We start from the raw sequence: 288,358 nt of genomic DNA on the forward strand, positions 1-288,358 counted from the left end.
AGAAGCTAAGTGTTAGTAAGCCCTATGAACAAGGAATGTGGGTGAATCACGTAAGCTGTGTCAGGTTCTGAAGGGATAGGCTGAGGGTTAGCACCATGAAAAAATCTGAACTCCAGTACACAAGAGTCAGGGCACAAAGTTCACCCACTCAGTAAGTTCTGAATGCCTACTCTTCTGGACTCTGAAGATAAAAGCAGCAAAACAAAACGGGAATATACGTTTCTACTCTCATGGAGCTTATATTCTTGTAGGGGGGAAGGGAAAGACAATAAACAATATTTTCAGACTGCAATTAAATACTGAAGAAAATAAACCAGCATGATGTCACAGTGGTCAAGGGGACCTTTCAACTGCGACTTGAATGAGGACAAATTGTGAGTCATAACTAGGCAGATGGACTAGGATCATGCAAACATAACATCAAGAATCATACAAGGAGGGCTTCCCTGGTGGCGCAGTGGTTGGGAGTCCGCCTGCCGATGCAGGGGACACGGGTTTGTGTCCCGGTCCAGGAAGATCCCACATGCTGCAGAGCGGCTGGGCCTGTGAGCCATGGCCACTGAGCCTGCGCTTCCGGAGCCTGTGCTCCGCAACGGGACAGGCCACAACAGTGAGAGGCCCGCGTACCGCAAAAAAAAAAAAAAAAAAAAAAAAAAAGAATCATACAAGGAGAGACATCAAGAAACCAGGCAGCATATTTTAAAATCTGCAACTATGTCATGATTAGGATGGCAGGACTTGGGATCCAGGGGAGCAAACAGTGCATTAGAGCTGGAAAACCTAGATAAGGGGTCTGAATAATAAATTTAATAGGTTAGGAGCTATAAGAGAAACTTGATACTGTGTCAAGCAATATTTGTGCCTGGCAATTACTCAAAACTCTCTTTACATATTTGCCAAAAGTGGAATTGGTAGGTGGTATGCATAGTAACTAAAAGCAAGAACTTTGAAGCTGAGATAGAAGTGATTTATTTCCCTAGGCCTCAATTTCCTTATCTGTAAAATAATGATATAATATTGCTTAATTTATTGGTTATTGTGAGGATTAAATGATATAATAACAGCTGACACAACTTGGACTGTTAAACACTTAACAGGAATTATCTCATTCGATTCTCACACTCTATGAATTATTTACTATTATTATCCTTATTTTACAGATGTTGAAACTGAGACCCAGGAATTTTAAGTAATTTTCCCAAAGTCACATAGCTGGCAAGTAGCATAGTTGGAATTTGAACCAAATACTCTTTAGTATTATTCAAATCCTTATTAACCTTGGCATCATCTGTCTTTTTCCTTTTAGTTATTCTGGTGATACTGCATTATGGATTTAAGTTGCATTTTCTTGATGACTAATATATTTCATATATTTATTGGCCATTTAAATATCCTTTTTAGTAAAGTATCTGTTTAACTCTCTTGCTCATTAAAAAAAATGTATTGCCTGTATTGTTCTAATTGATTTGTTGGGAGTTCTTTATGTATTCTAGAATGGATCTTTTCTTGAATATATAAATAGCCAATATCATCTCCTACTCTGTGGCTTGCATTTTCACTCTGATGATGTCTTTGAATGAACAGAAGTTTTTACTTTAATTTAGTCCAATTTGTTCTCATCTTCCTTTATGGCTGGAGTTTTTATTGTTTTAGAAATCTTTGCCAACCCTGAGATCATAAAGATATCTCTTTACATATTCTTCTGGAAGCATTAGTGTTTTGCCTTTTACATTTAAGTCTATGATCCATCTGGAATTGATTTTTATGTATAGTGTGAGAAAAAGATAAAAATTGATTTTTTTTCCCATACGATATCTGATTGACTCAGAACCATTAATTTAAAAAGACCATCCTTTACCCATTGCACTTCAGGGTCACCTTTGTTGTAAATAAGGTGACCACATATATGTGAATTTATTTTTGGATTCTGTTCTGGTCCACTGGCCTATTTTTCTATCCTTATGCCAACACTACATTAGTGCTTATATAATAGGTGTTGATAGAGTTGGACTGACTCTTTGGCTTTTTGTATTTCCATATGAATTTTAGAATCAAGTTGTCAATTCACAAATACACACACACACACACACACACAAAACCTGCTGGAATTTTGTCTGAAATTGTACTGAATCTACAGATCAATTTGGGGAGAACTTGATATCTTAACAGTATGTCAATCCTTGAACATTGTATATCCTTCCACTTATTTAGATTTTCTTTATTTTAATAATGTTTTGTAGACCTCTAAATTGAAGTTAGAGGTCTTGCACATCTTTCATTAGGCTTATTTCTAGGTAGGCTTATTTCTAGGCATTGATGCTTTTTTGGATGTTACCAAAATAGCATCATTTAAAAAATTCATTATTTGTTTTTGCTGATATACAGAAATACAAGTAAGTTTTGTTTATTTATTTTATATGCAGGCCTTAATAAGTTCACTTTATTCTAATAGTCTGTAGATTCTCTTGGATTTTCTAAGTATACAAGTTTTATTTATGCATTTAATCTCCTTTTCTTTCTTTACTGCACTGGTTGTAACCTGTCTTTATAGTTGCTCAATATCCTTGATGACCTTGGTATTGTCTGTTTTCAGTATTTCTTTTACTATAGATCTGTTGACAATAAACCCTTTCATTATTTATTTGTCTGAAATGTGCTAATTTCACCTTCACTTTTGAAGGGTATTCTCACTGGACACAGAATTCTAGTCTAGAAGTTATTTTCTGTAAGCATTTAAAAAATGTTCCATTGCATTCTGGCTCCCATAATTTCTGTTAAGAATTTAATTATCATTCTTACCATGACTCCTTTGAAGATAGTATATTTTCCCTCTCTTTGACTGATATTATAGTTACTAAAAATTTTTTTATTTTGATAAAATATGCATGACATAAAATTCACCACTTTCAAGAGTGCATTTCAGTGGTATTAAGTGCATTCATATTGTTAAGCTACCATCACCACTGTCCATCTCCAGAACTTTTTCATCATCCCAAACTGAAACTCTGTATCCATTAAACAATAACTCCCTATTCTCCCTTCCTGAAACCCCCTGGTAACCACCATTCTACCTTCTGTATCTATGATTTGACTACCCCAGGTACCTCATATAAATGGAATCATACAATATTTGTCTTTTTGCATCTGGCTTATTTCACTTAGTATAATGTCTCCAAAATGCATCCATTTTGTAACATGTATCAGAATTTCCTTCCTTTTTAAGGCTGAATAATATATTCCATTGTATGTGTATACCATATTTTGTTTACCCCTTCATTTGTCTTTTTTTTAGTGGTTCACTATTAATAATTTAATGATTAAGTGAGATAATCCAAATGAAATATTCAGCATAGTCCCAAGCATATGGTAAGCACTCCATAATGGTAACATACTCAGAAAGGAAAACAGAATTGCTTAGCTAGTTAAAGGTAGAGAAGTCAGGAGGTCTAACCCCTGGTTGAGTGGCTTCCTTATGATTTAGATTCCCATCCAATATGTGGCATGGAGAATTCAAATGGAGAAAAGCGGTCAGTTGCAGGAAAGAATGCTGATTCTTTTATTTTTTATTTTGCTTAGAACAAGTTAGAGATTGTAAGATTATAAGCTGGTAACATACTATAGTGTTCATTTACAATTTATTTTATATTCAGAACACATCTTGTTATTTATGGTTTTCAGATAGCTGTTGAAATCCAACAATGCTATGGAGCAATCTGCACGGTAAACATTTCTTTTAGGATTATCGCCTTTCTCTGCGCGCCCTTTCCCTCTTTTGCTTGTAACCTGTGCATTGTCCACTAGATGGCAATACACCAACATAAAATGCAAAGGAAACAGCCATACTGTAGCATCTTATTTACTCGATTTAGTGGGAGATGATCGTTTTCCTGGAAAATTAGCCTGCAAGTAGTGGGTTAGGACTACATCCATGCTTCCTATTGTGGAATTAATTAAAACCAGTGCTGATGAATGAATAGATACTGAATGAATAAGTACAATCATATATTTAGTGCTTACAATGTACCAGACCCCGAGATAGGTACTACATACATGATATGTGTCTGCTTTCCTCATATCACCACCCCCTCCCCCCATTGAACAGATGAGGACTCCGAGGACTGGAGGGTCAGTAGCTTTCCCAGGGTCATACAACTAGAGAGAGATGAAGCCAGGGCTGCTCAGTGGCAGGGGAAGATGATGAGTTTGAAGCCAGTGGTCACATCCAAGTACCAGAATGCAATGGAAACATGGAATTCTACCTTAGGACTGGGCAAAAGCTATGAATTTAATCCCTTCGTTTGTTGATGGACATTTGGGTTGTTTTCACCTTTTGGGCTACTGTGAATAATGCTGCTATAAACATGGATGTACAAATAACTGTTCAAAGTCTGCTTTCAATTCTCATGCGTATGTACAAAGGAGAACTGCTAGATCGTATGGTAATTCTACATTTAATTTTTTGAGGAACTGCCATACTGTTTTCCACAGTGACTATACCATTTTATATTCACATCAGCCATGTGCAAGGGTTCCAATTTCCCCACACACTTGTTGACACCTGTTTTTTTTTTTTGTTAATAGCCATCGTAATGGGTATGAAACAGTATCTCAATGTGGTTTTGATTTGCATTTCCCTAATGATTAGTGATGTTGAGAATATTTTCATGTGTTTATTAGCCATTCGTATATCTCCTTTGGAGAAATGCCTATTCAAGTCCTTTGCCCATTTTAAGACTAGATTGTTTTTTGTTGTTGAGTTGTAGGGGTTCTTTAAATACTATGGCTATTAATCACTTATCTGATATCTGGCTTGCAGATACTTTCTTTCATTCTGTGGGTTGCCTTTCCACTCTGTTGATAGTGTCCTTCAATGTGCAAAAGTTTTTAATTTTGATGTTGTCCAATTCATCTATTTTTTCTTTTTGCCTGTACTTTGGGTGTAACGTTCAAGAAATCATTGCCAAATCCAAAGTCATGAAGCTTTCCCCCTATTTTTTCTTCAAAGACTTTTACAGTTTTAGTTCTTACAATCATAGTCATCTAAACATCTTTGTCTCCTAACTCAAAAATCTGGGTCATCTTTGGACATGTTTCTATTTTCAATTTTCTGTCTTGGTTTGTGGTCATAAAGTATTGCCTAAAAGCTAGCATGGCTAATAATTTTTATTGAAAACTTGACATGTATAAGAAATGATACAGTCTCCAAATGTTATCTTCTTCCAGAAAGAAATGTGTGGTGGGGGGGGAGTGCTAATCACTTTAAGGAAATCAGAGACTGAGCTCAGTTGAGATAGATTTGTAACACTCAGTTTTACCTCAATTTGTTCTGGTTCCTAGGGAATAGTTCTCTAGGAATTTTGCCTTAGATGATGCCCCCGACAAATTACGATACCCTCATTGTTTTTCCCAGGTCAGAGATACATTACTTCCCCTTGGTTCACTCCTACTGTCTATGCTTTCCTGTCCTGTAACAACTGGCTAACTTTTCCAAGGTCACAAAGGTATAAATAAAGGAGCTGGGGCCAAAATCAGGCAGTTTGGCTCCAGAGCCCACACTCTTAAAATTAAAGTGCTTATAATATATCAGACACTGTGTCAGACATAGACAAAGCTCTCACAGGGTTTAGATGCTAACGTTTAGAAAATGGCCATTATAACCTAAATCTGTTTTTAAAAAAGAAAAGAAAATCTATCAAGTATCTATCTAACTTTTTGGTTTGTCTATTTTAGAAAAGAAAGTATTAAAAATAAGGGCCTTAGGAAAAACTTGAAAATAGGGTGTAAATAATGAATAAGTCAGAGAAGGCTAAGATTATTTAGAAAGAGCTCATTGGAAATCAATTATAAAGGTGTTAAGATCTCTCTATATGCCTCTTACCTTCCAACCCCTTTCACTGAGCACTCTGGAACTTCTGCTAGAATTATCAAACTCTCAACCTCTTATATTCTCAACCTCTTCAGAGCATTCTCTCAAATTCTGTGTCTTATCTGAAACCAAGCCCTTCCCTTAAGCATACTACTTCCCTTACAGTCCTCTTTCACAATAGCTGTTTATTTGCTTACTTCCTTCTGACAACCGCTATTTATATACATTATTTTTTAAAAACCTTGCCTCTTTGAAGCTTGTATAGTTTGACAATACCGCTTTCTCCCTCTTCTAGTCACTGTTATTTACTAACCTTATCTTGGTCCCATTCCATTATTCACCAAAGACATGAAGAGCTGTCTCCCAAGTTTGTAATTCTTCTGAGTCTTTTTTGTTTTTTTTAAAGAATGGGAATAGAGGGAAATCTCTTTTTTTAATAATTTATTTATTTATTTATTTATTTTTGGCTGTGTTGGGTCTTCATCTCTGCGTGAGGGCTCTCTCCAGTTGTGGCAAGTGGGGGCCACTCTTCATCGCAGTGCGCGGACCTCTCACTGTTGCGGCCTCTCCTGCTGCGGAGCACAGGCTCCGGACGCACAGGCTCAGCGGCCATGGCTTACAGGCCCAGCCACTCCATGGCATGTGAGATCCTCCCAGACCAGGGCTCGAACCCGTGTCCCCTGCACTAGCAGGCAGACTCTCAACCACTGCGCCACCAGGGAAGCCCTCTTCTGAGTCTTAAACATAGACTTGGGTAATTCATGTACTACCGTGGCTCCACATATAACCCCTTATTCTCAGTAGATAACCTTACCTCCAACTTCCATTACAAATCTTTCTCTCCCTCTTACATTAAAGGAAGTGTCCTTCCTCCTAGGGCAAGCAGAGCACTTGTATTTTGGATTATATTCCTTCTTCTATTCTCAAGAATTTTATATCATCAATGATCCTTCTCTGCCTGTATCAACTATTCCTCCTCTCCCACTTCCTTTCAACTAGATCCTTCCCAACAACATTTAAATGAGTTCATCTTAATAAAAGTTTCCTAGAAACTCACATCCCCATTCAGCTGCTCCTTCCCTTTACTAATAAACTTTTTGCACAGTTGATGGTTCCCACCACAGTCTTCTTTTCCTCACAAACCACTCACTCATCAATGTTTGCCACTTGAGGTTCTACTCCTTTCACTCCACAAAATAATTCTACTTAAGGGCATAAATAATCCACAAGTGAACATATGACATGATGAAACATTCTTCTTTTCACTCTTATTAAACCACTTTCTTACCCCACCCCCCATCTTTCTTCTTATTCTTTTCCTGTCTTCTTTGCAGACTCATCTTCTCTCATCAACTGCTAAAAGTTGGGGGTCATGAAGGTTCTGCCCTCAATCCTCACTTCAGTTCACTGGTTTAGTGCCCCAATACCCCTTACTGGCTTTAGGATAAAGACAAAAATATTTAACATGGCTGTGTTCACTACTACAACAAAGTACCAAATACTGGGTGGCTTGTAAACAACAGAAATTTATTCCTCACAGTTCTGGAAACTGGATGTCCAAGATCAGCATCCCAGCATGGTTGGGGAAGGCCCTCTTTTGGGTTGCAGACTGTTGACTTCTCGTTGTGTCCTCATATGACAAAGAGACAGCTAGAGAGCTCTCTGGAGTCCCTTTTATAAGGGTACTAATCCCTTTTATAAGGACTCTACCATCATGACCTAATTATCTTCCAAAGGTCCCACCTCCTAATACCATCATTTTGGGGATTAAGATATCTACACATGAATAAACATCCAGTTAATTGCAATGATAATCCTACAGGATTCTGCACAATGTAGTCCATGGGTCCCTGTCAAGCCTAAATTCAAACCATTCCCCATTCATTTTTTTCATTCCTAGCCACTCTGATGTTCTTACAGTTCCTTGAAGTTGCTAGATTCCTTCTCAGAGCCTTAATACTTGCTTTTCTCTCCAACTGAAATACTCTCCACCAACCTCCCCTTCATTTGGCTAACTCCTTTTTAATCCCTCAGCTCAAGGACCTCAGAGAAATATTTATGACACCACCACTGTCCATAGACTAAGTAAGGTCCAGTTTTTTATGTTCTTATAGAATGTTGATCATTTTTTTCAGAGCAGTTATCTCAGTTTGTAGTCATGTATTGATTAGAGTGACTGTTTACTGTGTTTGTCTCATTAGGCTGTAGACTCCATAATAGTGTCCCACAGGTCCTTGAGGCTCTGTGCATTTTAGTTTTCAGTCTTTTTTTTCATTCTGTTTTTCAGTGAGAATGATTTCTATTTATCTATCATCAAGTTCATTGATTCTTTCCTAGTTCATTTCCATTCTGCTATTGAGTCCATCCAGTGAATGTTTTATTTCAGATACTTTTTTTTTTTTTTGGTGGTACACGGGCCTCTCACTGTTGTGGCCTCTCCTGTTGCGGAGCACAGGCTCTGGACACGCAGGCCCAGCGGCCATGTCTCATGGGCCCAGCTGCTCCGCGGCATGTGGGATCTTCCCGGACTGGGGCACGAACCCATGTCCCCTGCATCGGCAGGCGGACTCTCAACAACTGTGCCACCAGGGAAGCCCCAGATACTGTATTTTTTAGTTCAAAAATTTTTACTTTTTTTACTGTTTCTATTTTTCTGCTGTGAATGAGTATCTTTCCATTTATTATGACTATGCTTATCTTTACCACATGAAACATAGTTGCTTCAACATCTTTGCTGATAATTCTAGCACCTGTGTCATTTTTTGGCTGGCACTGTTGATTTTATTTTCCCTTAAGACAATCATTTCTTGGTTCTTTATATGTCAAGTACTTCTGGAGTATATCATGGATATTTTGCTGCATAGACTCTGGGTCCTACTAAAATCCTCTGAGGAATATTTATTTTTTGTTTGTTTTAGCAGGCAATCAACTTGAGTTGGTGTAGATCATAAGCTCTCTCTTAGTTTCTGTGGCCATTGGTTCCAATTTCAGTTGTTTCCAAAGCCTTTGCTATCCTGCCTTTGGTTTGTCCCATGAAGCCACTGAGGGGTTAGTGACTTGCGCAGTGTTTTGTTTTGTTTTGTTTCTTAATATTACTTCAGTTTTTAAAGCCATTGTAATGCTGCTTTGGGCTTGTCTCATGCATGCATAGCTGGAGGTGACCCAAGACACTTGGTTGGGTTCATGCACATAATTAAGGAACCCCATTCTTCAGCTTTCTCCTTTCCTGAATCCACACCTCCTCCCAACTCTATTTCTCTCAAGGTCTCCTTCTGTGGCTTCTCTAGTCAGAAGATGGGGCTTTTCTCTGAGTTTTAGCTGTCCATAATTCCATAAACAGTGCCAGCCCTTGGGGAAAAGCCACAAAAGGAAAACAACAGCAATAACAATGAGTCCTCACATTTGCTTTGGACAACAGGGTCCATTACCCCAGATCTTCAGGCCAGAAAAATAGGTTTTCTATTGTAGTTTTTGGCCTCCTGTGTGGGCCTAGCATGGCTGAATGACTGGGGCCTACCTTCAGGTTAAAGCCACAAGAGCAAGAGAAACTCATCCTCATAGTTTTGACTCTCCGTCACAATCTACCTGCTTTTGTTTACTTTTCTGAGTCCTCAGGTAGTTGCTGTTTGCATTTTATCCAGAGTTTTGGGTTGTGAGCAGTGAAAAAGATGCTGTAGTGGGTTTATTCTAACTTGGATGGAACTGGAAGCCTGTGCTCTTCAGGATAGCAGGGACTATATGTGTTTTCTTGGTTGTTTTTTTTTTTTACCCTTGATCTACACAGTACCTCATAAATGGCAGGCACTCAATAAATATTTGTGGAATAAACTGAGAATAAAAAAATGCCAGATACTCAATGACAACAAAAACAAAAACATTCTGCATGGTTAACAAGGGCATCTTTGATAGAAAAGTAAGAGATTCTAACATCTAGCATAAGTGTTTCAAATACATTAAGAAAAAGGAAACAAATTATAAAATGAGTAAGATCCTTAAAGATTATGCTGTAAAGACAGATAAGAAATTAACAGGATAACTTAGAAAACAGTTCTGCTCCTATAGAACAAAAAATTAAAGAGTGGAAGTTTTGAAGAACTAGGACTCTGACTAGGATAGATTTTTGGGCATAACTTTAATGGGGGAAGTTGAAGAGGAAAAACCAAATACTTGAGTAATGTAGGTATTAGAAGCAGACTGGGCAGAATATATATTGGCCTTAGCTCTCTCCCCACTGCCCCTTTCCCCCCTTATTAATATTGTGCCTGTCTGCTTTCTTCTTTGCTCTAGATATGTCCTTATCTTTATTTTCCTTTGGACTTCTCGCTCTCCCTGGACACCTCTTTCTCTCCTATCTAATTTTTAAATGCCTATTTCCTTAACATAATATAAATTTTGTAATTTAAAATGTAGATTAAATTAAACTAACAAATTGTATCTTTCTCTTAAGAATTGGTTTTTTGGGGCTTCAATTTCTTGATAGAAAAACATCTTGTTAACAGCTCTATACAATTACTTGAAATATACTTGATATAAGCAAAAGCCTTCCTGTGTAATTCAGGAGTAACTGTGGTAATCCAAGTGTCCAATGGTTACAGTGAATGTATTGTGTTAGGAGTGAAACCAAGCAGGACCCTGTGGGGCCTTCCCAGGGGCAGACCACTCCCTACTTCTTGTTTGTAGAAAAGCTTTAGCCTCCTAGGCCTTCCCCAAGTTCCAAAGAGCATATTTAATCAGAGAAGTGAGAAAATGCAGAAACAGAGGAAAACAGCCAAGCAAGACAAAATAATCATAGTTTAGCCATAAAACAAAGTCAAGGACCCTTAGTTCCTCATCAAAGGCTATAGATAATATTCTGAGCCATATCCTTGAGTTGTTTTGCAGATACTAAAGGCCCCACCAGGTGGAAGAAGTTAATAGCATGCTGCCCACAAGCTCATAGACCCCAGATTGGTTGGAACCAGAAGGTTGATGATGCTGACTCCCAAAATACCACCGTTACCTCACCACCAACCAATCAGAAGGATGTACATGAGCTGACTATGCACCCGTTGACCCTTCCCTCACCTTGCCTTTAAAAACCCTTCCCTGAAAGCCATCAAGGAATTTGAGTCTCTTGAGCATTAGCTGCCTGTTCTCCTTGCTTGGTGCCTTGCAGTAAACTTTGTACTTTCTTTCACCACAACACTGTGTCAGTAGATTGGCTTTACTACACGTCAGGTGAGCAGACCCAAGTTTGGTTTGATAACAGGAGTCCTCTCATTATATGTCTAGATAGCTGGCATAATGGAAGGAATGAGGGCTTTGAAATCAGAAATATACTACTTGTATGATCTTGGGTAAATTACAGTCTCCTGTCATCTTTTAATGGGTATAGTACTATCTACTTTTCTTACTTTGTGCTCACAGCTGGAGAAAGCAGAATAGTTATCCAAATTTAAGTTTACTGGACATCATGCTTTCTGTATACTAACAAAAAGAAGACTTCATTGTGATTTTTATTCCAGTATCTTACATTTATGATCACCTCAGTATTGAAATAAAATTTTATGCTGTATTTATTGAAATAAGCTTCTTAAAATCCTTTTTGGAATGAGGCAGAGTATAAATACATACATACTACATATCTTGCTATTAGGGGATCAAGTGAGATGTTTGTACAGTTCATAGCAAAAGCTATGGTATTCAATTTATAATTTTTTATTTTATTTTATTTTTTTCTCAATTGATAATTTTTATTACAAGTATGTACTATCACCATATTGCTAAGCTTTGCTTTTAAAGTCATGGAAAATTTTGATTGATTTAGAGGTTCTGTTTTCACCTGTTTTTATTAGAATGTCTCTTTGTACATATAAATAATGGACACAGTCTGTATTATAGAAGAGCTGGGCAATCTAAGCTCTATGCTTTTAATCTGCAACATAATATTGAGTAAATTTCTTGTCACTTCACCTCCCAGTACCTCAATTCCAAACCTATAAAATGGGGTAGGGAGGATGTTAGATGATCTAATGCCTTTATCAGTTTTAAGGCTCTGCTTCTATTCCCTTACGGACCCACTGTAAAACAAGCAGGGTGACAGAATACCGATACACACTGCTTGGAAATTTCACATTTTACATAAATATCATGTATGTATATATCACTTAATAGAAACAACTTCTTGTCTTTCCCCAGGTGTGTGTTCTTGTAGTGTATACTATAATTTGGATTTACTCTTTTAAAGCAATGTTCAACAATAGTGACATCTAGTGACTACATGTTACATATCATTCAGCAAAAGTTTATGACCAATTCTTAGTCTTCTAAATGTGGACGATTTACTTTGTGACTTAGCTAATATCTGAAATCCTTCCTCATCTCTCCTTCCTATAGATTTAAGAAATATGAATTAAATTTGACAGTTGCATTAACAATTGGATATATAATAGCTGAAAATGTCTTCAAAAAATCATAATGCATACACGATTTAAATATTAACGATTCTAAGGGAGACTGCAACTTTTTTCCTTCCATTGAGAGTGGCAGAACTGGGAGTTGAGTTCGGGTGTGTTTCAATATGTAGTCCATGCCCTTAGCCACTATACATCACTGACATAATACATAATAGCCATTTAACATATATTTGTTAAATGAGAGTTAGGTAAAGCATGTATGTTAATGTCTGGGTTTATGAGTATGTATTCCTTTAGAATCTTTGGAACTATTGCTGCCTTTCAGACAGAAGTCTCGTTGAGTTTACATCAAAAATCATCAAGTAACAACAACAGTATAATTCTTTCTGAACAAATGAATTTGAGAGTTACATCCACTGAGAATACTCTTTATAAAGAGCATTGAATCTAGATCATTTCTTTTAAGACAATGACTAGCTGACATTACTATTTAATTAGGACAATACAAATCTGGACACTACTACTCCAATTCAAATGGACTCTGCCACTATTAAAATTGCTATAGTATTTAGTGTTTGTTCTCATTAATCAGATATTATCTTGAATTTTTATTCTTTTCAGGTGCCTCGATTTTGTTTCCACAATAAAATGGTAAGGTGTTCCACGATTCGGAGTATGTTTTATATTCTTGTCTTTTTCTTAGTACCAAACGCAATGGCTTTTCTCACCCACAGAATAAAGTTACTAACAACTTGTCCAGAATCCAAGGTTTTCCACAACATGGCATCAAACCATCTTGTCAGCTTCCTCTGTAGCTCTCTTGACCCTGTATTTCAGTCAAACTAAACTGTTAACTGCTCTCCTATGCATTATTTGTTTTCTCTTATTTGCTTGGAATACCTTCCCACTGCATCTCTTCTTTGCAAATTATATCTGTTGCTTAAGGGTATTTCAGGAAAAGCTTCCTGCAAGGTATACCCAAAAATGGAAGTCCTCTTCCCTTTTGAATTCTCACATCATTCTGTCACTTGCTCTACCTTCCTTCTCCCTCTTTAGTTGTCTATCCTTGGCCTTCTTTACAAGCTTCTTTTCCTTTATCTCTCCCTTAAATGTTGAGGTTCCTTAGGATTCTGCCTTCTGCCCTTTTTTCTTGTCACTCTCTCTATATATTTTTTAAGACATTTATTTTACTCTCAGTGACGAATAAGCTGATGAGCCTGGCCTAGAGAAGACCTCTTGAGATTCTAACTAGTATATTTACCTAAATATTGAATATCTCTACTTGATCACCTTTATAAGCATCTTAAGCTAAGCTCAATGTATGTACAACTGAACCCAAGACCTTTCCCCACCAAATCTATTCCTTCTTCAGAGAATTTCCTATCTCAGAGAATGAAGCTACCATCTACCTAGTTGCTCAAATTAGAAACTGAGGAGTCATTCCTTCTTCCCCCTTTTCCTTTCCTGCTGACATCTGGTGAGTTACTAAATCATGATAACACTAGCTCCTAAATATTAAAAAAAATTTGCCCTTTTTTCTCCATATAAATTGCCACTATCCCAGTCCAGGCCATAAGCACCTTTCCCTCTAAACACTATAATGGTCTTTCCAACTGTTTTCCCCACGTCCAGCCTTGGTCCCCCACTCCCTGTAATTTCCATAATGCATCTTCTAAAATGTGCAGTGATTACAGCAAGTCCCTGCTTAATATTCTTCAATGGCATCCCATAGAAGAGAAACGTCCGAACTCCTCCAACTCAGCTTACAGAGCCCTCTGTTATAAGGGCTAACCTTGTCCTTGTGTATCTCCTCATTCTTCACTTGGCATTCTAAACTTCAACCGTACTAAACTGTAGTTCTTCAAACTTGTCATGCCTCACATCCCCCAAGACTTTACACATCCTGTATGTTGCCTCCTCACCCAACACCCCTGCTTTTTTCCCAGCTAATTCTACATAGTTTAAGAAGTCATTCTTGTAGAAGCTCCCTTCAGTATGCATTCTTATTGCAGCACCCACCCCAGTATGGTAAGTGCTTGTTTAACTACCATCATTCTTACTTGACAAATATTAATTGAGAGTGCACTATGTAACTGGTACTCTATTCTTTATATAGAATTTAGTCAGTATAGAGTATTGTGGAAGCACGTATGGTACATGGGGTCCAAGAAATGCTTCTCAGTGACTCGCATTTCCGTTTATTTTCCTCGTAGATTGAATCAGTGCTGATTTCATAATCATTTCTGGGTTCTTTGAATTACCTAACACAATAGATGGTAGATAAATATCTAATCCCATTAACTGTTGGATTTTAAACACATACAAACATTTTCACATTGTAAGTGGACTCCAGCCAGCCATTACTTTCTACTTAGCAGAGCTTTTCTTTGTTATCACTTTGGATATAATGGAGTGTAAAAAGTGAAGAGGCAAACTACTATAGTGAAAGATATGGGACTTATTGTCAGAACACCATGGTTAGTAATTCTGCCACTTTCTAGGTATGCGTCCTTAGTCAAGACACTTAACCTCTCTAAGCCTCAGTTTTCTCATCTGAAAAAGGTAGTTACAAAATCACATGAGATAAGAGAAAATAAAAGCATAACATAAAGTATAAAGGGGTATCCAAATGCAATTATTATTATTGTTATTAGGGTGACTACAGATCAGGTCTCCCTGTTACTTGTCATCCCAGCTCTATAGGCAACAGGAGTTCCAGATCTCATCCTTCACCTTCCCTTTACTATTTATTTATTTATTTATTTATTTTGCATTACGCGGGCCTCTCACTGTTGTGGCCTCTCCCGTTGCGGAGCACAGGCTCTGGACGCACAGGCTCAGCGGTCATGGCTCACGGGCCCAGCCGCTCCGCGGCATGTGGGATCCTCCCGGACCGGGGCATGAACCCGTGTCCCCCGCATCAGCAGGCGGACTCGCAACCACTGCGCCACCAGGGAAGCCCCCCTTTACTATTTAAAAGGTAGGCTTTTGTACTTTAATAAACACATACTCATGAAAATGTTTAAAAAAACAAAAACAGAAGACAAATATTGCATGATTTCACTTATATGTGGAATCTAAAAAAATAAAACAAGCTAGTGAATATAACAAAAAAGAAACAGACTCACAGATATAGAGAACAAACTAGTGGTTACCAGTGGTGAGAGGGAAGGGGGGCCAATATAGGGGTGAGAGATTAAGAGGTACAAACTACTATGTATAAAATAAATAAGCTACAAAAATATATTGTACTGCACAGGGAATATAGCCCATATTTTACAATAGCTATAAATAGAGTATAACCTTTAAAAATTGTGAATCACTATGTTGTACACCTGAAGCTTATATAATATTGTATATCAACTATACCTCACTTAAAAAAAAAGTCAGATAACAAGTGTTGACAAGGATTTGGAGAAATGGGACCCTCATATACTGCTGGTGATAATGTAACATGGTACAGCCACTTTGGAAAACAGGCTGGCAGTTTCTCAAATGATTTAACATAGTTACCATATGACCCAGCAATTCTACACTTAGGTATATTCTCAAGAAAACATATGTCCACACAGAAATTTGTACACAAATATTTATAGTAGCATTATTCATAATAGCCAAAACATGGAAACAACCCAAATATTCATCAATGGATGAATGGATAAGCAAAATGTGGTATATCCATACAATGGAATATTATTCAGCCATAAAAAGAATGAAGTACTGATACATGCTATGATAAACCTTGAAAACATAATGCTAAGTGAAAAAAGTCAGTCACAAAAGATCACATACTATATGCTTCCATTTATGTGAAAGTACAGTATAGGGAAATCTATAGAGACAGAAAGTAGATTAGTGGTTGCTTAGGGTAAGGGGTGGGGAGGACATAAGGGTGTTAGCTCCAAGGTATGGGGTTTCTTTTTGAGGTGATGAAAATATTCTAAAACTGTAGTGATGGTTATATATATCTGTGAATACACCAAAAGCACTGAAATGTATACTTTAAATAGGTGAATTTGGTATGTATGGTATGGTATGTGAATTATATCTCAAAAAATCTGAGTTAAAACAAAAACAAAACACACACACACACACACAGTCAAAATATTTAACAACTAAATATTAAAGGGACAAGAGAGTCAGAAACACCAGCCTATGAAAGTCTAGAATTTAGGTGTATTGGCCAAAAACCATCAGGCCACAATATTTTAAAAAATGTTAACTGGAAGGGTAGGTGGCACAAAAGAGTAATGATCTGAACCATTTCTCAGTAAAATAGTAACCCATTGAGCTGGAAAGTCAGGGTATCTGGGTTCAAGGACTAGTTTAGCTACTAACTTAACGACTTATACCCAGGTAGTCTATCCACCCACCACTTTGGTCTTTCAGTTCCTTGATCTCCTTGGCTCCTACGATCTTTTTTCCACCCTATCTCAGCCACTCACTCACAAGGCCACAAATATGAAATGGCCACTCAATTCTGCCCAGCTATGCTACTATGTTTCTCTAGTATTGCTACAGACTGAATATTTGTATCTGCTCAGATTCCTTATGTGGAAATCTTAACCCCCAATGTGATGGTATTAGAAAGGGGGCCTTTGGTAGGTGATTAGTTCATGAGGACGGAGCACTCACGAATGGGATTAGTGCCCTTATATGAGACCCAGAGAGCTCTCTTGCCTCTTTTGGCCATCTATAAACCAAGAACTGGGCCCTCACCAGAAACTGAATCTTCTGGCACCTTGATATTGGACTTCCCAGCCTCTAGAACTGTGAGGAAAAAAATCTGTTTATAAGACACCCAGACTATGTTTATTTTTATTGGTTATAGCAGCCTGAATGGACTAAGAAGTATGACTGCCTTCTATCTTCAAAATGACTATTTTATGTCTTTTCTTCACCCCTTAAACCTCTTATCCAAACATTCCACCTCTCTTCTACTGATCCTGCCTCATACTTTCTTTATGCTCATTGAGAAAAAGAGAATTAACTTCAGGCAGAAACTCTCTCATCTTCTGATCACTGAATCTACTCGTGTATCTGCATCTCTACCTATACTCTCTTTCTTCCCATTACTATAAATTTTATGTTCATGTTCCTGAGCCAACATTTCTACATATTCCCTGGATCCCATCCCCTCTCACTTTCTCAAAGACTCCACTCCTAAGATATACGTTTTCTCTCTTATACTATATTTTTCCCCTCTATACTGGGTCATTCCCATTAGGCTAAAAACATACTTAAGTATCCCCATCTTTAAGAATCCCACTTCGACCCCATATATTCTTCTATAACCTCCATTTCTCAGTTCTTCTTCATAGTGAAATATCTTGAGATGTCTACAGTGTTATGTCCATTTCTTCACATCACATTTACTCTTCATTATGCTTGTCAAAATTCAAGTCAGATTTCTTTATTTTACCTCACCTCTCATCACATTTCAGTACCATTGGCCATGCTTTGTAGTCTTGGCTTTTTAAGTCACCACACACTTCGGACTTTCTTCCTACTTCACTGGCTACTCTTTCTCCATCTCCTCTGCTTGCTTCTTTTCCTCTGCTTTACCTCTAATCATTGGAATGCTTTCTATGAACACACTATCCCTAGGTAGTTTTATCTACATCCTGATGTCTCTCAACTTTATATCTTTGGTTCCATACACAGAACTCAAGACTCAGAACCTACTTTAGATTTTTAATAAGCAGACCAAACATAAGGTGAGCAAAATAAAAAGTCCCCCCTCTACACATTTTCTTCTCTAGTCTTTTCCATTTGGTAAATGGCAAAACCATCCACTAGGAGCTACTCTCTTTTTCTCACCCCTATATTTAAAACATCACCAAATCTGTAGGCTCTGCCACCAAATATATCTCACATCCATCCATGTTTATACCACTGTAGCCAAAACTATGGTCATTCCTTCCTGGATTACCACAAGGGTCTCCTTCTCCTAATGTTGCTTCCCATTCCCTATGACCCATTCACCATGTAACAGGTGGAACAAACCTTTATACAATAAATCAGATTATATTACTCCCTTCCAAAGCACCCCCTACTGGTTTCTTATCATACTTTAAATAAATTCCTAACTTGTCCCGTGGGTAGAGCCCCATGGCCGATTCAAAGCCCTTTGGCCCCTAACTATGCTTTGGCTCCTCCCTATCTCTCCAAGTCCATCTTGTCCCACTTTCTCTACATCCCAGCTACAGCATTCTTTATGATGTTCTTTGAAAGAGTCAAGTTCTTTCCTACCTTGGGCTTCTGTAGTTGAAGTTTCCTTTACCTGCATTGCTCTGGTCCCAAATATTTCCATGGCTGGCTATTTTATTTTTTTATTTTTATTTTTTTGTGATACGCGGGCCTCTCACTGTTGTGGCCTCTCCCGTTGCGGAGCACAGGCTCCAAACGCGCAGGCTCAGCGGCCATGGCTCATGGGCCCAGCCGCTCCGTGGCATATGGGATCCTCCCGGACCGGGGCACGAACCCGTGTCCCCTGCATCGGCAGGCGGACTCTCAACCACTGCGCCACCAGGGAAGCCCGCTGGCTATTTTATATCACTGAGGTCTCAGCACAAATGTCAGCTCTTCAGGGAGGCCTTCCCTAACCAATCAATCTCAAGTAACCCCTCCCTGAGGTCCTCTCACCTCACACTGTTTTACTTCTTCACTGCACTCACCATTATCCAAAATTTCTTTGTTCACAAATTGTTTACCTGTTTATTTTCTATCTTCATTACAATTTAAGCTCTGTGAGAACAGGAATCTTGCCAGTCTTTTTAACCATCGTATTCACAATATCTGGCAAAATAGTAGATTGCCTAAAAATATGTGATGAATTCCTGTCCCTGAGCGAGTCACTCGACCTCTCTAACTCAGATTTGTGGGCCTACTGTTGCTAGACTCACCTCTGGGTCTGGAGAATACAAAAGTGAATAAGACATGGCTTCTTCAAAATCTCATCCATTTATCCCTTTTTTAATATTTACTGAATGTATATTGTACTATGTTCCACATGCTGCTCTATCTCAGTGTTTAGTTCCTTCTTCAGTAAAATGGAGTTTTGTTAAACAACTCTATCTCATAGGCTATATAAACAGGATGAGTATGAAAATAATATACAAAATAAGAAGTGCTATAAAAATATTACTTTATATATTGCTATTGTTGCACCTGCCTCTTTCCTTTTGTCTGGTACTGGCCAGGAGTTTATGACAACAGAGAGTAAACTGACAAAACCAGTAGTATAAATTCTAGTACTCACGGAAGGTAATAAATATGAATATCCATTTCATAGGATATTCTGGTGCATGAATGTCTGGTGCATGAATTCTAAAATGTGATAGTAATAAGTGTCACTTTCCCACACTTCTGTTGCAGTAACAGAATAACAATAACAAATAACAATACTATTTACCCCTATGAAAAATTACAGAGTGAGGTGTGACCTCTCTCGGTGCCACCCAAGCCAATCTTCCCTCTCCATCACCCCATCTGATCTTTCATAGACTACAGGACACACACAGAGGGGCATCAGTGACCTGTTATGGGCCTGCAGAGCTCTTATAAGGACTCCTACATGATAAGCCTGACACGTGGTACCTGTGCAACAACTGTCCTTAATCCTTCAAAAGCACTGATCTAAAGGGCATGTCCACTGTGATAGAACAGGCGGAGTGAGGGGCGTGGGAAGAGGGAGGTGAGCCCTCCCAGGATCAGCAACCAATCCTGGAAGACATCTCCAATCACAGGAGCTTACGAACGTTCATTTGCAGATATGCACCATTTGTACAGTAGTCTGCACTTAATAAAATTAATTTTTCAGTCAGTCCTGACTGACGGACATTTTCTTACTTGCGAGTACCTGTAAAATGAAAGAAACGCAGGAGGAAGGGAGAGAATAAAGAAGAGAGATGTGGGGTGAGGGAGTAAAGACACGAGTCAGGGAGAGGAGAGAAAGAGGTCTGTGACTGTTTCCCCAGTGCCGGGCAAAGAAGCCCCCTAGAACTACGCTCCCTAGAACTGAAGGGGACGAAAAGGCGTTCCTGGGGGCTACCAGAGAGGAAAGACCGCGGGAGACAGGGGACTAGTGTCAAAGGGGAGAGGAAAGACAAATGGGCCGTACATACAATTCCTTTAGCATCCGCCGCTGCCCCGGGAGCGGCCCTGGCGCCCAGCAACCGCCGCAAAGCCCACGCGCAGCTCTGGGGTACAGGTGGCGGAACCTCGGAGAGCGCAACGGGATTCGGGACAGCGGCATCTGGGCGGGGCTGACGACGGCGGGGCGGGGTTAATGGCAACGAGGCGGGGCTCATGGCAACGAGTGGGGGCTGGCTGTGGCGGGGCGGGGCTGGCGGCGGCGGGGCGGGGCTGACGCGTTTAAGTGGCGTCATGGTCTCCCCAGGCCCCGGCGCCAGAGGGTTCTGGTGTTCTCCGCGACCGCCCGGTGTGTTTTCAGTCTGTTCAACCCTTTCCTTTCCATGTCTCAGAACACCGACATATTGTGTTGTAAAAGTCAAGGGACGGAGTTGACTTCGGAGGGGCATTAGCCAAAAAGCAGCGCCAGGGGCTGCGCGTGCCAGAAGTAACTTGTCAAAACTCAGATCATATTTCCTCTTACGTCAACTTAAATATAGTGCAGTCTTAAAAGAACATAGACTCTGGGGTCAGGACTGCGCTCAAATTTCAGCACCGCCACTTTGTAGCTTTGGGACCACAGGCAAATACATAATCTCCCTGAGTTTTGGGTTTTCTTATCTGTAAAGGATGTGGTGGTGTTGTGAGACTAAATGAATTGATGCATGGTAGGTGTCTGCAACAGGGCTTGATACAAAGTAAACAGACGATATTCTGTTATCAGTGTAAAACCGTTGTTTTGTTTTGTCCCCGGCACCATGAAATCTTATGGGGAAATCTTCATATGCAACAAATGAAAGCAGAACTGCTCTGGTTTAAGGTGGGCCCAGAAGCTTTGGGTTCTCAGTGCCAAAGGTGGACTTCAAGTTTCCTCTATGGAACCCCCAAGCTTCCTACAATATAGACGAAAACAACTGTTATTGGAGAAAGTCTAAACTTCTTAGAAAGACAAACTGATCTTTCCTATTTTTTTCCTCCTGATACTCCAAACAACTTTTTCTCCTGCACACGCTGTATTCCTTTTTGACCCCATGTTTTTTCTGAAGTCATTCCGTCTACGCGGAGTGTTCCCTCTCTTCTTTTCTTATTTATCATTTAAGATCTCATTCAAATTACAACTCTTTCTGGGGCGACTGAGTAAAAATTCTCTTTTTATTGTAACCCCTTCCCACTTTCAGCATGGTGTAGACAGCTCAGCAAGGATTTAAAGTCATTTTCTTCCTTGTTTTAGGAGAGTAGACAAGGTCTTTTGTGATTATAGGGTTAAGGAGATGCTTTGTTCTCATGGTAGGGAAGGAAAAAGCAAGGAGATCCCCAAGGATACTGGGATGAAGAACAAATGGTAGAGCTGGGAAGAAGGACCTTTGAGAGGAATCTGCTGGCCTCCAGGACACTGCTCTGTGCCCCAGATGCAATGGACTGCTGGAGGTCAAATGCTTTAGGGTCTATTTAAGGAAGACGGAGGGCACATCAACAGAGTTTCGGAATTCTCACCAGGTCAGAGGGCTCAGGCCATATTTAATTTGAGTTAGTCAACTAAAGCATGTGATATCACTTGCTCCCAAAATGGCATGAAGCAATTCCCATCTGTTACAGAGAACTAAGTTATTCATATAGAAATAGAATGTTCTGAAACATTTCAAAAATAATGTCCTTCATTTATTTAAAGACAATATAATACAAATTTAATAATAATCACTTAAAAAGCAGCTAAAGAAACATCTGAAGCTTTTTTGGTAAAAAAAATCAATAGTAAGTTAATAGTAATTAAATTGGTTATATTTGCAGCAATGCCATTAAAAGCAAAAAAAAAAAAAAAACTTTTGAGGAACAAAGAGAACCTTATTCATTACAGTTTTTACTAAATTTGATATGAAAGTAGTTTCAAAAATATCTTCTGTATAAATGGTCTGTACTTCTGAAAGCATTTCAATAAAAACAGAAATTTGGCCAATGATCTATTTGGTATGATTTAAGTGCCAATTTTCTTTTCCAGTCTTACCTCTCACTAATTCCCTTTATCAACCTTAAGTGTTGGCCATTTACCCCAGGCTTTACTGTTTTCACACTTGGCTAATATGTCAGCCCGGTACCTAGCTATTCCCTTCTTCGCTTTACTCCCTAATGTCAACTCATCAATCCAAATCATATCCTTTCTTCAAGGTCTGGTTCAAGTATCACCTCCTTTAAGAAGTTTTCCTCACTGAGAACAGTTTTGAATCATTCATTTGGATTACAGCTATTTGTACACATCTTGCTTCCTTGTAAGGTTCTTGAAGGCAAGTATATTATTCACATTTGTATTCCCCTCAGAGTCAATCTCCCACTAGAATTCGAGTTCCATTAAACAGAACCCTTGAATATCTTCTTCATCACTGTATTCCCCAGCACCTAGCAAAACTGGCACATAGTAGCCAAGTTACAAGTGTATTCTGAGTGAGTGAATGAATGGATTTTAGAACATAACTCCATAAAGGCAGGGATTTATCTGTTTTATTCATTGCAAAATGAATATTTGAATATTACCAGGTGAATAAATTATTTTTTGGAAGGCTTAGGATTCATTATATACAACAAAAATTCTTCAATCTATATGCCTTCCCAGAGGTCAAATGTATTTATGTTGCCTTTCACCCAACCAATTTGGTGGATGATATATCTTTCTGAAAATAAGACATCCCTCAGAACTGCAAGAGTAAAATTTAAAAGAATCAAAATAAAATGGGTGTTTACATTAGTTTGTTTTCTTTATTGTGCTTTTCTGTGTTCTAAATTTTCTGCAATGAAAATGTATTATTTTGTAATCAGACAAAAATAATCAGTACTATTTTTAAAGAATGCAATGGATGAGATCACTTGCAAACATAAGACTGAGGACATTTTGAGAACATTAAAGTCCAATCAATGTTTTGGAGTTAATACCAGAGAGAAAAACACTGGACTGTGAAAATAACTTGAAGAGCTGAAGCCTAATCAGTCTGCCTGAAGACAAACAAACAGACAATAAACAAACACTTCTCAAAGGGGAGATTGATGGCAGCAACCCTAGGAAATATCGGCCTCTTGAAGAACATGAATTTATAGTGTTTGTTTAGCACTGTCCTTGGAAGTATGACACCCTTGCTGTGCACTGAATTGTGTCCCCCCGCCAAATTCATAAGTTGAAGCCATAACCCCCCAATGTGATGGCATTTGGAGATGGGGACTTTGAGAGGTAATTAGATTGGATAAGATCATGAGGGTAGAGCCCTCATGGTGGGATTAGTGACTTTATAAGAAGAGACACCAGAGAGCTTGCACACTCTCTTCCATCCCCATTTTTTCACCCCACCATGTGAGGACCCAGTGAGAAGGAGGTTATTAGCATGCTACGAAGAGAGCCGTCATTAGAGCCTGATCATGCTGGCAACTTTCACATTTGACTTCCAGCCTCCAGAACTGTGAGACAATAAATACCTGTTGTTTAAGCCACTCAGTCTATGGTATTTTGTTGTAGTAGCCCAAGCAGACTAAGATAGACTAAGCAGACTAACATCTAAACTGTTATGTGGCAGGTAGTTTTCTGATACTGGAAGAGAATCTCCTCACTGACTCAGTTAATAAAAATTTACTAAACGCCCACTGTGCTCCATGCCCTGTGCAAACTGCTGAGGATTCAAAGATGACCAAGATAAGGTTCCCACCCCTCAGGGGTTAATTTAATAGGAGACAAACATATAAACAAACTGAAAAAAGGACTATAAGTACTATGACAGAAGTATGTATAGGGTACATACACCGTTCTTTCAGCCACCCAGAGGTTAGAGTAATGGTTTCTATCTGTGGTTGGGTGGGTGGAGTAAGTTTGGTTGGCTTGAGTCAACACTCTGTATCAAGTTAACTCCGAGTTCACCAGCCAAGTCAAGAGCTGTGACTTACAATGTGGTGACAAACCTGACTCCATGGTGAACCCTGCAGAGACCAATACTGGACAGAGAGCCATAGAGATTTGGGTGTAGAGTAGAGGTAGGAAGTAGCTGCATGCTCTGAAAATGGCATAGGCTATGGCAGTGGCTTACTGTGCTCTTCAACTATTTCTACATTCTGTAAATTTCCTTCTAATTCTTCTTTGGGGCCTTGAATATTTATAACAACATCTCATTTACTTATACTAACTGTATTTTGTATTAGTTAAAAAGTATTCAAAGCCTGTTACATGGAGAAGAGCTACTGGTGAACATGGGAACCAGCACTAACTGCAGCACCCTTGGGCCTCACATGCCTTTTGCTAGGTCTTAATCATCCCCCATGTCCTAACCCTAGTCCTACTTTCTCTGGAGGCTGTGTCTAAACTGCACGTCCCCCTGGATTGATAAGGTGCTCCTGCTATGAGCTCCCTGGCACCCCTCTACTTCCTGCATCATGGCACGTATCATACTGTTTTGCAATCTCTTGTTTAATGGTTGCTCTCCTCTATCAGACTGTCAGATCCTTAAAGATGGAAACCGTATTAGTCTTCATGATGTGCCTGGGTCACCAAAGGCTTCCAGTAAGTATTTGTTGGATGAATCTAGTTTCAGAGCTTGTGAAAGTAGAGGACCAGGTGAGCATTAAGTTTATGGTGCTACCACCAAGGTGCACCTGGCCAAGGAAGTTCATCCATCTGAACTTTGGTATACATTAATCCAGTCCAAATTGAGAACATAAACACTAAGGGAATACAGTCCCAGAAAGTAACCAGAGTCAGGCTTACATAAAAATGAAGATTCTATGGCTTCGTAGTATGTTAGCTTAATAAAAATTAAGCTAGTTTTGAACAAAGATGAATGTCATGGTGGAAGGGGCTGGAAGAGTAGTCTAATGATAAGATTATTTCAATATGAGATGTTAGTCTAACAACTAAATGAAGGGTATATGTACCCTATTCGCACTTCTGTCAGAGCACTTATATCCCTTTTTACAGTTTGTTCATATGTTTGTCTGCTATTAAATCAGAACCTTAGGTAGTCTAATGACATGTTTATTTAAACATGATTATTCTAACAACTAGGCAGGAGTTGACCTAGAGTAGAGGAACTTAATGGGTGACATACAAAAGCAGAGACGTTCTGTTGATTAAGTGGGATAAAATGTGACTTTTGCAGATAAGCCTTTCTTCTTATCTTCTCTACTAGCATATTGCAATCCCTGAAATTTCTGCCACAGAAGTCACTCTTTCGGTTAAAGTTACTAACTTTAGATAGTCCTTGTTAACCTGCAAGAATATGCTATTAGGTGATGGCAACACCCAACACAATGGTACTTCTGGCTCTCCAATCTGACCTTCCCATCTCCCAGGAATGTGAATGCTTAGTGAGAGACACTTTCTCAGCCTCCTCACAGCGGGGTGTGGGGGTGTGGTCTTCACTAACATTATGTAAGAGGAGAGATGTGTCCAACTCCACATCCCTTCCTTAAAAATAAATTGCTTGCCTTGGACTTTCTTTTTTCCTTCTTCCCGAGGATTAGAAAGGGGACAGACACCTTTAACCTTTGTCCTAAGCTAGGGCATGGCAGAGCCTCAAGACAGGACATGGGTCTCTGAGTAGACTGCATGAGCAGAGTAACCCTGTCAGCTGGTTTCATAAGAGGGAAATAAATTTCTCTATTTAAGTATTTCATTTTTTGTTTCTTCATTATAGCAGCTTACCTTACCCTGATTAATATGATATCCATGAGGCTGGTGTAGAGACTGATAGAAATTGATGAGGGATTGTGTTATGGTATTTTAAAAGAAGAAAAGAGGAGGGCTTCCCTGGTGGCGCAGTGGTTGAGAGTCCGCCTGCCGATGCAGGGGACACGGGTTCGTGACCCGGTCCGGGAAGATCCCACATGCTGCAGAGCGGCTGGGCCCGTGAGCCATGGCCGCTGAGCCTGCACATCCAGAGCCTGTGCTCCACAACGGGAGAGGCCACAACAGTGAGAGGCCCGCATACTGGAAAAAAAAAAAAAGAATAAAAGAAAAGAGGAGCCCAAAACAATTCAAGGCATGAGAGGCTAGGTGACCATGAATCGTGAAACTGTGATGGTAATAGTAAGTCAGAGCAAGCTGTTGGCTCGCAGAACAGGACACTGAAATTAAATTGTGGTAGTACATTCAAGTGTATATGTCCCTGTAAAAATTAAGATATAATGATGAATAAGTGTGTGGAAAAAAAAAAAGGTAGAGATCATGTTGGAGATGTAGAACATTACCCCCATCCCCCCCATATGGAAAGGGTAATGGTTAAAATGCTGTTTAAAGAAATAGCCACACTCGGTTCTAGTACATTTTAAGCTTAAACATTACATATGTCAATATCCATATGGATAAAAGTAGCCTCTGCTAGTTGATAAAAGTAGCCTCCAAGAGCAGCTTTCTGATGCCTATATTCAGCATTCTCTCTTTTCACCTCTAAACCTGTATAGAAGTCTCTCCTTGATCTTCTTCATCTTTATTTTGATGTTCAGCTTTCTGGAGAAGTCTGGGGCCTAGCAAACCAATAAGTAGACTTCCAATTGGGGCTGTGATGAGGATGGCCAAAAATGCCACTGTCAACACATCCATTCCATATCCTTCTAACTGTTTCTCTCCATGTGATCTTGCTGTGTCCAAAGCCACAGATCCTATTGCAGCCTGTAAAAGTTTAAAGGTAAAGTTGGAAGCATGATAAGACAAGCACATAGAAAAAAAGGTTAATTATTTTATCATTTGCAAAAACAAATTTCTTGTTCTTTTGCTCAACTGACAAAGTTCTATTAGTCTTCTTTCAAAGTGTACTACAGTTGATTTTAATGATTTAAAAGCTCTGCCTGCCCTTGCACAGGGAAAGAATGATGATTCATATATACCTATTTGCATAAGGTAAACTTACAAAAATATCAGGCAAATATATTTCAGAACACAAGGCAAATACAGACTTAGGATATTAATTAACTATAACAAGATTCTATATACTAAATTCCTCCTGAGTAAAGGTGAAAGTTACTGAAGGGTCAGCTCATTCTTTTGTCTTTAGGAATTTGGAATTAAGAAAGGACAAGATGAAAAAATGCAGTGATACTTACTGGAAGATGATGAAATTTTACATGAAAAAACATAAGAATATTGCTGTACAGCCTAAGCTAATTGTTAAACATCAAGAAACTTGAAAGTGGTAGGTACCTTTGAAACTTGAAGTTAACCTTATTAGGAATTTGATTAACTCTTTGCCTTAGGAGTTGGTGAAATGTTTTGTTTAAAATTTATCTACTGGGAAGTATTATGAAAACTCTTAGAGACAAAATGCAATATTATCAGTGCACATGGGGAAAATACATTAATCAATCTTGTTATCCTCTTATTGGCACAGAACTTAGCAATGAAACAGAAGAGAAAATATCAGTGTGGATGAGACACAATGGCAGAGACTACTAATTGCCCACAAATATCTGAATGCCTCTTTTCCCTTCTATAATAGAACTCCTGAGTTTAGCTGGTCACATTGCTGTCCAAATACAGACTTTTTTTCCAGTCTTCTTTGCAACTAGTTGAAGCTATGTATCTAAGTTCTGGCCATTAAGAAGTGAGCAGAAGTGATAAATGCTTCTTGTAACTGTTCCTTGAAAAGAAATGGACACTTGTACCTTATTCTTTCCCCCTTCCCATTGGATGACAAACAGTGAAAGTTGGACTCATGGATGAAAGGCATACGCTGAGGACAGCAGTTACCCTGCCAGCTCTGGAATTCCCATGCTGCACTGCTGGTTAGAGAGAAATAAAAATCTATCTCATTTAGTCCTCGTGTTTGAGGGCTCTTTGCTATTTCAGATCACCTCGTGCCATAACTAATTCAACATTTCATGAATTCTCAGCAAGAACTGCACACATTATGAGGTATATTTCTGTTTCAGCTCTCTGTCATTGTGTATATGTGTATGTGTGTGTACGTTTGGGGGTTTGTATGTTTGCTAAGTTGTCATTTAAAATATATTTCTGGGACTTCCCTGGTGGCCTAGTGGTTAAGAATCCATCTTGCAACTCAGGGGACGCCAGTTTGATCTCTGGTCGGGGAACTAAGATCCCACATGCCGCAGGGCAACTAAGCCCGCGCACCACAACTAGAGAGAAGCCTGAGAGCCACAACTAGAGAGAAGCCCGCGCATGGCAACAAGGAGCCCGCGTGCCACAGTGAAAGATCTCATGTGCTGCAACTAAGGCCTGACATAGCCAAAAAATAAATAAATAAATATTTAAAATATATATATATATATATTTCTTATAGTAGGTCATAGACAAAAAAGTTTAAAGAACACTAATATGGAAAATATATATATAAGAAAGTCTTGTTTCTTGTGCAGTGGCAAAAGAAGAAAAAAATTGTATACAATACTTGCTTTGAGAACATGCATTACTCAAGACATCCTAGATAAATTTAAAATTTGTTTTCATAGCAGGAAAGTGCCGTCTTTCAGATTTTGATGTTAGAAACAAATCTTTCATACTAAAGCTACTAGAGCGATTATTTTGATATTTACCTATTAAAGTTACTGAAAGTAGAGTGGAGGCTGGAGAACTGTGAGGGAGAAACTGTTCTACTTACTGTGCTCTATTAACCTCACAGCATTCTTAGCCACTATGTCTCAGACACCTTTGAAAGTCTGATGGAAAGAAAAACTTCTCTGGAATAATGCCCCAATCCCATAGCCACACAAAATCTGGCATATAGTTACGCACACTTCACCCCTCAAAGCTTCCTAAATTAAGAACAACTAATTTTCATTTCATGAAACAGAAATTTACACATTTAAATAATTGCAAGATAATCAAGGATGAAACAGTTCAATCTTATTTGTTGTAATTAGGTGGAGAATACACAATACAATCAGGGATATATTACATTTGCAACAAATGATGATCTATACAGTTCTAATTTAATGAGCAATTATAGGTATGCTACCAAATACCTGGTCAACCCTTTCGAGTACCTATTGGTTACTGCTTTGTTTATTAGAGTGCACAAATTTTGGGTCATGTGATTGAGACATTTGTCAGGAGGTTCAGGTGGTTTGAAAATTTAATATCAACCAATAATCTAGGAAATAAAGCATTTTCTGAGTTATTTCTCAATAAATCTTTCTCTATTAAAGACTGTGGTCAAGCATAACTGATCATCAATCATATAGACATTGAAGTATTTCCAAATACTAAGATGGGCTATGCTATTTCTGTTTCACTCTCTTCTTAGAAGATATTGAAATGAATAGTGTTAATAACTATCTCTTTGGGTTATTTTAGAGAGCTCTGACTGACAAAAATTCCAACTCTTCCCTCCTGCTACTTACTACTGCTTTCTAGTAGTGTAGGGATTTATTGGATTTTGAGTTGCACCCTGGTGATCTAAGGAAATTTAATGAGCTGTCATATTTAATGAACCAATATACCAAAAATAAAACTTTTAAAGAGTAAATTAGTATAAAATCTTATCATAAATCAAACTTCAATTACTCATTTTCACCAAATTTGAACAAGCCCTCTTATTAAAAATTTCAAGGTATCATATAGAAATAGGAATTAAAATCCATCATTACCTGGACTGTGGCCTTTGGAAGCCATGCAAAAGAAATAAATATCTTTTCCTTAAAGTTAAAACCAGCAAAACACACCATCAGATATGTAGCCAAAATTCGTATCACTACTGCAGTGCCCAGGGTGGCAACACAAAGGCCTGTAAGAAATACTCAATTTTTAGACATAATGAAATACTGGGGGAAAAATTGAATCACATGGTTACTGATTCAGAACTCTTTCAACAGAAGTCTAAAAACATTCACAAAATTAAAAAGACAAAAATGGCTAGGCATAATTTATCAAAACATCAATATTAAGGATCAATCAAATCACTTGTTTAAAAGAAGGTATTTCCCCTTGATTTTTTTTTTTTAGTAAAATGCAAAAGATTTATTTGCTCTGAGAGAAACCAGAATATTCCTTAAACTGAAATCAGAAATTAAACATATTTTAATTTCTACAAAGGAGATTTGAATGTTCTTTTAAGCTTTATAGCAAGAAACACACTTTCTTCCATGCATTTATTTAACAAGGATTTATTCAATAACTATGCATGGCAGGGTCTGGACTAGGTACTAGTATCCAAAAATGTATAATGTACAGACTCTGCTTCTATGAACTTCAAAGACAGAGGAAGACAGAAACATAAAAAACTATTAATATACTCTAAGGTAAGTACAGTATAAACATACTGGTAAGAGGGCATAGAAGAGGAAAAAATTATTATTTTCATCAAAGTGGTTGAGAATTCTTTACAGAGAGTATAAGACCAGAGGCGATATTCAAAATATTTATGAGCCATTATGGAGGCAATCAGCCAATCAGAACAGAGCTCGCTGGGCAGTGACCAATCAGAACAGACAGTGGCAGTCTACGGCTGTTTCATCATACTGGTGTGCACACTGACAGCCCATTAGCCCCGGTTTTCAGATACAGCTACTGCATTCAGTCAGCATTTAGAATCCTTTGCTGGTAAAGGTAAGTTCATCCTGAAGTGCAAAATAAAGGATTGTGACTTAGCCGCTGCAGGCTACTGGAATCTGAGAAAGGCACAGCTAAAGTGACTGCTAAGTTATAGGGTGATTTTTTTTTAAGTAACATTTGTTGAGTATTTACTCTGTGCCAGGTTCTGTACTAAGCTTTAAGTGCATTACTTTACTTAATCCTTACAACCTGTGGGGTAATTCCTGTCATTTTACAGTTGAAAAAAGTGAAGTTCAAAAAGGCTAAACAACTTTGTCAAGTTCAAAAGGCTGGGTAAAAGGGATAGACACCGCAGGAGGCTCTACTGTAAATCTGCAATATCTTTTTTTACCGAGAAGTTTTGTGGCTTTTTGTTGGAGGATATTTTTCCCAGGTTGGTAGATTTTCGAAAATATTTGTTGCTGAAGTACAAGATACAAAAGAGATGATCCCATTCCCAGGAGGGGACATTGAAGGTTTGGGGAGAAGATGAAGAGGAAGTTTTAGACACACTGAGTTTTAAGTTTTGTGGGATTTACAAGTGGTGATGTCCAATCAGCCACTGGATTTATAGATTTAGAGATAAGGATTTTGGAATTACATAGTTTATAATCAAAGTCACTGAGTGTAGATGAGCTCAAGGAAGTGATAAAAGAGCGAGAAGCATAGAAGGTTTTGGAAAGAACTTTGAGGAGGAGCAGCACTTAAGCCATACATACTGCAAAGACTCAAAAGGCACTGGAAAATATGAAACTTCAGACTTCAATGTGAAAGTGTTTTAAAGAGGCCAGTAGTATCAAATGCTGCTGAGAGATCAAGTACAATAAAGACTGGTAAGTATTCAGTGGATTTAATAATATAACCTTGGTAAGAGCAGGATTAGTTGTGTGATGGGGCAGAAGCTAAACTGAAATGTACTAAGGAAGGGAATGAGAACTGAAATGGAAAAGGGGAATATAGACACCCTTTTGGAAAAGTTTGAAAAGAGCAATAGATAGAGTGGTAGGTGAGGGGGGAAGTGAAATGGAGGAATGATATATACATATATATATATTTCATAAATATATGTGTATTTATTTAAATTTTGATTGTGATAAAATACACATAAAAATTACCACCTTAATCATTTAAAAATGTGCAGTTCAGTAAGCATTAAGTTAAACATTTACATTTTTGTGCAAAAAATATCCAGAACATTTTCATCTTGTAAAACTGAAACTCTGTACCTATTAGACAACAAATCCCCATCTCCCATCTCCCAAAACCACTGGCAACCATCATTCTACTCTCTATTTCTATGAATTTGACTCATATAAGTAGAATCACACAGTAGCTGTCTTTTGTTTTTTTTTGGACCTTGTTAATTTTCTCTATTGTTTTCTACTTTGTTGATTTCTTTTCTTTTTTTTTATTGAAGTAGAGCTGATTTACAATGCTGTGCCAATCTTGGCTATACAGCAAAGTCACTCAGTTATACACATACAGACATTCTTTTTTTATATTCTTTTCCATTATGGTTTATCACAGGATAACGAATATAGTTCCCTGTGCTATACAGTAGGACCTTGCTGTTTATCTATTCTATTTGCAATAGTTTGCATCTGCCAACCCCAAAGTCCCAGTCCCTCCCTCCCCCTTGGCAACCACAAGTCTGTTCTCTATGTATGAGTCTATTTTTGTTTTGCAGATAGGTTCATTTGTGCCATATTTTAGATTCCACATAGCAGTTGTCTTTCTATGATTGGCTTATTTTACTTAGTGTAATGTCTTTCAGGTTCATCCATGTTATAGCATGTATCAGAATGGAAGGATATTATTTTAAGATAGAGATTAAAGTCTGTTTAACTTCTGAAGAGAAGAACACTGTGACAAGGATATTTGAGGATGTATAAGAAAAAGGGAAGAATCTATGTGTAAGATCCAGAAAGAGGTGGCAGGGGATGGGATCCCTAGTATGGACGGAAGAATATTGTGATGCAAGGAAAGGAGGAAATAATGAGTATATGTGTGTAAATTAATTTTTAAATGAAGTGCTATGAATTAAGAGAGTTTTAACATAATGGCTTTCAAATGTGTGAATGAATAAAAGAATGAATGAACAAACATTTTTATTCTATGGGTACATATTATAGAACTCACTAGTTATCTTTAAAATTCTGGCTCTTGATCAGGGTAAGGCTAGATGAACATTGTTATCCTTGGAAAAACATTTTAAGGCCTGCATTTTATTGATGGCAGTCAGCAGTGTCACTTTTCTTTACAAGGAACAATATTTAAAGGTATAAAATTTACTGTCTTAGATTGACAAACATTATTTTCTAACGAACTGCTCTAAAAGACTTAGCTCGTTACTTTTTTATATAATTGTGACAGTGGGAACCACTGAACACATACCTACTAAAGATATTTCAACTGAATATAAGAAGAGTTGATTTTAGCAAAATTCTTACCTACAGTTTCTGGTCTGAGAGCTGTAATGGATACCTCTGCTCCAATCAGTCCAAAAAGAAGGGGCTGAAAGATGAACCAGGCAACTGCTATAACCTTTTCAACATCTGCCTAAAAGAAACACACACACACCCAAACACAGACTTTCATTATATGAATTTAGAAGTTCTAAGAATTTTACTAATTTGAAATTTGAGCCAATTTGACCTGAGATAGGCTTTACCTCTGTAGCATCTATAAATAAGAAGTTAGCTAGAAGAGAGCAAAAAATTGCGCAAAGATATTTCTAACACAATTAAGATATATGAGGTACTTTAGTGTTGGTTTACAAGTAAATGTTAATTATAAAGAGTTTTACAAAGTAATCTTAGGACTTCTGCTTCTGAATACACAATCTGTGTGTGTATTATAATGAATAATATTATATTAATTATATTATTATTACATTATTGTATAGTTTAAAATTTTGTTAATTTTCATTCAACAATATGATTTAAAGACCTTATATCAGTGCATATATCTAGATATTCACCTCATAATTGCTGCATAGTAATCTGTGGTATGGAAGTACCATAGTTTATTCAATCACTTCTTTATCAATAGGCCTTTAAGTTGTTTCCAATTTTTTCTTTATAAAAAAATACTGTTTGTGGATATCTCAAATCATGCACAAAGATAAAATCCAGGTATAACAAAGTGCTGTGCCAGTTATTAATTTATTGCCCTTTGGCTCCAAATCCGCCTTTCCTTGTTTCTCTGCAGAAAATGGAGCTGGGCCTTTTAAGCATTTCACCTTTGCCAGCTGGTACCATATTAAATATTGTCAGTAGAAGGTGCTGAAATATATTGCAAGAGAAGGAACTCTTCCTGGTTTCTGTGGCTCTTCCCAGCAAGATCTTCCAGCACAAGGCTCCTGCAGTCCAGGTGGCTTCTCCAGTGCCAGGCTCTTGCAGTGCATGGTGCCAGCAGCTTTCCCCAGCCTACACCTGGGGTGGTTTCGTAGCCACCTCCCTTGGGCCATATACCTCCCCATGCACCCTAGAGGGTGGATTTCCTATGTTTGGAGAGTAGATTTCTAGTAAATTTTGTAGGTAGGGCACCACGGTGATTTCTGTGTCACCCAGTGAACCAAAGCTCTAACAAGGTCTGGATTCTCAGCCCTGGGGGAAGGAGTAGTGAGGTGAGGAGGAGAGGTGGAAGGGTGTGCTTTATCTCAGCCCTAGGAGTTTATAGCTGTTATTCCTATATTATTTAGGGGTCTCTTTACATCTTACAAGCCAATCCCTTGTTAACTGATCCCCAGGATGGTTAATAATAAACTTCCCTATTCCAGTTACTATGTGATTTCTCTTTCCTTAGAAGACCCTATTTGATATAAGCATAACTTTATAACACATAATGCAAACATCCTAGGAAAATACTGACACAATTGACCATGCAAAATAAACCATAACAAAGACAGTGACAAACCAGGAGAAAATAACTGTACTATGTGTAACAGAATAAGGAACAATGTCCAATCAATAAGAAAAAGATAGAGACCCTAGTAGAAAAATGGGCAATGCATATGCACAACTAATTGTACAAGAAGAAACACAAATGGCCCAAAACCCTGAGACACTAAAACTCAGTAATCAGAGAAACACAAATTAAAATGACATACCATATTTTGGGGGGAGGGGGTAATCACATTGAAAAAAACACTAAAAAAGTTTTAACAATGTAAAGTATTTGTAAGATTGTAAGCAAACTGAATAATTGGTAGGAGAGCAAACTGACAACGCTTTTTTGGAGGGCAATTTAGCAGTACCCAGTACAGTACCTAAGAATTTACATTTAACAGATTTTTTCAATCAACATTAAGAATCTTTATTTTGGGGGACTTCCCTGGTGGCACAGGGTTAAGAATCTGCCTGCCAATGCAGGGGACATGGGTTCGACCTCTGGTCCGGGAAGATCCCACATGCTGCAGAGCAACTAAGCCCGTGTACCACTACTGAGCCCATGAGCCACAACTACTGAGCCCGTATGCCACAACTACTGAAGCCCACGTGGCTAGAGCCCATGCTCCACGACAAGAGAAGCCACCGCAGTGAGAAGCCTTCACACCGCAACGAAGAGTAGCCCCAGCTCGCTGCTACTAGAGAATAGCCTGCACACAGCGACAAAGACCCAACACAGCCAATAAATAAATAAATAAATAAATAAAAAATTTTTAATCTATATTTTTGGACCACATTTTTACCCTTACAATTACATGTTCATAAGGATATGCTCTTCCATATATGTATGGAACTCTGACAAAGGAGGATTACATTGTTTCTCTGTTTTCTTCAGTTATTATTTCTGATATGTTCATTAGGGTGAAGATTCTATTTCCTCTTAGCTTATAAAGACAGCATCTGTGAGGGGATTCGTTGATTTATTTATATAATTCTATTCCTCTATCATGAAAAAACAGTTATGTTTCTACATCATAAGGAATCAGATGATGAATGAGGTTCAAATTCTGCCACCCACTAACTGCAAGCCACTTGCCCATAGAACCTCATTTTTCTCATCTGTAAAATGAGAGGTTTATATTAGAAAACATCCAAGATCCTTTATCATTTAATGACAATGACTAGTTCTGCCCCAACAGGTCCAGTTGCCACCCTTCCATGTATCTTTAAATTTTACTTTTGAATTTAATTTTTAGAGTATATCATAGCTAAAACTAGGACTTTGGTACCCACAGTTGTAAAGAACAAAATTCAACTATATTAACTTTAGGTTACTTAGCCTTTTGTTGCCAGGACTAATTGTTTAAGGAAGGTCCTCAAAGATATTTCACGTATTCAGAACTCCAATGAGAGCAGAAGTCCTAAAGAGTTTTCTCTATCAAATTATTTTTACTTCTAAACTGTAAACTAAAGCCATGATTTGTATTTTGACTGTAATGTTTTAGACTAATTGAACATCAGATATATGCTTACATATTATATAATTTAAGAAAGGGAGAAGAGTCACAATGTATCTTCTTGTGGCTTTTTCATAACTTCAAAAACAAAATGAATTTGTTTATAAAGAAAATGGAGCCATAGAATAAGCTAAGTATAACAGATGAGCCAAGGGGAATGAAGACTGTGTTGTCCATTGAAAGTTAAGGCCACTTTATACATCTCTATGCATCAATGGTAAGAATCTTCAAAAATATAAATCACTTTCAAGGATGGACAAAAAGAGAAAGTTAAGAGAAATGAAGGTTTCATCATGGGTTATATATCTATGTAAGTGGGCACTTCTCAGACAGATGAACAATTCAAGATTCAGAGGATCCAAAATATAACAGAAAACAAAATCCCATAACTATAAAGGTCATCTAGAAGCACTGAATTTGAAAATAGATGAAAAAATAGATGACAGGCTTAAAAAAGGTGAGTGCATTTGAATAAAATAAAACAAATGAAAAGATTAATGATTATATGGAAAACCCAGCAAGAAATAACATCAGAAACTACAGGCACAAATGAACTCTATAAAATATTTTAGCTTTTCAAAGTATAACTCAACAACAGTATTACTGTAGCACTATTGAGTTTACAAGTGCTTCATTTCTATTTCCCCAAATAACAGCCACAATTCTTCAGATGTTATTATTAGTCTCTTCATATTACAATTGAGAAAACTGAGTATTAAAGAAGGTAGGTGACATTTTTTGGGATTATACAGCTTGAAGCAGGATTGGAATCCTAGTCCCCATAACTTAAATTTTATGTTCTTTTTATAATGTTGTGCTGCTCTGGAGACTGCCTGCCACATAATTGATTCAATGAAGATTCTTTGGCTTTCCTTTCTTTAGGGAACCAGTTTGATGTATTCAAATTGTGTGTTCTCATCCTGACTCTGCCACTTACTGGCTTTGCGACTTTAGGCAGTCTATCTAGTATCTCTAAGCCTTGGTGTCCTCATTTGTAAAATGGTCTGCTATCTACCTTTCAAGGTTATTGTAGAGAATACATGAGATGACGTATGTAAAACTTTACAAGAAAGACATCTTTAAGGAAAAAAAAAACTATTGAGGAAAGGTCCTAATAAGAGATTCATAGATCTGATCACATGAAAGTATATGATATTTGAGTGTAAAAAATGAACAGTATAAAAAGGCACAAAAATCTAACTTCATATATATAGATGTGTGTATACACCACCAGGTGGTTCTGATGCATTCTCAAGTTTGAGAAACACTATTCTAAGCTGATGAGGGTGTAATGAGATAGGTACTTCATATATTACAGTGGAAAAGTAAATGGATACAACTCTAGAAAGCCGTTTGGTAATGCATGTCAAAAACCTCAAAATGTTCATATTATTTGACCCCAAAATTTCACTGTTAGAAATCTGGCCTAAGGAACTGATCAGAAATTGAATTTCAGCATAATTAAAAATAGCAGAGACTAGAAATCACCTAAATATTTAACTATAAGGAAATGGTTTAAAAAAATTGTGGGGCATCCCTATGTGTGTGTGTATGTGTGAGTATGTGTGTTGTGTTTTGTGTGTGTGTGTGTGTAGATAAAGAGATATACACAGGAGAGTAACCAGAGGTAAATATGAAAACAAGGTACCTAGTTCTTTCTCTGGGTTGTGGATTACATTGACCTTCTACGTAATCAACCAGGCTGCAGGTAATTCAGGCAGTTATGACAAATGCATTCAAACAGATGCTTTGTTTCGGCTTTAACAATATTTTCTATATAACCCACACTATATTCTGGAGAATAGCGCAACTGAAACTCATCAGAGTTTCCTTTTCCCTCTTTGTCTTTCTATGCCCACAGCTAGTAACCACTTGTCGTAGGGATCAGTCTCCCCTTTGATTTCCCTGTTGCTAAAACTATTTCCCTATTCCAAATGACATGACTCTTTTTTGTTGTTTTTTAAAATCCTATCATTTATGAACTTAATTTTAAATTGCACAGTGTAGAAGTATAACTTTTTTAATATATGTGATATGTGTTATTCAAATAGATGTCAAAATATAGAAATGTGTCCTGTGTAATAATGCTACAGTTGTATTATAAGGGTAGTACCAGTCGCTTTGGAATCAAACCTGAGCTTAAATCCCAGTGCCACTTTTTAATTTTGTAACCTTGGACATGTTTTAGAACATGTTAAGTCCTTCTGATTTACAGTCTCTATAAAGTGGAAATGGTAATACTTTTTCAAAGTTTCTTTTGTGAAAATAAGTGAGAATACTCACGTAGTGCCTTGTATAAGGCCTTACAGAGTGGCAATAACATTTATTAGTTCCTTTCCCTCCTTTTACCCATGACAGGATAATATGAGCTGGTTGTTAATTTTTGAAAATTTTTAAGAGGTGACAACAGATAGCATTTTCCAGTAAAATTCAATTTGAAGAAACTTACTATAAGTGTATTTGAAATTTTTCCTGTTGAATAAATGAACGGAAATAAGCCAAAATATTTAAATAGTTTACAGAGCTGTTGGCTTTAGGTAGAGGAATTGTAAACGATTTTTTCTTTCCTTTGCTTTCTGACTTTTTTTATTTCCCAATATTTTAAAATGAGCGTATAGTACTTTCATACTCAGAAACAAAACTAATTTTATTTAAAAATTATTCTCTTTACTAATTTATTTCTTTTAATACTGACAAATGTTTACAATTAAGAAGTTAAGGGACAGATTCCAGTCTCAGTCACTATTTGGCTGCAACCTCATGAGCAACTCCAAGTAAGAATCACCCACCTGAGCCAAGTCTATCCACAGAAGTGCAAGACAAATTAAAACAAAACAAAATTGTTGTTTTAAGTCATTAAATGTTGAGGTAATTTGTAACCCAGCAACTGACAACTGAAATAAAAAATATTTACAACAGCAAAAAAGAAACCAAACAATATACAAAGAAAAGAAGTTAAGGGACAGTTTGTAGAATGCTAATGGCTGGCAAACTTCCCAGGTGTTGGATAAGGGGTCACAATGCAACTTTAGTTGCATCCCTTTACTGAGTGAAAACTGTATTCTTGGTCCTGGGGCAAAGGAGTAGATCAGAGTGCTTCAAGGAGCAGGTGTATTAGTCTGCAGCCCAGATTAGGGTGGAAGACAGACAGTGGTGAATCCTCAGAGAGAAGCAAGGCAGGCCACACAGCCCTTTGTCCCAAGCTGAGATTGGACAGAAGACTGCCCACGATATGGGACAACCTTGCCTCAGCCCTCAAGAAAAGGGAAGCCATGGAAAAACAAATGTTTGATGAGAGCAAATGCTTATGAGAGATGAGGGATGACAGGAGTACCCGATTTATACGAGGAAGTTTGTTTACTTTTTAGCTTTGTTCTTGTTCGATGTTATATGAAATCAGAAAGTAGAACTGAATAATGTAGGTGCTGCTGAAAAGAAAAAAATTAGACCACCTGAAAGCCTTACAGCCAAGCCTCTGACCGGGCAACAAACCTAGGTGCCCATCTAGTGCCTAGAGCAGGGTTTCAAAGGGGCTCTCTCCTTTTCCTCCAAGTCCAATCCATCTCAGCACACTTTCTTGTGCCCTCAGTACCCTTGCTCACACAAGCCTCCAGGAGCCCCTTCCAATCCTTCCCTCCTCTAAAGCAAGATGATTCATACTTATACTTATCCTAACTTTATAATCACACTGTTAGAGAATGGAAGCCTCCTATCTGAATGCTATTTACCCACAAGGAAATTCTATCTCTAGTATACCTCTGCAGAGATTCCCATAAATGAATATGATTATTTATCTAATCTCAAGATTTATAACCTTCACATGTTTCCATATGGCATCTTATTAAGGTTAATTATTTTGAGCAGTTGTCTTTAGGTTTTCCAAAAGGATATATCTTCATTTAGTTTAGGTCACATACATCTAATTTCTTTATTAAACAGAATAGCACATGATCCTGTCAAGTTCAAATCTACAAAAATGTATTTTAAAATTAAAGTAAATAAATGGCATTCAGCTAATTTCCATAATACATATTAAGAAAACAGATAACCTTAATGATCTTGAAACTTGGTAAGGAAAACCAAAACAATCTTATGAAAAATAGGCACAAGCTTTTGAATACACTGGCAAGTAAACATATGAAAAGATGATTAGTTTCACTCATAAAGAAATGCCAACAGATCAGCAATGAGATACATTTTTCACCCATCAGATTAGCACAATATCTGAAGACTGAAAATAGATCAGAGAAGTAGATTCTCTCACATACTGTTGGTAAGAATGTACATTGGTACAGTCTTTTAAAAGAGCAAATTGATATTATCAAAAGTATCAGTGTGCACAGTCTTTCAAAGAGCAATCCTATTTCTAGAAATGTATCCTATAGATAAACTTGATAATATGCTATAACTTATTAAATTTTTTCTCATTTTAATATTTCTGAAATTAGGATATCAGTTTAATTGGCAGCATTCTTTTTCTTTCTTGATAGCATGTAAAATAATAATAAGACTGGATAGTGCTTTAGAGTTTACTGAATATAGTATATGTAAGGGCATTTTATTGAAGCGCTTTTTGTCTTAGCAAACTAGAAACAATCTAATGTCTGTTAGTAGGAGACGGATTAAATAGAGTATAGTACATCTATACAATGCAGTACTCTGCAGCCTTTACAAAGGATAAGGAAGGCAGCATGGAAATAGAACCATGGTATGTTTTAAGTAAGTAAATATGTTTTAAGTAAAGACCTTAAGTTCTAGATTCGTATGTAAGGGGAAAAGGATGTGCACGTGTGAACTTGGACATACATTTACAAATGTATAGAAAATAGCTTTTATGGTTAAATAATTTCATTAATTTGATGTTAAGAAAGTATCTGGAAAGAAAAAATTAATCTGATCAGAAAGTGATCATGAGCAGAAGAACTTAAAATGAATTCACCTTTGCGCTGGCCCATCCCTTGCCTGCAAGGAAAGCCAGGACCAGTGTGCACAGTCCTCCTGCCCCAGGGAAACCAAAATACATGCTGCTGAACACAGCCAGCACAGACAGCCCCAAGACCAGGAATGCTCTCTTCCACACGAGCTTGTCCTAGAGGAGAGAGGTTGGTTAGCTCAATTATTTCATATAACTGATTTCTAACTATTGGTTTTTCCATATTCAGGACTTAGTAGAAAATAAAAACGTCTGTGTCTGAGCATATAAATGCATGACATAACATTTACTTTCTTTTCCTTAGTAAAATTAGAGTTAGCACATGTACAAATGTTAGGTTCCTCTCCCAGGAATACCCGTTATCCTTCTCTGCAGTTATCAAAGCAGAATTTCACAGGGCTAAATGCAACAGCAGAAAAAAGCACATAGGCTTTGGGGACAGAGAGACCAGGGATAAAATTTCAGCTTTTACACCACTGACGTATGTAGTTGGCCATATGACTTAAACTCTTCAAGTCTTCTTTCCTCATTCCCTAAAGCAGTTACATCACAGGGATTCTGTGAAGGCTAAAGATATGATATCTCTATTATTTTTAGGTTCTCTGTTCACTCTTTAATTTGATACTCTCCTGGTTTTTCTTTCTAAATCCTTGAATACCAAGAAGCTTTAAGAGGCTGTAGACAGAGTAGTTTTTCGTTGTTGATTTTTTTTCAACTTTTTGTTTTATATTGGAGTATAGCTGATTAACAATGTTGTGATAGTTTCAGGTGCACAGCAAAGCGACTCAGCCATACATAGACATGTATCCATTCTCCCCCAAACTCTCTTCCCATCCAGGCTGCCACATAACACTGAGCAGAGTTCCCTGTGCTACACAGTAGGTCCTTGTTGTTGATTTTTAAAGTCTCAGAAATGTGTACCTCTTTCCTTTCACTTTTCCCTGTTTGGCCTTTTAAACTTCTTGATTGCTTTAGAAGGCAGGCAGGCTTTTTAGAAGTGCTTGGCTTGGAGGCGTGCAGGCTCTGGCGGTGGGTTACCTGAGTTCATTCCCAGCTCCACTGCTTTCTAGCTATGTGACTTTGTTTAAATCATTTCTCCCTAAGCCTCAATTTCCTCATCAGTAAAATGCTCATATTAACAGTACTCTTTTCATGAGTTATTGTGTGGAGTGCACTAGATCAGCACTTTCCAACAGAACATTCAGTGACGACAGAAATTTCTGTATCTGCATTGTCTACGGTAGCGTTCTATATCTGCGATGGCCACATGTAGTTAGTGGCTGCTATTTTGAACTAGTGGCACTTTATTGTACATACCATATCATTTTATACAAGGTGAACAACAAAATGTAAGCTATCATTTTTCTCTTTACTTTTCTGTTTAATTAGAAAATCCTATAACTTTCTATTATGCATTCATAAAATCTACAATCTACAATTGAAGCTTTTTGTGCACAGTAAAAATTCAAACCAACATACATTCAAGTAATGTTAATATTAATGTTCTTACATACAGTTCTACTTTAGTTAAGTTTCTAATTCCATTCAAAATGCTCTGAAATCTCAAAATAATGCCAGTTCTTCTAGGAAAAAAAAAGACTTTTATATGTTTATCTAAGAGACGAGGGGGGTAAAGGAAAACAAACAAAATCTTTGTTTATTAAGAAATCACTGTGTACAGTAAAGGACTTTGATATCTTTGGTGAGAAATGTTGAACTATATGATATGAGATGATAAGGTCTGTCTATTTGATAGTATTAGAATCTAAGGTATTTTGGGACTTCCCTGGAGGTCCAGTGCTTAAGACTTTGCCTTCCAATGCCTGGGATGTGGGTTCAATCCCTGGTGGGGCAGCTAAGATCCCACATGCCTCGTGGCCAAAAAACATAAAACAGAAGCAGTATTGTAACAAATTCAATAAAGACTTAAAAAAAAATGGTCCACATAAAAAAAATCTTTAAAAAAAAGAAAAAAAGAATCTAAGGTATTTTGATACTAAAAAAAGAGGCCCCCAAAGCCATTTTATTTATTTATTTATTTATTTTATTCTTATTTTTTAATGATTTATTCATTGTTAATTGTTCGTATCAGTTTTCTTGTTTTTTGTTTTGTTTGTTTGTTTGTTTTGTGGTACACGGGCCTCTCACTGTTGTGGCCTCTCCCGTTGTGGAGCACAGGCTCTGGATGCGCAGGCTCAGCAGCCATGGCTCACGGGCCCAGCTGCTCCGCGGCATGTGGGATCTTCCCGGACCGGGGCACGAACCCGTGTCCCCTGCATCGGCAGGCGGACTCTCAACCACTGCGCCACCAGGGAAGCCCCCAAAGCCATTTTATATCTTGATTTAGTTGAGTATTATGAGTAATAGTAAAATGAAAATAAATAAAAATATTAAAATTAAGATAAATAAAAAGACATATTGTATAATTTTAGAATTGATGTTATTTGTTTTACAGTGAAGTTTGAAGTATACAGAATATAAATTAGAGAAAAAAATTCCAGGACTGCATTAAAAATCTTATACATCCAGCCCTCTTCATAAATCTCAGGGACAGCACTAATATTGCAATGAGCAGTTTTAAAATGGGGGGCCATTTTCTAAATCACATAATTCACATCAGCTTTCAGGGGAGTGTTCTAGAATGCTCCTCCAATGACATATTAGAGCCCGACTTACCCACAGATTATTTATTTTACCTGGTCACTGCTTGGAAAATACTGAATAAAAAATCCAAGAAGCAATCCAGTTGCCATACCAACTACCACCTCCAAAACTCCTTTGAGGACATTAAAAACTGTGGAGCCTTAAAAAAAACATAAAAAGAAAAAATTGAGACCGAATTCTAAATCCATAAATGCACAGACGTTAATCATTAACATAAAGAGTCTAATTATATAGAAGGAAAAATGTACAGATCTTTCCTGATTTCCATATTCTTAAAATGTCTAATAAAATGTGCCTACATTAAGAAAGGTATGCATATTATTGGAGATAAATTTAAAAATAGGCATAAGCTATGATTTGTATACTTTTTTCTATGTTTACTTCAGTATAAATTTACATAATTTATTATTTACTAAGAAAATATGAAAGATAAAATTCATAAATCAGGTCTAATTTGTTCTACTGTATTATATGCATAGGCTGGGTGAGCAGACAGATCTAGTATTCAAACTGCCATTTAAGAGCCTGATTTTTTAATAATAAATGCATATTGATTTTAGTAGCTCAAATATATACAGAATACAGTAACTTAAGAATTTGGCAATAAAAGTAAAATCTTTTCTTACTACAATGAATGTAGGGGACTTACTCCTTCTCAAATGTTATTTCTAAGATTAAATCTGAAAATAAATTATTTTTGAAATTGCTCTTGGAAGAGACTTTATTTGTTGCTTAGCTTCTTTGAAATATCACAATATAGAGGTAAGTAAACTATATTTTCCCCCATAGCAAACAGGATTTAGGAAACTTTAATTTAAAAAAATCTTTGCTAGCACATTGTGCAGAAAATTATATTAAAATTGCTCAATATATAAAGCCTTCCTCACAAACTGTTTTAAGAAAATATGTACTAACCAGTTATGTGGTTTCTTGTTATTATAATTTCGGGTACAGCATATGCCACCCCCAAGGTATGCCACTTTGGCATAAGGATTATTTTGAGCTGAAGGCAATTGAGAAGAAACATATACAAGATAAGCTCTCTGTCATCTCCCTATTTGTTTTTAAAAGAAGGACATAAATTTGTAAAGCTGTCCCTCTCCCCTCTCCATCAGGAATGACAGAAGTTAACCACTGAGGCAACGTGGAACCCTAATCAGCCCAGGGACAGCACCAGAGAAATCTACATAACAAGGTGCTGAAACCAGCCCTTATCTAACAATAGTTTGCTCATATATCTGCCTTTCCACAATTTGTTGCCTCTAAAAGCTCAAAATCCTTTTCCTTTGTCTTGCACTTCTCTACAAAATTATTGTTCTCCGCTAAGATGCTTTATAAGCCCCAATTCTAACCACCCCTTGAGTTACTCACCACTGCGTATTCCAGTGTGTAAGCACGACCCACGCACATGCTAGTAAACCTTTTCTCTTGTTAAGCTGTCTTTGGTCAGTCTGATTTACAGGGTCCCAGCCAATGAACCTAAGGTGGGTAGAGGGGAAATAGCTTTTCCCCCCCTACGGTTTCCACCATCTCTCTTATTTAAAAGAATAATTACCTCTGTAGTAATTTTACTTAGCTAGGATAGCTCTCTGTTAGGTAATGGTGGGACTGTCAAAAGCATCTAGCTGTGATAGTAGCCTATGTCTTGAGCTAATACGGTAGATAATTTACTATAAATGTGTAGAAAGGAGCCAATTAGTTTCAGTCTCTGATATAGTAAGGTTGTTTAAAAAAAAAAGACTTCTTGGGCCCTACCTCTGAAAATTCTGATTCAGTAAATCTGGCAGGGCTTGGGATCCACATTTTAAAGAAGCTCCAGGGGCTTCCCTGGTGGCGCAGTGGTTGAGAGTCCGCCTGCCGCTGCAGGGGACACGGGTTCGTGTTGAGAGTCCGCCTGCCGCTGCAGGGGACACGGGTTCGTGCCCCGGTCTGGGAAGATCCCACATGCCATGGAGCAGCTGGGCCCGTGAGCCATGGCCGCTGAGCCTGCGCGTCCGGAGCCTGTTCTCCACAACGGGAGAGGCCACAACAGTGAGAGGCCCGCGTACCGCAAAAAAAAAAAAAAAAAAAAAAAAAAGAAGCTCCAGGTAGTTCCATCCAAAAGGCCTAAGGACCACATTTAGTGGGGCGGGGCAGAGGGAATACAGCACTGCTGACTGGGAAGGTTCTGCAGGCAGTCTACAGCCGGCAGCCCTGCAGACCCTCCTCGTTGCCCTCCCTGCCCTGCTCTTCCCCATCCCCTGTGATTCTAATGCAAACTGTTGCTCTAAAGCCATGGTTTCCATTCCCAGAAGTTCTAATTTAATTGGCCTAAGGCAGTGCCTACAAGAGTATTTTAAAAAACTCCCCACGTAATTCTAGTATGCAGCTGAGGCTGAGAGCTATTGTTTAAAAGGTGTATATCAGGAAAACAGTGCAAACATACTTCTGGATAGGTAGAGCAGAGGTTTTTTTTTTTTTTTTATCTGCAAATAAGCACTTTATTATCAAACAGTTCAGCATCAGAACAAGGTTTCCAAAAGAGAAAAAAGTGTAGATTTGACTTAATAGGTAAGAGGGAATCCTCACTGGTTCTTGAACAAGAAGGTAACCTTATGAAAGCCATGTTTTTGATAAGATTAATTTAACCAGTGACATATGGCAGGGACTGGATGTAAGGCAACTTTGGGGCAACAGGAAGAGGCGAAGTTCTAGGTACTCAGCAGAAATCATATATAACCCCCCAAAACGGGACAATAACTACAGCAGGGTGGAGAGGCTAAAAGTACATGACTTTCTATGAAGGTGTGTTCCCACTAAATAATCTGAAGCTAAATTTAAGCTACAATTACATTTTTTTTCTTTTTTTTTTTTTTTGCGGTATGCGGGCCTCTCACTGTTGTGGCCTCTCCCGTTGCGGAGCACAGGCTCCGGACACGCAGGCTCAGTGGCCATGGCTCACGGGCCTAGCCGCTCCGTGGCATGTGGGATCTTCCCGGACCAGGGCACGAACCCGTGTCCCCTGCATCGGCAGGCGGACTCTCAACCACTGCGCCACCAGGGAAGCCCTACAATTACATTTTGTCAATAATATGAAATTGCAAATCTTATTTCTAACTCTTGGACATGGATTAAAAAATGAACTTAAATTTATGCTGTGCCAAAGGGGAGTAAAGGTACTGAATAATAGTGGGAGAGAAAAAAATGCCTTAAGTTCTTTTTCATTACTACTTAAAACATAATGCATCCATTTCAAACACTTGGTAAGTATGAAAAAGATACCCATTAAAATCATTGCTGCTATTACCCACCAAATGTTAAAACTGTTCCTATTTTAGAACGGTGCTGTTTCTCCCACTTGGCCTGCTGTCATGGTGCTCATTGAAAATCTACTCATCCCTTGTGTGAAGTCTCCAAGATTAAACTTTCCCAGAGGCTCCATGTAGAAGCTGTTTTAGTCCTTCTCTAAATCTTCTTTAAGTCCTTTGAATCTCCCCTTACTGCACTTACCAAACTGCTTGAGCAGTCTATGTCTAGAGGGTGAAGCTACTGGTCCCTTCCTAGTATGGAACTAAATCTTGGGAGGTGACTTTTTCCATTTTAATTTGCCTTAATTAATTATCAAGCAACTATGCCATGCTTGTAACACCATAATCGATGTTTCTAGAGTGCAAGAGAATAGCACGTTGTGAACGGATCCCTGTACCTGTGGAAAAGGCCATGCCCAGGCAGGTGTTGAAGCCAGTGATGGCCAGAATATCATCGAAGCTGCCAGCAGCCATGAGCAAGGTCGGGACTCCTTTTTCAACACCATAGCCTCCTTCCTGCAAAAGGAGCATTGAAGGCACCACGACAGCTGGAGATACAGCACCTAAAACAAAACTAAGCAGGCAGTGCTTTAGGCATTTATGACAGTATCTTAGTCATTATTATTATTGTTGTTGTTGAAAGTATAATAACCTCTACTCTTTTAGAGGTTACACTTTGGACAACTAAAGTCTTTCAGATGGGAGCAAAGCACCAACCCAGAAACACATACCTATATGCAAGTTCTATAGAACACTTTTTTCAAAGTATGGCCATGGATAACCTGTGTTAGAACTACTTAGACTGCCTAAAAAGTTATATTTATGGGTGGTATAGAAGACCTAATGGGCTTAGGCCCCAGGAATCTGCCTTTTTTAAAAAACAAAACATTATGGTATGAGGTTTGAAAAACATGGCCATAGACTTTTTGGATTGGAACCCAGTGACGTTAGGCCTTTTACCAAGATTGAGTATGTAAAATAAGACAACAGATTAGAAGGAAAAGGCCATAATGACATTGACAGTGACACTCATAATGGCAGCAGTAACACCAGAAAGCATTTTATAGTGCTTAGTACATGCCAAATACCCTTTTAAGCACTTTACATATATTAATTTAATCCTCACAATAACGCCATGAAAAAGCTACAATCACTATCTTTGTTTTGCAAATGAGTAAACTGAGGCACAGAGAGATTAAATAACTGGCCAAAGATTGCATAATGCAAAGTCATAGAGCTGGCATTTGAATCCAAGCAGTATAGCTCCAGGGTCCTAACCCTGAAAAATAAGAACTTCTTACTTGTTGCATACTCACTAGTACTAAATTCTAAGTACGTTCATATTTAGTTAATTCTCATGGCTTTAACCATTAGAAATAAGAACTGACGGTGGAAGGAAGAGACAGCAGAACCATCTAATCAAACAGTCTGGTGACAAAAGAAGGAGGAAAACACTTCTGGGTATTGATGACTGTTGATATATTTATTATCCTTTATACCAGACTCTGAGGTGAGATCTGGCATCTCTCTCACCAGTCTGGAATTACGTATAGGTAAAAGATCATTACTTCTTCAATAGTTTAAATTATTATAATCACTGCAAAAGCTAGACATACACTATACACATATACTATAATTTGAAGTTATAATATTTAGATTATGCTGATATCGATGTTGTATTTTTTGATGTCCTTAAGACAATGCTATTACGTTTTCTCTTGTAAGTAATCAGTGAAAACCCTAAATGTCTGTGCATATTTTCATACAATAAGGAAAAACTCTTACCCCAGCATAAATCCCCATTGCCATGGTAAACTCATGAGGAAGTGGGCAAGAAGAGCAGATGCACATGCCTCCACAAGACAAGGACCCAGGGATAATCTTACACAAACACCCTTCAACTTCTTCAGGGCCTGCAATAGAAAACTAGACATACTAACATAATTCTCTAAAGACATGCAGAGATTATGACATTAAATGCTTTTGCTTCAATATTCAGCCCACATCTGGATCATCACAAATCTTCCAGGAATGTTCCACTTAGAACATCTAGTGTTCTAAGTGTTTAGAGCTAGCTTATTTATTCCTCATAGCAGCCCTACGATATAGGTAATATTATGCCCATTTTGTAGATGTCCTCATCTAAAAAGGCTCAAGTTAAAGTGATTTGCCTATGATCATGCCATTGGTGAGTTGTGGAGCTAGGTTTAAAGCACCCAGGCAGGCTGCTTCCAGAGTCTGTGCTCATAATCCCCGCGCTAGCTGATTTAACCCTCTCAGTGTTAGCTTTATTTATAATTTATGGTCCCAAAATGAGGCTTGGGTGAAAACCTCTGTCCCCCAAAACATGCATTTCTAAATCAAAACATTCCAAAAATTCATTCCTAATGAAAAAAAGCATTTAAAAAACTCATACTTGAGACTCATTCTATATAGGAGGCAGTTTCCTGAGCCAGTACAGTTAGCCCTAAACTCTTATATAGGGCTTTGCATGCCAAAAATATGATGTCTTCTCTCTCATGACCATAATTTATAACTATGGCCCATATCTCTGTCAGAGAAAAGGTGGGGGGGCTTTATTCTTGGTGCTGTCCCCACATAGTAACTCCACCTTTCTCCAAGAAAGAGTATGGGAACATCGTCTGGGGAGAGTTCTGCATGAAACAGATTCTCTTCTCTTCTTGAGAATGTCATGCACAATGCCCACTTCCACAAAATTCCTAGTCAATAAGTAGAAATTTGTACTTCATACATTTGAATCAAGCCCAAGGCCAGCGCGAACCAATATGACAGCCAGGGCTATGCTTCTCAAAGCAGAAGACCACTTGTGCTTGATCTGTATGTTATCACTGATGACAGGGATATTTCTGATGAGAAACCCAGCAAGCAGCATGCCTAGAATGGAAAAATCAAACAACTCTTTAGTTAGTTTTCAAATACAGGCAATAGGTTTTGGCACTTTAGCTGTGAAAGAGACTACCCTATAATCTTAGGAAATACTTCCTTTTTTGCTTATTCGTTAGGTGAAATTAGGTTAAGCTTTTAATTAAAATAATATAATAAATTAGAGGAGCTAAGACAAGGCTTTAATATGAAGATAAAAACAACAGATTAGAGTAATTAATAATTCCTAAATAACTGAACCTGAAAGGGAGAAACAGGATGCAGTATTTGGATAGAAAGTGTGATCAAATTCTAAATGTAAAATGTTTTAATACAATGTCCAGGGACTTCCCTGGTGGTGCAGTGGTTAAGAATCTGCCTCGCAATGCAGGGGATGTGGGTTCGATCCCTAGTCGAGGAACTAAGATCCCACATGCCACAGGGCAACTAAGTCCACGTGCCGCAACTACTGAGCTCACGTGCTCTGCAGCCCGCGCACCACAATGAAGATCCCGCGTGCCACAACTAAGACCCAATGCAGCCAAAAATAAATAAATAAAATAAATATTTTTAAAAATACAATGTCCAATTTAGTCATCCCTTTGTGTGCAACTAGCAAAGAGCTCCTGACGTTATTGGCTATGTCAGATTACCTGAAATGTCAATAAATACCTATATGGATTCCATTTTACCTTCAAACAGGATAATTTAAGAAAAAAAAAAAAACCCACATAACCTGCTCTGCAAAGGTTTAAGGTGAGTTATAATGAAATGGACATTGCTCTGTCATGTCAGCTGGTGACTCTTTTTTCATTCAGCCATTCAACATTCACTAAATGCCTTCAGTATTTTAGATACTATAATAGGCACTAGAGATATAATAATGGACAAAAACTGGGTACTACACCTCAACAAGCTTTCAGCCTCTAGGGGAGCAAGACAAATTGACAATCTGAATTTTATGGAAGCATGAGGAGGTATTGTATGAGTTGAGACGGGAGGGGTGAGTCAGAGGGGTGCAAAGAAGGAGAAAAGGGGTAAAGAGGCCAGGGAGTTGAAAAGTTTCTGAAAGAGAAAGCAGTTTCTTCCAAGGTATGAAAAAGAAGTGTGACATTCTAGGAACTGCAAGTAGCTGAGTGTGACTGAGGAAACTGAGTAGTTTGTGAGGGAATCCTGTCCTCAATGATAATACCACATGCCCATGCAAAGGGAAAGACTTCTCCGGCAGATACTGTGAGGCTTCTACCCTCCGTTCTCCAGCACTATCCTCTTCTCACCATGTCCTATAAGCACCACCCCATTATATGACTGGACAAATTTACTAGTGTTGGGATGTTTTGAATGTAAGCTATGAGAATAGAAAAGAATTACCTGTGTGGCTTTTTGTGACTTGCTCCAGACACCGTTAGGTAAAGGAGCATCACTCCCAGGCATCTTTCATCACTGCCATTTAATCTGGAAGAAGGTTTCTAAGTTCTGAATTCTGCAGTCATGGTCTTTCTAGAATTTGTGAAAATATAAACTAGCCTACAATAACTATTTTTAAAAGAATAATGAGAAGAATAATATATGCTTATGGTAAAATTAAAAATTACTGACAAGTGTAAAGTGACAAGTATATGCCCAACCCCAAGGGCAACTTTTTTTTTTTTTTTTTGTGGTACGCGGACCTCTCACTGTTGTGGCCTCTCCCATTGCGGAGCACAGGTTCCGGACGTGCAGGCTCAGCGGCCATGGCTCATGGACCCAGCTGCTCCACAGCATGTGGGATCTTCCCGGACTGGGGCATGAACCCATGTGCCCTGCATGGGCAGGCGGACTCTCAACCACTGAGCCACCAGGCCCCAAGGGCAACTTTTGATCTTCATTCCCCAAAGGTTTTCATCGTTAAGGATTATTTGTGCCCTTCCAGAAAGTTTCTATACCTATTTAAGCATGCCTGTGTGTGTGTGCTTTTGTGTTTGTGTGTGTGTGTGTGTGTGTGTGTGTGTGTGTGTGTGTGTGTGTGCTGGACACAAATGAAGGCATGTTTATATACCATTGGATAATATTTCCCCATTTAACAATATAGCCTGGATATATTCCCATTGATATATATATCTGCCTTATTTTATAATAGTTGCAATAGTATCTCATTGTTTGGAAGTACCATAATTTTGGAACCAATTAATGGACTTTAAGATTTTTCATTACAAACAGTGCTGAAATGAGCACAGTTCATACATCAAGTATTTATTAAGTGCCTACTACATGCCAGACCCTTATGATACCCTGCTAATACAGATAGCAGCTAGACCAACATGGTCCTTGTCCATATGGAGCTTACATGTTTGTAGGTTTGTGTAAGTATATCCACAGGATAATCCCTACCAGTGGAAGAGTTAAGCCCTAGGGTACAGGCATATTTCATTTTCATAGATATTGATGAATTACCAAGCCCAAAATGCTGCACTAACCTTATATTTTATTAATACGTCAATAGTTCCTTACTGAAACTTAAAATGTGGATCTAAACCAGTCCTAAATTAATTACAGCATATAACTACCTGGAATCAAAAAGAATAATAATCTAACAAGAATTCAAAAATATGTTAAGAGGGTTTTTTTTGGAGTTTTAGGAGGGAAAGGGAGCATTTTTTTTGTTCCCCAAATGAATGTGAAAATTTCCCTGGGAACCAGTTTCCTTTGCCAATGGTCTGGGTTGCTCTGGCCACCTGATATGGACTTGGCAGGCATCTTCTTGCCTCTGAGCCCAAGCTGGCCTCTCCCTCTCACGTAGGTTGTGGAAGAAAGAACACCTCCTTTGATATAGGACTATTCTTCTTTTTCTCTTAATTTGTATTATGGAAGTTTTTTTCAATTATAATGTGCTTCAAAAACACTTGGGAGTAGATGAAATAAGATTGGTCATGTATTGATAAATTTTGCATATTTAAAAAGATTTCCATAACACAAATTAAGAGAAAAAAGAATAATACCCCTCTATTAGGAAAGGTGTTCTTCTCCCCACAATGAAAGGAGAAGACCACGTGGGCTCAGAGGCAAGAAGGGAACATCCAAATCAAAATCAGGTGGCCACATCAGCTCAGACCATGAGCAAAGGAAAGTGTTCCAGGGCAATTGTTTTCACGTTTATTTTGGGAATAAAAAAATTCTCCTTCATCCTCTATCTCTAGCAATTATTTCAATGAGCTTATGAAAATATAGAACAGGCAATCATCACACATATTCTGTCTTAACAGGTCTTTATGGGTTCAGATAATGTTTCAGTTTTAGTTACTGGCCCTACTACAATAAAAAGTGGTAAACTTTTTTCTATCACAAGTGCAACACTACAAAAACGGGATGCTAAGATATATAATGTATGTGATCTTTCAGAATAATTTCAGTTACCCCAGGAGATTTCATGAGATCTCAAAGCCCAAGTCTGTACCACTTGGTAATGTGGTATACTTAGTTTGTTGTAATAATAAGCATAGAATGGGAAAAAAAAGGATGAGGTATAAAGGGTATTTTCATGGAGTCTAGAACAGCAGTTTCAACTTAGGTTGCATATTAGAATCACTTGGGGAACTTTTAAAAATTCTGATGCCCAGGACATATGCCACATCAATTAATTCAGAATCTCTGGGCATCAGCTTTTAAAAGACTTTATGAGGTGATTCCTATGCACAACCATGTTTGAAAACTTATGATTAGCTTATTAAAAATGCAGAATCTCAGGTCCCACCCCCAGATCTGTTTAATTAGAATCTGTATTTTAACAAGGTCCCAAGGTCATTTTTCTGCATGATGAAGTTTGACAAGCACTGATTTAGATGCATGAGTCAGCAAACATTTTCTGTCAAGGGTCAGATAAGAGATATTTTAGCCTTTGTGGGCCACAGGGTCTCTTTCACAACTTCTCAACTCTGCCATTGTAGTGTGAAAGCAGCCACAGACAATATGTGAATGAATGAGCATGGGTGTGTTCCAATAATATCTTATTTACAAAAGAGGTGGATTGCCAACCCTTTATCACAGCATACAGGCATATTTTGAAACAACTCATTTTAACAATAATTCAATTCATAACTTTAGAGAACAAAAAGCACTCATGATAAATAATATGAATTAAGCAAAATAACTTTATTTTTACCTAAACTTGAAAAGTATATTGAGAAATAGTGCATGGTCAAATGTAAATAACTCTACTTCTTTTTATACTTAGCTTCAACTGCTGACCACAAATTCAAAAGCAAGTAATTTTGGTCTTTGTTAGCCAATATTGATTGTCCTCACTAACATAAAATAACAGGAAAAATTTTTACTCAGGAATTGTGTGCAAATATACATGTGTGAAAGATATGTGATTTTTAAATAAAACTTAGTGACTTATATATCTGTTAGAAATGGACACAAAATGCCTTTTGTGGTATAATGAAAGTGGTAAATTAAAATTTTGTAATATGGAATTCTTTGAAGAAACATTAAAGATATAATGTCCAGTGTTAAGACTAATTTTCATGTGTTTCATGTTTGGACAGTTCTCATGGCCTCTGGAAGAATATTTTTGGTTAAATTATTTCAATAAGCATGATAATACAATACAGCCAATGGTGTGCTGGTAAATGCTTAATAAGTAGCTGGCCAAAAAAGTGTGTGTGTATTTATATTTATATATTTACATATTTATTATAAATTTTACTGATATAAAGGATGTGCAGAATACAGTTTATAAATATGCAACAATCATCGCTGTAAATTCTATAGAGCCAATTGATTCTCATAGAAGGCTTTCATTGTTTTTCAGTGTTGAACTCCATATCCATAACCAACTATGGTTGCAGTTCAACAATGAATTGACAAAATCAGATTACAAATAAATGCTTGAGTACTATCTGGCTTAGCAAAGAAGCCATTCACATTATGATGAGCAAGTATAGTGTCACCATGAATATCGGTTGATAATTTTGTTTATGTTAATGAGTAAGATGAAAATGAACCAATGAAAATGCATGTTGGAACTTCACTTGTTTGTCAGTGATGTGAATGACTAACAATATAGTAAGCCCTGATTTGTAGCACTTGCTGAGTTCTGTCTTAAAGATACTTCCACCATGGCTGATGTTAAGCTACCAACATGGTGTCAAAGAATGTGGATTTAGGAAGAGGGCATGAGAGGCACACCATTATATATTATTTCCATAGTATGACTTAAATATGACTTACTCTGAAGAAAACAGGATGTGTTTAGCACTTACCCAGAAGGGGAGGCAGTGGAGGTAATGTAGGTAACTTAATGAGCCCGAAAAGTTTACCTCCAATGATGGCACAATAGAATAGGATTATAATTCCAAACAGGTTTCCTCCAGGAAGACATTCAGGGCCGGTAATTGACCAAACTACAGCCCACAGAAGAACCACCATGGTAACTGAAATAAACGAGGAAAACTAGTTTCTATCAACGAGTGGTTATCTGCAGGTAAATATAACCTAAACATCAAAAAAAATGAAGACACATACAAGTATTTATAATCATGTGTAAGTTTTAAAGAACATCAGTAATATAAAAAACTGGGTAATTTCCAAGCACCTTAAAAAGTAGGATATTACCACAGTACCTTTGAATCCACCTGTGTGCTCTTTCTAAGCCCATCACCCATCTGCTTTCACACTGCCAGAAGAAACTACTATCTTGGAATTTTTTTTAACTATTCCCTTATTTTTCCTTATAATTTTTTTTTTTTTTTTTTTTTTTTTTTTTTTTTTTTTTTTGCGGTATGTGGGCCTCTCACTGCTGTGGCCTCTCCCGTTGCGGAGCACAGGCTCCGGACGCGCAGGCTCAGCAGCCATGGCTCACGGGCCCAGCCGCTCCACGGCATGTGGGATCTTCCCAGACCGGGACACGAACCCGTGTCCCCTGCATCGGCAGGCGGATTCTCAACCACTGCGCCACCAGGGAAGCCCTCCTTATAATTTTACCATAAATATTCATTAGTTAATAAAAAGAGAAAGAGTCACTATCTATATCCTCTTCTCAGAAACATGAGAACACTTTAACAATCACACTCCAGTATTTTAGTTCTGCCTTCAATTAAGCATTATTGTTTATTGTTTAACTATTGCTTCTTTTCTTTTTTTAAAAAAATTTTATTTATTTATTTATTTATGGCTGTGTTGGCTGTTCGTTTCTGTGCGAGGGCTTTCTCTAGTTGTGGCAAGTGGGGGCCAATCCTCATCGCGGCGTGCGGGCCTCTCACTATCGCGGCCTCTCGTTGCGGAGCACAGGCTCCAGATGCGCAAGCTCAGTAATTGTGGCTCACGGGGCTAGTCGCTCCGCGGCATGCGGGATCCTCCCAGACCAGGGCTCGAACCCGTGTCCCCTGCATCGGCAGGCAGATTCTCAACCACTGAGCCACCAGGGAAGCCCTCCTTATAATTTTACCATAAATATTCATTAGTTAATAAAAAGAGAGTCACTATCTATATCCTCTTCTCAGAAACATGAGAACACTTTTAACAATCACACTCCAGTATTTTAGTTCTGCCTTCAATTAAGCATTATTGTTTATTGTTTAAGTATTGCTTCTTTTCTATTGTCGACATTTGTTTAGAATTACCCACATACTTACCTTTTTTTTTGATCATCATTCATTATGGCATCTCAAACCTTTCATCTCGACAATTACTTTGTTGCCTGAAGTATTTCCTTTAGGAGAGGCATGTCTGTTAGAATGTGAAATATGTTTCCCTGTTTGAAAACCTTGTGTTCTACAAAATTGTACACTGACAATAGAAAGGCACATGGAAAAAAGAGAGTTGGGCAGACTATTCACAACTCAAAACTTGTGACCAAAGCACTAACTGAAACAACAACGATCCTAATAAAAGTACCAGCACAGTTAAATCTCCACTAATATTTGTATCTCCCATAGTCAACCTCTTCTTTGCAGACTTCAACACTGGAACTACACTTAGTATTTCAAGATGCAAAATCTTGAGAGCATTTGCTCTAAACAGAGAGTAGTTCCATCAAATCCTAACCAGACTGTAGCCTTCTCCATCAATAAAATGTTTTGTCGTTGTTAATGTTTTGTTTTGTTTTGTTTTTTAACTGAGGTAAGTGTTGGCAGCTTCTTCATCACATGTGGCTTCATTAGACAGCTTAATGTCGTGGAAAGTTTAAATCTTTGACGTTCCTAAGAGAACAACTAACCGCCTCAAAAGAAGGTACTTACCCAGGGTGCTCAGCTTTTTAAAAGGCTTTATCTTTAAAGTTAGTAAGTCTTTATCTTTAGTTGTAATAAAGTATATACCTGATCTTTCTTGGGGGGAGGGTTCAATTCACTTTGTACTTATCTGCTATTGCTCGATGATGTTAAATATTAATATGCCAGGAAAAATTATGTACAAAAATGCAAACTCCATATTACACTGACACAGTTCCCTATTTATCATCGCATATAAACTAAATCATGGTACAGAAACACTCTGTAGCAGAGCATGCTATATTTCTCATGAAGATCTGCTGGTAGCAAATTTTTAGTTTTATTTATCTGGAATCATCTTTATTCTCATTCTTAAAAGATAGCTTATCTATGTATACAATTCTAAGTTGAGAGTTATTTTCAGTTTCTTGAAAATATTATTCCTTGGTTTTCTGTCTTTTGTTACTGTTTTGTAAGTGTAATTTCAGCTCTTTTAGGGAATTCTTTTTCTTTGGTTGGTTTTAAGATCTTTCTTTTCCTTTGGCTTTCTGCAAATTCAGTATATGTTTAGGAATGGCTTCCTTTTTGTTTGCTTAGGATTTATGCTTTTTATAAATTCCGAATTTCTTCAAATATTTTATCTCCCCCATTTTTCCTATTCTTTTTTTTTTTCTGGAACTATGATTAAACAGTCACACTCTCCTCTCCGCATTGCTAACCCTAGTTTCATATTTCCCATCTTTGTCTTTGTGTATTGCATTGTACATAATCTCTTCAGATCTATTTGCTAGTTTACCAATTTTCTTTCCACTTACTCTGTTGTCTATTCACTGTTTTAAATTTCAATTACTGTACTTTATTTTTCATCTCTAGAACTTCAGTTTGGTTCTTACTAAAATCTTTTCATTTTTATAAAGAGTTGTTTTGTACTCATACTTGCTATTTCCTCTTTAGCTTCTTTATAGATATCAAAAATGTTTTATATTCTATTTTCTGATAATGGAAAATGTTGAAATGTTTCCTTGTGCATTTATTTGTGATTTTTTGTTTGTTTTCTTGCAACAGTGAGCTCTTCCTTGAAACTGTATCTCTGGGAATTTCTGGAGCCTTAGGTTGAGTCTGAGTTTTTCCAGATAGGATCTGAATTTGCTTCTACCATGTGTTTAGATGCTTATAAACTGGGACCACTTTTAGATATATTTTCAGTTTGAGTTATTTTTCTGTGAATTTGGAGCACAAATCAGAATGAAGTTACCCATTTTTAGTGGAGACTCTCCCCTCCTCCAGCTAGCACCACAGCTTAGACAGACAGGTTTAGTTACTGGGCCCCTCTGCAGGGCAGGTTTACCTCAAATCCACCATCACATTGGGTTCCAACTTTGTGTGGGTGAGGGAGAATGACTTCTCCTATGATACTTCTCCCAACCTGGGCAGCTCTAGCAAAGCCTCCTATACTCTCATGGTTCTCAGAATAAATCTCAAGTACATTGGTATTTTGCAGAAGCCTCTGGAGAAAAGGCCAGCTTGAGTGTTTATTTCTCTCTCCTACTTACACTTTGTTTTTGGTGTCCGATGACTTCCTGTTTTCTTGACAGATAAAAGGTACATTTAAAAAGTCTTAAACTATTTTCAGATGTTTTCACTGGCATAAGTGAAAGGATTATTCATTGTGTCTCCTCTACATATTGCTAGAGATCACATCCAATGTCCCATTTTTTAAACCCTTACAGAATTGTTCCAGATTTTCTAGGCTTATGATGCTATTACAACAAAATAACAAAGGGGCCTTCAGTATTTCCCAATTGGCTATAGGGGCTGAAATTTCTAACAGGGGCTGAAATATAATGGGAAATCAGGAATTGCCAGCTACTAACTTGTATCTTATCACAGCATAAACCTAGTTTTATACTAATTCAGAAAGGTAGAATTAAGGGTTTTCCACTTCAACATTACTTTTTAAAAAAAATTGTATTTATTTTTTTATACAGTAGGTATCTATTTTATACATATTAGTGTATATATGTCAATCCCAATCTCCCAGTTCATCCCACCTCCACCCCACCCCTGCCACTTTCCCCCCTTGGTGCCCATACATTTATACTACTTTTTTAAAAAAACCTCTAACTTTCCTTTTCCCTCCTCATACTCCAAATGAAATTCTGAATACATAGTGAGTGTACATGTATAAGGTTTCTCTAAATCATGTTTAATTCAATTAATAATTTATTTCTTATCTACAATTTTGAAAAATAATATTTTCACATGTAAGATTTACTTCTTAAGAAGAATATTTTGCATGATGAATGGTCACAGGAAACAGTACAGGGAAAAAAAGCAGTCTTGTAAGCCTCAGAAACGGAAGTATAAGAAAACAAGTGAGAGGTGTTTATGTATCGTGAGTCCCCATTTCTCAGGCAGCTTTAAGGCCAATGATTATAGAATTTTATAAAACTAGTCTCCAAATCACATCATTCTTTTATACCCCTTTCCTTAATGCAATCCATATCCACTGTAGTGTACATGTTTTAAATAGAAGTGTGCCATAACTTGAACGGTGAAAGTTTAAAAAAAATAAAAAGAACAGAAAAGGTATTAAATTATCTGTTGCCTCCTCAACTAGTGTATATTCTAGAACCTGGTTCTCTCTACATGTTTTAAGTAAAGTTTGAGATTTTTTTCTCATGCTGGTTTAGAAACTTACCCAATTTCATTAAAAACATATCTAGAGCCTGAAGTATAATATAACGTATCATACTTGGCTTCCATTGTCCCAGTGGCGAATGATAAAAATGTTTTTCAGAGCTCACAAATGAATTATATGTATAAAGAAGTGAGCCTGATTTTTCAGTAAATATAACTTCTAGATCAAACATGTTACATTCTTCAACATATTTACTGGGGGAGGCCATATATTTAATGATGCTGTCATTCCTCAACACAATTTTTGAAACTGTCTTTAAATTTGCCTTTATAGAGAAGTTTCAACCCCATTCTCCTTTTTCTTACTGTATTACACATCCTCCAATATACATGCACACACACACTTCCTTTTTGAACAAAAACAACATTACTGAAATTGAACGTCCATTTATTCATCAAATTGATATCAGAATAATGTTGGGATGCCTCCAAAGACCAAATCCATTCCTAAAAGACAAATATATCCCAACCCTAACACATCAAAATAGTGCAGAGATAAATTCCCCCTCCTTAACCCCCCAATTTTAAGTAATAGCAGCAATAAGTTGAATTGGAAACCAGGATCTTTACTTACAAAATGATGGATTTGTTTGGAAGTATAAATTGAGCTGTGTTTGCTCAAACATTAGTGGAATGACTTAACAGTAATAACAACCAACATTTATTTGGTGCTTTTCTGTTTATAAGTAATTTCTCAGTCATTTTTCTCATTGGAGGGCTAACGTAATCCTATGAAATTACTCAGATACAGAAAAGGAAAATGCCCTTGACCTCTGCTCTCCCCCTCTTCCTGCTAGCGGGAATGGTGGTGACAACACTGCTCTTGGTAGCCCTGAGTTGAAAATGGTGGAGCCCTGTCAGCCTGGGACCCTGAATGACTATGGAGCAGAGCTACATACTGTTATGAATTGTTCACCCTGTAGTTTTTATGTGAGAGAGAAGTAAACGTCTTTTTGTCCTTTAAACCATATTACTTAGGAATCTCTCATTATAATAACTTCATCTTTTACCCTCTTGTTCTGAATTCATCCTTATCATTTACATACCATTTGTTATTACTCTATCCAGTGAACCACGTGGAGGGCAAGCAAATGTCTGTCTTAGTCTTTGCAAATGATTTGGTTCAGCTGGTGTTTCTTGCATTTTTTCATTGCTATTCAGTAGGTTACTTCCTTCTGTTGGTTCATTTCCATCTATACCTCTGGGGTTCATAACTGTTTCCTCCTGTGTTTAAAGCAATTAAAAAATCCTTAAAACTATATATTTGCTGGACATTTTTATAGTTACTGAGCCATCACATCACAAATCAAATTTCTGTTGCTAGAATCAAGGCTAACACTTTACAGAGGAAAAGCACAGCTTTATTACTAGCTAACTGGAGAATGCTCAGAATAAGAATGAACTATGTGAGGAGTATTTACCATTGAGTCACTATTTGTAGCATTATAAATGCTTGAGTCACATAAAATTTCATTATGATTTTCAATACTGGGTTTAAAAATTAGCCTATTTAAAATATGATTCGAGGCCATAGATGGTAAATATGTCAGAGTGATTCAGAAAGAGATAATCATCTGTGGCAAAAACAAATTCACATTCATTCATTTACTTTAAGCAATAAAGAGGGAAGAAACCAGAATCATTCTAGGGCTTAGGCTGGGAACACAAAGCACTTCACAGGCTCTCCATGTAGGGCCAGCTGCTAATGACTATCTAGGAAAACTGGCAGTCATACCTACTACACCAGTTTGGGGATTTAAGAATGGGGAGAATTGTTAATTGAGTGATAGAGAATGAAGAGAACACAATTCTGTCATATATTTGGAGATGTAGTCCCCTCCTTAAGGAAATGGTTGGGATGTTCTACATTTGATCATACCTGTATTACTTGACACCTGGAGGCTGTGTGATTCACCTCTGTGGATGGTTCTGAATCTTCATGCTTAATTGTTTTATCTTGATTCTCCATGATTTATAATTAAGAATATGATAGAGGGAAGAACAGGATCTGTTTTGAAGGAGAAAGAGTATAGATATAGAACAGCAATTTGAGATTTAAATGAATGAATTGTACTTATTTTTCCCCTTAGTGGCTAAAATATTTTAAATTAGACTGTTCTTAATTTTCAATTGTTAATCTTTTCTTTGATTACAATATATAATCCTAATTCTTACCTACCTTTTTACCTTTCTTGAAAAAGCCCTCGTTTACCATATTTTTATATGATTTCCTTCCCACCCTGTTTTCTGAGTTATACTGCAAATAATCCCAGCAATATTACTGTTAAATTGTCCTCTCTAATGGGCCAACTTGAAGCAGGAAAGCCCCAGGTAATTTTCCAATGTTGATATGAGGAAATGAGTCACCAAAGAGAAATCTATGGATTCCATCATATTCAGAGAAACCAGAGTCACTAATTCCTGACTAGTTCTTATTTCAAAATTGAAGCTAAAAAAAAAAATACAACAACAATGACGGAGCAGCCACAATGTCTTAGACACTGTGATAAGTGCTGTGACAGACTCTTGGTAGTCACTGTGGGTAATTCAAAGATTACCAAAGCACATCCTTTGTTCTCTACAGACTTACCATACACCAAGAAAAATACATTTGTATGAAGTAACTAAAAAACCTGTAGGGCAGACCTGTAGGTTGCCTTCCTAAACACCCACTTGAATCTCTTCTCCCTTGGCTTCCCATGCTATATGGGCTGAAAAGCCAAATATTCCAATTCTTAGCTACTTCTGCAGCTAGAGGTGGCCGTGTGTCATAGTTCTATGTAATGAGATATAAGTGGGAGTCCCTGGGGAGGGCTTTCATTCCCAAACAATAAGGCAAGACCTTTCAAGGATCACACTGTTTATTCTTTGCCCTCTCACGTTTCTTTCTCCTTCCTAGATTGTAGATATACCTCCAACAGGGCCAACAGTCATCTTTTAACCATGAAAATAAAAACCCCTATACAAGGACAGTAGACAAGAAAGAAGGAGGAGCTGGTTCCTTGACGACATCATGAGTTGCTGCGTCAGTCTTGGACTGCCAAGCTTTGGAGTAATTGTATAAAACACTATTAGCCAAGTTTTCTTTTTATTAGTAACCAAACTTATTCCTAATGCAACAAGTACGATGAGTATTATAATAGAGGTACAAACTATAAGCGTTGGCAGAACCAAAGAGAAAATTATGTGAGAGAAGGGATAATCTAATTCAATACACATTTGAGTGCCTAATATGTGCCAGGCACTATGCTAAACCATAAAGACAGGGATAAATTAGCTAGGACCCCTGCCTCAAGGCATCATTTTCTGTTTAACAAAATGCCAAGATGCTTGCATTTAAAATTTCAATGAAAATGATATCCTTTCCACCACCACCATCATCATTTTTCTTCCTTGCAGAATACATTGTTGGCCAGGGTGGCATCTTAAAAAGCCTTTAGTTTGATTTTTATTATATATTATATAAAATAAATACAAGTATATAGAATGATACATTACATATGTATATGTGTTTATGTATATGTATATATAGTTTTTAAAATTTAAATACTTCAAACTTTAGACTCATGAAAAAGAATGCCATTTTGACTGGAAAATGCTGGGTTCAGAGAACCCTTGTCTTAAAGGCATCGAGGCATGAAAGCCAGTGTGGTGCAAGGGAAAACTCTGTTAGAGCCTGTGGTGGGAGGCTATGGATAATGAGAGACGAGGCTGGAGAGTTTGGACATTGTATCCCAAACCATGGCATTTGGCCTTCACCCTCTGTAGAGACTGACCCCCTAATATAGTAGGTGACAAAGTCTATTGGCTCTGGATTTGGACAAACCTGGGTCTAAAGTCCAGCTCCATCATATACCAAATTTCTTAGGCTGTTTGTAAGTAATTCTCCATCTGTACAATGGAGACAAGAGTAGGTCCAACCATGGATATGGTAGGCATTCACTAGTGTTGGTTATTAGCCACTCATACTCCTCCTCCCTAATTATCATAAATCTCTGAGATTCTTTTTGCTTTTCCTCTTAAAGCAGGACAAGTTCTCCCCAGTCTTGAAGAATTTACTACATAATTCTATTCATTTTCTTTGATCATGATTTTAACCTCTTTCTTTCAAGGCAAACTTCTTGATTAGGTGACGTAACACTACTGGCTAAAATGAATTTGAGAATTCATTTTATTAATGTTATTCTAGTCCTTTTTAACATAAAAAATAAAAATTAGGCATGTTGCACAATATATGCTATTTTCGAGAATTCATATAGTTTTGTGTTTAAAAAAATGTCCTTATTCTCCCATAGTCTCCACCATGGATACCTAAGTACTATTTGAGATCAGAGAGGTATTGCAGAGAGAAAAGGTAAAATAAAATACCAGTATTTTAATAAGTCCAGTAAAACAACTTACAACTGGTCAACTCTGTTTGTTTATACTCTGCTATGTTTCCATTTCCAAAAGAATACTTAAACCACCGGTCTCATTTCAAAACCCAACTTAAATTTAGAAAAATCACAAAAATGTAACTTAAAGCAACCATGTTCATGGCATTTATTGTTCATAGTTACTGGGTCTTGAAATGTACAATATTTACAAATTTACAATAGTATATCCCCCATTAAGAAGGCAGAAGAAGGTAAAGAAATCAGAAAATATGGAAAAATGAGCTTTTTAAGGACTGTAAGAAATATCATGAAGTCCATTAAAAAGTAGAAAGTTTATACTCCTTACTCATAGAGAGGCTCTCAAGTTCTCAGAGTGCATTAACTCTTATTTTGAAAACAATTCTAATGATTTTGCTCATCTGACTTCCAAACCCTCTTATGATGTTATACATTAAAATGTAGGAAGAGATTGTGATAGAGACAAATTGAGAGCAGCGTGAGTGACAGCTGACAATGAGACATGGAAAAGATTGCAATCTAATGCTACAAAATGTGGGAATAAATGTCTTTTTCATAGGGGATATTTATAGTTTTGGCCAGCCAAGCATCATTCTCCCCCTTTTTGTTTGGTGATAGCACACTAATTTTCTTTTGTGGAATCCATGCCTCCTCTATTCCCCATACATATGGCTCATGTGAGACTCTTATCCTTCTCTCTCTAATCCCCATGCTCCACCAATGCTCCAGAGATGAGGACACGCTTGGCCAGCGAGGGAACTCCTTCCCTGGTCACCTTGACCAGTTCAGGCATGAGCATGTGACCCACAGCTGGCCAATGAGAGTCAGGTTTAGGGTGTTTACTGGAACCATTAAGAAAGAGTTTTCTTTCTGTCGGGGTTGCTAAGCCCAGACTTGCTGTTGACAATCATTGTAACATACAAGAAAAGCCTTCTAAAGAATGAGGTAACTAACCACAGAACAAGCAGAGTCTTAATATGGAAAGACAGAAAGAGAAAGCTCTAAATTAATAATCACATTGCTGGTACCGCTGAAAGCAGCTCCTTTTCAGTTAGGTGAGCCAATAAATTTCTTACCAGTTTGAGTTGGGTTTCTGTCACTTGCCACCAAATAAATCCTTAGTAAGAATTTTCATACCTGAATTGGTCTTGAAGGAGGCCCTGTATAATAACAGATGTTTAGAAAGGTGATTCTACATCTTTAAGAAAATGAAAAGAAAAAAATTAGGTGGAAATATTTTGGTTTAAAAGGCATTAAAATATACAGTACAGTTTAGAGCTTCTCTTTTTTTTTCTCTAGAATTTGTTTATTTATATATGCATCAAAATGTGAACTCAAAAACTATACTCTTTAACAAGAGCACTTTAATTCTTTTCAAATTGCCTGGATGGTTCATAAATATTCAAACCTAGCATTCTGTGTTGGCAAATTTTTAGAGCTTTTCTTTAAAGCGAATGTTAAACAAAAATGTTGCATTCAGTAAAATAGGTGTCAGTTACTAATAAAATTAAGTGAAATGCTTTGTTTTTCAACAATGCTAGTTAAATGATATACTATAGTTAATGGACCCTAATTAATTTCTTTATTGTGTTCGTGGAGGTCTTTAAAAGTCTTTGGGTCCAGTAAAGGTTCAACAGAGTTAAGAATCGATGTGAGATGCTAGGTGTCTGAGATGGAAAAGTTAAAAAGTGAAGAAATATGGAGAAACTAGATGGCTTCTAAGCAGCTAAAAATCACTCATAGTTTAATGGAATAATAAAAGTTGGAAAGGCCTTTAGAAATTACCTTGTCCAATCTCTTTCATATTTAAATAAGAAAACTAAAACTTAGAGAAGCTAAATAACTTTTCTCAGTGAACACAGCCAATATCAGCCAAGCCCCATAGTAAAACTATAAATTTTGTGAAATGATATAGTTCTTTAACCTATATCTTTGACTTCATGTCCTTTCTATCAAGTCACTGCATTATAATTTTACATTTTTGTTATATTTTGTTTAAAATTATACTTGTATATACCCATAGTTAATTATAAGTTTGAAAACACATTCCACAAGCAAATATAAATATTAAAATTTTCTATCTTTTGTTCAGCTCTACTTTTTTCCATTGTTATCAATGTTATAGAGTTTATTACAAACAAAAAATTCTTACTAATCCATTTAAGTTGCACAACATTGGTAACAAAATGAATGAAATAAGAACTATTATTCTATTCTCTTGACAAATATTGTTAACATATTCTGAATTATCAGTTAACTGGCTAGGTGACAACTTGCCACTTAAATATGACTTAAGATTCTAAGAATTAAGAAGCTTTTCATTTTAAAAAATCCAGTTAAACTTAGATGGTTTGAGAGATTTTTGTATACCAGAAAATTATACTGAGAACTAGGAAGGCAAGGTACATTTTAAATAAACAGTAAAAGGGCCTATACACAGAACCAAGTTTTTTCAAGTTTTTTTTCCTGCCTCTCAATCAGGATATTGCTTTATTCAGACTGATACCCAACCTGTAAACCATATTAGAAAAAAATGTATTTTTTTCAAATGGTGAAATTTGATAGACTTCATAAATTCAGTAAATAATGTGAGTTTAATCAAAGTTCTCTGACTCAAGTACAGATTTCAATAGAAGAATGAGGCTTGACATAAGCCCACGGACATGGCTGTTAAGACTGTTGTGACTGCCCACTTGCTTATAAGTTAGTAGGTCAAGTATTTTCTAAAAACAAATGCAAAGGCTATTGGCCAATCATGCCTCTCTTTAGCATTCCCAGTATACGGAATTTCCTACAGGACTGATACACATACTTAGAAACTATCTTGATTTAATTTGAGTTTTATTTTACAGTATTAGGCACGTATGCCACCAAAATCATAGAGCTGTGGACTTCAAAGGAACAGTCTGCTTTGTCTTTCCTCTAAACTTGAGAGAAAACTGCAGATCAAGAATAATAGATCAAGAATATGAGCAGTTCTGGTACGTATATATACGTAAATAAAGAGGAAAAAGTCTGTTAACATTAGTTGCCTTTGGGGAGGGAAATGGAGTTGTTGGAATTTCATTTTTATTCTCTATGTTTCTTTATTGTTAGTATTTTTACAATAAGAAGATTTTCAGGGGCTTCCCTGGTGATGCCGTGGTTAAGAATCCATCTGCCAATGCAGGGGACACGGGTTTGAGCCCTGGTCCAGGAAGATCCCACATGCCGTGGAGCATCTAAGCCCGTGTGTCACAGCTACTGAAGCCCGCATGCCTAGAGTCCATGCTCTGCAACAAGAGAAGCCACCGCAATGAGAAGCCCTCACACCGCAACAAAGAGTAACTCACCACAACTACAGAAAGCCTGTGTGCAACAAAGAAGACCCAACGCAGCCAAAAATAAATAAATAAAATAAATAAATTAAAAAAAAAAGATTTTAAAATACAATTTAAAATACATTTAAAAAGAATTTACGCAATTCTTAGAGCTTTAGAGAAAAGAAAATGCCACAGCTTTCCTTGGTAATAATATTTTTCATAGACTCTGGTAATTTGATTTTAGGTAACTTAATTCCACCTCTCACAATTTAAGTCATTTTTTTGTTTTTGTGGTTTTCAAAGAAGATGGGGGAACTGCCTAGAAGCTTCTAGAGCAATTTTCAAATATTTTTTTAAGCCAGAAATCTTCTGTTAAATGAAACCTTATCCTGAAATCCAACAAATGGGACAGATAAAGGTGGAGCTGCAGAAACCCTGTCCACTCACCCCTGTTCCTCCTGGCAAGTGAAGCACACTTTGAAAACAACTTCCATAATAAATATGCTTTCATATATAGAAAGAGGTTTGTTAAATCAGCCTTTTCTTTTTCAGGTTATCTTATTAATCTAAGTGTTTAAAAGTGCTTTCTGTAATATTCCAGAGGAAATGAAAGAATTATCAACTTGCAAATGTCCACAGGCTCTTGGGCAAGTAAAATACACTTACTGCTATCAACTGAATTACTGCTGAAAGATCATTACATGGATAAAGACTGGTTGTTCTTGTTATTTTCTGTCTTTGGTAGGACGGGCTGACATTTAATGGGTTGACTGTACTGAGAATTTACATATATTGCTGGAGTACTCTATGCACTGTATTCATGCATTTGAAAAAGCATCTCCATGATTGTTCATTAAGTACTCTATAACAATTATAATAAAAATCTCCTATCTTTGGTGTTCATCCATTTATGTGTTAAAAGTGTAGGGTTTCCATACCATACGGTATTTCTATGTAGAACATATTGAAACTTTCCAATTTCTGGATTCTGCTAATCAACTCTGATCTAATACTCATTTCCCAAAAGAAGCCCTATTCCATCAGTGAGGAATTCAGATAAAGTGAAGAGTAGGGCTTAAAATTTCCTCAATAATTAATTACTGAAATGACTAAGAATGTCTCCTTGAATGAGAACTACCTTATTGGAAAGTATTAAGTGTTCCAACTGCATGCAATCAAATTATCAAAAGAAAACAACCACTATTCTATTTGGTGAATTAATATAGTGATTTGACTGAATCACTTATGAAGTAAAACACTATGCAATAAGATAGGAATAAAAGGAAATTATCCCTAGGTAAGAAGGGACCCAATACTTGCTCCTCTTTGTAAAATACCCCCCCCCCCACCCAAAGGCAAATATGTTTAATTGAAAGTTTAAAATATTACTTTTAGGCTTACTAAAATCAGAATCTCCAGAGACTGAATCTCCCCAAGTGTGGCAATGTGACTTATTACCTACCTAAGAGCCACTGCTCAGGTATGCCAGTGGGTCCCTTCACCAGCCCTAGGAATAAATCATGACTGGTCTAAGTCAATCTCTGTAACATCATTCCTCTTTGCCAGCTGTTGGTTTAAGGATGAGCATGATTCATTTCTTGCCAATGAAATTTGAGGGCAAGGCTACTGCAGACAACTGGGTAAGATTTTCCTTCCTAATATAAAGAGAGAGAGGCAAGAGGAGAACCCTCTTCTCTTTTTGTCTTTGTGTGTGTGTGTGTGTGTGCGTGTGTTAGCAGGGGAGGGTGAAGCTGTGGATGGGGACTGTGTTTCTTGGAATTCTAGCAGCCATCATTTATCCATGAAGAAAAAGTCAAGATTAGCTAATGGAAAGCAACCTGGACCTTGATATCAACGTGCTACTGAACAAACCTTGGATCTACTTACCTTAGATATTTCGTCGTATGAGAAAAGAAGCTTGTATTTTTGAAGGCAATTTTGGCTGAATATCCTGTTACTTATAGCCAAAAGCATCCTAACCAATACAACAGGTGACTCTGATGCAGAGCCGTCTTTGAGAAGCTCTGATAAGGAGCAGTGATGAGGAAGCTTTGGCTTACACGTGTCTCCCTAGCTTCTTGACATGGGGCAAAACCTTCACAGAGGATGAACAGATAGTGATAGAACACTGCCTTCGTATCGAAATTTCTCAAAAATGTCCAGAAAAGAACATTTGAGCAGCTAAAAATCAGTGCCAAGGTTTTTAGCACCATTCTTTTAGTCTTTAGAGACTGCATAGCTTGTAAGGTTATATATTTTTTCTGCCCTATCCCTGAAGTTTAGTTGTAATATTTGAATATTGAATTTTTAAAAGTTGGGCTTATAAACATATGATTGTTTTGTTACTTTCTACTCATGAAACAAAACAACAAGAACAACAAAACACAACTACCGTCACTGCCTGGGATTACATGTTTTACTTCTCTACTTGATAAAGTTCTACGAGTCATTCAAGATCTAACCCAAATGTCACCATCTCAGTTAGTATTTCCTAACTCCATGTAGACTAACTCTGTCCCTCTTTTTTCTCTCTAAGGACTCATTCATTCAACAAACCTCTATTAAGCTCTTAACCTGTTCTAGCCCTTGTGTTAGGGATTTGAATGTGAACAATCTGACACAGTTCCTATAGTCAAAGGTTGCGACCTAGTCAGAGTATGACAGATCATTCCCTAGGTAACCATAATGAAGTGTGGTTAAGTTTCAATTTAAGGCACATGAGATAAGCAACCCCATCTTTTCACAATCATTGAAGTTCGTCAGCCTTTTACTGGGTTTCTATGGTGTGTAAACACAAGAGACAGAAAGATGACTGAGATGCAGTCTCTGCTCTTTAAGAAAGGGACAGAGATTGCTATGTGTTCACCAAACCAGTTTCCTCTGCTGCCTAGACACACAGATAGTTGACATTCGCAGCCTCCCTTGCAGGTCAGTGTGGCAAGTCCCTGAGTCTGGCAAAGGGATATAGGCATAAATGATGTGTTGTACTTCCACTGCTGTAAGAAAGCTCCCATGTTTTACATTATGCTCTCTCTTTTCCTGTCCATTGCCCGGAAACTAAGGACTCTAAGGTCTTAGGGGATGGCAAAACCATAATATAAAAAGAGTTAGTGTTCCTGAATCACTGAGGAGAAGGCCACCAGCTGAACACCTGGTTGGACTTTATATGAATGAGAAATAAGCTTCTACTGTGTTAAGTTACTGAGGTTTCAGAGATTATCTGTTACAGCAGCTAGTGCCACCTTAAGGTAATTTAATTATAATGTCAGAAGTGCAGGCATAGAGTTAAACAGGGGAGAGGAGATAATGCCTTACGTGGCTGATACTTGAATCAAGCCTTGAAAGGTGACTTAGTCTCGAAAGAAAATAAAGACCATTACAGGCAGAGGAACCACATGATTAAAGGGTAAGGGGTAAAAAGGAAAGTGCAGGTAGGGAATTTTGTGCACATCCATGTCAATGAGATCATAATGAGCATCATATGCCAGCTATGTGGAGCGGTCAGAGGAAAAAGGACATGAAAACCCTGAGTGTAAATCCTTCTCGTGTCATTGCCTCCTAACTGGGCTATTTGGGGCAAGTTACTTAGCCAGTCTGGACAATTTTCTTCAACCGCAAAATGGTGATAATGCCTACATCACAGAAAACCTTAAACTAGTACTAAGTACATCAAGGAGTCCCAAAAAAGTCCCTCAGTGTGGGCTTCCCTAGTGGCGCAGTGGTTGAGAGTCCGCCTGCCGATGCAGGGGACACGGGTTCGTGCCCCGGTCTGGGAAGATCCCACATGCTGCGGAGCAGCTAGGCCCGTGAGCCATGGCCGCTGAGCCTGTGCGTCCGGAGCCTGTGCTCCGCAACGGGAGAGGCCACAGCAGTGAGAGGCCCGCGTACCGCAAAAAAAAAAAAAAAAAAAAAAAAAAGAAGTCTCTCAGTGCTTTATCTTCCTTTCATGAGATTTTCCTTGAGAAAGAAGCATACATGTACTGTACTGAAGAGCACAGATAAGGGACACTGGTAAGCTCAAATCTTTCATCCCTCCTTATGAACCACAGAAACATAAATACTAGATTCCTAAAAAAAACACATAAAGATCTTTTACTGTATTGGCAAGGTATACTTAATAACTTTATAAGGCCCTTCAAAACTCTTTCGAACTTATCATCATTTCACTTTCCTTAACCTGTATGACCCAAGACTACAAAGAATGCTCCCTCGTTACACAAGTGCATATACAGGGAGCTCCATCTCCCCACATACTAGTTTCCTAGGCTTTGTGTGAAAAAGATGTAAATTCCTTTTCCCCAGAGGAAAAATCTGTTCTATCATTAGGGTCTGTGTGCCAACCAAGAGTCAGTGGCCTCCCTATGATCAACAGGACCCGTGAACAGTTAGTCATGAACCAGACAGTCAACAATCTCTTGTGATATACTCTGAGAATGTTTTAAATGAAGAAATGTTTTACATTATGCTTGTAGAGCAAGAGACTTCAGAGATAATCTAGTGTATGGGTAACAAACTCAAGTACCTTCAGAGGCCAACTCAAATGTAGGAGTCTGTAGCAACTAGAGAGGGCAGAGCCCAAATGAAGGCATTCAAATCACTGCCAGGCCCTGGATCTAATCTCATGGCTTCATTTCCCATCTAAAGAAACTGAAGAGATTAGGTGACTTTTAGAGGCTATGCAGCAAACATATTACTCAGAGTCAATGCAGAAAACAGACACCATGCCCAATAGTTTAAGCAGAAAGAGATTTTATACAGAGAATTAAGTGAATTGTTGCAAGGCTAGAGGTTGTTGAAAGGGCTACAAGTGCAGGGTCTTGGCTGGGCCTCTAGGAATGACTTCTAGAACACTACTAGACGAGCCACCAGGGAATATACTAGTTTTGCCACAATCAGGAGGCCTACAGGAACCAAGGAGTTCAAGAACATACTGTACCTGTGACCCTGAGAAGCTGGGATCTGGAAGCTGTCTGGACAGGGAACTCAGAGTATGTTGACTACCTCCCTCAGCTGCCTCTTGACAGCCAGAGGGCTGGTGACTCAACATGGCATGCTGAGTCTGGTTGCTGTAAGTCCCTCCCAACACCCACAGTTCTAGAGCCTGGACACTGGCACCTTGTGCACCTTCCATGCTAACAGAAAACAGCCAAAATCATCAGGGAGGAGCAGGGAGGCTTCTGCCTTATCTCTGCCTTTGAAATCTCTGGCAAGTCATCCAGAACTCTTATTTACACTCAGAACTCTAACTGGAAGGGAGTCTGGGAACTGTTTTTAGCTTTCCTGTTTCTCCTGTACAAGAAGGCACACTAGTCACAGGTAGGAATGAGTGTGAGTGCCAAACTTCCATATCCAGCACAGAAACTTTCTGTGTAGGCCCCAGGATTCAGACCTACATCACTGATTTTCCCTACGTATTCTATCATGCCTTCTATGGAAACCCTAAAAAGGCAAAAATCTAGTCAATAGGACTGTAATTCTAAAGACCTTAATATGCTAGAAAATATGTGAACCGGTCATTTTGCTCACATCATTAGTATAGGGTAAATCACACTACCTAATTAATCGTTAGGTATATTCCGATCCATTGGATTTTGAGCTCCTGAATTGTATTCCATTCTTATTTGTAACTCCTGTCCCCAGGTCTGCTTGGCCCACAGAAGATGCACAGGTATTTGCTGGATTGAAATGTTTCACTCTTGACTTAGAGAGAAACAGTAAACCAGAATTTCATGAGATACTGTATAGCAGCAATAATATCAGGTGGAGGGCCCATTATAGACGAATGGGGAAAGGGGGTTTTAGCCTTTCAGAGGTAGATCTGGCAAAGTAAAGCACCTGCTCTGTCTCTAGCCACTGGTGTCCTGGATTTCTTTCTTTTTTAAAATTAATTAATTAATTAATTTTTTGGCTGTGTTGGGTCTTCGTTTCTGTGCGAGGGCTTTCTCTAGTTGCGGCAAGCCGGGGTCACTCTTCATCATGGTGCGCAGGCCTCTCACTATTGCGGCCTCTCTTGTTGCGGAGCACAGGCTCCAGATGCGCAGGCTCAGTAGTTGTGGCTCACGGGCCTAGTTGCTCCGTGGCATGTGGTATGTGGTATCTTCTCAGACCAGGGCTCGAACCCGTGTCCCCTGCATGGGCAGGCAGATTCTCAACCACTGCGCCACCAGGGAAGCCCGTCTTGGATATCTTGATGGAAGGCTAAAGTTAGTGGTGTCTTCCTGCTATTGATCTTTTGGGCAACAAAACACACCAGAATCCAGGGTGAGATAACAAGGCTGACATAACAAGCTGATGACTGGTAAGTAAAATAAAGCCACAGACTCAGCGTGCGCTTTGAGCAGGGGCTTATTTATATTCCCCAATCAGGAGGAAGTGATGAGTCTTTGCACATGAGGGGTGCTAACCCAGGCCACAGTAGCAGCAACGTATGATGGATTTGAGAACTAAAACAAAACGAACAAGAAAAACCTACTCCAATAACAACTAACGACAGGAGACACACACACATCCACACCCACCCACCACTCTGCGTACAACCAGAAGGCGCTGGGCGCTAGCTCCCAGCCTCTGGCCCGGCACTAGAGGATTGCCGCCACGGCCGCCGGTTTAATTTACGCTCAGTGCTCTCCGGGGGCTACTCACCTAACGCTCTCGGGCTCAGGCAGCCGGCTCAGCCCCATGGATGCGAAAAGGGGCTCAAAGGCCTGCGGTAGAGCCCGGGGGAACCGGTTTCCGGGTGGCGCATCGCTCCAGGCGGCGGCGGAGGCTGCAATTATTGCAGATAGCGGGGCGCTGGGAGCGCCGCCGGGTGTCCGCGGCCCCGCCTTGCCCGCGGCGTGGGCGGTTCCGGGAAGGCGGCCGGGTGCGGTTTGTGTGGACCGCTCAGGAAGCCCGGGCGCGCTGGGACCCCATAGCGGCCACCCCACGCGCTCTCCGCGGGTTTGGGGCCTCAGAGGGCGGGCGCGCGGCTTGAATTGGGGCCCGGAGAACCGCGGGTCCACTTCCCGGGACCTCGGGGCGGCGCCGCGCGGTGGGCGGCCTCGCCGGCCCCTGGGGACCGGACGAGCGTGTCTCCCCGGGAAGCTACCGGGATAGTTGCCCAGCGCGCGCCGACCCTGGCGCCGTCTCAGCCGGCTATGACGAGCTCCTGGGCGAGGACGCGCAGCACTGCCTCTTGCGGAGCCAGGAGTGCGGCCCGGGCAGCAAATTGCTGGCTTTATCGTTCCCTTCTACATTTTGGTTTTTCACTCCACCTTTTTAGTTGTGCTTTTTAGACGTGTCTTCTCAGGTGGGGCGGGAAGACCTCTCTTCAGGTGACCAATTAAGTGGGATAAAAGACTTGTTCTTCTCCCTTTTATCGCTTAACACTTGCCCTTCTTGCGTTTATGACTTTTTTCCCATCAGCATTCATTTAATTCTGCCATTTCCGTGTCTTCCTTTCCTCTATATTTCCCTCCCCCTCCCCTTTCAACTAAGTGTGTGTATATGCACGTGTGCCCCTTTCGAGGTAATTTTCATTTCCTACAGAAATAAAAATTTTCTTACCTGTTTTTCACTCCTTTAAGCAAGTGCCAATTTTAATCGCCGTTTTGCAGGCAAGAGGTACAATGTCACGTAAATGTCTCCACCAGGCAGAAACCACTCATTCTTCTCTCTTAGGTCCTCCCTTACGGAGAGAATGGATGAACCTAGGTTCCGTCTATTAAGCTTCTTCAGAGCATCTAAAATGATTATTTTCCTAAACGGAACTCTTCCTCTCCTAAAGCTCGCAAAAGTTTCTAGTGACATCCAGCTTCCTCTTATAACAGGAATCAAATATATTTTTCCATTTCTGTCAGTCATATGATCATTGATACATCACATGATTTGATCAACACGACTTTGGAGAACATTGAACTTTTTGGCTAGTTTTTACTTTGTTTTTATTGTTTATAATGTTTTATAGTTTATAGTTATCTCTGAGAGAACTAACTCTGAGGGAGCATTTGTTAATATTTAGAGTCCATTTTGCAGTATTCATCATGTGTTTATTTATTTACTTGGCTGCGCCAGGTCTTGGTTGCTGCATGAGAGATCTTCCATCTTCCTTGTGACATGTGGGCGGGCGCTTTAGTTGCGGCACGCAGGATGTAGTTCCCTGACCAGGAATCAAACCCGGGCCCACTGCATTGGGAACGCCGAGTCTCAGCCACTGGACCACCAGGGAAGTCCCATCATGTGTATATTTACAATTCATTTTTTCATAGCTTACATATACATGTATAATGGCTCAGAGCATGAAGTACTTCATAAAAGCTTAAAAGCTTCAGTGTTCCATTACTTCACTTGATAAGAAGTTACAGCATTTTGATAATGATACATCCAAAGAAACCCAAGTCATTTGGCCCAACACCCTAATTTTACAAAGCAAAAAACTAAAATGGAAGAGAAATTGGATGACTTAGGTTCTAGGTAACCAACCAAGCTATATGTGGTCCAGTAGTGGAATACCTGGTCCAGAACCCTAAAGCAAATCTTAAAATCAATGGACTCTTCAGGAATGTTAGTCAAAATATCCTTTGCTGCCAGATTTTATTTTGTTTTATTTTTTGCTGTCGGTTTTAACTTACCTTCATCAACTGCATGTTCTTTCTCATACATATAATTTTAAACTTTCATTGTCCACTTCAAAATTTTCCTTTTTAATATTACAGTTCTGAGATGAAAGATTAACTGCTCATTTACTGAGTATCTACATGTGCATCATACCATTTGGTCTTTTGAGGTAACAACAAACAAAACACAAACATAAAACCCTGAAACTAAAAGAACAAGAAAAAACTTCTCCCTAGTAATCTGTTATGGAATTATTTTCCATGAATTTAAATTTCTTATTGAAACTTTTATTTTCTTTAATTTTATTTGTTTCCTGTTACATGATTTATTTCTGTTTCTTCATCCAGAGACTATTTCTAAGTTTCATGTTCTCTTGTCTGTTACCTCAGAAGTTGGTGAGGAAATCTATACTTAATCTAAAAAATATTCTTCAAACTGACAATACTGTAAGGTAGTTAACTTATGTTTCTTATGTCCATGTCAAATACTGCTTATTTTAATAAAGACTTTTAGTTAGACTAAAAAAAAGTATTTACTTATAAGTGATGACATCCATTAAGTATAAACATCTGATGATTATTTTTCTTTTACATAACAGATCAACAATATATAGTCCTGAACCTAAACCCCTTTAAGTGTAAGTTACTGAAGCCAAACTCCTTTATACCTTTGGTGTTCATTTATAACCCTGTAAAAATTTAAAATTAGTACCCACATACAGACCAATGCAGAATCGTACAAAAATATTTGAATACTGAAAAACAGAAGTAAAACAGAAACGAATAGCTTTTTTCTTAAAAAAAAAAACTTCCTTTTTTCTTCATATTCACATTTTAATTTTATATACTTAGAAACTGAGGTTTATTCTTAAAATGTTCTTTTTGCAGTGAGTTCATTATCTCACCTATCTACAATGATTTCAGAAGAGATTAGAAAGAGATGAATATATTTAAAGAATCAGACTCTTGTGAACAATGACATCATCAAAAAGGTCTTGTTTTCATTAATATGCCAATAGTAGGAAAGAGAGGATGGGTGAGTTTTCTTCATAAGCAGGTTCACTGTAGACAGAAACGGCCTGCCTTCCCAGCAAGAAGATCCTGAAATCACAAGCTCCAGCCTCCATCGATGATAATAGGATTACCTGTTACATAGGCAGACTGCAGTGATAAACACAAGGAGATAGAACAATTAACCAGGTTGTGTTTCTTCAGTTTTCCAGACTGAGATAGCTAAACAGTTTATCCTCATAGTACCAGGAAACCACACTTTTAACAAATAGAAATTAGGAAAATCTGAATTAAATTTCAGATGATTTAAAACTGCTGAGTGTTCTTGTGATCTGGATCTGACTGGCCTCTGGCTGGTGTCTGAGCACATGTCACATCATTCTAAGAGTGTCTGGACTCAGAATCAGAAAATTAAGAAATTTTGTGATATAGAGCCATTATCCGAATTAGGATAAAGTATAGGCTAAAACAGTACATTTTCATTTTGAAACTCAGAATTATTCTAACTAGCTGAGTTTTATGCCACTAATAAACCTTTGAACATAATCAAGTGTGTAAGTAACAAAGTAGTAATGTCAATTACCAAACAGAATTTTTTTAAAAAGATGATTGATTTTTTAAAAAGATGATTGATATATTGATTAAATATACATGGGTAATTCTAGGAACTGAAGCACACTAAATGTCTTTTTAAAATTTATATGAGTAATAATTATTATAATCTATTAACCAAAAAAAATTCTATACTAGTTTCAGACATCCAAATCTGTACAAAACTAAAGGAGTTTAAAAATTACTGAATTTTTTCCCCATAGAATTTTTCATTTTCCAAAGAATTAAAGCTGAAGTGATTCTTGTAGTAGAGGTTTAAAAATGTTTTAACTTAAACATGGATAATAGACTCAAATTTGTGTTCTTAGTTTTAAATTCACCTAAAGCCTGAGCCAATGGAAGAGGCTGGAAGGAAAGACATCATAACAGGAGTACAGAGTGTTTTAAAGTTCAATATATATTGTATAGCACAGGGAACTCTACTCAATACTCTGTAATGGCCTATATGGGAAAAGAATCTAAAAAAGAGTGGATATATGTATACGTATAACTGATTCACTTTGCTGTACACCTGAAACTAACACAACATTGTAAATCAACTATACTCCAATAAAAATTAAAAAGAATAAAATTCAATATATGAAGACTGATCATATAAAGTAGATAAACTAGGGGGTTATTAGACACTCTACCAAGAAACAACCCCAATTTCTCCAAGTGTTTTTTAAAAGGCAAGCTTTCTGTTTTACATATGGACTCTTCTGGATCTTTCCAGAAGAGTCCATATGTTGGACTTTTGTTGCACATTTCAAGCCAGAACATTCCCAAATATTTGGTAACCTAAGCTCTGGCTAAACCAGGGCAATTTAGCTTATCAGCAGTACCCACAAATCAAATGAGCTCTTGTGAAGATACAGATTCAAAGAAATCAGAAAGGTTAATGTACTCAGTCATTCATAATCTGCTTAGTCATTTCCTCAGCTATGAACAACTGTTGTTAATAGCTCTGAGAAGTAGTAACTGCTCTGTCACTAAAACATTTCAACCTCTCTATCTGTCACATTCACCACCACCTGGTGTGCACCAAGTTACACTGAAGAGGGGCTAATTGATCAGTAACACATCTCCTCACTCCCGCCTACTCCCCTTTCCTTCTCTCTTCTCTCTTCCAGTTAGCTCCCTGGTCGTGTACTATTCACAGACATAAAACAGAGGGGATGTCCTTGTGCTTTATACCTTATAAGAAATATCTCTTATGAAAGAGTTTCTGCTTTCACAGCTGTTTGCCATTAAAAAATATACAGTAGCCATTAAGGAAAAAACTGATTACTAAATAGGTGCAAAGTGGAAAGAGACAGAATTAGGAATTTCCGTACGTGATGATAAATAGGTAAAAATTCATAGGGAAAAAAAAGAGGTACTGGTATTGCTCTAAACAAGTCACCAGTAAAACTGAAAACACCAGATGCTAATTCTGTGTCTCCTGTGTCAGATGCAAATCTGGTTAACCCTCTCCCCATTTCACCAGAAGCTCTCATAATTTTGGAGGTTCACTGGTTTGATTTACAAATCAAATTTACAAATGGTTTCCCAAATTGTAATTTTTGAAAGTAATTATAAAATTGAGCAATTTAATTTTTTTCAATCCTCCACCACTTCATTTGCTATCAGATTCAGTGACATGTAACGTTGAATGAGGAAGAATTGGTGGTGGCTCAGATCAAAGTGGCCTTTCTATGAGCAACTTAAATCAGAACTTATTCCTATCTTGTAAAAGCAGCATCTTAGCACCTACATGCCATCACTCCCTAAATCATACTATTTTGATGAGCAAATTGTGGCCAAATGTGATTGAGGATAATGAACCCCTGGGAAGAACAGTGCTTACTTCATCAGAGGCCAGGTACACGCAGAGCAGGGCTATTTCTTCTGCAGTTGCAAATCTTCCTGTTTTCTGTCTCTTTAGGAAATCACTCAGTGCCTGGAACCAGAAACCATACTGGACATCAGTGATGTGAGCTGAAGTAACTCACCTGCAACACCTTCAGAAGGTCAAAGGCAAGAGGACTCTACAAAGGTACCACTGGCTTGTTGCCTTGATTAATTATACATGATACAAGATACAGGAGAATATCATTAATATCATTAATTGTGGACCAAACAGGACTATGGTGACTCCCAATCTACTCAAATTATTTGTTTTATACTAAAACCTACAGAGACTGTGACAGATCAGAAGATAATATTAAAGAAGAGGGCATTTTCATATTTTTTGAAGATGTGGTAAAATGCACATAATATAAAATTTACCATCTTAACCAATTTGAAGTGTACAGTTCAGTAGTGTTAAGTCCATTCATATTATCGTGCAACAAATCTCCACAATTCTTTTCATCTTGAAAAACTGAAACTCTATACCCATTAAATAATAACTCCCCACTCCCTCTCCCCCAGCCCCTGGCAACCACCTTTCTACTTTCTGTCTCTATGGATTTGTCTACTCTAGGTAAGGAAGGGGCATTTTTTTTTTTTAAACCAGAGGATTTAAACACATTTAAAATAGCAGATATACCTCTTCAGGATTTGGTCTGGCTTGTATTCTTTCCTGCAGAGATGGGGTATCAACCGTTCCTAAATCAAAGGAGGGCATTCAGCTTGGTTACTTACTTAGACTGAAAAAGAAATTAATGATTAAATTTTAAACTTCCTTTCCATATGATACAACCATCAGTGAAAGCCTTCTCCATGACTTGGAGTGACAATTTCACCTCTACCTGCCTGCTTTTTATTTAATAGGCTTATAAATTCTTTAATAAATTTCTATGATTTTCAAAAACACAGACTATACTTCTTTGTGAAGTATATTAGGCAAAAAATGACACCCAGCATTCCCAGGACATACTTTAGTCACATCACATTGATATGATACTTTATGGATTTTAAGCACTGTTATAGGTATTATCTCAGTTAATCCTTGCAACAACCCTGAGATGTATTATAGATAAAATCATACAAGGACTATATCAGTATAAGGACCCAGACTACCTAATGATCTCAAAAACATTCTCTGCTGTCAGGTTCACTCTGGGGGGATTCTCAGGGACAACTCCACACCCATGATAGTCCTCGATAACTTAGGTGGCTCTTAATTTTCCTCATTATCTTGCCTATTTTCATTGGTTTTAAATTCCTGTTTTAACCATTGTTTCAGATTTCTCATCGAAAAAATATAACTTTATTTTACTTAAAAACAAGAAAAATAATAATGACACTAAAATTTTTAAAATCCCACTTAGTTCACATTCCTTACAGAGTAAGTTCCCATACATTTCTGTTAACTTCTGTGATCTGCAAATTCTCTTCAGAGGGCTTTCTTCTGCTGACCATACTCCCGGAGACCACACGATCTTTCTAAGGTCATAGCAAGTGACTTTACAGTCATACTCTCAGCTCCATCCTTAGACCATGCTCCTGGGTGTGCCATAGATTTGATGTTTGCTTGGAAATCATTTCTTTCTTTTTTTAAAAAAAATTTTTATGGGGGTATAGTTGATTTACAATGTTGTGTTAGTTTCAGGTGTACAGCAAAGTAAGTCTTTATACATATACATATATCTACTCTTTTTTAGATTCTTTTCCCATATAGGCCATTACAGAGTATTGAGTAGAGTTCCCTGTGCTATACAGTAGGTCCTTATTAGTTATCTATTTTATATACAGTAATGTGTATATGTCAGTCCCAATCTCCCAATTTATTATCCTCCCCGCCTCGGAAACCATTTCTTAATTTTATTATCATTTGCCATTTCTCTGGAGAGACTGGGAATCTTTGAAATCTGCAAATACTGGCTCCTTTTTGTTTAACAGCCTTTTCCTTAGCTTGTCTCTGTGCTCTCACATTTCACTGTAAGCAGGCAGCACTTTCAATAGGCTGGGTGGGAGTTGCCTTGGCTACATCACCTGGTTCATCAGGAACATTTTCTACCCTCCACAGTTACCACAGGCAATAGTGTTGATGAAATGTCTTAAACCATAAAGCAAAAATCTCTTTGTATCCAATTTCTGGTGATATTTTCCTCACTTGCCTCATCAATAGCCTCCTTAAAGTCCACAATTCTACCAACAGTGTGCTCAAGGCACCTTAAGCATTCACTTAACGCCCTCCTCAAAATCCTTAAATCTTTAACAGCTTCCTCCTGCTGAGGCAAATGCTCACCGACTCTTACATATGGCTGGTATTAACGACTATTACATGAACTCTGTAGCAAGCCTATGCCTCGCACTTAATTCCACTGTCACCTGACTCTGCTGTGTCCCTGGCACAGACTGACACACCATGCCACTGTCCACACCAGTCTGGCGTTGAAGTGTTGTGACTATATCATCAGCACCAACCCAGACACACTCATTCCTTGTCACATTTTCTTTGTGACTGGCTCAGTGAGTCACAGCTAGTTCCTTGTTCCAGACAGTGGGAGAATATATTTTCCAATCTTCTGAGAAGTCCAGCTTCAAAACAACCACATTTCCAAATCATTTTGCCATTTATTCCACTGGGAAAATGGCACCAAGAATAGCTAGACTCAAGTATCACCAACGTGTATGTTAAAACCCAGTGAAACTCTCTCTCCTGTAACCTCCTCTTTCTTGGTGTTACCTACGTTTACCGTTCTAGTCCAAGAAAAATTAAACAGAACACCTCAATCATGGAAATTCTGTCCCTTGAAGGTTATTTAGTAGTTTCCCCCTTTCATAAGTCAGTGGTTTTCAACCTGAGGGGTGACCGTGATGAATTACATCAGAATTTCCAGTGGCACTTTCCAAACTACACACAGTGTTCCCCATCAAGCCCTTCTCCGAATGCTGGCATGCCCTTCAGGTTTTGAAAGGTCCCACAGGTAACTGTGAATTGCTTCTCCTCCCCAAACCCACAATACCAGTTGTGAACTACTAAGAGAAACCTTGATTCTGGACATGCAGTATTGAATTTCTTTTCAGAGAGGAAATTGATAATTCTTCTTAGGCAGACCTCATGTTACTCTACTTTGCCTTGCTGAGCTTCACAGCTACTACATTTTTTTTACAAATTTCAGGGTTGTGTAATGCTTCTTTGAGCAAGTCTACAGGCACCATTTTTCCAACAGCATTTATTTGCTCACTTCATGTCTTTGTGTCACATTTGGTAATTCTTGCAATATTTCAAACTTTTTCATTATTATTATATTTGTTATGGGGATCTGTGATCAGTGATCTTTGATGGTACTACTGCAAAAGGATTATGACCCACTGAAGGCTCAAATGATGGTGAGCATTTTTTAGCAATGTTTTTTTTTTTTTTTTTTGCGGTATGTGGGCCTCTCACTGTTGTGGCCTCTCCCGTTGCGGAGCACAGGCTCCGGACGCGCAGGCTCAGCGGCCATGGCTCACGGGCCCAGCCGCTCTGCGGCATGTGGGATCCTCCCGGACCGGGGAACGAACCCGTGTCCCCTGCATCGGCAGGCGGACTCTCAACCACTGCGCCACCAGGGAAGCCCTAAAATGTTTTTGAATTAAGGTATGTACATTGTTTTTCTAGACACAATGCTATTGTACACTTAATCGACTACAGTACAGTGTAAACATAAATGTCCTTTCTACTCATAATAAGTTCTGCTTTTCTCCTTTCCTTTATATGAGGGGCCAGCATACTTTTTGGTCAAAAGCCAGACAGGAAATATTTTTAGGTTTGAGAACCATTTGGTCTGTTATAACTACTCAACTCTGACTGTAGCATGAAAGCAAACTTAACCAATATAAAAGCAAACTGGGTGTGGATGTACTCCGATAAAACTGTGTTTACAAAACAGGTGGTAGGCCGGATCTGGCCTGCAGGCCATAGTTTGCTGACCCCCTCTTTACAGCATAAAGGAAGGTATGAATCCCTCCTTTTTGTTTATGGGCCACCCCAGGTGACGGACATGACTCAGTGGCTCCCTGTGTCTGGGAGGTTCCTCTTTCTTCCTGCTGTTCTGTGAGCATGGTCTACGTTTCAACTTTCCCCTGACGAGGCCATCCTGGGCTTGCTTCCAAAACACCAAGCCCTGGCCAGTTATGTCTCTCAACCACAGGGTTTGGAATTGTCCCCATCCACACAAGTAGCATTTAAACCTTTTGCATCTGGTAAATCAAAATGGCATCACTTGTGCTAAAGCCCATGATACAAAACCTACATTTAATGCCTAACCTAATTGCAGTTTCAACCTTTACCAGAAATGTAATCTTAGTCAACCAGTCTGGAATTTTCTTGTTAGCACCAATGAGGTAATTGGGCCCCCCGTGGGCCCTCTCTATCCCCCTAGAGGAAGAAGAGGCAACCTGTAGTATAAAACCTGTGCCATACCCTCCTCCTTAAAAAAGAAGTCCCAGCCCAGAATAACCTTTTCTTTTCTTTTGCCAATGACCTCCTTGCCCCACCCTTCTTTCTATGAAAACCTTCCATTTTTGTATATGGCTCCCTGAAGCATCCTTCCAGTTGCTCGATGGGATGCCACTTGATTCATGAATCGTTGAATAAAGCCAATTAGGTCTTCAAATTACTTGGTTGAATTTTGTCTTTTAACACATCTGTGGGTTATTCCTAATGACTTAGGATCTCTCTCCCAACTTACCATTGGACTGTTATCTTAATAAGCCTGGACTCTTTTTTCTTTGGAGCTTTTGCCCAATGACAATACAACATGTGGTAAACAAGCTTACATAGATATTTTTCACAGTGGCAGCCGGGAGGTCAGAAAGGACAAGTTCATAGTCCCACAGTGCCCAACTCACCTGGACAAACACAGTTGCACCGGATACCCTGCTGGATGAAGTCTGCAGCAACAGACTTTGTGAGACCAATCACAGCCGCCTTAGTTGTGCTGTACACACACCTGTTCACAACTCCTGAGAATGAAGGGAAGTTCAACCGTTGAAGGAATAAAAAAACACAGTCAACTTTAGGAAGCAGGAGACCATTGTCATGCTTCCTCACACTCCACAATTTTTAAGATTTTTTTTTTTTTTTTTGATGTGGACCATTTTAAGAAGTCTTCATTGAATTTGTTACAATATTGCTTCTGTTTTGTGTTTTGGTTGTTTGGTCTCGAGGTATGTGGGATCTGAGCTCCCCGACCAGGGATCGAACCCATACCCCCTGCACTGGAAGGCGAAGTCTTAACCATTGGGCCACCAGGGAAGTCCCTGCACCCTTTATAAAAATCAATATCAGATTTTCTCCTTTAATAGAGCTAGTTTCTGAATCTGGGAAAATAATATCATTATTGGCACAATTCAGTTGAGACTTCAGTGTTGAGATGCTGCACCTAAGTGACAGCAGTGGCTTTAGTTTTTCATCATCAGTTGGTAGAACAAAGAAATTTAGGGTAAAGCAAAGCAAAACAAAACACAACCCAAACAAACCCAGAGGCTTAGGCATTTCTTTGCATTCCTCTCCTGTGCAGGCTTACTGTGTACATCCTTGCTAAGAGAAGGAATGTTATCTCAGCAGTAACTACTTCATTTTCAACTCGAAATCCATCTGTGCCAGACTGTGACATTGTCCATCATCTCCACTTTAAAAAAAATTTTTTTTGTCACAATCAAAGTAGCTTTATTCTAGTAATGCAAGGTTTAATGTTCAAACATGAAACTGATCCCAGGAATGAATTAGAGTGGGAAAACAAGTCATTTAAAACAGAGGTCTTGGGAATTCCCTGGTGGTCCAGTGGTTATAACTTGGCGCTTTCACTGCTGGGGCTCTGGGGTCCAATTCCTGGTCAGGGAACTAAGATCCTGCTAGCCATGAGGCAGGGCCCCGAAAAAAAAAAAAAAAAAAAAAAAGGAAAAAAGGAAGTCTTAACCAGGAGAAGCACAAGATCAAATAAACATAACAGATAACACCTTATGAAAAGTAGGTGAAGATTACAGAATGTTCTAAAATTAAAAAAAAAAAAGAAACTTTTAAAGATTCAAGAGGACATCATCTCCACTTTTGCACTGCAATCTGGCCCTTCAACTTGACTTCTCATTTAGGGCTGGATCAAATGTCTTTGTGAAGCACTCCCCCAATCCACAGGCAGAGTTATGTCCCTGCTATTTTAACAGCACTTTGTACAATGCTCTGTTATAATCTTATCACACTGTAGAAGATGTGCATTTGCTTGACTCTCTCCCCCTTTTAGACTGTGAATTCTTTGGGGTCAGGGACATCTAGTGGGTGTTTAATACATCTTTTTTGATTAATTAAATGTATAAATGTTTCCTTCTCCCAGTTTGATCTTCATTTCCATATCCATTAGAAGGAATAAAAGGTAGAGCAAAGCAAACCAACTTATATTTAACTTTATGACCGGTTCACATCTAAGGCAAAAGGACTGGTACTTAAGAAACTTTAGAGCAATTTTAAAAAAAGCAGTTTTGAAGTTATGTGTGGGTTTTATGATCTCTGCTATGCTTGCTCCCCAAACCCTTAGCTCTTGAAGGTGTGTGAGGACATGTGTCATGATACCCAGAGGAAGACACACCTACCTTTGATGCTCGATGCCACAGAGGACATGTTGATAATGTTGCCAGATTTCTGAGCAAGCATCTGCCAAAACAAAACAAAGACCAAAAAAAGATGCTATTCTGCAGGCTAAAAATACTACCTCTTTAAAAGATGCGCATTTACTTATGGTTTGCAGGACCATCTTATTAGCTATTAACATTAAGCACTGTTAAGCAGTCTTTTTTTTTTTTTTAATGGATTTTCTTTTCTTTTTTCTTTTTTTGGCCATGCTACACAGCTTGTGAGATCTTAGTTCCTTGACCAGGGATTGAACCCGGGCCCTTGGCAGTAAAATCACGGAGTCCCAACCACTGGAACACCAGGGAATTCCCTGTTAAGCAGTCTTAATGGTCTCACCCAATCATTGCTGGGAATTGACGGCTTGTGTACACATTGGCAGGAACATTTCCCAGGGGTTTACTGCCTTCCTGTGGCACAAAAGCATCAGCAAGACCAAGAAGGAACTCTGAGCTAAATGAAAGGCTAATGAATGTTAATGTTACTGTATGTTCCTGATGGAAAACTCTTTCTCCATTCATCACATATTCAACATATAGTTGAATACCAACTGTGGTCAGGTACAGTGGTAGGTCGAGGAGATTCAAAGAGAAATGACTCAGTTCCTGCCTGCCTATAGAGCTGCCAGTCTTATTGAAGTGGCTGATATAACCTGCATCCAGCAAGAGGAAAGACTGTCATTGGTGAGGGGGCAGGCGTGGAAAGAAGGGACCAGGCTGCAGGGCACTCACAGGAGGGCTGCTTTTTTTTTTTTTTTTTTTTTTCGGTATGCGGGCCTCTCACTGTTGTGGCCTCTCCCGTTGCGGAGCACAGGCTCCGGATGCGCAGGCCCAGCGGCCATGGCTCACGGGCCCAGCCGCTCCGCGGCATATGGGATCCTCCCAGACCGGGGCACGAACCCGTATCCCCTGCATCGGCAGGCGGACTCTTAACCACTGCGCCACCAGGGAGGCCCCGAGGGCTGCTTTTTTGAAAGCTAGAGCGTTAATCAGAAAAATAAAAGAGAAGCGTATTTTCTTCCCACAGAAGTGGGAAGAAGGGATGGGTCTGGCTGGAAGACAGAATGTGGGAGGAATAAAGCTGCAGAGGCCAGTGGGGCTAAACTTAGGAATTTTGGCTTTACCCTGAAGGCAATGCGGTGGAGACGATGAGGGGTTTAATGCAGAGGGGGAGTGGCATGTTCAGATTTGAGGATTACAAAGATTACTCTGGCATCTTGTAGAGGAGAGCAGTGGAAGCTGATGCAGGGATTTAGGAAAGGAGTAATGAAAGCAGAGAGCAGAAATGTCTGTGGGTAACAGAGGTGGAGACAGCTGAGGTGCCTGAGCAGGACTTGGTATATGGTTACATGCAGTGAGGGCTGCTCCCCATCTAGGGCAGTGTTTCCTAAGAAGACGTCCTTCAGAATCCCACACGGAAAGTGTGAAAGTCTTAAGAGGAGGGTCTGTGGCTGTTCTGTCCTCCTAGACAGGGTACACAGCAGCCAGTCAATACGTTTCAGTGAATCAAAATCTCTTGAGGTGCTAGGTTCAAGTGCAGATTGCTGAGCTCTGCCCCAGACCTAAACAAATATATCACTGAAAAAAGCTGCTATGAATTAAAAAATGTTTTCAGATGAACTTATATTTAATTAAAAGATGTATGTATGTTTTCAAGACGATATAGGTATATGCAAGGGCATGGGTATCCACCCATCAATGTTTGGGGGGAAGAAGCAAGAGTTGGAGAGAATTCCTGCCTCGTGGGCACTAACTTACTGAAATCAGAGGCTGCCGGGACGACCATAAAGAACAAGGAGGAGGTGGTGAAGAGTTAAAATAAGTGCTGGGGGAGATGGAGAAGAGGAAGGAGAACCAGGATATGCTGTCATGAAAGTCAAGTAAAGAGCTTCTAAGAGGGAGGAGTCTCCGTAGGCAGTGTAAAGGGTCAAAGAAAAAAGTCACTTCTGCTGGGATGAGTTTATCCAGCAGCTTTCAAGGAGGTGTAGGAATGGAGAAGGTGAATAACTGGATGATCCAGGGATGAGTTTGCCAAGATTCTATTTTGCCTTATAGTATTCTTACTTTCTGTTTTGATACTTAGCTACTAATCGTACCTAAGAGCAGAAAGTCTAAAACTACCCTAAGGTATTATGTTGAATGGATTAAAAGGATAAAAGGAGAAGCGTAGGTGACCCAGTGAAATCCAGAAGATGGCAGGGAAAGAAAATATTGAACCCAACTTGTTTGTCTATATAATAAAGAGGATCATAATGAAATGGGGTCCTCATAAAAAAAGACCAGGAAAATTAGTAAAATATAACAGTGTTAAGAACTAAGCCTTAAAATTATTCTTTCTTATCCAGTTTAGCAAGTAACATAACCCATTTAAATTAATTTATTTTCCCAGTTTCACTGAGGTATAATTGATAATATATACAATCCATTTTTAATACATATGGAATACATGTAGCCCAATTTAACATATAAAGATGGGCTATTAAATAAGTTCAGTCTCCGATCTTCTGAAATGCAATAAAATCCTCAGGCAGAACTTTAGAAAACAGTCACCTGGGAGATGCTAGTGCCGCCCCCTAACTCTTGGACTGTCCATTCAGCCCAGGTCTAGCTGCTGATTCTAGAGCCCACAGTCCTTGCGTCCTCCTGTGCTGCCTTCTCAACACCAGCTCGGCACCTGTTGTCATGGTGTCAATGCTCTTCTTGGCTCTGCATGCAACAGCCCTCTCTGGCAGGTACAACAATAAAGTGAGGTGCCTGGATGTAGTAATGCTGTCTAGGATTGATCTCCCAGAAGCTGAGGCGGATGCCACAAAGAGCTCTGAAGATTCCCTCTAGCTGCATCTAGTTACTGTGACACAGCTCTTCTGCCCCCACTGACCACAGCCCAGCTCCTAAACTTGGCAGACCTTGGCTTCTTGGGTCTTCAGTGATTCCATGCCTGACCTCCACCTGGACTGACAACCTAGATTCATTTCTTCATCCAGCAAATGTTTGCTAAGCAGCTCTATGTGCGAGAGACTCTTCTAAGATACAGCAAAGAAGGAGAACACCCAAATATCCAAGACCTCCCCCATCCCTTGTTGTAATGGATCCTCTCTTCTGGTGGACCTTGGATTCTACACTGACCTCTTTTCACAGTATTTTTAATTTCTTCTCTGCCTTCTGACTGCTCTTCCAGTCTTGGAATGGTTTTCTGTATGCTTATCCATGAACAAAGATTTCCTACAAGTGTTCCTATGTTTTGACCATCTGACCTTTCAAATCTGCCTAGACTCTAAATCCTAGCTTCCCCTGGAAAGTTCTAGCTGGTATATGTGCGTCATGGTTAATGAACATAACTAGGGCCGGAAAGGACTGTGTAATCTATCACCCTCATTTTAAATAGAAGAAATAGACACCGAGAGAGCACAGGTGCTATCTCCCAGGTCCTGTGGCGAACTTAGAGGCAGAGCTCAGGCTGTTTCTAAGGTCTTCCAATGCCAGATTCCAAAATCCCAGGTGAGGTCGGTTAGGGTCACTTTAACAAGTGGCACCAACTCATTCTGACTCCCCATCCCAGTCATTAATAACTCTTAGGATTTCTTACAGATGAGTTTCATTGGCTCATATGGATTATTTTTAAGATGCTTTAAATCACAGACAAACTCACTGATTTGCAAGTTAACGTTTGATATTTTACAAGTTAACACTTAACAAGTTGAAATTTCAGCTCCACTGTATCTCACACCTATGTCCTTTCCTGATACTTGTCGAGCATTCAGTACTGCAAATGAGTCTCATATATGTGTAAGTCTTATTCACTTGACCGAGCTTTCCTCTTTTACCACAGCCTCTGCTTTTCCTCATATCCTATGCTAAGGATTAGTCTTCAAAAAATACATTGAAGTTCCAAATAACAGATTCTCATGAACTGCAAATAAGCAAAAAAAAGGCAATTTATATTTTAAAAAAATGTGCTAGTTCAACATTCCATGAGCCAACCCAAAGATTCCTTCTAGGGGCTAAACAAGTAGATTAAAAAAAATTTAGTTTTTTTTAGTTACTAAGTCAATTTCTCTAATTTTCCTTTTAGCATTCATCTGTATCCTTCTTGGCATTAGGCTGAATGTCCAGAGCAAAGTATCTGCCCTGCCTTGCCATCAGAAAACTCTTCTCCTGCCCTGGGTTGGGCAGTCATCTAATCCAGCTGGAATGGAAGAGAAGCATGGCTCTTCTGCATTTCACTAGGGTTCAACTTACAACCTTGACCTGAGCTGGTCCTGTACAAAGTCAACTTCGTTCATTGTCTGAGCCTGTGTTGTCTGCTGCAACTGGCTTATAAGCTCATTTGAAGTCAATGTTTTTCATATTTATACCCGCCCCCACCCCCCGCCCCAGAGAACCTAGTGTGGTGCTTTCCATCAAAAGGCACTTAATGCTTGTTTGTAAAATAAGATGAAAAACAGTCAGGAGTTGTGTGAAGGCTGGCAAATTCAAGGGTAGCAGACTCAGGAGGAATACTGTCTCCTTAGCACACGCTGTCTCTCACCTCTCTGGTACCTCTGTGGCTCAGCTAAAAGCAGGAGTGCAAGGAGAATACTCGGGGTACAGAAAAGCAATGGGGTACATCCACCTTGAGATGGGGGGCCTAGATGCTGACATTCTAGAAGGGGCCCAACTTCAAGGGTTCAAATCCTGGCTCTAGCCACTTGCTAGTTATATGACCTTGGGCGAGTTATCTAACCTCCCAGTTTCACCCTTCTGCACAGTGGCTGTGATAGTACCTACTTCATCGGACTGCTTTGGTCCCACATGCCCCCTTGCTGTTCCAATCCCTGGAACCCTCTTCCCAGATACCTGAACGGTCAGCTTGCTCACTTCATCGGGACCTCTATGAAAATTTCACCTTATTAATGAGGCCCTCCCGCTAGACCTCACTGATAGCCTAGCTTCTTTTTTTTTTTTTTGGCCATGCTGCGCGGCTTGTGAGATCTTAGTTTCCCAACCAGGGATTGAACCTGGGCCACCGCAGTGAAAGTGCTAAGTCCTAACCACTGGACTGCCAGGGAATTCCCTAACCTAGCTTCTTTTAAGTTCACTGTACTTATAACCACCACACACATTAGAGTTTATTTGATTACACATGATCGTATCTCGCCCCTCACAATAGGACCTCCCTTATAGAAAGGATTTGTTTAGTTCTCTGAGGTTCCTTCTGCACCTGGAAAGCAGCCTGGCATATGGTGCTTAATATTCCTTGAATGAATGAAGTGGAAAGTTAAGTGAGTTAATTTCTATTAAATGCTTTGATATAAATGTTCAATACAGGTTAGTCAGTATGTTAGCTATTATCACTCTTCTGAGTAGAGATGCTCTCTGGATGTCCAGTATGGAGACCTACTTATCCAGTGGTACTTATCCTAGCGGTGGTGGTCACCTTACTTTAGGAAGAAATGCCTTGATCATCAGGTACATGCTGCGGATGTTGAGATTCATTGAGAAGTCCCAGTCTTTCTCCCCACAGTCCAGGATGGTTCCATGATGGACGAAACTGGAAGTGTGATTAAACCGTGGGGAAAAAGATGATCATTTAAAAAAACTTCTATTCAATTTCCTGATCCTTTTTATTGTCATTTATGGCCTTAGACCATTGTCCTTTCCCTTAGCAAGATGAACAATTCAAACACAGTATCACTTAGTACATTAGGTGAGGAAGTATCCCAACAACATAAGCTAAAAAAATTTATTTGAAGACAAAATCCTTCTTTTAAAAGAAGGCAGGAGTTAGAAGCCACCAAACATAAGAAACTCTATACCTACTGCGCAGGAAACATCACTGCCCTTAAAAACAAACAAATGAGAACAGGGCGCTTGTCTTAACTCCTATTTCAAGAGCAAGAGTGCCCTCAGGTGGCAGAGATTTAACATTCTCAAGGGAAATCAAAACTGCAAGGAAAAAAAAAAATCTGCAAGGAAAACAAGTGTCTCAATATCTCAGGGTAGCAAAGTAACACCCCTACTGTACAGTTCTAACATACTGAGTAAACAACGTAGAACAAGACAAAACCTTTAAAATAAACTTCACTCTTTTTGAAGTCACACTTCCTCAAGGAAGCTTTCTAAACACTGGAGTCCTAACTGATTTCACTGTCCCCTAGACCAAAATTACGTAATTAATTATGAAATATTGTCGGTTGTGACCCTATGCACCACTGTATTTCTAGTTCAACTGAATGACAGCAAGAACCACATCCTCTATTTCTGTATCCCTTACATTGCTGAAAATTTAACAGATGCTCAAAAACTAATTTTGCTAGTTATTTTTTTCATGGCTCTGGGTATATTCTCATATGAGGAATGAGCAGGTTATTTATAAACTAGATCAGCACAATCGTTACTTTAATTTCCAAACATTGTAACATATGATAAACTATGGATAAACTGAGACTTTTTTTTTTTTTTACTCTGAACCATGATTGGGAAGAACCACAGAAATATATTAGAAGGCTCTAGAATTTTTCTACCAATGCAGCAGTACAAATGTAACACGACACAAGAAAAGTGGGATATCGGAGGTATCTACTGATTTCCTGGTTCCTCACATCTACTGTCATGCCTGAGAAGGGACAGTGGGTACCAGTCCTCGCTGTATCTACATGTAGCTGCTCCAGGTCCAGCTTTTCATCATTCATGCAGGGTTCAGCAAGCTTGGTACCACCCTAATAAGTTTAATTAAGCCATTCTCTTTGTGCCGTGTATAAAGGTACAACATGAACCTACTTTTGCTGGGATTGATTGTCCCAGTAAGAAACACTGAGCTTGGGAGGTATAAAAGACTTACTAGAATATGCCAAAGAATTGGCAACATCTTCATTTCAATAAACTGAGTACTTGGCTTCTGGTGTATATATACTTCCTTTTAAAGGCACTCTACTGGAAAACAGTTTTTCTTCTTATTTTATAAGTCCTGGTAGAGCATCAGCAACAAGTCCATTGGCATGAGCCTGTTACCAGCCCTGAGGAGAGCAACAGCGTTAGTACTGGTTGCCTTGCGTGACCTTAACTGCCTTTAGGACCCAAGCCCATGTCAATGTCTATGGCTGTCTTACTTGTAATAAAAATTCTGTCCAAAATCTAGCCATATTCCCCAAGGAATATATTATGGTTCACAGTGAATAATTTTGCCGTATTATCAAAATTCTTTTAGTGAAAGTTGCAGAAAGCTTTCTGTAAGGAGAGTGAAATTAAAAAGTTATGAATTACCCAGCAACATTAAAGAGAACATCAAGTCTCTCAATGTCATTGGCGAACTGATCAATTTGTTTCTTCTTTGTGACATCAAGGACCCGAGTCTGAATACCTGAAAAATAAAACAAAGGACACTATTTGCCTATACTCATAAAGAATGGTTAGCCTTGAAGATTTAGCTGTTTCGAAGTGTGAAGATGGCAATATCTGTCCAGTTGGGCTTTGTAGGATTGCTGATCATGCATAGGGTCTTCACAGTCTGAAGACTCTCAGTAAAAATCTTGAAGTCCTACCCACTTTGACCACCCAGTAACACGTCTCTTTCTCCCTCTCTCTCTCTCTATTCTCTGAAACGAATGATACAGGTCTTTTCTGAGTAAAGACTTCACAGTGAAGTATGAATGATCTACAGCAGATGCTTCTCAGTAAGCCAGCAGTAATAGCTGAGAGTTGGCTCATTTTAGCCCATTCTTTCCCCCAGAGGTTGAGTCAGTGCTACAGTAGTGCTGAATTCTGTCTGTTGGAGGGGAAAGGCAGGGGCGGTGGATAAGGGATTGTTTCTACTTGCGCACTTTACCTTTACGTTAATTCTATTATTTTTTAGAAATGACTCTGTTGGCCAAGGGTGCCATCACTTACTTCTGGACAAAATTACAAGTAGAAGAAATGAAAGGCCAGAAGAGGGGATGAAATACTTGAAAGCCAGACATGAGAGATCCGGCATGGGGTCTGAGAGATACATAATGTGCTACCTACAGAAAACCCCTGAACATTCTCTAATGAAAGCAGCAATCATTATTTTTATGCTTTAAAAATATATATATATATATATATATATATATATAATTTATTATTCTCTTTTGGATATAGAAAGAAAAGGTTATAAACAAAGAAAGACAAGACTGAAATTGAGTTTCAGAAAGACTTCTTTTCTTCTGTGCTTTTCTATTCCAACAGTTTGACTTTGACTTATAGGAATTATAATTCAGTGTAAGTCTAATGCAGTTAACTAGGTCAGTGAACTGATTTGTATTTGATCATGGAACCTGTTCTATTTTGCTGGAATAGTCGACTTCCAGGTAAATTCTCTGTTCTGCTTTCTTTCAGAGTAACTCAAACTGAAGTCTTCTGGTGTTGGAGTTAGGTTCAGTGTGGTGCTGTAAGGGGTAATATACACCTAAATAATCTGGGTAATCTCTTAGGGTTTCTGGTCATGATATTGAAACCAATATTCTTCAACTTAATTTTCGCCTGTTTCTTTTAACATTTTAAAGGTCAAGTTTAAATGTAAATTTTACTAGATAATTTAAAATTATGCATATGGCTCACATCATGTTTCTCTTGGACAGCACTGCCCTCAGATGAGGGGGGCACAGTTGTCATCAAAAGTTAACATAATGACTGTTAAATGTTCACATATGATTTTGTAATTAGCTACTGAATCCTTCGACATGTTGGATAAATTAAAAATTTTAAGTATACAGCTTAAATACTTTGTTTACATTTAAGTGTACAGATTTTTGTCTCTAGGTTCACAGAATACAAATTTGGTATCAGAGAATCAGGCTCTAAAAAGAAGGCCATTGGAGCGGAACAGCTAAGGAATTTCCTTTCAACAAGTAAGTACTAATGCTTTATAATCCCTTGTAGACTGAATCCCAGATTCAAGCTGCGGAGTTGCTTACCTGGGTACTTTTCCAGTTCCTGAAGTTTGGACTCATTGATATCTGTGGCTATGACTTTGGCGCCTTCTCTTGCAAAAGCCTGGTAGACACAATGCACAAATACATCCTTTGTTTACATGGTTAAACTGCTCTCATGAACTGAAAGTCATTTAGCCTTTCTCTTTTTTCTTATTTTCACTGTTGTTTTCCCTATAAAATGGGTGGAATTTCAAACTATCTAGTCTCACCTCATTCTTCCCATTGTTACTATTTTTATCATTATTAGAACAACGTGACATACATTGTGCTTGTCAGCTGACTTTGTCCCTTTAATACCAAATAAAACGTTTTTTTTTTTTTTAAAAAATAGGATTCTGTTATTAAACACCTCTCAAAATACTATTATTTTTTGATTTGATAGCATGCATTCTATTTCTGAGCAGGTGAGTAAACTCCAAATAGTAAGAGAAAAATGGGTTATATCAACACTTTTCCTCCTAATAACAGTGCATTATTAGCTCTGGTGGGGGGTTTCATGTGTGAGAAGTTGATATAAATTAGAAGGCAAAGGTAACTTGATAGTCTCATAACTATGGAGTCCTATATCTGAACTGACATAATTTCAGAAAGCCATGCATTTCTGTAGGGTCCCTGCAGTAAATTTTTTTTTTTTTTTTTTGTGGTACACGGGCCTCTCACTGTTGTGGCCTCTCCCATTGCGGAGCACAGGCTCCGGACGCGCAGGCTCACTCCGTGGCATGTGGGATCTTCCCGGACCGGGGCACGAACCCGTGTCCCCTGCATCGGCAGGCGGACTCTCAACCACTGAGCCACCAGGGAAGCCCCCTGCAGTAAATTTATTATGGTGCAGAGGAACTGAGGCAGGGAGAGAAGTTTCTCAGGTCAAAGGTTATCAGTGATGTCACATAATAAGCATGTGAGGTATTCATTCCTTTATCTGCCTGGAGTTAGGAGTAGCCACTTTTCTTTTTGTAACTTAAGACAACAGAAGCACTAAAGAAAAAAAAAAGAAAAAAGAGCAGAATTAAATACCCATGGAACCCATCCACATAATTCAATACCTCAAAAGTTAGTAAGCAAACAATAAAAGATAATAACTTACTAAGGTAGCTGCCCGGCCAATCCCCTGAGCAGCTGCTGTCAGGACGATGACCTTCCCATCAAGTCGACCCATAATGGAACCTGTGGTTTAATCTAAAGACATGTGTATTTAATGGCTTACACTGTAGCACATGGCCTTGTGCAGTAATGTCTAGAAGGAACGGTTCAATGCAGTCCTTTAAGGACCTGACGACAGCACCTCTGTACAAATACTCCTACAACTTGAGAATATTCCCATCATTCTCCAAGAATGATTACTCTAAATACCTAGCTTTGCATATGAAAAACATTTAGCAAAAACCACTGAAGTGATAACTGGTGACAGACAGACATCGGACTTTAACCCATCTTCAGGTTTTTGCAGTACCCGGAGAAGTCAGCCTCTGATGCTGATACAGCAGCATCCCCTCACTACCACCCACCCTCCCCGCTGGCCCTCCCTGCACACACTGCTATGGCACTGGGTGGGTCCTTACTACTTGGGGCTGCTTCTTGCTTCCTCTCTTGTAAACTTTTCTTGGGGTCTGCACTATTAATCATCTGTGTTTTTTCCATGTCCCTTGGGAAGATTTCACAGTTGGCCTCAGAGAATCACTGAAAAAAAAGAGTTGGAAAATCAGATCATGTCCAATACCCCCATTTTACAGATGAGGGAACTGATTTGACCTGCTCAAGGTCATAGAACTGGTCAAAGGCAGAGCCAGAACCAAACTCAGGTCTCCTGACTCTTTTGCTATGTGAACATTCTACCCCACAACGCTGCTGATCCTGTTTTAAAGTTTAAGCATTCAGCAGTAACACTTTAACAGACGCAATCAGTAATTTTTAAAAGGGAGGACTGAGAAATTCCGACGTAGGGGAAATGTGATGTGCAGAAGATATTTGGTCAGTGCTTGGATTGTAGATCTCAGGGTGAGAGTAATGGCTAGTGATGAGGTTGGGGGTAGTGAAGAGTCAAATGATGATTAAATGAGGGTGTCTGCAAGGAACCAAGTCCCTTCTCTTACCCTGCTGTTCTTAGTGTGTGCCTCTGACCACACACCAACCACAAAATGGCTGCTTTCTCCCAAGACATCGTATCTGCATTCCAGGCAGAAAGAAGGAAAGGAGCAAAAGCCTAAAGTCTTTCAGAGGCCTCACCTTTCTATTCAACGAGTAAGCCTTCCTCAGAAATTCCAGCCTGTGTTTTACTGGCCAGCTCTAGCAGTGGAGGCTAAGAATCTGAGTTTGTTTTCCAGGCTTTACAAAGTAAAAAGGTGGGGGTGACGGCGTGAGCTGGGTGGATGTTCAGTGAACTAACTGAAACAGCACATGCACAAAATAACGCCCACAATCAGTCTGCTCAATTACCTGCCTGATAAAGAGTACAGGTAGCTAGCTAGTCTTGCCTGGAGGGCTCACATGATCCAGTCATTGCTTTTTGAACTTATCTCTGCTCTCTTCAGCCAGACTTGGCTTTCTGCTGTACCCAATGTGCACTCACCGGGATTTCAAGCCTCCACCCTTTGTGCAAGCTCTCCTTTCTGAGGGCTAGTTACTCCTGTGGGCAATGGGCAATGAGGCTTTTAAGAGCATGACATGATCAGATGTGTATTCTAGAAAGCTCACAGTGGAGAACAGACCTGGGGAGGGAGTGAGCAGGCAGGGGGTTTCCTTCGGAGGTGTCGGCAGTGGTACAGAGACAGTGGAGAAACAGCAGGGATGGAGAGCTGGGGTGGATGAGGGAAGTGTTTAAGAGTTGACATAGGGCCTGGTCACCAGTGCACAGACTTCAAAGAGATTACATGGCTTGCCCAGTGTTTCACGGCTATGAATTCAAACCCAGGCCTCCTGATTACGGGTCCAAGAGAAGACCTTGTGGTTCTGAATCCCCACGCGGCGCCAGGGGCCTGCGGCTCTGCGTACAGGTGCCCGGTAACTGACCACGAGGCCGGCGCTGTGCTCTGAAACCCATCGGTGAGTTTGTGCAGAGGCCACCTCCCCCTGGCCTTTCCCAGCAGGTGCCTGAGTGCGGCACGAACGCTAAAGCAGGGCCACTTCTGGGACACATCGAGCTCCTCCCGCCGGCCTTGCGGACCCTCCCGCGCCGTGAAGGATGCACCCACACCGCCCAGCCCAGAGTCCCTCGCTCCCTCCCTTGCAGGCAGACTTCCGTCGTGGTCTGCTGGCTCTCCCAGCCTTACCTAGTTCCCTACTCATTTTCTCTCGCACCAGCATTTCCCCTAATAAATCCCGTGCGTGTTGAACTATCGGAGTCAGCTTCTCGGAGGGCTAGACTAACAGCGCGTTTTTATAAGAGCTGACTCCAGGGACTAGCTTACGACTTCACTGATGGTCTCTGACGGAGAGCTGGGCTTTCACAATGCCTGACCTACTCTGATGCAATGAATTTTCAGCTTTTTTTTTCTTCTTACATGAGTGATACGTTTTTACTTAAAACATGGTTAAGAGTCGAAACTCCAATAATCTTTACCCTCCCCCAATCTTGAGCATGATGTTTTAAAAAGCTGCTATTTTATACTATTGGCATTAGTGACTTCTGGCCCATGGCACTGTGAAGGCACATTGCAAATGTTTCCCTAGGAGGCTTTGACACCCACAGAAGCACTTACTAAACAACTGCTGAAGCACAGGGCAGCTGTTTTGCTCACTATGAAAACCTCCCCCGAGCTGTCCTCCCTATTTTCTGGGACCAGATTTTCGAACCAAAGCCTTACTACTAGACATAACTGCACGATTATATTAAAACGGATTTGTTTGGAAAAATGAGTGCAAACATGGGCTGAAATGGTGAAATGAGGCAACTTTCAATAAATCCAACGTGAAAACCAGACATGATGGATTTCTTACTCTAAATATTGGAATCAAAGTGTTAATTTTTTTTTTTTTTTTTGCCGCGCCGTAGGCCTTATGTGCTCTTATTTCCCCCACCAGGGATTGAACCCGGGCCCCAGGAGTGAAAGCACCAAGTCCTAACCACTGGACCACCAGGGAATTCCCTCAAAGTGTTAATTTTTGATTAGCAGAGACACAGAGCATTTTCAGGAACTCTTTCTTCATGAGCCAGGAAAACAATGTCGACTTTGACACTGTAAAATCCTCTCCTTTGGCTATTTTGAAAAACCTACTGGAGTTTCAAACTTGTTAAAAACCAATCCTTATCCTGAACTAACCGCTAAGCTTAATCCTGAAAAAAGGTAATGTGCAAAACTAACATCTGAAAAGAAAACCTCTCCTTTTCCCTGGCCAAAGTTTCATTTAAAATGTACCGGGAGGGCTTCCCTGGTGGCGCAGTGGTTAAGAATCCGCCTGCCAATGCAGAGAACATAGGTTCGAGCCTTGGTCCAGGAAGATCCTACATGCCGCGGAGCAACTAAGCCCGTGTGCCACAACTACTTAGCTTGAGCTCCAGAGCCCACGAGCCACAACTACTGAGCCCACACGCCACCGCTATTGAAGCCCGCGCGCCTAGAGCCCGTGCTCCGCAACAAGAGAGGCCACCGCAATGAGAAGCCCGCGCACCACAGCGAAGCAACTAAAGAAAGCCCGCGGGCAGCAACGAAGACCCAACGCTGCCAAAAATAAATAAATTAATAAAGAAATCTATTTTAAAAAATAAAAAAATAAAATATATTGGGAAATCTTACTTTACAGCAGCAAGTTGATGGCGTCCTCCAGATCACTGCGCGGGCAACAAACTTAAGACCTTTGTGCAAAAGCAGGTCAGGTGCCTAATGCATGTTGGGATTTGTAGTTCAGGTTCCTCCAGTTTTTAGAAAATGATTCGCACATCCACATACTTTATATGTAATGTGCTGCCATCTAGTGGAGCTGAGGTAGAACTGTTAACTCCAATTACGTAGAAGGTGAAAGGTAGAAAAGCATCTTACTTAGAATGTTGAAATCATTTCCTTCACTAATTTAACCGAAGTCCTTCTCTTTTATTAGCACCTACTATGTGCTGCTCTGGGAGCACTCAAAGATTGAACGAGCCAGGAATTGCATGTGGAAGTTAGCAACAAAATAGAAGGAATGCAGCTCATTGAAGATACTGGAGCCTTCCTTCCTGGACCCTGACCTAGATAGTTCAGAGGGAGGGAAATAAAAATTCTCTTGTGCTTTTTAAGGTATAGGTACAGTTATTTTGGCACAGGCAGTCTATTCTAACACTAATATATACTTAGTGGCAGAATGCAGGCATCCTGAGTACACTGAGGGGGTTGAGTCTGGGGAACTTCAAAGTGCATTGTTGGGTAAGAGCAAAAAATCAGGTTTGGCTGAAGAGAACAGAAATATCAGATTAAAAAGAATGGACTAGATCCTGTGAGCCCTCTCTAGAGGCTTAGTATCTCATCACTTCATCAGGTGTGTAACTGAGCCGAGACTGTTTAGGCTATTTTGTGCATGTGCTATTTAAGTAGGGCTCACTCAACACCCACCCAACTGACTTCCCCTGCCTTTTACTTTGTAAAGGCTGGAAAACAAGTATCAAATTCCTAGCCTTCTTTGCTACTAGAGCTGGCCAATGAAACATAGGCTGCAATTTCTGAGGGCTTCCTTCTTGGATAAAAAGATGATGCCTCTCTGAAAGGCTTTTGACTTTTGCTCCTTCCCTTCTTTTCTCCTGGAATGCATCTATGATGTGTAGGGACATGGCAGCCATGTTGTGACTTGGTGTGAGGCCAGACGCATAAAGACAGCAGGGTGAGAGAAGGGACCTGGTTCCTTGAAGACAGCCTCAAGACAACAGCCCTAGACTAACTCCTCTGGATTTGTTATGTGAGAAAAATAAACTTCTTTCGATCACTTTTTTGCTACGTGTATTTATAATAGTCACAGTGGCTCAGAAAAAAGACTGTGAAGTCAGAAGGATAAAGGTAAGTCCCACATCTTCCCCTCACTAGCTAAGTCACTTAACTATAAATCTCAGTTTTCTCATCTTTAAAATAGTCATAGCACTTACCTCAGGGATGTTGTAAGGAAGGACTCGGCATGTAAAACGATCAGTACAATGTTACATTTGCACTTAATGATTATTACAAATTCAGTTATAATGGATAGCAAATATTACCCTTTAAAAATTAAAAAAAAAAAAACCCAAAGTACCTTTTGGTGCCTAGACCAATGAGTTCATAGTAGATGGTCTTTTAATATTCACTGAATATGAATGGTAGGCTCTCAGTCATAATTCTGCCAGGCTCAAGAACATGTTTCTTATGAACAGTAAATATAGTTTGTCTTCTCTGGTCCTAATTTTGCTTCTCAGATCATTTTAGTATTGTCTGACCATATTACTGCTTTTTAACCTTCTTGCAAGTTTCCATTGCTGATTTTCACTACCATTCCTTCACAGACACTCATCACAATATTGAAACTCAGATCATTAGAGGTTAGCAACATTCCAGCATTGATGGAGAAACAGAGTGCCAGCTCTCTTTCCCCGACAGACACCGACTTAACAACCATATATGGACCGAAATACTTTTGTGAGAAATTCAGAAGCCCATTAAGAAATTGCAGTACCCTGGGTGAGAGCAAAGCTGAGGACAGCCACACTGAAGCGGGTGAGAAGAGCCGTTTTCTGCTACTACCCCCCTCCCAGGCTAGTACAGCTTAGCCCCTGGCTCAGTTTCCCCATCATGGGGACTAGGGGGAAAGAGGAGAGTGGAAGATTCAGCCAAAGTTCCAGCCTTTTGAGGGCTGCTTGAGTGACTGGTCACGCACCCCTACTTGGAGTGCTGATGGAACCGGCATGGTTTGGCACCAGAGAGCCTGCCGTGCCATCAGAGGCTGGCGTGGCTCTGCACAATCAGGACGTGCCCAGCTCGAAGCTTCATCCTTGACAGGGAGGAAGAAGAGTAGAGTGTGTGTCTGGTTTTCCAGCTTTTTGGATGGCTGCACAAGGGACTGGTTTGTGTTTTGCCTGACTTGGGGTGCTGATGTACTTTGGCTGCCTGGGGGCCAATGAGAAAAATGGGCAGTGGGGTGGCTTCCTGTTGTAGCAACAAAGAACCTGCAGTACTGCAGACAGACACCAGAAGGAGGAAGAGGTTATGAGCTCCTGAAAAAGGCACTGGCAACCCTCTGGAGTTGGCAAATCACACACACAAGCCCAGAGAAGTTGCAATCCCACCAAAAGGTTTCAGAGGACCCCAGCATCTATAAATGAGCTCACTGATGGTGCTCCCCTGTACGAAGCTAGAAGAGGTGGCTGTTTTTTACAAATGCATAAAACCCAGCAAAAAGTCAGAAGGCATGGGCTTCCCTGGTGGCATGGCGGTTGAGAGTCCGCCTGCCGATGCAGGGGACATGGGTTCGTGCCCCGGTCCACGAAGATCCCACATGCCGCGGAGCGGCTGGGCCCGTGAGCCATGGCCGCTGAGCCTGCGCGTCTGGAGCCTGTGCTCCGCAACGGGAGAGGCCACAACAGTGAGAGGCCCGCGTACCGCAAAAAAAAAAAAAAAAAAAAAAAAAAAAGTCAGAAGGCACACAAAGAAACATGGCCCATTCAAAGGAACGAAATAAATCTCCAGAAACCAACTCCAAAAAATGGCAATCTAAGAATTACCTACCAAAGAATTAAAAATAATAGTTTTAAACGAGCTCAATGATCTACAAGAGAATGCAGACAACTAAATGAAATCAGGAAAATGATGCATGAGCAAAATGAAAATATTAACAAATAAATAGAAACTATAAAAAAGAACCAAACAAATTCTGGCACTGAAGAATATAATAACCAAATTGAAAAATTCACAAGAGGGGTTCAACAGCAGACTTGATCAAGCAGAAGAATCAACAAAGTGGAAGACAGGTCATTTGAAATTATGCAGTCAGAGAAACAAAAAGAAAGAAAAAAGTGAAGAGAGCCTAAGGTGCTTATGGGACACCAGCAAGTAGACCAGAAGAAGAGAGACGGGGACAAAGAGCTGATTTGAAGAAATCAATAATGGCCCCAAATTTCCCAAATCCAAGGAAGGAAATTGACATCCAAATTCAGAGAGTTAAGCAACATTCTGCTAGACTGGAAACCTGATGACTGATTATATTTTTAATGGCCTTTAAACTAGTTTTATTATTCAAGTGAACGTACCTACTAGACATCGTAAAGAATCAAACCTGCAGTGCTGTTATAGTGTTCTGTTTGCGTAAGGGTGAAAAGGAGAAACAGGCCCAGGGGAGAAGATTATAGGAGGGGACACTTTCCCCTCAGCCCTAGTGAACCCCTGTGACAGTATGTTAAGGTAAGGGGAAATATCCAATCCAGACTTTAGAATGATGGCTATGATGCAATTCATAACCTCTTCCTTTAAATAAATATTCTTACCAAAGAGCCAAGAATGCCTTGAAATCACTAACTCTGTTCTGAACCTTAAGCATCTTGCTGTTCTATGTGGTTTTTCAAAGTTATATGCTATAAAATATCAAATACTCTCGAAAACGTAGTTCATAACCTCTTGTAGGGTCAGAGACCCCTCTGGGAGTATGATAAAAGTATGGACCTTAGTACCCTAGAAAAATGAATCCACACACAAAAGTTAACATTAAATCTCAGAGGTTTTACAGCCTACATGAAGTCCACCTTAGAATGCCTTACATATCTGTGGGGACCCCAGGTTTAGAAAACTTTGATGGAAACTCTGGTTGCTGTTTCCCCATGTCTAAAGTGAAAGGGTAAAATAAATCTATGTGGTTCTTCCAGTTGGGAATAAATGTGCAATCGAGTACAAAGTCTAATAACAAACCAACCAATTTAGGGTGCTTGCATAGGGAGTGGGGTAGTTGGTAAAACACTGAAAAGTGAGAAACAACTTTTGTAGCTTGTTACAGCAAAAGGAAGATTAAAACTAGAAAATGAAGAGGTCATATTACTTGCTATTCCTTAATAACAACCTAAGTGTGGAACACATGTGTGTATTTTTACAGCAGAATTCTGAAAGTCAACAAACAAGAAGAGAGCCAAATATACCCTGAGTACCCCACCGAGAAACCATCAGTTAATATTACATGGTGCTGTCATTCAGAACTAAGCAAACGTTTATTGAATGTCCAAGGTACTAAAAAGGGAGTCTGTAATTTTGTTAATTAAATGATATTTCATATTAATTTATGAATCATGCTTTGGAGTTCTCTACGTCACATGTGGATAACTTTACATTAATGAAAAAGTATACATTTTATGTATACATGGAAAGATTGGAAATTTCCTTCAATAACGTTTATTCTTTACAAAACATATAAATAAATAAAACTATTCAACTTCTAAAGGATTACCACATTCAAGAAGAAGGTATTGCTATCACCATTCTAAATAACGGGAATGAATCCCGTTCCTTCACCTTCCAATTCTACCGGCAAAGTGAAAACTGAACTGAAATTAAGTTGGACTGTGACATCATTGCCAGGGATAAACACAGGCATTTTCAAACATGGAACGCTGGGCCCCCAGAAAAGTGACAGAGAGGAATCTACTGAGTCTTGCACTCGGGCACATCTTTTCCAGAGGAGGCATGCCAAGGACCTGGCTGGGGATCCACAGTCTCTGCTCCAGCAATTTGTTCTTATGATAGGGAAAAAAAAAAAAAAAAAAGAAAAAAAAATCAACAACAAAAGTAATCTTAGTAAAAACATACACAAATCCCAAATACAACTAAAGTGAAAAGGATGTTTGGAGTAGAGATATAAGAAGAGATGTAAGAAGAATGAAACACAGCACTTAAACATGGTTCATTATTTTGCTTGTTAAAAAACTATATTTCACTTCAGCAGAGTTGAAGTTTTTTTTTTAATAGATCTTTATTGGAGTATGATTGCTTCACAATAGTGTGTTAGTTTCAGAGTTGAAGAAGTTTATTCCCCATTTTCTCATAAGATGAATTGTTAGAAAAACCATATTGTACATAAAACCAAGAAGTAATAAAGTCTTATTTGGAATTCATCAATTTGAGATTCAAAGTGAACCAAACACAGATTAACTCAGATTTCCTCTAGTCCTATTTTTAGGGGAAAAAAAATGGTGAGCTGTACAAATACTATGTATTTTAGAGAATATTTAGCCATCTTTAAAAAGTTTTCTTTGAGCCTTTAAAAAGCACTTCAACTGCATCTATTTGTTTATAAACAATATTTATTTTCAAATTATTATATTCATGAAAGTAAATCTAGAATAACTGGTCTTGGAAATTATCTTAGGTGTTGAGATAATATAAATTTCCTTTTATAATTAAAAATTTTTGAGATTGATATTTTACTAATTCAAGCTGAGACTATGTCCTTTAATTCTGAATTGGTCAGTTTTTGATTTATATATCCCTCCAGACTACTCTTTTATTTTACTTAAAAATTGTACCAGGGCTTCCCTGGTGGCGCAGTGGTTGGGAGTCCGCCTGCCGATGCAGGGGACGTGGGTTTGTGCCCCGGTCCGGGAAGATCCCACATGCCACGGAGCGGCTGGGCCCGTGAGCCATGGCTGCTGAGCCTGTGCGTCCGGAGCCTGTGCTCCGCAACGGGAGAGGCCGCAGCAGTGAGAGGCCCGCGTACCGCAAAAAAAAAAAAAAAAAAAAAAAAAAATTGTACCAGAGAGATCCATGTATTGATAAAAAGACTTAAGCATTTTTATTTGAGGTTGGATTACTTCATATTATGCATGTGCCTTTGGCACTGTCAGATAAAAATCAAAAGGTGATTATAAAACTTTATCAGTGTTTGAATAGACCCTTCTAAAATTGTGTGTGCGTGTGTGTATACAGCAAAAGTTCCACAGAAGTGTTAGCTAATGGAAGGTGCTCAAATGTTTGTTACATACTGTTCAATGAAGTGAATAGTTCAAAATTTTTTCCAAATTGCGTTGTTCCTTCGTTTATCTCTAACAGCACTGTCAGAGTGCTGACGTGATCCAATTTTGACATGTAGTTGATGAGAACGGACTGATTCCTCCTTTGTCACAAAGTAGAGTTCTCATAAACCCCTGTAACCTTTGCTCAGAGCTTTAAATGATCTCTGGCAGCTGCCTCTCTTAATGTACAGTTTTGTTGCTTTAGGTTTCTACAAGTGCATAAATACACTGTCACAAAGGGCTGTGGCCATACACACGTGGGCACACGATAAATGCTATGTGGTGAGAAAGACTGAGAAACGCCATTATTAACAGAGCTTCTCCTGACATGTTCCCCACCTCTGTGTGTAGCACCTCCGCAGAGCTGGGGGCGATCCCTGACTCCATCCCAGTCCATCTGATCAGGCACCTAGCACTGCTCATTTTGCCCCCAAATCTCTCCCATTTGTCCACGTCTCTCCATCCCCATTGCACCTGCCCAGGTGCATGCTGTCACCCTTGCCCAGGCAACTGTCAAACTCTTGCTCCTATGATTTGTTGGTTACCTAACATCTGAGGTAATGTTTTCAAAATTTACAAGTCATCACGTTCCCCTGCTATTGTTTAAAGTCTTCCAATGGCTTCCTCTATATGCCTACAGGATCAAGTTTAAATTCCTTTACACTATCTACAAAGTCCTGCATGTCTGGCTCTGAGCTCTCCCTTTGGCTTCACTGACTACATCCACAGAAGCCTGTGTTCCTTGTGCTCTGGCCACAGCATATTTCTTTCAATCCTTCCCCTGACTGTGGTCCCTCCTACCCCGATGGCGGCTGTCACTGTCCCATATGCCTGAAATGCTTTTCCCTCCCCTTTGTTAAGCTAACTCACATTAACCTCCTAGATCTCAGTTCCCTTTTTCAAGGAAGACTTCTGTAATATTTAAAAAACAACAACCTATTATAAGTCTCATAGCCTTTTGCACTCTAGAATTTTACTTTTTTTTGTTACTTGATTACTGTCTATACCTGTTAGACTGTAAGCTCTAAGAAGGCAGGGACCATATCTGGTTTTGCTTATTAATGTACCACTAGGGTCTAATAAGTGACACAGAGTTGAAATTAAAAATCCTGTTGATTAAATGAATAAGTAAATGATACAAGTCTATGATCTGGCTTGTGTAAAATGAATATAATACTATTGGAAATACTGGCCCATTGAATTGATAAGAAAGTCTTTTTCAGTAAAACTGGTTTTGTTTATAAGGTAGTATCTTTATGGCCTTGGGAGAGTTGCTTGTCCATTCTAGGGAAAAGCTGAGGGTTTAAGAGGCAAACTTGACTTGGGATTGTTTTCCTGCATTTCTAAGGAAATATTTTCAGATTTGATTTGCTAAGCAATGACTCACAAGTAGAATTTTTACATACCAAAGGAAAGAAAAAAAAAAAAAGGCTTCACGTGGGGTAAAAAGTGACAACTGCACTTCAGAGCTGTGCTTTGGAGAAACTTTCTCCCACAGAAACAGCAATGAAGTCTGTGCTCTGTGAGCCCGATCAACGACATCCTCTCTTGTCTACACTTGCCCTGTGGGGACCACATATTAAAGAGAGGTTCCAACCGTTATCCGCCCCCTGTCCCCGCCCCATTTCCAAGCAACCAGTATATTTACCTACCTGGGCAAAGGCCTAAATTTGAGTTATCAAAATAGTGAACTGGAGGAGGTACTGGCAAAGACTTTGATCGGCTATCAAAAAACCAAGATTTTGGCGATTCCTTTAGCACAGGATCTTGTAAATTCCGTTCCTTGCACTGAGATGACATATGTTGTCTCTTTTTAGAGGCTGTTCCAGTCACTTTAGGAGACTTTGGAGAATTCTCACAAGTTACTTCTTTGTGAGCCTCTCTTTTAAGGGTTCTCTCCTTCCACGTTTTGACCTCATTGGAAAGATGCTGATTATTGCTTAAATGTGAGGGGTCAGGGCGGGGCGGGGGTGGGGGTGGAGGTGGAGAAAAAAGGAGACCATAAGACTGCAATTCCTGCAACGTACTCACGTTTAAGTTAAAAAAAAAAACTGCTTTAAATTGTGGTAAAATATACATAACCTATAATTTACCATTTTATCATATTTATAGTTAAGTTTCAACCTAATGCTTCCTGTTTGGACTGTTTCCACAGTTCAGAAAATGAAATGAGGTCAGTATAATTTAAGTAATTGTAGTAAACCTCCGTAATCATGGAGTTTTGAAAAGAAAGCTCAGAGCATGACATCAGGTTTTTAAACAAATCAGTGATATCGTCCAGAGGTTTATCTGTTGATAATTTGTGGCCATAATTTGATAAATCAGTCTGGGTAGATGATTCTAATGTACCTTTGTTATTTTAAAAGAAATAATTCACGGTGCTTTTCTGGATTAGTTACAGTCTTGCTTCTCATAGGAAATGCCACCAGCATTTATCCAGTTTCTCCAGAGAGAACCCTGGGCAACCATCCTAGGGGCCCTTCTCTCCTTTGTGAGCCAAGTCTGTTGATACAACCTCATACTTACTTCTCAAATTCTTTTCCTTATTTTTATCTGCATTGGCACCATTCCAGTCCATGCCAAAATTATCTTTTGCTTGGACAATAATAAACAGATTCCTAAATTGGGGCCTCTTATACTGTGATGCTATCTGATCTCAGCAGGCTTTGGCTTAAAATCCTCCAGTGGAGTTAATCCTTCCATTACATTTAGGATACCACCCAAACGTCCTCCCAATGACCTTTGGGGCCTGTGTAACCTGGACCAGTTACCTCTGGCATCTCATCTTGCACCTCACTGTCTCAGTCTCTATGCCCTGGCCACAGTGGATGTCTTTCAGTTCCACCAGCTGGTCACTCTTCCTGACTCAAAGCCTGTGCACATGCTGTTCCCTCAGCCTAGAAGGCTTACCCACCTCTCCTTTCACCTGGCCTAATTTCTAATCATTTTTCACATCCAGTCTTAAAGATCAGTCTCTTGATCACCACCCCTCCCCATACCTAGATAAGGTTTGATCCCTCTGTGATATACCCTTTCATAATGTCCTATTTTTTGTTGTTGCTGTTTGCTTGATAGCACTCATTACAAAGGATTAGTTATTTGTGGAATTATTTGTTTAATGCCTATTCTTTTCCTCGTCTCATTGGTAGAGGTTAGCACAAGATTCTAGTCTTTGGTAGAAGCCAAATAATTAAATTTGTCAGAACTGTTTTTAAAGTAAAACTAAGTAGACTACGATAATGGCCCTAAGGGGTTCGTCCTTGAGTAAGAGCCTCATTGACTTGGGTATATGGACCTGTGGTATATTTAAGCTGTTCCCTCAAAGATCTTTCTTTACTTCCTAGTTCTTGGCTTAGTTAAAAATAGGTCAGTTGACAGATAGCCAACATCTGGAATGGTGCTACCATATTCTTATGCCTTTTAAAAAAGACATATTTTATGAAACTTAAAAATTACTTTCTCCATATGTGTGAAGGATTGCCAGCTGCAAAAACTATTTATGTATGTGTCTATATCATCCTACCCGACATGTAAGTATAATTTCTATATCGTGTGAGCAGATCTTACCTTAACAGCTCATTCTTTTGCTTTATTAGCTGTTCATTTTGCTGCTTTAGTTTGGAAACTTCCTTTTCCAGCCGTATATGCTCACTCTTCAGGATAAGAGCTTTCGTGCTTTGTACAATGCCACTGCCACCTCCACAGGTGAAGGGTTTATTTGAAGGCTGAGGATCAGCATGTTCTGATACCACTGTGGGAGGCAAAAATACAGACAGGTGATAATTTTAGTAGTTCCAAATAAAGAAATAAAGAAAACATTATGAAAGGTAGTAAGTCACTATAAAAACCAGTACACCACCATCTCCCTGGAAGTCATCCTTGGCCACCTCCTTCTCCCTTAACCTCACACGGCTATTTGCTCATCAATTCTAAACAGCTCTCGAATCCTCCTGCTTCTCCCCACCCACCAATTGCACTCTCATAATCCTGCTGAGATCATTCACCATCACTGTACTAGTAACAATCCTCCCCAGAGCTGTCCTCCATTGATCTATCTTTCTATAGCAGTAGAATCACCTGGCGGGCTTCTTCCTACAGTGTGTGTGGGGTTCACCCCCGTCATTCAGTGCATCACAAGTATTCAACACATACCTGTTCACAAGATAAACCTTAGAATGATATTAGAGCATATATTATTAAGTATTCTACACTGTGTGTGTAAAAGTAATGTAAGGAACTGTTCTGTAAATTTTAGATAAAACTGCATACAAATGTGAGGTGCTTATGAAATAGAATAATCCACTGGGTCACTGACGATTTATAAAAGGAGGGTAAGGTGTGTGTGGGGAAGATACTCAATGTCCATTTCCTTTTGAATTATTCTGAATTCAGGGACAATATGTATCTGAAAGTCACTTACAAATCAAGAGTAATTATCCTGACCCTTCTGTAACAACAAGGAATCCTCAGTTCTAATTTTTTTTTTTTTCAGTACGTGGGCCTCTCACTGTTGTGGCCTCTTCCATTGCAGAGCACAGCCTCCGGACGTGCAGGCTCAGCGGCCATGGCTCACAGGCCCAGCTGCTCCGCGGCATGTGGGATCTTCCCGGACCGGGGCATGAACCCGTGTCCCGTGCATCGGCAGGCGGACTCTCAACCACTGCGCCACCAGGGAAGCCCCTCAGTTCTATTTTTATCCCTTGAAGTTTTACAGATAGGAGCTGTGATCATCTTTAACACTATCTCTAATTCTTTTTTTTAAATGAGTGGACAATAATACACACAAATATCATCTTACATTTGCTTGACCTTTAGAATTTTCAGTGTGCATGCACACACAACTTTTAGTTTGATCCTTATTATATACACTGTCTTCAGGATTTCACACAGCCCTTAAGTGAGGGCAATCAGTTCAGAGGCCTGTCCCTGACTGCTAGTTCAATGCTTGTCTTACTATACAAAGCTGCCCCAAGTACTGTTCAGCATTTTCTCTTTTCAAATGAAATATAAGAGATAGAAATACAGAAAAAGGTATAGTTTGAGAGATATATATGCAGAAATTTGATCATTAAACTTGAAGACTGTTCCTAAGATAAATTTCAAAAAGTTTGCAAGTATGCATCAACTCTATATTTTCAGTATTAAGAACAAGTAGGATAATATCTAGTTATTTTTACTGTGAACTGATAATATTTTTACTGTGCACATGGTTACAATCTATTAAGACATGTGCTTGTATTTTTATTGGGAAGTGTACTTCTACCCTGATAGTTAAGTCATTCTTTTACAGTGCTGAAGATATCTTCACTAATAGGTGAAGATCTGATTAGGCAAAAGTAAAATTTGTATTTTCTAAAAATCTATAATGGATAGACAGTTAAGATTACAGTAAACTAAAGAGATGTCACAGGATAAAAATGAGCCCAATGAATTCATTTTAAAAATAGTCTTTTCTTGGGGCTTCCCTGGTGGCACAGTGGTTAAGAATCCACCTGCCAATGCAGGGGACATGGGTTCGAGACCTGGTCTGGGAAGATCCCACATGCCACAGAGCAACTAAGCCTGTGCACCACAACTACTGAGCCTGCGCTCTAGAGCCTGTTAACCACAGCTACTGAGCCCACGTGTCACAACTACTGAAGCCCGTGCGCCTAGAGCCCATGCTCCACTACAACAGAAACCACCGCAATGAGTAGCCCGCGCACTGCAACCAGAGAAAAACCGGCATGCAGCAACGAAGACCCAACACAGCCAAAAAAATAAAAAATTCTTTCTAAATCAGTGATTAACTTAGCTTTATTTTTGACTATCATACCTATAATAGCAGTCTTCAAAATATGTAAGTGTATTGAAGTAAAATGGAAAGATCGGGAAATATCAGCATTTTCTACTTACTTGAGGTATCTTGGGCCTGTTGATTTCTTCTAAGATTTTCTCTCAACAGCCTTATAACTTCTTTTTGATATTCCACAGTGGCTTTTGTTGAAGCGATTCTATTAAGAACAAGAGAAATATGTAAAAGCCCAGAAACTAATTTTTAATGAAGGAATAAACACAACTGCTGTCAAGAATTTTCTAAGATGACACATCACATAAACACAATGTCCTGGTAGCAGTAGATGAGCCCTCATGATACCTTCCTGGTATCATGCACCTCACAGCTATAACACCACTAAATTGGAAGTATTCTGTTTGGTTGCAGCAGCAATTTTTTTTTAACATTGAGAAATCAATTCTTTTTAAATTTCTGGAAGCCCAATAGCTATTAACTGGATATTGTGTAAAATTATATCTGGGGGCACCATAAAATAAATAATTGGTCTGTTACCATGAGGTCCTAGAAATACCTTGAAGGTACAACAATTACCAGAGCATGAAAGCAAAAAGCAGCTTCCTTTCTACATTGTCAGGAAAGCAAACCCTGGCTGCAGCTCTGGTCTAAGGTGATACAGTCAAAGGTCAAATTCTACTCATTGTTCCCTGGTAGAGACATTTTGTGAACTGTTTGCTTAAGCATTAATCAGCAATGATAAATCAGCAATGATACTCTGCTTTTCTTAGAGGCTGACAGTATCTGCTGATTCAATTCTATAAGTAAAATTGCTTTTTATAATGAAGATCTTTTTTTTTTTTTTTTTTTTTCTTTTTGCGGTATGTGGGCCTCTCACTGTTGTGGCCTCTCCCGTTGCGGAGCACAGGCTCCGGACGCGCAGGCCCAGCGGCCATGGCTCACGGGCCCAGCCGCTCCGCGGCATATGGGATCCCCCCAGACCGGGGCACGAACCCATATCCCCTGCATCGGCAGGCGGACTCTCAACCACTGCGCCACCAGGGAGGCCCATGAAGATCTTAATAGACCTAAGTTTCACTTCTTATCACCGGAGGCCTGGTTAGAATGAATGAAGATTCAGAGTGCTACATTTTAGGCAAAATTAGATATCATCATTAAATATTTATTAAAGATTTATAGGAAGAATTAAAAGTGGTAGGAGCCAGAAGGGATCTTAAGAAATCCTTTAATATAAACCTATCCTTTTATTGATTATGAATGAGAGGCCCAGAGAGATTAAACAGCTTGTGTAAGGTGATATATTCATTAGAGGCAACATATTTCTAATTTAGTTTCCCTGACACTGGCTAATGTTCTTTTCATTATGCTATACCACAAAGAACTTGAGGCATGCTATTACGTATATAGTACTATATATAAATAAATCAGTAAAAAGAGGATATGCTCTTGGGTATTAGGTATTATAATTTAAAAGGAATTACAACTTTTCCATAAAAACACAATGGGAAGAACAAATAAAATTAAGAGAACCAACAGAGACCTTAGTCAAACTGCTAAATACACCACAGGTTCTTAACATTTACTTTCAAGCATAAAAAGGATATTTTAAAGCTATTTAAATATGATTGAGCAAGAAGCTTCCAAAGACATAGTGTGTTAGTAATCAGAATTGTGCTTATTTTAAAAACTTTGCATAGGTAATGAGAATTTAATAGATTTAAAATCTGTGAATGTTTGTATTTATTTTTTTAAAAAGCAATAACAATATTTTCATATATTTAAAAAAGTTAACTAATGCAAAGAAGTTTATATAGTTTTGAAAGGAAATTTAAGCTTTTAAAGTCATGTTCAATTAAGGCAAAGACATACTCCTTTTCAAAATCCTTGGCATTTTTCATCTTCTCTAGGTCTATTTTCACCAGCTTTGTTTTGAGCTCTTCAATTTCTTCTTTATAGGGCTTAGCTCCTAAAGCAACTTTGTCCTAAATTTTTTAGAGAAAAGAAAAATAAAATAATTTTAGAGCAGTTCTGAAGAGTTGTTAACTGCCTTGATCTGGTAGAAACATTTTAAAACAGCAATCTTCAAATATATAAAAAAGCAAGGAAGGCACAAATTTTAACACTGAAATGAATAACAAATAGATATATGATGTGAAGTATAATTTGAAGCTCTTGGAAGCTAATACGTACTTAGAGAACATATAACTTTTGTTTCTTAGAACAATTTTTTTCCCAATTAAAAAATCTACCTAAACAAATGAAACAAAGGTTGAAAACAATGAAATGGGCAGATGAAGGTTAATCAGGAAAATGAAAGAAAAAGATGTCAGAACAGCAATATAAATATCAAACTAGAACTGAATTTAAGGCACAAAGTATTATGTAGCATTGTTGAGGATATTTTGTAGTCAGATGGTTCAATCCAGTGATATATCTACTTTCTACTCAGAGAAAAAAAATCCATATATAAATCTTTTTTTTTTAATGAATAGATTTCATTTTCAAAGTAATTTTAGGCTTATGGAAAAATTGAGCAGAGAGTACACAGAGTTCCCATAAACTGTACCCTCCCCCTGCCCCAACTCTCCTGTTATAACATAACATATTAATGTGGTATATTTTTTACAAATGATGAGCCAATATTGATACGTTACTATTAACTAAAGTTCATAGTTTACATTAGGGTTTATTGTTTGTATTGTATATTCTATGGGTTTTAACACTTGTATAATGACGTGTGTTCATCATTACTCTACCATACAGAATAGTTTCACTGCCTTAAAAACCCCCTGCACTCCACCTATCCATCCTTCCCTCCCTCCCCTTAAACTGTTGGCAATTACTGAACTTTTTACTGTTTCCCTAGTTTTGCCTTTTCCAGAATGTCATATGGCTGGAATCATCCAGTATGTAGCCTTTTCGGATTGGTTTATTTTAATTAACAATACACATTTAAGATTCCTCCATGTCTTTCTGTGGCTTGAGAGCTCACTTCTTGTTACTGCTGAATAAATTGCTCTTTTTATTGCTGTACCACAGCCACACAGTGGAATACTATTAGATATTGAATACAAAAATAAACCCATCTAAATAGGAACCCAGAGAGCTCTCTATTCCTCTAGGCTTTCCCACTCCAACCCCTATAAAAACATCTGTACACACACAATGACTAGCAAAGACTAAAAAGATGCAAAGCTTCTAAAAATGACAGATGCTCAGCTTAAGGAGGTTGATGACTGGGTCAGATGAACCCACTGTTTGCTCAGTCAGAGCACCAGTTCAATACCCAGGCCTTCTGGACCAGACACTGATATCAGGGACTCCCTGGGCATGTGTCTGGCTGAAATGGTGTCAGTTTCCTAAGAAACTGCCAAACTTTCCTCTGAAGTAGCTGTACTATTTGCATTCTGCCATGATGACTGAGTGTTCCTGTTGCTCCACATCCTCACCAGCATTAAGTGTTGTCAGTGTTTTGAATTTTGGCTGTTACGGTATTTTGAGATACCATAGGTATGTAGTGTTATTCTTGTCATTTTGATTTTCAATTCTGTAATAACATGATATTGAGCATCTTTTCTTATGTTTATTTGCCATGTGTCTGTCTTCTTTGGTGGGGTGTCTATTCAGATTTGTGGCCTGTTTTTTAATCGGGTTGTTTGTTCTCTTATTATATTTAGTTTTAAGAGTTCTTTGTATATTCTGGATAACAGTCCTTTATCAGATATGTTTTACAAACATTTTTCTCCCTATCTATGGTTTGCCTTTCACAGGGCTAATGTTTTTAATTTAAATGAAGTCCAACTTATCAATTTTTTCTTTCACGGATCGTGTTCTTGGTGTTGTGTCTAAAATAGTCATTGCCAAACCCAAGGTCAGCTAGTTTTTCTCCTATCTTATCTTCTAGGAGTTTCCTAGTTCTGTGTTTTATAATTAGGTTTATGATCAATTGAGTTAATTTTTGTGAAATGTGTAAGGTCTGTGTCAAGCCTTGTTTTTTCGCTTGTGAATGTGCAATTGGTCCAGCACCATTAGTTGATAAGATTATCCTTTTCCACTGAACCACTGAATTGCCTTTGCTCTTTTGTCAAAGATCAGTTGACTATATTTGTGTGGGTCTATTTCTGTGCCCTCTATTCTATTCCATTGATCTATTTGTCTATATACTGTTTTAAAAATTCAAAGAACTCCAAAAACAATTATCCATTTATGATATCAAAAAAAATTTTAAATATATTCTACAAGTGCAGAAGTTACAGTAACTTTTTACCACAATATAATGAAATAAATTAGTCATACATAACATTGTTTAAAATAATTCTTACGTAAAAAAAAATCAAAATTGGAAATACTGCCTTAGAAATGAAAGACAATAAGAATTCCATATTTCAGACGTTTGGCATGTGATGGAAGCTGAACTCAAGACATACCGATCACCTTAAATAGTTTTTCTAATAAACTGAAAGTATAATTTTTAGTTAACATGATCTATTTATCATCTATATTTTAGATGGATTCTGTTAAGAAACTTTCCTTGTTCTACCAGAAAAAGAATTCCTTTGGGAGTATGAATTAAATTACATCAAATTTAGAAATTAATTTGGGAAAAAATGATGGATGTACAGTATTTAGGTTCCAAAACAGGAAATGGCAAGTTTCAAATCTTAAACCACACGTTCTCCTATATTACTCTTTGAAGTTCTGTTGTTCCTTTCATATATGTTTTCCTCATCTTTTGTTTACTCTTCAAACACTTTATTTTAGATTCTGTGGCCATTATAAGATTTTTTTCCTATTGTGTACGATGTCCATAAAGTTCTAGTGCAGTTGAAATTTTTAACAAATTCACTGCTATTTGACATAAACAATTTGTAAAGATACAACAGAGAAAAAATATAAAGATTTAAATGAAATTGTTAATGATTCATTTGTTCAAATTACTTTCTTCCATATTCCATTAATAAACCCTACATTATATTGGATAGGTATTTTCAAATAGTGGTAAATAGTTTTTTATTTTTTTATTATGCCAACTCTTGAGTTACATGCAAAAGATTGTATTTCATAGAATATTTATATAATACACAGAAACAAATTTTTCAAAAATTCAAACTGTACAAAGATTTTTATGGATACCCTGTATTTTGCTTTCTTTCCCCAAGGGTGCTGTACAAGCCCCCCCAGACCCCGCTATATTATCTAAATGGTTACTTCTGGTATGCAGTAAAGATACTTGTCTCTCCATAATATAGGTATCAATCTATACTGAATGTGAAGTTTGCTGCTCACTCCCTCTTTCTTTATGCCCTTTCTTCACTTATATGAGGAAATTAGAACCACTCTCTCTTGCCCCCCACCTGCCCCTCTTTCTCTCTTACTCACGCCTGCTCCATCTCAGTATCTTTTAGTTACTCCACATCTCTTCTCCATATGTTCATGCTCCCATCTAGTCTCATGACTTTTATATGCTGACAATTCCCCAAACTTACACCTCAAGTTTAGATCTCTCTCTCTCTCTCTCTCAGACTCACATATCCGACTGCCTAAGACATATCTCATATCTCAGCTTGGGTGTCCCCAGTAGGCATTTCAAATTCAACGTGCTCAAAACTGAACTCTGAGTCTGTTCCCATGTTTTCAAACTTGCTCTTCTGGCAGTCTTTTCTATCTCCATAAATGGCAAGTCCTTTTTCCAGTTGCTCAGGCCAAAAACTAGGGAAATCATCTCCGACTCCAAGAAATATGAGAGGAAGAGATGTGTGCCACTTCTGGGCTAGAGCCTTTGAGAGTAGAGATTTTAAGATATTTTAGCTTCTCCATCTTGTCCCTTTCTTGTTAGCCCAAGCATGGACAGCTTACAACCTGGCTTTAACCACTAAGATGAAAACAGCACCCAAGGGCGTGGCAGAGAAACAAGATGGGAGAAATGTGGGCCTCTGATTGATCATGTGGACTGAAGCCTTCCCCCAACCTGGAATTTACGCTTTTATATGAGTTAGAGAAATAACCTTCCATCTTATTTGAGCCATTGCATTTTTGGTTCCCTTTGCTGTAGCAGCTAGCATGTCACACTAACGCACCCTTCTGTATTCTATCTTCAAAGAGCAATTTTTAAAAAATTAAGTAAGATCATAATATCCTTTAGCCAAAATCCTCTGATGATTTCCCATCTCACCCAGAATAAAAACCAAAGTAGTCTGCAAGACCCTTTATGAGTTGATTCTCTGCTACTTCTCACCTTATTTCCCACCTCTGTTCTCTTGCTCACTCTGCTCAGGAGACAATGGCTTTCTTGTGGTTTCTTAAATATGTCTAGACTGTTTCTGTGTTGAAGCCTTTGTGTTTGCTATGTCCTTTGCCTAGAAGGCCCTTTCCCTACCACATCACTCACCCCATCACTTCATGTCACCTTAAAGGTGTGGCTCTCCTCAATGCCCTTTTATAAAGTCACATCTCTTTCCCTTATACCCCAACTCTCACTCAGTATCCATGTACCCTTGTCTGGATTAATTTTTTTCCATTGCACTTTTCACCATTTGACACACATATATACTTCATTATTTTCTGTCTTCCTGAACAAGAACATAAACTCCTTGAAGGAAGGGAGAAACTTCTATTTTTTTTCCCATTGCTGTATACATGGCATCTAGAACAATGACCAATACACAGCAGGTACCCAAAAATATTTGTTGGAAGAATAAAAATGTGGTCATTTAATTATTTGAAATATTAAAAAATTACTATCAAAAATTCTAATGCCTCACAGTTGATTTTCTTGGTTTTTAGCTATACCAACAATTGTTGAGAAAAAAAACTGAGATTATTTTCTCTTGCCTCTCTGTTTCATGTCTCACTGAATGAATCAGAATTTTTAGAACAATGTTAAATAATGGAAAGAACAGACATCCTTGACTTATTCCTAATTTTAACTGCAATGAAGAGACATTGGAGCAGGAATAGCACAAACACTTATTAGGGCTGGACTCGAGTAGCAGAAGTGTGAGAAGTGGCTGGGCTAAAACAAAAGGGAGTGGTAAGGATATGATGAATGAGGGTGCAAACTGTGTAATGGCATTCATGGTCAAAAAGATTTATACTACTGCTCTTTATAAAGAAAATAGGTCAGAGTCAGCCGAAAGGCTGGGACTCAATAACAAGGGATTAAGCAGAAGAAAAGAGAATTTTAAAATGCACTTATCTAATAAAGAATGTTAAATATTTAGATAGCAAGCCTTTTTTTAAAAAATAAAAATATATACATTTTAAACTATAAAGAATAATATTTATATCTCTTAAAAATAATTTTTCTAGGAAGATAAAAATCATTATATTGAATGAAAATATACTCCTGCATTTCATTTCTAAGTTGTCACTTGCTTTTTAAAAGTTTGAGTACTGAACTTCAGATATTCATAGATAATAGGAAGTTGAAGTAAAAGCTGAGTCCTAGATTATCTGTCAAATTCAACAGTAAAAGAAAAAAAACAACAACAACCAAACAAACCCTTTTATTTATAAAATGAGTTTGTTAAATTACCTGAAGTACTTGGATCATTTCTTTTGTTTTTTCAAGGCAATCATTTGATTCATTAACTTGCCCTTGAAGTTTTTTTATTATGTCATTAGTCATCTCAAGTTCTTTCTGCATCTTTATAATCTTGCCTTCCTCATGCATAGCGCTTTCTTTAGCTTCATGGAGTGACGTTTCCAGCTCTTGAGTTTTCTATTAGAAAAAGTACACGTTTAAGGTCTGCCATATAGACAGAGTCACAGTATATAAGTTTAAGACAAAAATAATCATATATAGGAATTAATTTTCACAGATTTCACTAACAAAGGATAGAAAAGAAGAGAAGCCAATGTCACTCAATTTACACATGTATTTCTTTTTATTTATAAGCTGATGTCTTTTGGATTAAAAAATGCCCACATTTTACATTATAAGGTTTAGTGTTTATTTACTAGTTAGCATGGTGCCAAGCATATTAAATAGGTACTCACATTTTAAATTAACACCACTTAGAGAAAGTACATTTGATAATTAGCTCTTTAAAGTAATACATGTCTTTTCCTTTATTTTTATTACCTACTTTTTAACTTGAAAAATACAAGCATATGGAAAAATTCAGAGGCATTTGATGAAGAGTAAGTTTCCCCACCTCAGAACCCTAGCTGACCCTGAATGAAGCAATGACTAAACTCTTTCAGGTGTATCCTTCCAGAAGTCTCCTATGTGTATCTAAGCATAAGTGAATATTCAGTTCATGAAAACAGTCATACACACAGTAGGAAATAAATATATAGTTACTAAATATATAGTATACTAAATATATAGTTCTGCATTTAAAAAAAATCTAATAATATATTTTTCAGATCTTTCCATTATCGATACATATAGATCTCTCATATCTGTTTTCATGGATACATACATCCTGTTTCACGGAGATCATCCACTAATGAACACTTAGGTTATTTCCAGTTTTTTCCAAGTACAAAAATACTGGAATTTAAATACCTGAATTTGTTCATATTTATAAGATTATTCACATACATATATATGCAGGTTTTCCTGGAAAATGTGTTTTTTGACCTACTCAGAATTTATTTTTGTTTCATGAGTGGGTTAGAAATCCAGACTCTTCCCCCAGATAGCTAGGTCGTTGCTCTGAAACAAACATTAAGTAAATCGTCTTTTCCCCACTGAGCTGACTGTTACCATTATCATATACTAAATTCTCATACTTATCTGAGTATGCTGCTGAACTCTGTTCTGTTCCAATGCTCTGTTTACCTATTTCTGCATCATTACCAAACTACTCTAGTTATCTATTCCTGTATCATTACCAAATTACTCTAATTTGGCATAGTTACCAAACTAATGGCATATTATTTCTTATCTGATAGGGCACTTCCTGGGTCACTAAAGACGTAATCTCCCTCTGCTTCTTTATCTTATTGCTTTGGTAGATGGGTTTCAAATTTCTGCTATTTTATCTTTGCCAGCTGACTGAGGTAGTGTAGTGCGGCAAATCAATCAATTGTATACTAGTGACCTTCTAGTTTCCACTGGTAATGATTAAACTAGTGGCTGATATTTTATTATAAGTATTTATTTTGGTAAAAATGATAAGTTATAAGTTATATAAGTGTATAAGTGTATAAGTTATATACACTCTTGGGTGCCCTACTAAGTCATTTTGTGTGCTAACAAAATAAAATAGCATGTTTGCTTTACAGAGTCCCACATAAGGGTAGTTAATAAAGTAACTGAATTATTCAAATAACATACTGATTCTTGGACACAGGTTAATCTGCTTAAGAAATCTGTTATATTTTTGGCTTCTTCCATTTTGATCTTGATTATAACACTAACCAGTATGAAAGACACTGATGATAATTAGAGAAAAACTAAATTGCTCTTTCCCCCTAAACTAGTTCTGTATACAGACACAGATTATATTTTAATAGAAAGTCACATGATTTAGGAAATTTACACTGTATGGTAATAATACTTTAAGTGTCTGTATCTAGTAATCAATTTAAGCTATGAGTTACTTCTGTTTTATAATCCAAAGGGAAGTTCTTATATAATGTCTAGCTTCATAATTAGTTGAGTGATAGCCACGATAGAACTATATTTAAAAACAAACCTGGGCTTCCCTGGTGGCGCAGTGGTTGAGAGTCCGCCTGCCGATGCAGGGGACACGGGTTCGTGCCCTGGTCTGGGAAGATTCCACATGCTGCGGAGCGGCTGGGACCGTGAGCCTGCGCGTCCAGAGCCTGTGCTCCGCAACAGGAGAGGCCGCTACAGTGAGAGGCCCGCGTACCGCAAAAAAAAAACCAAAACAAGCCCATCACACGGACACAAAGATGGTCCATGTTCCTTAACACATTCAATACTATAATTTTGCTCTGAAGTGTTATATAAGACATGTTATATATAAATGTTATATAAGACGTTAAATGCATTTTTAAGTCTTTGATGAAGTTGCAAATTGAAAAACATAAGAAAGTACATACCTCTGTGGCTTGTTGTGTAGTTCTTGATGTAACACGAAGATTCTTATTGTCTTGTGTAGTAGGATTAACAAGGGCACCAGAGGTCAGGGAGATCTTCAAAGTTTGGTAGATTTTAAACAGTTTTTCATTGTTCTCTCTCATTGATTTCAGATCATGTTCCCATTCTTTGGCTATGGTGGCATTTCTTTCTTCAAATTCTGTTGATTCATTCATTATAGTCTATTGGATAGTAAAAACACCATTATAGCTCTAAGATGAATTACATTAAAAAAAAACCCACTATGAAAATAATAGATTTCTAGGACAAGGCATATGCCAAAATTATTCAGGATATTCCAGAACAGCACTTTAATAGAATGTGAACATTCTTTGTGGTTTGCGTCACGTCCTGAAATTTCAAACGATGTTGGATGTTGGTGATGAGAATAAAAGAATAAAGGCTGGAGAGCATTCGTGTTGATTTGCAAGATGATAATCTTACCTTATTAGATCAGTACTAATGTATGAAGAAGAATCTGAAGAATTGTGCAGGTTAAAGTTATTATGTATGTTATGACACATATCATGTCATATATAAACATTAACTGACATCTAATAGCAGAGCATAACCAATAAACTTAAAAACAAGCTATTTTCATTCCAAACCTCAGTGGTTCCAGGGAAAATCATTCACTGACTTTTGGTAATTAATCTGAAAACCTTGTATTTCTGTGTAGGGAATAATGATCAACCAATGTCTTCTTTTACATCAAAGCCTAACTAACTCTGAAATTAGTCATATCATCTTTTTACTTCCTAATTCCTAAGGGACATACTTTTTTTGCTCTCATCATGGATGCCTTATTGGTCTTACCTATAAATTTCTTTGTGGTTTTATGGCAATTCTGTCAGACTTGGATCCTAAATTAGCTGTGTTCTTGCTGGCATCCTGGACCCTCCATGGCTCTAGACTATGGACCTCTCAACGTACAGAATTACCAGTTCCTTCTTTCAGGGTGCTGGAAGAAGCCACATATCCATGCTGATCCATGCTGATACCCACAGCAGGAATCCCTACTTTCTTTTCCTTTTTATTGAAGTATAATTGATTTACAATGTTGTGTTCGTTTCAGGTGTACAGCAAAGTGATTCAGTTATACATACGTATGTATCTTCTTTTTCATATTCTTTTCCCTTATAGGTTATTACAAAATATTGAGTATAGTTCCCTGTGCTAAACAGTAGGAACTTGTTGAAGGAATCTCTACTTTCTAATCACAACTGGGTCCTCAACATTACAGAAAAACATGGAATTATATGGAAATTATCTTATCCAAACATCAGTTATGCTTATCTCCATTGACTGTGGACTTTTTTTTTTTTTTAAACAGCTCATTTACTATTTTGCTTGGGGTATTCAACAAATGGATGAACAATCTAGCCACAGGAAAACATTTTTTTTTAAACATTGTCTATATTTCAATGCGATTTTAGTTTCCAGATGAAGTTAAAGTCTTTGTCTGGAAATAACTACCCAAACATAGGCATATAAAACCAATATTAAAAGCTGTAATATTAATCCAGGCCTCTTTGTTCCAATTACATATAATAACAAGCAACTTTCTGATTACTGCATATTTTACTAGGTATATGAGATAGGGATTACTTCAGAAAGTAGAATGAATATTCTGATCAGTGGAAAGTAAAACAAATTAATAAACTGGTCGTAAGCAATGTTGGTTCTTTTTTTTTTTTTTTTTTGCTGTACGCGGGCCTCTCACTGTCGTGGCCTCTCCCGTTGCGGAGCACAGGCTCTGGACGCACAGGCTCAGCGGCCATGGCTCACAGGCCCAGCCGCTCCGCAGCATGTGGGATCTTCCTGGACCGGGGCACGAACCCGTGTCCCCTGCATTGGCAGGCAGACTCTCAACCACTGTGCCACCAGGGAAGCCCCGCAATGTTGGTTCTTATGAATCTGTCCACTAGGGCTGATCACCTTGGGAACAATGATTACAAACCACATTTTTGAACATCAAAGTTGAAGGATCAGGGCATGTGACAGTGACACTGCTAAGACAAAAAGCATGTGAGTGAGGCCTTATTAATAACGCAGCTGGCTAGGCTTGTCCAGGGCTTTCCTACAGGTGCTGCCTGTAGCCCTGAAACAGGCTCATGTCTCATCTTGTCTGAGCCTACTTGGGGAAAAGGCTCAATTCCTACAGAAGCAGTGAGAAGTGAGAAAAGAAAGAGGAGAATCGCAAGAGGATTCCGGATTCCACAGATTCCAAATCTGTGTGTAACAAAATGATTACTACACACCAAGATTTTGTTATCTTCTTTACAAGTTTAAATATATATTTAATTATCCTAAGGAAGCATAATACATTAGAGGCAGAAGATGTTTTACATAGTCAATTTTTTTTCACAAAGCATATACAAATAAATTTTAAGAAAATACTTAAAATTAAGTTGCTCTAAGTATTTTGACAAATGAAGTATAAAAATTAAAGCAGACAACAACAAAAAAAATGAGGTAGCACAAGAAAATTACTACTTACAATTATTTTGTTATTATAGAAGTTATTCACTTGAAAAATACTATCAGTTTCTTTCTGGATGCCATTTTTAAGCTTTTCTATATCAAAATGAGCATTCAACCACTCTTCCAAAAACCGGGTCATTTCTTTTCTATTACTTAGTACTTGCTGAAATTCAGTCTCTATGCTATGGCAATCACTTTCTGAAAAATCCTTGAGAATTTCCTGAGAAAAAAAAGCATTGAATCACATGAACATTAGAAAAGTTTTAATCTAAATATCATAAAAAGGGGAAAACACCTTATTGAACTCTTATTCTTAATATTTTGAAGTACTGTAAATATAATTCTAATTTAAAACTTTAGTTATTTGAAAAAAAAATTTTAGTGTATAGCCTAATGGAGGCACGTCTACAAATCTGCATGTTAGAATTAAAATCCCTCAAAACTATAAAACTGTGACTAATAATCACAAAATATGAATTGTTTCTGGATGTAGTTTTTCTGTGCATAAAACAGGCTGTACATGGTTTTGGGAATTGAATGCCAGCCTCATACTGCTGAGAGGGAGCAGGACACTTCATGCAGAGTTGTTGTAAGAAAAATGTTTCTGACTCCCAGTCACAGATCTAGGAAGTTTTAAAAGGCATTCGGAAACTTATTCTGGGGTTCCATGAATTCCCACTTGATGATATTACATCTATTTTCTGTATCTTTGGGGCTCTGAAAGGAGGCTAGACTATTACTTGGCACTCTTTACATCTGACCAGCTGTCATTCTGCAACTGACTTTTAATTTTTGGTAAATAAAAATGACTCTAAACATATGAAAAGGTACTTTTCTACTTGATAAAAAGGCTTGAAATCTAATTAAACCCATTTTAAACAAATTGTACCTTAATATGCAGATCCATACTCTGGCTCAATTTGAGGTCCCTTAATTCTTTGGGCGGCACATCATAATCTTGTTGAAGGTGCTGTATTTTAATTAGCAGTTCATTTTGCTTTTCCACTTCATCAATAAAAGCCACTTCAAGTTTATTGATGGATTCATGTTGTTCTTCCTTTATCTTTGTAACATGGCTTAACACATACTTGCAGAAAAACATTAAACAAATGGGGAAATGAAACTTGTACCACATTTAGATGAAGTTTTAAACCCCTGAGACTATGAGGCAGGATGGCACCTCTTATTATCTATATCCTCTGGTAAGTGAGGGAGAAGGAAAGAGCCTCTCTCTATCCCCAATTTTCTCTTCTCAGCAACTTGGGAGAATAATTTCCAGGCCTCCATCTAGTTCCATATTTCTGACTTGCCCCTGGATATATACCTCATGGATGTCCTACAGTTACCTCAAATTCAATAGATTTAAAATGAAAAAAAATAAAAAATAAATAAAATGCACATGATTCCTTTCCCTAGAAACCCACCTTTGCCTGTTTACCCCCTTTTGGTTAATTATGTCATCAATCATCCAGGTCCCAGCTAGATACCTGAGATTCATTTTCAACATCTTCTGCCTACCTCGATTGGGTAACCAAAATGGGTATGACATGTCCCCAGATTTACTTGTCAAGCATATTTAGATGTGTGGCTTTAAGGTGACAATAATTTGAATGCCATATGCTTCATGGATCTCCTCAATAAGTTCTGGATATCTGATTGCCAGGGTTTGTGGAAGAATATCAGGGCGTAAGGGGCAATTTACCTAGGAAGGGCAGATACCAGCTCCCTACTTCCTTAACACCCACCATTCCTTAACTCTTATAATTTGGCCTTTTCCTTAACTACTCAACTAAAACTGCTCTGACAGATGTCACCAGTGAGCTCTATGATCAACAAATTGAGGAGATCTCTTCAGTCCACATTCTAGCTGACTGAAGCATCTGCCACTCTTGACTACTTCATCTTTGACGTACTCTCCTCCACTGACTTAAGTAATAGCACTGTTGCTTGATTCTTTTCTGTCACTTTCACTTTTCTAACCTTGAACCCATGAGTTGCTCTTTTCTGCTACTGTCTCTTGGAGAACTATCTTTTCTGGAGTTCGGATCTTATCCGAACTTATCCCCAAACTCTTATTCCTCTATTATGTTTTCTGGGCGACCTTACACATGTTGTGCAATCTATCATCTATATGAATACCAAATCTTTATCTTTAGTCCTGACTTTTCTCCTGACAAGCCTCAGACTCTTGACTAAATGCTTGGTCTCCCTTCTTAGACGTTCTGTCTTAGATATCTCTCTCTACCTCAAAACATCTGAAACTAAACACCTAATCTCTTTTCCCTCTATCTCAGTTAATGGTACCACTCTCCACAAACCTGGCTAAGCCCAAATCCTAGGACTCAGTCTAAACTTCTCTCCCATACCTCCACCACCAATCACACGAACTACTATGTTAAGCTGCCAAATGTTTCTTTAATCTCGTCTGTCCTCTCCATTCCTATGAATCCTTCCTTAGCAGTAGAGTCGCTCATCATAGCTCATCTGGACCACTGCAACTGTCTCTTATCTCTTCTCTCTGCCACTAGGCTTATCCTCCACAAACTCATTTCTTCTTTGTCTGCAGCGAAGTATCTAAAATGATAATCTGATCATGCTACAGCCACCACCTTAAAATAACTGTCCAATGGCTCTGCCTCATTTACAAAATGAACTCCAAGCTTTATCGTTTGAGTCTGTCTTCTACTACAGTCTTATCTTCTTTAACTTTTTATCTGGTATGTCATATAATCTAAATGTACTTCTTTCGCTACACTTATTACCTGTTTATATGTCTGCCTAACTCACTATGAGATCCTTGCGGTGTTATTCATACTTGTCTCCTGAACACCTGGACAGTGTTTAGGCCCATAGGCAAAGCTCAGGTTTTGTTGAATTAACAGGTCCTAGGTGCACTGAGGACCTTGCACACACTGTTCTTAGACCCAAATAATCTTTAATTCAGTTGTAAATATACTAAATAACAAATATGTCAACTCTCAAAGCAGGACTTAAACACTAAAGTTTGTAATGGAAATTTATAGTGATATTTACAAAGATATTACTAAAAAAGATGGTACCTGAAGTTTCTTCATGACTCTATGAAATTCCATGGAACATCTTTGGTTTGCAGTGAGAAGTTTTTGAATTTGCTTGCTTTGTGGACATGGAAGTGAGAGGTTTGCTTTTACTCTAATTGAAAGCTCTTTTTGTGTTTCGATTTCCTTCTTCAAGTCAAGAGACAATCTATTTAAGCACTCATAATGATTATCCATCTCTGAGTATCTCTTAAGAAGCTCCTAAAGAAAATTAGAATTTATTCAATTTACCAATTCACTCTAATTTAATAAGAAATAGTCTCAGCCCTAGAATTGCAACAAAACTTAATTCTTTAATACTTTTTGTAGGAGAAAAATAAATTACGACCTTCATGTTTATAAACAAAAGCGAACTCTTATTGTTGATTTTGGATTATAGAAATTATTGTGGAAATTTAAAAGAATTTAAACAAATATAACAAAGAAAACCAGAAGCAACCATTGTTATCATTTTGCTGCATTTTCTTTTGGTCTCTTGAACATCCATGATTTGAAGGAGCATTTATTTACAAAGTCTGAAGAGAAATGTGAGTGAATTCAATCTAGTATGTATTGTAGCTCAAGGCTGAATGCTGGCTTCTATGTACAGAAGGCAGTGTAAGTGAGCAGATAGGTGACTAAGAATCAAACTAGTTATATGTCAACTTGGTGGAGCCTCTTCACATATTTCTATTATCTGCCTAGAATCCAAGTTTTCTAACCTTTGATCAGAGTTTGTGTTCAGGTTCTAGCTCTGCCACTTGCTGACTGGGGAAACATTGAGTCATTTTCACCACTACAAAATGAAGACCACAATAATTGCCACAAAGTTTTCTAGGGGATCAAATATTAAATAATATCTATATCTATGCAATCTATAAAATATATAGACATTATAGTTTAAAGGAAATAAAATTATATTTGTAAAAATGCTTCTATGCCCAAGTTTTACTTTGTCAGACCTGGTTTCAAATCCTGATTCTACTAATTTACTACCTATGTGACCTTGGGTAACCACTAAACTTCCTCTCTGAGCCTCAGTTTGTTTGTTTATAAATGGAACAATAAAACCCATCTCATGAAGTAAAGCACCTAGTACAGTGCCTGCATGTGGAAGACACTCAATGAGCCTAGGCCCATCAACACAAATGACGAGAGGCTAGGCAAGTGACCCCTTGGTCAGAGTACAGGTGGAAGAACAGATTAAGTTCAAGTTGTTACAGTCATGTAATAAATAACATGTTTAGTTCAGGGTGTTAAATTATAGAAGGGGCTTCTGACAACAACAAGCTCTCTTTTTTATAATTTAAGGAAAAGCTAGATAGATGTTCATTAATGTGGGATGTTGGAGGGGGGATTCTTCCTTTAGTCTTAGAATGAATCACATTATGGCATGGAACAGCACTGTATGGTCATTCATTTGTACTTTTAAGAAATACGTACTGAATGCTGATACCCGTCAGGAATTTTTCTAAGTGATATAGCCATAACCAACACAAAAAAGTTTTTAGGGACTTTGCATTCTAATAGGGGTGAGAGTAAATCCTGTTGGCTTTACCCTCAATATGTATTCAGAATCCGAACACTTCTCACCAGTTCCGCTGCTACCTCTTTGGGCTGAGCCACCATTACCTTTGCCTGGGTTACTGAAATTAGTCTTTCAAATGGTCCTCCTGCTTCCTCACATTTTCAAAAACATTCCTTTAAAATGTAACTCAGATCATGTCTCTCTGTACTCAAAATTGTCCAAGGGATTCTCCATCTTACTCACAGTAAAACCCAAAGTCCGCTTAAGGCCCCACAGCCTGCCTCTTCCCCATTAACTCCTGACCTCACTTCTAACTGGCTATCCTCCTTCTTGATGTTCCTGAAACCCACCAGGCAGGCTTCTGTCTCAGAAGCTTTCTACTTGCTGTTCCCTCTGCTTATACTACTCTTCCCCTGTATACCTGTGTGGCTTGATCCTTTACTTTTTTCAGGTGTTTGCTCAAACATCACCTTTCCAGTGAGGCCTGAAAATCACAAACTCCTTTGTTTTCTGTGTGTGGTGTATGCACGTATATATGTACACATATACATATTTGTACTAGATTATAAAGTTTAGAAAAATATTGAGCATTATCTATTCATTCCACATTAGGCCTTTGGAAGGGTATTACAAATAATCATTTGTAATATTAACAGGAGAGCACTTACTTTTATCCTGAAGCACTTTTCTCTCAGGCTGTCTATAAGGTGTTGGTTTCCATCACACAGTAATTTATTTTCATATTTTACTACCTCTTCGTGGTTCTGTTGATTCTGCTTTGATACAAAGAAATAAACAAGGCTTCAGCTATAACTATATTAACATGTAATGTCTAATCATATACTTTGATTACATTTTTATCTTTTCAATAATGGAATTAAATATCACACATGTAACTCAAAAGCAATGTTAAAAATGCTCAGAAAATGAATAACAGTAACACTAAGTCTTATGCTGAGTGACCTCAACTCATTGGAAAAAGTGGGAAAACCACATATTTTTTGAAGATAGGATTTGTTGCTTTACTATCTATAGTTGCGAATTGGATTTTAGATATATCTCTGGTTCCTACTCTTACAAATCTCTGTCTTAGAATCACTGCTGCCAACTCATATATGCTAGCAAAATCAAGTATACTACCTATGGTGTTCCAAGCCCTGTTCATATATTCTTTCCAGCACCTTGGAACAGAAAATTCATATCCTGTTTATATTTTGTATTTCTGATTAAAAGTGCAAAATAAAACATTATTCAATAAATATTTGTTGAATGAATTAAGCCTATAAATTTAGTTAGAGCCCACATAAAGATGATTTCCAGCTGTCTGAAATTTCTACTGAGATTACAAATGGTATTGCTTTCCATTTTATTATTTCTTTACTATGAGATAATGATGAACATGAGAATGAAATATGAAAATAAGATTTTTATAGATTTCATACAATTTATTTGTCTGAATTTTATAGAGGGATTCAGTTCAGTTCTTTAAGATATGTGATTCTGAATATCTATAAATATTAGTAGAACTTCCTTTTTTATACTCATCTTGCTTTTCTTCCTTCTAACTTCACTAACAGGAGCCTATGTTTAAAACTCTATCGTGTAGAGGTAGAGAAATGAGATATTTAATCTTTTACAAATATTTCTCCACTGAGAATAACGTTATTTCCTGGTTTAAAAACCCTTTTAAAAATTACACTGAAGAAAATAGTCTGCTTTATTTAACAATTTTTTTCTTAAAACTAAAGAATTGGGAGGGGAGTTTGGGGGAGAATGGATACATGCACATGTATGGCTGAGTCCCTTTGCTGTGCACCTGAAAGTATCACAACATTGTTAATCGGCTATACCCCAATAGAAAATAAAAAGTTAAAAAAAAAAAGGTATTTTCTGAAAAACAAAAACATCAATTCGAAAAGATAAATGTACCCTAATGTTTATAGCAGCATTATTTACAATTGCCCAGATATCGAAGCAACCCAAGTGTCCATCAACAGATGAACATATAAAGAAGATGTGGTATATATATATATATATACACATACACATACACAATGGAATACTACTCAGCCATAGAAAAGAATGAAAATTTCCCATTTGCAACAACATGGATGGACTTCTAGGGTAATATGTTAAGTGAAATAAGTCAGACAGAGAAAGACAAATACTGTATTATATCACTTACATGTGGAATCTAAAAAATATAACAAACTAATGAATATAACAAAAAAGAAGCAGACTCACAGATATAGAGAACAAGCCAGTGGTTACCAGTGGGGAGACGGAAGGGGGAAAGGACAATATAGGGGTAGGGGATTAAGAGGTACAAACTATTATGTATTAGATAAGCTACCCGGATATACTGCACAACATGGGGAATAGACAATATTTTATAATAACTATAAATGGAGTATAACCTTTAAAAATCGTGGATCACTATATTGTACACCTGTAACATATAATATTGTACATCAACTATACTTCAATTAAAAAAAATATTCTTACCAAAAAAAAAAAAGTGGTAATATCTGAATAACATCATTTTGGCTTCTTTTAAAACTATTTTCTATTTGTGTGAAAAATTATAACTAATAGTTTCCCTCGGGCTTCCCTGGTGACGCAGTGGTTGAGAGTCTGCCTGCCGATGCAGGGGATATGGGTTTGTTCCCCGGTCCGGGAAGATCCCACATGTCGCAGAGCGGCTGGGCCCATGAGCCATGGCCGCGGAGCCTGTGCGTCCGGAGCCTGTGCTCCACAACGGGAGAGGCCACAAGAGTGAGAGGCCCGCGTACTGCAAAAAAAAAAAAAAAAAAAAAAAAAAAAAAAAAAAAAAAAGTTTCCCTCATTATCCTTTACTGTCTGTAGACGTTTCCAGGAAATATAAAACAAAACACTGTTACCCTTTCCAAGAAAGCTTGATTCTTATAGTTACTAGATAGGGGAAGATTCTGAACTCACTCTAGCTATCATTTCTCTCAATGTTTCTCTGAATTGGTCTCTTTCCATTTTGAGAGACTCTTTTATTCTCTTTAGCTCATCTCTTTCCTTAGCTACAATTCTTATTTCTTCAAGGCTTTCATAGTTTCTTGGTCAAGTATAAGTTATCCATTGTCACATTTTGCACAGATAAATTTTGGGCCTCAAATTGCTTCTTCAACTGTTCCATTTCACTCACTTTTTTATGAATTTTATTGACATCTTCCATTCTAAGAAGTTGAAGCTCTTTTCTCTGAAGTTCTGGTATCTTGACATAATTATAAAACAAGTTAGAATGCAAACAGAATTCCTTAAAGAAAGGAAAATAGTGTCTATGTACATGTACATATAGTATAGTACATGTACATATATATCTATATTGACATATCTGTATCTATGTCCTTTCTCATTTCATAAGTAATTTTGGGCACAGTCATTCCCCCAAAGAACAGAACAACACATACCTTTCTCAGTAATTTGTCTTTTGATTTATTTAAATCCTTCTGAATATTTGAAATCTGAGATGTCTTTTCTGAAACTCTCTCTCTGAATTTATCAATAGTTTCTTGGTGTTCTTTCAAATGCATATGGGCAATTTTTAGTTGCTCTTGTGTTTCCAGATCCTTTGTTATTAGAAGAAATTGAGAAATATGATATAAAGGCACATTACCTTTTCTTAACAATGAACTAGTTAAACAAAATCTTAAAAAACACATGTTCATAGTTAAAAACAACCTCCATGCCACCCCCAAATTAGAACAGTACAGAAGGACATAAAGTCCAAGTCCCTGTCCCTAGCCTCACCCATTGCAGTCCTATCACACGCTGAACTCTGCCACTTATTTTTCAAATTTCATACCACTTGGACATCTTTCTAAATCCGTATCACATAAAGAGTGTCCCATTTTTATGCTTAGTTTTCCACTATACAGACAAACACCACTTAGCCAGTGCCTTACTGGTAGATACTTGGATTGTTTCTGATTTTGTTCACCACAAACAATGTTGTAGTGAATGCTGCTGTATTTCTGTCCAGATATGTGAATATACTGGTAGGATGAATTTCTACAAAACTGCTGTAGCAAATGTATATGTTGATAATTTTTAAAATGCTATTGTCAAACTGCTTCCCTAAAAGGTTATAACATTCAAATTTTCACCAACAGTATCACTTATTTTCAAACTTCTTGCAGTAAAAACATGTTTACTTGACAGGAAGAAAGAGCACAACTCACTCTAGCTATGGCTTCTTGCAGGTCTGCCTTGAGTAGGTCCCTTTCCAGTTTCAGAGTCTCTTCTACTCTCCTTAGGTTATCTCTTTCTTTCATTACAGATTTCATTTCTTCAAGGTTTTCATGAAGTTTCTGAGCCAAATTTAAGTTCTCCATTTCTATTTTATCCAAAGTTAAACTTTGGGCCTTGAATTCTTTCTTCAGTCGCTCTATGCCACACATTTTTTTCTGTGTCTCACTAACCTCTTCTTTTAACTTAAAAAGTTGATGTTCATTTGCTTTAAGTTCTTGGACCTTAAGATAATCGTAACGTTAGGATTAGATGGTTTCTTAGGGAAGGATAAAGAATAGTTTCTAAGCTGATTAAGACAGTTTTCCCATGTCACTCATTAATATTCTGTGTAATTCTATACAGGATTTACTTCTTTTTGTGGTATAATTTATATAACTACACACTAATCTTAGGTGTATATGGCTCAACTATTCTTGACATATGTATACAGCTATGTAACTACAACTCAGATTAAAATACAACTCAGAATTAATACAGAACATTTACTTACCTTACCATAAGGTTCCTATGTGCTCCTCCTAGAACAAACCACTATTCTGACCTTTTTCATCCCAGATCAGTTTGCCTGCTTTTAAACTTATAAATCACAATGTATTTATCCATTCTCCTGTTGATAGGCATTTGGGTTGTTTTCAGTTTTTTGCAATTATGACTGAAGTTGCTGTGAACACTCTTGTATGTCTTTATGTGGAAGTGTGCACTTTCTTCTCTTAGGTACATAGCCAAGGAGTGGAAATGCTGGGCCACAGGCAGGTATATGGTTCAGTACTAGTAAAAGCTACCAAGCTGTTTTCTAATGTGGCTAAAGCATTTTACATCCCTCAGGGATTTAAGGCATTACTTTTTATTCTAGGAATAAATCAGGTTTCCAAACATATAAGCGCCACGACCCCCTCAATACCTTTTCTTGTAATTTAGCATTTGAATTTTCTAAATCCAATTGTATATTTGATATTTCTTCTGTCTTCTCACAAACAACCCTTCTGAGTTTATCAATAATTTCCTGGTGCTCTTTCAGATGCATGTGAGCAATTCTTAGTTCCTCTTGTTTTCCAAGGTCCTTTATTATTAGAAAAAGTTAAAAAAATGACACAGCTTAATGTTAACTAGTATTTTCTTTTTTATGAAAGTGACACATTTTCTTAGTAAAAATAATACATTTCTTATTTCTTACTCCACATCTTTGATGTTGTTAGAAAGTTGTTGGCTTCCCCTTCCTCTGTCCTCACCTTCCCACAATGTACTCATATTTTTCAGAGGTAAACATGCTATACACATACTATTCTACAACTTGCTTTTCCCCCTAAGAGTTATTTTGAGCTTCCAAATTAGAACATTCAAATTTATTTCATTTTTTTAAGGGTTGCACGTATCCTGACATATTGCTTATATCTACCCAGTTTCCTTGTGATAGGCATTTAGGTTATTTCCTATTTTTTATCACAAATTGTTATAATGAACAAACTTATGGTATATGTGTGTGTTATGAATATACACACACATATATATTTTTCTTTACCTTAAAAATTGAGTAAGTGTACATGTAGGGTAAAGTCCATGAAGAAAATGCTGGTTACAGAATTTAAAATTTTCAAAAATAATACCAACTTACCTGCCTAAAAGGTTGTATCCTGTTACTTCTCACCAAAAGTACCACTCATTTCAAAGAAGGGTTCATTGATGTAAGGAAAACATCACATTAACTCGCTGGGAAGAGGAACGAGTGTAACTTACTTTAGCTTTTGTTTCTCTGAGGATTTCACTGAGCTGGTCTTGCTCCATTTTGAGGGTCCCCTCCACTCTTCTTAGGTCATCTCTTTCCTTAGTAACAGATTTTATTTCTTCAAGGTTTTCTTGAAGTTTCTGAGTCAACCTTAACTTCTCTGTTTCTATGCTTTCCAGGGTTGAATTCTGGGCCTCTAATTGCTTCTTCAACTGCTCTGTTTGATATGTATTTTCCCTGAGATCATTTTTTACCTTAAGAAGTTGACGTTCCTTCTCCTGAAGTTCTTGGATCTTGAGATAATCATACAATAAGTTAGGATATAGATAGATATAGAGAAAAAGCTAATAGTTTCTGAATTGAATAGGTAAGTCTCTATGTATATTAGGCTAACTGATATCCTGTTTCATAACACAAAAGACTTGATTCAAACACTCAGTTACTTAGATATTAGTAGAAATACCTGTGCTTTTAAGGCAGTATTTGTGTTTTCTAAAGCCTTTTGAATATTTGATATTTCATCTGTCTTCTCTGAAACAATTCCTCTGAGTTTATCGATAGTTTCTTGGTGCTCTTTCAGATTCATTTGGGCAATTCTTAGTTCCTCTTGTTTTTCCAAGTCCTTTATTATTAGAGAAAGAAAAATAATACGTTCAGAATAATACAATTCAACTGTGTGTAGAAAGGTACAGGGTAAGAAGTAAAAGTTCCCCTCTCTCCTTAGGCCTCCCAGTTCTCATCCTCTAAATGACTTTTAGATGTCAATATATTCTAGATACACTACTCTGTAACGTAACCCTTTTCTCTATCAGGATACTTCCAAATCAGCTCTATCTTGTTCTTTACCTATGGGTTGGTATTCCATGGTCTGAATGTGCTGTATTGATTCAACCAGTCTCTACTAACGGACAGTTAGAATTTGTCCTGTTTTGGGGTTTGCTTTATTTTGTTATTGCAACTTGTACAAATATCTTTGCACAGTTGTGCTAATGTGTGCAGGCTAAACAGCAATAACTGGACTTTTTGGGTCAATGCATACACTTACTGAAAACTTTGGAAGATATCATATATCCATTCCTCCAGCCTTCCCCAAGATTGGACCAATTTTACAACCTCACCAACTCTATCAACCATGGCTCTTTTAGGACATGATGTCATATTTACTAGTTGGGGGAAAGATGGTAACTCACTCTACTTGTGGTTTCTCTTAGGTTTTCCTTGAGCTGGTCTATCTCTACTTTGAGAGTCTCCTCCACACTCCTAAGGTCATCTCTTTCTTTTGTAACAGATCTTATTTCTTCAAGATTTTCATGGAGTCTCTGAGTTAACCTTATGTTCTCCAATTCTGTATTTTCCAGGGTTGACTTTTGGGCCTCAAGTTGCTTCTTCAAGTTTCCCATTTCACATATTTTTTCCTGAGTCTCACTAACATCTTTCATCTGAAGAAGTTGATGTTCTTCTTGTTGAAGTTCTTGAATCTGAGAAAATCATAAAACAAGTTATGACATAGACAGAAAATTTTAGGAAAAAGAACTGTCTCTAAAATTAAGGTAATCATCTTTACATTTTAGTCTAATGTATGTATTATTTTCTTCCATAAGGGATATGACGAACACAATAACCAGATGTCATTTTCCAACTTAAGAAGACCTACCTTTGCCTGTAATTCAGCATCTGAAATTTCTAAGTCTCTCTGAATATTTGCTCCTTGATCTGTCTTCTCTGAACTTTTCCTTGTATTAATGGTTTCTTGATACTCCTTCAGAAGAATGTGAGTAGCTTTTAGTTCCTCTTTGATTTTCTGTCCCTTTATGATTGGAGGAAAATTAATCAAACTTAGCAGTGAACATCATCTTTATCACTTTAACACTATTTTTATATCCAAAAACATTATAAGAGGGAAACTTACTTCAGCTACAATTTCTTTAATGTTTTCTTTGAGTTGGTCTCTTTCCTTTTGAAGGATTTTCTGCACCCTTTCCAGATCATCTCTTTCCTTAATTATGGTTTTTATTTCTTCTTGACTTGCCTGAAGTTTCTCAGTCAACTTGAGCCTCTCGCTTTCTATTCTTTGTAGTGATGAATCTTTGGCTTTGAGATGTTCCTTTAACTGTTCCAGTTCACTCATTTTTTCCTGAGTTTCACTGATTTCTTTTATGGTAATAAATTGTTTCTGTTTCTCATGAAGCTCTTGGGTCTTAAAAAAATAATAAAATAATAGCCAAAAATATACTTATGTGCGCACACACATAAAAATGTGTGTTTATATATATATATATATATATATATATATATATATGTATGTATATTTTTTAAGGAAAAAAATCCAGTATGCTTTCTAAAACAATTTAGGAGGTAAACAGTAGTCTTTGTAATCCAGTTAGCTACCTCCCTTAAGTTTTCTCCCACTGTTCCTTTACTCCCAATTTACCTTTTTCTGTAATTCATCATTTGTTGTTTCTAATTCTTGTTGAATGCTTGATATTTCAGTTTCCTTCTGTGAAAGATCCACTCTCAATTTACCAATAGTTTCCTCCTGTTCTTTTAGGTGACAATGAGCAACTTCAAGTTCCTCTTTGGTTTCTAGGTGCTTCATTATTAAAGGAAATTGCAAGAAATTTATGAAAACGTTATAACCATTACACTGTAACTAATTCCTTTCCCCAAAGGTTATCTGCTTACAGAATACTAAGCACACACACATGAAAAAGGATGAAACCTACTTTAGCTACCATTTCTTTTATGTTTTCTTGGAGTTGGTTCCTTTCAGATTGAAGAACTTCTTGTAGCCTCTGTAGGTCATCTCTCTCCTTAGCTATAGATTTCACTTCATCATGACTTTCTTGAAGTCTCTCAGACCACTCAAGCTTTTCCATTTCTAGTCTTAGTAGTGCTGAGTCTTTGACTTTGAATTGCTCCTTCAATTGCTCCATCTCACTCATTATTTTCTTAGTCTCATTGTCTTTTTCTTTCATATGGAAGGACTGTTCCTCTTGAGATGCTTGAATCTTAAGAGGATCATAAAACAATACAGTTGGTATCCAGAGATATTTTATTTTATTTTAGGGGAAAAGAAACAAGGATACTTTCTAAAACAATTAAGTCAGGGATTTAACAGCTCATTTACAGAACAATATTTCCACTCACCCACTCTTCCATTATTTAGATATTTAACACATTTACTGAGTACTCATTGTGTTGTCAGTATCCTATTAGAGACTGGAGATGAAACGGGAAATGACACTTTACATGATCTGCCTTTTTGAGACTTACGTACTTTAGAAGGAAAGATACATATTATACCAGATCTTACCAAACAGAGGTGCTGGGTTCTTTCAGGCTACCAGTGGCAAACCTAACCTATTGTGAGTGCTTAGGAAGGGCTTCCTAGGGGATGGAAAGCTTCAGTGGAGATCTAAAAGATGAGAGCACTTGTTAGGCAAAGAGGACTATGGAAATACTACAGGAAGGGAGACCAGAACATCTGAAAGCCATGAGATGCAGAAGAGCAACAGACTAGAGTTGCTGGAGCACAATAAGCAGGAGGAAGAGTGAGAATAAGGGCTAGAAACCCGCAAGTTCTGGGATCTAGGGTCTCAAAGGTCATGTGAAGAAGCATGCTGGTATGTATTTCAAGAGCAATGAGAAGTTATTAAAAGGTTTTAAGAAGGAAAGATCACTTGGGCTCAGAAAGGGGAATGAATTAGAGAAGTATGATAATGAATGGGGAGACCAGGTAGGACGCTACTGCACAAAGTCAGAGAGAAGTAATTGTGACTTGGATTAGGGTATCAGCAATGTGGAGAGAAGAGTGGGAGGATTTCACACACAGGCACACACCTTAAAATCAACAAGGTTTGGTTCTTGGATTATAGAGTGAGTGGGGAGGAAGGGATAGCAGTAGGAATGATTCCCAGATTTCTGACTGGATCAGTGAGGAAGATGGTAACGCGTTATGGCATGCTGGGGAAATAGGTTTAAACAAGGGAAGAAAACAGTGTTTTTGACTTTATCCTTTCCTGTAATTTAACACTGCTTTTTCTAAATCATTTTGAATATTTAAGAAAACTCATTTTCCATAGTTTCTTAGTATATATGCACAATTTTTAGTGGTTCTGTTTCCAATCACTTCATAATTAAGAGACATTTAAAGAAAATTGGTAGGAACATTATAAATGCCACTTTTCCCAAAGACTTATTTGTGAAACACTTATTAAAATGGGAGGAAAGGATGAAACTTACTTTAGTCAAAGTTTCTCTAATTTCTTCTTTCAGTTGGTCACATTCAACCTGAAGTGCTTCTTTTGTCATTTTAAGATCGTTTCTTTCCTTAGTGAGAGATTTTATTTCTTTGTGACTTCCTTGCAGTTTTTCAGTCAACCTGAGACTTTCCATTTCTACACTTGCCAGTGTTTTTGAATCCTTGGTTTTGGACTGTTCTTTCAATAGCTCTGGTTCATCCATTGTTTCCTGAATATCACTGACTTCTTTCACATTAGGAAGTAGCTCCTGTTCCTCATGAAGCACTGGGATCTTGTGATATTCATAAAATACCAAGGTTACTATCTAGAGAGTGTTATCATAATTTTTTAAAGGGAAAAGATGAGGCTACTTTCCATAGCAATGAAAGTGATTTTGTACCTTCATGGCCTATCATGGACCACAAACTCCTATTTATTCATTTTCTCTTGATTTCTACTCAAGCTATTCATGACTTTTCTGCTAGTAATAGTGTGTCATAATTGTTTTTTTCTCCAGCTTACATCCAAAGCACACTTTACCAACAAATTATCAATCTAGTCAGTTGCATGCTTCATTTCTATACCAGTTCCCAAATGCAACAGGAGAAAAATCAGAATTGAGCAGATTATAACTCAATAAATGAATGGCCCCCATTCTCAGATGAGTTCTAATGCTACTTCACAAATTTGTTATGCGTACAGATTGATTCCCCCTTTCCATGATCACTAGTGGTACCATGTAGCTTTGCACAGCAGATTTCTGCATTTATCATACTGGAATTGAGAGATTTTTTTATATGCCTATCCTGGGGAAAAAGAACAATGTCTTATTCATATCCACAGTCTCAATGCTTGGCACATAGTAGGCTTTCAACATAGGCTGGTCCAGTTACTCCAATGTTTCATTTTCTCCATAGCATTTGCTATTATCTAAAATTATCTTGTTCATTTGACTGCTTATTTATTGAGAACCTCTTTCCACTACAAAGTAAGTTCTATGATCACAGAGATTTTGTCCACCTTGTTCCCATTTTATTTCTATAATCCAGGACTGTACCTGCTACATTAGACACTCAACAAATACTACCCAATAAATGAATGAACCATAACTCAGTCACTACCTACTGCTTATTTTTCTTTCAGAGAAAGAAAGGAAGAGGGGACAAGGAGCAAAGGAAGAAAAGACAAACCTTTTCTTGCAATTCAGTATTGGATTTTTCTAAGTTCTTCTGAATATTTATTATTTGAGCTGTCTTCTCACAAATGTTTCTTCTTAGTTCTTCAACAGTTTCTTGGTGCTCTTTTAGAAGCATGTGGGCAACTTTTAGTTCTTCTTTTGTTTCTAGACCCTTTATTAACAAGTTAAATTTAAAGAATAATTTTAATAACATCACCCCAACATTGCCTCCCCCTTTCCAACTGACTCAGTTTTTAAAGAAACATTTAATAGATGAAAGAAAAGGGTATGACTTACTGTAGCTTCGATTTCTCTTATGTGTCCTTTAAGCTTATTTCTTTCTATTTCAAATGACTCCTGTAATTCCTTTAGATCATTTCTTTCTTTGGTTATGAATTTCATTTCCTCATAAGTTTCATCAAGTTTCTGAACCAACTCTAGCCTCTCAATTTTTATACGTTCCAATGTTAATTCTTGGTTCTTTAGTTCATTCTTTAAATTTTCCATTTCATTCATCTTTTTCTGAATCTCGGTCATCTCTCCTTGTACACTAAGAAGTTGTTGCTGTTTTTCTTGGAGTTGTTGGCTCTTAAGAAATATAGTTTTTATAATTACCATTTTGTCTATATCCTCTTAAAATTCTTATGTAAAATGTACTTTGCCAAACTGAAATAATCATTATCATAGCCCTGCCTACTACTCCAGTATAAACAGACAAGTAACACTAAAATTAAAGTAACCTTATAGACAGTGCCTACAGTGGGTCAAATAGTGTCCCATCCCAAATTCAAGTCTGCCCATATTGAGGATGTGATCTTCTTTGAAAATAGGGTTTTTGCAGATGTAATTACTTAAGGACTGAGAAGAAATATTCCTGGGTTAAGGTGGGCCCTAAATCCAATGAGAGGGTCCTTATAAGAGACAGAAAAGGACACACAGAGACACAGAGAAGGTCATAGGTAGATGGAGGCAGAGATTGGAGAGATGCAGCTACAAGCCAAGGGTACCAAGGACAGCTGGGAGTCAAGGACAGGAAGAGGCAAGAAAGGATTCTTCCTTAGAGCCTTCAGAGGGAGCTTGGTCACCAGCATCTTGATTTTGAACTTCTAAGAGCCAGAATTGTGAAAAAATAAATTTCTGTTGTTTAAAGCCATCAAATATATGGTAATTTGATACAGAAGCCCTAGGAAACTAATAGAGTGCCACTAGGTTAATCAAAGAAGTAAAGTAAAAATGAGAAAAATTTAAAAAGAGACTAAATATGCAGTTATAACTGACAAATAACTATAATTCCACTTCTCCTAAAAACTTGGATAATTTACTTTCATTCCCAATAAGGTCCATATGGGGTGGCCCAAACAAACAATGAGGCATTAACTTTTACATAAACTTAATGATTTCACTTATTTAGGAGGAATATGAAATAGATGTAAGGTTTTAATATATTCAGTTAAGTTATAGTAAAAAGGATGAGAATTAAGAGAACTCATATTAGGAAAAAAAATACAGAAGCACAATGGAAATCACAATATATTATCTATAATGCATGTGGCACTACTCCTAGAATATACAGAAAGATCTTGGTGGGTGCATTTTAGAATTACTTGGGGAGTACAATTGTTACAAGGGTCTTAGTTCTTCTATAAATTTTACAATAGCACCTTATTGTAAATATCTAAGAGATGGTAATACAGTTATCCCCTGGTATCCATGGATCCCTGTGGATATCAAAATCGGTGGATGTTCAAGTCCCTTATATAAAATGACATAGTATTTGCATATAGCCTAAGCATACTCTCCAGTATACTTTAACTCATCTCTAGATTACTTATAATACTGAATACAATGTAAATCTACACAAATAGTTGTAAATACTATGTAAATAGTTGCCTGTGTGTGGTAAAATTCAAGTTTCACATTTTGGAATTTTCTGGAATTTTTTTCCCCTGAATATTTTTGATCAGTGGTTGGTTGAATCCATGGATGCAGAATGTGCAGATATGGAGGGCCAACTGTAGAGATAAATTTTACATTTTAGAGAATAACTAATACATCTTTATAAGGGCAGAATCTTTGTTTTGTTGACTAATGTATCTCAAGAGCCCAGAACAGTGCCTGGCCCATGGTGGTACTGTATGAATGTACAGTACTTGATGAATGAATATATCAAATGATTCATTTAGATGAAGGCCCCCTCTCTCATTTAAAGACTAAAAAAATATAATCCTCACAAAGGATGTTAGTTAACATCTCAGTAGGAGTTGAAATTGTCCAAAATATTAGCATTAAGATCTGTTCATTGGCAAGGTATATATTATTTCTGGAATTTAGGCCTGCTGGAATCAAATTTATTACAGAAAAAAAAAAAAAAAAGAAAAAGTTTAGTCAGAAAAAATGACCAGGAAGATAACTTTAAAAAGTCACCTTTTCCTTCAGCTTTTCTTCAACTTCTGCCAGTTTTTCACAGGTCCTAGAAAGTTCTTCTTCTTTCTTTATGGTATGGCTCTTTTCTTGTGCAACTATCTCTTGTTGCTTTTTAAGTTCATTCCTAAGAATTCTTAATTCTTCCTGGTTTTCAATGGTCTAGAATTAAAAAAAAAAGCTGAGATTAAAATACTAGCTTACATTTATGAAATCAGGTAAAAATCAGCATTTGTCTTAGCCTGAAAATGAAGAAATCATGGCAAACTACATTGGAAAAGACTAATTAAAAAAAGAGTCTTAACTTACTCATATAAAGGTCAAGCATCTGCTTTTTTAATACTGTTTCTTTATTGCTCATCTTACACTCTTATCATGAGAATTAGAAATGGATTTTTTTTCTGTCACGAAAGGTTTGCTCATTTTCTACCCCTAAGCCAAAAGAGACTTTCTAAGTTTTTGTTGACAACAGATGATATATGAGACATATATATATGTATATATATATATATATATATATATATATATATATATATATATATATATATATATGGTTATGGGCTTTTCATATGCTGGAATGACTTTTGTTTTATACATTGCTTAATAGCAAGCTCAAAATGGCAGCATCCTTTGCTAGCATAAAGTGGGTTAATCCTAGTTATTAAGCTTAAACATTAACTTTCTCAAGTATCAATATCACAAAAACATCACAAGCCAGAGACTGAGAAACAAATATGACTTTTGTCTGTATTCTTATTTACATTCAGCAATTTTAACCAAACAGACAATCCCAAGAAACATGGAAAACTACACAAAAGGTCAGGTTCTACTGTGATCTATAGCAAACTTCTCAAAATATTAATTTCAGTCTAGACATATTATATTGTCCCTAAATTTAGAAAAAAAAATAAAGTAGGTTTGAAAATATTGGCAAACATTAACTACAAATAATTAAAAGTGAAATAAAAAAATTACAACAGCGTTAATAGAAGAGAAACATTTAGGAACAACTTTAACAAAATATGGAAAAGACCTGTACACTGAAATCTATAACACATCACTGAGACAACAGATAATTTATAGAAAGATACACAATGGCAAATAAGCCATTTCATGCTAATAAGCATGAAAAGATGCTCAATATCTTTAGTCATTAGGGAAAGACAAGTGAAAACAATGAGGTACACACCCAATAGAATGGCCAAAATTAAAAACACTGATACTATGAAGTGTTGGTGAGGATGAGCCCTCAGTATTCTCTTAATTTGCTGATGGGAATGTAAAATGGTACCAACTACTTTGGAAATCAGTCTAGGAAATTTTCATCAAGTTAAATATACATCTACCTATGAGCCAGCTATTCCATTTAGATAGTTACCCTAGAGAAATAAAAAAAATATGTTCATAGATCTATATATGAATGTTTATAGCATCTTTATTCAAAATAGCCAGAGAGTGGAGATAACTTAAATTTCTACCAATAGGATAAAGTCTAAATGAATTGTGGCCTGTTCATACAGTGGAACACTACCCAGCGATAAGCAGGAAAGTAGAAGAAGACACAAAAGAGTGTATGCTATGTGATTCTATTTGTATGACGTTCTAGAAGGGAAAGGCAAGTGAAAACAATGTGATTAAGTGATTAAGGTAAAAAACAAATAAGGACAGTGACTATATGGGGCAGAGGGTAAGATTAGGATCAAATAGATCAGAACTCAAAGGAACTTTTTGGGGTGATGGAAATATTCCATATCTTGACTGAGGTGGAGGGTACACAAGTAGAGACATTTGTCAAAAGTCATCAGACTGTGCTCTTTCATCAGATACATTTATTGCATGTAAATTATACCTCAATAAAGTTGGAAAAATCTAAAATGTACAAAGACAAAACTGTATTGCTAAGTATACAGTGCTAAATCCTACCATTTCAATGCTTTCCCTTAGGTCAGTCTTCAGTTGTTCCTTTTCTGCTGTAATACTCTCTAACATTTGTTGCAGTTCATTTTTCTCCTGTGTTAAAGAAAATATCTTTCTCTGTTGCTCAATTAGCTCATTATCCTCAACATCTGCAATCAGTGCTTGGGTGTTTTTGGCTTCCAAATTTTGTTTTTTATCTATGCCAACCATCTAAGAGATAAATACATTAAAGAAGAATTTCTTAGTTAATAACAATTTTGATAATAATAAAAATGGCCAACATATATTACTTATTATGTATTAGGCACTATTTTCATATATTGACACGTTTAATCATCACTATAACCTTATGAGGTAGGTACTAGTATTATCTCCATTTGACAGATGAGGAAACAATACCAGGGAGGATAGGTCACTTGCCCAAGGTCACCCAGGGAAGAATAACCAGGTTTTGACTCCAATGGTCTGGCACCAGACTGTGTGCTCTTGTGCCTGTTCACTGATAAGAACTACCTGGACAGCTATAGATAATTAACAATTATCTTCATGTATGATGGGTTAACCTGACTTTACAAAAAAGTAAGCTGCCTTGAACTCTGTCACTTTATTTTTTTCCTTAAAAGCTGGAAATCATTCCCAGCTATAGCCCCTATTCCCAATTAATCTTTTTTTCAGAGGTAGTCACACTCACCAAAGCTGGAGTTTTATTACATGTAGAGGGCACAATAATTTTGGTAGAAATATATCTCACATTATAATAGCATAATTCGTCTTTTGTTAATATACAGTTTTCATTTACTGCTTAAGAAAAGAATGTTATATAAATTCATTTATCCATAAATAAGTCTTAACCAAAGGTAACTTAAAATGTGAACTCCTTGGTAAAAGGAGATAAAGACTGACATTACAATTGTTGGCATGAAATTAGAGTGTCACTATATAACCTTATACTAGCCCAACAAATACATTCAGTTCCATACTGGCCACATATGTTTTAAAAAGTTTTTATAGTAATCTATAATTAACATTAGAAAAAAATTTGAAAAATAAAGAGAAAAAAATGTCATCCAGTGTCACCAACACAACCACTATTAGAGTTCTAAAATATTTCATTCCAGTTTTTTCCATTAACTTTTTTAAAACATAGCCATCATAATTAATTTACATACAAAGGATTCATTTTAGCTTTTCTTTTTCACTTAGATCATATGCAGTTTCCCATACTGCTACGTAATCTTCAAATTAGTATTTTTAGTAGTTGCTCTATTCTCTAAAGTGGATATGGACAAACCATACTTTGTTTAGTTAACCTCTTAGTGTTGGCAATATTCATGAGCTTCTGACATTGGTGCGCACAGAGCTAACTACTGGGTTGGCCAAAAAGTTCGTTTGGTCAATGAATACGTTGTTCAATACATTTCTTGGTGAAAATGAAAAATGTGTCTTTTATTTTTACTTTAAATCAAACGAACTTTTTGGTCAACCCAATACACCAGGTGGGGAACATATAGTTTTTGGGAGCAGTTTGTCAGATATTATAATTCAGAAGCCTGCATCTTTACTCCTAAACAAAGGAATATACACACAAAGACAAAGCAGACGGAGAGGAAGTATTCTATAATGATACCCAAGGTACATTTCAATACTGAACTCAGCCTAGGAAGTATTTCAGCTACCATGGTTATGAGTAAAATCTAATTTCTGTTGAGACACACTAGAGAAATTGCATTTCCAAAGAGACACATCAAGCAAGACTGAAAACGGGTACTCCAAGGAATTCCCGATAGACCTACTTAATGGAGTTCTGTGGTACCCAGATGAACAGAGGGGCCCCTGGAAATTCCCAGACCCACTCACATGGGTGATTCCAGCATGAACAAGGTTATCACAAGAACAAGGTGATCTCAGACTTCCAGCCCAGGTTTCAAGATCTCTAATGAACAGAAAGGCCCCTGAGAATCCCATCAGACTCTTTTATCACCATGGACGCTTCTAGCATGAACATAATACTACAGGAGCCAGTTGGTCCCAGTGAGTATAATTCTTCCTTTCCCTCACTTCTCCTCTACTGCTTCCTTCTCATGGGGTCCTATGATTGCATTGTTCATTTGTTTAAAAGCAGCTATACATTGTTGTATCTTATTCTAAAAAAAACTGTTCAAAAAACCTTCCCCCTGTGAAAGTAGAAGTTATAAATTTCAAATCAAGGTCAAGAATCTTTGGCCCATGGTTGATCCAAATTATAGATAAGCTGAGAACACAAGATAATAGTGGAAGTGAAAATGCTTTTCTAGGAGAGAAGGACTCAAGAATAGGGAGAGAGAAGAGAAAGTTCATTTTTCAAGGCAGGAATATTGTGTGCCAGGGGTAAAGGGGGAAAAAAGAAGCTAATCAGACTATATCAAAATTTAAAGCTTCTGTGCAAAAAAGGATAAAATCAACAGAGTGAAAAGGCAACCTATGAAATGGGAGAAAATACTGGCAAATCGTATAACTGATAAAGGGTTAATAACCAGAAAAATACAAAGAACTCTTACAACTCAACAATAACAACAAAAAATTTAAAAATGGGAAAAACTTGAACAGACATTTCTGCAAAGAAGATAAACATATAGCTTACAAGCAGTCTGTGATATTTTCTTATGGCAGCCCTAGCAGGCTAATATACCTCCCTTTAAAAAGTCACCATTAGCATCCTAGTTTTTCTTATATATAATCGAATAATTAGTTAAGCAGTTATTCTCCTAAGGTCTCAGGACAAAATGAACCATTTTACCTAGAATGAATTATTGAGGTAAGATTTAAGCACCTAATAGTAAAATTATGGTCCAAACCCTAAAAATAGACACAAATACGATACATACATTGATTCTATAGCAAACTCTAAACAAATACAGTATACAAAATCCAACATAAACCAAATATTTTAGCCATAATTAATAATAAGCACTGAATCTTTCTTACATTCTTAGAATTCAGAGGGGCTTTTAAAGATGTGTAAATTACAATAGGCCTCAGAAAAATATCAGCTCAAAGTCCGAACTAGTATTTTTTTGTCTTTTCCTTTTCAAAATGATTGCAAGCAGTTATATTTGAAGTTATTTCAAAGACATTAGACTTAAGCATGTAAATTATTCTGAGTTATTACCACTGTGAATAATAAATAAGATTGAGATTACTGTTCTGCACTTAAGTGGTTGAGGTTAAGAGAAAGCTCATATACAAGCATATAAAAACTTTGAACAGAAACACCCCTTACCTTCTCCTGAAATTCATCCTTAGTTTCTCCTAAGTTTTCCTCTATATGCAAATTCTTGGAAGTTTCTTCAGAAATTTTCATTTTTAGTGTGTTAATTGTTTCTTGGTGTTGTTTCAAAGACTCAAGAGCATTTCGTAGTTGTTCCTGGGTGTCTATATTCTTTGTCAGAGAAATAGAAAATAATTTCCATTAGAATGTGAAACAAGGAAAATAATTTTATAGCTATTGCTTGATCATAAATAATAAATGATGGCTCCTGTAATGTTTTTAAAGAGGCTCTGAGATTTCAAAGTTTAATCAGTCAAAACCTTACCATGTTTATAGTATCCTGAATGTCATTTTTGAGTTGGTCCCTCTCAATTTGCAGGCTCTCTTGGAGTTGTTTTTGATCATCCTTTTCTTGGGTTAAGGTTTTTACTTCTACTAAGGTTTGTTGAAGTTTCTCGGTAAGCAGTGTTTTCTCCTTTTCTACAGTGTGCAGCCTAGAATCTCTACTTTCTAATTGTTCCTTCAGCTCTTCCACTTCTTTTAACCTTTTTTGATTCTCAGTTGTTTTCTGCTGAAGTTCTTGGGTTTTGTGAGAGAGCTTTAAGATAAGAAAAAGTAAATGTGAAAAGCAGAGCATTCTGCGATGTACACATGGAAGCCAAACCCCATTAAGACTAAAGATCATTTCCCTAGAGGGTGTCTTGTACCAACCTCTGTCTTCAAAGCATCCAAATTTAAACCAAGTTCTGGAGTTTCTTTAGAGAGATTTTCTATTTCCTGTTTCAATTTTGCATTCTCTTCAAGGACCATCTTATACTTTTGCTCAAATTCAATATGATGATTTTTAACATCTTGGAATTCTTGATCAGTGCTTTCATAATTCAACTGGGAAGTTGCTAGGTCATTTTTAGTTTTCCCAATTTCTTCAAGTAAATCTTGAATTCTACTTTCCTTATGAGCTACTTCAGAAAACAATTTATCTTTTTCTGATGTTATTATACAGAGCTCTTCAGATTTATCATGTATCTATGGAAAAGAAAGCAAACTTGGTTATGTTAGCAATATATGATCTACTTAAGCAATTTTCAGGAAAAAAGCTTTCTCTGCCTCACCTCAGTTTCAAGACATTGAAATTAAGCAAAGGTTTGACTGAGGAAAGGCAATATTTTTATTGTGCCATCTCTTTAACAATATATTATCCTGTTTACCTTCAAAGTTTTGATTTCTAATCTCTGGTTCTAGTAAGGATTGCATGGAGAAAGACAATCAGTAGAAACACAATCAGCATGTGCCTTTAATTCCTCATCTATCATTTTAAAGTGTTTTCTAACTTTCTGGTGTAGCAGGCATTTCATGGCATTTCTTAGAATTTGACTTATATTTCTATTGCTAACAAACTGAGTCAGACATTTACAGTCTCTTGGCTGGTACTTTAAAATAGAATATGGCAAAATATTTAAGGCACTATTGCAAAGGTTTTTATTTCAAGGTAAGAGTAGTTTACTTAAAAAGTGTTTACCTCCTTCCTTAGCATTTCTACTTCTGAAGGTAAAGATTTCAATTCTGAGAGCAAATTAACTTCTTTGCGCAAAGCTTCATTTTCTTCGACTTCCTTATTCAGTTCTTTCTGGAGATGGGTAATTTTCCTTTCCAATTCCATATTAGAGAGCAAATCTAGGAAATTTTTAGTAAGTTAAATAAAACAGCTTGTAGTTGTTGGGTAAATCTAAATTACATACATAGTTAGATTATTTAACTAGATTATATAAAATTTATTAAAGAAAGAGCCAGTGTTGGTAAACAACACATCCAATTGTTAATCACCTTGTCCAAGATTGGGTTCAATTTATTTGAAAAATAACTTTTAAACCCTTATGGTTTGAGGTCCAAGGAAACATTTATAAATACTGATACCACATGACATTAAAACTTCACATTAGGCAATTAAAAACACCAGAGAATAATGGATTTTTAATTACTGCAATATAGTTGCAAAATCTTTTAGGTACATTTCTATATAAAGTCAGATTTGCAAAGAAATAAGTCTGAAATGATAAAATACCTTTTGGAACTTTGCCATCTATAAGGGAGGTGAGTTTTGTTATTTCATTAAAAGAAGATTGTAATTCTTTCTCCAGATCAACTTGCATTTTCTTTTTCGCCACCAACTGGCTTTGATATAACTCAATATCATTTTCCATGTGCTTGCACGTACTTGCAAGTTCTTTCTATTGAGAGAAACACTGCAGATTCACAGAAATGTACTGATCATTGTACCTGTTTTTACAAAATATTACAAAAATAACTTACCATTTTTTCTTTCAGCTTTAGATTTTCACTTCTAAGAAAGGCTGATTCTCTCTTGGCATCAAGAGCTACAGTTTCAGCATCAAGCAGAGTCTGTTTCATTTGTTTTAAGTCTTCAGTATTTTCCTATACACATGACAAAAAGGATTTAGTGAAATCTAACTTTATTAGAGTTGGAAAAGATTTAACACATACATGTATGTTATTCCTAACAAATCAAAAATGGATAAAATATGCGAATTGCCAAATGTATTTTTAGAAAAGATTAAAAAATTAACATTTCAAATAGTAAAAATATTCTAGGGAATTCCCTGAATTCTACTGGTTAGGACTCGGTGCTTTCACTGCTGGGGCCTGCGTTCAATCCCTGGTTGGGGAACTAAGATCCCGCAAGTGGCACAGCGTGGCCAAAAAAAAAATTTTTTTAAAATTCTGGCTATATTTTCAAAAGGATAAAAGCATTGTATAGAAGTACTATAATAATTCTGTTATTGTTTAAAAAGGTTAACACAATTGTTGCTCAGCTAGCCTGTTAAAGTTTCCTATGTATTTTTATTTTGTTACTCTGCAAAACATGACAGGTGACTAGCTAATAGTTAAAATTAAGGATGTTAAATCACAAATTAAAAAGAAAAATATAAATAATCCAATAGAAAAATAGAGAAAAGATATGAACAGGCAACTCACAGAGGAGAAAATGAAAATGACTGATAAATACATGAAAAAAAATCCACAGGCTCATTTTTAGAAAGAAGTGGCATTTCAACATGACTTGCACTTACATGAATTCAACCATATGTACTTGGCAAAATATTAATGCAAACATGCATGCATGAATGAATAAATAAATTGGATGAATAAAGAGAAAGAAATAAACAACAATTTAAAAAAATGGGCAATTCTATTTGCCATTCTATCAACAGATACCCCAGGATGATATGAAAATGCCTTTCTTCCCAGGGCCTCAGAACAATGAGAACACTTTTAAAAAGAATCACTTGTCATTAATAGAAGGTAGCAAAAGAGTACTAATAGAAGGTAACAAAAAGTACTCTGAAAAACTCAAATGAAAACAAAAGAAGAACAATAGAAACTAATATTCTAAACTTTCCAGCTAGTAACGGTTGCCTTTTTAAAAAAGTGTTAAAAACTAGAATCCAACTGAGAGGTTCTTGAAGTAATCAGGTGGATTGAAAGCAAATTGAAAAAAAAAGTGAATTTCACCATGAGATTCAATACTATTTAATGCCATGATCTTATACCAACTAAAATCACCTACAGCTATAGCCCTGAAAAATATCAAATGGTTAAAATAGTTACATAATTATAACGAGAATGCATTAATATCTATTAATGAAATTTATGAAATCATACTCAGTTACATGTTTTACAGTTCTAGTTACTAATCAATGTTAAGTGCTTACCTGAAGATATTGACTATACACTTCTGCATTTGTATAAAACAATTGAAAAACATTAAAATTTTTTGAATTACTGATTTTTAATGGAAGCTCATCTCTAACTTACTTACATTCAATCAAAGGATAATATCCTTAACTCTCTATGATTCTTTATCCATAAAATGGCAATGATACTAATAGTGCCTCTTTCATAGGGTTACTGACAGGATTAAATAAAATACTATATTTAGAACAATTAGAACAATGCCTGGCACACAGTAGGCTCAATATAAACATTTGAGATGATGATGATGACAGTATACTACAAATGCCAAAATGATGACACAACAAAATAAATCTGATTTTTACCGATGAGTATGACAAGTCCATTTCCATACTTTCTGACTTCTGAGAGTCTATGTATTTCTGTAGCTTCTTAATCTGGTCTTCCTTTTCTCTAAGCAGCTCTACTTTTGAACTTAGTTCATCCTAAAACAATTAAAGGAGAATGAAACAATTTAATTGGGTTTGAATTCTAAGGAATTAAAAATAAATTACATTTAACAGTTTAAACTGGTAGATAGGAAAATTCAAAAAGTTGATATTTAAAGAATATAATTCCTTCTATTTTCTGAAATCATGCTCAATTACATATGATGTATGTTTTATAGTTTTTGTTCCTTATCAACAGAAATACCAACATAAATGCTCACCTCAAGATCTTGATTATACACTTCTGCATGCTTAACTAAATTCTTTAAGTTGGAAATTTCATGAATTAGTTGCATCTGTAAGAGCATGTGAACAGGCAACAGAGCAAACCAATAGTTAATAAAGCAAAAAAAAAAAAAAAAAAAAAGATAGCATTCATTCACCACTTTAGAATCACCCAACACAATAAGAAAGACTGGGAGATCAGTCTAGTTCAACTACCAGAGATCAACTGTTCAAGCTACTGCAGTGAAGCACCTCGTTATTTAAAAATAAATAAATAAATAAAACCCTAACTGAACCAACCAAAACAAAAAATTCCCAAACCCCACAAAACCAGCAAATAAGAAAAAAGCCTAAGCATGACCCCCAAAACAGTTATGTCATGTTAATAAAGCTACAATAACGTCAAAAGCAAATTAGTACCCACCACTGTATAAGATAGAGTGGTAATCAAACCTTTATAAATAGATTTTTGTTTTGGGTAAGTTAAGTGCAGAAATGTATTTATTCTATAAGATTTTTTTCTCTTCCCATGTATTATCCACCTAGCTTTATAGTGGCATACTTTTTAATGAGTTGTGACTTGGAATTTAGGTTTGAATTATGACAGTTTCATGTGGTACCTTTATAATATTATTACTGTTCACCAAAGCTAAAGAGATATGTATGGCATTATCAACTATTACCTTGCTGGTTTATTCTACAGGAAATATTGGAAAGATGATGTTATTGCTTTATATTGTTCAACTGTCTAAAAGTATAAAGAATACTTAAAGATACAAGTATTTCTATTAAAGTTTCCTTTTTATCGAAATATCTGTAGCATTAAATATTTGAGTACCAAAAGCTTCTGTGTTCAAACGAAGTAAACTACAGTTTAACAAAGATAAACATAATTTCCCTGAGAATTATTTAATCATAATCAGATGAGTCCTTAAAGAGTAAAAGCAAATTCTAGTCAAGTGTAAGGGACTTACAAAAATAGCACCTTGTTTAAATAATATTTTCTGGATGTCTAATTCAGTCCTGACTAGTTTTAGATTTTAGACTAGTGCTGGCTTGACATTCATATTTTAGGTCAGCATGAGTCAACAGAAATATAATGTGAACCAAATTTAGAAATTAAAATTTTTCTAGTAGCCACCTTTAAAAAAAGTAAAAAGAAGCAGGCAGAATTAATTTTAATATAATTTATCTAACCTAACGTATGCAAAATATTATTTCTTCATCAGTATTAAAAAATTAATGTAATATTGTATATTCTGTTTTTCATACTTAAGTCACTTAAGACTGGCCCCATTCCAAGTGCTCAATTGTCATATGTGATGAGTGGTTACCATTGTTCAGCAAAGTTTTAGACATCTGTATTGATTATAATTTAAATTGGCTCTATCTTTTACCTTTTCTCCTGTTTCTAACTTTTGTGCAAGAATACCACATTTGTCAGAAATGAAGAACTAAATAATCAAACTTAATCTTTGAAAACATCTAGAAAGGAAAGTTCCTCCACTTCTCATTTGCAATCACTCTTCATTTTAAGTACTGGTTCACATAAACAGAAAAAGATTAAGTAACTTTTGAAAAGAGCTGAGTACACTCTCCCAATGATGTATTGTTTAAGATGCAGAGCATAGAGAAAGTACACGATATGATCAAGTTAATCCACTGTTACAAAGAAAATATTGCATATTTCAACTGTAATTTTCAGCAGGTGAAATGAAATAATTAACTTCTTAAACATCTCCAAGTTGTGAAAATTATAAAATTAAATCAAGTTAAAATAGGTAGAGAGATGAAATTTCTCTTGTTCCCTGATCGTGATAATACTTGACCTTGTTTATTCCTTTCTCTAAAATTACTATTTAAACATCTTATATTACTGTATCCCCACTTGAAATTTATCCACAGCTTTAGTGATTTTTGACAAAACCCTTAGGAAACTAGGGCTATGGCCACATGTCCTAATGCTGTAATTTGACCTTTACTCCGTTTTGGTTAAACTTTTCCCCAAAATGTAGGTTTCAGAACATATTTTGTTGCATACACCTACACTTGTATTTGTAGTTTAACATGAAATGGCTATTGTAAAACTGTCTTTGAACAGAGTAAGTTTATATTACTTAAACTTTTAGGTTACCTCGCAGAACCTAGAAATTCAATGTGTGTCCAAGTAAAAGTAAAGAGAATAGGATTATTTTCCCCTTAACTGTATAAAGGAAAAAAAAAATCGAGATGTGAGATTCAAGGCATATACCCTGTGTTATTTTGTAATCTTTTCGTGTGTGAGTCAATTCAGTGAGCTTTGCTTTTAATAATTAATTGAATGTATAAGTGATGTAAGAAAAATTAGAGAAATTACTGCTACACATATGCCCAAAGGTAATTTTATACCGTATTATTTACAAGATATACGCAAAAAATTAGGTGAGATTTTGGAGTTAGAAGGGGACTTGGCAAGCTCCCGATCTAACTTCAAGGAGGAAGATACACAAAAAAGTAAGCCCTGAGAGATGTGATGACTTGCTCAAAGCCTTGCCAATAATTCGTGACAGGCTCAAATCTGTGGTGAGCTAATAAACAGCAGAACTAGGGCTTCATTCCAGGTAGTTTGCTTCAGAGACCGTGCTCTTAACCACAACACTAGAGCACCCCCTCTCAATAAAACCATTTATGAAGTCTACTGTTCTTTTCATGAAATTCACATTCTGTGAATTCACAAATTTTAAAACAAATTAAATGAAAGTCTGTAGAGAAGTTATAGACTTTTGCATCTCAGGATATAATACCTATGAAATGTAGGAGTAAATGTAATTTGTACGTAGAACAGAAATAATAGTTTTGGCACATAATTTTTTTTAAAAAAATTTTCTTTTTAAAAAAGAAAAGTAGGTGAGAAACTATGATACTGAGGAAAAGGAACTGTGTCCCTTTGGGTTCTCCATATAGAAATAAGTAGCTGCAAATTAACTCATGTTTTACCTACATTAAAACACCAGCTCTTATTTTTGAGGGGATTCGTGGATCATGTCACAAGTCTGATAACAGCTATGGATTCTTACTCCACAAAACTGAATATGCACTCCAAAATTCTACAGAATAATTTCACAGGGTCTATGAACTCTAGGTTAAAGACTCTCCACACTAAGAAGTTGCTTAAATCTTCTGGACAGTTACCAAGTCCCCAAAGTCTGATGGTTTATGGATTACGTTCTCTTAACATGTAGCCTAATACTACACACTTGAAAAATTTAAGTGATCCATCTCATTTCTAAAAATTCCATTAAAACTATTTAGTATTAATTATACTAATTTTCACAGTAACTTTCTTATATGGAAAAAGAAATGCACAAAATTAGCTTCCCTAGCTATTCTAATGTTCTAACTATTTAGGAAAGTATTTCCTAAAGAAAACAAAATCCATTAATAGGTAGTATCCATATATAAAACATTCAGCAAGATATTAAAATTCATGTCGGTCTCAGTAGGAAATGGCTACATTCTAGGCAGGACTTCTGATACGCTAATAAATTAAATATTTTAATATACAAATTATAAGGAAATAACTTCTTCAAGACAAATCCATCAATAGGCACATTCACCAAACCTTCCTAAAGATGTTCTTAATTTCTTCTTCTTGTGCATAAGCACAAGTGAAACAAATATGATTCAACTCTTTTAAAAATAGAAATAAATTATTTCTCAAATTCTCTAAATTGTGTATACATATGGAAAATGGTTGGATCCCCAATATCTCAACCTTAGAAATACCTTTAAGAGAACGATACTTCATTTAAACGTGTGGTTTTAGTTTAGTTTCATATTTCCATATCCTTTACCTCTTGATCTTTCTCTGCTTTTCTTTCTAGAGCCTCAAATTCATCCAAATCATTCTTTTCTTTTAATTTCAATTCTATTTCTTCATTTTCTCTTCTTAGTTGTTCATAGTCTAACACCAGATTATCATAGTTAGCACGAAGTGAACTCAATTCACTTTCTAAGTTTTCCTATTGCAAACAAAACCAAATTTTCAAGTCAGAGAGAATTCCAATCATATATTGTTTGTTTCTATAACAAAATTTGGATTAACCAAATAATTAATTTAACCTTAAATCATTTGGTGGTTTAGGCCATTTCCTTCTTCAATAACTTTTTAATGGTCTAGCTTGATCCAGAGTAAGATAAAGGATCTGCATTTTGGTAAACTAGCTAACTTAGAATAGAAGACAACTGTTTTGAAAGGGTTAAAATTAAAAAAAAAAAATCACATAAACAAATGCTCTCTCTGTGTCTGACTGGAAAAGTTGAGTCAGAAGTAGGAGGTAGGGCTCATAATGGGATACAGATCCTTAAGCTCCTTAGTAATAAGGCTGATAATTTAACTCTCCACTTGTCTTACTATCTTATTTCTCAGGTAGCTCTGAATTTAGGAAGTGAAACTGAGGGATTATTTATTGATCTTTAAAACTCTAGTGGCCTTAATTAGAACCAAAACTGTTACTGAAATTAAGTCAGAGCTAGAAATGTGTTATGACAACAACAATAAACCCTGATAACAAATGAATTTTAAAAAGAGTAAAAGGATAATGCTCTGTAAAATACATTTAAGTTACCTGACTTAGTAGCTTTGTTGCTGGATTCCACTCTATCTCAGTTAATGTATCAAGAGTGTTACTGAAAATATCAGACTCTGAACAGAGAGCTATAATTAGAGGGAAAAGAAATTTATCCATAAACTTGTTATTAAGTTTCTTAAAATTCAAAGATAAAAAAAAATCTGATCAGAGGTAATAAACTCAAATTAGCTAAATTGTGCTCACAGTATGATCATAGCCAGAATACATTAACAACAGATGTGATCATTTATATTATTGTCAATTAAGATCACTGGTTAGAAAGAGTGCTAACATATAGCGGTCCTTAATACAATATAGGTAAAAAGGACAAATTCTAAATTTGAGATTTGATTATATTAAGTAGATTTAAAAATGCCCCTACAAAATATTTATAACTATGTTGGAGACATAATTTTGAAACGGATTCCTATGTAAATGCCATCCTTTCAAGGTTAGCAGAGTTGAAGGCTGATGTTTGTTATATGGATACTAATTTAACTGGATAATGATTAGAATAAAAACATGTGTTTCAACTATAATGCATTATTTTTAAGAAATCTAGAAATCGAGAACTTCATGAACGTTCACTTTCTTAAAATTACTTATTTTTATCATTATCTCCATTGTAATTACACCTAAAATATATACATTTTATTTAAATGTGTTTTTCATATTAACTGAGTTATAAATAAAGTCTCTCTTCATAGGGATGTTTTTATATTTAAAAGTAATTGAAAAAGTACTCACATTCATCAATTTCTCCTAAAGTTACAGCAGCCTTATGTGTTTTTGTTGTTACATTCACTGGCATATTAAATTCATTTACATAGTTTGAGTCCTTCATTTTGTTAATTTTGCCAAGGCACCAAGTGACTCTTCGTTTTTTTTTAGCCTGAAGAGAAAGAAATAAAAATTACCTCACACAGATCTGGGCTCAAACATCATAAAACAAGGGAACTCGTTTCCATTTTAAAAAAACATTGGGACTTCCCTGGTGGTCCAGTGGTAAAGAATCCAGCTTCCAATGCAGGGGACGCAGGTTCGATCGCTGGTCGGGAAACTAAGATCCCACATGCTGCAGGGCAACTAAGCCTGTGCCACAACTACTGAGCTCCTGCACCTCAACTAGAGAGCTTCCATGCTGCAAACTACAGATCCCATGCGCTCTGGAGCCCACATGCCACAATTAGAGAGAGAAAACATGTGGCCACTAGACAGAAGCCTGCACACCGCAACAAAGAGCCCAAGCGCAGCAACAAAAGATCCTGCATGCCTCCGTGAAGATCCTGTGTGCCGCAACTAAGACCCAATGCAGCCAAAATAAATAAATAAAAACAGCCCCCCCCAAAACAAACAAAAAAACCCCACTGACTTGGCAGAATTTTTACTAAGTCTACTTTAATATCTTACCAGTTTAAGGATAACCTGAGATAAGAAAACATATTCAAACTTTTCAAATCAGTATTTAACCCCATAATAAATTTGATGAAACTACTATTTAAATTACATATTTTATTAGAAGGTTTACTTATAAGCTTTTCTGGAATGTAACTGAAAGGAATCGGTTGACTCTCAACTCTTCAAGTAACCTGGTGGTATACGGAAGCCAGTTAATCCCATTATAGTTATTTAGCTTACAAGATACCTTACTTTATTCCTGTTTTTCTCTTCCTATCATTTTAGATTCCATAGATCATCACTTCAACCATGTTTCTGGGTCAACAGCCTCAAATTATTTGACCCAATCTCTGTTCCCCGAACCTATCCCAACAGTGTACACTCCGATGAATTACAGTGTCTTTTAAGACTTTATCAGCCTCCTGAACACTGCCAGGGCATACAGTCAGAAGACTGGCTGCCACCATCATCTGGGTCCTTAATGCTTCCTGGTAAGACTCCTTTCCTCCTTGTTGGCTTTCTTTTTTATTCCTTATAAAGGCTATACTATTTCAAACTCTTAGCACTGTCTATGAACTTGTGTCTCCACCATCTCCTGCTATCACAGCAGAAAAATTAAACTTCCTACTTCAGAAAGACAATATAAGCCTAAACTTACAAAAGCATGACTTGAACTGACGCCTATCCTTTCCTCTGTCCTTGTTATAATGAATAGATGTTTCTCTTTCGATCTAAGGCCAGACCCTTCTACTGTATTCAAGATCCCATCCCTTTGGGTCATCTCAACCCACTGCAAGGTGGCTTTCACTACCAACACATAACTCAGAATTGCTTTTGCAAATGAGCTTCTTATTTCTAAATCCAAAGCATTTTTGTCTATGTGTTTCTTATTTAACTTCTCAGCAGAAGGTGACACTGCTGACCACTACCTCTCTGAAATACTCTGTTCCCTTGGTTACCCCGTTCAGCTGGTTTCCTTCTAAATTCTGAGCTAAACATGGGTTCCTTCAGGGATTCTTCTTTACTGCCTTTACCTAAAAAGTTGTTGTTTCTTGGGGTTTTGTGTTTGACCCTCTGTTTTTTTCCATCTTCAACATGCTTCCAGAGCAAGCTCATCCATTCCCAGGACTCTAAATTGGATCTGCAGTCGTTAATGCCAAATTGATACCTCCATCTCAGACCTTTCACATTTTCGACTGCCTGACATCTTAAAATGGAGATGTCCTGAATCAAACACTGAGCAGCTCCACTGCTCTTCATTCAGTGTTCCTCAACTCAGTGAATATGCTACCAGCTAGCCAGAAAGCCTAGTAATGTCAGCAAGTCATTTTGGATACCTCCTTCTCCCTTTCCCTGCCTCTGTGTCTACATAATCACAAAATCCTGTTGAGTCTACCTCCCAAATAGCTCTCCAATTTATCCAATTTCTTCCATCTCCAGAGCCAAAATCTTTGCAGAGGCCCAATCTATCTGATGCACATAGCAGCCTCACCTTTCCAAAATGCAATTCCGATTATGTTCCATACAAGGCTTTTCCTTGTCCTTAGCATAATGCAACATTCAAATCCTTCACTGAGGTTTTAAAATGCCCCTGCCACCAGAAAGTCCAAGAAATATACTGTTTTTCCACAATTTTAAGCTTCTGTACATTTAAGTGTCTTCCTGAAACACTATTCCTTACACCTTCCACTGGGCTATTTCCTACTCATCACTCAGTCAACAAATTGATCTAGAGCATCTTCTAAATACTTAGAATGGTGACCTGAACATAATGTCTATTAATAATTATCTTAATAGTATATATTTATTGAGGACTTGCTGAGCAGAAAGTATAGTGTTAAGCATGTACTGTATGTTACTTCACTAAATTCTCACAACAATCCTGTGAGGTGGGGATCAAGCTATATATCACAGATAAGGAAACTGCAGCAAAGTCTATTTGAGAAATTGCCCAAGGTCAAGTGTTAGGAATTGATAGAACAGGGATTCAAACCCAGGTAGTTCAAATCCAGAGGCTGTCCTCTTAAGAAAATATCTGTTGGATAAATAAATCCCTACTCTACTAAAAATAAAAACCACAAAAACTGGAAGCCAGAATTTTGATCAGTATGTTGATCTATATTCTGGGTCAATTTCCTGATATTAATATTTCTGTTTCTTTAAACAGAAAATATTCCCACATACTCGAGACATCTGTGGTTTCCAATCCCTAATTAATTTTATTTGAATTTCTTAAGAAGCATATTGCAAATAGATTCCTTGAATATACTCTAGACTCTAAACCATGAAAGACTCCAAATAGCCAAAACAATCTTGAGAAAGAAGAGCAAAGCTGGAGGCATCATGCTTCCTGATTTCAAACTGTATTACAAAGCTATAGCAATCAAAACAATATGTATGATAGTGCCATAAAAACAGACACATAGACAAATGGAACAGAATAGAGAGCCCAGAAATAAACCCTACACATATATGATCAATTAATTTACAACAAAGGAACCAGGAAGATACAATAGGGAAAGGACAGTCTGTTCAGTAAATGATGTTGGAAAAACTGGACAGCCATATGCAAAAGAATGAAACTGGGCCTCTATCTTACACTATACACAAAAATCAACTCAAACTGATTAAAGACTTGAATGTTAACACCTGAAACCATAAAACTCCTAGAAGAAAACATAGGTGGTAAGCTTGAATCCTTGAATTAGGACCTCTACATTAGGGATCAATATTTTATTTATTTATTTTTTTTTGCAGTATGTGGGCCTCTCACTGTTGTGGCCTCTCCCGTTGCGGAGCACAGGCTCCGGACGCGCAGGCTCAGCAGCCATGGCTCACAGGCCCAGCCGCTCCGCGGCATGTGGGATCCTCCCAGACCGGGGCATGAACCCGTGTCCCCTGCATCGGCAGGTGGACTCTCAACCACTGCGCCACCAGGGAAGCCCCGGGATCAATATTTTTTAATGAACCTCTTCTCTTAGGTGTTTTGTTGCTATATAGGTAAATAGCAACACAAAAGTTCTGGGTTTCTTGAATACACTGTATCAAAAGATAAGAAATGCATAACCATGTAATGAACACGTAGGAATACCCGTTCTATTCTCTGTATACGAAGTTTAAGTTGTCATCTTTTAAATTTTACCTTTAATTCCTGTTGTAATGTGAGGGAAGAAGAGGTCACCAGCATCCGTGTTAAGTTTTGAATTTTCTCAATCTGCACTTTTTGAAGTAGATCTTTTTCTTCCAAAAGTTGTGCCATTTGGTCTTTTTCCATTGCCTGGGCCCGAGTCTCTAAAGAAACCTACAGAATGTAATATTGGGTTATGTTAATAACAAATGTAGCTAGATTTTAAAACCTCGAAAGTAGCTTAAAAGAACAGAATAGAAATTTGTATGTGAACTAAGAGAATTTTAATTTTATTGAAATACAATATACCCTACCTGCAGAACACCAATACACAGTTACCATAATCAGTAATTTCTCAAACTAAAAATAAAGTCAAATATACGTTTCTTCTCATGTCACTATTCTATATGCCATTACAGTGCTGTTAAAGCAATTCTATTAGTTGCCTAAAAATATATAAATAGTAGGCAGAGAAGTCACAAAAGCAGATATTTGAATACCTACAGCAAAGGAAGAGATGTTTTCATAGGACTACCATTGATATTTTAGCTTATTCCTAAAAAGATCACTAAAATGCAAGATTTATATAAAATAGAGGACCATAATAGTTAAAACAAACAATGACAAGTGATTATGCTATATTATTAGATTGCTATCTCAGGGTTGGAAGAAAAATTCAAGTTAACGTGAAACTAGACAAAGTAGTTTTAGGTACCTATACATGGTCTCTCTTTTTTAACCTAATTCCCTATGTATAATTTGTGACAATTAAAAAAAATATATCTCCACTTGGCCCATTTGAAAATATCAAATTTCCCCCTTTGAAAATGAAAAACAAAATCTAAAATAACTTCAAGAAACCAAATCTTTCAGTTTATAGTAAATTAAACTAAAATTTTTATGAGTTGATTTCTTCTTAGTTGAAAGCTGTTTTAAATTTAGGTTGAAAAACTCAGATATCGATGACTTAAGAATCTCTGGGCAATTAGGTAGATCTCAATTCTAAATCTGTCCCTACTCTTTACTGAAATACATGGTTCACACATACCTCCTCTAATTGCTTTTTGAGATCCATTATTTCTTTTCTGTATCTTTTCAGGAGAGCTTCATCACTTGATACCTCATTAACATAAGGAGTATTCTTCATATATTTAGCAGTGCTGGCAAACTGGGAAAAAATACAAGAGTGTTATGTGCTCTACACACAAAAATTAAGTAAATTAATAATATTTGGTTTTCTTGTAATTAAGCTTTGTAAAGAAAAATCAGTACTCTTCCAAGGTAGTTTAATACTTTTGAGTACAGAGTGCATTTTATGCCCCTGTAACAATGCCTGTAATGCTGCAGTCAAAAGCCTCTCTCCTTCCTTTGAACGCTATCCTACTTACTAGCTACTTAAGTATTAATCCAAGGCAATCATGTTGGAAGACAGGTCTTATCTTCCCTATGAGACTATATATTCTGTGAAGCCAGGGACTCTATTTTCTATCTTTTTTCTCTGACAGTACCTCGACCCAGTGCTCAGTAGCTATTTAAAGCAATGTTTCTTAGAGTATGAGTATCAGAAGTTACTTTAAGTGGGTACATGAAGGTATCCATTATATCAAACATTGAATCTTTCATTGAAACAGCTATTCTACTGACAATTCAATTCCCCCCTACTCGCCCTTCTCCTTTTTTTAAACATAAAATGGAGGCCTTAGGCTCAGTGCAAAGGCAGGCAACAATTAACTAGCAGGAATTTAGGAATTATTTTATTATAAGCACATACACATGTTTTTTGGGTCACCTTCTATTTGTTGCAAGTAATACGATTTTTTCATTTATGGAACTGATATAACGTTTCCTTTCATAATCAATTAAGTAAAAAAGTGAGTTTGTAAAAGAAAAATATCAAGTCAATTTCAGTAAAATAGTGTTGGATGTGGCAAAAATTGTGGAGATGGGATATGAATGACTGAATTTTGGGAAAATTAAGAAATGCTATTTAGTAGACAACACATAATTTTATTTTAACAGGTAGTTATGTGAATTAAAAAAACTCTACCTATTTTTAGTAGGTATTTTTTCCTTCTTAAAGATGATATCCCCTCCTATTAAGTTGAGATAAAAATCACACTCACCTGGAGAGTAGTAAGAGTTTCATCAAAAGACACCGGAGTAATTGTGCAGATAATACGTGTTTTTGCATTTCCTCCCAAGGAATTCTGGAGAATTCGTGTTAATTTGCTATCTCGATAATTTATGAAACCACTTAGTGAGAAATGAGTTTGGGAAGAAAAAGAGTAAGAATTTTTATATAACAAAAGTGGTTGGTTCTTAATGTAGAACCTTAAAATAGCTACAGTTAAAAAAATTAATTATTTACAGGTTACATGAGGCAGATCAAAAATACTAACTAAAAAATATTTAAAATATAGAGAGTAAATTTAGTAGGACCCAATCATATGTATAAGAAGCCACGCATGATCAGAGTCATGAAAACTTTTGAATATATGAAATAAGAACATTTATTTGAGTGTCACTAAAATATTACCATTTTTAACCTAATGAAAACATAAGCATTAACAGGTAGAGTACAGTAGGATAAACATACCCAACTTGTCCATCACTAAGTTTCTTGATCACTTGTCCCAAAATAAATAAGCTTCGATTTATATTACAGCCTTCTTTGAGTCGCAAACCTGCATTTATTAAACAAATATAAAAACTAAAATCGAGCCCTGTACTGGATGATGAACTTATCAGTAAACTATGAGAGAAAGTAGAAATTAAAGGGACAGATGTTGAAGTCTATGCTTTGGACTAGATCTGAGCCCACCTTTAATACCACTGGTGGAGGAGCTCTCTCCCTAACCCTCCCCTAATTAGGTGAATCGGAAAGGTTATCACCTGAGAGAATTGGCAAAATGAAAAAGATGACTAAGAAAAGAATAAGAGGGAGGGAAAGCCCATTGCCTAAGAGAGCTCCTCTAATTCCTCCATTCAAATCTATTTTTTCCAAACCTTCAAATATAGGCAACTATAGGCTCAAAACCAAAAAAAAAGTTCTCATTTTAATATTGTGAGTATGCTCACATGACTCTAACATTTAAAAAAAGTACCTGGAAAAAGCTCTACTCCAGTTTTATGCCCCAACCAGTTCCTGTTCCCTCTACCAGTAAACCATGTTTATTATTTATTCTTCTAGATTTTTAGAAATACAAGTTCATATATATTCATTTCTCCCCTTTCTTTTTCAGACATATAGTAGCATACTATACACACTATTTTGCACTTTGCTTTTTTCACTTGGCAGTATATTGTGCATCATATCAGTAAACACTGGCCTTTTTCATAGCATAGACTTCCATTGTATGGATGTATCAGAAATTATTTACCTAGAGCCCTGTTGAGGGATATGTAGGTTTTCAATCTACCATGTATACAAAAAATACTGCAACAAATAACTCTGAATAGCTATTATTTCACAGGTGCATTATTCAGCTATTGCTGTAATATTGCTGCTTAACAAGCCACCTTAAAACAACAAGCATTTATTTCCTGTTTATGGGTCTGGTTTGGTGGATACGGGCCAAGCTCAGCTGGGTGTCTTTATGTCAGGCTGCAGGAAATGAACACAGAGAGAGGCCTGACATCTTTATGATTTTGCACCTTCCCTTCTAAGTATGCTTTTCCATTTGTTTAAGTATTTGGTTATGTCCTTCAGGTCTGTTTTGAAGTTTTCTTTATTTTGGCCCTGTGCAATTTTTGTTGAATTTCTTCCTAGGTATTACACCTTTTAAGCCATCATTGTAAACTGAGTCTTTTTGTACACTAAATATTCTAACTGGTTATTTGTATTGTAGAATTATTAATGTCTGTATATTAATTTTGTGCCCAACGTCCCTTCTGAATTTTCTTACTGATAATGGAAATTTAGATGGTTTTCATGGTACTCTCATGAGCTTTTCAGCTATACAATCCTATCAACTGTACAGTTCTAGTTTTTTAATTGATGCTATAGTAGCCCAAATTAGATAATTAGGCAGATACATAAGCTGCTTTTTACATGAAGGACTTTTATCACAAAATTATTATTGTCATTATTTCTAAAATGCATGGTAGCACTTTTATTCTGTGAAAGAACAGGAAGACACTCAGACCAACGTATTTCATAAGTTTTCATTACCTTCAGCACCTGTTTGAGCAGCTCTTTCACTGCCAGCAAGATCAACCAAATTCTGTAAGATAGATGATAATAAACCTTTAGGAAGCATAATGAGATAAAACCCAAACTACTGAAAGAATATTTAAAACACATAGTTTACTTGAATGCCCCATCTGTACCCTCATCTTTCACCCCACTGTTCAGGCCTTCCCTTGTCAAACCAATCTGTAACCCTTGTTCCTTCTTTGTAATACATCCTCCATAATGCCGCCAGAATAGGTTTTCTATTTCCTACACAAAGTTCAAAACCTTATCATATGAATCTGATTCTTTGCAATCTGGCACTTGTGTGGCCCCAGCATTATATCTATTCATTACTTACTCCTAACTCTAGCTGAACTACTCACGACACCCTAAACGCCTCATGTACTTCTACACACCCAAGTGCTACCTTCTGCCATTCTCTTTGTTAATTCTAAAGTTCTAGACTGCCCCTAGTCTTTATTCAGGACCAAAGGCAAATGTTACCTGCTCAATGTAGCTTTGCTGATTTTATCCTTCCTCCTCCCATACCTTGAATGAATTGCTCTTTTAACTGTACCCAGAGGTCATTATAGATATGACTTATTCTTACAGCACTTATTGTGTGGAGCTAGTCATTTGTCTCTGACTCTACTGTAGCATTTTAAAAAGCACAGACCTCTTTCATTTCACAAATATTGTTGGAAAAAAGTGACTGTCATGCTTCAGGCAGTATGTTAGGTGCTAGGGATACGGCAATGAATTCAACAAGTAAGGTCCCTGTCCTGATAAGAGCTTATATTCTATATGGAGTGGTAAGAGGAGAGGAGGAAGTTGGTAAGAAGACAGATAGGTAACATAACCTGGTAAATGTAATACAGATAATTTAAAGAGAGTCCTGGAAGAGGAAAGAAGGGACAGAGTAGGTTCTCTGGACTGAGTGGTAGGGGTAGGCTTCCCATTAAGCTAAGATCTGGAATGACAGAGGGAGGCAGCCATGTAAAACCAAGGGAAGCACAGTGCAGATTAAAAGAGCAGCCAGTACACTCAGTCACAAAACAGAAGTGAGCTTGGTATGCTCAAAAAATAAAAAGGGCAACATGGCAGAGTTGGTGAAGTGGCGATGGGACAACATAGTATAAGAAGTAGGAAGTAGGAGTCAGATTATGCAGAGCTTTGTAAGTAGGGGTAAGAACGTTGGATTTCCCAAGTGCAATGGGAAGCCAAGAGAGGGCTTTAATCAAAAGAGGGACGTATCTTGATTTAACTTTCTGAAAGATCAACCGTGGCACCCTAGATGGAGAATGAACTGGAGAGGGGCAGAAGTGGCAGCAGTTAGCCCAGTTAGGAGGTTAGTGCAGGAATCTAAGTGAGAGATGATGGTGGCTTGGGCTAGGGACGTCATAGTGGAGACAGTAAGTACTGGAGGGATGTCCTCTTTATTTTTTAATCTGAGAGCCCAGTAAATATTATTAACGCATTAAAAGAAAGTCAGAGATTTAAGTTACCTCTCTCTTTGAGGATTAGGCAGGTAATTATGTACTCCTGCTTTACAGTCCTGTCTCAGATACTGCTCTCTCTAAAAGACTCAAAGAAGTCTAATCGTTGTTATATAGTATCTAGTACAAGTGACCTAGATACATAATAAAGGGGAAAAGTGGTGATAAAAGCATGAATTAAGGTAAAAAGACGAGAACAAGCATTAGTGTTCAAAGGCACCAAAAAGCTCAGTCTATCTATAAGAGAGGAGCTTATGTGGAACAGAAGGAAGCAAAGTAAGACTGGCTAAGCCAGATCTTGTCCAAGGAAATGCCACAAAAAAAGTAGTGCTTAGTAACATTAGAAAACTGCATAACGACCAAAGAAAGTTAGACCAGAGTCCTAGAGGCCAGGTTCGGGAGAATGATAGAGTAATTCAAGACAGATGAGAACCTAAATGAGTATGACACCCAATGGAATGATGACAGGTAGAATCAGGAATAAATGGTGATGACTGGAGAAAAGGGAAAGCAGGAAAAAAATGAGCCAAAATAGACTTGGGTTTCCAGCCTAGGTGACCAGGATAATGCTAGTATTACTGGAAAAAGGAATATTCATTATAATAGGAAGAAATTAATTTGGTTTTAGACCCACTGAAGTTTGAGATAATAGTGGGACAGTCTTTAGAAAGACATGAATTAGAACTCAGAGACTCAATGGTGAAAAACTGAAAGCATTTCCACTAAGATCAGGAACAAGACAAGGATGAACACTCTCACCACTATTATGCAACATAGTTTTGGAAGTCCTAGCCATGGCAATCAGAGAAGAAAAAGAAATAAAAGGAATACAAATTGGAAAAGAAGAAGTAAAACGGTCACTGTTTGCAGATGACATGATACTATACACAGAGAATGCTAAAGATGCCACCAGAAAAGTACTAGAGCTAATCAATGAATCTGGTAAAGTTGCAGGATACAAAATTAATGCACAGAAATCTCTTGCATTCCTATACACTAATGATAAAAAATCTGAAGGAGAAATTAAGGAAACACTCCCATTTACCACTGCAACAAAAAGAATAAAATATCTAGGAATAAACCTACCTAGGGAGACAAAAGACCTGTATGCAGAAAACTATAAGACACTGATGAAAGAAATTAAAGATGGTACAAACAGATGGAGAGCTATACCATGTTCTTGGATTGGAAGAATCAATATTGTGAAAATGACTATACTACCCAAAGCAATCTACAGATTCAATGCAATCCCTATGAAATTACCAATGGCATTTTTTTTTTTACAGAACTAGAAAAAAAAATCTTAAAATTTGTATGGAGACACAAAAGACCCTGAATAGCCAAAGCAGTCTGGAGGGAAAGAAACAGAGCTAGAGGAATCAGACTCCCTGACTTCAGACTATACTACAAAGCTACAGTAATCAAGACAATATGGTACTGGCATAAAAAGAGAAATATAGATCAATGGAACAGGATGGAAAGCCCAGAGATAAACCCATGTACCTATGGTCAACTAATGTATGACAAAGGAGGCAAGGGTATACAATGGAGAAAAGATAGCCTCATCAATAAGTGGTGCTGGGAGAACTGGAGAGCTACATGTAAAAAGAATGAAATTAGAACACTCCCTAACACCATACACAAAAATAAACTCAAAGTGGATTACAGACCTAAATATAAGACTGGACACTATAAAACGCTTAGAGGAAAACATAGGAAGAACTCTGACACAAATCACAGCAAGATCTTTTTTGATCCACCCCCTAGAGTAATGGAAATAAAAACAAAAATAAACAAATGGGACTTAATGAAACATAAAAGTTTTTGCACAGCAAAGGAAACTACAAACAAGATGAAAAGACAACCCTCAGAATGGGAGAAAATATTTGTAAACGAATCAACGAACAAAGGATTAATCTCCAAAATATGTAAACAGCTCATGCAGCTCAATATCAAAAAAACAAACAACCCAATCCAAAAATGGGCAGAAGACCTAAACAGACATTTCTCCGAAGAAGACATACAGTTGGCCAAGAAGCACATGAAAAGCTGCTCAACATCACTTATTATTAGAGAAATGCAAATCAAAACTACAATGAGGTATCACCTCACACCAGTTAGAATGGGCATCATCAGAAAATCTACATACAACAAATGCTGGAGAGGGTGTGGAGAAAAGGGAACTCTCTTGCACTGTTGGTGGGAATGTAAATTGATACAGCCACTATGGAGAACAGGATGGAGGTTCCTTAAAAAACTAAAAATAGAATTACCATATGACCCAGCAATCCCACTACTGGGCATATACCCAGAGAAAACCATAATTCAAAGAGACATATGCACCCCGATGTTCATTGCAGCACTATTTACAATAGCCAGGGCATGAAAGAAACCTAAATGCCCATCAACACACGAATGGATAAAGAAGATGTGGTACATATATACAATGGAATATTACTCAGCCATAAAAAGGAATGAAATTGGGTCATTTGTAGAGACATGAATGGATCTAGAGACTGTCATACAGAGTGAAGTTAAGTCAGAAAGAGAAAAACAAATATCGTATATTAACGCATATTTGTGGAACCTAGAAAAATGGTACCGATGAACCAGTTTGCAGGGCAGAAATTGAGACACAGATGTAGAGAACAAACGTATGGACACAAAGGGGGGAAAGTGGTGGTGGGGTGGGGGTGGTGGGATGAATTGAGAGATGGGGATTGACATGTATACACTAATATGTATAAAATGGATAACTAATAAGAACCTGCTGTATAAAAAAATAAATAAAATAGAACTCAGAGACTTTAGAAACAATAAACATTTGACCATCGTCAACACAGAAATGGTAACAAGGGCAAACAAGGGAAGAAAAGCTACAGAACACTCCTGTGCTTTGATTAGGAGTGTAGGAGGAAAGAAGCCACAAAAGGGAATAAAGGAGCAGAGCTAAGAGCACCTGGATGTTACTATTCCAGAAAGGCCCGGAGACACTCATAAAAAGACCACCTCCAAAGAGCCAGAAAAAGACTCTTTGGGGAAGACTTCTTCCAAGAAGATACTTAGAGTAAGTGGGAAGTCTGGAGTGTTGGACCAGATGGTATCTAAGGTCCCTAGATGATGGAGCATCAAATAATATAAGAAAAGACACCAAACAGATCACTGAATATGTCAAGCTAAATTATAATTAAATGTAATTATAATTAAACTTAATTTATAATTAAAGCTAAACTATAAGAGAAAAGTTAAAATTGTAGTGATATATCACAGGCTAGGTTTGGAAAACAAAACAGAAGTTAGGTTTTATGTTTTTTGTTGTTGTTAAAGACTAGTCTACTAAAATAAATGATATACTTGTATAGTAAAATAACTGAGGTGAACTAGAATTAGATACTTAATTAAGACTCTGATTTTTCAAAATCTGAAAAACAAACATATTATAGATTTATTACTTTTTCCCCTGAAGTTTTCAAATCAAATCGAGAAATCTTACATCATATCCCACATCAAACTAAAGAATTTAGGCCTCGAAGGCAGAGAATAAAGCAATAATGGTAAGGAATAGAAAGGAAGCACAAAAAAAGAGAAATGATACAGTGCAGCAAGGAGGAATGTTTGCATAATGCTTATATTTACTTATCAACAAATAGGTATTGAATATAAACTATGTACGATGCGTTGGAGTTACAAAGATGAAGGCGATATCACTCTTCCCTTCAAGGGATTTATAGTCTAAAACACTGTTTATAATACAAAGCTTATTTTCTTACTGTACTTAGCTATGAACTTGAATAATCTGATTTATTTTTTAACTATCTCACCCAGGTTTTTGTTCATCTCATAAGTCTCAATACCATTGGCAGAGACCAAAAAAACCCTCAAAACCCCAAAACCACAAACACACACACAAAAATCACCAAATTTCAAGATTACTTTAACTCTTAAATGTGCATGGAATCAACCCTTCCTCAATTACTAGTTAGGAAAAGCCTCAACTCCTACAGTTCTTACATCTAAAGTTCAGGAAATGGCAGCTATAAGATCACAGGAAGTAAGATTCTCTGAACTCTTCCTACATTTCCGCTAGTTATCTCATGTTAGTGATGAGACTAAACTACCAATTTATAGATGCTTTTGCCAATTAGTTAACAGTTCTCATGAAACCAAACATACATCAGCTAAATTAAATTTTGGTTCGGCTCATTTAGTACATTATCACAGTTCATCAATACTCACCAAATGGGACACCTTGACAGATCCTTCAAAATTAGAAGGTTCACCTTTCTCTCTACTTTCCAAAATCTAGAAAGAAAAGGCAACTTGTAGAAAAATTTGTGTATTTTTAATTGGAAAGACCAAATATAGAGAATTACCTACCATCCTAAAAATGGTATGAGAACGACTACTTCTTTGATTCATTTTTGTAATTCCATAATGCCTGTTCTCTGTAAAAGAATCATATTTCAGCTGAGTATATTAAAATCCAAAGAAAAACACTAACTTGTATTTAAGTTTAGAAGTGAAAAGTGTGATTTAAAGCCTAAATATATTCAATTAAATAGTTTTTAGATGTGTTTTGAAGAAATACAGTATAAAGTCTTACTTTCTCCTTTTGTGATCCACTTCAAAGCCATTTCTGATGTATAAACAACTTCTTCTGTGAGATCAGCCACATACACATTCCTCTGAAACAAGTTTAATTATGGGAAAAGTAGAGAACTATAAGTCACTTAAAATTTTGCATTTCAAAAAGAAAGTGCAAACTATTATAGAATTCATTTGTGGAAGTTAAGAGTAGAAAATGGGCAATTTTATTCTGTACAAAAATAAGAACTAAATCTATGCTATTTACAATTTATTTCCTGTACCAAAATACACCGAATTCTAAACTGATACTTTCAGCTTGCTCTTTTTAGGTACTTATGCCACAATATTATAGCTGTCAATATTTAAAAACTATACATGTTACTTGAGATAATCTCTATAAATGTTTAAGAAAGAAAATAAAAAACAAACCATAGTAACAGGAGACACTTTAAAATATATAGAAATTAAAGGCAAATGTTCAAGAAAAATAATCCCAATGAGTAACTCTATTTTTTGAGCCACTCTGTTAACTCTGTTACTTACATTGAAGTCTTCCCGAATTATTAAAGGCTTCATTTTTTCAGTGTGACAGAGTAAGTCTGTAATGGTTTCATTGTATATCTCCATGTAAGACACACGTAAAAGAAATTCCCTATCAGGAAACTAGAAGAAAAAGATATGTGAAAACGTATCAGAAAACATCAGAGATCATCCAATTATGAAAACCTAATAATGAATGCTTATGTGCTAATATTAAATATTAAAATATTCTTTGAGAAACTATCTTTTAAATATTTTTATTGATTGATTGATTGATTGATTGATTGCGGTATACGGGCCTCTCACTGTTGTGGCCTCTCCTGTTGCGGAGCACAGGCTCCTGACACGCAGCCTCAGTGGCCATGGCTCATGGGCCTAGCCGCTCCATGGCATGTGGGAATTTTCCCGGACCGGGGCACGAACCTGCGTCCCCTGCATCGGCAGGCGGACTCTCAACCACTGCGCCACCAGGGAAGCCCTAAAAATATTTATTTAGTTTTTAGTTGATGTATAGTTGACCTATTCCACTATGTTAGTTCCTAGGGCACAACATAGTGATTCAATATTTCCATACATGTCAAAATGATCACATGATAAGCCTAGTTACCATCTGTCACCATACAAAGATGTTACATTATTGACAATATTCCCCATGCTGCACATTTCATCCCTGTGACACATTTATTTTCTAACTGGACATTTGTACCCTTTAATCTCCCTCACCTATTTCTCTCATTTCTCCAATTTCCCTCCCCTCTGACAACCACCTGTTTGTTCTCTGTATCTATGAGTTTGTTTCTGTTTTGTTTGTCCATTTGTTTTGTTTTTGAGATTCCACATATAAGTGAAGTCATGTGGTATTTGTCTTTCAGGAAATTATCTTTGTAAAACAAACAAAAAACAAAACTTCCCCTGTGCTTCTATATTGACAATAACAAGCAAAAACAACAGCAAAGCATTGTTTCAGAAATAATGAAAAGTATAGTATCATAGAATTATAACAGGAAAATACCCAGTCCAATTCTCTAACCTCAAAATAAAACCTACATATATTCAAGACATTAAAAATAATTAAAATAATGATGAAAAAACTAATTTAAAACCAACTCAACTAATTAGCTTGCCTATTCTGATCTTCTGATTCCCTTGTCTTTTATCTAGTCTACTTTTGACTGCTCCTTAATAATCACTGGTAGCTAAACAAAGGCAATGGCGACCTAATCATTGTGATAAGATTTTCCTGTTCCTTAATGCCCACTTTTTGGTGGGAGTACTGTTTCATGATTCAAAGGAAAGAATGAAAGAACTTTAAGCTTTGTAAGTTAGTAAGTTTGTGGGAAAAAAATGAATCTATGCTATGCCTTCCTTCTTTCCTCATGGATAATCAAGAGATAACTATAAATATACTTCATCATTACAAGAGAACACTAAGGTTGCTATCCTATTATCACCACTTTTACCTGCATGTACTAGAAATTTAGCTAAATTATTTACCTTCTTAATTTTTTGGAAAATGTCATGAATTGCCCTGGGTATTACTCCCAAATAATCTTGTGACCCCAACATAGTATACGTTTTTCCTGATGCAGTCTGCCCATAGGCAAATATAGTACCTGCAAAAACAAAACACACACATGCAAAGATTAAAAATGAATCTACAGTGTATAAAACTATCAATACTTGCTAAACGGACACCCAAGACCGAAATGTTTTTGCAGTGAATACACACCATTGTAGCCTTGTATGGCAGAATCTATGATTGGTACTGCTATTTCTTCATACACATGTTTAGTAGTTTCATTACTATGAAAGACACGATCTAAAAAACAAAACATAAAAGTTAAATCAAACAAATTAACTGTTTTCATTCTGAATTAGTAGTTGCCCACAGAAATAAAATTGTCAGGATATGGTATGATAAAAGATTTAAGACACAATATTTCCTTCAACTTATTGGTCCTCTGAAAATACTCTTCTCTTTAGGTAAAATGTGTTGGTGCTCACACAGAAAAAATACAAGTCTGTTACCCTATATGCTTTCAAGAGGCAGTAGGGCATGGTGGCTGAATATGGGGGTCCAGAATCAGACTGCCTGCAAATCTTGGTTCTGCCATTTACAGTGTGATTTTGGCCAAAGTGGTTGATGTTTCTGTGCCTCAGTTCCCTAATGTGTAAAATGGATATATATTATCTTGCTCATAGAATTACTGTGAACATATGTTAATACTTAGGAAATATAGACTATTACTATTCTTTGAGAAATGTTAATGTTTTTAACATACCTAGCAAGAAGGTCTAGCTCAAACGAAACCAAAAAATGCAGATATTTGGAAGAAAAGTACTGACCAAAGCTGAAGTGCTGCTAAAGGCTGGGTTTAGAGTAGCATTTGCACTGATAAATTCACAAGTCCAGTATGTGGTTCTCTGCTTTTGTTAGCACATTAAAAATAGACCACTCTTTTAGCGGTGCCCTCACATTAAAAAGCTCACAAGAAATGGATTTGTAAATCAGGAGGGAAATTTACTGACCTACAATGAGAAATTCAGTGATCACACTGCTTGCACCATGACCACACATCTGCCCTATGGGCAGAACAATATGGAAAACCGAAGTGCCATCCGAGGGCTGCTTAAGGGTCATGATTTTAGAGCAAGGAGAAATGGCAGGATGATTCAAACTTTAATGTTATCTGTTTCAGACAGCTGGATGAGTCCAAAACCTTCATGGGCGTATATGGCTACTGAGAATCTGTGGTACTTAGGTTTTATAATCTCTGGCACATATTACCTTTTAAAAATTATGTTAATACCACCAAACATTCCTTTACCAGGAATCATTTTCTCTTCTACGTATCTTTGTGGCTTTCTAGTTAACACTAATTTGACAACTTAATCACTTACTCCTGAGGTTGGTGACAGGCTGTCACTGTTGCTCTATGGTGCCTAAGTGGCAGCATGGTAGTGTGGCTGGAACACAGATCTTGAGCCTGACTCTTTCATTTGCTGGCTGTGTGACTCCAGGCCTCTCTACTTCCTCATTAAAATGGGAAGGTAGCAAATATATAGGCTTGTTAGGAGGATTAAATGAGTTAATATATATGAAGTGCTTAGAAGAGTGCCTGGCACATTGTCAGCACTATATACATGCTAAATCAACACAAAAATCAACCTAGTTAACCGTTAGGTCCTCCAAGTCCCTTTGTCCTAGCTAGCTCTCACTCATCCTGCAGGTCCCAGTGTACGTGGTACCATTTCAGACACCTAGATTAGTTAGATCCCTGCTATAAACTCCCACAAAGCTTATGTCATCATAAGTGTAAATACTTGTTTAAAGCCTTTCTTTCCACCAAATAAGATCCACAAAAGCAGAGGTAGGTCCCTGCTGTGTTCTATCAAAGAAGGAATATCTTCACTATTTATTCTTTAAAAAGTTTTGAAAAACAACTGAAAAAAAAAAAAGAAAAGAAACAAACAACAACAAAAAAGGAAACAACAACAACAAAGAAACCAAACTGGAAGATCTTAAAGATGACTTGACATTAAATAACCTATTTTGGGCTTACAGAGTTTTACGCCACAAGTACGTTGACGAATAAGAGGAAAAATGTTAATTTCAGTTAAAAGGCACTATGACTATAACTGTGTTTAATTTTTTATTTACTTATTATTTTTTTTATCATCGCTATGTTTTAAGTGTCAGTTTATTATCTTACTTAGCACACATGAATGGATGAACAATTTTTCAAAGTTTCCACTGAAGCAGTTTACTGAAGGCTTAGTTTGATCTTTAGTGACAAATCCAGTGTTATTCATAAGGCTTTTGTACTCATAATAGAAAAATGATACCAGGTTAACTTTTGATGCTGTTATAAACTTACCAAAATTGAAGGATTTACTCCCATCGACTTGATAAATTGTATTATTGTCAGTTTTCCAGTAAACTTGAGTATCTTTTCCAAGCGCCTCTTCTCTAAAAGAATAAAAAACTGCATTTTAGAATAACTGGTCACAGAAGTTGTGTTACATGAAAGATAACTGAAAAGACCTCATCTTCTGATGAATATTTTAAAAGATGGTAATGACGTATACCGTAAATAGGATAAATGTGGAAAATCCACCTTTGAGGGGTCAAAGGTGGATTTTAAATGGGGCTTCGTGACCTCCTGCACTTTCATGGGAGTTTCTTTGCGAAGCTCTTCACTTCCACCTTCCAACCCAGTACTGGCTACTGAAAAGATACGTTGAAAATGCAACTCTGGTTATGTCCCTCTTGCTTAAAGCCTTTAAAAACCATCTGAAATCCTTAATTTGGCACATGACACCTGGATCATTGTAATTTCTCTCTTCGACCCATATCTTCCTCTAAATTCCTATATACACCGCAACTCCATACAAATCAACTGCCTGAAGGTCACTCCAAAATAAGATTTGACCCCTCTCTGCCTGGAATACCCTGACTTATGTTTCCATTAACTAACTTAACTTTTCTTTCATTCATGAAAAGTATCAGGAGTTTCCTACACAGCCCTGTCCCTCCCCTAAACTATCTCACTTAAGGACTAGACTCCTCTAGCAAACATTCTCCACCTGTATATCATAACACCTGTCATGATGTATTATAATGCTTTCTTTATGTAGCTTTCTTCTAATGCATTAATGAGCTTCTTAAAAATAGGAAATTCCTCATTTTGATATTCTTATTTATTAAACACCCAGTAATGGTTAACAAATGTTTCTCAAACAAAATGTGTCAGCATTCTGGGGCAAGGGCCCGAGACAGGCAAAGCAAACAGACTTCATTTTCATTTCTTCCCCTTCTTGTTTTTTCTCTATAGCATTTATTACTCCAGTATCATCACTTAATACTTCATATTTTTCACTTTATTTTCTGTCTACCCCTTCAGAACGTAAGATCCACTGGACAACGATGGTAGTGTGTGTTTAGTACAGTACACTGTACTAAAAAAAAAATCAATTTTGATGAATATCGGTCATTCAACCTTCTGAACGTGGAGTTCAGTCACTGAAGTGTTGAGTGTCTACCGAATACAATGGAAGAAGACTGACTAGTTCTTGCGCTCAAGGAGTATACAGTAAAGGGGGAGAGAGAGTCAGTTAAATGTAAAATGACTAGCTGTGAAGAGTGCCAATAAGGATTTTTCCTATGCGACTTTCCTGGGGGAGGGATGGGGAGCGCAGATGGGGGGACGGCAGAGTAGCGCAGGGAGTAGGGTCTTTAATGTCGGCGAGCCTGAGTTATAGACTTAAGAGAATCCCACAGCTGGAAAGTATCCTCTAGATCCTCTAATCCTGGCCCGTCACTTTACACATAAGAAACCAAAGCACAAAGCGGGTCAATGGCCGAGTTTCTAGGCAGCGGAGCAGGAAGGAGCAACGAGAACTCACTCCTCCGGCTCAGGCCTGGGCCGGAGGCCGCAACGGGAACCTGGGCAAGGTCTGGCCCACCTACCTGCTGTTGAGCGGCCGAACCCGCACGCAGACGGCGACGGCTCCTTCATCGGCCATCCTGCCGGGCTGGATCCCAGGAAACTGTACAAAAACCTCCGCGGCCGGCGCTTCTGAGTGTAAGAGCCACCCCGCCTTTAAATTTAAAATTTCCCAAACGCCGCATCTGATTGAGCCGCGGCCTCGTGACGTCATAGGCCGTTCCATTTGCACCGCGGCGCGGGGGACGCCAGGCCGGCGGCGCGTCCACGGTTAAGGGTTGGGGGAGCAATTATAAGGGTCTGGAGGAAAAGGAAGCTTGGGGGTCGCAGACAGAGGGTCCGGGGAGCCCGCGGCCAAAGGCTCTCAAGGTAATAGCAGAGATAACTATTGTTTGCTAAACGCCGTTGAAGTGCTGACAGCCGTTTACAAACGCAGTCCTCCACCCCACCCTTAAAGAGTTTGCAATCCTCCACCCCACCCTTAAAGAGTTTGCAATCTGTGGAAAAACAAAGCCGAGAATTTTTTCTTCACTAACAAAAGAGAATTAGGACCTTTAAAGAATTACACTGTTATTTGGGGTTTTTTTTAAATTTAAAACAAAACAAAACAAAAACACCTCAAATCCCAAGAGTTGAAAGTTACTGCCCAGCCCAGAAACAGAAGAATCTTGTGCTCCTTGGAAACTCTTGAGTTTAAGTTTTTCCTTTCCCTCGCTTTTTTTTTTTTTTTTTTTTTTTGCGGTACGCGGGCCTCTCACTGTTGTGGCCTCTCCCGTTGCGGAGCACAGGCTCCGGACGCGCAGGCTCAGCGGCCATGGCTCACGGGCCCAGCCGCTCCGCGGCATGTGGGATCTTCCCGGCATGTGGGATCTTCCCGGACAGGGGCATGAACCCGTCTCCCCTGCATCGGCACGCGGACTCTCAACCACTGCGCCACCAGGGAAGCCCCCTCTTCTTTTCTTTAAACTCATTTTTTCCATTTTCTGTGAATTCCTAAGAGGTTGACTTAGGAAAAGAATTATTGAAGACTGGAAAAACTCGTTTAGTAGTGAGGTGAAACGTTTTTTTTTAGCAGAAATGGGAAAGTGATTCTAAATAATTATTTCCCAGAAATAGTGCTTGGTTTCCTTTGTTTTAAATATGTGTCATAGTAAAGTATTAACATTTTCTTTAGGAGTAGTTTCAGTTTTAGTTGATTTAAGAAGGATAAAGAATTATCCCCTTTCCCTCACCAAAAATATGACCTGCAGTTACTAATAATTGTTCATTATTTAGAGGATTAGAAAACTACTGATTTAGTAAAACTATTTTGGAAGGTAATCTGGCAATATCAATAAAAAACTGAATTGCTGTCCTTTATGCCAGCAATTCTGCTTTTAAGGATTTATTTATAGATATATGAAGAATCTTGCTATATAGCCATATAGCTATTACTGTAGTTGCAGCATCACATATAGTTAGCAAATGACAGGAAGCATATTAAGTGTCAATTAATAGGAAATGGATGACATTTTATCACTACAATGAAACATTATGTGGCGAGTAAAAAGAATGATACAGCTCTTTATGTGTACTTTAGAAAGTCAGCCAAGATGTTTCATTAGCTGGAAGAAACCCAAGATGCAGAATTGTGTGCACAGTATGGTGCTATTTGATATTTTCAAAGGATATTTATATATCTGCATATGCATACATAATTTCTGGAAAGATACACAGAATATACCTAGTTTCCTTAGAGAGGGAGGACTAAGTTAGATAAAATACCTATTTTTCATTGTATACTATTCTGTAATTATTAATATTTTAAGCATGCAAATATTAAGTAGTTTCATTCAACTTAAAGAAACTAGCTAGTAGAAAAAAAGTAAATAAAAATGAGTTTGTTCATTCAAGATTTGTTTTGGTTAACCAAGAGTAGCCTAACCAAAATACTACCCTTTTTTTGCAGCTGAACTGTGAAAATACTTGGCTGTATCTAATAAGATAATACAGAGTTAAGAAAAGTGTCTTTTAACTGATTTTTAAAAAACTGTGGGCAAATATCACACATTTTTAGCTAAAGGGAAGGAGCCTGTGAAGAGGAGGAAGGGACATATAATTAATGAAAGAAAGTCTCTAACAACAAAAGGGTAATTGATTCAAGAGCACAGAGGAGGATTAGCCTTTCATATTTGTGCTCATGATTGATGCCATGGCTGTTTTTGTTATCATCATAACAGCTGATGTTTATTGAAGATTTACTATTGCCAGGGGCTCTGTTATATGCTCTACATGCATTTTTTTCATTTACTTTTTCAAATATGTCATTAAGAAATTTTCATTGAGCACCTACTATATGCCAGATGTGGTTCTAGGCTTATGAGGCACAGAGTGAATAGACTAGAAAAGTACCTGCTTTCATAGAGTTATTATTCTCTATGAAACGTTCTTGTGGGAAGAAGCAGACAATGCATAATAAATGTGTAAGTAACTTATGAGGACAGCATGGGCCACTGTAGATAGGGTACTCAAGAAAGACCTAGGGGGGATGGTTGAGGCCTTGTATGATAAGAACTAGCCAGACTTGGGAGGGTGGGAGAGAGGGCTTACCAGATGGAGTGACAAGTAAGTCAAAGGACCCAAGGCTTGTATAAGTTTGTCATGTGTCTGAGGCACAGAAGGAAGGCCCCCATGGCTTGAGTATTTGGGGCAATGGAGAAAGGTCCTGTGGGATCTTGTCATGTTAAAATGTTATTCTAATGGTGAGGGGAAGCCTCTAGAAGGTTTTATGCAAGGGAGTGAAAAGGGATTCACTAATTCCTTCAAACAAGATTTTCTTTTCTATTTCATTATGAAAATAGAAGCAGCCAGAAGAAACCTTGCACTGATTCCTGCCAACCTGTCTACCCACGTAACGTCTGTGCCCATTTACCTCGTCTTCCAGATTTTAAATAGGTGAAGAACTGTCTGTCCTCCACTCTGAAAATCTCTCCACGTGTGCACTAGATCCTACCCCTTCCCTCTTACTCTTGTCTGTCTCGCATAGTCATTTCCCCCGCTTTAATAAACCGGTCTCATCAGCAAACATATGCCTTTATTTCTCCCATCTTGGATATTTAATAAATACTACAAACTTTCTAATATCAAAACCTGCTGATATCAAAACTTTCTAATATCAAATTTTCCCCTCAAAACCTGCTTGCTCCACAGTTTTCTGCAGGGTAGTTTGCGGCAAATCCACTCTTTCAGTTACCCAGGTCATAAACTATGGAATCATGATGCTTGACTTCTTTTCTCTCAGAGTTTACATTCAATGTGTCTGAATGTCTGTTGGGGCTACCTAGAGAATATTCCAGAATATGAGCATTTATCACAACTTCTGCTATCTGCCTGGTCCAAAATACCATCTCTTCCTGGTCTTCACATTCTACGTTTGTGCTGCCCCCCTGCTACCCCCCAACCCTAGTCTATTCTCAACGTAGCAAGTTGAGTGATCTTTTAAAAATGTAAGTTAGGTCATGTTAATCCTCTCTCAAGACCCCCAGTGCCACCCCACCCGAATTTTTTTCAGAATAAAACCTGTAGTCTCAGCTGTCTCCCAAGCCTTACGTGATCTTGCCCCTTGTTGCCCCTCTGGCCTTCCCTGCTACTACTCTCCCTTTTGCTCTCTCCCCTCTAGCCACAGCAGCCTCTTTATAGTTTATTGGACACTGGACTGGCTCCCTCTTAAGGCTTTTGCACTGGCTACTCTGCCTGGTGGGCTCTTACCCCAGATTTCCATGTTTTCTTCTTCCATTTAATTCTGGCATCTGCTCAGATGTCACCTTCTCAGAACTCTGTCTGTATAAAATAACAACTCTCTTGTCTACTACTTCTGTTTCTTTACTCTTCTTTTAAAATATTACTTATGTCTTTCTGTTATAATATATATGTATTAATTTATGTCTATGTTATCTGTCTTCTCCCACCAGAGTGTCATCTCTGTGAGGTTAGCAACTTAGATTTTTTTTTAAAATAAATTTATTTTATTTATTTATTTTTGGCTGCATTGGGTCTTCATTGCTGTGCACGGGCTTTCTCTAGTTGCGGTGAGTGGGGGGCTACTTCGTTGTGGTGCGCGGGCTTCTCATTGCGGTGGCTTCGGGCTCTGGAGCACAGGCTCGGTAGTTGTGGCGCAAGGGCTTAGTTGCTCCGCGGCATGTGGGATCTTTCCGCACCAGGGCTCGAACCCGTGTTCTCGGCATTGGCAGCTGGATTCTTAACCACTGCGCCACCAGGGAAGCCTAGCAACTTTGTTTTTATTTACTCCTTATACCCTGACCTAGAAAGATACTTGCAGTTTAATAAACATTCAATTTAAAGAATTGCTTATTCAATTACTCAATAAATTGATATATTTATTACTCAATAATGTTGCCTATAAATTAAAATATTCAATTGCTCAATAATATTGACATAATTTCTGAAAAGATACGTGGAATACACTTAATTTCCTTTGGAGGGGAGGACTGAGTTAGAAAACAAACCTACCTTTCATTGTATACTATTTCATAATTATTAATATCTTAGTGAATATTGATTACTTTCTCCCAAATTTAAGAAATTATTAGTAGATAAAAACTGTAAATAAAATAGTCTACTCTTCTGTAGTGTATTCAATATTGCTTTGGTTAAGCAAATGTGAGCTAGTATAGACTACTTTTCTCACAGCTAAATTGTGAAGATGCTGGGTATATCTAATAAAATAACACAGAGTTAAAGAAGCTATGTTTTAATTTAAATTAAGTGGTTAGGGAGGGCAAAGAAATTTGTTAATTGTTAAAGATAAACAATTTGTTAAAGATAAATAAGAGTTTATTTGATCAAAAGCTGATTTGAATCAGCCAGCATCCAGTCTAACAGAAAGGAGCTCCAAGGACCAAAATAAAATGAAAGACTTTTGTAGGCACAAGGGGACAGAAAGTTATACTGGGCAAAAAAGGGGGTTGGTAATTGAAAAGTTACTTTCCTTTAGGGGATGGCCAGGTTCTATCAGTCAGATTACCTAACTGATTAGTCCATTCCTGATTGACTGGCTTACGATTCCATTTCTGGGTGAGCTAAAATTGTAATTAAGTTCAATCTCAGTTTGTGGATATGGGGCTTAGCATAAGTGACTCCATTTTGGGCATGTTGTTTTGTTTTTAACAGATTAAAGAACTTGTCTGAAGTTAAGGAACTTCTGGAGAGAGAGGCTTAAAATTTGGATGCATACTGTTTCTTTAAAAGGTAATCAAAATTTTTATTGATTAACATTTTTTCTTACCTGAAAGATTAATACATGCATGTGATGAAAAATTTAAGTAGTACCAGAAGAGTCGCAGTGAAAAGAAATCTTCCCACGTATGATCCCCAGGGTGCTAGTTTATCTCCCCAAAGGCAACTGTGCCATATTCTAGAGTATTATCCTCAAATTAATCTATATATGTATCTTCTTCTATATTGCACATCTTTTACACAAATAGATACCTGCTATACATGCTGTAGTGCATTTTGCTTAAAATGTGATCTTTACATACATATTTTAATTCAGTTTAAAAGTAAAGTGAATTTCTGAGACATGTTAATTGCATACACTTCCATGTTGACATTTAAATTACTGGGTTTTTTTGTTTGTTTTGTTTTGTTTTGTTTTGTTTTTAAATCAAATTTGTGCTTATTTCTGCTGAAGCTGCAGAGGGCACTGTAATCCTTCCGAAAGCATGACGAAGCCTTGGATAGTGCTTTGCAGTTCTTGAATGTGGTGTAAATTTTAGGATTTGGAGAAGATCCTGCATCATTTCAAATTACTTACTTGTACTCAGTTCTTTTATGCATCTCATATAAAATTAATTGCAGTATATTTGTATTATGCCATCACCTTCAACAGGAGTAATTTTTGTTTAATAGATACTATGTTTAATTTCCAAAGCACAAGTCTTGTTTTAGTTTTGTGACAACTATTTGTGATGATCGCAGGCATAGTATCCTTTTCTTTTTAATCATGGTTACACAGGGTTTGTGTGGCATCTTGGAAACTGCCCTGACCTGGGTCAGTCTAATTCCACCATTTATAAACTATTGCCTCACTAGAAAATCATTTATCTCTGTGATTCACCATTTTCTCATCCACAAAATGGGGAAATTGGTATTTCTAAGGTTCCTTTCAGCTTCAGTAAGTGTATAATGTTGTCATAAAAAAAGAAACTTGTTAAAATCGAGTATGGATGAGTGTCAGGTAAAATATGGATGTGTGATGGGGTGGGAAAAGCGATCTAGGTTACAGACAAAATCTAAGGTAGTCATAGTGCCCCAGAGACTGATGGCAGTCCACCAAAATCCATTCCCCTCTTCCTGTCCAGAAAGTAAGACTACCCTCCCAGCCTGTCTTACAGCTTTCCTGTTACTTCTAGGACTAGATAATAAAAACTTCACAGGTACACTTTTCCTCCCTTGTCCTTGGTGAATATCCCTCCTCTTTCCCTCATTGACTGTTCCAAACCTTGACCACTCTCCTCAACCCTGGGTCCCATCCTCAACCTTACTGAGAAATCACAGCTGTCAGGCAAACCATGTCTCATCTCCCAGCCCTCCCACCCCTGCAGCCTGGACTCCAACTGAACTATATCCCCACCGATTCTTTCCACTTTTCATACCCTTCCTGAGAATGAGGTGTCTGCCATTTCTGAGATGGATCCTTCCATTTATGGCCTCAATTCTTTCCTCTCAGTCTCCCAGGACTTTGCTTCAGCAATTATTCTTTATTTCAGAAAAATGCTAGAAAACAACAAAAATAAGAATCGTCTGTAATTCCAGTACTCTAAAAAATTATCTAGGGCTGTCAAGTGAATATTCCTTACCACCCGCCCATCAAATTTCATCTTCCCTAAAGTGACTTATGTTAATTAAGTTCCTTTCCAATCTTTTTTTGAATAGATGCAAGAAATCTATATAGAGAAGGAGCCACATTTATATTTTCAAGAATGGAAATACTCTCTCTCTACTTATTGGTGTGCAATTTGCTTTTTACACTAACAAATCAGCATGTAGATCTTCCTTATTTATTCCTTATGTAGATCTTCCTTATTTTTGTCTGCCTAATATTCAATTGTATGGTTACATTGTAGTTTATTTAGCCAATCTTTTATGGAAATTTAGATTGTAGCCAATTTTTTCATTATAGCTTGTAATACAAAATCCATCTATGTATTGATACATCTTTACACTTTCATGATTTTATTTTCATAGAATAGATTGCTAGGAGTGGAAATACTGACCCAAATGATATATTTGTTTTGAATTATAAGTACTACCAAATTGCTTCCTAAATAATTTGTATTACAGCCAAGAGTATGTGAGTATTCATTTCTCCATTCCTTCACCATCACTTGATATTATCAGTATTTCTATTTTTTCAATTTTATGGGGAAAAATGATATTTTATTGTTTTAATTTGCAGTTCCCTGACTGCAAATAGGATTGAATGTTCTTTTATTGCTTATTAGTAATATTTATATCTTATTTTTTGAATTCTCTATGTGGATTAAATAGTCCTTTGCTTCTGTGCCCATTTTTTAAAAATATGGATTGTATATCTATTCAGATATTTTGCTTACTTTTTAAAATTTGGCTGTTTGTTTTCTTACTTTTGAGTCTTAAGAGTTATTTATAGGGCTTCCCTGGTGGCGCAGTGGTTGAGAGTCCGCCTGCCGATGCAGGGGACACGGGTTCGTGCCCCGGTCTGGGAGGATCCCACATGCCGTGGAGCGGCTTGGCCCATGAGCCATGGCCGTTGGGCCTGCGTGTCCGGAGCCTGTGCTCCGCAACGGGAGAGGCCACAACAGTGAGAGGCCCACATACCGCAAAAAAAAAAAAAAAAGAGTTATTTATATATCCTAGATACAAGTCCTTTACCAGCTGTTATTTACATATATATGCTCCCAGTTTATGATTTGTCTTCACAATGTCTTTCACACAACAAATGTTTGTAATTTTTATGAAGCCCAATTTATCATTTTTTTCTTTTATGTATTGCACTTTTGGTGCTGTATCTAGGAACTGTTGGCCTAACCCAGGGTCACAAAGGTTTTCTCCTATGTTTACTTTTAAAGTTTTACAGGTTTAGATTTTAAATTATGTCTATGGTCTATTTTGAGTTAATTTTTATATAAGATGTGAGGTATGGATTTATGTTCATTTTTGGCGTATGCATAGTCATTTGTGCCAGCATCATTCATTGAAAATATTCTCTATACTACATTGAATTGCCATTGTACCTTTCTAAAAAAGTCATTTGATCTTTTTGTTTATGTCTATTCCTGGACTCCCTATTTCATTCCATTGATATATATGTCTATCTTTAATTGTTATTGTTTTAAGCTACTAAATTTTAAGGCAGTTTGTTATACAGCAATATATACCTGACAGAGTCACTGTCAAGAACGGTGAAATGTCTGAGATTTTACCCTTCTTGTAAGCTAACAAGTTAGCCTGCCACAATTTCATGGATGCTGATAGAAGACCCAAGACTTCTGGGCCAGGGATGAGGAAAAGTTTATTACCTATAAAAAACAAAAATGTATTACTTATTACTGCAATAACAGTAGCCAGAATATCAGCATTTTTGTAGTTTTTTTTGTTTTTTAAATTTTTATTTATCTTATTTATTTATTTTTGGCTGCATTGGGTCTTCGTTGCTGCGCGTGGGCTTTCTCTAGTTGTGGCGAGCGGGGGCCACTCTCCGTTGCGGTGTGCGGGCTTCTCATTGTGGTGGCTTCTCTTGTTGTGGTGCACGGGCTCTAAGCACGCAGGCTTCAGTAGTTGTGGCACGCGGGCTCAGTAGTTGTGGCTCACGGGCTTAGTTGCTCCGTGGCATGTGGTATCTTCCTGGACCAGGGCTCGAACCCATATCCCCTGCATTGGCAGGTGGATTCTTCTTTATTTTTTTTTCTTTGCGGTACACGGGCCTCTCACTGTTGTGGCCTCTCCCGTTGCGGAGCACAGGCTCCAGACGCGCAGGCTCAACGGCCATGGCTCACGGGCCCAGCTGCTCCGTGGCACGTGGGATCCTCCCGGACTGGGGCACGAACCCGTGTCCCCTGAATCGGCAGGCAGACTCTCAACCACTGCACCACCAGGGAAGCCCCTGTACTAGTTTTTTAAACCCCAATTCCCACAAGACATTGCAAAGAGGGTCAAGTGACACTTGCACACACAGTGGATTTAATCACAAAAGAGGAACCCTGAGCTTAAAAAATCTATATCTTTTATAATGGGTAGTAAGTAAGTATGCCTGTTCTTTGTTCTGCAATGAGACATCTTCATTTTCCAAGGCTTTTTCTTATACAAATATCCTTGAAAATATATGTTGGAATAAAGGGTACACAGTGCCTTACCTACAAGATCTACAGAAACATGAGATCTATGGAGAATTGTCTCCCTACATTCATGGTTACTTCTTTCCTGAAATATTCTATGTCCAACAGAAATAAAATGAAAGCCATGATACCTACTAGCCACTTTCAAAAGTTAGAAAGAAAATCAAGTGAAATTAACTTGAATAACATTTTAATTAACCAAATATATCCAAAATATCGTTTCAACATGTAATCAGTATACAAAAGCTTTAATGAAATATTTTTACACTTTGTTCTTCATACAAAAATCTTCAAAATGAGTGTATTTTATATTCACTGTATGTCAAAATTCTGATGCTAAATTTTGATCAGAACACTTAATCTTGTTGAGAGTTTATAAAATTTATCATTAAAAAATAGATTCACATACTCAAGTTATCTTAAACATGCTTAAATGTTTTTTTGAAAACTGAATCAATTATCAGTTTTTAAATTAAATTAAAAATTTAATTCCTCAGGTGCACTAGGAACATTTCAAGTCCTCAGTAGCCACATGGGACTGATGGATACTCTGTTGGACGGTATAGCTCTGATCCCTTCCCTGGTTCCCTTCTTTCTGGCCATTGACCTTTGGTCTCCTTGGTAAGCTCCTTATCTTTGCCTTATTCTTAGATGTTATGGTTCCCTATGGCTTCATTCAAAGTCCTCTGCTGTTTTTATTCTCTGTCCCCATCATTGTTTTAGTTATCATTTGTAGGCAGATAACTCCCAAATCTATATGTCTAAACCAAAATCTTTTCTAAGCTTTAGAAATATACATCTGACTCTTTACTGGACATCACATGAACATCTCAAAATTTCCTAAACTAGCCTCATACTTTTCATTAAATTAGCTCTGTCTCCTTTGTTGTAATTTTCAATTGGTTTACAACAACCCAGTTATCTAAGAGAAAAAAATGGAAAGTTACTTTTAACTCCTACTCTTGCTCAGAGCTCACAACTAACAAATCAACAAGTCCTATGGGTTTTTTTCCTAAGTGTTTTTTGAACCCTTGCCTTCTTTTGCATCACTAATACCACTGATATATTTCAGCATCCCCTTCCTTTTGTGACTAACTCCTATTTTTTTTTCCAGAATCAGTTCAAACACCGTTTTCTAAGAAGCTTCTGGTTTCTTATCCTCTGTGTTCCTGTAGTACCATAGGTAGTACTTATAACTTGGAGCATCATATGACTTCCCAACAGGCAGTAAGCTCTTTGAGAGTAGGGCTCAGTCTCATTTTCCTTATATCCTAGTTTTTAAATTATTTAAATGCTTGATGTATATCTTTTTGAAGCATCAGTTGATGACAGTTATTATGCCCTCAGCATCTTCATGATATTTTAAGAAGTGGAATACAGATACTTTAATACTTGTAAAAAATGATTGTCCCCAAAGAAGTTATTTCTGTACTGAGAGAAGCATGAAAATACCCATGAAGTAAGTTTCTTCCTAAAAATGTTAATTGTTACACTACAACTAGAATGGACCATAATACATAATTTTTTAAAATATTTTTTTGATGTGGACCATTTTTAAAACCTTTAATTGAATTTGTTACAATATTGCTTCTGTTTTATGTTGTGTTTTTTTGGCTGCGAGGCATGTGGGATCTTAGCTCCCTGACCAGGGATTGAACCTGCACCTGCTGCATTGGAAGGCAAAATCTCAACCACTGGATCACCAGGGAAGTCCCGTAATACATAATTTTTTAACGCTTAGAGCCATCTCTGAAATGCAATCCCTGAAATAAGTATATATCAGTAATATTGAGAACCACATCATTTTATTCCAGAATCTATGAAGGGCATTGCATATGTAATTAGCAGAACAAATTGACAAGTGGGGCACATACATTACATTTGCATGGTGGGTAAGCGTGATTGTTTTGATTATGATTTCCATGTATCTGTTTTTTTGCTTCTTTGACTTTTACAATCATTAATGTATACATCCTAGTACAAGAGGATACACTGAATTTTTATAATAAAACACTTATTTAATTTGGTGAAGTGTAAGATCTGCTCAACAGTAAAACGCCCTGGTTTCACTTTATTGTTCATATGTTTCTCTAAGTATTTTGAGCAAAACTGTTTACTTTGGTTTTTGAAAATTTATTTTTGAAGTTCTTTTGCAAATGTATGTGTGAGAACAGCCTAAATTCTCTTAGTGCACAGAATAGTAATGTTTATTTGAAAACCTAATAGTAGTGCTCATTACAGCCAAACACTTTCCTCTTTGCTAGAGTGTACCCTTGATTGTTTATTTTTCAATTTCTTCTAAACAAGTTTGTAATTAGAATTTTCTGTTTGTGAGGTAACCTGTCATCTTGTGAGGAACTATTGGAGAGTTAACTGAAAGTGGAAGCAAATCCCAAGGAATCCCTAAAAAATAGCTCACCCCTTTACCTGGCTTCTTCAGACTGAAAAAAAACCCCAAATAAAACCACTGATAATAACCCAATCCTGTAGGAATTTATGCATCTATTATTTGGAAACAGAGTTCAATGCCCACATTACCTAGGTAAGGTATTTGAAAGCAGCTGCCTCAGAGGAACAGGAGTGGGTAGTAGATAAGGAGTAGAAACTGCTGTTTCTGTTTTAAGCTTTTTCACACGATTTGATTTGTAAACTTGGTGCACACAGTATTTCAATAAAAATAGAACTTAACGTAGAACAAGAAAACTTATAAAGAGAAATTATCAACCCCAAACCTGGACATTAGTTCCTGTGTTTTCTTATACACTAGATGTACACCCATTGAAAGAAAGCTGGAGTGGTTCTCCTTGAGGGGGACTTCTCTCAAAGCCCCTCCTGGAGATCAGTGGCTGGGGCAGGAGTCAGTCATGAGCAAACAGCTGGGGGGAGTCATTACTTGTATCAAGGGAACCACAGGTGAGAGATTCCTCAAACACCCCCAAAGAGAAAAAGTTCTTCCCAATGTAGTCCTTTCCACTCTGCTTCCAAAAGCCAGTATGATGGACTGATGTTTCCTGTGTAAAAGGGGAATGAAACTAGAAAGCCACTATTTCTGGGATTCTCAGACATGTGTGTGTATCCTTCATAAAACCTTGGTCTCTACTCTGAGAAACATTAGAGCAGAATCCACTTGCATCATCCATGTCCTTGATCTCCTTTGCTTGATAATTGAAGAAATAGTAAAATAAAATGAAAATAACTCTAGCTGGGTCAAATTACCATTCTTACTAATCTTTGCCCCTTGACCAGATTCTGTCATTCAGCTTAGCATGATTGATGCTGGGGACAAAGTTGCCAGAATGAATTCATGATTTATGACGAGAGCCGGGAAAAATAGAGACAAGGATAAAATTCCCCCTCCTTTGCCTACCTTCTGGGTGTGGCATGCTGTGAGCCCATTGCCTTTGGAGGCATTGAGCTCTGGGTTCTCATCAGTGAGATCCATTTGGGTAGCCAGACAACTCAGAGGATGTCTCCAGGTAGAGTAAAAAGGAAAAGAAAGATAGAACTTTTGCTGGTTTCTCTGGATTATGTGGAGAGCAAGCTGTTAAGACAGAAGGCAACTCATGGATCTAATGACCCTCTGTTAGAGCAGGTGCCTCTAGATGGGTTATATCACCTTTTCCAGATGATGACTGTGGATAGTATTCTCTGAAATTAGATTGTCTGAAACTATTTTATTTTCATTTTCATTCAGGATGACTTCAACCTACTAATAAGTGAATATTGAGAAAGATCAGTAGCTAATGATTAGTTTACCTAAATGTACTTGTTATTCAGTTTTATTTCTTTAATTGTTTCCAAAGTAACACGAGCCTTGTCAACAGTATTTTTTTAAGTGACATTATTCTGTTTTACTGTCAAAGACTATCAAGCTTTAAAAATAAATGTCAAGAGCCTAACCAAATTTAATCAGAAAGTCTTTTAACCAAATGTATAAATATTTATTGTAAATTGTATACAATGCTCACAAGTGTACATTATATATAATGCTCACATTGACATAAGATTACCAGCTCTATCTCAATACACCATGTCAAAATGGACATTGACTAATTTTCCTCTTCATGAATAGGTACATACATAGTGATCATTTTCTCGAAAGAAGTATCAGTGAATTCTATCATTGGGCTTCCTTCAGCAAAGAGCTCACAAAGCAAGTATTAGAGCCAAGCTTACCAAGTGTGCTACAAATTTAAACTGGTAAGAAACCATTGTCAGAAAACTTTTCCTTCCTTTTTGCCATTTTAAATGGTTCAGAGTACATACCAGCTGATTCCTGATTGAGCTTTCCTGACACCATTGAATATCCTCACTTCCTCTTTTCATATATAAAATTGAGGGCAATGAAGTTGAGGATCTTTTTCCAAAATGACTCTTCCTGCTTTAATATGCTCCTCCTTTGATTTCCATGAGAATATTTCATTCTCTTCCAAAATTCTTTTTAAAAATGGATTTTAATTTTTATTTTTTAAAGCATAGTTGATTTACAGTGTTGTGTTAATTACTGCTGTACAGCAAAGTGATTCAGTTATACATATATATATATATATATATTCTTTTAAAAATATTCTTTCCTGTTATGGTTTATTATAGGATATTGAATATTGTTCTCTCTGCTATATAGTAGAACCTCGTTGTTTATCTATTCTATATATAAAAGCTTACATCTGCTAACCCCAACTTTCCACTCCACCCTTCCCCCAACCCCCTCCCCATTGGCAACCACCAGTCTGTTCTCTATGTCCATGATTATGTTTCTGTTTCATAGATAGGTTCATTTGTCTCATATTTTAGATCCCACATATAAGTGATATCACATGGTACTTGTCTTTTTCTGACTTAGTTCACTTAGTATGATAATTTCTAGTTGCATCCATGTTGCTGCAAATGGCATTATTTCATTCTTTTTTATGGCTGAGTAGTATTCCAAGTACCACATCTTCTTTATCCATTCATCTGTCGATGGACATTTAGATTGTTTCCATGTCTTAGAAATTGTGAATAGTGCTGCTATGAACATAGGGGTGCATGTATCTTTTTGAATTATAGTTTTGTCCAGGTGTATGCCCAGGATTGGGGTTGCTGGATCATATGGTATTTCTGTTTTTAGTTTTCTAAGGAACCTCAGTTTTCCACAATGGCTGTACCAACTTACATTCCTGCCAACAGTGCAGGAGGGTTCCCTTTCCTCCACACTCTCTCCAGCATTTGTTATTTGTAGGTTTTTTGTTTTGTTTTGTTTTGTTTTTGTAGGTTTTTTAATGACGGCCATTCTGACTGGTGTGAGGTGGTACTGCATTGTAGGTTTGATTTGCATTTCTCTGATGATTAGCAATGTTGTGCATCTTTTCATGTGCTTTTTGGCCATCTGTAGGTCTTCTTTGGAGAAATGTCTATTTAGGTCTTCTACCCATTTTTGGATTGGATTTTTTTTTTTGTTATTGTGTTGTATGAGCTGTTTGTATATTTTGGAAATTAAGCCTTTGTCTGCTGCATTGTTTGCAAATATTTTCTCCCATTCTGTAGGCTGTCTTTTTGTTTTGTTTATGGTTTCCTTTGCTGTGCAAAAGCTTGTAAACTTGATTAAGTTCCATTTGTTTATTTTTGTTTTTATTTCTATTGCCTTGGGAGACTGCTTGTCAACTGTACTGATGAGGTCAAGAAACATTATATCAATCACGTATACCAGACTGACCTTGGTAATTGAGTATCTCTTTATGCCAGAAACTAAGAACTTAGGATACATCTTGATCAAAATAGATAAAAATAGATTTCAAATTCAAGAGATTTGAAATTCCAACTACATTTCCATTCCCTGTAGACCTATTTTTCTTCTCCCTGCCCCCCACATGCACACACTATTTAAAATTTAAACTATTTCATGGTAAATGTTGAAATACAAATATATTTTTAATTTGATTGTTTCCTATCACTCCTACTTTTTTCTGGTAAAGGCCATCAAGTATATTCTTTTTGAATTTTTGTTAGGCTTGTTTATCATTTTTATTTGAGCTAAGATGTTATATTCTAGGAGATGTTCTTAGCCACTAGATAGCAAAAGTTAAATGATCATTTATAAGATTTTGATTTTATGTCTCTCAATCAAGATGTTTTTGCTTTTGAAGCATTATGTACACTCCATTTTATTTCTTTAAGTAGTGATTAATAAAGATGGATTTTGTCTTATATAGTAATGAAGATAGTTCCCTTATTCTATAAGAAGTATTATCTAATAAATATAAACAGAGGGAGCAGGGATTATAAATTCATGCTTTTGGGCATTCCCTTACTTCACTCCACTGCATCCAAGCATATTATTCATGATGAATACACCATAAGAGAAAATTAAAATAAAATAAGAATTTCTATAAACCAAAAGTGACACAGCAGTATACACGAATGAAAAGGATGAAGCCAAGGTTCTGCTGGGAGTTCAGCTCTTATGAGGTAAAGGGAAGAGAGCAAAAAACCAAGCCAGGTTTGGTTTCAATCCAGGGACTGAAAGAGCAGCAGAGGAGACTGAATATTTACTAGGATCCCTGCCTGAGGTTGTGACTTATGCAAAGCCTGAGTCTGAGGAGGTTTCTGGATACATTTTTTTTTTTTTTGTTTGTTTGTTTGTAATCTCATGCTAAATTGTTTATTGGCATTGTTATATACAGAATCCTGAAAGAGGTGTTGTTCACTTAAAGGGAATGTATTAAATTGGGAACTCTGCAATCATGTTTTCTATGAAGGAGCCGAGTAAATTTGGAGGCTCCGATATCATATTCTTTAGGGTTCGCATGATTTGATTTAAAGATTATTGTTTCTAAAAATCTTTTCTGATAGAAAACTAAGAGACTAACAAATATGAGTGAATTTAGTTTCACTCCCTCTAGTGAAACTTTTACTAAAATAACTTAATCAAATTCTGAATTGTTTTGTTATTTGCACCAGGTATATGAGTGGCAGTTAGCTATCTTCCTTCTGTGATGTTTATTAAGGTCTGGAGCCAAGCTTCCCTCTTATGCAGCAAGTTGATTTTCAGTATGCCCAATATTATTGGGTGGCAGGAGCTCTGAGCAGCCAGTATGCTCTTTGGTTCTGGACTGCCAAACTATTGGGCAAAAGAGAGGTGAGCAGAGAAATCAGATAGTCAACAAGAGAAACTAGAGAAAAATCTCCAAAATCCAAATTGCAAAACATGTGGAAAATTAATTTTAGAAAACACATCTATCAAAATCAATAAGTGGAAGATGAATTCATCCTAGATGCATGAAAATAAAAGAATAATCCAAAAAGTCATTCAAAATAAGTATGTTTACGATCCTCAAAGATACGAATAAAGGAATAATGCAGAACAAGAAAAAAGAAAAAAAACTACAGGAAGAAATGAAGTAAGAACATGTGAATATGAAAAAAAATAGAAATTTTGGAAATGGAAAACACAGTAATTGAATTAAAAAAAATTAGTCTTAGAAAAAAGAAAAGAACTATAGGAACTGGTGGAAGGCCTATATGGTGGAAGTATAGTGGAAATGGGGATAGGCTGGTGATGTAGAAGGAGGAAAGGATTATGTTCGATCCTATGTATGTCAAGTCATATGAGTATATGAAAAATCAAAATAAATGAAATAAAACCCTTATGAGCACATAGGATAAACCCTAGACAGGTCAAAGTCAAAGAGAGAATCATTGAACTGCAGGATCATACTCAGGAATTTTCTCAGAATTCAGTCTAGATAGATAAAGTAATTTAAAAAATATTAATTAAAGGAAGTTGAGGAAATGGAGCTAAAGAGGCTCCAACATTCATACTGAAATCTAACAGGAATTCCAGAAGTGAGTAGAGGAAATAAGAAGAAATCTTCAAAGAGGCAGTGGCTGGGGAATTTTCAAAAATTGAGAAAGGTGGAATTCATTAGATTGAAAATATACCCCATAAGGTTAGGGGGAGGAATAAACTGGAAGATTGGTATTGATATATACATAATACTATATATAAAATAGATAACTAATTAGGACCTACTGTATAGCACAGGGAACTCTACTCAATACTCTGTAATGGCCTAAATGGGAAAAGAATCTAAAAAAGAGTGGGTATATGTATATATATAACAGATTCACTTTGCTGTACACCTGAAACTAATACAACATTGTAAATCAACTATACTCCAATAAAAATTTAAAAAAAAAGAAAATATACCCCAAAGGGCAAGTAAAGTAATTAAAAGTAACTCTGTACCTAGCCATAAATTGTGAAATGGGGGAATATCATGAATAAAGAGAAAAATCTTAAAATCTTCCAGAAAGGAAAAAGAGGATTAACAATTAGACCGAGAGCAAACTTCTCACTAGGAATAGTACACGACAGAAGATAAAAGAGTATCCTCAAAATGCTGGGGTAAAACAACTACCATGTAGAATTTCATACCTAGTTAATCTATGACAAGATTAAGGGTAAAAATATAGATATCTGCAGATATAGAGATAATAAGAGAATTTATATACCTATAGATATTCACTGAGAAAACTACTAGAGCATGTGTTCTAGAGGGAAGAATTGGAATGGAAGAAATGACAAGTGCGTGAAGGGGCAAATAGTAAAATATTGTTCTGTTCTTCTGAATGAGAAAATATATATCAGGCATATGGTTTACATACAGTAAGTGCTGAATTAACATTAGCCGTTAGCACTTACTGTATGTAAAGAAGCATGTGCTTAATATACATTTTCACTAATTTCAGTACATTGATCCTACTCTTCCTTTGTGGATGATACATTTTTTTTGTCCTCTTTTGTCTTTCTTTCACATGTCAGCCCTTCAGACATGTGAAATATTTAATTATGGCTTCCACAGGTAAATCACTTCTAGTTATTTAGTTCGCATGAACTAATACCTTATGTATAATAGTTTCCATACACTTCATTGTCCTTGTCACTGTTATTTGTCAATATCCTTCCTAAAGTCTGGTGCCCAGAATTAAACCAATCAATGTGGCTGTTCATTGTTAGGTTACAGTGAGTATTGAGTACTGTGACCCTCTTTGATCTGGATGTTAACTTCCTGTCAATGCAAATGAAGAATTGTGTTTTAGATATCATGAATTATTATTTCTTAATGTTGTAGTTTTGGTAATTTAAAACTTTTTTGGTTGTTTTTATGGGAATTACTGTTACTCTTTTTCATCTTGTACCTGAGTTATTAAGGTTTTATTCTTATGTTTCAGACTTTATGTTTTCCTTTCATATTTTTTCATGTTAATTTTTAGCTTACTTAAATTTATGAGGAATAGTTTGAATCCTCATTATGTCACCCATTATGTTAACAATCTCTCTTATAGTCATGTCAAACACAGTTTTGAGAAGCATACTTTTATGTTTTTATTCAAATGATCAATAAAAATATTGGACAGGGGTCTTCCCTGGTGGCGCAGTGGTTGAGAGTCCACCTGCTGATGCAGGGGACACGGGTTCGTGCCCCGGTCCAGGAAGATCCCACATGCCGCGGAGCGGCTGGGCCCGTGAGCCATGGCCACTGAGCCTGAGCGTCCGGAGCCTGTGCTCCGCAACGGGAGAGGCCACAACAGTGAGAGGCCCGCATACTGAGAAAAAAAAAAAATATATATATATATATATATTGGACAGGGTAGAGCCAATAATAGAGTTCTTCAGCAAATCAATAGACAACACTCTCCAGGTTGACACTAATCAGCAAACTAGTTATTATTCTCAATAAGCAAAGTGTTAACAGTGATTTCCTCTGAAGAGTAGGGTTTGGGAGGAGGTGGAAAATTTTAACTGTATATTTGTTGGTTTGATGTTTTTCAGTGGCTGTTTATTTATTTAGAATAAAAAAATAAGAAATTAGAAAAGAACCTAGACACTCTTTTTTTTAACATGTTATGAGGTAAAATTTATATGCAGTGACATGCAAAAATATTAAGTTCAGAATTTCAGGAACCTTGACAAATGTATGTCACTTGCATAAACACAAATCTACCAAGACAGAGCATTTCCATCACTTCAGAAAATTGGCTCCCCTAGGTATGCTTTTACTATCTCCTTTTCTGAGAGGGCTTCAATCCTTTCTTTCTTTTTTTTTTTTTTTAGTGGGTTCAATTCTTTCTTGATGGTGTTTTACTCTTCTGATTCACGGTAATCTATGTTTCCCTAGTCTATATCAATCTAAGCTAAAAATAGGAATTCTCAAACATAATAAAGAAGTGTTCCAATCATTATAAGGGAAAGCTACCCCAACTCAAATTCATCTGATATTTAGTAAAATAGTAGGTTATGTAATCAACAGGCAAAATCAACAGCATTCATATTTACACATAATAACCTATTAGAAGACATAATAGGAAAGGAAGAAGATCCTGTTTATGATGAAAAATGGAATGAATTTAAATAGAATATCTAGGCATGAACTTAACAAGAAATATTCAGACCTGTATGAGGAAAACTATGAGACATCTCCAAAACGCACAAAATTAGATTTGAACAAATGGAAAGACACACCATATTCTTGTCTAGAAAGACTGAATATCATATATATGACACTTTTTTCCTAAGTTAATTTATAAATTTAATGTTATCCATATGAAAACTGGAGCTATACTAGTTGATTAAAATTTTTATTTGGAAGATCACTAAGCAAAAATAGTCAGGAAAACGCTAAGAAAGAAGAGAAATGACTGGAAAGCTAGTCCCAGCAGATATTATTGCTGCATGAATTCGACAGACTAATGTAATAGACAAACTAATGTAATTAGACTAATAAAATAGAATTAAAAAATCCAGAAATAGTCTTAAATGCATACAGAGATTGATATAGGATAAAGATAATATATCTAAAGCAGTGATGAAAGGTGGATATTTTAATAAATGATATTTGCATAGCTGAATAGCTATATGGAAAATGATAAAATTTGATCCTTCCTTAAAGCATACACCAGGATGAATTCCAAATGTATCAGAGAAATCATTCTACTAATATGGGAGAATTCCTTTATAATTCGTAAAATGGGAAGACTTTCTTGGTTAAGATTTTAAAAATCTAGAAGAAATAGGGTAATGACAGATAAGTTTGACTGCACCAAAATAAAAAAGAATTTGTGCATGAAAAAAGCTATAAGAAAATTAAAATAAAAAACAAACTGGGAAAAGTATTTATGAATTATATTACAGATAAAGGGTTGCTATCTCTAATATAAAAAGAGCTTCTAAACATACAGTAGAAGAAGACCAGTAATCCTAAGAAAAATTGGCAGAAGTTAACTAATAAAAGTAATAATAAATACTAATGGTCCTAAATAAAATTAAAAGATATTCAACCTCACCTATAATGAGAAATGCAAATTAAAATTACACTGACGTACAATTTCTTAACCATCAGGAAAACAATAGTAAAAATTTTGGCAATATACTCTCTTGGCTGGTAAAATGCAGAAAGATACAAACTCTATGGAGGGGAATTGGCAATATGTAGCAAAGTTGTATTTGCATTTTTTCTTTGACCCAGCAACTCCAGTTCTTGGAATTCATCTCAAATATATGGACATTGCAAAAGTAAAAAAGAACACCTACACAGAGCTTTTCATTGTAGAACTATTTCAATAGAAAAAGATTCAAACAAGTCAAGTATCCATGAATGAGAAATAGTTGAATAAACTATTATGCATCCACATAATAAAGTACTATGCTCCTGTAAAGAAGAATAAAGAATATATTTATATACTGCTTTGAAATGAGCTCCAGGGTAGATAATTAAGTCAAAAAATCAAGGAGAAAACTGTGTATATTATGCTTACTGTTTATCTAAGGAAGTAAATTTTTTTTTTGGCTTGTATTAGAAAAATGAAAGAGCAACCCAAAACTAAAAGGAAAAAGTTATATAGAGTAGGATTTCTCAATGGCAACACTATTGAGACTTTGGACTTAATAATTCTTTGTTGTAAGATTGTCTGGTGCATTGTAGGATGGTTAGCAGTATCCGTGGCCTCTACCTGCTGATGCCAGCAACTCCTACCTAGTTGTGACAATCAGACATTGCCAAATGTTCCCAGAGGGGCACTATTTTCTCACTTGAGAACTTCACTGATTGTGGAAGAGACAAAGTGGAAGGGTAGAAATAGAAGCTGGACTTCTCAGAATATATCCTTCTTTTTTTTTAAGATTTGACTTTGGTAACATGTAAGTGTTTTATAATAACTATATAGTAAATTAGTCCAAAATAAAAAGCAGTTCCTAAAAATTGGGAGCAAAATGAAACAAATTGAGTTGCTAGGTTAACCACACAGAGAGTAGATATTTCAAGTGACTTTAAAACATAATAATTTTACTGTACAACTCTAATGAGTGTACTGTAAGGAGAAAAAGAACTGCAAAGAAACATTAATTTTTCTTTTTTTAGTTATCAGTGTTAGCCATAATATTGATACTGTTGTTCAAAACTAATTAATAACTAATTATGTTAATGCTGTTAGGAACCAAATATTTTTAGCAAAAGAGAAGAGACATATAAAAGTACAAACAAAAAATTAAGTAGAAACATCTTATCCTAAATTTAAGTTGGAGATATTAAGATGAGTTCATGATATATTTTCTCTTAAAATAAGTGTTTCCTAGCCCTGTCTACTGAAAAAGTCCTGAGACATTACTTTATAGTACCCAAGCTGTGGTCTTTAAATAATTCTTTCCTCATAAAAAGGAACCAGAGTTTCTTGCAGAAATGAGTGTTTCCAGGTACAGGGTAGAAAAATGTACAAAGAGAGTCTGAAAGATTTTGCATACCAGAAACCGAGGAAGCACCAAATCCTACTATGAACAATGATAAAAATGACAGAGAAGCCAAATTAAAGAGGCTTCACCAGACAAGGAATAATAACTGTGTTAGATTAAAGCACAACAGATATGTTAAACTTCATGACTTCATAATGATGCTCAGATTAAAAGCTTCATTGGTTACTTTTGGAGAATGTTACAGAGCCAACTCATTATCCTGAAACTTGGTAAATAAAGGAAAAAGGTTCAAACATGCATCTGTCTTTGCTTTATGAAGAACCTCAGAGTATTAGCCATATAGTTAATATGGGAAAGTTTTTCTCTATTGAAGCATTCTAAATAATAAATTTTAAAAATCAAATTATTAGAATATTCTCATTTTCTAATCTCTAATGAGAAATAGATCTAGGCAAAGACCAACAGTAGATGCAAAAAATATTTTAATGAACGAATCAGGCCAGCAACACCAAAACTCACAAAAAGTGGAACAAGCAAATATTATATACTTCCTAGTAGACGTACATAACACCAACTATGATGTTTTCTTGAAAACATATCAATCTGAATGTGAACAGACTTCTATATCTGACTACCCATTTACAGGAAATATAGGAGACAGAATGGCATACCACTAACTGACACCATGGGGGTACAATCAGCAAAATCTAGAATATGGAAAACTCTATAGGAGTAGCAGTCTTGTTTCTTCAAAAAAAAAAAAATTACAAGGAATAAATGAGGGAGAAGGAACGTATGAATTAAAGAGATTTAAGAAAGTCAGCCAAATGCAACATTGAACCTAGCTTGGTTCTTGATTGAGACAAATGAACTCTAAATAAAACACTAATGAAGCAATTGGAGGCATTTTAACATTGACTAGACATTTGATAATATTAAAAATATTATTGTTAATTTTTTTGGAGGGGGTATGTGGATTATTGTTAATTTTAAAGAGTTATAATGGTATTTTTAAAAAATATTTTTAAATTAATTAATTTTTAAAATTTATTTATTTTTGGCTGCATTGGGTCTTCATTGCTGCACGCGGGCTTTCTCTAGTTATGGGGAGCGGGGGCTACTCTTCGTTGTGGTGCACAGGCTTCTCATTACAGTGGCTTCTCCTGTTGCGGAGCACAGGCTCTAGGTGTGCGGGTTCAGCAGTTGTGGCGCTTGGGCTTAGTTGCTCCACGGCATGTGGGTTCTTCCCAGACCAGGGATCAAACCTGTGTCCCTGGCATTGGCAGGCAGATTCTTAACCACTGCGCCACCAGGGAAGTCCCAGTGGTATTTTTTAATAAAAAATAATCCTTTTCTTGTAGACACATATATTAAAATATTTATGGGTGAAATGAAATGTCTGATATTTGCTCTCCATTGGAAAGGACTACTTAGTCCTGCCTTATTGGCCCCCCAGAATTTGTTTAGAATTTGTTGTTGGTATCTGAACAGCTCAGGCAAGTTGGGGTAACATATTCATAAAGATTGTACTCCTTGGAGAAGATAAAAATGAAATCATTTAATGGATCTTTCTGCCTTTCCTTTATTATCCATTAACATTCTATTATCTATCTCCAGCAGGGAAATAGACATTCTTTATTTATTGCTCCCCTGGAATTAGGTAAAAACATCCCACTTGTTTTCATGTTTCCCAAAATTTCAGGACATTTTGGGCTTAAACCTTTCTGGAGCTATTTAAAGGTTTTATGTCACTTCTGTAATATTTGTGTTTAAAACTTTGAGATCCTTTCATTTCTCAATAGATTTTAAAACCTGCAGTTTGACTGTATTTGACTATGTCCAGTATGTCCAGGATTTCCTTCCTTTGCTATTATTTATTCCAAAATGAAGAGGTCATTTCCTTCCTAAATTTCTGTCTTGTATGTATCACAAACTAGTTTAAAATAGAATGTTAATAGCAGTTTAGCATATGTTTTCAATTTTGTGCATGAGGATATTATCAGAAAGGCAAGAAATGGGAGAGAGAGAGAGAGAGAGAGAGAGAGAGAGAGAGAGAGAATTTCTGATGCAGAGTATTTTTTTAAAGAAGGATTTGACATTAGCAGATATCCAGATTATTGAAACACCCTATCACTGCTGTCTTTTGCCTTTCTGCTGGATCTGTAAGCTGTGTTAGGGACGTGTCACTCCTTTCTTCCATGTGAGAATCTGTAATGACATTATTTCTTTTTCTCCCTCATCTAAATGCCCTCAACTAGACTGGCATAGTAGGGCTTATGAATTAGCAAACCCTATTCTTGTATGACATCTGGGTAGCTGCTGTTCAGTTTTCATTTCCAGAATCATGATCTTCAATAGAAGCAGAAGGAGCAGCACCACCTGTGTCCCCAAACCCTCCATTTTCTAAGTAGAGTTTCAAGGTTGCTCAAGCTGAATTCCACTACCTTCTGACCATGTTGTTTTTCACAGTGAATCAGCAGAAATCAGTCTATATCCAACATGGGTTTTATATTTTGCCCTACTTATTTTAGAACTATTTCTTCTCTATTAGATTTTAAAAAAATAATTATTGTATCTCTATCATGAATATTATTCTGTAATAGTTTAGTGATCTAACTAATGGAGGCCCTTTAATTCCTTATGTCAAAAGTTTGAATTGATTTAAAAATTTTAATAGCCTTTATTCCATATACGATTATGGAGAGGCAGCACATTTTAATAGAAAGAACACCAAAAAGAAAAAAAAAAAAAAAGGAAAGAACACCAAAATACATGTCAAAAATAAATGCTGACATTCTGGCTCCGGAATTTACCAGCAGCGTGACTTGCTAGTACACCATTAAGCTTCTCTAACACTGTAAAGTAGGAATGATGATATTTGAGAGTTTTATTATATCAAATAAAAAAATAAATGCAGAAGTAATTTGAAGACATTTTATGTACATATGCAACTATAAGTTGGTGTTATTACTATTGACATATCAGTCCTTGAGGCCATGGTTAATTTTTCATTGTTGTTCTTTTATTGTTTCCTTCGTACTCACAATTAAGCACCATCTCCATCAGGACCTTTCATTATTGGTCGGACTTCTGCCTTAGAGGCAGGGTGCTGAGACAGTCTCCTAAAGTTGGGTTTTCATTTTGTTCTATAATTTACTGATTATTTCCTCATTTGTCAGATTCTCATGGGGTGTCATGAAGGTTAATAGAAAGGTGATAAAGCAATCTAGATTTTTTGTATTGGAATCTCTCCTGAACCCATGTATTGGCTCTCTATGTCCATGGGCTCCATGTCCACAGATTTAACCAACTGTAGATGGAAATATTAGAAAAAAATTCCAGAAAGTTCCAAAAAGCAAAACTTGAATTTGCCACACATTGACAACAATTTACATAGTATTTACATTGTATTTACAACTATTTACATGACATTTACCTTGTATTAGGTATTATAAGTAATCTAGAGATGACTTAAAGTATATGGGAGGATGTATGTAGGTTTATGCAAATACTACACCATTTTACATAAGGGACTGGAGCATCCTCAGATTTTGGTATCCTTGAGGGACCTGGGGATGACTGTAGTCCCTCTTTGGTTTTCAGTATTTCCTCTAACTCAAGTTCTTTAAAATTAAAGTCATTTTCTTACATAGATGTCCCACTGTGTTCTCTGTCTTGATGAATAACATGTGATGCACCAACGAGCCCAAGCCAAAAATCTAAGCTTCATCTGTATATTTCATCAATGATTAAACCTTATTAAGTTGATTTCCTTAATTTTTTTTAAAGCTTGTGATTCTCTATTCCTCTTATCACTGCCTTGGTTCAGGCACTTTCCCTTTTATTCTTGAATTATTGCAACAGCCTTTTAACTCTTTTTTTTGTCCTATAGAATCCTTTGTCCTGCCACCAATTCATTCTCCTCATTGGTGCCCGTAGGTGCTTTTTGGAATGCATATCTAATCATCTAACTCCCTTGAAATGTTAAATAGTAATGATGATGAGCAAGTGGCCTTATTCCTGACTTGTGCAGAAATTCATCTAATGTTCTCCCATTAAGAATCAGGACAGATTAAAGAAGCATCCAATGAGGCCTGTTTTTTTTTTTCTTGGCTGTGCCGCGCTGCACACGGGATTGAGCCCCTGCTCCTTGCAGTGGAAGCACGGAGTCCTAACCACTGGACTGCCAGGGAAGTCCCGAGTCCTGTTTTATTATTTTCTTCTATTTTAAAATCCCGAATTGCTATTAAATTTTGCTGAATGCCTTTTCAGCACCTATGGAGATATTTGTATGATTTTTCTCTCCTCTGAGCTATTATTAGTGGATTTCCTAATACTGAACGATTTTTGCGTTCCGGGAATAAAACTTACTGGTCATCCTGTGTTTTACTTTTAGTGTACTAATAGATTCCATTAACTAATACATTATTTAAAAATTTTTACATTGATAATCATAAATGGGATTAGTCTATAGTTTTTTTTCCTGTATAAACTTTGTAAATTTAGGTATCAATATTATCCCTAATTTTTAAATTAAAATTTAGTTTTTTTTCTCTTTTATATGCTTTGAAACAGTTTAAATAGCATTGGAATTGTATGATCTTAAACTGTATAGTAGAATTCTCTTCAGAAACATTTGGGTCTGGTGCTCTTTATTGGGGTAGCTCTTTTATATTTTTTTCTTATTTCTGATGGAGATTGACATTTAGTTTTACATTTCTTCTTTCTTTTGTCAGTTGTGTTAAATTGTAATTTGCTAGAAAATTTTGCATTTAAATTTTAAGTTTTAAAGTTTATTTATTGTTCAAAGTAGCTTTTTAAGATTTTAAAACATATATGTATTTATTTATATATTATCATTTCTTATTTTGGGTATTTATGTTTTTCCTTTTATATTAAGCTATTTAGTATTTTTAAAAAATACTTAAAATTTTTTTGTCCAAGTATCAGCTTTTTATTTATATAGTGGCTCTACTGTTTTTTGTTTTGGTTTGTTTTTTTGCTTCCTATCTCATCAATTTTGAATTGATACTTAAAGTGCACATGCTGGGTGACTATAGATGCTCAAGTTTGGCTATAATATTCATAACATAATGCATAAAAAGGTATATATTCAATAAATTCTTATTGAATGGAATTTTGATCTTTGGTATATTGGAGAATATTTGAATATATTGCACCCTTAGAAAATACACTTGATTTTTCTAGTATATCATCAGGTTTGCCTTTTCTGTTGAGTGGTTAATCTGTCCTTATTTTCATTTAAATATTTCAGATATAATTTTGGGATGTTAATATTTCTGGACTGGAAGGTGGTAGCTTCAGTGAAAAGTGTTCCAAATTTGCAGCCATACTACTTTTGGGATATTTGAAAGAAAGAAACTGGTATTAAAGGCTACTTACAAAAAAAAAAAAAAAAGATAATAATAGGACATATTTCCAGATGATATGATTAAAGTTTAATGGTATTGGTGGCTTCTCCATAGATATTTTATTTTTATAAATTTATTTATTTATTTAGGCTGCATTTGGTCTTCGTTGCTGCACGCGGGCTTCTCATTGTGGTGACTTCTCTTGTTGTGGAGCATGGGCTCTAGGCACATGGGCTTCAGTAGTTGTGGCTCACTGGCTTCAATAGTTGTGGCTCATGGGTTCTACAGAGCAGGCTCAGTAGTTGTGGCACACTGGGCTTAGTTGATCTGCGGCATGTGGGATGTTCCTGGACCAGGGCTCGAACCTGTGTCCCCTGCATTCGCAGGCGGATTCTTAACCACTGTACCACCAGGGAAGTCCTCCATAGATATTTTAAATCTTTTGGTTTAATATAGGAAGAATCACTATGAAGTAATTGATCAAGTAATGTTTTATGTGGCTTATAGCAAATGTGCTACTGTACTCAGAAATGATTCTAAGAATAAAGAACCCATGATGAGAGTACACCAAGAGGTATACAGAGAAGCATTGTAGCTAATAGAAAGAGAATTGTAATAAGGGCAACAGGAGTTGGGTATAAGCACTGACTGCTAACTGCTGGCTGTGTGAATGTGCACTAATCACTTGGCATCTTTTACCTGTAAAATCAATGGATTGTCCTCGTTGATCCCTAAGACTCTGTTTTATGTATTATGATTTTAGGTTTTAAACAATTTTCATGACTAATAAAAACGTTGAAATGATAATCATTCAAATAGCTAGCTAATCAGCTCAGAATGATTGATATCTGAAAGATTAAGTGTAGATAAAGGTTGTGTGTGTGTGTGTGTGTGTGTGCGTGTGTGTGAGAGAGAGAGGGAGAGGGAGGGAGGGAGAAGGAAACTTGAAAAGGATGACTATTTCTGTAAAATGCAAAATGGAAGTAAAATTATGCCATAATCTAATTTGAATTTTAGAATTGAGTTACTTTGCAAGTTTCACTGAAATTGAAAAATATTTGGATCAAATCTAAAATAATATGAGCATCTCCAAATTCTTTTTACATATACATATATATATATATATATATATATATATATATATATATATATATATATATATACATTCTTTTTAATATTCTTTTCCATTATGGTTTATCCCAGGACATTGAATATAATTCCCTGTGCTATACAGTAGGACCTTGTTGTCCATCCAGTCTATATGTAATGTTTGCATCTACTACTAGTAGAACTAATAGTACTATCTACTACTGTTTGCATCAAATACTTTTTTATTAGTTTAATTTTTATTGGGTTAAAATTCAGGTGGAATGAGATGGGAAAAGGAGAGTGTGGAAAAAAACACTGGAAGAAAGCTGAAGCTAGAGGACTTAGAAGCACCATTTAATTTGTTAATTCATCTCTCTTGCCTAGTATCTGTCACAATGCCTGGCTCATGACAGGTGCTCAATAAATTTCTGTTGGATTAAATTGTGTTGATAAATGTAAGTAAAAATAAAATACAGAATATGTCAGCCACTGTTTTAATGTGATATCTATTCTCAGATATTTATGTTTCTGTAGTACATGTAGTTAAATTTTGCTTTGCAGTACTAACATTTAAAGTTTTTAAGGTTTTTCTAAAATGAAGCATGTTTTAAGCTGGTGGTTTGTACTTTAGTCTAACCCATTCAGTGTTTTACATAAAATGCAGATTAATTTTTCTTTAAAAATGTAAAACACCATGGTACATAGCAAAATTAAATAGTAAGGGAAATATTTTTACAGTGTTTTTAACAGGATAAACACAAACTTCTATAATATTTGGCACTCTTCTCCCTAATTCTTATTGTTATTCACTTATTCCAACTACAATTTCATCCACAGACTCTAATTGGCCTGCATTTAGTAAGACATTTGAAATACTTGGAGTGGTAAGCCCCTCTTGGATGTCTGCAGTCCTCTGGACTGTCAGTCACTCTGGGTAAATGCTTCTGTACGTCTTCCTGGCTACCACCTGCAGGTAGTAATCAAATTAGTCCTCTGACTCTATTTCTATCTTCTGTTGAAGTAATTCCTCACAGATTTCTACTTCTCTCTCTTTCAGAATTCTTTCAGCTTTTGTGAATCATAAACCCAAATTCTCTACTTTTCAAGAAGAGTGGAAGCTAGTAATCTGTTTTGTTCATTGACCTTTGCTTAGAGTCATTAACCCAATATTTACATTTAATGTAATTGCACACCCATATTGCTCACTCATTTTTTATGTTTTTAAAAATTTATCTAAAATTCAAAATTGTTGAGTAGAGAGGTTATGTGTCGCATGAAGTTTTTTGTATTCTCAACAGCATTTATTGAGATTTACTCAATTTATAACTGCTATTTATTGATTTACAAGTGAAGATGGTTTCAGGTTTTCCTTACTTTTCTTTTGTGAACCTGTTCAGCAGCCTGTAATGAATATTTATTAATGGCTTTCAATACTGCTGATTTGACAGATTTAGAGATAGTACATAATCTCTCATCCAGTTTCTCTTTGACTGCAGAATGGATGAACAAAGCAAATTCTTTATTGTGCTTGGGTGACTCATTAAAATATTTTATAAACATAATACCAGAAATAATAAAATCATAAAAACATAAGCCTGGCTATTATTTTGAAGAGCTTAACATTTTTTTCTATACTTGGCTATGTCAGAATATCATTCCAGAGAGAAAACTTCTATTTCTTTCTTCATAGTTTATAGAGGATGAGTCTTGTCTACAATAAAAATGTTATTTTCTTTTCTTGTTAAAACTCTGTTACTGGCAGAGAGTATCTGGTCTCAGTTATACATATGGAAAAAACTAATCTTTTAGAAAATTTATATTTTACCCAACCTGATTTCTACTTAGTTTTGTGTGTACCACATAGTTTACCCAAATATAGCCACTGGTTTCTCTGAAATGTTTGAAAGGCTCAATATTGTATGTGGTTTGTGGTGTATATTAGTTAAGAAGCTTGCAAGTATAAGAAAGTATATAATACTTACTAATTATATATCCTCTTTACTTGCTCCAGTTTTGCTATGGAAGACATGGAATGTTGAGAGTAATTGGAATACTAATATAACATATTTTCATATTTTTTGCATATCCATTACAACTTAAGTAATTTTTAGTTGACATTGCCTACAATTCTCCCATTTTGGATTGTATTTATCTATAATCATGCATACAAATGACAACTATTGGACACCAATTCTCTCCGTATTAGGTGCTAGATCCTTAAAAACTCATGGCCTGCCAAGTTTTGAAATATAGCTGGGAATCTAATTTGAGGATGTCTCGATCACCTCATATAATTACCTTTTTTGGGGGGATGGGGAGGTGAGGACATTTACTATCTACTCTCTTAGCAACTTTCAAGTATATAATAGTATTGTAAACTATAGTCACCATGCTGTACATGACATCCCTAGGAAGTATTCATTTTGTAACTGGAAGTTTGTACTGTTTGATCAACATCTCCCTGTTTCCCCCACTCTCCTAGCCCCTGGTAACCTCTAGGTTGGGTTTAGTTTCTACCCTGCTACTTACTAACTCTGTGACCTTGAGCAAATTACTTAAGCCGTGCCAGTTCTCTGTGTGTGTTTTTTCACTTACAGAACTCTGGAATGGATATTAAGAGAATTTTGGGAAAGTCCTTGCTATACAACAGACATTGACTAAATGTTATTTGTTTCCTTCCTAGTCTATACTACTTCTTGTAGTCAAACTATTTTTGTTCCTTGGATGATACCACAAATTAATAATTCACCTCAGACACAGTGTGTATATGACACTGCGTTAGTGCTGAATGTCTGATGTGAAAATGAAGCCCTTTCTTAGAATCACAGTGGGTTGTTTTCACATATATTAGGCTCTTTGTTTTACCTGTTGACTACTAGACAATTAGCATCATTTACAATTCAGTCTTGAACAAGTTCAAAAGTCACTGAACTTAAGCTGAAAGACTAATGAGCTTAATGAGTCTGTTAAGGATTTGTGAAGTTAGAACATTTTATCCTGTAGAAATTTTATATCCCAATTATTGAGGTTATAATAGAGCTAACATATTAACTTGGATTGGAAAATGAATTACTTTCAGCCATTTTGAGGACATTGAATTCCAAAAATGTATCAGACTCTTCAGAACACTTATGTTCATAATAAATTAATGATTGAGAGGGAGTTACGGGAGAAGGTTCACCAAAGAGTAGAAGTCTTTTTCAGTTCTTTTACTCCTCCCCTTACCTAGTTCCTTCTCACCCCGCCTCTTAGCCCACTGTCTTTTATGGACATATATTCTTTTGTTCAGTGAGACATATCTCAATAGATGTTGCCAGGAGCAGAGAAATCACTATAGGGGATAGTACCACTACCAAACAGATACTTACATCCAGATGATTTTCTAATTATTCGGGGTAGATATTTTTGAGTAAAGAGCTCTCTAGTATTTCTAGTCATCTCCAGATTACAATCTTCACACTGTAATAGTCCAGTAGACCAGGTAGTTTTCATTCAGTTCCCCAAAGTGAAGGCACATACCACTTGTAAAAGAGAATTTTAGATAGTATACCTGAGGGACATGGCATTAAGAAAACATCAAAATCACAGATTTTTGAACTTTAACAATTCCTCTAATTACTGAAGAAAGAACCTCAGTTTGATGGCAGCATATATTTAATAACTAGTACTACATAATGTAGCTTTTTATAAAGGGAGAGCAGGTCTCAAACTCTGGGCTTTGGCAGCTAAAATTTAACAACACAGTTTACTTTTCATTCCTTTCTTTTTTTTTTTTTTTTTTTTTTTGCGGTACGCGGGCCTCTCACTGTTGTGGCCTCTCCCGTTGCAGAGCACAGGCTCCGGATGCGCAGGCTCAGCGGCCATGGCTCACGGGCCCAGCCGCTCCGCGGCATGTGGGATCTTCCGGGACCGGGGCACAAACCCGTGTCCCCTGCATAGGCAGGCGGACTCTCAACAACTGCGCCACCAGAGAAGCCCTTTCATTCCTTTTTTAACGTTTACTTTTTGGTTTGGCGAAGTGATGCTGTACTTCCTTTCATGGCAGTGATATAAAGTTTCTGTTTAAAATACATTTCAGTTAAATGGTGATTTAGTTGATTTAAGCATAAATGTTAAGAAAATAATTGTATAGATCATTTAAAGCACAAACTGTGAAGATACTGTTGACAGCAATTTAGCTTTAACTCGTATTAGTGCTTTCCTTTACAATTAATGTATCTTGTCACCTAAAACTCAGAACTGGACACAATGTTTCTAGTGAAGACTATGACGCTACTGTTAGCGACTCAGTTCTGCGAAATATACTTCTATTAATACCATCTAAGATTGCATTAGCTCTTTTGCAAAGCTCTTTATGCTTTTGTCTCATATGAACTTGAAGTCAACTAAAGTCCTTCGGTACTTTTCATAAGAACTGCTGCTAAGCTGCGTTTTCTCCTCAAGATACCAATACAATTGCTTTTTGAAGTCTAGGATACAAAATATCTCAATTACGGTTAAATTTCTTCTTGATTGCTACATACCAATGATTCAGCCTATTCAGATCCTTTTGTTGATTTCCCTTTTTGATTTATCATCTATTATCTCAGTACTGTCCTTCTGAAAATTTGTTAAGAACGTTTTCTTTGCTTTCATCCAAGTAATTGCTTTTTTTGTTGTTTTCTTTTTTTTCTTTTTATTGAAGTTTAGTTGCTTTACTATGTTGTGTTAGTTTCTACTATACAGCAAAGTGTATATATGTATGCATATATGTATGCATATATCCCCTCTTTTTTGGATTTGCTTCCCATTTAGGTCACCACAGAGCACTGAGTAGAGTTCCCTGTGCTATATAGTAGGCTCTCATTAGTTATCATTTTACACATAGTATCGATAGTGTCTATATATCAATCCCCATCTCAATCTCCCAATTCATCTCACCCACCCCTTCCTCCTTGGTATCCATATGTTTGTTCTCTCTGTCTGTGTCTCTCTTTCTGCTTTGCAAATAAGATCATCTATATCATTTTTTAAGATTCCACATATATGCTTTTCTCTTTCTGACTTATTGATTTTAAAAAGTTAAGCAGGAAAGAGCCAAGGGTTGAAAACTACTGTATTTCATTAGAGACTCCCTTTAGGTTGATGCCAAACTTTTGATCATGGGAAAATTCCTTTAAATTTATAGATGAATAAACTAAGAATTCAGTGCCTCTATCTTTAGTTGTTCAGGTTGTTTCATGGATAAATAAATGGAGAAAGAAGATGTGAGATACCTAGATGAAGGGAATTAAGGCATACAAACCTTCAGTCATAAAATAAATAAGCCACAGGACTGTAATATAAAGCAAATGGAATATAATCAATAATATTGTAATGGTTTTGTTGGGGATGATGGTTACTAGATTTATAGTGGTGATCATTTCATAATGTATATACCAATGTCAAATTACTATTCAGTACCTTTAAAACTAACATAATATTGTACATCAACTATATTTCAATTAAAAACTCCCAAACCGAAGCAGCCACAGAGCACAGGGAGATCAGCTCGGTGCTTTGTGACCACCTGGAGGGGTGGGATGGGGAGGGTGGGAGGGAGGGAGATGCATGAGGGAAGGGATGTGGGAACAGATGTATATGTATGACTGATTCACTTTGTTATAAAGCAGAAACTAATTAAAAAAAAAAAAAAACCTCCCAAACCTAGATATGCTTGAAACCACTGAGTAATAGAAAGTCTGGGCAAAATGAAATTCTCAGCAAAGAACTAGAAGATATAAAGAAGAACTAAATGGAAATTTAGAACTAAAAAGACCAATAAGCACAATAAAAAAACTCAAGGAGTAGGTTCAATAGAAGAATGGAGAAGACAAAGGAAAAAAAAATCAGTGAACTTGAACATAGAACAATAGAAATTATCCAGTCTGAAGAACAAATAGAAAAATAGATGAAAAAATAAATAGAGCCTCAGGTACATATGGGACTACAACAATTCAAGTCACTGTAGTTCCAGAGAGAGATAGGAGAGGGTGTCTGTTGTTATTATACAGAAATACAATTGATTTTTTAATGTTAATCTTGTATCCTGCCACCTTGGTTAACTTGCTTATTAGTTTTAGGAGGGTTTTTTTTTTAATTAATAGATTCCTTGGAATTTTCTATGTAGACCATCATGTCATCTGCAAATAAGGACAGTTTTATTTCTTCTTTTCTCATCTGTTTGTCTCTTGTTTCCCTTTCTTGCTTGTTGCACTGGCTAAAACTTGCCATACTATGTTGAATAGCAGTGGTGAGAATGGACATCCTTTCCTTGAACCCTCTCTTAGGGGAAAGATTTCAGTCTTTCACTATTAAGTATGATGTTAGCTATGGGTTTTTGTGGATGTTCTTTAAAGTTGAGGCAGTTTTTCTCTATTCCTAGTTTTCTGAGATTTTTTATCATAAATAAATGTTGAGGCTGAAATAAAAAATACAATGCCATTTACATCACTCAAATACTTAGGTGTAAATTTAGCAAAACATCTGCAGGACTTTATTCTGAAAACGACATAATTTTGATGAAAGAAATTAAAGAAGATCTAAATAAATGGAGAGACATACCAAGTTCATGGATTAGAAGAATCAACATAGTAAAGATGTCAATTCTTCTGTAATTGATATAAAGTATTCAAAATCCCAAGAAGACTTTGTTATAGAGATACACAAGATTATTCTAAAATTTATATGGAAAGGTAGAGGAACTAGAACAGCTTAAACGATTTTGAAAAAGAAGAATAAAATGGGAGAAATCAGTCGAACTGATTTCAAGACTTATTATCTAGCTGCAGTAATGATGACTACATGGTATTGGCAGAGGGATAGACATGTAGATCAGTGGAACAGAATGGAGAACCAAGAAATAGACTCACACAAGTATGGCTGGCTGACTTTTGACAGAGTGCAAAAGCAATTCAATAGTGGAAAGATAATTTTTTCAACATAGTGCTGAAGCAATTTTATATTCATATTATCCACCCCCCCGAAAAAAACAAACAAAAAACCAAAACCAATGTCAGATTTCAAACTAAATCTCACACCTTATGCAAAAATTAAGCTGGAATGCATCATAAATTTAGGTGTGGAATATAAAATATACAACTTTTAGAAGATAGCATAGGTGTAAACTCTTTGGGATCTAGGGCTTAGTGAAAAGTTCTTGGACATGACACAGAAAGCACAATCCATAAAATATAAAAATCAATAACTTAGATATCATCAAAATTAAAGACTTTTTCTTCTGTGAAAGATCTTGTTAAGAGGATGAAATGATTAGCTACAAACTGGGAGAAAAGATTTGCAAATCACATATCTGACAAAGGACTCATTTTTAGAATATATAAAGAACTCTGAAAACTCATATTAAAAAACAACAATGTGTATAGAAAATAGGCAAAAGACCTGAAGTGGTATTTCACTGAAGAGGATATATGGGTGGCAGATGAGCACATGAAAAGATGTTCAACATCACTAGCCATTAGGGAAATGTAAATCAAGACCACAGTGAGGCATCACTACATACCTATAAGAATAGATACATTTGAAAATATGACAATACCAAATACTAGCAGGGATGCTTAGAAACCGGATCTCTCATACATTGCTGGGGGGGGGCATGTAAAATGATACAGCCAATTTAGAAAATAGTTTTTCAGTTTTTTAAAACACTTAAATATATGCTTACCCTATGACACAGAAATTGTACTCCAGGGCTCTGAGCCCAGAGAAATGAAGACTATGTCTACACAAGCAGCATTATTTACAATAGCAAAGACATGGAAGCAACCTAAATGTCCATCAACAGATGAATGGATAAGGAAGATGTGAAATTATATATATATATTAGCCATAAAAATACAATGGAATATTAGTCATAAAAGGAATGGAATTCTGCCATTTGCAACAATGTGGATTGACCTAGAGGTTATTGTGCTTAGTGAAATAAGCCAGACAGAGAAAGACAAATACTGTATGTTGTGACTTATATGTGAAATCTAAAAAAACAAACTAGTGAATATAACCAAGAAGAAACAGACTCACAGATATAGAGAACAAACTAGTGGTTACCAATGGGAAGAGGGAAAGGGGGAGGGACAAGGTACAAACTACTATGTATAAAGTAAATAAGAAACAAGGATATATTGTATAGCACAGGAAAATATAGCCCTTAGTTTGTAAAAGCTTTAAATGGAATATAAAGCTGTAAAACTAGTGAATCACTATGTTGTACACCTGAAATTAATATACCATTATAAATCAACTATACTTCAATAAAAACAAACTAAAAAAAACCCTATGTCTGCAAAAAATTTGTACGTGATCGCTTATAACCGTTTTATTTAGAGTAGCCAAAACTAGAAACAATTCAAATATCCTTCAGTAGGTGAGTGGTTAAGCCGACTCAGGTACATCCATACCATGGAATGTTACCCAACAAAGACCCAAAACTGAAATAACAACAACAATAACAAAAATGAATGAACTATATAGATACATGTAATAATTTGGATGAGCATTACACTGACTGATAAAAAAGTCAGTCTCAAAAGGTTACATATTGTATGGTCCCATTTATATAACATCCTTGAAATGTCAAAATTATAAAGATTAAAAAAAATTAGTGGTTGCTAGGTGATTAGAGGTGTTGGGGTGGGGGGAAAGAAGTGGGTGTGACTGAAGGAGGAGCATATGGGGGAGATCTCTGTGGGTGGAATAGTTCTGTATCTTGATTGTGTTGGTAGTTACATGGGTCTACATAGACCATAAAATGACACAGAACTACACCTCATATATTGTATCAATGTCAAATTCCTAGTTCTAATATGGGACTATAACTATGTAAGATGCAACTGTTGGGGGAAGTTTAGGGAAAGGTAAAGATCTCTGTGCACTATCTTTACAAATATGTGTTGTGAATCTATAACTATTCCAAAATAAGATGTTAAAAATTTAATTGTCAGAGGGAAGCCATATATTCATGCAGTTTCTATGCTGGTGGGAGAGATGGAAAACAAGTAAATAAGTAAGTACGTATGTAAACATATAAATACATACACTCTCATCTTTTCCTTGGAATGGATAACCAAGGTTATATATGATTCATAAAGCAATGCTTTTCTTCTAAAATATGTTTTTAAATTAAGGTACTTAAAAAATCTTCTTTGTAATGAAGTGACATGCATTAGACATATTAGGATTTATAGAAATACAACCACCTATGTATAAATGTAAATCTTTGTCCTTAAACTATCCCTATCACTTTTAATCCTGCTTTTTTAATAGGAATATCTTCTTTAGTAGATGTCAGGTATTTCTCAGAGTACTGTATCATTCTAGCTTATTTTTCATATGGCTCCATTTGTAAGAAGGCAAATATTTTGAGTGTAAGTCTCCTGCTCTGATGGCCTCTTTCTAATATGGTGGTGTTTACTCAGAGAGCAAGGCAATCATCACTCAATACTAAACAAGTCATGGGTGACATATTACCATGGCAATAATTCCCTTAATTGAAGCAATTTTTCTTTAAGTTCTGAAATCCTACTTTAAGTCCTTTGTTTCAAGTTTGTTTTTTCTTAAAAATTTTCCTTCTGAACATATAAAGGCACAACTGAACAAGATTCACAGTATAAATGTTACAAGTAGACAAATTTTGGTTCAGCATAAACAAAAGTTCTCTGATAATCAGACATATTCAAAGATGGGGTATGCTGTTTTGGTAAGAAGCAGTTAAACTAGAGAAACTTTCAAGTCCCTTACAACTTCAAGGTGCTATAAATAAAGAAAAGCTAAAATTTATACAGTGATTTCCTCAAGAGAGACATTTTTTAAATGGCAAGAATTCCTTTTCAAAGAGAAATTATACTAGCTGAAATCACATAGAGAGGATGCCATAAATGATTAAAATTATACCTGTTGTTAATGAATCCATTTATCCATTAATTCAACAGATATTTTTTGAGATGCTGCTATGTTCTAGGCATGATTCTAGGTTCAAGTTTAGAGGATTTAGGATAAAGCAAGTATCTACTTTTATGGGGTTAATATTATAATGGAGGGAGGTAGACATATACATACAAATAATAAGGCATGTGGTGATTAGTGCCTAGAGAAGCAAAAATCAGGATAAAGGGAATAAGAAATACGGGGGGTGGGGTGACTTGCCGTTATTTAAAGGATGTTTATAAAGGTGGCCTCTTTGATTTGTTGATATTTTAATCGAGACTTAAAGGAAGTGAGGATGAGTGAATCATGACAGTATCTGGGGAAATTAAATTGTAGTAGGGACGGCAACTGCTGAAAATGCTCTTGGGTAGCATGATGGTTAATTTTATGTGTCAACTTGTCTGGGCTAACAAATGCCCAGATAGTTGGTAAAACATTATTTCTGGGTGTGTCTGTGAGGGTATTTTTGGAAGAGATTAGTATTTGAATCAACAGACTGAGCAAAGATGTTTGCCCTCACCAATGCCAGTGGGCATCATCCAATCTGTTGAGGACCTGAACAGGACAGAAAGACAGAGGGAAGGGCAAATTTGTTCTCTTTGCTTGAGTTTGGGTGCCCATCTTCGCCTGATCTTGGACATCAGTGTTCCTGGTTATCAGACCTTCAGACTCTGACAGAGATTTACATCATTGACTCCCCTTCTCAGGCCTTTGAACTCAGACTGAATTATATCACTGACTTTCCTGGTTCTTCAGTCTGCAGACAGCAGATCATGAGACTTCATGACCTCCATCATCACATGAGCCAATTACTATAATAAATCTCTTTTATATATCTGTATATATCCTATTGGTTCTATTATCTAGAGAATCCTGGCTAATACAGGTGGAAAGCAGTTTGATATATTGGGGAAATAGCAAGGAGGCCAGTGTGGCTAGATGGAGTAGGAGAGTAGTATAAGAGGTTGGAGAAGTGTGGTAGAGCAGAGGGTAGAAGAATTATGTAGGAGACTGTGGATCATGGTAAGTCTTGTGGCTGTTACTATGAATGGGATGGGAAGCTGTTAAAGTTATGAACAGAAAGGGATATCATGTCTCCTATGTTTAAAAGGATTGTTCTGATTGCTGGGTTGAGAACAGATTATAGGGTATAAGAGTAGAAGCAGAGAGAGAGTATTTAGGAAGGAGGTTCTTGCAATAATCTAGGATGGAGATGGGTAGTGGTGCAGGTAAGAAGTGGGTTCAGCATGTAATTTGAAAATGGAGACTGGAGGTTTTACTGGTGAATTGGAAGTGGAGTCTGAGAAAAAGAGATAAATCAAAGATAGAAATCTCAAAATTTTGGGCTGAGCAATTGGAAGATCATAACACTATATTTGATAAAATACACGACTGAAAGGTTCACAGGTGTTGAAGAATTTGTCTTTGTGTTCAGTGAGCTTCAACATATGGCTGTTGCTGCTCTTTGGCTCAGATTTGTAGACTTGATGAATATATTTACCTTTTCCTTCTTGCCAGTTGCCACCGTATATGTGCCTGTGTTTCCCCATAATTTATGGAGGGTGAATATTAGCCACAGCTTGCATAAGTCATACCAGTGACATGAATTTAAATATTATGAGTGCAATCAAAAGCACTCAGGCAGGATAATTTAGAACACCTGTCATTTTGTAATTGGGTTTTATATCATTGTGTGAAAAATCTTATATGACTGATTAACTTGGCCCATTATTCTTTTTGTTCCCTTTTTGTCTCTGACTGTCACATTCCTGCCTACCTCTACCTCCCAGGCTAGGTTATCAAAGATTTTCTTTCCTTAAAATACACCTTCCAAACCAACAGAAAAAGGCTGGAGGCTCCTTTTAGGAAAGCTAGCATATGTCATCTTTCAATGTGTCCAATGGAACGTTATTGTCTAGGGTAAATGACAGTATCCATTTTTTACACAGAAGGACTTTAGCTGTTTTCTCTGAATGATGTTTTTGGGTTTCTCTAGGGCATATTCTGAGTATTCTGATATTTTAATTTTAATTTGCACAAGAGTTTAACAGTTTTTTGTATGCTTGTTTATATGGGTTAGTTCTACTAGAAAATCTGTGTAGGAAAAACGCTTGTTCCTAATCTCATAAGAATTGGAGTATAGTATTGGACTTTAGGATACAGTGAGAAAGAATATGAGTATGGGTCCAGGGGAACAAGAGAAAAAAAGAATCCAGAAATAATTAGAAGGAATCAAGTTAAACATACAGTTATATATCAAGACCATAATAATCTATAATGCAGTGTTGAAGTAGATTTTTTAGATTGGTCCTCAAGACCATTAGGAATAGGGTTGAAAGCAGAACTCCAATGTAGAAACATATGTAAAGGTTTCAATGAATGAATGAAATAAGATCAAAATATGTACAAAATATTGGATTGGGTCCATGCTAATGATCTCATATTAATTAATTACCTCTCTAAAGACTCCATCTCCAAATACAGTCACTTTCTGAGACATTGGGCATTAGGACTTCAACATATACATTTTTTGGAGGAGGGAGGATGCAATTCAGCCCATAGCAGAACACTAGTTTGAAAATTAAAAATGAAAAAGTGAAAACTGCATTCAATTTCTTCTAAAACAAATTCCCTAGATGTAATCTACTTGCACAGTTCCTATTAGCCTGCAACTGGACAAAATTTCTTTTTCAAACTGATGGCTTCTGTGTGAGCTCTCTGGACCACTGGAGCCTGAATCAATCAGTCAGCAATATTTATTTAGTACCCACTGTGTGCAGAAAGCTGTACCAAGAGTTATAATGTCTGCAATATTGATTGTGCCTGCCAGCCATGGTCAGTTTATATTGTGAAGTAACTCTAGCATTTGCTTTGTGCTGTGAAAGGGAGCAGAAATATGGAGGTATGAATTGGGCATTTTAGGCCCTGAAATTTAAAGGTCCTTATTGCATGAAGGAAGTCTCCAAAGATGTCTTTCATCCATCTTTTCTTTAAACCTATGGTTTACACACTGATGGTGTCTGTAAGCAAAAAGGGATTAGGAGTTCTTTGTGAAATATGCACATTAAAATCCATTCCATTTACAAAGCATGTTCACAGTATAGTAAAGAGAAAACACTGTATATATTACTTTCTAAGCTAATTCAGAGTGTCTATCTCAAGGAGAGAACTGTCTTTATTTGGGGACCTACATTAGTGGATATGTTTGATTACCAAGATGAAGCCTTCTGGAGTGCAGTAAAACAGGGATTGATAAACTGCTCTGGCTAAGAAAGAAAAGAAACTTGGGGGGTTCGGAGCAGAGGGATCCAGGGAGGAGAGAGGAGGAGAGAAAAGGTGGGAGGAAGGTGGAGGATCTGTAGAATGATTGGGAGACTGGAGCCTGGGAAGACACAAGTATTGAAAATGCCTCTGAAGTGGAAGTGGCAGAAGGGAGGTCTAATCCTTAATTGTAAATTGTTGGCAGTGCTGTACGGTGCTGTGAGACTGATCTGCTCTTTCCAGATTCCTGTGGAGTCTCCTGCAGGCACAGCTTTGAGTCTTTGGTTGCTGAAAGATAAAAGGGTGAGGCCAGATGGAGTGAGAAAAAGGAAAAAAATATAGTAAGCAAATAAACACCTGAATCTACCTAAACTAAGGGATAGTATGACCAATAATGCTGAGGCTGCCTTTGCAACATTTTACTAAAGCAAGCAGCAAATTTCCCCAAATTGAGAAGCCTACTTTATTTTGTTTTTATTATCTGAAGCCTAAACTGTTATTTGGTCTTTGGAGGCTTCCTCTGGAAAAGTGGGCAGCAGGGAGCCAGCAGGGTATGTGGTCGGGGCAGCGGCAGTGGTTGTGGGGTTATATTTCTTAGGCCTGGGTGAGTGAAGATTCCTAATTTGTCTTTAGCTTGGCTTAAGAGTGCAAAGTGAGGGGCTGTTTATCTTATTGAGGTAGTCATTTTCATCCGTCTTTCTGATTATGAATGTGCACACGTGAAGTTAATAATGATGTGGGAAAGGGCAAGCCCTTGTGCCTGCTTCTGCCGATTCTGTTTCCTAAGAGTCCTTATGCAGTCAGACTGGGGTCTTGAATTGCTCATTTTCCATAGGCAAAGACTTGTATTTCAAGGCTTGATAAGAGTCTTCAGCTCAGCGATATGAATATGACACCCCAAAGGGGACTGTATGTGCCAGGGTCTTGCCAGGAAAGAGATGGCACACTCAAAATGGGTAATTGACCAGAGTTCAATAAAAGAACAATTTATAAAGGTGTGGGCAGGGCTTAAGGAAGACCAGAGAGGGTAATGCAGCTCCTCTGGGAGCTACACTACACTACACTAGAGTATTTGCTGGGAACCTTTGTCCTCCTAGGCTGAAAGGGGCAAGGAAAGAGGGTGAACCCTGAACCTGGTGAGAGAGCTGTGTGGAGATGGTCCTAGGACAGGAGCTGGATGTTGCAAAACAGACACAGATAATCTGGGTGGCCAGCAGGGAGGAAGCTGGAGCACGAAAGACTCTGACCTCCTTCTCCTCCTGCCTTCAGCGGTCCTGCTGATGCCTCAGGTTGACTGAACCCACCTGGAAGCTTGCTGCAGTCGACACAGGCCAGTCTCGCAGGGAAGAGACGAGGGTGGAGAGGGTGGAAGAGGATCTGGAGAGAAAATCAGAAAGATCAACCTATGGCCACATTATTTTTCTGTGTTTTGAGGGTTCAAGTAGTAGGCTGTCTCATATCCAAGGAAAGCCTGGGTTACTAACTTTAGCCCTGCTAAGTGCCATTTCCTCCAAGAAGGCTTCTTCCTAAGCCCAGGCAGAGAGAACATTGTTCTCTATTGAACACCTCTAGTACTGTGTTTGTCCTAGTCGTTAAACACAACAGATACTGCTTTGGATTCAATGTGAATGAAAACCTCTCTATTCAATTTTTAGCTCCTAAGGCAGAGTTGGTATCTTGCTCATATTTGTTTCCTCCAAAATGCTTCGCACTATGCCTTGTTTCAACTTTTTTCATTAAAAGTTTTTTGGTTTTGTTTTTGAAGAGGCCAAGCCGACAGCAGCAGGAAGAAAAATTATACCATTTCAAATATGACCAGTGTTTGCCTCCTGTTTTCACTGTCACTGAGATGGTCCAGTCTCTACCTGGATGGAAATGACAGCATTTTTTTTTTTAACATCTTTATCGGAGTATAATTGCTTCACAATGGTGTGTTAGTTTCTGCTTTACAACAAAGTGAATCAGCTATACATATACCTATATCCCCGTATCTCCTCCCTCTTGCGTCTCCCTCCTACCCTCCCTATTCCACCCCTCTAGGTGGACACAAAGCACTGAGCTGATCTCCCTGCGCTCTGCGGAATCTTAAAAAAAAAAAAAAAAAAAAATTGGTTATGAAGAACCTAGGGGCAGGACGGGAATAAAGACATAAAGATGCAGACATAGAGAATGGACTTGAGGACACGGGGAGGGGGAGGGGGAAGGGTAAGCTAGGATGAAGTGAGAGACTAGCATGGACTTATATACTATGAAATGACAGCATTTTTAACATGATTCATGCCACCATCCTTCCATGCAGTCTCTAAAACATACAGCAGCAAGAGGAATCATAAACTTGGAAGGGTATTCAGGTGATTATCTCCCTAAATGGTATTGATATGATTGTTTCCCTTGTTCTCAAGTCTCTTGCTGTTTACCTGCTTCCTGCCTTAACAGTTACTCCCAGATTATTCTCATCATTTCTTTTCTCCAGCCAGATTCCTCTTTCCTCATTTCTCATTACCTCAGGCTTTTTGCTCCAGTTCAACAAAGTTGCTTGCTGGCTCCTCAGCATGAAGAGCATAATTTGCTCTGGTCCTTCACATGCATCTTGTTAAAGGTCTAGCGCACTCTTTTTACCTCCCTGGGTAAAGAGGAAGTTGGTGTTGCCCTGAGGAGGTGGGCAAGAATCTCAGCAGAATTGTTAAAAATGACTTAGTTTCCCTAATTTTGCACTTATGTTTTTGAATTTTGGAATCTGTAGGTAGTATTTTAGATTTTTCCTTAAAAATTAAAAAAATCTTCCTAACAGGTTTATTAGTTTAGGCTGTTGCATATTTTGGATCTTGACTATGCTCTCAAACATATTACTTCTCCAATTCTGTTTATTTGTAAATTTTATAAACAGATAGTTAAATTTTCCATCCAACTGTTGGTTAAAGCATCAAAATAGACAATTTATTACAGATTGAATTTGATCAATTAAGCAACGTTCCGTTATCATTATTTATCTAGCTACTAAATCCACTCACTTGTAATATTATCCATATCACATTTCTCCATGGAATTAGTAAGTACATAATTAAAAGTTTCTAAGGTCTTGCTGCAACCCCAATATAACATTTTATGCTGGCCTGGTAATTAGGAAAGGATATTAGGTTAACTTGCGTGGGTTTTTCTTCCTAAGGCCCAGATGGCTCCTAGTCATTAACACTTACAAATTTCACACACCCTATTAATGATTTGTTCAAGTTTATTTATTTTTTGCCAGTGATTGAAATAAACCTTCTAAGTCTGTAGTTTCCAGAAAATATATTTGGAAAACAGAACATTGGCTTGATAATCTTCAGTCTTTTGCCATTCTCTTTTATTGACTACAGTGTCTCAAATGCTGATGTGTATCTTGTATTGCACTTGCAAATTCTTTTAGTATTCAGGGATAAAATTCATCCTGGTTAGATCCATTTGAACTGAAAGCAAGCAAGCCCTCCCCGCCCCCCTGCCCCCACCACACACCTAAAAAAACTAACCTGATGGAAGCTCTTCAACTCTCATATCACCAATTTTTGATTTCAATTCTTTTTCTTTTAATCATGTAAACATGGAACTTACTCTCTGTTAGACTCGACAGTAGTCTGTCTGTAAGTTAAGATGAAAAATTGGATGCTATCTAACATCCACTGTGAGGGAAGAGTAGCTATCAAATTCAGGCACTATGTTTAAGTCTAGCTCTGAATTTGAAATTTGAATTATTTAAAGACCCTTTTACTTACAAGGATACTGAAAACACAGAAATGAATTTGTTTTGAACAGAGGCTCCTTATTAAAACCCATACTTCTATAAAATGATGTCTTAGATTTGTTGAAGAGGTAAAGGAGCTTCATGGTCTTCATGGTGATGTATTCCTACTCTCATCTTAGACCTGAGAAAACAGTGAGTGAAGGGGAGTGCCAGTCTAAACCCCACCTGACACCAGCTCACTCTCTTTGCTACAGTGTGCTTGTGACCTTATGTGAGGAATTAATAAGTGGACAGAAATAATAGCAAGCTAGCTATCACATATCTGTTATATTCCTCAAACAGATTTGAAGTAAACTTTGGAACTCTTGCATTTTTTATTATTTAAAAAATTATTTACTTATTTATCTTACCTTTTGACCCCTTTCACCCATTTCTCTCATCCCATCCCCCCCACTTCGGGCACCCACCAATCTGTTCTCTCATCTATGAGGTTTTTTTAAAAATGATTTTACATATGAGAGATTGTACCATATTCGTCTTTCTCTGTCTGACTTACTTCACTTACCATAATGCCCTTGAGGTCTCCCCATATTGTCACAAATGACAAGATTTCATTCTTTTTTATGGCTGAATAATGTTTCATATATATACACACACACACACACACACACACACCCCCACACACACACCACATCTTCGTTATTCATCTGTTGATGGACACATAGGTTACTTCCATATCTTGGCTATTGTAAATAATGCTGCAATGAACATAAAGGTGTGCATATCTTTTCCAGTTAGTGTTTTCGTTTTCTTCAGATAAATACCCAGAAGTGGAATTGCTAGATTGTATGGCAGCTCTATTTTTAATTTTTTGAGGACACTCCATACTGCTTTCCACAGTGGCTGTACCAATTTACATTTCCAGCAAAATCAAACCAAAAGTGTTCCCTTTTCTCCATATCTCGCCAACGCTTGTTATTTCTTGTCTTTTTGATAATTCTAACTGGTGTGAAATTATATCTCATTGTGTTTTTATTTACATTTCCCTGATGACTAATGATGTTGAGAGCCTTTTCATGTACCTGTTGGCCATCTGTATGTCTTCTTTGGAGAAATGTCTGTTCAGATCCTCTGACCATTTTTTAATTGGATTGTTTTTTTGTTTTGTTTTGTTTTTTGCTGTTGAGTTGTATGAGTTCTTTATGTATTTTGGATGTTAACCCCTTTTCAGATATATGACTTTCAAATATTCCCTCCTACTCAGTAAGTTGCCTTTTCATTTTTTTGGTGGTTTCCTTTGGTGTGCAGAAGCCTTTTAGTTTGCAGTAGTCCCACTTGTTTATTTTTGCTTTTGTTGTCTTTACTTTTGGTGTCAGATCCAAAAAATCATCACCAAGACCTATGTCAAGGAGGTTACCACCTATATTTTCTTCTAGGTGTTTTATTGGTGTCAGGTGTTACATGAAGTCTTTAATCCATTTTGGGTTAATTTTTGTTACTGGTGTAATGTAGTGGTCCAGTTTCATTCTTTTGCATGTGGCTGTCCAGTTTTCCCAACACCATTTATTAAAAAGATTGTCCTTTCCCTATTGTATATTCTTAACTCCTTTGTTGTAAATTAATTGATCATATTTGTGTGGGTTTATTTCTGGGCTCTCTATTCTATTCCATTGATCTATGTGTCTGTTTTTATGCCAATACCATACTGTTTTAATTACTATAGCATTTTAATAGAGTTTAAAATCAGGGAGTATGATGCTTCCAGCTTTCTTTCTCAAAATTCCTTTTTCTATTTTGGGGTCTTTGTGTGGTTTTAAAAAGTTTATCCTATCCATTTTTGTTTAAAGATTATTCTCCTTAAAGCAAAGATGAAAGCAAAACAAGAGACCTAGTTCTCTCTATTCTGTTATTTGTTGGTAATGTATTCTAGTGTAATAAATGGTTCCAAGTAGTGAACTTCTTGCTTTTTTTCTTTGTTGTGTCTATATTGTTTATAATCTCCTGACCCCTCAAACAATGACAACAAACCAAAAATTCCTATAATAAGCCAAGCCAAAATAAAAATTAATTAAAACAAAACAAAGTAAAAACAATCTTCAACTGGAAGGTTTGGTTCTGGGTAGTGAAGGCCCAGAGAACAGGGCTTCTTCTAACCTGACTCTGGAGTTCACGTGACATTCGGCTGTTTTTGTAGTGTTTATTCTGCTCTTTTTATGCACCTTTAAAATGTATTTAGATGACCTTTAAGTGTACTAATAATATTCTTCTTTTGTGGGTTAAGAATAAAACTGTAGTTGTCCCAAGAGCCCAGACCTGTAGTAATAATAGCAAGCATTAACAGAGAGGTGTTCTCTTGACTCTATTTACCCAATATCAGTTTGATTAGATAATATCACCGTAGCATCATTTACAGGTCATAGTATTAGTTACTTCCTTTTTAATTTTACCTCTCAAAATTTGACTCTTTTGCTTTCCTCTCAGTTCAAGACAATAAAATTCCAAGTCCTATTTTATGAGTCTTTCAACTATGACATCTAAGGAATTTAGCATAAAGAAAAAAGTATGTACACAGAAAGGTTATATTATGCTATGCTCCTTCATTTGTGTTATGTTTATTGGTGTGTGTGTTCTAAGTTTGTATCTTTGATCCAATTTGTTGATTTTTGTAAACAATGACCTTGATATGGTAAACCAGTAGAGTTGTGCATTCATTAAAGATACTAAAACACAGCTGCTGAATAGGAGTACTTGGTCTTCTCAATGATTCTACCACCTGATACACAATTACTGGAAATGACGTTTTTTCTTATCAAACTGAACACTGAGGAACAATTTAATAATGTTTTCAACTGTAAGAAAATCTTCTCAGCAGAGTGTGGTGTTTGTTTATCGTCCATTTTCTGCTGAAGAAAGACAAAAGAATTGATGTTGAATTACACCTGAAGGACTGAAATATATTTTAAGGAATAAGCCTCAACAATGAGTGTAATTCAATATTAGAAGGATATTAGAAGGAAATTCTATCTGCTTCTGGGGAAGTCAGGTGAGGAGAGAGAAGGTAGAAGTGGGGTCATTGAGAGATAGTATTTGGGGTGAGAAATTATATCCTATAATTTTCAGAGGGGCTTTCCCAATAGGCTATATTGAAAGAAGTTTAAACTCTCTCTGGGAATTCAAGGAGGATATTAGAGAGAGACTGGATAACAGCATTTTAAGATCTTGGTTAATATTACAATTTTATGATTAACTAATCCTTTTAATAATTCAGTTGCCAGTCTATTTTACAGAAATCACATTTTCTGTTAAACCAAAGCATCACTTAGGTGTTGAACACTGTTATGCAGGAGGCTCTTTTGGCTTCATGTATTGCTAAATGCAGGCATTGGTGTTTTAACAAGTGAAACTGGTTTGAATATGATTTTCCAAGGTTGAAGGTGATTCAACTTTTTCTTTTGTTTTTCATATTTGGTGTATCTGTCTTGTATGTTAATTCCATAGATGGCTAGTGGTAAAGATGACTACTTTCAATACTCAGGGTGGGTTTACTTGTGGAACTTCTTCCACTCCACCCAAACTCCCAACTTCCTGTCTATTTTGTAGAAGTTTAAGATTACTACATGGGGGCTAGTCTCCATGTATAGTGTTTAAGGCAGTCTCACACACAGCAACTATTCTATGTTGATCATGCCCTATCTGAAATCCTCCAGGCTATATAGTAATATCTAGTACCACCCTTAAACTCAGACAAGAGAGACCCCTTCTTTGGGTTTTGTTATGGGCTGAATTGTGTCTCCCCAACTCCCAAATTCATATGTTGAAATTCTGATCCCCAATACCTTGAAATGTGACTGTACTTGGAGATAGGGCCTTTAAAGAGGTAATTAAGGTAAAATAGGGTTAGGGCAGGCCTGAATCTAATATGACTGGTCTTCTTATAAGAAGAGATTAGGACACAGAGAACAAAGATAGAGGGACAGTGAAAATGTGTTCATCTGCAAGCCAAGGAGAGAGAACTCAGAAGAAACCAATGCTGGGACACCTTGATTTTGGACTTGTAGCTTCTAGAATTGTGAAAAAAATAAATTTTTGTTGTTTAAGCCACACAGTTTGTGACATTTTGTAAATGAGAGCCCTAGCAGAATAATATCAATATTATGATTCAGACTGCCTCATTCTGGCTCTTCTGCCATTTATCTTTGTAAGGGACTAGAGGTCTGCAGGACCGAGGGGCATGCCCACTTGAGAGATGGGACCACCTTGTACCTATGCCTGCCTTCTAAACTACGTATGTGGACCTAGACCCTGAAATTCTATAAATAAATGGCCTGGGTCCCCTTTCAGGGCTTGAGTGGGCCTCTTACCCTTGTCAGTTCTCATGAAGGCAGATCTGTCCACTAGAAGTTGTAACCTTAGGCCCAGACTACAGCTATGTAAGAGGATTCTGGGGCAGTTTGAACAAGTGGGCTGGGGTATCGACACACAGATGTGCAAGATCCTTTACTCCAAATGTGCAGGAATGGGCTAGGGATAGAAAAAGAAGGGGTGGGGGGAAGCCCTGGATGGGATGGAGGCAGAGAAAAGGGAACAGTTCTCTTAGTGTCTTTGTGTTCTGATGTGGAACTTTGAGGACTGTGAGAATTATAAATTTGAACCTATCTTTCCAGGTTTGGGTAAAGGTATATTTTTCAAGTAGCAGGATATATTTTATTTAGAGGTTTGTAAGCTACGTGTATAATTTTAAATATTTAATTGTATGTTTTGAGGATCTCCATTTGTACTCTTATCCAGCCTCCACAATATGTTAGGCATGGGTCTGGTATCACCAATTCTTCTATTATAATTTTCTTCTCTCCATGTTAGAAACAATGTAAGGAAACTGGATTTGTGGTTGATATGAACAGTATAATCAAATAATATATTTGAACTTAGTTTATGCCAAGTTTGAGGAGAGATGTGAAGACTTTAGTCACTAAAGTCAGAGATATGGGCAGAAGGAATCCGGAGTGTTAGCACCTGGAGAAAGGAGGCACTGTTTATATGTCCAGACTTCTGGGTTCAGATTACCTTTGATGACTTTTAACTTCAGTATTTTTGGACCATAATTGTGTCAGCTCAGGTCCTCTAGGAAACATAAGTTAAGATGAAGTTAGAAGTCTCAGAAATTTATTGGAGAAATAGCCTGGGGAAGAACAGGGGCAGAGTAAGCAGGTGCACGTGGGGAAACACTTCAGAAAATGCTATTGCTCTGAGACTGTGAAGGGAGAATGGGAGGAAAGAGAAGAGGGTAAAAGGAGCTTCAAATTATAGAGCAGTTCTGAGAAACTTCAGCCAGCCCTATGGGGAGCTCCAGTGCACAGGATCCATAAAGGAGTCCTGATTTGGGAAGAAAGGGACAGGCCCTAGTACCCCAACCAGGCCCAGTCATTGGCCGGGAACTGCTGGGGAGGGCATTGCTTCAGCTCAAATAGTGTAACGATTCCTGAAGGTGTTATAGCTGTTATCAGCAGAATGCATTCCTCACTACAGGTTCTTAGTTGGAGCAAGACCTGAGGGGTACACTATATGGCTGTTACATTTATCATTTTTTAATGATTGCAAGTATAATTTCATATTTATCATGAAAAATTTCTAAAACTAAAATAAAACCCAGAAAGTTTCAGAGAAAGTAAAAATGACCCATGATCCCATCCTGCATGGATAACCATGAACATTTTGGTAAATGTATTAGTCAAGGTTTGCCAGAGGAACCAAGAAAACAGGTTTTATATATATATAGATAGATAGATAGATTATAGATATAGATATAGATATAGATATACATGTGTGTGTGTGTGTGTGTGTGTATGTACACATGTGCTTTATGTATGTTTATCATAAGGAACTGGTTCATGCGGTTGTGTAGGCTGAGGAGTCCCAAGGACTACTATCCTCAAGGGAATGCAGGAGAGCTGGCGGTACAGCTCCAGTCCAAGTTGGAATGCCTGGGAACCAGGAGAGCCAATGGTGTCATCCCAGTCTGAAATCTGAGTACAGAAGAATAATGTTGCGGCTCAAGCATTCAGGAAGAGAGAGAATTCCCTCTTTCTCCATCTTTTTGTTTTGTTTGGGCCCTCAATAGATTGGATGATGTCCACCCACATTGGGAAGGGCAATTTACCTTACTCAGTCCACTGATTAAAATGCTAATCTCATCCAGAAACACCACCATTTTTATAAAGAAATAATGTTTAATCTGGGCATTTCATGTCTCACTAGAGTTGACACATAAAATTAATCATCATGGTAAATATCTTTAATTATAAAGATGCTTAAAAATTAAATTCATATTGTATTCATATTGTATATATTAATTGGCAAACAAGAATTTTCATTTAGGCATTCTATATTTTCCATGTTTCCACATGTCATTAAATATTCTTCTCCAGCACAATTTACTGATTACATAGTAAAACATTTTATGACTATGCCAGAATTTATTAACCAATTTATTTCTTATTTTTGAACATTTAGCTTTCTAGTTTTTCCCTATTACTATTAAAAATAACATGATGAGTATCCTAGTCTACAGTGATATTAAAATAATTTACAAAGATGGAATTTTTTGGTCAAAAGAAGTTTCATGTTTAAGGACTTTTGTTGAGTGTTGCCTGAATGCCTTCCAGAAAGGTTGCAGCCATTTATGCTTCTTTCTGAGTCATGTGAGAGCTACCTGTTGCCACTCATCCTAGCTCACCTGTGGTATTTTATTTTATTTTTTTACATTATATTTTAACCCAGAAAAATTAAAAACTCCATTTGCATATTCAACTGAAACCTCTTTCTGTGCTTCTCAACACTCTCTATGCCCTTTATACTATTAACCCATTTGCAGTCTGAGAGGATAGTCATGTTAGTGACTGCTCAATCCCAAACAACTGAGTATTGGACTGAGAACAGAAGAGTAGACTGGGGCCCACCGCAATGAAGTGATCTGCTCAAGATCACTGAGCTTGTTGGTGACAGCTTGGATATCAGAACCCAGGTCTCTCAACTCTTGTCTGTGTTTTCTCTGTACTGGAAACTACTGGATAAACTTTAAGGAAAACTTGGAACTTGGACAATGTTTATTTATTGAACACAGTTTTACATAGTATTTCTTATGTGCCAGACACCACTCTAAGTGCCTTAGAAATATTTGACTCATTCAGTCCTTATAACAACCCTATGAGGTGTAGTATTAAGAATTCTGCTTTGTATATGAGAAAACAGGCACAGAGAGGTTCAGTAATTGCTCAAGGTCACACAAGGTAAGTGGTAGAGAATTTGAACCCAGGCAGTATGGCTTCAGAGATTATTCTCTATTCTTTAAATTACAGGATATAGAAAAGAGAGCTAACTTCCTAGCATGTTTTATCTTTTATCTGAAAATGTATGTTTTAAGAATGTCCCTTGCAATGGGAGAGGCCACAACAGTGAGAGGCCCGCATACCGCAAAAAAAAAAAAAAAAAAAAAAAAAGAATGTCCCATGTGCAATGTTGTTACAGAAAGCGATTTCTATTAGTTTTGTTGGAGGGGGCTAATGGTGTTTATGTTCTACTCAGACATTGCCTAGTATTTCTTTATTGTGGATCCATCCCATCATTCATCAGTAAGGGAACTAGTCTGTCTTATTCACTGCTGAGCCCCAGGTACCTGGCCCTCAATACCTGGAACAGGACATAACAGGTGCCCCAAAGCATTATGTGATTTAATGTTCAGGGAAATCTCTCTCATGAAGCTTCGATTGAGGCCTAAATGTACAAAGGAACCAGACATACAGCTATGTCAGGATAGAGTCAACTGGAAGAAGGAAGATCAAGTATAAATACCCTGAGCAGGAACATGCTTCACATGTTTGGTGGACATAAAGAGGTTTCTGTGGCTACAGCACAAGAAGTGGTGGCAGATGAGATCAGAGCAGTGAGTGGGGTCCAGTTCTTGTTGTGCCTCATGGGCCGACGCAGTTAGGAGTTTAGATATGTGCTACAAGTGGAATGGGTAAATTTTGTGTGGCTCTGAGCAGGAGGACAGTACCATCTGAGGTGGGTTATCAAGTGATTTCACTGGCTCTGGTGCAGTGAAAGAATTTCCTTCAAGGGTAGCAGTAGGGACATTTCTAATCCAATCTACTTCATTAATGTTAATTAAAAATCTGCCATCAAATCGTGTTATGATGTTTTATTTACATAAAATCGAGTTCAGAATGATTACTAAACTTATTTTGAAAGCGCAAAATAAAGTGTCCCTAAGAAATTAATTCCCAGTCCCTCCATCTCCTTAGAAATGCAATTGTTTATCAAATCTTTACTGAGATTAGCAAATGATCTTAAAATTCGATTTCACTGATGAACCTAGGGGCAGGACGGGAATAAAAAGACGCAGATGTAGAGAATGGACTTGAGGACACGGAGAGGGGGAAGGGTAAGCTGGGACGAAGTGAGAGAGTAGCATTGACATATATACACTACCAAATGTAAAATAGATAGCTAGTGGCAAGCAGCCGCATCAAGCGGGGAGATCAGCTTGGTGCTTTGTGACCACCTAGAGGGATGGGATAGGGAGGGTGGGAAGGAGATGCAAGAGGGAGGGGATATGGGGATATATGTATACATATAACTGATTCACTTTGTTATACAGCAGAAACTAACACAACATTGTAAAGCAATTATATTCCAATAAAGATGTTAAAAAAATTCTATTTCAGTCTTTATTTTTCCAAGTATACTAGAATCAACAGTTTTATTTGCCCCCCAATACCCTTTTTAATGTTATTTTATTGGAAACATTAGCATTAGTTACTGTGTTTTTATTAATATATAAAGTATAGTGTGTAGCCCTCCTTTAATTTTCTGTAGGTGGCATATCTATTTAAAATATATTGGGAAATTTATTAATACAGTTGAATAATTCTGAATTGAATATATCAAATATGAATACACTTAATAAACAGATTTATTGCCTTAAGTATAAAGATATTGTATGCTAAGGCTTTTCTCATTTTGGAAAAGATGTTTACTTAATAAAGAAATGTGTGTTCATAATCATCACCTCTCAGAATTTAGTGTTCTCGGTAAAAGTCAGATAAACTTATTTAGTCTGGTTGTACTTCTTTTTTGTCATGTTATTTTACTTTCTTTTTCTATTTTTTCTCATTGGTTATGTAGACAAATATTATATAAATCATATTTTACTTACATTTTCCCAAGCAGCACTTGGTATAAAGTGCCAATAATACTCCTATTTAGCAAGGTATTTCCATGTAATTATAGTGTTAATTATGTGATCAAGAACACAATAAACTGACCTATGGTATTACACACACACACACACACACACACACACACACACACACACATACACACACACATCTCTTATGCTTTACTTTAAATGGATAATTCCCGTTTGTGGTGTTGAACTTACTTTTGAAGGTCAATTCAAGAAATTGTTTCTCAGACTTCTCTGAGTTAGGGATATTTAGGGATATTTTTGACATTTTGGCAACAATACTTTTATAGAGACGGTAATATAAAAATCAAGATGAAATAATACCAGTCATAAACAAAAATATGTGGAAGTTGTGGCCTTGAGAAATCTATTTGGGGACTGGAACATGCTTTGAAAACAAAACAGGCTACCATACATTTAGATGTTACAAGGGAGAGAAATAGAAAAAACAGTCTGAATCTTTGGGTGTCAAATTGATATGCTGTGTCTAATTGTTTTCTAATTGATTATAAAAGGATTTTTTTTTAGAAAGAAATACTGTACAGATTTAAAAAATAAATCTGAGAAAGATTCCCTTTTGTTTTTATTTTTGCTATGAGTTTAGAATAGCTGGAGGTGGCAAAGTGACCAAAGAGTGCCTTAGGATTTACACAAAATTTAATAGCTGTTTGACTCATAAGTGCATGGTGTGGTAAACCTGTGCCTAGCTCATAGTATAATAGTATCTGAGCTAACTTTCTAGTGTATATTACACAGAATTATTTCTTGTCTTTTGCTCTCCCTAGGTGGGAGAACGCACACAGTAAGAATTATGATTTCCACTTTTCCAGTGTGGGGGAATTGAGGCTGAGAGAGGTTGATGTAATTTGCTAGGGATCACAAATACCATATGCAGTTATGCCTGGTATATTACCCATCTTCTCATCAATGTTTCTAACTATATTGAGTATGAAAATGTCTTGTTCAAAACAAATCACCATAAAAATATTACATTATGTAAAAAGTCAACCTATATATTAATGTACAGTGTATCATTAATTTAGTTAGCAAATATTTGTTGAGTGCCTCCTATATTTCAGGCACTGTTCTGATTCTGTATATTAATCAGTGAACACAGCCAGCAAAAATTCCTATCTTTGTAAAGCTTACATTGTAATTGGAGGAGATAGATAATAAACCATAAAATAGTAAATAAATCAATTATATAAGATGTTTGGATGGATAAATATTTTGGAAAAAAATAGAAGAAACTAAGGGGAATTGGGAATCAAATGCATGTTGGTCCAATGTTACCCCATTGATGAAGTGACATGTGAGCCAAGACTTAAAAGAGATACGAGGATGACTCATGTGTGTATCAGGGAGAAGAGCAGAGATAATGGCTAGGGCAAAACATATGAGGAGGCAGATACTGGTGGGAAATGCAAGAGGAGCTAATGAGAAGAGAGAATGGAAGATAAAGTAGAGGAGTGGAAGTGACAGCAGGAATGAGAGAGGAAGGTGGTGGATAGCCTTGGGGGTCCTTACAGTGACCAAGACTTTTTATTCTGAGAGAAACATGGAGCCGTTGGAGGGTTTGAGCAGGTATGTGCTGTGTTCTGACTTAAGTATTGAAAGGAGTACTCTGGTTGCTTATGTTGAGAACAGAGTGTAGGGAGCACAGGTGGAAGCAGAAGGGGTGGTTAGAATATTACTGCTAAAATCCAGGTGAGAGATGCTAGTGGCCAGAACCAGGGTGGTAACAGTGAGAGTGGTAAGTGTCTGGATTTGGAATATTCCAGTGTTTTGAAGAGATGACCAATAGGATTTCTGGATAGGTTAGATGTGAGATGTGAGAGAAAGTGAGGTGTCAAGCATGACTCTAACATTTTTGGCGGAAGTACAGAGCTGCCATTAACTGCAGTGGGGAAGATGCAAGTCAAACTGGTTTTAGGAGAAATATCAGGAATTTCAGCCAGAGATGCTCATTAGCTATCCAGATGGATATAGTAAGTATTGTTTAAATATAGGAGTCTAAGCCTGGAGATATAAAATTGGGATTGTATTCAAAGCCATGACACTGGCTAAGACCTTCTTAAGGGAGACAACTCCACGATCTTATTCAGCCCCTGCCTCCAGCTTAAAGTTCATAGTCCTCTCCATTGGATCCAAAAGTGGCTTTAACATTTAAGGGATGTTCACTGTTCTATAAACCAAAGGGCAAGTTATCTGACCCCAGTACCCTCATATTATATTGGTGAGAAATAACAAAACCACATAAAATCACTTGTAAAAGGGGAGAATGGGAAATACATGGTAGTCACTGCCTGTAACAGTGACCAAATTACACTGGGCAGGAATATCAAGGACTTCCTGCCTTAGCTGAGGGTTAAGATCCTTGGTTAGGTCCTCTGGCAGACCCCAGTTCAGATAGCTGGGAGAACTTCTCTAGTCCACTATCCTTCCTTACCTTCTAATGGATTTTAACCATTTTCTTGACTTGTATTATTACAAAGAATATTCAATGAACATTCATGTTTACTAGTTCAAGTGTACATATCTGAAGAATAAGTTCCTAGAAGTGAAAAATCTGAAAGTTAATGCATTGAAACTTTAATAGATATTTCCAAATTTTCCTATAAAATAATTTATATTCAATATTAGAGATCTCCTGTTTTGAAGGATCTCTTCTTAGTATAAAGAATTTCATGGTCCCATATATGACATGATTATATTTCCAGTTTTTGTTGCTTGTCATGTAGTGATATCACTGCATTTAAAAAGTTTGAATTTTAGTTCTCAAAATAGAAGCATCTCATATTTGAAAAATACATGTTTGTTCATATATGTACAAGATGGATTAGTTGACTCATTATGAGTTAGTTGATTAATTATTAGTTGGCAGATATGAGTTAGTTGACTGCTAAAGATTGATTTATGTACCTCAGTGGTCTCTGCTCATAGTTTGGGAATCATGACACTAGACTGTGAGCTTATCTAGCTTCAGGCTTATGCTTTGGCCTCCTGTAGTATTTGGCACTAAATTTTGCACATGGTTGATCTTCTGGAAATATTAGTTGATTTGTGTACTTTTCATGTTCACTATTATTTGTTTCAAATTAAGATTTTTCTCATTTCAAACTCACCACGGGGGAGAAAAGCAGATTCTCACAGCTTTTCTCTTACATCCCTTCCTTAAAATGAGACGTTTTGAGGTTTTCTAAGGATTATTTTTGTTCCTTTTGTTTTGGTGTCAACCATTGGGAAATAAAATAGGGAAAAATCCTCCCACTTTCTGGCTGCCTCCAGTTAACTGACATCGGGATTGGGAGTAACAGTGAGTCTAAAAGGACTAGGACAGGAAGTGTTGGAGACTGGAGTGAATTGCATGCCAATTGTCATGTGAAAATGTAAACCTGTTTTTTTGCCATACTTTGCAGTTATTTATGAGTAGCCAGAAATCTGGATTTTATGTTCCATTATTTTAAAACTAAGTAAAAATAAAATATGTCATGGACCAAACAAAGCAAGTCTATGGGCTGTATTTGGTGTGTAGCTTACAGATTTATAACTTCTGTGCAAGGAGATCTTTAGGCTCAGGCTTATATTTAATGCCATTTGACTTCTCTTTATTGTAAATAGCAATCCAAATCTCACTACCACTCTTTAATAATATCGTGTCATACACATGAAGGCTTATTTCTGACAGCTGTATTCTATATTCTATTAGGGAAGAGACTGAGACCACTTGGCTTATTACTGTGTCTGGTCCTATTATAGTCAGTACTCAATATTTGTTGACTATATTACTGTCAGATAGAAAATTGGATCTCCAAATTTATTGGGTAAATACTGAGATGGGTGGCAATCATAATGTCTAGTAGCAGGTGACATACATAATATAAAATTTTCCCCCAAAGTTGATATTATTTCTTCATTTTATGCATTATTTGAATTTCTTCATTTCTGTTTTTTCTTTTATATTTTATTGTGTTTGTGTTTCTTTATTTCTTTTAGTTTTTATAGGAGAGAAAAATATTAGATATAGGTTGCTTAGGGCCTTTCAGAATAATTATTTTTTAAAAAAGGTTTTCTTTGTGCTCACAAAATATAGGTGTCTTTAAAAAATATGGACTTAAAATGTTCTGCTCCATTTATTATAAACTAAATGTCTTGGCAATTCTAACATTTTGGTATCCAGGCTGCTTCTTGCTTTCAGAAATCACACAAAAGAAATCTTTGGTCAAAGTATCTTCAATCTTAGTTTTGAAAATGTGGTCACCATTTGTTTTCCTACCAAATCATGCCACTTTCATGCTTTCTTATTTTCCTTTTTCGAAACCCAATTCAACTATTTGGTTGAAGGCACTAATTATACCTTCTTCATTATCATTCATTTTCTTTCCAGGACACTGGCTCTCAAAGTGTGGTCCACAGACCCTCAAAGGTACCTGAGCCCTGATTCAGGAGGTCTGTGAGATAAATTATTTTCATAATACTAGTAAGCCTTTTTGCCTCTTTTATTGTGTTAACATTTGCACCAATAGTGCAAAAGCAAGGGTAAATGAAACGCTTGGAATTTAGCAGGAATTAAGGCACCACACACTTGCAGTAAGAATTTAAGACAACACTAAAATAGAGAATGTCCTTCCACTACATATCAAAGTACAATGGTTGTCTAAAGAAAAACACTTTTTTTTGACTCACAAACTGAGGCCTTTCAAAGTGATTTGGAATTGCCTTTTGCTTAGCGGGTAGAGGGAGTTTATTAGATGAGCAGAGAAGCAGTAGAATGGATAGGCAGTGCTTGGTTCAAGGGCTCACTAAAGATTAGGGTTTAGTGCAAGGAAAACAATGTGCATTTCAATTATTTTTAGTAAATTTATATATATTTGTGTAGACATCACCACAATCCATTTTTAGAACACTTCCATTACTCCACAAATTTCCCTCATCTTTCTTGCAGTTAAGCCTAATTCCAACCCCCTCAGCCACAGGCAATTACTGATCTGCTTTTTGCCTGTTTAAATTTGTCTTTTCAGAATATTTCATATAAATGGAATTATATAACATGTAGTCTTTTATGTCTAGCTCCTATCACTTAGCATGTTTTTGAAGTTCATCTGTGTTGTAGCATAATTGGTATTTCATTCCTTCATTCCTCTTTATTGTGAAATAATAGTCTTTTGTATGTATATGCCACGTTTTATTTATCCATTCATCAATTAATGGGTATTTGGATTGTTTCCAGATTTTGGTTCTTATGAGTAAGGAGACTATAAATATTCACAAGGTACTATTTTAATTCCTTTGTTGATTTTTAAAGTTCTATTTTAAAATATAATTTTCAGTTATTATACTTTCCATCTCCAGAATTTCCATTTAATTTCTAGTTCTATATAATTTCTTGGTCTTTGTTGAGATTCTTTATTCATTGTAATCTCAAACTATCCTGAAGTGGGGTTGGGATACAGGGCCTCTTTCAAGAGAAATACTGTCTTATAAGGGACAGAAAAAGTTAAAGGTTACTTTTTAGATAACTTCTGATTTCCTGATACCCTCTGTCCAAAGACTGTGTAGTTTGGAATAGGTGTTTTTAAAATCTGTATTATTTCAAAGTTATTGTATCATGAATGTTATGTCCTGAATCCATCACAGTTTGGGATTCTGATATCCAAAAGTTTCAATTTTTGAAACTCAAAAACCCTTTGCTCCCCAAACTATTTTTTCTGCATGAGTTTCAGAAAGTTATTTCAAAACTCCAAAGCTATGATTCCATTTCTTTTTATTGTTTTCTGTGATGAAATACTTGCCTTGAAGTAATAGGAATTCTGCTTGAGTGAGGAGGAGGAACATAGGGTAAAATGAATAACCAGGACTGAAAATATAGCAATTAATATAGGAAAACATTATTTCACCATACATATGTTCCAAAACTCCAAAGAGGTCATGGTTGAAAAATATGGGAGTCTTCTGTTTTGTGACATGGATCGTGGATGACAATAAAAAATTACAAAGTAGTTGAAATGTTTAAACTATAAGAATAGTTGTTCTTTACCCTATACACCTTCTTATAACTCCCTTTATCCAATTTAGGGCACCAAACCTACTTCTCCCCACCTCTGTCTGACACACCAGGTAGAATTACTGAGTATATTTTCCTTGTTTGACACTTCATATTTTCTTTTCTTTTTTAATTGATGAGCTTACACTGACACAGTATAATCACCCAAAGTTCATAGTTTACATTATGATTCACTCTTAGTGTTGTACATTCTATGGATTTGGACAACTGTATAATGACCTGTATCCATCATTATAATACCATACATAGCATTTTCACTGCCCTAAAAATCCTCTGTGCTCTGCTATTCATCCACCTATTCTACTCCTGGTAGCTACTAATATTTTTTACTGTCTCTGTAGATTTGCCTTTTCCAGAATGTTATATAGTTGTAATCATGTAGTATATAGCCTTTTCAGATTGGCTTCTTTTGCTTAGGAATATGCACTTAAAGTTCTTTCATGTCTTTTCATGGATTTATAGCTCATTTATTTTTAGCACTCAATAATATTCCATTGGATGGGTCATAGTCTATTTATGCATTCACCTACTGAAGGACGTCTTGGTTGGTTCCAAGCTTTGCACTTATGAATAAACCTGCTATAAACATCTGTGTGCAGATTTCTGTATGCACCTAAGTTTTCATCTCATTTGGGTAAATACCGAGGAGTACAATTGCTGGATCAGATGATAAGAGTATATTTAGTTTTATAAGAAACTGCCAGAGTGTCTTCCAAAGTGGCTGTACTACTTTACATTCCCAGCAGTGATGAATAAGAGTTCTTGTTGCTCCACAGCCTCACCAGTATTTGATACTGTCAGTGTTCTGGATATTGGCCGTTATAATAGGTGTGTTGTGGTATCTCATTGCTGTTTTAATTTACATTTCCCTGATGACATATGATGTGGAGCATCTTTTTGTATGCTTATTTGCCACTGCATATCTTCTTTGGTGAGGTTTCTTTAACACCTATGATCCATTTTAAAATCAGGTTGTTTGTTTTCTTATTGTTGAGTTTTAAGGGTTCTTTGTATATGTCAGGTAACAGTCATTTATCAGATGTGTCTTTTGCAAGTATTTTCTTCCAGTTTATGGCTTGACACTATCTTTCACAGAGCAGAAGTTTAATATTAATGAAGTCCAGTCTATCAATTATTTCTTTCATGGATTATGCCTATGACATTATAACAAAGAAGTCATCCCCATTCCCAAGATCATCTATGTATACCCCTATTTTATCTTCCAGGAGTTTTCATTTTGCATTTTACATTTAAGTCTGTGATCCATTTTGAGTTAATTTTTGTGAAGGGTGTAATGTCTGTGTTTAGATTTATTTTTTTAATATATTATTTTTAATTGAAGTATGGTTGATTTACAGTGTTATCAAAATGATTCAGTTATATATGTGTGTGTTTGTGTATATATATATATATAATATATATATATTTCTTTTTCAGATTCTTTTCCATCATAGTTATTACAAGATATTGAATATAGTTCCCTGTGCTATACAGTAGATCCTTGTTGGTTATCTATTTTATGTATAATAGTGTGTATCTGTTAATCCCAAACCCCTAATTTATCCCTCCCCCCCACTTTCCCCTTTGGTAACCATAAATTTGTTTTCTATGTCTGTGAGTCTATTTCTGTTTTGTAAGTAAGTTCATTTTGTATCATTTTTAAAATTTTTTATTTTATTAACTTATTTGGTTGTGCCAGGTCTTAGTTGCAGTTATGGCATGTGTGTGGGATCTAGTTCCCCAACCAGGGATTGAACCAGGGGGCCCTGCATTGGGAGAGTGAAGTCCTATCCACTGTGCTACCAGGGAAGTCCCCCTGTATCATTTTTTTAGATTCCACATATAAGTGATATAATGTATTTGTCTTTCTCTGTTTGACTTACTTCACTTAGTATGATAATCTCTAGGTTAACCCATGTTGCTGCAAATGGCATTATTTCATTCTTTTTAATGACTAATATTCCATTGTATATATACATAACATCTTCTTTATCCATTCATCTGTCCATGGACATTTAGGTTGCTTCCATGTCTTGGTTGTTGTAAATAGTGCTCTATGAACAGTGGGATGCATGTATCTTTTCGAATTAAAGTTTTCACCTTTTCTGGATATATGCCCAGGAGTGGGATTTCAGGATCATATGGTAACTCTATTTTTAGTTTTTTAAGGAACCTCTATACTGTTCTCCATAGTGGCTGCACCAATTTACATTCCCACCAGCAGTGGAGGAGAGTTCCCTTTTCTTCACACTTTCCCCAGAATTTATTATTTGTATAGCTTTATTGTTTTTCATGTGGATGTTCAGTTGTTCCAGGACCATTTGTTGAAAAGACTGTCTTTGCTCCATTGCATTGACTTTGCTCCTTTATTGTAGATTGGTTAGCTATATTTATTTGGGTCTATTTCTGGGCAGCCTATTCTGTTCCATTGATCCTTTGGTCTGTTCTTTTGTCAATACCACGCTGTCTTGGTTACTGTAGTTTTATAGTAATTCTTGAAGTTGAGTAGCCTAAGTCCTCCAACTTTGTTCTTCTCCTTCAATAATGTATTGACTACTCTGGGACTTTTGCCTATTGATATAAACTTTAGAATCAGTTTGTCAATATCCACAAAATAATTTGCTGGGATTTTGATTGGGATTGCATTGAATCCATAGATCAAGCTGAGAAAATTGTCTGACATCTTGACAATATTGAGTCTTTCTATCCATGAATATGAAATATCACACCATTTGTTTAGTTCTTTGATTTTGTTCATCAGAATTTTATCTTTCTTCTCATATAGATCTTGTGCACATTTTGTTAGATTTGTACCTAAGATTTTGTATTTTTGAGTGCTAGTGTAAATAGTATTGTGTTTTTTAACTTCAAATTCCACTTGTTTATTGCTGGTATGTAGACCAATGATTAACTTTTGTATATTAATCTTATATCCTCAAACTTTGTTATAATTGCTATTAGTTCCAGGAGTTTTTTGTCAATTACTTCAGATTTTCTACATAGACAAACATCTCTTCTATGAACAAAGATAGTTTTATTACTTACTTCCCAATCTGTATACCTTTTATTTCCTTTTCTTGCCTTATTGCATTAGCAAGGGCTAAGAAGTAGTGAGAGGGGACATCCTTGTCTTGTACCTGATCTTAGTGAGCAAACTTAGTGGAAATGTTTTTCACCATTAAGTATGATGTTACCTGTAGGATTTTTGTGAATAGTTTTTATCAAGTTGAAAATGTTCTTCTTTATTCCTAATTTACTGAGAGTTTTTATCATAAATGTGAGCTGGATTTTGTCAGTTGCTTTTTCTGCATCTACTGATATGGTCGTGTGATTTTTCTTTTTTAGTCTGTTGATGTGATAGATTACAATTAATTGATGATTAATAGATGAACCAGTCTTGCATACTTAGGATAAATTTCACTTTGTCATGGTGTATAATTCTTTTTATACCTTGTTGGACTTGATTTGGTGATTTTGTTATTGTTGTTGAGGAAGTTTACATCTATGTTCACGGGAGATACTGGTCTGTCATTTTCCTCTCTTGCAGTGTTTTTCTCTGGTTTTGGTATTAGGGTAGTAGTGCCTTATAGAATGAATTAGGAAGTACTCCCTCCACTTCCATCCTCTGAAAGAGATTGTAGAGAATTGTTACCTCATATTTTCAACCTTCATTTTTCTTCTTTTCTTGTTCTTAATTTCCAAGGTATCAAAGAAGTAAATCCATGCTAGTTAATGAATGTTGATAATTAAAAGTGTGCTGTATGTCTATCCCTTCCCGGATAATTTGTACAGATTACAAAAGTCTTTTGTATATAATGCTGACATAAAAAAGGGAATTTCATCCCACGTTTGGGGTTAAGAGGTATCAGAGAGAGAGGAGGGAAAACTATGGCAGCCAGCAGAAGTTTTGGTGCAGGATTTCTTTTGTGATACCCACATTCTATCCCAGCATGTTACCTGACTCTTATTCTGCTGGCTTAGAGCCTGCTTTATGGACACCTCTGAAGCCTTTTGCATTTGTTATGTTCTGAATGTACTTCTTAATCTGTGTTTCAATGATATTTACTTATTTTTTTTCTTTCTTTACAAACTTCATTTAAAACATCCTCTTTTGCTGTCTTAGACTGTAATCAAGCCTTACAGTGGGAGAGATGGAAAAACTCTGTCAACCCAAAAGCCATAATTTCCATTTATAGAAACAGAGCCAGTTTTTTGAAGGTATGTAATTCCTATGTGGAAGGAAACAGGCTTGTTTCCTCTCTTTTTGATGTTTAAAAATATTATTTGTATACTTATTATTTTTTACAGGATCAATTATATAACCATTCAGATAATTTAGATCTTTTCAAGCTTGACTTCTGAATATGCTAGTTGACTGAGATAAAGACTTCCCCCATCAGTTTATCTAAACAACAGCTTTAGTTCTATTTTGTATGATATGTATGTCTCACATGGAGCAGGTATTCAATAAACATTTGCTGAGTTGATGAATGAATACCTGTTCTTGCCGAATGTTTACAGGGTAGAAATGATAAGTGAACATGAATGTTGTTACTTTCATTGAATGAAATCTCTCCACAGATCCTGTGGTTCGATGTTTTCTTTGACTTAGGAGAGAAATTAAAGAATGACATTTTAAAAGTCTCTGGATTAGAGCACTACCAGTGCAAGATTTGGAATGTCAGCTTCATATGTATCTTACTTCTTACAGGGCAGCTCTGTTCTGTGAGGTAGCCCAGGGATGTTAAGTACCCTTATCTTGTTGCTTCACCGTCCCTTAAAGCAGTGCTTCTTAAACTTCATGTGTATATACACCACATAAAAGTATTATTTAAATGCAAATTATGTCATTTATTAACCAACTGTAGGCCTGGTATTAATTGTTTTGTCAGGTACTTTAGCTTTGTCTTAATGCAGAATGAGAGCCTGCTGAAGCTTGTTATTTCAATTTATTTTCTTAAAATATAAATAATCAATAGCATAAATAGCTACATTTATTTCTCCCAGAGGCACAGTTCAATCTTTGGGTTGATTATGAAGCACTAAATCTTCTTGTTTTGATACTGTGGAAATAATTGAATTCCATTAATGATCAGTGAATGTAGTCTGTGTGCTGTCCTTTAGGGCCTGTTAGAATAAGTTGTATACTAGTTCAAATCTCCCTTTGTGATTTATTTATTAAACTGAACTGTATTCTTCCATAGTTCAAGGTCTTGGTATTTTGTGGATATCTTTGCCTCCATAATAATCTTCTTCCATACTCTAACTGCTGCATTCGTTATTTCATTTCCGCTGACTTTAAAGTGTTGATGTCTGCCAAATTTTATAACTTCCCAGAGAAGAAAGGGAAATTAAACATGAACCATAGTGCATTTGAACAAAATACATGCTACTGTTAGAGGTTGGGTGAATAAATATATACTGAGAAGTCTCTAGGTATGGTCTCTTATTAAGGGTCTTTGGTTTATTTGATTCCACATATTCATATTTTAACATATCAGATTCTTTAAAAAGGTGGAATTTTTTACCATCACAGGCATTTTTACCCAGATGAGTATTTTATAGTAGAAAAGTGACCACTTGCACAGAGAGTTTAGCAGTTGGCCATGTAGATAATAGGATGACAATTGCTTCTAGTTAAGCAATTGACTATAATACAGTAGACTTACTTGTGAAGGTAAACTTGTAATTGGCCTCAATCGTGGGGAACTCAATTACTACATTTAGGGAGGCATTCTTTAGTCATCTGTTACATTTCTTCCACTGTGAAACGGACTCCATGAGAGTTTATTACTGGAATCTCCGACACTAGAACTGAAGTGAGACCATTCTGGTAATATGATGAAATCCATAGCACTTTTTCAAGAAAAGTGTGCACATATAGATACATTCAAATTTCTAAATATAATTTTATGGAATTTGTAGAACTCAAAAGTAAGATTAAAATTAACTGAAGCTAGAAAGAGAAAGGGGTATAAAAATCAGGTTGAGTTAAAAGGGGAAGGTATCCCTGGTGAGATAAAAGAAAACAACAAAAGAAGAAGAAATGATAAATAAGTTTAATGTACAGACTGTGTTCTTCAGATTATTAGCTTCTAGCCGTGCATGCTCTACAGATTAACAGTTCTCTGGCACTTCTAAGAAATTACTTACCTCTTAAAGATCAGTGGCAAAGATGAGAAAATGAAGGGAAATTGCTAATATATGCCAAGATAAATGACAATATACAAATGCAGCAGTTATATGTTAAAAATTTATCTCAAAGAACTAAAAAGGGGTGGGAGAAAATATGTATGTATATGAATTAGTTTTACTGTTAACACAGCAAAAATGCAAGCATCCTGTGTTCAACGATAGAGCACAGATCGATTAAATATGGAATGTTTTTGTCAGTACATTCCTATGCAACCATGAAAAGTAATGTTGTAGACCAAAGCCTCTCAAATTTTTATGTACATGTGAATCAGTGTTGTGCTGGTAAATGCTTAACAACCAGCTTTCTGATACAAATTTTGGCTTGAGGTGTTTGATGATTTCCCTGATACAAATATTCCACCAGGGCTGATTTCAAGTTATCAAAGTGATGCCACTGAATGCAGAGTTGGGAAGAAATGTGCACAATTGGCTCTCTTAAGATGCAAGCCACCTCCAGCGTACCACTGAATTATGAATCACTTGTGGTCTCATTTTAATGCAGATTCGGATTCACTAGGTCTAGGATAAAGCCTGGGAATTTTCATATCTAAGAAGTTCTTAGGTCATGCTGCAGCTGCTGTTCTGGGCACAGTTGGAGCAGGGAGGTTGTTGAATAATATCTGTTGACAAGGGGAAAATGTTCCCAGTATATTCCTATATGAAATTAAAACAGGAGACAAAATTGTGTAGATTGTTATACTATATTCTAAAGATATATATATATATATATATATATATATATATATATATATACACATATTGTGTCACATAATATATTCACATATGTCTATATAATATGTATATGCCCAATAAGTTGATAAAAGCATAACTTCTAGGAATGGAATCAAAATGAAATTTTATTTTTGTCTCCTTCAGGCCCTTTAAAATTAATTTAGTGGAGAAAGTTTCTCCACCTGAATGTTAACTTAAAAATGAACTGTCGGGCTTCCCTGGTGGTGCAGTGGTTGAGAGTCCGCCTGCTGATGCAGGGGACACGGGTTCGTGCCCCGGTCCGGGAAGATCCCACATGCCACAGAGCGGCTGGGCCCATGTGCCATGGCCGCTGAGCCTGCGCGTCCGGAGCCTGTGCTCCGCAATGGGAGAGGCCACAACAGTGAGAGGCCCGCGTACCGCAAAAAAAAAAAAAAAAAAAAAAAAGAACTGTCTAAATTACAAAACACAGTATGGATTTAGAAAATAGGATGTGAAGTTTTAACGATTAAAACTCCAAACTTTAAGATCAAATCTTCTCTCCTCTTTCAGCCAGCACAGTGTTCAGGTGGGCTACCTGCATTTGGGAAGGGTGTATGGATAGCTTCTCCTCCTCCTGCTCTTGATCTGAAGTTTTCCCACTTGATGTCAGGCCCTTTCGTGACTGGTGCACATAGGAGAAAGGAAAGAAAGGGGGATAAGAAAGTTCTCAGTGGAACCCTTAGTGTTGTAAGCTGGCTTTGGCTCTCTGGACAGGCAGATTGTTGACGTGTGACTCTTCCATGGAGCACTTTGGTGGATTCCTCAGATCCTCGTATCTGGGACTTCCTGATGCCATGCCTCAGCATGCAAATTGCTATTCTGTGTGATCTTCCAAGATGTTTTCTGCAATCCCTAGGAATTCTGAGTCCACCTCCAATTTTTTATTGCTCAATTTTTCATTGAGTCTCTTTACCCTTCTAGAGACCCAAGACAATTCTAACCCCTGCACTTTTTCACATGGGAAATTTTCACTTATCTTTAAACCTGAGCAACTCAGAAAAGTCGAGACCAAGTCTCATGCAGCAGTGGCTCCTCCATCAGAGCAGTCAGCCTTTTCACCCGCTAGACTTTCCCAGGGGAATGTCAGACTCCAGCCCACCACACCCCCACTTTGGGGTCACATATTAAACTCTCCCATTAGTTCTATTGAAACTGGGGTTCCCTCCTTCATCATGGAGCTTTAGGCGTGGCACAGGCATTCCCAGTGCTTCCCCCTTGGGTATCAGTAGGATGCCCAGCATTTCAGTATCTCTCTCCCCAAATCTTCTCTTGAAAGTCTTCCTCTCTCCTGTTTGGGTTTCATTTTCATCCCTGATTTGGTGAAAAATTCTAAAAGGCTTGAAAGAATCCTCTCCCTTCGACTTTTTAAAAATTAATAAACTATACATTTGAGTCTGGCCCTTCTCTCTGGTATGAAAGATCAATCATGTTTTGGTCTTGATTGAAATTCAGCTTTAGTAAACATAACACAAAACAGAAGGATGTGCCTCAAAATACTAACATTGGCTATGAAGAGGTGGTGAGGTTATGGGTGTTTTCTTTTGAACTTGTATTTACTTTCCCATTTTTTTGTGACTATATCACTCTTGTAACTTAAAATATATTATTGAAAAGCAACACATTTTTTACTTTTTGGCTTTTTAAATATAGCAGTACGTTAGTTGTTTTTATAACTAGTTTGGTTCTTATTTCTTAGTTCATTCTCTAAATGCTGCCCTAATTTATGCCACTGTTAGGAATATATGTATAAATGTCATGTTTTTAAAGAGCCAGTTTAATATCTGAAAGAGACAGTGAAAAGCTTAGAATTTTATATTATGCATGTACAAAAATGACTTTTCTTGTTGAAGGCAAACATTGACTGATTTAATGAAAGTTCTAAAAGCTCTGTGTAACCCTAGGTTAGTCTCTGTCTAGAATTCCCTTGTCTTTTTGTGTGCCACCTTCTCTAATTTATAAAAAATGTGAAAGAAATAATAGTTTTCCTCCTAGTTAGTAGCAACACACCAAATTTCCCCATGGTTAGGGGAGATGATGGAGAACAGGGCCAGAGTAGAGTATATACAGAATGAATGAATGAATGAATGATGCCATCTTAGCTGACAGGTGGAGCATAGCTTGGAAATCTGGAAGCAAGTGACACTTGGAAATACAGGCAAGGAGGCATTGGTGTCAAAACTCATTTGGTACCATGTATTCTCTAACCTCTGGGCTAGAGGTTAGGATCAGAACTCTAGTCCATAGGGCCTTGGAAAGAATATAGTATTCAAGGCCTGGTTTTGGAAATGTTGTTGTTCTGGGCATTTTATAGAATCAAGATTCTAATTCACTTATATATAGACCTTCAAACAAGAGGAGTCTTTTCAATGTTTAGTGCCAGTGAAAAGACTGGTATGAAGCAGTTACGAGGACCAAAAAGGGAGTAAGAGAATACTCTCGTTATTTGACTTCAAATACAAGATCAGAGTTGGACCAGAAGTGAGGATAATAGATGCTGAATCCTGAGAATTAGAATCCTTAGATTCTACCTGCAGGAGGTTAGATTTAGCTTGGAATGAGGATGGTGGTGAGAGGTTTGAGCTTACAGAAAGGAGGAAGTGTGAAGATAGATGCTGGGGCTTAAAGTCAATTAGGTTTTGTTTCTCAGTACGATCCTGAAATTACTTACATTTGAACCATTTTGAAGCCTTCCTGAATGTGGATTTTCAGACTCTCTGAACTCTCTCTCTGAGTGTACGTCTATGCTGCATGGCTGTGAAGCATCTCAAGTGTGATTCTTATGTGCTCTGGAATCCAAGAACCATTAAAACAGGGCATGCCAGTCACCTCATGATGAGCCTTTGGCTTGGACTATCTTGCTTTCAGCTCTGCTGATACTCCCTGCCTTTAATATTCAGCTCAGATATTATCTTTGGTAAAGCTATTCTTAATTTTTCTAGATGAAATGAATTACATACAAAGCCTGATGCTTTTATGGCACTTTCCCTTATTGTGTTTTGGGGTAATATCTTATAGTATAGTTTGTTATATGTATGGTTCTACCTCTCTTCAGGAAGGGCAGTATGCATTGTGGTCAAAAGTCAGTCAGCCTGGATTTAAGACTCAACTCCACCTCTCACCAGCCGTGTAATTTTAATCAGTTGCTTACCTTTTTTTTTTAAAGCTTCACTTTCCTTCTCTGTAAAATGGTTGTGAGAATTGGATGAGTTAATGTAAGTAAAGTGCTTAATAGTGTGTGGCATACCCTGTATGCTCCAGGAAGTTTTGCCATTATTATTTTCTGGGGGCAGATAGCATGTCGTATTAATCTCTGTCAGGCACCCAGTGCAGAAGTAGGCACTCAAGAAAACTGTTGAAATTGAATTGAATTCATTTCACAAAGCAGTTATAAGGTTAGACAGGACAATATCCTGTCTAAGTGGGAAAGACTCACTTGGTTCCCTGGAAAAAATGCCTGAAAACATGCAATGCAGTATTTATGCTTTTGGATTTGAGAGCATGAAGGGATTTAATTAAAGATACCACAAAGAAAGCAGGGCAAAAGAATTGTCAGAGTTTTCAAAACTAATTCTAAAGTGTGTTCAATATGCTTGTAGTGTATGTCTTGTAGACTGCACCTGCTACCTGCTAAATGATCTATGCCTTTCCTGATTTTTCAGAAGGAGAATACTTACTTAGAAGTATACCACATAAGTGAATTCATAACTACTAAGCAATGCCCTGTTTCCCATTTGACTTCTAGGATACTTGTGTATGAGACCTCAGTTTTCAAGTAACAGACATTCAGTGAAAAATAATAAAAATACATACAAAAATGTATAAGATGTATGGGCTATGCCTAGTAATCAGATTTAAGAGTAAACAAATACCAAAAGTTTAAAGTTTTATCTTCTATTCATTTGCTTACTTATATTCCTTATTTTTTCTACAAAGGATTTGCAGTCACTAAGTAGATATTTTGATAAAAGGCAGTCTTTTTCCAAAGTCCTAAAATTCAGCTTCAGAAAAACATTCTTATAAATGAATCCATTTATATTTTCCACAATCTAGTTAGTCAAAGCTTAATATGCAAAATTCTTTGCTTTTTAGGTTTATGTTTATTGTGACTTGTCAAAAAGCTGAATACAAAATAAATGTCATGTAATTATATGCATAATTATATAAAATATATAAATATATTATTAAATAGAAGACCAAGACTATTATTTTCAACAATAAAAATACTTATGGCTTTTTCAATCAAGAATAATTGAGTGATCAGTTTCAGGAGATCAGTGGATAATTTTGTTTGTTGATAAGTGATTCAGTTGGCAGTAACTAATCCTTTCAAAATTTGTAAAAGATTTTATATTATTTAAAATATTCTCTTTGTGTCATGGATGATATACATTGTTTGACAAGCATTGTGAGTGAAAGCACTTGAATTCTTATAATAAAGTGTTCTTTTCAGATTAAATTTTAAGACTTCAGGACACAAATCTAGTGAAGTGTACTAATGAAACTATATTAACGTTTTAGCCTATGCTGCAGTATGCAGGTCTAGGTAGTTCTGGCTTGTAGCAGAGGATTTGCCTTCTCAGTATTTTTCTTTTTTCCTACAACAATCCTAAAAGAGAATTGATTCTCTCCAGAGAAATATCAAAACCATATCTCAGTGTAAAATACCAGTATTCCCACTTCTAGCTTCCAGTCATAATGGAGTAACAGGGATTTACTCTCCTGCCTCTAACGATTTTAAAAATGGACAAAACATACAGAACAACAATTTTCAAAGTGGCCAATAGTCAGCAAAAGGCTAATCTTTGAGTGAAGGAAAAAAAATTAGATAAGCCTTTGATTCCTCATATTATTGCCTAGAGAGAGCTTACAGTCTATGCAGCAGTAAAGGTTAACCCACACAGAACCTGGAGACATCTCTGAGTTGAGAAAACAACGTTGAGAAGTTGCAGAATATCAGCTCAGCTAGAATTCACATGATGGAATACCAGGAAAGAGAGAGTTGCTTAGTTATATATTCCAAAGATTTATTCTCTAGAGGATTTATTCACCTTCAGTGTTCAGCTGAGTATTGAGTATTACATGTGTGTGAGGAAATTACCAACCACTGGAAAGGAGCTAGTAGAGCAATCCTTGGATGTCCCAGAGAGATGGGATAGTTTTTGTTTCTACCTGCCAGAGTAGAAAAATACATAGTTAGAGTACTCAAAAGGGTAATGCGTCAATAGTGGGGCACAATTAGTCTTGGACTAAAGACTGTATTGTTCTTACCTAATAAAACCTAAAATCAAGCCTCAAAGGGATAAACTTTTCCAAATAACTTTTCTTAGAATAAAACTTAAGAATATTCAGTACTCAACAAGGTAAAATTCATAATGTCTGGCCTGCAAAAGAAGCAGAAAAATAAGACACACAATGAAGAGAAAAATCAATCAATAGAAACAGACCCAAGTTACCATATGATCCTGCAATTCTACTCCTGGGCATATATCCAGAGAAAACTCTAATTCAAGAAGATACATGTACCCCAGTGTTCATAGCAGCACAATTTACAATAGCCAAGGCCTAAATGTCCATCAAGAGATGAATGGGGGCTTCCCTGGTGGCACAGTGGTTGAGAGTCCGCCTGCAGATGTGGGAGACACGGGTTCGTGCCATGGTCCAGGAAGATCCCACATGCTGCAGAGCGGCTAGGCCTGTGAGCCATGGCTGCTGAGCCTGCACGTCCGGAGCCTGTGCTCCGCAACAGGAGAGGCCACAACAGTGAGAGGCCAGCATAAAGCAAAAAAAAAAAAAAAAAAAAAAAAAGGGATGAATGGATAAAGAAGATGTGGTGTATATCTATCTATCTATCTATCTATCTATCTATCTATACACACACACAATGGAGCATGACTCAGCCAGAAAAAAGAATGAAATAATGCCATTTGCAGCAACATGGATGAACCTAGAGTTTATCATATTAAGTGAAGTAAGTCAGACAGAGAAAGACAAATATCATATGATATCACTTATATGTGGAATCTAAAATATGACACAAATGAACTTATCTGTGAAACAGAAATAGACACACAGACATAGAAAACAAACTTATGGCTACCAAGGGGATAGCAGGGCGGAGGGTGGAGGGAAGAGATAAATTAGGATTTTTGGATTAACAGATATACACTACTATATATAAAATAGGTAAACAACAAGGACCTACTGTATAGCACAGGGAACTATACTCAATATCTTGTAATAACCTATAGTGGAAAAGAATCTGAAAAAGAATATACATATGTGTAACTGAATCACTTTGCTGTACACTTGAAACTAACACAACATTGTAAATTAACTATACTTCAGTTTAAAAGATTAAATAAAAAAGAGACCCAGAAATGACTCAGAGATGAAATTAATAGACAAAATCATTAAAACCATATTAAAACTCTGTTCTATATGTTCAAGAAAGTAGGAAAGTGGGAGAAAATGAGCATGTTAAGAAAATAAACATAACATGTAAAAGAGGCCCCAATAACACTTTCTAGAGATGAAAAATACATGGTTTAAGATGTATACATTGGATGGGATTAACAGTAGATTAGACACTACAGAAGAAAAGCTGAATGAACTTGAAGATGTTGCAATAGAAACTATTCAATATTAAACACAGAGAGAAATAAGTCTGAAAGAAAGTGGACAGAGTATCAGTGAGCTGCAGAACAACTTTAGGTGTCCTAATACATGGGAAATTAGAATCCCAAAAAGAAAGGAGGGTGAGAGGCCAGGACAGCAAAAAAATATTTGTAGGAATAATTGCTGAAAGGTTTATCAAATTTGATAAACACTACAGATCCAAGAATTTTAACAAGCCCCAAGCACAAGAAACAAAGAAAATTACCCTCCAGGCCATATAATCAGAATGTTTAAAAGCAGTGATAAAGTAAAAATCTGAAAAGCAGCCAGAGAGGGTGAGAGAAAACACACTATGTACAGAGAAATGAAGTAAAGAATGATAGTGACTTTTCATCAGAAATAATTCAAGGTAGAAGACAGTGGAGTGACATCTTTAAAGTACTGAAAAAAAAAACTATCAACCTAGATTTATATACTCAGCAAAAATATCTTTTAAAAAAAGGCAAACTAAAAACATCTTCAGACATAAAAATTAAATGAATTTAACATTATCAGAATTTCATTATAAAGAAATGTTTAAGTGTTGTGCTTCACAGACAGAAGGAAAAGATACCAGAGGGAACTCTGAATCTACACAAAGACATGACAAGTATATTCAAAATGGCAAATATGTGGATAAATATAAAAGATGCAAAGGAAACTCTCAAATACCATTGTTAGAAGTATAAAATGTTTTATTAACTAGTTTGTTGTATTTTTTAGATTCCACATATGTCACATCATACAGTATTTGTCTTTCTCTGTCCAACTTATTTCACTTAGCATAATGCCTTCCAAATCCATACATGTTGCTGCGAATGACAAAATTTCATTCTTTCTATGGCTGAGTAATATTCCATTGTATATATATACCACATTTTCTTTACCTGTTCATCTGTCGATGGACACTTAAGTTGCTTTCATACCTTGGCTGTTGTATATAATGCTGCTATGAACATTGGGGTGCATGTATCTTTTTGAATTAGTGCTGTTTATTTTTGTTTGTTTGTTTGTTTGTTTTCGGATATAAACCCAGGAGTGAAAAAGAAACAGACTCACAGATATAGAGAACAAATTAGTGGCTTACAAATTAGGGGGAGAGGGAAGGATAGAAGGTCAATGTAAGGATAGGGGGAGAAAAGGATTATTATGGGATTATATAAAATCGTGTCTGAAACACTTGAAAATTGTAAAGCACTATAGAATTTAAAGAATCTTTCATTCAGTAAGCCCTCCAAAATTTTAAAAACGAAGTATAAAATGATATAATAACTTTGGTAAACAGTTTGACAGTTCTTTTTTTAAAGTTACATATCACTTACTGTCTGAACCAGTCATTCTATTCCTATGTGTTTATTCAAGAGAAAAGAAAGTATCATAGCATTTTTATTAGAAATAAATGAAACCTGGAAACAACCCATATAACTATTAGCAGGTGAAGGAATAAACAAATAGTGATGTATCCATATGATAAATTTCAATAATAGTGAAATATAAGTATCAATAAATATCAAATAGTACTACAGTAATAAAAAGGAATTATTGATACATGTAAAAAATGGATGAATCTCAAAATTCATTTTTGCCTATCATAGGCTAGAGTATATATTTTATGATTCTATTTATGTAAAATTCTGTAAAATGCCAATTAACCTATAATGAAATAGGATGGGTTGTTGCCTAAGGATTGGGAATGGAGAGAAAGGACTGAATTATAATGGGACAAGAGGAACTTTAAGAATTTGTATATGTTTGTTTTTCTTGATCATGGTGATGGTTTACCAGGTGTATGAACATATCAAAATTATGTGGAATGGAGGGTTGGTTGATTTTGTAATAGGAAGATGAGGAAATTCTCTTATGATTACTTCTGTTTTCTCAGGGAATTATAATGCATTACAATCTGCTAAAATTTGAGAGGAAGAGGAGGTTATGGAGGTTTGATAAGAGAGGGAAAGGTGTAAAATAGTCATTTTGAGATAGTGAGAGCTCCTTTGAAATTAGCTGTCATCAGTGGTGAACAGGGTGGGGATAGTGGGAGCTGTCCTCTCTGAGTGCAGGCAATAAGGAATGAATTTTCTGTAGAAAATTTTTAAAATAATAAAAACATTTAAGTTTAAAATTATAATTATTAAACTTTAATCATAAATTTAAATAAAAATTTTAAAATTTAAATTAAAATCGGTTTAAAAACCAATTCAAAGTTGGTCTGCTTTTTATTATCACCTTGTGTAGGAAGTTCTAAAAAATGTCAGTGATAAAGTACTCCTCCCTGGAAAAAAATGTTTTATTGGTCTAAGTTTTAATCTAAACAATTGCTGTGATTACCCTTGAGTTTTAATAGCTTCAATTTCACACATGAAAATATGTTGGATTGCTAATGACTTTATTCTTTAATACATATTCTATTCTATGGGGAATTATTTTGGAGAACTCCTATTTAAAAATTACCCCCTGAGCTCCAACACAGAGACTCTACTTCACCTCCTTTAGTAACTTAAAGTGGGTTCAAAATCATTTGAGCTTGCTTCAGGCAAGTTTGCTAACATTCTATATATAATGGAGTTGGGACAAATGAGCAAATAAAATCTAAGTTACTACTGTTAGTTTGGTTTTGATTGCACCCATAGGCTAGTCAAGACTGGAAAACTTGGGTTATACTTATTTGTGTTATAACATCTTTATGAGAAGTATATAGAGGCAGATATTTATCCTATTCATCTTTGAGGCATACAAGGGGGTAGGTAAAACACTTAAATATATCCAATCAGTAAAACTGATAAATAGGATTTTAATTCAGGCTTTATTATATTTCTTTTTTAGTGGCTCATATATTAAAATAAGTCAAAGTACATGATATGTAGGAACTATAAGATAAACTTTTTTACTGAACTCAGTATCGAGAGGCTCAGTCAACTAATACATCTACTTCTGTTTTTTCACAGCTAGTGACATACATGTACAAGTCTGTTCTGGAGCCTCTAGGGGAGAATCTCTTTGCTGGCCTTTTCCAGTTTCTAGAGGCTGCCTTTGGCTCGTGTCTCCCAGCCAGCAATCACCTCATGTAAAAATCTGCTTACACCTGAAACTAACACATTATAAATGAACTATACTTGAATAAAAATTAAAAAAAAAACAAAGTTAAGGAAAAAAAATCTGCTTCTATCCTCACATCTCTTTCGACTCTTGGCCTCCTGTCTCCTGTCTTCCTCTTTCACTTAGAAAGACCCTTGTGATTACATTGAGCTCACCTGGACAATCCAGAATCTCCCTATCCCAAAATCCTTAGTGTAATCACATTTGCAAAATCCCTTTTGCCATGTAAGGTAACATGTTCACAGGTAGCAAGGATCAGGATGCGAACATATTTGAGTGGCCATTATTCTGCATATAACACAGCTCAAGATCTCTGACTTATCTGGGGCTCAGGCTTTTGGAAGCCAAAAACCAGAGAGAAAAATCAGGGTTTTTCTATTTTCTTGTAACGTTCCTGCTTGAATGAAAGGAAAGCAAAATACTGAGAGAAAAAAACCCAACAGTCACAAGTCAGTATGGAAAAAAATTTTTTTTTATCATAGAAGACGTGTATTAAAAGAACTTGATTAGCTAAATGGAAATGTTTAGTGAAGTATAAATATTTATTATCAAATATCCTGTTATTATTTCAAAGGGCACATTTACTGTTCTTTTTCTCCACTGAAGAAAATATTGAGGATGTGAGCCTCATACAAATAGATTACATGTTAAATAAGTGGAATAAGATAGATCCTATAGTTTCCTTCCCTGAATGTAGGAAAAAATCCATTTGGATATTCAAGCATGATTCCCATATGGTAGGGGATTAAAAACTTTTTTTGTGATTTATGTAACATTTTGTTGTTAAAATCATGCATGATAGGAATTTCAATTTAAAAATGCGGCTTTAAATATCCTTTAACTTGTCTCCCTCATCCCCTGGAAACCTCTAATCTTCTCTTTGTCTCTGTGGATTCTGGACATTTCATATAAATCGAATCATATGATATGTGACCTTTTGTGTCTGGCTTCTCTCTCTTAATGTTTTCAAGGTTCATCCAATTGTAACATTGTGCCTTTTCATGGCTGAATAATATTGCACTTCATGTATATACCACAATTTATCTATTCATCAGTTGATGGACATGGGGCTGTTTCTACTCTTTCAGCCATTATGAATAATGCTGATATAAGCATTTTTGTATAAGTTTCTGGGTGAACATGTGTTTTCATTTCTCTTGGGTATATGCCTAGGAGTGGAATTGCTTGGTCATATGGTAATTCTGTTTTTAACTTTTGAGGGAACTGCCCTATTGTTTTCTACTGCAATTGCTCCATTTTATATTCCCACCAACGATGTACAGGGATTCCTATTTCTCCACACCCTCTCAGTACTTGATATCTTCCATTGTTTTGATTATAGCCATTGTAGTGGGTGTGAGGTGGTATTTCACTGTTGTTTTGATTTGCATTTTCTTAGTGATTAATGATGTTGAGCATCTTTGCATGAGCTTGTCGGTCATTCGTATATCTTTATAGCAGTTTTTCTATGGTAGTCTAAAGGTTAGTATGTCATTTATTTGTGTTTTAACATGATTTATATGGGAAAATGAACAAAATATTGTTTTGTAAAGAATGTGATATCTTTGACATGTCATATTTCAGTATAAACAAATATTTAACTCTGTTTATTTTCTGTACTGTCATGTGGGTGCCCTGGATGATACACTAGTTACAAATAAATGAAAGCAAGATTGAATTCATATAATATTGTTTTGTTTGTTCTTTTATCTTTAAATTCTTGATTATGTTAATCATTTTGTTAGGAAGGTTTTAAAAGGCTATATGATCAGTCTCTTATTTATATAGATATTGCTATGTAACAAGTGTGAATATCTAAAATTACTTTCACCAATAAATCATAAATTTAAAAAATTAAATAAAACAGCTTTAGCTTGTCATAATAAGCTAAACCACTGAAAATATTGGCATTGTTTTGAGTCTATGTTTTCACCTCTGAGTGAATTAGAAAATTACAAAAATGTTAAGATAGTTTAGGAATCTAAACTATGTATGATAATTTATCAACTGTACATTTACCTGAATCAGTCAAAACATTAGAAGTAAAACATTTTCCAGATCTTTTATGAATATGACATTATTTCCAACTAAAACTGCACTGTGTTTTGTGTGATTCTTGGGATATATAAGGTTCTTAAATGCCCTAGAACAGTGGTCCTAATCAATTGTTTACCAGCCAACAGTAGATGAAAGGATCTTCAACTTTATTGCTTCTGCCATGGTTTGTTTTCTTTTCCCTAACATTTGGTTTATCTAGATTCATTAAATTAAGGCAATGATATTCTTTCACAGTTGGACATTTAAGATTTAAAGCTGTGAAAAGGAAAGTTGATTTGCTCAAAAAAAAATCAGTTTGTAGCTTTACCTTATACTAATCACCAGAATAAATTTTAGACGTATTGAAGAGTTAAGTATAAAAAATGCTAGAGAAAATATGTGTGAAAATTTATCTCAAAATAAGAAGGATTTTCTAAGATAACATTTGTGAAAGGAATAATAAAGTGATAATTCATAGACAATGCTGGTTACAGATTTGCACACAATTTTTGAGCATTAAAAGACTATAAATTAATTAAATGCAAATTATAGATTTGGAAAATATATTTGCAGTAAATGCGGTATTTTATGCTAGGGTTTAGCAATATTTTCAATTTTTTCAAAGAACCAACATCTGCCTTTGATAAATTTTTGATTGTTTTTAATTTTACTGATTTCTGCTCTTTATTATTTCCTTCAACTTTAAGTTTCATTTGCTCACCTTTTAAAAATAATCTTCTTATTGGGGATATTTATTTTTTATTGGGGTGTTATTGACATCTAACCTTATATTAGTTGTAGGTGTACAACATAATGATTTGATATTTGTATATACAGCCATGTACTGCATGACATTTTCCAGGGAGCATTGCCTCAAATTCATAGATTCTTGGGCTTCCCTGGTGGCGCAGTGGTTGAGAGTCTGCCTGCCGATGCAGGGGACACGGGTTCGTGCCCTGGTCTGGTAAGATCCCACACACTGTGGAGCGGCTTGGCCCATGAGCCATGGCGCTCCGCAACGGGAGAGGCTACAACAGTGAGAGGCCCACATACCGCAAAAAAAAAATCATAGATTCTTGATTTGTTTATCACAAGCAATCATAAACCAGGGACATCCTCCTGCTAAAATCATTCTATAGATTATAGCTAAACCGTTAAGTCTCTTATCAACATGGTTACAAGGAGATAAGACTAGGTCATCTCCCTTTTTTCTTTCTTTCCTGTTAATGAGAGATAAATCTATTACAGGCCAGTTACTAAACTCATTCCTTCCCAGACATAAACTAAATTAGAAATTGTTAGTCCATCTCCTTGCAAGAAACAAACCTACCAACTAGAATAGGATGAAATATCAAAATACTCTCTTCAAAAATTGTTTTGATTAATTTTTTCAATCCTGCAACTCTTTAATGTTTTGTGTTAATCATTTAAAATACAGATAGATTCATTTGTTTCTGTTTATATTTGTTTCTGTTTGTAATCCATTTCCCTCTGATCCTTGATGATTTTATTTATTCTATCTACTTATCTATCTCTTGATTTATTTATTGATGGCAGATAATATCCTTTATTATTACAAAATTCTACTCTTAATCTCATTCTTCCCTCTCCCTTCATCTTTCCTTTGGGTTTTTCTTGATAGGTAAATCTTTGTCCATTCTTTTCATGGACAATCTTTTCAAGTCTTTTGCTTTAGATATTTCTTATATTTAGAACATGTAGTTGTGTTTTATTTTTTGATCTAACTCTAAAGGGTCTTTGTATTTAATACATAAATTTAACCTATTTACATTTATTAATATGACAGCTATGTTCAGTCCTAATTATGCCATATTTTCCTTTTGTGGGGATAGTTACTACATTCTTTCTTGATAATTCCTTTTATTTCTGATTTTTTAAATTTCTGTGTTGAATTTGTAGATCAATTTGGGGCATATTATCATCTTAATATTAAGCCTTCCAAGCCATGAACAACAAATTACCTTTAATTCATTTAAATCTTGATCCCAAATAACATTTTTAAAAATGTCCTTTTTTTAAAAAAATTGTATCCTTAAGAGAATTTCCCTAATACACACAAGAAACTGGTAATAGTTGTGGTATGGGGGAGAGACCTAGGTGGTGTGAGACAGAAAGGGAAGAGGACTTATATTTCACTTTATACCCTTTTGCATCTTTTGAATTACATACTCTATATATGTAGAAGTTAATTAAAATTAAATTTACTGAAAATTTGCTCCCAGTTTCTTGAGGTGCAATAAGATGTACAAATATGGAATAAGGTATTGGACGGGTCAGGTTTGTGTAATTAGTTTCTGTTCTGCTTTAGACTCACCTGAACATTGTCTTACCTCTGGCTATTCTATTTGTATTTCTAAACACCTTTCAATTTCATCTTCTTTATCCTGACACACATTCTATTCTATTTTGTGGCTCTTATCTTCCCGATATTTTAGTAAGTTATTGGTTAGTTTGCTTTCTGCTGGCTTCAGTCAGGTAATTGTAACAGGTAGAGACATTCTTTGATCACTTTTCCATTCCCACCTATACCCTGCTCCCCACTTCTCCCTAATACTCTAAGATACTTGCAATTTTATCTTACTTTTGTAGAGTGATGCCCTGTCCTAGAAAGACTGTATTTCAGGTACTGTTTTACTCCTTTTGAGTCATTAATTTGAATTTCATGATTCCTTTGTTCTATGACTTGAATATTGCAATTTTTTTAAAAAAACAAATGAGTGTTTTTTAGTAGGTAGTCAGACCACATACTCTCTCTGTAAAGTGGCTTTTATTTTAAAACATATGCCTATTAGAATACCAAATAAAATGACTCATTTATTTAGTTTTTCATTTATTTTTATACAATTTTAAAGGTTACTTTCCATTTACAGTTATTACAAAATATTGGCTATATTTCCCATGTTGTAGAGCACAACCTTGAGCCTGTCTTACACCCAATAGTTTGTACCTCCCACTCCTCCACCCCTATATTGCCTCTCCCCACCTTCCCCACTGGTAACCACTAATTTGTTCTCTGTATCTGTGAGTCCACTTCTTTTTTGTTATATTCACTAGTTTATTGTATTTTTTAGATTCCACATATGTGATATCATACAATATTTGAAATTATTAATTTATTAAATAGATATTTATTGATAAGAAAGATGACTGTGAGATTAAGATATAGTACCTAATAGAGTAAAACATTTAAATGTAAAGAAAATCCAAACAGAATATTCTAAGCAATGTATGAGCTAGATTTAAACAAATATTTAAAGAAGTTCTATGACTCTGTTCTCCTTTGTAATAAAATTAGTTTTATTATAAAGTAATTTATATTTGTTATAAACAAGTCCGAATGTTACAAGTATAAAGAATATAAGTCCTCCTATTATTCTAGTCTCTAAAGGTAGCTTTATTGATGGATTTTTTTCCTACGTAAGTACTAAAATATATCAGTAGAGAAAGCTTTCTGCTGAAATTGAATACCAGACCTTTCGTGACTTAATCATTTGTGATGTTGAGTTATTTCATATAATCAAGGAGCCTGTAGAGAAGTTATTCTAGGGTTGGTGGGACCGCTCAGGGAAGTAGGCATCTAGCCTCCTTCCCCCTGCTTTTCTCTACCTGATAGCTTTTCCCCCAAAGGGTTTTTGTTTCATGATTATAAGGTGACTGCCACAAGCTCAAGTGTTAACGTCTTCATTCAAGGGCATTACTAGCAGGAGGAAAAGGCTGAGTGAAGAAAGGGGTCTTACTTTCACCAGGGAGAAAAATAATTCCATAAATCTCCCATACTCTCTTGGTCAGAATTATATATTTGGCTCATTTGCTATAAAGAAGGCTGAGAAAATGATTATCTGGCAGAGGGTCATGGAATTGAATGGATATTTTCACCCACTTATGATTTTTCTTGGGTCTAGGAAAGTTGTTTCTACAACAGAATTATAATTCTTTTTTTTTTTTTTTTAAGAAACAAAAAGAGAAAGGCTACTGAATAGGTCACTAGCAGTAGCTTCTCTACACATCGTTATCAATGTGTTTATATAGGATTGGTTTGCCTGTAAGTAATACAGACCCCAGATAACTCTGGTTTAAACAAGAGGGAAATTTACTTTTCTCCTGTAGAAGTTCAGAGCAGGTAGTACAAGGAATGAGATTCCTTTCAGACTTTACTCTGCCATCTGTAGAGGATGGGCCTCATTCCCATGGTTTGAAACATTAATTCTATTTCAAGCAGTTGCATGAAAAAAGGATAAAGTCAAAAGGAGCCAAAAGGGCATGCACTGGCCGTTATTAAGGTTAGGTTCCTTGAAGTTGCTCTGAAACTTTTGGCTTCTATTGCGTTGTCTTATTCTTAGTCATCAGACCACACCCAGCTATTAGGAGAGGCTGAGAAATTCACCTTTTATGATGGGTGGCTATGTACGTAGGTAAAAGTTAGTGCCTATTAAAAGAGAAGACTTAAAGAAAGAGTGGAATGAATATAGGAGATTGCTGGTAGCCTCTGCCATGTTTAGGCATAAAGGAATATTCAATATTATCATTGTTGTAAAAATGGCATCATTCTGAACATATTTATTAGTGTTTTCTGTTTATTTAAAGGAATTGTTTTAAGATAAGGCATGTGTAAGCTGTGCAAAGTCATACCTTTAATTTGTTTTATTTATGCCTAAGTTTTTTCCAATTTAGTATTATATTTTGATCAGGACTAAAGAAAACATTTCAGAAAGACACTGAGTTTTCCTAGTGCAGACATTTAATGAAAATTTTTGGAGCTTATATTTTCACCATGGCTTGAAATATTAATCATTTCCAGAAAGGATATGGGGAGAAGGACTGAAAGATTTCTCAAAGGCCTTAACATTATTCAGGTCTTTTAAATCTATGAAAGCTGTGTGTGTAATCCTGTCACCACAGTGTAAACTGTTGGACAGAGAAAGTCTTCCTTTTTCAAAATTTTCTTTCTTTATTCTTTCTGAATGATTACACTCCATATATTAAGATTTTATTGAACAGTTTTGTCTGTGAAAAGAAAAGCCATGGTAATCTCTTTTATGTGTACTTTTTTTGAAATTGCTTCTGCATAGATTAAATTTTATATCTAAACTTAGAGGTTAAAAGCAAGATAGTAATGTAATTGTCCTTTGTCTAGCCTGGTCACAGCCTACTGCAAAAAGCTCATTCAAATATGGATATTTCAACATTTCTGTCAGAAAATAAAATCTTGTTCACATAAATAATGCCATGCCAGTGAATCTTTATTAATCCTGGCTTTGTGAAATGAAGTTTTAAAATCTACTAAGTATCCTCTAGTTCAAAGAGTTGCTTTAGAAGAAAGAGTTAACTGTTTTATTACTCAAAGACCATGTGTCTATATGCAATGTGTTTTCGATCTCTCTGTCATTGCTTCCTTGGTGGAATGCTTGCTTTCAAAAATAAACGAGTTCACTTTTATAACTTGTCCACCAGGCATTCCTCTGAATGATGTTGGTGACCAGCTGTCTGAGAATCTTACTGAGGGTTGGCTTCTGCATGGCACATGACGTCTTCTTCCTAATACTGTGTAAATCTACAATATTCTTTATGGAGTCCCTTAATCATTTCATTTTTCCATGTTCCTAAGCAGTCAGCACCTGCTGGGCTGCTTAAAGGAGAATTTGCTTCACATATTTTGTACTACAGTTAGCTAGGCTTAGATTTTTGTAATATCACAGATGTTGTGGAATAAATAAGAAGGTCACATAGACTGTGGTAAAATTTGGACTCTGCTTTCAAATGGGATTTTTGAAGCCCCTCTCAGTGTCATTGTTTGATGTGAGTTTATTTGCTATTTTTTCCTGAAAGTCGGTTACTGTATTAAAATATTAATCATTTACATTCTACTGTATGCAGTACATTGTTCTGGGCACTTTGAGAGGTACCATTGAACAATAAGACAGGATTTTGTCCCCATTCATTCAGGCTAACTCATGAAATAATTGTGTGGGATAGTAAACATTTCTCTTTTTTGCCCCAGAGCCACCTCCAGTAGTTGAAGCCTCTTCTACCTCATGAGATTGTATGTGTCTCCTACTGGAGAACCTCCCTTCCCAGCCTCTCTCATATCTGGCCCAGCTCTGACAAGCAGACATACCTCCCCAGTTGTAAGATGGACTAATCAGAATGCATTTTGGTGAGGTGAGGCAGTGGCCACCACTGCATCCTCTTTCCAGAAGCAACTGACAACGGTGATGGAGAGACAGTAGGAGTACCTAATGGCTAGCACTTTTGGGGTTGGTGGAATAACCTAAGATGTCTGCATCCATGGGTAGTAGCTGTGATGTCTTTATGAAAACAGTTTTATGATATTAGTTTGGGAATTTTCTTTGTTAGGAAATCTCCATGACTAGTTGCTGGACTCTTTCAGATTCTGTGAGTTACTCAAAATATTTAATATAGTGAGAATCACTTTCTGCTTGTAACTCAGGACATTGATTGATATAAGAGGCTAAAAACTATCCACCTTTAATGAATAACAAAAGAGTAAACCCCCAAATTTTGGGTTGACATATTAATTTAATATGATGGATATGGACAGAGCTGAAAAAAATAGGAAAGAATCACAGAAAAGGTAGATGTTGAGTTTTGGGGTCTTAATCCACTCAACAAATATCAATACTATGAGCTGTTGATATAAACCAGATATGGTACTAAGTGTTTGGGATAATAAAGTGAGCAAGAATGACACAGTTCCTGCCTTCATGAAGCTTACAGTCCAATACAAAAAATCAATCATCATTACAACAGCTCTGGCAACAGCTCCATTGAGAGAATAAGAGGATACAGCATGAACTTTTATCAGGAACAGGCAGGTGAGGCTTCCCAAAGGAAAGAGAAACAACCTGAATGATGTTCAAATTAAAATGAGCTGTTGGAGGAAGATTTTTGGGTAATTAGTGTCCTGTTAAAGACATTAGCATTTGTAAAAAGATTTACAGTGAGACACAATATAGAACATTTGAAAAATTGAAAAATTTTCTGTGTGGTTGAAATATAGAATATGGAAATGAAAGCAGCTGAGATAATCTGGAGAAGAACCAAATATTTTTCTTCTATATTTAACTGTGATCGTTAGAGAGAGTTTACTGATGTTAGTACTTATGAAAGATAAGATCGAGCCTGAGAATAATATGCAATGTTATGGTGTTAGTATTATTCTTCATAAATAAAGATGATTGCTGATTCTTCAATACACCCTATTAAGTCCTGATATTCTATATAAACTTGAAATACAGCTTTTATGGGTTTATGCCTGGATAAAAATTGATATGATTATCTGAAGATGATGAATCATTCTAAACAACTCTGAGTCAAGCTATTACAGAGTTGTGCAATCAAGAGATTCTTAACATTTGCTTTTAAAATAGATGCAGAACTGACTTGCAAAGTTTGGGAAGGTAGATTTTCTTATCTTAAAATAGTTGGGTATATGTGCAATTTGTGTGATGGTGTACTGGACCAGAATCCAGTATACTGCTTCCAGGCCAGTAGCAGTGTTCAAATGGATGAAGAGAAACAGACATATTTAAGATATATTTAGGAGGATTTGGTCATTGATCAAAAAGATAAGTGAAGAAGGGGATGCAATCAAGATGTGGCTCCTTCAGGGAGAAATTAAGATTCTGTTATTTTAAGTACTTATACTACCTATGAAGTGCTATACTGTTGTTTAAATGTAAATTTGGATTACTTGTAACTGTATATTGAAAACCCTAGAGCAACCACTTAAAGAAGTAAAAAGAAAAGTATAACTAATATCCTAAGAAAGGAAAAAATGTGTCAGTGTAGGTTCACCAATTGTAACAAAGGTACCACTCTGATGATGGGTGATGTTGATAATAGGGGAGGCTATGCATGTGTAGGTTTAGGGGGGTTTATGGGAAATCTGTGTACCTTCCTCTCAATTTTGCTGTGAAACTAAAACTGATCTAAAAAATAAAGTCTTTAAAAAAAAAAGATGTGGCTTCTTCATTTGAAAGGCACAGACTTCTGGTTCCTAAATGATCTTTCTGTCCACCTGTGATTGATTACCCAGCTGGTATTAAATAAACCTCATAATGTTTAAACATATTTAAATTTAATTTTAAAAGTTCAGCTATCTTTGAAAACATAATAGTAATATGTCTGAATCTGTTCTTCTTCTCTGTTGTCTAGGAAAACTTTAGGAAAAGACCCAGGAAGTATTTATTGTACTCTAGTGTCTGTGGCAAAATTTGACATTTGCTTTAGATAATACTGGATTTGAATAACATTTAGGCATGTATTTGAACAGTTGTATGTGATTTATTCATGGCATATAACAATGAAAAATATTCAATAATAATTTACACTGATATAGCACTTTGTATTTCTTTTCAAAGATTTTCTTCGTTCATTATTTAACTTTATGCTCACCAAAACTCTGTGAAAGGCAAAATTATCCCCATTGTGCAGATGAGAACACACTGGCTTTTAAAGATTTAATAACTAAGTTCAACCAGGCTACAGGCAGCAGACTTAGACAGAACCTTGGCTTTTCAAGTCCTCATTCAGGGACAAGGAGAAGTGTTAAGCATTATTTTTACATGGTGATAGCTTTCAGAAGGCCAGGGATACATGCTACATAAATGAAGACTCCAGGATTTAGAAAGGAGATAAGACATATGAACTGCTATCTAGGTATCAAATCACTTAGTTATAATTTGGTAGGTCATTTCATTAATGTATGTACAAGCTTTATCTAGTCAAGCAAAGTGAGATAGGTGGTTGATCAATTGTCTTCCGAAGGTTATTAAGTAAGGGACAATTAAGGTCATCCAGGTAATATTCTTTATGTTATTCCTTAGGGTTATTTTTTGCTCTGTTTTTTTATTTGAACCCACATTGCTCCCTTAGGCTAGGCTAGAGTTAGACTTTGTGCTTGAAGATGAAGACATTATTTTCTACTATTCTGCATTTTCCTGAAGAGCTTGTACAATACCTAGTTGACTGCACTCAAAACTATGAGGAGCCCAGGAGCTTAAAGATGTAAATGCATAAGAAATGCCTTTCAAACCCCTGCTAAGCTTCAAAAGGTAACTTGCTGGGAAAATGCTTATAGCAATGGAATGACATTTTTCAGCTCTGTGAGGTGCTCACTGAAAAGCTACAATGTCATTGCTTGAAGGACTGTCTTTTTTTATAGATGAACAATTACAAGTAGTTTGGAGGGCTGAAATTTTGTGAAAATATCCACTTATGTAGGTTTCCTGGTTGGCCTACTTGTGTACGTACAAACAGCTTTGCTTGGCATATAGGCCAGAGGACTGGTGATAAAGTTGTGACAGTTAGAAAAGATATACGATTACTAATGACCACAGTTGGCTTTTGTCAGGTTTAATCAGTTTGGAAAATAAATGAGAGGACACCTTCAAGATGGTGGAGGAATAAATGTGCAGATAACCTTCTTCCCCACAAATACATCAGAAATAAAACTACATGTGGAACAACTACAGAACACCTACTGAACTCTGGCAGAAGACCTCAGACTTCCCAAAAGCTGTATGACTGACAGGGTCTTGGGTGCTCCGGCCGGGTGTCAGGCCTGTGCCTCTGAGGTGGGAGAGCCGAGTTCAGGACATTGGACCACCAGAGACCTCCCGGCCCCATGTAATATCAATCGGCAAAAGCTCTCCCAGAGATCTCCATTTCAGTGCTTAGACCCAGATCCACTCAACAACCAGCAAGCTACAGTGCTGGGCACCCTACGCCAAACAGCTAGCAAGACAGGAACACAACACCACCCATTAGCAGAGAGGCTACCTAAAATCATACTAAGTTCACAGACACCACAAAACCACCACTGGACGTAGTCCTGCCCACCACAAAGACAAGATCCAGCCTTACCCACTAAAACACAGGCATGAGTTCCCTCCACCAGGAAGCCTACACAACCCACTGAACCAACCTTACCCACTGGGGTCAGACACCAAAAACAATAGGAAGTACGAACCTGCAGCCTGTGAAAATGAGACCCCAAACACAGCAAGTTAAGCAAAATGAGAAGACAGAGAAACAGCGGATGAAGGAGCAAGGTAAAAACCCACCAGACCAAAGAAATGAAGAGGAAATAGGCAGTCCACTTGAAAAAGAATTCAAAGTAATGATAGTAAAGATGATCCAAAATCTTGGAAATAGAATGGAGAAAATACAAGAAATGTTTAACAAGGACCTAGAAGAACTAAAGAGCAATGAAACAATGATGAACAACACAATAAATGAAATTAAAAATTCTCTAGAAGGAATAAATAGCAGAATAACTGAGGCAGAAGAACGGATAAGTGACCTGGAAGATAAAATAGTGGAAGTAATTACTGCAGAGCAGAATAAAGAAAAAAGAATTAAAAGAATTAAGGACAGTCTCACAGACCTCTGGGACAGCATTAAATACACCAACATTCGAATTATAGGGGTCACAGAAGAAGAGAAAAAGAAAGGACTGAGAAAATATTTGAAGAGATTATAGTTGAAAACTTCCCTAATATGGGAAAGGAAATAGTCAATTAAGTCCAGGAAGCACAGAGTCCCATACAGGATAAATCCAAGGAGAAACACGCCAAGACACATATTAATCAAACTATAAAAAATTAAATACAAAGAAGAAATATTAAAAGCAGCAAGGGAAAAATAACAAATAACATACAGGGGAATCTGCATAATGTTAACAGCTAATCTTTCAACAGAAACTCTGGAAGCCAGAAGGGAGTGGCAGGAAATATTTAAAGTGATGAAAGAGAAAAACTTCCAACCAAGATTACTCTACCCAGCAAGGATCTCATTCAGATTTGACAGAGAAATTAAAACCAGACAAGCAAAAGCTAAGAGAATTCAGCACCCCAATCCAGCTTTACAACAAATGCTAAAGGAACTTCTCTAGGCAGGAAACACGAGAAGGAAAAGACCTACAATAACAAACCCAAAATAATTAAGAAAATGATTATAGGAACATACATATTGATAATTACCTTAAATGTAAAAGGATTAAATGCTCCAACTAAAAGACATAGACTGGCAGAATGGATACAAAAACAAGACCCATATATATGCTGTCTACAAGAGACCCACTTCTGACTTAGGGACACATACAGACTGAAAGTGAGGGGATGGAAAAAGATATTCCATGCAAATGGAAATCAAAAGAAAAAAGGAGTAGCAATTCTTATATCAGACAAAATAGACTTTAAAATAAAGACTATTACAAGGGACAAAGAAGGACACTACATAATGATCAAGGGATCAATTCAAGAAGAAGATATAACAATTGTAAATATTGATGCACCCAACATGGGAGCAGCTCAATACATAAGGCAAATGGTAACAGCCGTAAAAGGGGAAATTGACAGTAACACAATCATAGTAGGGGACTTTAACACCCCTTTCCCCAATGGACAGATCGTGCAAAATGCAAATAAATAAGTAAACACAAACTTTAAATGACACATTAAAGAAGATGGACTTAATTGATATTTATAGGACATTCCATCCAAAAACAACAGAATACACTTTCTTCTCAAGTGCTCATGGAACATTCTCCAGGATAGATCATATCTTGGGTCACAAATCAAGCCTTGGTAAATTTAAGAAAATTGAAATTGTATCAAGTATCTTTTCAGACCACAATGCTATGAGACTAGATATCAATTACAGGAAAAAAATCTGTAAAAAATACAAACACATGGAGGCTAAACAATACACTACTTCTTAACAAAGAGATCACTGAAGAAATCTAAGAGGAAATAAAAAATACCTAGGAACAAATCACAATGAAAACATGACGACCCTAAACCTATGGGATGCAGCAAAGCATTTCTAGGAGGGAAGTTTATAGCAATACAATCCTACCCCAGGAAACAAGAAACATGTCAAATAAACAACCTAACCTTACACGTAAAGCAATTAGAGAAAGAAGAAGAACAACAACAAAAAACCCCCAAAGTTAGCAGAAGGAAAGAAGTCGTAAAGATCAGATCAGAAGTAAATGAAAAAGAAATGAAGGAAATGATAGCAAAGATCAATAAATTAAAAGCTGGTTCTTTGAGAAGATAAACAAAATTGATAAACCATTAGCCAGACTCATCAAGAACAAAAGGGAGAAGACTCAAATCAATTGAATTAGAAATGAAAAAGGAGAAGTAACAGCTGACACTGCAGAAATACAAAGGATCATGAGAGATTACTACAAGCAACTATGTGCCAATAAAATGGACAACCTGGAAGAAATGGACAAATTCTTAGAAAAGCACAACCTTCCGAGACTGAACCACAAAGAAACAGAAAATATAAACAGACCAATCACAAACGCTGACACTGAGACTGTGATTAAAAATCTTCCAACAAACAAAAGCCCAGGACCAGATGGCTTCACAGGCGAATTCTATCAAACATTTAGAGAAGAGCTAACACCTATCCTTCTCAAACTCTTCCAAAGTATAGCAGAGGGAGGAACACTCCCAAACTCATTCTATGAGGCCACCATCACCCTGATACCAAAAGGAGACAAAGATGTCACAATGAAAGAAAACTACAGGCCAATATCACTGATGAACATAGATGCAAAAATCCTCAACAAAATACTAGCAAACAGAATCCAACAGCACGTTAAAAGGATCATACACCATGATCAAGTGGGGTTTATACCAGGAATGCAAGGATTCTTCAATATACACAAATCAATCAATGTGATAAACCATATTAACAAATAGATGGAGAAAAACCATATGATCATCTCAATAGATGCAGAAAAAAGCTTTTGACAAAATTCAACAATTTATGATAAAAACCCTGCAGAAAGTAGGCATAGAGGGAACTTACCTCAACATAATAAAGACCATATGTGACAAACCCACAGCCAACATCATTCTCAATGGTGAAAAACTGAAACCATTTCCACTAAGATCAGGAACAAGACAAGGTTGTCCATGCTCACCACCACTATTCAACATAGTTTTGGAAGTTTTAGCCACAGCAATCAGAGAAGAAAAAGAAATAAAAGGAATCCAAATTGGAAAAGAAGAAGTAAAGCTGTCACTGTTTGCAGATGACATGATACTACATAAAGAATCCTAAAGATGCTACTGGAAAACTACTACAGCTAATCAATGATTTTGGTAAAGTAGCAGGATACAAAATTAATGCACAGAAATCTCTGGCATTCCTATACACTAATGATGAAAAATCTGAAAGAGAAATTAAGGAAGCACTCCCATTTACCATTGCAACAAAAAGAATAAAATACCTAGGAATAAACCTACCTAAGGACACAAAATACCTGTATGCAGAAAACTGTAAGACACTGATGAAAGCAACATATACCATGTTCTTGGATTGGTAGAATCAACATTGGGAAAATGAGTATATTACTCAAGCAATCTACAGATTCAGTGCAATCCCTATCAAACTACCAATAACAATTTTCATAGAACTAGAACAAAAAATTTCACAATTGTATGGAAACACAAAAGACCCCAAGTAGCCAAAGCAATCTTGAGAAAGAAAAATGGGTGTAGAGGAATCAGGCTCCTGGACTTCAGACTACACTACAAAGCTACAGTATTCAAGACAGGATGGTACTGGCACAAAAACAGAAATATAGATCAATGGAACAAGAAAGAAAGCCCAGAGATAAACCCAAGCACATATGGTCACCTTATCTTTGATAAAGGAGGCTAGGATATACAATGGAGAAAAGACAGCCTCTTCAATAAGTGGTGCTGGGAAAACTGGACAGCTACATGTAAAAGAATAAAATTAGAACACTCCTTAACACCATACACAAAAATAAAGTCAAAATGGATTAAAGACCTAAATGTAAGTCCAAACACTGTAAAACTCTTAGAGGAAAACATATGCAGAACACTCTATGACATAAATCACAGCAAGTTTCTTTTTGACCCACCTCCTAGAGTAACGGAAATAAAAACAAAAATAAATAAATGGGACCCAGTGAAACTTAAAAGCTTTTGCACAACAAAGGAAACCATAAACAAGACGAAAAGACAGCCCTCAGAATCGGAGAAAATATTTGTAAAGGAAGCAACTGACAAAGAATTAACCTCCAAAATTTACAAGCTGCTCATGCAACTCAATACCAAAAAAACCCAAACAACCCAATCCAAAAATGGGCAGAAGACCTAAATAGACATTTCTCCAAAGAAGATATACAGATTGCCAACAAACACATGAAAGAATGCTCAACATCAGTAATCATTAGAGAAATGCAAATCAAAACTATAATGAGGTATCACCTCATGACATTCAGAATGACCATTATCAAAAAATCTACAAACAATAAATGCTGGAGAGGGTGTGGAGAAAAGAGAACCCTCTTTCACTGTTGGTGGGAATGTAAATTGATACAGCCACTGTGGAGAACAGTATGGAGATTCCTTAAAAAACTACAAATAGAACTACCATATGACCCAGCAATCCCACTACTGGGCATATACCCTGAGAAAACCATAATTCAAAAAGAGTCATGTACTACAATATTCATTGCAGCTCTATTTACAATAGTCAGGACATGGAAGCAACCTAAGTGTCCATTGACAGTTGAATATATGAAGAAGATGTGGCACATATATACAATGGAATATTACTCAGCCATAAAAATAAATGAAATTGAGTTATTTGTAGTGAGGTGGATGGACCTAGACTCTGTCATACAGAGTGAAGTAAGTCAGAAAAAGAAAAACAAATATCGTTTGCTAACACGTATATATGGAATGTAAAAAAAAAAATCGTTCTGAAGAACCTAGGGGCAGGAGAGGAATAAATGTGCTTGGGGACATGGAGTGGGGGAAAGGGTAAGCCGGGACGAAGTGAGAGAGTGGCATGAACTTTTATATACTACCAAATGTAATATAGATAACTATATATCTAACTATATAGTTAGATATATATCTATATAGTTATCTATATAGTTATCTAACTATAGATAACTAGTGGGAAGAAGCCGCATAGCACATGGAGATCAGTTCGGTGCTTTGTGACCCCTAGAGGGGTAGGATAGGGAGGGTAGGAAGGAGACGCAAGAGGGAGGAGATATGGGAACATATATATATGTATAGCTGATTTACTTTGTTATAAAGCAGAAACTAACACACCATTGTAAAGCAGTTATACTCCAATAAGTATGTTAAAAAAGAAAAATAAATTAGAGGTGCTTTGAAAATCTTATGACATATAATTTCTTGTATAGAAGCCAATTAATTTTTATTGTTTAAAGAACAGAATTAAATGGTAGCCAATCAAATACAGAATTTAAATATCATTATATGTTAAAAAACACAACCATACACATATACACAAGCAGATAGCACCCATGTGTATATGTTTATTATGTAGTGTTTAAATGATCTCTAGGGAGCCAAAGCCTGTTCTACATATGTCAACAAGATGAGAACCCTAACTTGATCGGTAGTCTCTTTGTAAATTTGAAAAATTGGTTTAGAAGGATGTGATGGTGGGAAGAAAAATGAAGTGCCTGACCTTAGTGTGTAAGAACATCTTGCTATATTTTTTAATTAGATTAGGGATGTTGAAGACTTTGAGACAGAATTTATTTAGGAGAAGCAAGTCTTGTTTTCCTGAATAGGAAATTTTAGAGACAGTGTGTGTTATGACTGTGTTAATAAAAGTGTCATATTAAGTACTGTAGGCTTTCTTGCATCACTGAGATTCAAGGAAAAATTCCGTAACTAGTGAGTCAGAAAGCTTGGCTTTTACTGAAAAATGATTAAATAAGAGGGAGAAGACTGCCAGCTAATTAGTTGTCTGGACTTATATGGACATTATCTTGAAAGGCCATGATAGGAAACCTGAACTGCATGGTCAGACCTTAAAACTGTTTTGATCTAAAACTAATTTCCTAGAGTGAATAGTAAGAAATTGCTTTCTTGTAACAATTTCAAAATGAATGAAGTAAAGAAGTGGGTTCATCAAATGAAGGGCAAATGGTCTGATTTTAAAAAAAAGCCACACACACACACAAGGCATTAGTCCCTCCATAGAGGTTAGGAGAGGTTAAGGGAAGAGAATAAGAAAGAAAAACATTAGTGATCTTCATTTTTGCTTTTCAATATTTATTTTTAAATTACCCCAGAAAAATTGTTATCTTTATTCATGTTTAAATGGAGTAAATTGATATTTAGTGGTATATGAGCTATTTTTAAAACATTATAGAATAATCACCAATGAAGACATAGTTTGGAGACTTTTGTTTATTCATGAGGCATTTTCTTTCTAATAAAAAATGTTGGTGCTTCTTTGGTCCATTCAAGAAGCTCTGATATGATTGCACCATCCAACCTAAGATTTAAAAAATGCCTTTTAACTGCGTATCTATTGAGCAACATAAGGTAACTCAAAGGAGTTAGAATGTCAAGACTTATTTGCAGTGATAACCATCATTACTATTTATTAAAAAACTTTTTTTGATGTTGGACCATTTTTAAAATCTTTATTGAATTTGTTACAATATTGCTTCTGTTTTAAGCTTTGTTTTTTTGGCAGCCAGGCATGTGGGATCTTAGCTCCCCAACCAGGGATTGAACACACACTCCCTGCATTCGAAGTCAAGTCTTAACCACTGGGCCGCCAGGGAAGTCCCCTATCATTACTATTTAGAGCCTTTGTTGAGAAGATGAAGCTGCCATCCTTTTTTTGAGAGAAAATTGACTTAGTTTAAGTGCCCTCTGAATATTCTGTAGAGCCTCCTGTTTCTGTCCTATTTCCTTACTCTGTTCCCTGCAGTGGTGACAGTTGTATTGAAATTCAGTGCCCAGGATTTCAATAGCTGTATCCAGATTCTTGAACAGTCTCTTAATTGCCTGCTCTGCTTGAGTACTTTGTTAAGATACAGGAGGGCAGCATCAGTCTGAGAGAGGATGTTTTTCCATGGATCTGGCTTTAGCTTGTCCAGGCTCATGAACACTTAGGCTTGTTTCTTTTGTGACTGTTTTCCCCAGGAAGCCTCCATGCAACATAGTCATGAAAGTATCAAGAAGTACCAGAGTAAAGATAAGATTTCCTCATAAGAATGACTTTTTTTTTTCTGAAAATAGATACTAGTCTGTGTGAGATATTATTTTAAGAATCTTATTAAAGGTAAAAGGTTGTATAAACCCACTTCCTTTTAATAGGTGGTACCTTTCTACTAAATCTGAAATTAAAATTTACAGCTCAGAATATTCTAAATTTGGAAGATATATATGAAAGATACTAGGTATAGAAGATACTTTTATTATTCTTCCTTTGGACAAAATTTCTCACCTTTAAAAGACATTTTAAATTACCTAGTTTAAAATATTAATGAAGTAATGTATGAAGACATAGTAAATCATCTTTCTAATATGTGAGTTTGAATGATGAGAAGGAAACAAGATGATGTCCATATGCTAAGGAGCTCTAGCTGCTAAGTATTTACTGTTAGCAAAACTGGGGTGGGCTTCCCTGGTGGCACAGTGGTTGGGAGTCTGCCTGCTGATGCAGGGGACACGGGTTTGTGCCCCGGTCCGGGAGGATCCCACATGCCATGGAGCAGCTGGGTCCGTGAGCCATGGCCACTGAGCCTGCACGTCCAGAGCCTGTGCTCCACAACGGGAGAGGCCACAGCAGTGAGAGGCCTGCGTACCACACACACACAAAAAAGGGGGTATATGGTAATTGTCACTGTGGGTGTTAGAGACTTAGTCAAAAGACCTACAATAAGAACCCTGATTCTGGTCTCAGACTGCAAGAAAACAGAGGGCTTGGAGAACTTGACTTTCATCTGGCCTGCATTCCATGCTGAGGTAGATGGCTCCTTCTTCAGATAGATTTGAAAATCTCTTAGCCTGAAGAAAACAGTTTCTACTTCCATTCAGGCCAGACACTCTAGTCAGCATCTAACAAAAAGATCCTCATTTTGTGAGCATCTGACAAAAGTCTCTATTAGTATAATTCATCTGGCTCTGGCTGATACTTCTAAATTTGCTTTAAACACATTTAATTGAATCTAAGACACCGGTGGTTCTAAGATTATGCATTATTTAATGTATATAATAGAAAAAAAGCTGACAGTGCTAAGACCCAAGAGTCCTAAGACCCTAAAATGCATCTCATTTCAGAGATGTGCATCTTAGAATAGAAAAAAACACAGTATTGCTGCCCTCCTCCTCTGCACCTGAATCCAAGTCTTTCCGAGTTGGGGAGACCTAGACCTCAGTGAAGCCTCCATGAGATATAAACTTGTTATGAATGTAGCCATTCTAGAAAGGTAGAATTTCTAGAATGTTTAACAGAAAAAAAGGTTTCAGGCAGCATAGTGGGTTCTGAGTAGCATATGCATATGTGGATTTAAGGGAGAAATATTTCATTGCTTGAATTTTTCAAACTGAATGTATTGTCTTGTGCTTTACACCAGACATTTTCGAGATCTTAATCTCTCTCCCCATGTTAGCCTGTAGGAATTAGGTAACACAGGAAGTTGTAATGTAATGGGAACCTCAGCTTCCCATGTGGGGGTAGATCGTGGCAAATTTTTCCCCCTTGGATACTTTGTTTGCTAGTAAAAATTGTCCTTTTTGGTAAGATATAATTGATCTTACCAATTGTTTCCTTAGCCCCTCTCTAAGAGTTCTTCATGGGACAGAGTACCTAGTTTCCTAGGTTTCTGACTTGGCAACTACACGGGGTTGCAGTCCTCCTTGATGACGTCTTTTGCTTCTGAACAGTTGATATAAAGCTGCTTCCTCCCTCCTGACCAATGTCATTCATTCATTTAACAATTATGTTTGGGGTGCCTTCTATGTTCTAAGCACTGTTATATTATGGAACATAACACATAGAATATTACTACTGTGTGTAACAGGAATTGAGTGTATTTGAGCAAGGACAGGAAGAAACTGTCAGAGTGAGCCATGTGGGTATCTGATGGAAGAACGTCCCTAGGAGGGAATAGCAAAGGCATAGGCCTTGCAGCAGGAACATGCATGACATGCTTGAGGAACAAACCAGTGAGGAATAGCTGGTGTGGCTGGAGTAGAGTGAACAGGAGGAGAGTGGTAAGAGATAATAGCAGAGAGCTTGAGAAGAGGGTAGGCCAGTATAAAAGACTTTGGTATTTACTCTTAGTGAGATGGAAAGGCACTGAAGGAATTTGTACAAAAGAGTAACATACTCTGGCCTTATTTTAAAGGAATCTCTTAATCTTATGTGGAGAAAAATACTTGTAGCATGGAAGCGTAGAAGCAATGAGACCAGAAGGCTAGTGCAATAATCAAAGAGAGAGGACCTTGGTGGCTTGTGCTAGGGTTCTGGTGGTAGATGTGGTAAGAGGTGGCCTGGTCCAGGACATGTTTTTGTAGGGAAAGCTGCCAGGTTTAGATTGACTAAGGGATGGAGAATGGAGAAGGATGACTCAAAGATTTTTGGCCTGAGCAGCCTGAATAATGAAGTTGCCATTGACTGAGAGGGGGAAGCAGTGTAGGGAGAGCAGTTTGAGGGGGTAATTAGGAGTTCCGTTTTGGACATGTTAAATTTGAGATGCTTATTAGATATTTAAGTGAAGCTTTCTGCTGTGTAATGCTGTATGAAAATCTTGCAGAATGGCTAACATAGAAAGTGAGGTTTATTGTTTTAATTAGGCTTCCATATGTCATATTCCACATGTTTAGGAGTGAAGGAGGGTTAACTTGACATTAGGTACTTCCCACTGTGGAAACAGGTGATGTGTAAACATCACCTCTGGTGATGGCTTTGTGAACTGGAATAGGTCATGAATACGGATTATACAAATCTTTTATTGCATTCTGTTGACCACGGTATCAGTTTCCATGAAACACACCCACATAATAATTATACATTACTTCCAATTAGTAGTAGTTGCTTGTATGTCTAATCTTGTTAGCACTCTTTTCTAGTATTGCCACTCTTTATCGATTATTCTAAATTATGATGAGTTGTTATTTAATCCTTTTTAGGTATTTGGGGTCTTTAAATCTTGTTCTACATTTAAATATGTGAAGGCATGTTAACGATTTGTTAATCTTTTTAATGTTACTTGAATTGCTCTATTAAAAAATAGAATGTTTGGATCATATCTGTGATCTGACCCTCCATTATCCAGGCCCAAAGAAAGTCTTGGACCATTCAGCTGTTTCCCCACAACATACTTAGTGACACAGTCCAACTTGTGTATATAGTACCAAGGGGACAATAGGTCACTAGTAAAGTCCTTTTAGGAAAAGCAAATATTCTGCAGCAGACATAAAAATAATGAAATTTATAATCAGGTAAAAATTTGGGCAAAAATGTCAGACCTCATTCACGTTTATGACTGTTCAATACAAGGATGAGCAAGGAGAAATTTTATTAGTGACATAGAAATTTTTAAAGCCCTAACTTTGTATTCGGTAGAAGTTCCACCTTGGGTTCAAGCTGTGTCCACCAATGAGCCTGAATAGGTCTGGAAAACAGAGAGTAGGTCCACCGTGCACCTGGGGAACGAAGGCTGACATGCCTGACTCAGTAACAGGCTTTGTGGTATGAGGAGAGGTGTGATTCTAGGAATGAAAGGGTAGTTTTCTCCAGATATATTATTTTTCTAAGACCCCTTTCAGTTTATACTTGGGTTCGATGACAAAGGCTCCTTTCAATTTATACTTGCAGGGGCAGCTGCAAGTAAAAGTCAAGAGTGCATCAGAAAAATCTTGTAAATCAATAGTGTGCAAGTTCATCCAATCCTTGCAGCAATCTTGTGAAGTAGGTACTATTACTACCCCCATTTTACAGAGTTTTTAAAAGTTCCAAAGGTATAAAACTTCTCCTGCAATGCTATTTCAATATCAGGGTAGATCCTTGAGGTTATGGCAGCCATTATCAAGATCACATGTTTTTTACTTAGTTTTAGAGTCTTAAATTTCATAGAACAGCTATAGCCAGATATTGGGAACTGGTAGATCTATTTGTATTTATTTATTTATTTTTGGGTCTATCCTTATTTTCCACAAAGAACTTAATTAAACCTTGCTTTTGATATTTATAAACTGAGAAACTCAAGGTTATTAGGAGTCAAGGAAGAGATCACAAGAATGGTATGACAGATACAATATTTCTTAAGAATACCTCTGCAATATAGTTTGCAGAAAGAGAAAGTGAAATCAAACATTTCAGGCTTTGGAACTTCCATCCCATCAGGAGAAAATGGTTAATATGAAGGAGTAATTGTGGAAGAGAATAGGTCCTAGCATGCTCTGACGACTTTTACTGAGTCCTGAAGTGGAATTTTTGGAGTAGGTTAGAACTCCTGAACCCAGCATAGGGGTTTGGGTGTGGGAAAGAATATTCTATGGAGCTAAGTATGTTAAATACAGGTCAAAGGTTTTTTTTTTTTTTTTTTTTAATTGCAGTTTGCTCTGTATTCCTTTGCTGAACATGAGATAATAGAAGCTACTGTGTTCATCTCTACTTTATGTCTGATGCTCTTTTATTCATTTGTTCTGTAATGGATCTGTAGATTTACTCAGTTCTGTTACTCTCTTGCCCTTTTGCTTGCAGCTGCAATAGCAGCATCTGCATCTCTTGTACTAAAGCCTCACTGACTACACTTGTGGAGGCTCTGGCTCCTTACACACCCAGGCTCAGATCAAGCACTGAACCAAGGGCCTGAGATCTGGCTTCTCCAGCATCTGACTGGAGGCACCGGGCAAGGATCAACACTCTGGAATGAGTTTTGACCAATGAGATACAAGAGATGGAAAACTGGCAGATAAATTTCTTTCCCTTCCTCTCTCTGAAGGACTTTTCCAAGGCACAGTGATTCTATGGAGGCTATCTCAACAAGTCCTTCATGATAAGAAACCAACCTTTATTTTCTTTAAAGCTATGGCCAACTCAGTAATTCATCCCTTGCATTTGTTTTGCTGTCTCACTTCCTTTTCTTCCACATATTCTGGATTGAATGACCCCATAAAATATTAGTATATAAGCTTTAACTCATGGTTTGTTTTCTGGGAAACTCAGGTTAAGTTTCATTCATTCATTCAGCAAATATTTATTGAATGAACATTTTCTTAGATGAACACTATCATTAGGTGTCTACTATGTGCCAGGCAGTATTTAACGTGCTTAGGGTGCACCCATGAAAAAAGTAGACAAAAATCCTTGCCTTTGCAGAGTTGCTTTCTACTGGAGAGAAGAATCAATAGTAAACATAGTAAACATGTAGACTTTAGCATATGGTAGAAAGTGATAAGAAAGAACTAGCTTCACTTTCTAGTTTTTCTTCTCTCAATCTTTTCCTCTTCCCTAGGTTCCATCTTCTACACTGCTGCCAATAATGCTTCCAAAATATAAACTTGAAGTCTCTTGTCTCACCATTTCCTTTCTTTTCCTTTACACTCCAGCAATGTTGAATTACCTGTAGTTCCCTCTCCAACTGAGTCATCCCTCATTACTGTTTTTCATGTCTAAGCCTTTGTTTAGTTTGCTGCTTGGACTGGAATGCCCTCCACGTTTTTTTATTGACATAGCTGATCTGAGATTCAGCTTAAAATCATCTTTTCAGGAAATCTTACCTGACCTCTTCCCTCTGCTTTTTCCAAGCTATTTATAGGGGTCATTCTGAGCTTCCGTTATTCCTTTCTAAATATCTCTGTCATTACACACCCATATTATTTTCTAAGTGTAATTATTTCTGTGTGTTTTCCATTACTCTGAGAGTTCATTGAGGACAGAGACTGTGCCATGCTTACTGCTGTGCTTCTGACACTTAGCATAGTGCTCAGTAATTTTGTTGTAAATAAATAACTAAACATAAATACATAGAAATCAGGTTCAAGGACTGTGAGTTATAGAAATCTCACAATTAAGGTCCCACTGGAAGGGCTAGAGAAGCAGGATATTTGGAGACATGAAGTAAGTAACATCAAAGAGAAGAAGGAGTAGGTTTGGGGTTGGTTCAGTGAATAGTTGGCTTCAATTTCTAGGCTCTGAACAAGACCTTGTGTAGATTAGTCGCCAAAAAGTGCCCCAACTCTCTACCCCATTATCCTGTTACAATGCTTGCATCTCTTCTGTTCAATGAGTGGTGTCTTTTTCCTCACCTCTTGAATCTGGGCTGTACTTTTGACTTGCTTTGGCTAAAAGAATTCAGTGGAAGTGACTGTTTTGAGACCAAACCACAAAAGGCTTTGCCTCTTTTAGACTTTTTCTTCTGTCATGAGAGCAAGCCTGGGATGGCTTGTGGCAGTGGAGGTGGTGTCAGGTCATCCCAGCTCTGACCAGGCCCCAGCTGACCTGCCAGCTGATTAAAGAAGCACGAGCAAGCCCCATCAAGATCAGCTGGATCTGTTCAGACTAGCAGAAATACCCACCTGACCCACTGACTCATGAAGGAATAATAAATGGCTGCTATTTAAAGCTACCAGACAGTATAATCAAGACAGTATGGTACAGACACAAAAATAGAAATATAGATCAATGGAACAGGATAGAAAGCCCAGAGATAAACCCACACACCTTTGGTCACCTAATCTATGACAAAGGAGACAAGGATATACAATGGAGAAAAGAGAGCCTCTTCAATAAGTGGTGCTGGGAAAACTGGACAGCTACATGTAAAAGAATGAAATTAGAACACTCCCCAACACCATACACAAAAATAAACTCAAAATGGATTAAAGACCTAAATGTAAGACCAGACACTGTAAAACTCTTAGTAGAAAACATAGGAAAAAAACTCTTTGACATAAATCACAGCAAGATCTTTTTTGACCCACCTCCTAGAGTAATGAAAATTTAAAAAAATAAACAAATGGGACCTAATTAAACTTAAAAGCTTTTGCACAGCAAAAGAAGCCATAAACAAGATGAAAAGACAACCCTCAGAATGAGAGAAAGTATTCACAAACAAAGCAACGGACAAAGGATTAACCTCCAAAATAGACAAACAGCTCATGCAGCTCAATATCAAAAAAGCAAACAACCCAATCCAAAAATGGGCAGAAGACTTAAATAGGCATTTCTCCAAAGGAGACATACAGACGGCCAAGAGGCACATGAAAAGATGCTCAACATCATTGATTATCAGAGAAATGCAAATCAAAACTAGAATGAGTATCACCTCCCATCAGTCAGAATGGCCATCATCAAAAAATCTACAAACAGGGCTTCCCTGGTGGCGCAGTGGTTGAGAGTCCGCCTGCCGATGCAGGGGACACAGGTTCGTGCCCTGGTCAGGGAAGATCCCACATGCCGCGGGGCGGCTAGGCCCATGAGCCATGGACACTGAGCCTGCGCATCTGGAGCCTGTGCTCCACAATGGAAGAGGCCACAACAGTGAGAGGCCCACGTACTGAAAAAAAAAAAATCTACAAACAAAAATGCTGGAGAGGGTGTGAGAAAAGTGAACCTGCTTGCACTGTTGGTGGGAATGTAAAGTGATACAGCCACTGTGGAGAACAGTATGGAGGTTCCTTAAAAAACTAAAAGTAGAGGGCTTCCCTGGTGGCACAGTGGTTGAGAATCTGCCTGCTAATGCAGGGGATACGGGTTCGAGCCCTGGTCTGGGAGGATCCCACATGCCGCGGAGCAACTAGGCCCGTGAGCCACAACTACTGAGCCTGCGCGTCTGGAGCCTGTGCTCTGCAACAAGAGAGGCCGCGAGGGGACTTCCGGGTAAGATGGTGGAAGAGTAAGACGCGGAGATCACCTTCCTCCCCACAGATACACCAGAAATAACAGCTACACGTGGAACAACTCCTACAGAACACCTACTGAACGCTGGCAGAAGACCCCAGACCTCCCAAAAGGCAAGAAACTCCCCACATACCTGGGTAGGGCAAAGCAGAGAGATTCCCGCACAGAGGAGCGGTGCCGAGCGGCACTCACCAGCCCGAGAGGCTTGTCTGCTCCCCCGCCGGGGCGGGCGGCGCTGGAGCTGAGGCTCGGGCTTCGGTCAGAGCGCAGGGAGAGGACTGGGGCTGGCGGCGAGAACTCAGCCTGAAGGGGGCTAATGTGCCACAGCTAGCCGGGAGGGAGTCCGGGAAAACTCTGGAGCTGCCGAAGAGGCAGGAGACTTTTTCTTCCCTCTTGGTTTCCTGGTGCGCGAGGAGAGGGGATTAAGAGCGCTGCGTAAAGAGCTCCAGAGACGGGCGCGAGTCGCGGCTGAAAGCACAGAGCCCAGAGACGGGCGTGGGACGCTGGGGCTGCTGCTGCCGCCGCCAAGAAGCCTGTGTGCGAGCGCAGGTCACTGTCCACACCGCCCTTCCGGGAGCCTGTGCAGCCTGCCACTGCCAGGGTCCCGGGATCCAGGGGCGGCTTCCCTGGGAGAACGCACGGCGTGCCTCGGGCTGGTGCAACGTCACGCCGACCTCTGCCGCTGCAGGCTCGCCCCGCACTCCGTGCCCCTCCCTCCCGCCCGGCCTGAGTGAGCCAGAGTCCCCGAAGAGGCTGCTCCTTTAACCCTGTCCTGTCTGAGCGAAGAACAGACGCCCTCCGGCGACCTACACGCAGAGGCGGGGCCAAATCCAAAGCTGAGACCCAGGAGCTGTGAGAACAAAGAAGAGAAAGGGAAACCTCTCCCAGCAGCCTCAGAAGCAGCGGATTAAAGCTCCACAATCAACTTCATGTACCCTGCATCTGTGGAATACATGAATAGACAACAAATCATCCCAAATTGAGGAGCCAGGAGTCAGTGCTGTGCCTCTGAGGTGGGAGAGCGAACTTCAGGACACTGGCCCACAAGAGACCTCCCAGCTCCACATAATATCAAACGGCGAAAATCTTCCAGAGATCTCCATCTCAACACCAGCACCCAGCTTCACTCAACGACCAGCAAGCTACAGTGCTGGACACCCTATGCCAAACAACTAGCAAGACAGGAACACAACGCCACCCATTAGCAGAGAGGCTGCCTCAAATCATAAAAAGTCCACAAACACCCCCAAACACACCACCAGACGTGGACCTGCCCACCAGAAAGACAAGATCCAGCCTCATCCATCAGAACACAGGCAGTAGTCCCCTCCACCAAGAAGCCTACACAACCCACTAAACCAACCTTAGCCACTGGGGACAGACACCAAAAACAACGGGAACTACGAACCTGCAGCCTGCAAAAAGGAGACCCCAAACACAGTAACATAAGCAAAATGAGAAGACAGAAAAACACACAGCAGGAGAAGGAGCAAGATAAAAACCCACCAGACCTAACAAATGAAGAGGTAATAGGCAGTCTATCTGAAAAAGAATTCAGAATAATGATGGTAAAGATGATACAAAATCTTGGAAATAGAATAGACAAAATGCAAGAAACAGTTAACAAGGACCTAGAAGAACTAAAGACGAATCAAGCATCGATTAAAAACACAATAAATGAAATAAAAAATACTCTAGATGGGATCAATAGCAGAATAACTGAGGCAGAAGAACGGATAAGTGAGGTGGAAGATAAAATAGTGGAAATAACTGCTGCACAGCAAAATAAAGAAAAAAGAATGAAAAGAACAGAGGACAGTCTCAGAGACCTCTGGGACAACATTAAACGCACCAACATTCGAATTATAGGGGTTCCAGAAGAAGAAGAGAAAAAGAAAGGGACTGAGAAAATATTTGAAGAGATTATAGTTGAAAACTTCCCTAATATGGGAAAGGAAATAGTTAATCAAGTCCAGGAGGCACAGAGAGTCCCATACAGAGAATATCCAAGGAGAAATACGCCAAAAAACATATTATTCAAACTGTCAAAAATTAAACACAAAGAAATCATATTAAAAGCAGCAAGGCAAAAACAACAAATAACACACAAGGGAATCCCCATCAGGATAACAGCTGATCTCTCAGCAGAAACTCTACAAGCCAGAAGGGAGTGGCAGGACATACTTAAAGTGATGAAGGAGAAAAACCTGCAACCAAGATTACTCTACCCAGCAAGGATCTCATTCAGATTTGATGGAGAAATTAAAACGTTTACAGACAAGCAAAAGCTGAGAGAGTTCAGCACCACCAAACCAGCTTTACAACAAATGCTAAAGGAAATTCTCTAGGCAAGAAACACAACAGAAGGAAAAGAACTACAATAACGAACCCAAAACAATTAAGAAAATGGGAATAGGAACATACATATCAATAATTACCTTAAATGTAAATGGACTAAATGCTCCCACCAAAAGACACAGACTGGCTGAATGGATACAAAAACAAGACCCATATATATGCTGTCTACAAGAGACCCACTTCAGACCTAGAGACACATACAGACTGAAAGTAAGGGGATGGAAAAAGATATTCCATGCAAATGGAAACCAAAAGAAAGCTGGAGTAGCAATTCTCATATCAGACAAAATAGACTTTAAAATAAAGACTACTAGAAGAGACAAAGAAGGACACTACATAATGATCAAGGGATCGATCCAAGAAGAAGATATAACAATTGTAAATATTTATGCACCAAACATAGGAGCAGCTCAATACATAAGGGAAATATTAACAGCCATAAAAGGAGAAATCGACAGTAACACAATCATAGTAGGGGACTTTAACACCCCACTTTCACCAATGGACAGGTCATCCAAAATGAAAATAAATAAGGAAACACAAGCTTTAAATGATACATTAAACAAGATGGACTTAATTGATATTTATAGGACATTCCATCCAAAAACAACAGAATACACATTTTTCTCAAGTGCTCATGGAACATTCTCCAGGATAGATCATATCTTGGGTCACAAATCAAGCCTTGGTAAATTTAAGAAAATTGAAATTGTATCAAGTATCTTTTCCGACCACAGTGCGATGAGACTAGATATCAATTACAGGAAAAGAGCTGTAAAACATACAAACACATGGAGGCTAAACAATACACTACTTAATAACGAAGTGATCACTGAAGAAATCAAAGAGGAAATTAAAAAATACCTAGAAACAAATGACAATGGAGACACGACGACCCAAAACCTATGGGACGCAGCAAAAGCAGTTCTAAGAGGGAAGTTTATGGCAATACAATCCCACCTTAAGAAACAGGAAATATCTCGAATAAACAACCTAACCTTGCACCTAAAGCAATTAGAGAAAGAAAAACAAAAACACCCCAAAGTTAGCAGAAGGAAAGAAATCATAAAAATCAGATCAGAAATAAATGAAAAAGAAATGAAGGAAACGATAGCAAAGATCAATAAAACTAAAAGCTGGTTCTTTGAGAAGATAAACAAAATTGATAAACCATTAGCCAGACTCATCAAGAAAAAAAGGGAGAAGACTCAAATCAATAGAATTAGAAATGAAAAAGGAGAAGTAACAACTGACACTGCAGAAATACAAAAGATCATGAGAGATTACTATAAGCAACTCTATGCCAATAAAATGGACAACCTTGAAGAAATGGACAAATTCTTAGAAATGCACAACCTGCCAAGACTGAATCAGGAAGAAATAGAAAATATGAATAGACCAATCACAAGCACTGAAATTGAAACTGTGATTAAAAACATTCCAACAAACAAAAGCCCAGGACCAGATGGCTTCACAGGCGAATTCTATCAAACATTTAGAGAAGAGCTAACACCTATCCTTCTCAAATTCTTCCAAAATATAGCAGAGGGAGGAGCACTCCCAAACTCATTCTACGAGGCCACAATCACCTTGATACCAAAACCAGGCAAGGATGTCACAAAGAAAGAATACTACAGGCCAATATCACTGACGCACATAGATGCAAAAATCCTCAACAAAATACTAGCAAACAGAATCCAACAGCACATTAAAAGGATCATACACCATGATCAAGTGGGGTTTATTCCAGGAATGCAAGGATTCTTCAATATACACAAATCAATCAACGTGATTCAACATATTAACAAATTGAAGAAGAAAAACCATATAATCATCTCAATAGATGCAGAGAAAGCTTTCAACAAAATTCAACACCCATTTATGATAAAAACCCTGCAGAAAGTAGGCATAGAGGGAACTTTCCTCAACATAATAAAGGCCATATATGACAAACCCACAGCCAACATCGTCCTCAATGGTGAAAAACTGAAACCATTTCCACTAAGATCAGGAACAAGACAAGGCTGCCCACTCTCACCACTCTTATTCAACTTAGTTTTGGGAGTTTTAGCCACAGAAATCAGAGAAGAAAAGGAAATAAAAGGAATCCATATTGGAAAAGAAGAAGTAAAGCTGTCACTGTTTTCAGATGACATGATACTATACATAGAGAATCCTAAAGATGCTACCAGAAAGCTACTAGTGCTAATCAATGAATTTGGTAAAGTAGCAGGATACAAAATTAATGCACAGAAATCTCTGGCATTCCTGTACACTAATGATGAAAAATCTGAAAGTGGAATCAAGAAAACACTCCCATTTACCACTGCAACAAAAAGAATAAAATATCTAGGAATAAACCTACCTAAGGAGACAAAAGACCTGTATGCAGAAAATTATAAGGCACTGATGAAAGAAATTAAAGATGATATAAATAGATGGAGAGATATACCATGTTCCTGGATTGGAAGAATCAATATTGTGAAAATGACTCTACTACCCTAAGTAATCTACAGATTCAATGCAATCCCTATCAAACTACCACTGGCATTTTTCACAGAACTAGAACAAAAAATTTCAGAATTTGTTTGGAATAACAAAAGACCCCGAATAGCCAAAGCAATCTTGAGAACGAAAAACGGAGCTGGAGGAATCAGGCTCCCTGACTTCAGACTATACTACAAAGCTACAGTAATCAAGACAGTGTGGTACTGGCACAAAAACAGAAAGATAGATCAATGGAACAGGATAGAAAGCCCAGAGATAAACTCACACACATATGGTCAACTTATCTTTGATAAAGGAGGCAGGAATGTACAGTGGAGAAAGGACAGTCTCTTCAATAAGCGGTGCTGGGAAAACTGGACAGGGACATGTAAAAGTATGAGATTAGATCATTCCCTAACACCATACACAAAAATTAGCTCAAAATGGATTAAAGACCTAAATGTAAGGCCAGACACTATCAAACTCCTAGAGGAAAACATAGGCAGAACACTCTATGACATAAATCACAGCAAGATCCTTTTTGACCCACCTCCTAGAGAAATGGAAATAAAGACAAAAATAAACACATGGGACCTAATGAAACTTCAAAGCTTTTGCACAGCAAAGGAAACCATAAACAAGACCAAAAGACAACCCTCAGAATGGGAGAAAATATTTGCAAATGAAGCAACTGACAAAGGATTAATCTCCAAAATGTATAAGCAGCTCATGCAGCTCAATAGCAAATAAACAAACAACCCAATCCAAAAATGGGCAGAAGACCTAAATAGACATTTCTCCACAAAAGATATACAGACAGCCAACAAACACATGAAAGGATGCTCAACATCTTTACTCATTAGAGAAATGCAAATCAAAACTACAATGAGATATCATCTCACACCAGTCAGAATGGCCGTCATCAAAAAATCTAGAAACAATAAATGCTGGAGAGGGTGTGGAAAAAAGGGAACACTCTTGCACTGCTGGTGGGAATGTGAATTGGTACAGCCACTATGGAGAACGGCATGGAGGTTCCTTAAAAAACTACAAATAGAACTACCATATGACCCAGCAATCCCACTACTGGGCATATACCCTGAGAAAACCATAATTCAAAAAGAGACATGTACCAAAATGTTCATAGCAGCCCTATTTACAATAGCCCGGAGATGGAAACAACCTAAGTGTCCATCATCGGATGAATGGATAAAGAAGATGTGGCACATATATACAATGGAATATTACTCAGCCATAAA

General features: G+C 36.8%; 3 protein-coding genes across 14 annotated transcripts; all 3 read right to left on the minus strand.

Moving 5' to 3' along the window:
* Positions 1 to 26,668: 26,668 nt before the first annotated feature.
* SLC9B2 (solute carrier family 9 member B2) lies at positions 26,669 to 74,782 on the minus strand. Of its 5 annotated transcripts, XM_060104363.1 has the most exons (14): positions 74,307 to 74,782; positions 73,915 to 74,107; positions 65,439 to 65,560; positions 61,848 to 61,976; positions 61,015 to 61,192; positions 55,322 to 55,492; positions 49,948 to 50,090; positions 48,981 to 49,108; positions 47,594 to 47,769; positions 43,941 to 44,047; positions 41,251 to 41,400; positions 33,355 to 33,463; positions 29,962 to 30,098; positions 26,669 to 27,028 (listed from the first exon to the last, which is right to left on the minus strand). In XM_060104363.1, the coding sequence occupies exons 4-14, from the start codon at positions 61,935 to 61,937 to the stop codon at positions 26,807 to 26,809; spliced, it is 1,611 nt and encodes a 536-aa protein (XP_059960346.1). In that variant the 5' UTR covers positions 61,938 to 61,976; positions 65,439 to 65,560; positions 73,915 to 74,107; positions 74,307 to 74,782; the 3' UTR covers positions 26,669 to 26,806. The 5 variants fall into 5 exon arrangements, with proteins under 5 accessions (XP_059960346.1, XP_059960359.1, XP_059960331.1 ...); XM_060104376.1 differs by lacking the exon at positions 73,915 to 74,107 and having other exon boundaries at positions 65,500 to 65,522; XM_060104348.1 differs by lacking the exon at positions 73,915 to 74,107 and having other exon boundaries at positions 65,439 to 65,522.
* Positions 74,783 to 77,071: 2,289 nt separating this feature from the next.
* Positions 77,072 to 100,139, minus strand: BDH2 (3-hydroxybutyrate dehydrogenase 2). 3 transcript variants are annotated; one of them, XM_060088144.1, is made up of 11 exons: positions 100,062 to 100,139; positions 96,891 to 97,008; positions 96,416 to 96,507; positions 95,314 to 95,419; positions 93,644 to 93,740; positions 91,823 to 91,931; positions 86,366 to 86,426; positions 84,629 to 84,742; positions 80,394 to 80,452; positions 79,710 to 79,802; positions 77,072 to 77,419 (listed from the first exon to the last, which is right to left on the minus strand). In XM_060088144.1, exons 3-11 carry the CDS (start codon positions 96,485 to 96,487, stop codon positions 77,366 to 77,368), a joined length of 765 nt encoding a protein of 254 aa, XP_059944127.1. In that variant the 5' UTR covers positions 96,488 to 96,507; positions 96,891 to 97,008; positions 100,062 to 100,139; the 3' UTR covers positions 77,072 to 77,365. The 3 variants fall into 3 exon arrangements, with proteins under 3 accessions (XP_059944127.1, XP_059944148.1, XP_059944044.1); XM_060088165.1 differs by lacking the exon at positions 96,891 to 97,008 and having other exon boundaries at positions 100,062 to 100,113; XM_060088061.1 differs by lacking the exons at positions 96,891 to 97,008; positions 100,062 to 100,139 and having other exon boundaries at positions 95,314 to 95,392; positions 96,416 to 96,517.
* A 4,290-nt stretch (positions 100,140 to 104,429) lies between these two features.
* On the minus strand, positions 104,430 to 178,116 carry CENPE (centromere protein E). 6 transcript variants are annotated; one of them, XM_060104395.1, is made up of 51 exons: positions 177,996 to 178,116; positions 176,404 to 176,495; positions 174,255 to 174,344; positions 174,020 to 174,138; positions 172,529 to 172,648; positions 172,002 to 172,083; positions 171,776 to 171,843; positions 171,635 to 171,700; positions 165,900 to 165,951; positions 164,325 to 164,412; positions 163,852 to 163,981; positions 162,777 to 162,896; positions 161,744 to 161,902; positions 157,951 to 158,095; positions 157,201 to 157,289; positions 156,427 to 156,594; positions 152,590 to 152,664; positions 152,246 to 152,365; positions 150,480 to 150,602; positions 150,232 to 150,397; positions 149,689 to 149,843; positions 148,881 to 149,195; positions 148,495 to 148,767; positions 148,182 to 148,340; positions 144,929 to 145,132; positions 143,009 to 143,167; positions 140,882 to 141,172; positions 140,598 to 140,756; positions 139,409 to 139,699; positions 137,890 to 138,174; positions 137,598 to 137,756; positions 137,076 to 137,363; positions 136,821 to 136,973; positions 136,357 to 136,644; positions 135,630 to 135,788; positions 135,178 to 135,459; positions 134,345 to 134,503; positions 133,374 to 133,664; positions 132,603 to 132,761; positions 132,338 to 132,406; positions 129,831 to 129,935; positions 127,638 to 127,856; positions 125,468 to 125,665; positions 124,595 to 124,798; positions 122,058 to 122,276; positions 119,575 to 119,760; positions 113,910 to 114,022; positions 112,145 to 112,242; positions 109,817 to 110,000; positions 107,902 to 108,188; positions 104,430 to 104,974 (listed from the first exon to the last, which is right to left on the minus strand). In XM_060104395.1, the coding sequence occupies exons 1-51, from the start codon at positions 178,049 to 178,051 to the stop codon at positions 104,883 to 104,885; spliced, it is 8,331 nt and encodes a 2,776-aa protein (XP_059960378.1). In that variant the 5' UTR covers positions 178,052 to 178,116; the 3' UTR covers positions 104,430 to 104,882. The 6 variants fall into 6 exon arrangements, with proteins under 6 accessions (XP_059960378.1, XP_059960370.1, XP_059960400.1 ...); XM_060104387.1 differs by having other exon boundaries at positions 129,831 to 129,938; XM_060104417.1 differs by lacking the exon at positions 152,590 to 152,664 and having other exon boundaries at positions 129,831 to 129,938.
* Between the last annotated feature and the right edge of the window lie 110,242 nt (positions 178,117 to 288,358).

The sequence above is a fragment of the Mesoplodon densirostris genome, chromosome 1 (assembly GCF_025265405.1).
Source record: "Mesoplodon densirostris isolate mMesDen1 chromosome 1, mMesDen1 primary haplotype, whole genome shotgun sequence".
NCBI classification, from domain to species: Eukaryota; Metazoa; Chordata; class Mammalia; order Artiodactyla; family Ziphiidae; genus Mesoplodon; species Mesoplodon densirostris.

Excerpts from the sequence above, each read along its gene's own strand:
- SLC9B2 (XM_060104376.1), bottom strand. The coding sequence starts at position 61,937 with ATGGAGAATCAAGATAAAACAATTAAGCATGAAGATTCAGAACCATCC. Across the intron at positions 44,048-47,593 it reads GGGCATGGCCTTTTCCACAG|GCTCCACAGTTTTTAATGTC; the intron begins GTACAGGGATCC and ends GTTTTTTTTAAG. Across the intron at positions 33,464-41,250 it reads AGGGATGGGCCAGCGCAAAG|GCAGATGTTGAAAAGGTTAT; the intron begins GTGAATTCATTT and ends TGTTTCTTTTAG.
- CENPE (XM_060104387.1), bottom strand. The coding sequence starts at position 178,051 with ATGGCCGATGAAGGAGCCGTCGCCGTCTGCGTGCGGGTTCGGCCGCTC. Across the intron at positions 156,595-157,200 it reads CAACAAAGCTACTAAGTCAG|GAAAACTTAGAAAGTGAATT; the intron begins GTAACTTAAATG and ends TGTTTGCAATAG. Across the intron at positions 132,762-133,373 it reads TGCAAGAAGCCATAGCTAGA|GATCTGGAAACACAAGAGCA; the intron begins GTGAGTTGTGCT and ends CTAATAACAAAG.
- BDH2 (XM_060088144.1), bottom strand. The coding sequence starts at position 96,487 with ATGGGTCGACTTGATGGGAAGGTCATCGTCCTGACAGCAGCTGCTCAG. Across the intron at positions 93,741-95,313 it reads GGAACTGGAAAAGTACCCAG|GTATTCAGACTCGGGTCCTT; the intron begins GTAAGCAACTCC and ends TTTATTTTTCAG. Across the intron at positions 79,803-80,393 it reads CCAGACCAAATCCTGAAGAG|GCACTGAGTGATTTCCTAAA; the intron begins GTATATCTGCTA and ends TTCTGGTTCCAG.